Source organism: Canis lupus, chromosome 3 (genome assembly GCF_048164855.1).
Source record: "Canis lupus baileyi chromosome 3, mCanLup2.hap1, whole genome shotgun sequence".
NCBI classification, from domain to species: domain Eukaryota; kingdom Metazoa; phylum Chordata; class Mammalia; order Carnivora; family Canidae; genus Canis; species Canis lupus.
The window spans coordinates 82,911,886-83,155,678 of NC_132840.1; the positions used below are offsets into that span (position 1 = coordinate 82,911,886).

General features: G+C 43.7%; 1 protein-coding gene, 1 long non-coding RNA gene and 1 other non-coding gene across 10 annotated transcripts; 1 reads left to right on the forward strand and 2 right to left on the reverse strand.

Moving 5' to 3' along the window:
* Positions 1-16,714: 16,714 nt before the first annotated feature.
* On the reverse strand, positions 16,715-16,817 carry LOC140631355 (U6 spliceosomal RNA). Its single transcript, XR_012028981.1, has one exon. It is a non-coding gene; the product is annotated as a U6 spliceosomal RNA (small nuclear RNA).
* Positions 16,818-112,254: 95,437 nt separating this feature from the next.
* Positions 112,255-243,235, reverse strand: ETS1 (ETS proto-oncogene 1, transcription factor). 8 transcript variants are annotated; one of them, XM_072822667.1, is made up of 11 exons: positions 243,103-243,235; positions 229,168-229,251; positions 212,772-212,916; positions 153,648-153,749; positions 145,637-145,756; positions 143,877-144,077; positions 141,033-141,110; positions 139,599-139,847; positions 135,003-135,263; positions 116,993-117,111; positions 112,255-116,038 (listed from the first exon to the last, which is right to left on the reverse strand). In XM_072822667.1, exons 1-11 carry the CDS (start codon positions 243,223-243,225, stop codon positions 115,823-115,825), a joined length of 1,698 nt encoding a protein of 565 aa, XP_072678768.1. In that variant the 5' UTR covers positions 243,226-243,235; the 3' UTR covers positions 112,255-115,822. The 8 variants fall into 8 exon arrangements, with proteins under 8 accessions (XP_072678768.1, XP_072678770.1, XP_072678769.1 ...); XM_072822669.1 differs by having other exon boundaries at positions 243,092-243,191; XM_072822668.1 differs by lacking the exon at positions 153,648-153,749.
* Positions 179,301-182,499, forward strand: LOC140625644 (uncharacterized). The gene is made up of 2 exons (XR_012024981.1): positions 179,301-179,596; positions 179,959-182,499. It is a non-coding gene; the product is annotated as an uncharacterized lncRNA (long non-coding RNA).
* Positions 243,236-243,793: the final 558 nt, after the last annotated feature.

The following is a 243,793-nucleotide window of genomic DNA, read 5'->3' on the forward strand; positions in this document are numbered from 1 at the left end:
TGAATCACTTTGTTCCTAAAATGCATCAGGAAGCCACTGTGCTATTTTCTTAAGGTATGTCTTTATTAAATTAATTTTATTTATTTGAGAAGAGAGAGAGTGTGAGCACAAGTGGGGGGAAAGGCAGAGGGAGAGGGAGAAGCAGACTCCCCACTGAGCAGGGAGGCTTGCCCAGGGGCAAATCCCAGGACCCTAAGATCAGGACCTGAGCCAAAGGCAGATGCTTAACCGACTGAACCACCCAGGTGCCCCTAACGTATATCTTTTTTTAAATGCCTACAACAACCTGTAAAGTATGTACTACCATTTAATAGGTGAGAAAAAATTGAAGCTTAGATAAGTAATAGGCACAAGGTCACAGAGCAACTGAAATGAGTAGCTGAAATGAAACCTTTGCGGCAAAGTTTAAGCTCTCTCACAGTTCATAGGGAGAAGCTATGATTCCAAATTGATAACCTCTGTCCCAAGTCGCATTAAGAAACTCAGTTGGCCTCTATCTTTCAAGAGGCAGTGATTCTGAAGAAGTAGCTAATTCAGTTACATCTGGATGGGAAGTGTGGAGAGGTGAAATTTGGGGAAAAATACATTCAGAAATAAAACAGTCAAATAAATTGGGCAATAAGGATGCCAGGATCAGTAAACCTCTAACCACAGTCTTACAGAAAGAAGATCTCCAGCTGACAGTGGCTGGTATTCATTCCTAAAGATATCACATGGACTCCTAGAGTGGCAAACTCGTCTTCAGGAATATGATAGTCAATACACTTTTAAGAGTTTAATGCTTGTAGCTGGTCATTTCTTAGCTGTATTAGTCAGGATGATTAGGTTATGCTGTAGGAAGAAATTGACTCTAAAAATCTCACTAACACAACAACAAAAAATAGTAGAGTTTTATTTCTAACTATGCAAAACAACCCAGTTTTCCGAAGTAGTCACATGGCCTCACTTGGCACATGGAAAAATTTGGGAAGTACATGGAAATTCAAGGAGCTCTAAATATCTCTGCCAAACTACTTTTCAAGGATAGGAAACCCCATCCCCAGCCATAATGAGAATCGACAATTTTTTTCTTTCCCTTTAAAAGGTGCTCTTTACCCTTCTCCATCCTATTCTGTGTCCTGGAAAGCTGAACCATGCACACAACACCAAATGCTCACCTGCTCTTTGACTTCCTCTTGTGTTTGATCCATAGAGAGTGCTTTGAGTTCAAGATAATGGTTCCCTTTTATTCCTGTGGCATCACTGGGAGCAGGGCTGAGTTTCCACCATTCATGAGATGGGTGGAGGGATGGGTGAAATAGGTGAAGGAATTAAGAGTATGTTTACAATGATGAGCACTGAGTAATGAGTAGCTAATTGTTGAATCACTATATTGTACACTTGTTAAGTAATATAACACTGTAAGTTAATTATACTGGAATTAAAATATAAACAAGCAAATAAATAAATAATAAAAATAAAATATTTATTATAGGAATATCACACAATTATGAAGGCTGAAAAGCCCCATAGTCTGCCATATGCAGGCTGGAGAGGCTAGAAAGTGAGTGATATAATTCAATCCAAATTTAAAGGCCTGAGAACCAGAGTAGCCAGTAGCATAAATCCCACTCAGGGTGTAAAGACCCAAGAATAAGGAACACCAATATTCAAGGGTAGGAGAAGATAGATGTAACAACTAAAGCAGAGACAAAATTATTCTTTCCTTCACCTTTTTTACTCTATTCAGGCCCTAAAGTGACTGTTTCATAGCCACCTACATTAGTGAAGGTGATCTTTACACAGTCTACCATTTTAAATGATAAACTTTCCTGGCAACCCCCTCATCGACACATCCAGAAATAGTGTTTTGCCAGCTATCTGGGTATCCCTTGGCCCATTCAAGTTGACACAAAAGTAACCATCATGAATCCACCCTGGTCAGCTTGGCACCCATAGACATCTCCTGAAATCATACTTACTCTCCAAATAAAGACAATAACAAGTTCACAGTTCTGCCTAAGGTGACACAACTATCCTGTGTACAACCAAAGGCACATTAATTCCTTTCTCAGATGAGGAGGTAAAGTTCTTGAATGGTGTTTACCTCTTTCCTGATATTCCATAATTAAGTACCATGATGTAAAATTAACAGGACTTAAATACTACTATAAAGTCAATACACCTATGTAACATGATAGAGAAATAAAAGAGGAAAGAAAACAAAGATATGTGCTCAATATGTGTGTATATAAACACACAAACACATATTCACAACTAAATAAGAAGGAAACATTCATGACAATTACAGTCTTTATTTCCATTAACTAATATCCTGTTTATAGCTGGTATTTATGACTATCTTCTACTACCCATTCTGTATTCTCTTTGCCTTTAGCAAGCACCTCAGCTGGTTGTGGTTCTTAACTAGTAGGGTGACCCAAACCTTCATTTCTGAAGGGTCTGGGCCATTAGTATTCCTACCTGGATTGGATTGCTGTAATTTTCCATTGGCCTTAATCACAGAGCATGGTGAAGCCCTAAGAAATCTCTTGCATTCCAGACATACTCTTTCTTATCCCCACTGTGGAATGAACTGTAGTCCAATTTTCCCTTGGTAGTCAGGAACAGTCACCCCAGCCAAAAGTGTAACTCCCTTTTTTGCCTGTTGATTCAGTCACGAGGAACCCTAAATGGCCAGGTGGCAGCCTTAACTTCCAGTTCACTGGAATCATTGTTATATCTCCTAGTGGAAGCAATCTGCCCTCTGGAGTTAAGACTTCTAGGCTAGCAGGGCACAAAGTCATAAGAACAAGAAGCAAACATTTGGCTAGTAGTTCACTAAGGATAATAGTGAATGGCACCCTTTCTATTTCCACTCTTCAGTTCCTGAATGAGTGAATCCTGACTCTCTCAGAGAAGTGGCACCATATACTGGATGCTGCTTCAAAGCACTCTAGGTTATACCTTATAATGGATTTGGCTTTTTCTATGTCTGTTTCTTATCATTGGATTTGTAAGAAACTTGAAGATAAGAATTGTATTTCAGGTATCTCTATATCTTCCTTGAAACATACATACTGTCTGCAACATTTCATGTGTTGGGTAACTGCATTTCAAGTGAATGGATATCCATAGCAGGAAGAAGTGTGAATGGCTCCTGTAATCCTAAGGCAACATGAGGAGAGGACGGGGGATTGGGTGACAGTGGTCAAAAGGTACAAATTAAATTTATAAGATAATTAAGTACTAGAGATACAATATATACCATGACGACTCTAGCTAACATTGCTATAGATATATAGGGAAAGTGTTAAGAGGTAGATCCTAAGTTCCATCATGAGGGAACTATTTTTTTCTTTTCATTTTATTGTATTTATATGAGGTGGTGGATCTTAACTACACCTTTTGTGGTACTTATTTCACAATATATGTAAATCAAACCATCGCGTTGTATACCTTAAACTTACATGGTGATGTATGTCATTTTTCAACAAAATAAAAAAAATTGCATGATCATGGGCCATAAAGGAAGCTTATATTCATGCAGAAGCAAAAATAATTTACATTAATTTGCAAAACAACACCAAGACACTGAATTGCTGTGTGAGCTGGAATCAGTTAGGTAACGGTAGGTAACATTGTGGGATCTCCTAATATAGGGAGGTATACCTCACGTCATTTTTATTATCAGTTTTATTAAAAATAATCGCAGTTTTTTTTCTCCCACTAACATAGTTCATTAGGGCTTTTGATGCATTTTCATATCCATTTATTCCTTTAAATATCATAACAATCCCATAGTTTAAGTACAATCCTGTTTTAGTGTTCGGGAATAAATAGAAAAGCCCATGAAAATAAGCTCTCAACCATGTGCTCTCTGGTTTTCAACTACAACAACAAAAGTTCATGGAATAAAAAATGGGCAGTAGGTATAATTAGGAACCTCTTGTCCATTCTATTTTTAAGTTATTTGTGGCAATGAAAGGCATTCATCTTCTGAACAACAACAAAAAAATTTTCCGGACAATTGAATACTGAAAAAAACTGCATACACCTCTTCTTCTCTTCAATCAATTCAGCTGAAGTCAAAGGAATAAATGTTTTTGAGGGAAAACCAATACACATAATACAGAGGATGTAGGTTATTTTTTAAAAGAATATTTATTTATGTATTTATTTATGTATGTATGTATTTATTTATTTATTTATTTATTTATTTATTTATTTACTTAAGAGGCAGAGAGAGCAAAAGAAAGACTATGAGATAGGAGAGGGGCAGAAGGAGAAGGAGAAGCAGACCTACCCCCTGAGCAGGGAACCTGACCGTGATCATGACCTGAGCCGAAGGCAGTTATTAACTGACCGAGCCACCCAGGCACTCCCGGATCTAGATTATTAGTAAAGTCATTTACCCGGTTCAGATCTGAATTCATTCCAACCTTCTTTATTTTTCCATTGCAAAACCATTTGTGAAGAATTGTTTTCCTCCTTTCCCCTTCCCAATGACTACATCCAGGTTAACATAGGAGTAAATCAAATAGGAATAAATAGAAGCCAGAAAGATGCTGTGGATTGTAAAATAAGAGAAAATTTTGAGCTATTACCACAAGCTGTTTGCCATTGGTCCCTCATACCCATGACTCTCTCCAACTGCCATTGTCTTCAATTCTGCCAGTAGTAATAACTTTATATATTATCCTGTAGAGAGAAGTTGATTCAGGTAAAATCCAAGACTCAAATTCAAGAGGTCAAATTTGAAAAATCTGCCCTTAAATCTCCTATCAGTGATAATGGTACCAAAAGTCAAAGCTTTCAAATACATAAACCAAAGTTGTGAGAAGCAGGGGAAAAAAAGAAAACAGAAAAGAAGGCATTATGAACTAAAAATATTTTCCCAATCGAAAGAAGACAAAAGTCGAACCATAGGTAGGAAGAGGAGAATCAGAGAAATGTGACTAGAATTTCAGTATTTGCAGTGTTCTGGGAAGAACACTTACTTTTTATAAAGGCACCGAGGGAGAGGATGAAGGGACCACACACCCCCGAAGAAATGTCAAGTCTGTGTGTTAGAGACGGTGGAAGGCCAACCCTGAAGCAGAAGAAATCATCACTCCGGTGAACTGCAAGACTTAAAAAAGGACCCCATGATTGGCCACTCACCTGAGCCATTACTGAATGCATTAATCAATGACAGCCTCAGATATGTGGCTGAAAGCTTAACCTAAACCCAATGAGAAGAAATGGTGGCTATCTCGAGAGCTCGTGTAGTCCCCACCCCATTCAGAAAATTCTACTGATCCTTCCCTTTGCCCAACTAGAGTTCCCTGGCAATTAGCTAGTTCAAAGCCCTCTCTCTTCCTGGACACACTTTATCAGAGAATCTATGAAGAAGAAATGATCTTCAGCAGCAAGATCCCAAGAACATCTGTGTTGCATCCCAAGCTGTCCATCTTGCTAACTTATTAATAACAGAGAGGGATGACTAAAAAACTGGATAAAAAGGTTATCAGCTCCTCTTCCCTCCCTAGCATCTTTCTGATGGTCTTGATTGATGCCAGATTGCCTGGCAAGGAAGAGAAGTGCTATTTTTAGTTGGCTCTGAATCTGAGGGACTTTTATTTCTGCTTGTGAACCTTTATAAATATTTAAGAGAAAGAAAAAGCATGAATGGAAGAACATGTGGCCTCACGGATATCCATCAAAGCTGTCTGTGGAAATTATAGATGTGTATGTGTGTGGAGCTGGAGAGCCGTCTGGAGGGACAGAGCTGCATGTGGATGAATAACAGAAAACTCCCAGAGCCTTGGAGATAACTTCAAAGTTAAGAGAAATTCAAGGCTAAAAAGGTGCATGCTCTGAACTCTTGATTCAGCAGCCTTCACCACCTTCAGCCTCTGTTTGCCACTCCTGGGCCAGGTGTGCTTACCTTCTTGCCCTTGAAAAAGGAGGAAGGTTGGGCGTAAGAGGAAGTCAGAGGCTTGGGTTCAAGTTTGGGGTCTGCCCGATGCATTTGCACGGATGAGCAAAGTATCTCACCTACTGGGTCTCAGGATCCCCACATGTAAGATGAGAGTAGGGCTAACATCCAAATCTAAATCTATACTTGTAAAGAAGTCCTCTTCCTTCTTATGACCTTTATCCAAATTGTTTCCTTCATTTCAGAAAAATCTGAAATGTCTTGCCTTTTGTTTTCTTGCATGGCACATTAAAAAGTCAATTCACCAGGCATTTCCTGACTGTCTGCTACACTGAAAACCCAGGCCTGGCCTGTGGGAGAAAGGGAGCTCAGGGGAGGATCATGTTCTCTGGTAGAAGAGTAGGTAAAGTTATCAGTTCCCTCAGGTACAATTTCAAAAGGCAGCAGTTTCCTTCAGGAGAGAAGAGTCTTCGTAATCCTTCTTTCAGGGGAAGAGCTCCAATGGATCCCGGTTTTAGTCAAAATTTCACCCATTCTATCTAGCAAAACCCTTAGTTACATGCCCTGTAGGGCCAGAAAGTAGAACCGCGTGCATGCACACACACACACACATCCAATTATTCCTTTAGTAAAATTTGCTGAGCATCTACTAAGCTAAGTACTGAGACTGTAGCACCAAAGAAGCAGGAACGGTGGCCAGGAATCCTGCTCTTGTGGAATTTACAATGCAGTTGGGGATACAGGCATTAAAAAATAATTATAAACTTGATAGACATTCACAGAGTGAATGGACGCCCACAGAAGAGATTCTAAATATCCAGCACATGATGGACCCCTTCTTTGACCTCAGCAATCCCCCTAGGAGGTCACAGGCAACTCTTCAAAAGCATCATAAGTCTCTGAAACCAGCTCAGGAAATTCCTTCAGACTTGCCTTCCTCTCCCTGTGTCTTCTTCAAACCTCCTGTCATCCTAAAGACTTAGCTCTATGTCTCAGATTCCTTTTTTTTTCATCCATTCCAGGTTCAAGGATCCTGGCTGCAGAGTATCTCACCTGGTATTTCTTTAGGAAGTCAGTCTAAGCAGCCACCCCTCCACAATTCAGAGGAGTTTTGGCAGGACCCTATACACTATCCCTCTCTCGGGCCCAGCTCTAGTAACATCACCAGCTCTCAAGCCACTTGGCTTCCCAGCCCTTAGGAATTCATGGAAAAAGACAGCATAGCAGTGAAGGACCTGTGGGTGGTATGAGCTCAACCCTTGGGGTGGGGTGGGGGTTTGGCTTTAATGTCTGACTCTTAGACTTGGTACAAAACTCTGCTCATGTGGGCAGAATGACAGTAATATTCTGTGAGTGCAGAGCTCCGAGAGAACTAACAAAAAGAAAGAGGCGAGTTTATGAAACTCCCTGGGACTCCTTAGTATAGAATAAACTGAGCCTTCCTCTTATTTAAACTATTAAAGAAGTGACGGTTTGCACCCTGTGTATCTTGCTAACTGCCTTTCCTTTCCTCACTCACACCTGAAAACCTCAATAAAGCTGCTCGAGCCCACATGGCCCACTCTGCGTTTGCGCACATCTGTGTTCTCCTCATACAACTCCCACTCGCTTCCCATCCAGCACATTCTTGCCTTTCCCCCCAAATAGTGCAAATGTTCACTTGTCCCTCGGGAAGTGACATTTCTTCCCTGACCACCCCCTACCACAAAACATCTAATTTCCTAGCAACAGCTTCCCTATAGCACTTTATTTATTTTATTAGCATGAACTCATTCTTTCAACAGACGTTTATCGGGCACCTACCACCCTGCAGGGCCTGACATGGGTTTTTGGCAGAACCGTGTTCTCCACTAGGCTGAACCACTTGGAAAGAGAAACCATGCCTTTTGCCTTGGGATAGTGCACACATCTCATACGCATTAGGCGCTCAGTATTTGCCTGGTCAATTCATGTAAACTATGAATTATTTTTTAAGGGAGCTGATGGACATGAACTTGCAGAGAAGAGATCTGAATTGATGTCTAGGGAATTAGACTCTGTGAACAAAATGGAACTAAATTTGATTAAATGGATCTCTTGCAACATCGTAATTCCATTCCAGAGTGGAAGTCTCCACTTTAAGACAGCTAAGCTCTAGTCTCTAAGCTTCCCTAAGGGATCCCAGGAAGGGATATGATCTATTCCACAGGCCGTGTCCTCTTTCCCCTTTTGGCTTCTGATTCTCAGCATTGCAGAAATATTACTCCCAGAAATAAACTGACCTTTTAAAAAGTAACCAAAATCATGCATTCCAGCTGAGGACAATGAACTTGATGTTTAAAAAATAAGTTTCTGTGCCAACATAATGAACTTGTTGGCTACTACTACATTCTCTCAGTTTTTAGATAAACATAAATGTGATTCCCAAACATTTGTTTTAATAGAAGTGTTTTTTTTTATTCCTACCTTTGGCAAGTGTTACTGGAAATCCAGTGGGGTGGCTAAACACTGCCTTGTATCAAGTCAAGATCGTGAAATTCTTTTTTCAGCACCATGCCTATCCTCCAATGACTTGTGTCATTCAAGATAGATTTATATGTGAGTGCACGTGATAAAAATTTAATTCCACGATGATAAATGTGGAAGTGAAAACATAAGACCCTTCCTTTGAGTCAGATCGATTCATTCATCAGTGATAATGACAGTGATGGATATTGGCACAGCATCTGACACTTTACCCAACTGTATTTATTGGTTTATTTTTTTTTTAATTTTTATTTATGATAGTCACAGAGAGAGAGAGAGAGAGAGAGAGAGAGAGAGAGAGGCAGAGACACAGGCAGAGGGAGAAGCAGGCTCCATGCACCGGGAACCCGACGTAGGATTCGATCCCGGGTCTCCAGGATCGCGCCCTGGGCCAAAGGCAGGCGCCAAACCGCTGCGCCACCCAGGGATCCCTGGTTTATTTTTTTATAAGTAGGATCATCCTAACAAATTGGGGAAATGCTTTATTGTTAATATCATTGTCTATATTTTATGGATCCAGAAATTAAAATTTGGAAACATTACGTGATTTGCCAAAGGATAAATGCAATGCAAGGTTTGGAAATGTGCATAGTATGGCAGAAAGTGTAGTGGCTGTAACCCAACAAAAGTTGGTTTGATTCTTGGTTCCTCTACTTACTGGCTTTGTGATCTTTAACCATAACAGCCATTACTACAAATATTTATTTAGTGCTCACCATATGCCAGTCAACGTTCTAAGCACTTAGCTTGTCTTGTATTATTTAATCTTCATGAGAATTTATAAAATACATTCCATCATTATCCCCACCAAGGGCTGAGGAAACTGACACAAAAGGATAAGACACTTGCCCAGAATTTTCTAACTGCTGAGTGGGAAAAAAAAAAAAAAATTTGAACCCAAGGAATCTGATACCAGAGTCTAGCCTCCCAACCACTAAGAAATACTATTTCCCTGTAAAGTTAGTTTATCTTTCTTACTGTCAATTTTTTTCACCTACTAAAGAGAGGCTATGATGCCTACTTTACAGGATTGCTATGAAAATTAGAAATAATGCCCATCAAGTACCTAATAAAATTCCTGGTATATGAGAGACTCCAACTAAATTTTCAGATTTTACTAACCCACATGATATTTTCTATGATACATTATGCTAGGATTTCTTATCCTGAACCTATATATGGGACCAGAAATGAGTTACAGAGAAAGAGCACCCAAAAGAGAGAGAAAGAGATAGAGAACGTGTGTGTGTGTGTGGAGAGAGAGAGAGAGAGAGAGAGAGAGAGAGAGAGAGAATGCATGCATTTTTCTGGAGAAACTGTCTATAGTTTTCATTAGCCTCACAAAAATGTCTATGCCCCAGTAAAACAGTATCACTTTGGATAATCTTGAAAGAAGACATACAGCCTCTGCCTCTATTTTTCCATATGGAAAATAATTTAAATATTTTCTCCAGCTAACATCGTCAGCAGAAATGCATCTGCCAATTTGACTTACTGTTATTCAAGTTTTAAGTACAGGTTATAAAAAGAATCCATTTATTTAGATGAGGTCTAATAGAGTTTGGGAATCTCTGCCTTCTGTATTTTTCTCTGGCTCTAGCTGGGGTTGGAGAAAAGTCTTCATAAGTACGTGTGAGCGTGTGTGTTTACATGGACCCTCAGGGTAAGTGATTTCTGCGAGCCTGAGAGCCTGGCCTCAATTGGCTGCCCTCCACTTATCGGAAAGCATCGTGCATGTTTATCCTGCTCCCTAATTAATCTCATCCCAGCCAACAGCAGACTACCACAAGCAGCTCTATGCCTCACAACATTTGGCAACCACGTGGAATGTTGGTGAATGCTCGTGGCACTTGACCTCGTTTGTCACCATGCCCCATCAGACTCTGCCGAGCTGAGGATGACAAGTGGGTGTCAGTGGGCACGTTGGCCCCATAGCCAAAGAGCCTCGTGGGGATGGACAAAAACCAGGGAGTCCGAAACCTCACTCGTCAAAGACAAGTACAGGCATCTAATGCTGATTGTTATGACATTCACAACAAGTTCAAACCAGCCCAATCTTATTTTTAAAGAAGAAGTTGGTGGTGAGATTACAAAGGGTCTTATTTAATAAGTTCCCCTAGTCTGAGAATGCAAAAGGAAACAAATGCTCTAAACAGTGCGAAACTGTGATCGCCCCTCCTGTTTGACACTGGCTTTCTCACCTTTTCTTGTCTTTTATTTCTGCTTCTCTGTCACCACCTTTGCCACTTCCTTCAGCTGGTTCTTTGAGCAGCACAGCTGGGTTTAATGAATTCAGTGAGTAGAACTAAGCATTCCTGGACAAAATCAAATTATGACATCTCCTTGAGTACATACTCAATGGTCTTTGAAAGAGTCTAGGGAAATAATTGTTGCTCATCTCCAAACCCTCTTGCTCCTGGATACTTGGTTAAATAGCTGTGCCATGTTCAATGTTCGAGGTATTTTAACATTAAATTAAAATTGTTTGAATTCATGTGGCTCCATTTACCAGAGTCTCTGACGTTATTATAATCATCTGTAAGGTATGCAAAGGAGAACAAAAAGTGATAATATTTTTAAATGGAATAAGATTTTGTTGGTTATAGACCACTCTCCCTATTTTCTTACCTATGAAGTAACATATCAGTTATATTTTTTAAGATTTTATTTATTAATTCATGAGAGACACAGAGAGAGAGAGAGAGAGAGAGGCAGAGACACAGGCAGAGGGACAAGTAGGACCCATGCAGGGAGCCCGACGTGGGACTTGATCCCAGGTCTCCAGGATCACACCCTGGGCTGAAGGCAGTGCTAAACCGCTTAGCCACCCAGGCTGCCCAACATACCAGTTTTAAACATGTAATGCTCCAAAATTTTAATAATAGCTTCAAGCCTAATATTAATCAGAGGAGACAGTTAATAGGCAACATTTGCTTTATACTGAATCTCTAGGTGACATATAGTAGAGGTGTGAATAAACTTCAAATCAATGACCTCCGCCCTTATCTTTAAAAAAAATCAACCAAACAAAAAACCTCTCTTTTAATTTGCTTCCCACCCAAGCTACCATTTTACCTGTCACCTTGCTTTCATGATCACATTTCTTGTTCTCCTCTCCTGCATTCCCCGAGCCCTTGTAACCTGGGTTCTTCTCTCATCACCTGTAGAAAGTGACCTAACATGGGTACCTGAGTGGCTCAGTTGGTTAAGCCTCCAACTTTTAATCTCAGATCAGGTCTTGATCTCAGGATGGTGAGTTCAAACCCCAAGTTGGACTCCGTGTTGCGTGAGGAGCCTACTAAAAATTATTTTTAAAAAAGTGACCTAACAATCCTCAAATACTGTTCTCCATCTCAGATCTCCCTTCCTGTTTATCTTTTATGAACGCTCCACAAAGGTGCCTTCTCCCACCATATAGCTCCCTCCTAACTTGTTGTCACCTATCCTGCCACTAGTTTCCCTGCCACATATTTTTATGTTTCCATCGGGCGATTCTGCAGAAAGCTTTACTCTCAGGTGTACTTATTGTCAATGTTGTTTCAGTTTATTCGTTTACCTAATAGTATTTATCAAATGTCCAATACTGGTAAGGCGACTTCTAACAATATGGCACACTGAAAATCTGAAAACCTCTCAGCTACAGAATCCCTAGAAACACTAGACAAATAAGTAAAAAATCATTTAAATAAGGGGGAAATACCGAGGAGACATAAAAATAGGAGGAAAAAAATAAAATAAAAAAATAGGAGGAAAATAAAAATTATATGCAGGTTATTAAATAATCCCGAGGCTACCTTCTCAAGCAAAATCCAAATTCACATTTTTGACCACCTACTGCACAGCTTCCCGTGACTGTGTTACAAAAACCTCAAACTCGGTATAGGCTAAAGAAAGAAAAACAAAACATCTTCCAAACTGTTTTATCATTTGTTCTCAGCCTAAGTGAATGGAATCACAGATCTTTCAGTCATTTCCATAGTTTCTGTATCATCTTCTTCCCAACTCCTCCTGTAACCTAATATCCAGCATACCCAAAAAGAGTCCTGACCCCTATGTGTCTTTAGAATTAATTCGTTCAGTCTGATAAGTTCATGTGGTGGGGCTTCTCTCTCAGTTATCTCATGCATTCTCCAAATACTCTGCTAAGACTTCATTCTTTCCATGTAAAGCAGAGACACTGACACTAGCTGATTCTTACCAAGCTCTGCTTGAGGATCTTCTGTGCCACAGCAGTGTGACCTCAATGATTCTTCCATGTCATTCTGAGCATCACACTTGCCTCAAAATCTCTACTGGGAACACTGAGCGTACCAACCTATGGCCCTTAGCCTGGGTATTGATGCCAGCAAAATTAGCAGCTTGAGAAGCTGCTGCCTACACTAACCTTTTCCTCTGTGTATCCTACATATAAGGAGACACCTTGAATCAAAACTTAAATTTTACCAACTATTGGAATTCAAGTATGTCTGAGCATAAATCTGGAAAACTGGTGTATCGGATATGATTGTGTCCACTCAAAGTTCATGTGCACAAGAGGGTGATGAGCACCTTGGGAGAGTGCATATCTCAGGAAAGAAAGGTTAGGCAGAGAATACAGGTCATGAGCTAAAGCCTTGGTCATTGAAAAAAAGGAACAACTTCGAGTTTAATATAATATCAATTTCTCATATACCCTTCGAAGTCTAGCACATCATGAAATCCTGTGTAAGCTCCATAGAAATTATGTGTCAGTTACAGAGATGAAATGGAGTAAAAGTCTTTTCATATTGTGTTAAATACCAGACTGAGTTTCTGGTTGCCATCTTGTGCACTCAAAAGTGAAAAGATGTCTCAGGTCTGGGGTCAGTGGGAGGGTAGACTGGAAAAGACAACATTTGCTTTCTCAACAACACAGGGCCATAGAGTCCAAGAGATTGAAACTCTGGCTTTAAGCTCAGCATAGAACAAGGAAGGAAGCAAAGGTCAGGGTGGCATGAGATGAAGAAAGATCCAGGCAGAAGCGATAGACACAAAAGTAGAGTTTCAAGATATTGACTTGATGGTACAAGTCTTTAGTTCCCATTTCCCCACTTTTCGCTTAGCAGGCCTACATCTAAGACTCACCAACATCATATTCCCGTTACACCCTCTATCGGGACTCCCCACCCCCACAAAGTAGGTTATCAGCAGGAAGCTACAGCATCTAGTGCTGGAGTACCAGGTTAATCTGTGTAAGCTAATATTATCCACACATACACATCAATAACCCCTTCTCGTGTACCCTGGTCAGGCAACTAAGGATTGCTTAATTATGATTGCCTCCCCAGATCTGTCCCATGTTTCTTCCTCTTCCTTGTTCCTTTACCTTTATTTTGGTACCATGATCAAACATATTTTTTTCAGAGTCTCTCTCCCTCCTCTCTTTCTAACAGCGTACACATCCTCATAACTCCTGATATGCTTTCTGGAAAGTCAGTATCACAGGTATGCCATGAAAACTACTATGATATCTTTATCTAAATAATAATTGAGTGAAATGACTAGTCTAAAGATCAACAATGAGCTGGAGACAGAACAGCGATGATTCTCAATATGTAATCTCCTCCTTAAGCAAAAGGAAATTGATCTCCTATTGAATTATATCCACTTGATACTGACGGAATAGCTCACCACGTATTTAACATAGTGGAAATGCTGGATGAATAACAGAGAGAGTCATATTGTGGCTTCTGGTCATCACTCCGGAGAATGAGTGGACCCAGTGTTTCTAAGCACCCTGGACAGTTCCTTTGCTCTCATCAGTCCTACTACTTGCATCTTTCCGTTTGGATAAATGGGTCATATTATCACTACATAGGTTTAAAAATCATATGTCAGGGATCCCTGGGTGGCGCAGCGGTTTAGCGCCTGCCTTTGGCCCAGGGCACGATCCTGGAGACCCGGGATCAAACCCCATGTCGGGCTCCCGGTGCATGGAGCCTGCTTCTCCCTCTGCCTGTGTCTCTGCCTCTCTCTCTCTCTCTCTCTGTGACTATCATAAATAAATAAAAATTAAAAATAAATAAAAATAAAAATCATATGTCAGAAAGCATCTCAGCTGTCCTCTTGTACAACTTCCTTTTGAGAAGTGAAGAAGCTTAGACCCAGGGGTCAATCACTTAGTCCAAGATCACTACTATCTTATCTGGAATAAAAACAAGCAAACAAACAAACAAACAGACAAACAACTCAAGCCTCCTAAGTCGCATTTTAAAAGCCTTCTCTACAACCTATTCAGGTTTGTTAAGTTCCTCTTAATCATTATTTTACAAGTGAGAGAATCCAAGAAAGTTAGGAAATTCTAAACATATTTGCCAAAGTTAATGGCACTGATCATCATAACTGAGAGTATAATATGGAAGAAACTGTGTCATTTTTCCTACCTAGCTGAAGTTAAAACCCTGCCTTATTTATTTATTTATTATTTATTTATTTATTTTTTTTTTGTTTATTTTTTCCCATGCCTCTATATATGGTTAGGATATGAAGATGTAACAAAAACCAGAGTCTCCAGGATGCCTGCGTGGCTCAGCAGTTGAGCTTCTACCTTCGGCCCAGGGGGTGATCCTGGAGTTCCAGGATCCAGTCCCACATCGGGCTCCCTGCATGGAGCCTGCTTCTCTCTCTGCCTATGTCTCTGTCCTTCTCTCCTTGTGTGTCTCTCATGAATAAATAAATAAATAAAATATTTAAAAAAAAACAGAGTCTCCAAGGAGCATGCCCCTCATGCTCCTTGGAGCAGGAAATGAGAGATTACATTCCCTCTAAGACATGGCCTTATATGTACATAAAATAAAGTTGGTTCAAAATGCTCTTAACCTAATAATAAATCTTTGAACGCTAATTGTGCCTTGATTTCCAGCACATGTTTGTACCAATAACCTCATTTTAAAGTCACAAAGGCTTTTTGCTGTTATTGTTTTTGTTTAAAGCCAATGCTGGAGGTAACGTGCACACAGGAACCTCTAAAAATCCATTTTTGTGTAGCGTTACTTAAACTCATCTATATTTTCCATTCTGCATTACAGTTCTATTGGTAAATTTCCTTTCCAATCAGTTTCTATTAATGAATGTTAACACATCACATTTTAGGTTCTGCTAAGATGAAATATTGTCAAAATAAATAAGCCTTTCCAACAGCCATGTTCATTTCCTGTTTTCCCTATTTTCCTACTGTGATAGAAGTTTTTTTCCTTTTCTTTAATGTCCTTGATTTTGACACTTGCTTTTTGTCTCCTGTACTGCTAATATAGCATATTTGCCAATGTAACTACTGTATTTAATTCTTCATTCTTATAATCTTACATATTGCCCTCCGAGCCTCATCTTTCATCCTTTCTGATCAACTAAGTGAAAGCCACCCCAACGTCCTCTACCCCCATTCCCAGACTGACCTTTCTTGTCATCTGCAGGACGAGAAGTGTTGCAAGAGTTCTTTCTGCTGCTAGAAAGAAGATTAACAACAGTTGAGTTGCCACAGTCATACATTTCATTTGTAGCCCTCCTCACCCACCACCTAGAATCCAGACATCTATCATTTCTTCCTTGAATATGATGTGGCCATATCGTCATCAACAACACACATTTTTTTGAGCACTTACCCTTATACGGGGACACAAAAGCTATGAGACATGGTATAAACCACCTAAAAGCTACAGTGAGTGAAAAGGTAATTCAGTGCAAGGTCATAGGGACTCAGAGATAATTCAGATGATGAGAAATCCGTTATGTATAAAAGGCTCAGAGAAATAGTTCCTTATCGGGTCAGGCTTGAACTGGCCCTGAAAGAAGGAGAGGAGATACCCAAATGGAAAGGAAGAGAGAAAATATTCCATGGGTGATTTCTTGATTTTAAAAGTTGGCTTTATGTATTCATAGAAAGTTCTTTGGTTGTTTTAAAGAATAAAGGTTCTTCTTTGGTTTTTGTTGTTGTTGTTGTTGTTTTATTAAGTTTTTGGTTTAATTCCAGTTAATTAACATACAACATAATATTAGTTTCAGGTGTACAATATAGTAAATCAACATTTCCATGCACCACCCAGTGCTCATCACAAGTGCATTCCTTAAGTCTCATCATCTATTTTTTTTATAAATTTTTATTTATTTATAATAGTCACACAGAGAGAGAGAGAGAGAGAGAGAGAGGCAGAGACACAGGCAGAGGGAGAAGCAGGCTCCATGCACCGGGAGCCCGATGTGGGATTCTATCCTGGGTCTCCAGGATCGCGCCCTGGGCCAAAGGCAGGCGCCAAACCACTGTGCTACCCAGGGATCCCCCATCACCTATTTTTTAAATATATGGAACACTTCATGAATTTGTGTGTCATCCTTGCTCAGGGCCCATGCTCATCTTCTCTGTATCATTCCCATTTCAGAGTATTTGCTGCCAAAGTAAGCACATCCATAGATAGTTCTATTCAAAAAGACTCTTCAAAAGTCTGTTTGAAGGACAAAAAAAATCACATATTTGTATACATTACGGCCAAAATTTTAAAACTTCTTTATATTAATGTTCTGAACATTAAGAAACACAAGCAGAGTAATTATTCCTGATGTATCTTTGTATACTTTAATCAGTTTCTTAGCTGTAGCAGACTTGAAAGCTGTCACAAATATTTTGCTGTAGAATTTATTTTTATTAAGACAGTCTTATTATTTTTAATTTTATCCTAAAGTTTCTTTTAATTTTCTTAAAAGTTAAATTTTTGTTTAATAAATTTGAAATTATTGGCTTTGCCAATGGACTCATCTTTTAGACCATGTTATATTTTACTGAGAAAAATCTCCAGGTGGTCAGGTGACATCAGACCAAATTCTACTAAATACAGAATATTCCTAATTCTAATTCTTTGTAAGGAAGCATACAAATATTCAGCTCAAATGTCTTCAATGTTTCTGTTTTTGGGTTTCCACCCAAATTACTTTCATTTCACATAGGATCAAACTCTTCAAATAAAATGCTTCTATCTGTCACATTTAAAAATAATGGCCAGAAGGGAGGGGACTGGACAAAATGAGTGAAGGGGAGTGGGAGATACAACCTCCAGGCATGGAATGAGTAAGTCATGGAAATAAAAGGCATTCATAGAGAATACATTCAATGATATTGTGATAATGTTGGACGGTGACAAAAGATAGCTACACTTGTGGTGAGCATAGAGTAATGCATGGAGAAGTCGAATCACCATGTTGTACACCTTAAACTAAGATAACCTTGTGTGTCAACTATACTCAAAAACTTCTTAAATCCTTAATAAGTAAAATAAATGCTTCATAAAATGCAAATATTGCAAAATCATAAGGCTTCTCAACTTTATTTCTATTCTGGAAGAAAATATAAATTCATCTAATTAAAAATAAAGTTTCCATTAAAAGACTATTTCCCAAAGCTGAGGTATGTCAGGGTTTTATGGAATTTCAAGATTAAGGCTTTTATATTCTGAATTCTCAACGTCACATTAGACAAAATGTGCCCCATGCTGGCACTCAAGATCATTTTTTTCTGCATTTTTATTAATTTTCAGGATCATCTCACTTGGACATTTTATTTTTAGTAATTGCAATTTTCTAAAATCTTCAAAAACTAAAGGTTTTCAGTGTGCCAATTATTGATTTTTTTTTTTTTTTTTTTGACAGTGACTGACCTGCGAGCACACAGTCTCCAGCCTGTCCTTAAAGGGCAAAAAGTTGGCCACCCTGGCACAGGAGCTTCTGGGCCCCAGCCATCATGAACAGTAACTGCAACCTGCATTGCAGCCAAAAAGCGGAACATCCCAAGAAACTTTAATAAAAGATGTCCAAATGATTTGAAATAAAATGGAATTAAAATCAGGTAACTCATTTACAAAAAAAAAAAAAAAAAAGTTTTTCAGAAACTTTATAGGACCTGTAGGATGATTTACATAAAGTTTTAACATTTGTAACATTTGCTCATCGACAGGTAGCAAAACATTTACCTCCTTTTATTTTCTTTATATTCAATGTCAGCTTCATAACCAAAAATTAAGTTTAATTCTTTTAACTATAACAATAAAAAGTAGTTGTAAATGTTATCAGTGATAGCTTCTATTTTTGACTATGGAATAGTGTGGCTTGTTTGGATGGACACAGTTTGAGTAATATGTTTACCACTAACTCCATACACACTTCTGTTTCACAGATTTCTTCACTTTATAGCAACACTGATCATTTTGAGGATATGCCCCACGAAACTTTGTATTTATCTCATCATCACAAAGTATATAAACTGTTTCAATGTTGAAAAAAATTTTTTAAAGATTTTATTTATCCATTCATGAGAGACAGAGAGAGAGAGAGGCAGGTAGAGACACGGGCAGAGGGAGGAGCAGGCTCCATGCAGAGAGCCCGACGTGGGACTCGATCCCAGGTCTCCAGGATCATGCCCTGGGCTGAAGGCGGCACTAAACCGCTGGGCCACCCAGGCATCTCTCGATGTTGAAAATTTTAACTCAATTACAGTAATATTGAAAATAATGTCAGAAATTTCACCTTTGGAAGAATGAACTTCCAGAAGCTTTGCTTGATCCTATGACTGGGAGAAAACCTGTTTTGTGGATACTATCTTTATGGGCTTTCAATTTGAAACATATGACTCAGCCTTTTTCCACCAGGATTCTTTGAGAGAATTAAACTCCTCTGGCTCCAAGGCATCTATTGTATGTAATGGCATGCACATCTGGAATGATACTGGTTATCTACCATCTTGGGAAAAACTGAGAAAATAGTCTCTCAAGTCACTTTTCTGTGTTTTGTGGTTCAGCCCAGAAACTCAGTTGATCGCACTAATATAAAACTGTCATCATTTAACGGCTACTGAATATTTTCTTCCATAAAAGGAGCCAACACAGTTAATAGTTATTACTTCAGTTTTTGCATTATATACACAAGAAAACTTGGTATAAAAAATCAGAGAAATTATCTTAGAATATTCACTTTTTTTAATGTGCATAAAAGTCAAGCTTCCCATTATTATATGTAAACACACCCACTAGAACTATAGATATTAAATTATTGCATTCGGGCATGGTCTTCCTAAATTAGTAATTCTCTAGTGGATGCTGATGCTTCTTCAGCAGATTTGTGTTTTCATGTTGCCATGTGGTCAGTGACCGCCACAGCCTCTGGGGGGACTGGTGAATGTGGACAGACCTTGTGTTCAAGTTACCCATTCATCATCAACTCCCATGAGAATAGAATGAAGATGTAGTCTTTGAATTTGCATTTAACAGGCTTTGAATTTGGATCCAACAGGCTCTTTTCTTCCCTTTGAACTTATTTCTGTCAAAAAGGCTTATTGCAAAAGAAAAAAAATGTATCACCAAACATTGAACTGTTGGCTGTAAATTTATATCACATATATGATGACAAAATCACCATAGCGAAAGCCTTCACACTACTCACTACGTGATCTACACAGGACTGTCCAGTTTCCAGTTCACACACACATTTCATGTAGACCTCACAAAATTTCCCATGTGTCTCATTCATTGCTCCTGCCAACCAGGGGCCTGGCAGCTTTATGCATCTCTCAGGTTGTAGCAGGAGTCACGGGAAGGCCATGTCACAACTGGCTGGCAAATCAAGTGGCCACCAGGGCAGCAACTTCAAATGCCTCCACTGGCACCACTCAAGACCAGAAAAAATTAACCACCCCATATGGCTTGTATCTGAGCAGATTTCATCACCAATCACTTGACGTTCCTCCCTTGAGAAGGAGGCATCTATTAGTTGGTCTTAAAGCAGTGATTTAACCACACAGTCAACTGAGAGCTGCTGTGCTCACTATAATGTGGCTCATACAATTCTAGAAGACATCAGATAGGAAGTGTTAGCTACAAAGTAGAAGTCCACCAAGACTAACCTAAATAAGTGTTATTATTATTTTAATGCAACAATTAATATTAATACTTCAGCAGCCAGTGAACAATCCAGAGCAAATGCTAAATTGGACAGAATGCTGAACAATAGACAAAATACGAAGATGGTTGCCAGCAAATTGAGACATAAGATTACTTGTACTTTAAGTAAACAAACAAAATCATCTAAGCAGAATTTTTTTCTTAAAAATATTTTAATTTCCAGGGGCGCCTGGGTGGCTCAGTCAGTTAAGCATCGACTCTTAATGTCAGCTCAGGTCATGATCTTGGGGTCGTGAGATCAAGCTCAACATGAGGCTCCATGCTGGGCATGGTGCCTGCTTAAGATTCTCTCTCTCTGTCTCCCTCTGCCCCTCCCCACCCCCTGCTCCTGCTCTCTCTCTTTCTCTCTCAAAAAAGTGTTTTTTAAGTTTCCACATTATAATGTTCAGTAAACTTCATGGTTTTATTACATGGTTTCTTTAAGGAAAAAAAAAGGGGGCACTTGAGTGGCTCAGTTGGTTAAGTATCTGCCTTTAGGTCATGTCATGATCCCAGGGTCCTGGGATCGAGTCCCACGTCAGGCTCCCTATTCAGTGGGGAGTCTGCTTCTCCCTCTTCCTCAGCCCCTTCTCCCTGCTTGTGCTCTCTCACTCACACTCTCTCTCAAACACAAATAAATAAAATCCTTTTTTAAAAAACTCTGCTAAAATGAGTATATTCCAAATTTATTAGCCTGAACCAAATGAAGTTGCCATCTTTACAGTGCAAAAATAGTTGAATATCAACAACTTCAGATTAGTAATCTTAACACTTTGATAAAGTCCACAGTTCAGAAGCCATGTTGTTGAAGCTGAAGAACAAGAAGGAATTTTGGAGGAAATACAAGAAGAAAACAAGAAGAAAACATGCACACATTCCAGGAGAGGACTGGGAAATGGAGGATCAGGGCCATAAAAATTATGAAGAGGTCTTTGCTTTAATTACGTTCCTAAAGTTTTATGAAATGTGTCTTGAGCAAGATCTACCCTGAAATATTCTCAAGAGGGTATGAGTTCAGAAACCAAAAAAGGAACCAGAGGCTCACAGAGGATACCAGTAATTTGTCTGGCACTTTGCAAAGTGAGAAAGAGAATTGAAAACCGAATGGGACCGATTAGACGTGAAAAGAAAGAAAAGCAAGAACAGATTCTCAGGGAAGCTTGGGCCTTGCCCTGAGGTGTACCAGTCACGCACTTAAAACCCTTTAACATCAAAACCCTGTTTAACACATGCTAACGCCCAGCTGGATGTGATTTCCAATTCTCCCCTTAATTTTTCTCAGGTGCTGAACTTGTAAGGCCCCCAGCTTCATGGAGCTCGTGATGTGGTCAGAGCTGCCTAGCTGAATGCCATGCCACAGAGGTATTTACAGCAACAGGGGGTTGGTGAGGGAAACTATCCTATTTTAATTTGGGACAGCAGGAAACATATGGTATTGGGGAGAAAAGTACCGGTATTGCGTGATTGGTCACATCGCTCACAAACTAGCAGTGACACCCAACAGATCACTTCATTTCTCTAGACTTCATTGAGAAAACGGCAGTTTGGGCCAGGGAAATGCCAATGTAATGTGTCTGTGCTATTTTCCTCAAATTGGGATAATGCAGAATTAGCAGATAGCTTCTGTTATCTGTGTATTTGTGTTCTTTGCTAGATCCGGGGAATAGAGAGGAAAAAAATAAAAGAGCAAATTCCCAGGAATCTTCAACTAATGTGGAAGAAATTATAGGATCAATAGAATCAGAGCAGAGGCAAAAAGTGGGGTCCAAGGTTGGGGGAGGCAGGGGTGGAGGATGAATTTGTCTGTTTGAAAGTTACTTTTTTTTTTTTTTTTTTTTTAATCAAAACTGTCTCTGGGTGCTGCGGACAAGGAACATCATTTAAGGAGTTTATTTTTACTTCTTGCTGAGATCTGTATGACTGAAATTCAGTCTTGTTTTTTCATCCTCCTGCTGTTTTTCTGTTTGTTCAGTACTGAGCATTCGAGAGATATTTCAATTCTGAAAGGGGGAAAAAACCAACAACACTACAGGGTAAAGTTCCATGTCTGGACATTTTTCTTATAAATTCTCTCTCTCTCTCTCTGTGCATATTTGAGGAACTTCAAAGCGTGTGTTCTTAATCACTCTATTTCATTTCATTAATGCTTACAAATCTGACTTATTGAATCTAAATGAAGTCCTTATTGTAGACATTGAACATACAGTGCAATATGCTACGAGTAGGATAAAATGTCCCGAAGGATGGAGGAAATGAATTTCCATGCATGTCTTGCAGGGTAGTATTCTTTTCTAAAAGGATATCCTCCAGAAGCAAGATGCCGCTGTTAGTTGTTTGTTTGTTTGTCTACCAAACAGATATTTCACCTGCGGTTAATCTATTAGTGGGTAATGTTGTTTTGACTGGAGATACTAAATGATTGTTCGATCTTCATTGTTTAAATAAGGAAACCGAACATCCAGTGTATGGGCTTTGCCTAAGGTCATATAGAGAGTAAGTCACACAGTCACACCTTCTGACTCTGGCCCTTGGTTTATCCCATTACATAAATTAAACAATGTTCACTTCTGAAAGTTCCACAATCGGTCCACCATCTTGGATTGGCTGTGTGAACTTAGGTTGTAAAACCATTTGACCTCGTTGTTTTGTTTTATTTTGTTTTCTGGCAACATGGAGGTTTCTATCTTCCTCAGTTGAAGGTGGCAGGTTAACACAAATGAGTTCATCTGTCAAAAACTATATTAGAGGGGGTCAAGCCAGAGGGACCAGGGAATGAAGGCTTAAGAGCAATTATCCCTGCCCTTATTCCTTAAGGATTTTCTCTATTGAAACTTCTCCATGGTGCCTCCGAAGATTAGAATGCTGAAATATATGGGAGCCTGTTGCTAGCAAAAGTCTGTTAGCATTACCCTGGCCATGTTATCACTAGCATGACTATGATCCCTTTGTTCACCATTCCAAACTCCAAAGCTCAAGAATACTCTGAAACTCAAAGTTATTCTTACTGAGTCACTGAAACTCATTTGACAACAAAAGCTGATATAGGGGCACCTGGGTGGCTCAGTCGGTTAAGCATCTAACTCTTGATTCCATCTCAGGTCATGATCTCAGTGTTCTGGGATCAAGCCCCACATTGGGCTGTGCACTCAGCAGGGAGTCTGTTTCTCCATCTTCCCCTCCTTGTGCTTGAACTCTCTCTCTAAATAAATAAATAAATAAAATATTTTTTTTAAAAGCTGATATAGATGAATATTTTTATTTATAGTCTTTATTTATCCTAGTATGAATACTCAGCCAACATTTTTTACATTCATTTTTAGGGCAGGGATCCAGGCCCTGCTGGGATATACTATAATGTCATAGGCATTGTATTATATTTCTAAAACTTAAAAAATCTCCAATTGAAAGGCACATCTGGCAATTTTGGATTTTGAATAAAAAGTTATAGACCTGTATATAAAACTTGTGTGCTTCCAGAGCCTTGAGAAAACGCAAAGCATGATTTGTGGCACTCAAGTGAGATGATCTGTCCTACAGCTTGGCAAAGGTCTATTTTGGGTGGCAGTGTCTTTCATGTATGTGAAGCATATGTTTCTGTAGCATGTCAGAAGAAATCACGTTGACTTTCTCAGAGGACAATTCAGGGAAATTCTTTACAAGCACTGAAACACTCCATAGCCTAGATCCAGAAGTAATTCTTGTGCTTGGAGCACACGCTTATAAAACCTCATAAACTGATGGCACTCAGCAAACACAACAGAGTTAACCATCTCACTAGTGACAACTTCCCTAAATGATGTTCTATGGGAAACTGCTGAGATAGAAGGCTGTGACCAAAAGTGCTAGAGAAGCCCCAAAGAGTCTTCCTGTTCTTGGAAACTGACAATGTACATTAGCCAATTAAATACTTGGAAAAATCCTACAAAAACAATAACTGTTTAGTGAATTTGACCATGAAATTAGTCATTTCCAAAAACATCTTATAACATCTCAAGGTACTTAACATTTCCATGAAAGAAACACTGAGAATGTTACTTGCTGCTATTGAATATTGCCAAATTTGGGGTTCTCTGCTATCCCCAAGTAGGATGACAGGCAAAGAAGGGTAACGAGGAGCCAGATTATGGAGAAAATGCTACAGGCACTTGAGTGGGAAAATTGGTCCGAAAAAGAGAAGATTTGGAATCCTCTGACCCGTCACTGATGTCTTTAAATGTTCCCTCTATTATCATCAGAGTTTCCACCCGTGGCTAAAAAGGTCCTTTAGATAAAATGTTCCAGTTGGCCTATTTTAGCCAAATACAATTTTTTTAAAACTCTGGTAAAATATATATAACATAAACTTTATCATATTAATTACTTTAAGTGTATAGTTCAGTGGCATTAAGTTCATTAACGTTGTGCAACCATCACCACCATCCATCTCCAGTTTGTTTTCATCTTCTTAACCTGAAACTTTGAACCCACAAAACAATAACTTCCCATTCCCTCTTCCTCCCAGCCTCTGGCAGCACCATTCTAATTTCTGTCTCTATGAATTGACCTCTCTAGAGACCTCATATAATTGGAATCACACACTATTTGTCCTTTAGTGACTGGCTCACTCAACTTAGCATGATGTCCCTACGTTTCACCTACATTGTAGCACATATCATTATTTCATTCCTTTTTAAGACTGAATGATATTCCACAGTATGTACAACATTTTGTGTGTCTATTCATCCATTGATCAGCATGAGGGTTGCTTCCACCTTTAAGCTATTGTGAATCATGCTGCGATAAGCATGCGGGTACCAATATCTGTTTGAGCCCCTGCTTTCCATTCTTTGGGCATATACCTAGAAGTGGAATTGCTAGATCATATGGTAATTCTATGTTTAATTTTTTAAGAATCCATTATACTATTTCCAAAACAGCTGTACCATTTTACATTCCTACCAACAGTGCACAAGGGCTCCAATTTCTCTAACTCCTCATCAACATTTGCTATTCTTTATTTTTCTTAATAGTAGCCATCCTACTGAGTGTGAGGTGGTATATCATTATGACTTTGATTTGTATTTTCCTGATTTTAATGATGTGGAGCATCTTCTCATGTGCTTATTGGCCATTTATACATCTTTTCTAAAGAAATGTCTATTCAAGTCCTTTGCCCTTCTTTAAATCAGATTGCTTGTTTTTTTGTTGTTGAGTTTTAAGCTGAACATGATTTTTAAAAATTATGAGCTCTCCCTAAAGATAGAATTCACTGCCTCTGAGATGGTGAATCTTTATGATTTGAGGTGTTCAAACAGAAGATGAAATTATAGCTCCTTAGTAATTTAATTATTTCCTATATTAAAAAATATTCACAGACTGGTTAGAGATGACTATTTGAATGCACGCATTTATTGCCACTTCCACTTGAAACTCCACTAAATTGGAGTTTCAGTAATTCATGCCGTAAGTATTTATTGAGTACCTACTATGTGTCAGGCCTATTTTTGGCACTGGAGATACAGCAGCAGATAAAACAGTCTTTAGAATTGAGGAATTTATGTTGTGATATGTGAGGAGATAGAAAATGGAAATAGTTGTTATTTCAGAATCACAATATCTGTAGGGAAAGAATTTCAGGAAGCTGGACCAGCAAGCAAAAGGTTTTAAGACAAGAGAATGCTCAGTATCTTCAATAGAAGTGAAGGCTAGTATGGCTGAGACCAGTAAGTATAAGAGGTCATGGTAGGAGATAGAATTTGGACAGACAGAGCATATAATGCTAAGGAAAGACTTTGGATTTTATTCTAAAGATAAAGGTAAATCAGTAGTGTACTTTGAACAATGGAAATGTATGAGCAGACTTAGATTTTAAAAGATCACTCCATCTGCTGTGTAGAGAATATTCTTAGCAGGGCAAAAAAAAAAAATGGAATTAACAATTGAGAGCAATCCAAGTGAGAGATAATACTGGGTTGGTCCAGGTCAATAGTTGGAAATGTAATGAAAAGTCAGACTGAAATATACTTTGAAGTTAAAGTCAATAGATGTGCTGATGGATTGACTACGAAATTAAAAGAATGAAGATAATTAAAAAGATCTCAGCAACTGGGTGATTGATTATGTCATTTCCTAATATGAGAATGTGAGAGCAGCAGGTCTGGGTGGGGAAGAAATGAAGACTTTGGTATTAGAATGTTAAGTTTGGGATAAAAATGACCTATCACAACGAGATACAAAGTACAGAACAAACAGAACTTCAGGCTGACTAAGCAGGGCAGAAAAAGAGAAAACTTCCTCTGGCGGTAAAAAAAAAAAAAAAAAAAAAAAAGTGATTTATCCTGTATGAGAAAAGATCAGGAATTTGAGATGACAAGATACTTCTGAAAATGGTGGTATAAATAAGACTGAAAATAGCAAGATTTATTAGAAGTTTTTGTGGGAATGGTTAGATTCCCAGATCCCCGAATCTCTACTCCCTCCATTCAATCGGGCATCTGCCTATCATTTATTCTAGCAGAAGAATAAAGAGTTGCCTTCTGGATATGTTGAACTAAAGATTTTCTAGAGTTGAAGACATGAGGCTCAGAAGAGTATGAGAACACTGCACTGAAACAAGAGTGTTACATTAAATCACACCATATGTGAAGACCTCACCTATACCTCTACCCCAATTTGCCTTCCTTAAGGGTAATCAGCTTTATTTCTCCCTTACAAAGGACCAGAGATTCTTCTTTGAGAAATCTGCCTAATCCACTAGGAAAGATTCTGATATATGGGAGTCTTGAAACAGTGACTGATCAATTCACCCTCCAGAGAACCCCACCAGTCCACAAGCTCCACTCAAGTACAAAAAGATTCCAAAGAGGTTTTAGTGTATCATTTTAAAATATGAACAGAAAACCAAGAATCATCAAATATTTGAGGAAATCCTGCAAAATGAAGGATATATCAAAACAAAAATAATGAAGAGGTGCCTGCATGCTCAGTCAGTTAAGCATCAAACTCTTGGTTTTGACTTAAGATCCTCTATCTCTCTCTCTCTCTCCCTCTCCCCTACCTCTACCCCTCCCTCTAAAAAATATCAGACAGCTAAAGAAACAAAAACTTTATCTATAATTGAGAACATAAAATAGATGAAAGTTGTAAGTCGATGAAACAAAACTATGCCCCTATGAAAAGAATATGCAGAGAGGTAAAAAAGGAGCTCTTGGCTATTAAAAATATCTAAACTATATTTTAAAAATATCAATGGAATTGAATAAGATTGAGAAAATGTCACCCAAAATAAGACATCCAAACTAACAAACAATAGAAATATATTAGATGTAACTGAAAATAATGAGTGTAACTGAAAACCAGTACAGAAGAGCTATCCATAATAGGGAACTCTGAAAGAGAAAATGGAGGAAGGAAATTGTCAAAGAAATCATACAGGAAATTTACATAGAACCAAAGAACATGAGTTTCCAGATTGAAAGAGCCCATCAAGTACCTAGCATAAATACAGACAATACGAAATCACATCATTATGAATGAAATTTTAGAATACTTTAGAAATACTTTAGAAATCTTTAGGATGTGAAGAATAGATCCTAATAACCATGAAAAGGAGAAAAAATACAAATCAGATTATCTGCACAAAATTCAAGTCAGAATGGCATAGAGATTCTAAAATCAGTCTAGTTGCTAGAAAACAACAGGGAAAATGCCTACAAATTATGAGGAAAAAAGGGAAAATGACCTTCTACCTAGAAATCCGTATCAATGTATTGATTAAACATGAGCAAAGAATAAAGATATATTCAGCTTGCAATTTAGAACAAAAATTACTTCCAAATACTTTTTCAGGATCTACGGGACAATTATTTTCTACCAGAATGAGAGGATAGATTAAAAATGGAGGAAGACTAAAATAAAGGAAACAGCCATACCAGCAAAGGAGACAGGAGAAGGAAATCCTCAGGATGAGACCGGAAAACTCAGGATGTATCTACATTGGGAAAAGAAGACAACCAGTTCACATTGGGATGGGAGAATGGAGGACCAAAGGAAATATTTCTCTAAGAAGTCAAATTGATGTAACATCTGATATGCTTGAAAATTGAGAGAAAACTGACACTTTTGACAGTGTTTGGGGTTGATTTTTGTTCTAGGTATGGGGGAAACTAAACAAGCAAAAAAATCAAGAAAATTAACAATGCTAGAAAAAGTAGCATTTTACAAGAAAGGATATATAATCATAGTAGTCTACATGGCTCAGCTCATGCACTTTCTCTCACAAATAAATAAAATTCTTTAAAAATAGTTTAATTTCATTAAAAAACGTATTATGTTTTGTATTGTCTACACCTACTTTGTCTGATTTTCACTTTTCTTAGCTACCTCAACACCAAAATCTGGCTTCCACCACAGGTCAATAGCGAATCTCACAAATGATCTTTTTATTTCTTAGGCCAAAGGACATAGACACCTTGTGGGTCTTCTCCACAACCATTTCTCTGTTGACCTGAGCTCTGGCTGTAAGCAGGCAGGTGCCCTCTTGACATGTTATGGATGTTCCAGAGACTCCTGAGTTCCCTGACCACACCCCAGTCCCCATCCTCCACTCCCAGATCCCCTACATCTTATCTCATAGTCCCCAACTTAGTTAATAATACCATCATTCAAAGCATTATGGAGCAGACCAGACTGCTGTTTGCTCAGAGAAACAGTCTATTGTGATGGTTAAAAGGTTACTAGAAACAGAGAAAACCCACTTCTAGCAGATTTCCTCTCAGAGACAACTCGAATAAATCTCTTTCAGTAGAAGGTAAGTTTTCAAAGAAGTATGCTCTAGTAAAAAGAGATGCTCACTAAACCCTCTTCCAAAATGGGACAGCCTGCTTAACTGCTGCCTTTTTGTTGGTTTAAATGGAAGAAGCAAGTTTGAAGCTTGAGGTGAATTGCTCAGGACAGTAGAGGATAGGCTGAGAATGTATGCAAGGTGTCTTTCTTCTCCACCCAATACACAGTATGTACAATAGATCTATTTGATAGGGCACTACATTATTACTGACTTGAGATTTCCAGCTGTTACAGTCTGGTTTGGATGACCCAATCAGTTGCCTAGGTCACACACCTAAATCATTACCCTTTTCCATATAACTCGCATGCAGCCAGCCACTACTTAGTCCACTTTCTCAATCTCTTTACATGTACCCCCCGAATTCTCTATCCCCTTAACACAATTTCAGGTGCCAAGTCTCCTCATTTTTCCCAAAATTCTTTCAGTAGCTCCTTAATTGATTTCCGTCACCATCAGTGTTGTTTTCAGTTTCATCTTTTCCCCATCCATCCTCTATGTATGCTTCAGTGATATTTTTCTAGAATGTGAATTTGATAATGTCCCTACATGATTTACAACTCTTCGCTAAAGCCTGAATGTCATTATTTAGAAATTAATGCTTTATGTGATTTCTGCTACTTACTTAGCTTCACCAGAAGGATTTATTGCTAATCCCTGCACAAATCAGTATATACTTAGTTTGTGTTCACCTGTATAGAGAAGCACACTTCCACCATTGTCCAGCCTCTGGGCCTGTGGGAATTCACACCCCTTCTCTGCCTTGATGCTACACGTACCCTGCCCTCACTTAGCCTGAATAAATCTTACCTGAACCAAGGTGCTCACACAACTGTCACTTGTAGGAAATGTGTCCTGCACCCCCTAGTCCATGTTAGCTGTTGTTCTTCTGTGCATACTAGCAACTAAGCTATTAGCTTAGTTACATTGACTTGAGATCTTTTTTTGTTTTTTTCTGCTTTCTCCATTAGACTAAGTTCCCTAAAAGCTAAATGCACATAAAATTCCCAGACTTTAGTATAAAACAATTACAGAAATTAAAATACGTTGAGTGGGTAGTTGATCCTCAGAACTTTGTGGGTTAAAATAGGTTTTAATACTACCATTTTAAAGATGAGAAAACTGAGTTTCAACTAGGGATGATGTGACCAAACCTAATACGAGTCAAAATATTTCAGAGCAGGAGCCATAAATCTGGCTCATAAAAGTCTAGCCTCAGTTGTATGGGAGGTTAGACTTTCATGCATCTATTTATTCAACAAATACTTACTGAGTTCTTACTATGTGCCAGGCATTGTGCTAAGCACTGAGTGCTTAGTTGGTTTTATTAAACTAACAAAAATTCCTATTCTCATGGAGCTTGCATTCTAGATAACCTCAGGGTTTCTATGCATTTAAGACTTTACACTCTGATACTCTAATTCAGGGAAGGTCTGTCCCCAGTTTGCAGGAAAGGTCTATCCCCAGTTTGCAGGAAGAAAAAAAGCAAAATATCTTCTAGAGCTATGAAAGCAGAAAAATCATGGAAAAATTGCTTTGTTTTCTAGAAATGAAGATGCTTCCTGAATCTGCCCTTTGCAGGCTCTTGTTGATCAACAAGCCACAATTCAGGAGAGCAGGACGCACATCCAGAAACCACTGAGCCCAAGAGATATTTCCAACATAAATTCTCTGCTCTTGTTCCCTCCACATACCATATTTATGCAGGCCTCGGGGATTTTATTTATGGCTTTGTCCATTTCTCCTTTCCTCCTTTCTATTCAAATCCAACCCATCCTTTAAGGTTTAGCCCATATCACACCTTCTTGGCAAAACCCAACTCAATCGGAAGATTCACTAAGGCCACTTTTTCCCAAAACTCAACAACACCAAAAGTTATCTTAATAATCTATGAGTCTATGATGGGTAGGATTTTTTTTTCCAACTAACATTGAAGTTTTCTGACGGTGGAAATCCTATCTTGTGCTTCATTAGCATCTACTAACACCTGCAAGTGTGTGGGGCATATGAGAGATAACTAAACAGCACTGAAGGAATGAATGATTGATTGCTAATTTCCAGTCATTTTGCCATCTGATACTCTCCTGGAAGGGATGTAAATGCCTCCCTATGAAAGGGACACTCTCCAGCACAATGGCAGACGTGCCCCGCCCCAGTGCTATTGGCCATGATTCGGTTCTTCTGAGAGAAACATCAAAGGGGAGGCAAGACAGGCCTGGCACACAGAAGCCAGCCTCTCACTTGCTCCTTATACCTCAGACAGCAAAATGCCAGAATGAATCTCTCTTCTGAGCCGTGAGGTTAATGTGGCCATTTATAGATAGAAGGAGATTAGGTATGTTGAAAGGGGAAGGTTTTTATGCTTTGCTTTTGATCCCGTCTGGCACTCCTCAGAGCTGCCATGTGCCCCACACCTGATAAATACTGTTTTATAAACGGCATAGAAGAGAATTTAAAGCCATAAATCTATCCCCACCCCCACCCCTCTCTTTTTTATGGATCTAAAGGCTAATTAAAACCATGCTCTTGCTTTGCAAATGAAGCCTCATCTTTCTGGCAGCCCCCATTTCAAATGAACTTGAGGGCAGTGTCAGTGCAAAGGGCGGCCTTGGGTTGCTGCTGTCCAGGCTGTCCCGGAGCACTCCTGGGCCTTGTAGTTCTGTCTCAAGGTGTGTGTGTACCACCCAGGGCTTCTGCAATGAGCAAGGACACACAGTTCTGCTTGGGCTTCGACCTTGGTTAATGCACAGTGCTAATAATATGGGCCAGTTCAAGATTTAGTTCTTTTTTGAGAAAATGAAAACAAAAGCAAAAACAACTTTCTTCTTTGGCCATAGGCTGCTCCCCCAAACTTCAACCACTGCTTTCGGTTTCTGACACCAGGGGACCTAGGGATTGTATACAAATGAATCGGAACTTCCAAGGAAACAAAGCAAAATATTATACAGCTGATAATTGAATCATTATCAAGGCTACATAGTATCAGGGAAAATGTTCAGGATGAAGCTATACATGGAAAACGCATGTTTCTGCTTTATGATAGAAGGTAAAAATACATCATTTTTTACAATATATTTTCAATTACCAAATGATACGTGTGCACATGGTTGAAATAAGAAATAATCACACACCAAAGGCTCCCATCCCTCCTACCCCCAACTCCGTCCCCACAGAAAATACTTTGAACTCTTTCTGACTTTTTTTCCTGGGAGTTAGTGCCATCTCTCCAGATAATATATGGTTTTGCCTCTACTTCTTATTCACTTTATACATTATCTTTTGAATTCCAGATAAATTAGCATCTGGCTCACACAGCCTCATCCTATCTTCCCTGCACCAAATATCTTAGTAAATCAAAATTATGTCTTTTATTCCTTACCTTTTTACAATTTATTTTTATATTTTTTGTTCCACCAGCTGAAGAGAGTATCTCTGCTTATCTGGCTACTCGGTCAGGTAAGAATATTAGCATCCCTGCTTTTTCCTTCTAATCTCTGCTTTTTCTCCCATCTTCTATCACCAACTTATCTCATGTACACTTCTTTTCTATCTTCAAAATGGATGGCAGTTACCTCTCATTCTATAACCAGTTTTCACTGATGGGCTGATTCTAGAAATTGAAAGTCAACTGGCAATATCTCTGTTATTATGACCATGTCAGTATTGGACACAACAAAATTAGTCATGTTTTCATGATTATAGTTCTTCCTTGCAATGCTTCCTGTGTCTTCTGGAACTTCAAATGCCTACTTTTAATTTTGTTGCCTTTATATTAATTTTTTAATTTTTTTAATTAAAATTCACACTCTGTTTTCACATAGATTTGTCCTACCTAAGTCCCTCTATCCTTCTGATCCAATTTAAACCTGTGCCCCCTTGGCCATGTATATTGTTCTTCCTGAGATTTTCCTTTTCTTCTTTCCTGGATCCATTCCAACATATCTTATCTTCTTTACAGGTTTAACTCCTGGTTGGCTGTAGTACGTAGCAGACACATTTCTCCTTTTTCTAACAAAATCTTGTTTCTATTCCAGTATCCCATTTAATAAACCTGTATATTGCTGAGCCAATCACATTAACACTTCTCATCATGCTAATGATTAGTTAAGAATGTTTACACATTCCATTCTAAATAATGAAATACGAGGAGAAGCTTACTAAGGAATCTCCAGTGAAATCTTCAATTAAAACAAAAGACCCACAAGAATAGAATATCCTTCCTTCTTCTGTCCATTATCATACCTGCACATGATATCTAGTTGTAGAAATAATCCTGTAACAAGATTATTTCTTCTTGTAACAAGAAGAGTGCCATCTAAGGACTATGCATCTCACCAAGAATGACAGTAAAGAAAAATGGGAAGAACTTAGAACTTTGGTGATATGGTTAAGTCAACCACCCACTTCTAGATATTTCTTGTTATTTCAGATAATAATTATATTTTTTGTATAAGCCAGTTAAGTTGGGGTTTTCTGTTCTTGTACTAAAAGCCTTCCTAGCCAACAAAGTCATTTCTTTAAGAAGTTTCCTAATATTAGTGAGTGAAGTAAATTTTCTGAGTCTTTAAAAGTGAAAAATTGTTTTTATTTTACCAGAAAAATTTAGTGATAGTTTGGTTGGGTATAGAATCCTAGGTTAAAGACTCATTTCCCCCATGCTAGTAATATTATTGCTCCAATTTCCTCTATCTTGTTTCTTTGTGGGGTAGTCTATTCATTCCTTCTTGCTCACTCTTTCAGTGGGTTTTTAGGATCTCTTCTTCCTTAGTATTCTGTGATTTCACAATAATATGCTTAAGTATGAGCTTAGCACAAAGCATTTTCATTCTTTGTGCTAGACAATTGTATGTATCCTTTAGATAGATCTAGATAGGTAAATTAAAGCTTTATTTTTCCCCATATTTATGCATTTCTCTTTTTGGAAAACTGTTAATCAGATATTTGGCTTCTTGGAGTCATGAGCCATGTTTATGACTTTTTGTTCTATTTTCTATATCTTTTCATTTTATTACTCACTTTTGGATATTTCTTAGATTCTACCTTCCAATCCTCTTAAAATTTATTATGTAAAATGGTATTTTTAAATAATGAGAGTTCCATAGTCTTCATTTTCCTTTATCATAGCACCTGTTCTTGTATTATACTATATTTTTTCAAATGTTTGTTTGTTTATATCTAAGGAAAAGGTGACAAAAAGACAATTGCATGTTCTGGATACAGTTGTCTCTGTTGTTAGGTAAGGTGTCATAGTTACCCCCTGACACATGCTTTCCATCTTCTAGAAATTTGTCAAAGTCTCTGATAACCCCATTCCCATTTTCTATCTTTCAAAAATTATTTTATCATATGTTTAGAATATTCTAATGAAATAAAAGAGAAAAATCTATGTAAGTAAGCCTCCATATTTGAACAGAAATCTTTTTGTACTTAATTCATTTATTCTTTTAATATTTATTTACATTGACAATGTACTAGGTTTCCGGCAGCATGCTAGGCACTGGACATAGGACAATATATGAATCATAGGGTCTGCTATCATGTTAAAGATCTCTGTCTGATGGAGAATTAAAAGTCATAACAGTATAGTGTAAAAAATAATAATAATGGTATAGTGTAATATGAAGAGCATGAAGTCGCAAACCAAAGCATTCAGGCTTTAATCCCATCTCTACTTATTGGCTGAGTGATCTTTGGCAATGCATTTCAAACCATATGTGCTTCAATTTTCTCAAAAATTAAATGATGAAAATAATAGTATTCCTTAAAGAATCAATATGAAGATTCATTGAAATAAGTTACTCAAACACACTTTATAAAAATTTAGTGGGACATGATTTTACCAATTCATTTTGTGCTCTCCATTTCACTTAACCCAGCTAATAAATGATCCTAACTGTAACCAATGTTGGGTATTATTTGTTTAGGTTTTTATCTTTATCATATAAAGTTTCCTTTAATTTAAAACTTCATGTAATAGGTCAGTCTATACCTTTTTGGGGGGCCTCGTCCCATATTCGTCACAGACAACCTTCAGTATTCTACTCAGATCTCCATTCACACTGAGCTTGGGGATGTGATCATCATTCTGTATTAGGGCTTTTAGTAATTTCCTACAAATGTATTGGTCATTTCTCTCAATCTCCTGCACACACCTCCACATTCATTACAGGCTAAAGTATTGTTATTTAATCATATATCCTATCTACACCCTAGAGAGACAAATACACTGAAATGAATTTGCTTTAAGTTCTCTTCTAGTTTACTATCCCAATGACCTTGAACAAAGCCACCTAGACTTTCTGTGTCTCAGTTGCCTCATCCCCACATACATTATAAGAATTTGTTGGGAGTAGGAGTGCATGGGTGGCTCAGTGGGTTAGCACCTGCCTTTGGCCCAGGGCATGATCCTGGAGTCCTGGGATCAAGTCCTGAGTCAGGCTCCCCGCAGGGAGCCTGCTTCTCCTTCTGCCTATGTCTCTGCCTCTCTGTGTGTCTCTCATGAATAAATAAAATAAAATCTTAAAAAAAAAAAAAAGAACTTGTTGGGACTAAATGAAAAAAAACTATAAATGTGCTTATTTTTAGGTGCTAAAAATACATAAAAGTTTAGGCTCTCACTTTTCTGTGCCATTTGTATGTGAATACACATTACTATGGGATGAACTACGTCACTCAAAATTCATATACTGAAGTCCTAATCCCTAGTACCTTGAAATGTAACCATATTTGGAGATAAAGTCTTTGATTAACTTAAAATGAAGTCATCATGATGGTCATTTAATCTGACTGATGTCCTTATAAGAAGAGGAAGTTTGGACACACAGAGAGACACCTGGGGCCATCACATCAGAACACAGAGAGAAGGCAGCCATGTATATATAGAACAAGGAGAAGAGCTTGGAACAGATCCTTCCACTGAGAATCGCAGAGAAAATCACTCCTAATGGCACCTTGATTTTGGATTTTCATCCTCCAGAACTGCAAGAAAATAAATGCTGTTGTTTAAGCCCTTCCCTTCAGTCTGTATATTTTGTTAAAGCAGCCCTAGAAGACTAATAATCATATAAATTTTATATATAATATATACCACTGGCTCCTCCCTTTCCTCTACATTTTTCTTTTCTGTAGTAGAGTTTAGAATTTTCATAGCAGAGATACAAATAAAAAGAAAGAACAAATATTGTTTTTGAAATCTTAAATGGAGTTTTTGAATCTTCCCTAAAATAATAGTCTGGGATGCCAAGCATATCATGAGAGGAAAGGTCTTTTTTTTCCTAAAAATCTTTAAGCTCCTATTGATCCATCAGTGCCTAAGCAGCTTAAATATTCAGCTACCAAAGGCAAAGGTGAAAAGAACTCAAGAAGTATGATGTAAAGGGAGTTAGGGAAAGAAAGGGAACCAAAGTAGAAGTCCCTTCCTTCCTAATTTTAGGAGAAGAAAAAAGTAGAAGTGAAATAGAGAAGTCACTGTCTGCGTCCTCATTTCCACTCCCATCATGGGTGAGGAGCCTTGGGCAGTGGATTGAGTATGATGGATGGGCAAGATGGACTCCAAAAGCACAAAGGCTAGTGACCTGCTTCCTAATCTGGAGGCTGCAAGTCTCTGGGCCGGCATTCTCAAATGTGGCTGCACATCAGAGTCACTTCTACACACTCAGAGCACTTAGAACATGACATCTGGACATAGGATTCAAGCATCAGTAGTTGAAAAAAAGTTTTCCAGCTGATTCCAATATATAGGCAAGGTCAAGACTATTGCTCTTTAGGAAGATTGGCAATCAGCTCAATGTCACTTCCACACTGGCTTGGGGGAAAGAGAAAACACACAGCATTGAGGAGGCAGGTGGATGAAAAGATGGCTTTTGAGACCTGCCACGCTACTGGCTCTCCTCAGTTTCTGTGTGTGGAATACCAGAAGTCTCAAAGTCTTGCAGGTCCCAGGAGCGGAGGGGGAAGAAAATAGGAGAACATAGTCTCTGTCCCCTCAGTAGTGAAAACTACAACCAGACCAGATGGCTGGGTCTAGGGGCTTTAGCAATGGAAGCCAGAATATAGACCCAAGAACCAGAAAGGAACCAGTCTCATCTCAGCTTAATGACCAACAAGACCTGTTTAAACCAGCTCTTCACAAACTAGAACAGCAAGAGCTGAAGGCAGCAGGTAGGTTGATACTCTCTTTCCCCACCCCAAGAGGTCACATAAGCTTTCCCATATACTACTTGGGAAAGAAGCAGGGAAAGGGAAAGGAAATCTGAAAGACTAGTCATCCACTTGAAAGCTTATTTAACCCCCCAAAAAACACTTTAAACCAGAATTTTGATACATTGTTTTCTGGTAAGTGTAAGATACACACACACACACACACACACACACACACACACACACACGGTGACCCTTACTAAATGGACAGTGATTCATGCAGAATAATAAACTAGAAGCAATATTTTTCCTGTGTTTCAGAACACACTGCATAAATGAGATATGCAGCTCCACATGCGTGCTGGCATGCACACCTACAATCATATATATTTAGTAACAGAACCTTCAGCCATGCTAACAAGCAGACACAAGCATTCAGGGTTGAATTCTTTTAGAGATCCTAAGAAACCCATCCGTTTCACTCGCAGGTAAGAGCTTCCACTCTGCTCCAAAACAGCAGCACTTAGATCCTTAGAGAAGGATCCAGACAGTTGGAAAATCCCAACTTCTCAGCCAGCAGACACATCCTGGTATCTTTTGTTCACTCTCAAATCTCATTTTTTTAAAAGATTTTGTGTATTTATTCATTAGAGACACAGAGAGAGAGGCAGAGACACAGACAGAGGGAGAAGCGGGCTCCATGTGGGGAGCCCAACGTGGGACTCAATCCTGGGTCTCTAGGATCACGCCCTAGGCCCAAGGCAGGCACTCAACCGCTGAGCCACACAGGTGTCCCTGAAATCTCATTTTTAAGATGTTGCTCTCTATCCTGCTTCCTGTTCCCCACTCCTTCGCTGCCCTTTCCATCTCCAGCTGCTACCCACCCAGTGTATCTCCTGGAATATAGGCTGACACAGTTCCAACCTACTGGGCACATCATACTCCAGGCTCTGTGCTACGTAGATTAAATAACGATCTGATTTAACCACCTAGTAAATAGAAGTATCTTTATTTTACAAAGGCTTCACAAGGTTAAACTATCAAAGTTCACTCAGGTAGAAAGAAGGACCTGGATTGAAATCCAGATATTTCTGACTGAAGCCTTTACTTCTCAGCCCTGCTTCCCTGCAACCCTCACTCGTGCATTCACATATGCCCATCAGCTCAACAAATGCATGTTTTCTAAAGTGTATCTACTCTCAGATATCCTGTACGCTTCTTTCCGTAAGCACATGTCTGCTGGCTGGCCCATGTGTCCTTATAGTTAGTATGAAAAAACAGTTGGCTTGAAAGCAGTCCCAGATCATTGTACTCTGGTATTCTTTTGTTTTGTTTTGTTTATTTTTAAAGGTTGTGCTTCTTTTTATTTATTAATTTTATGTTTTGTGGTTTTTAATTTTTTTTCTTTCAAGTTTTTATTTAAATTCCAGTTGGTTAACATGCAGTGTAATATTAGTTTCAAGAAAAGAATTCAGTGATTCATCACTTACATACAATACCCAGTGCTCATCACAGCAAGTACCCTCCTTAATGCTCATCATCCACTTGGCCCATCCCCTGCCCACCTTCCCTCCAGCAACCCTCGTTTGTTCTCAATAATTAAGAGTCTGTTTTATGGTTTGCCTCTCTGTTTTGTCCCCACTATGTTCATCTGTCTTGTTTCCTAAATTCCATATATGAGTAAAATCAAATGGTATTTATCTTTCTCTGACTGACTTATTTTGCCTACCATTGTACACTCTAGCTCCATCCACATTGTTGCTAATGGTAAGACTTCATTCTTTTTGATAGCTGAGTAATGTTCCATAGTATATTTATGTCCCACATCATCTTTAACCCTTCATCAGTTGATGGAGATTTAGGCTCTTAATAATTTGGCTATTGTTGATAATGCTGCTATAGACTGTTTTGTTTTTATCTGAGCCTTCCTTCTAGTACAAGAAAAGGTCCATTTCTTTTTTTTTAAGATCTTATTTATTTATTCATAAGAGACACAGAGAGAGGCAGAGACACAGGCAGAGGGAGAAGCAGGCTCCCTGCAGGGAGCCTGATGCAGGACTTGATCCCAGCACCACAGGATCACAACCTGAACCAAAGGCAGACAGTCAACCACTGAGCCACTCTGTGCCCCAGAAAAAGCCCATTTCTAAAGTAAGAATCAGTTATGCTATATTTTGGAACTCTTAAATTCTTTATCCTTCATTTATCTGAATATTCTTGGTAGAAGAAATAGATTTTTTTCATCTTCTGACTGACTTATTCATTTACCTCTTTATTATCTTTCCCTCCACTAAACTATAAGCTTCACAAGGGCAGAGTCTGTGGCTCAAAAACAATCAACAGCATGTATATACACAGGCCTAACACACAAGAAACAATAAGTGTTTATGGTACAAATACACATATAGTCTCAAAGGGCAACAGATATATTCTGGCACTTATATTCTAAACCTCCCACCTAGGACAGAATTTTCCACAGATTTCCATCAGAGGAGCACTAGTACTAAAGCACAGTTGTCCTGCCCAGCCATGCCAGCTGCATTTCTGCACATCAGGCACATAATTCCCTCCCTACTGCCCCTCCTTCCCATTTAATAGTTGTATTTGGGTTTGAGTTTGTGGGTGTGAAGGTCTGAATTGTTTGGCTTTGCTATGGAATAGAGGCCTATCTCAGTGACCCTTACCTGCAGTCACCCGACTCTCCTTATCTGCAGCCCCATGTTTTTGATCTCTGTGATACCAGCATTTTCCCAAAACCCCCTGGAATGAGAAACTGGCTCAGAAAGTGAAAAGTGATATGAGCTTAGCACATTCTGCCCTGATGAACACGGCCAATGACATCAAACAGCATGGACTTGCACTGAACAGAAACTTGGGCAACATGCAAGCATTTACTGTTTTCTCCCCTCTCCCTACCTGAGTTACAGTCTGATGTACACTCGCCTGGCACCTAGTCTGTGGGCTACAAACACCATATTCAGTTCCGTCCGTGTTCACATTCCCCCTTTATTTTCTCTTTCCCATACATTAACTTATGCAAAGTATCTATTGATCACCTATGAGTTTCCAGGTATTGTGTTGGATGCTGGGACTGTAATAAACTACACACACACACACACACACACTCATCCTTATAGATCTCCCTTCAACTCCATGTCTTCCAGGCAGTCTTCTCAAATCTCCACAGCCTCCACGATCGTTTATTACTAAGTGCCAATTAAGTACTTAATAATCTCTTTCACATGGTTTGTCATGGTTTCATGTGGGTTAGTTCTATCTACACAACTAGATTATAAATTCCTGGAGATCACAGGCCACATCCTTCATTCCTGCTGCATTTCCTTAGTGATCACTAATGTAGCTATGATGGGCTCCTCTACCCCTCCAATGAATTGGTTGTTGCAGTGAGCATGTTTTGATTTTGTTTGTTTGCTTGTTTGTTTTTTATGCAAGCCTTTGAGATGAAGTGTGCACTATAAAGAAGGAAGACCCAGTATTTTCTCCGTATTACAAACAGTCAGCCTTACATCTAAGCATTACTGTCCACTATGAACCAAATGATTAAGTGGGAGGCTGGGGGGGAGGGGGCAGTGTATGTGTGACAAGTCCAGAAAACATGCAGCCGATACAATGTTAATGTCAAGAAGCCTCCCTGAGTTCTATTTGAAGACCTAATGCTTCTAGCAGATTGGATTCTTCTGCTACGTGTGCATGCTGACATTCCAAGGCCCAAAGGTCAGGACAAGCACATGTGAGTAGCAAACAGGCACTCATTGAGCAACAAGAGCAGGGCCAGGCTGGTGAAAGCTGAGTGCCCTGGTGCAGAGAGGCAGCCTCAGACTCTGCAGCCCCAGGAGGACTGGAAGGACCCAGAGTCCAGTCAGGGAGCAGAGAGAGGCCCTGGGGATGAGAAGAGAAGAGGAGGCCTCCCTGTCCTGACCTGGAGTGGGAACCAAGGTGAAAGGGGAAATCACTGGGCCAAGGCAGTGACCCAGAAGGCCCAGCCAGAAGTAAAAACAGATGTGAAACAGAAGCTACCAATGTCCTGTGGGCCATGGGGGGTTTGCCCTGCAGGGGATGACCAAAAAAGACGCACTGTCACTGATGTGCCTTCACTGGCCCAGCGTTTGGCAATTAGGGCTAGAGAGCCACAAGCTCCAATCACTGACCAGAGCACACAAGACACTTTGTCTTTCTGAATCAGCAGGGAAGGGAACAGACCCCATTATGTGTGCTGTGCTCATTGTTGGTTCAGGATCCCAGGGCTTCTGAGTTCTATAAGATACAGTCTTTGTCCTCAGGTCATGTATTAATCAGCCAGTGCCAACAGATGAATTCAAAATTGCTGACTCTTGCCTAAGAAGGATAAAGAAGAAGTTGGACCTGGGGAGCGAGGGCTCTGCGAGAGAGAAATGGAGAGGACTGCCCACAAATCTAGGAGATCAAACACTCAGTCTCACTTCGGGGCTGTAGTAAAGGCATTGGCTTGTCTAAAAAAAGACCAGCCCGCCCTGTATCCAATGTTCCTTCTGTAAGAACGGCCAGATATTACTATGATTATTCTCAGGACTCGTGCCAACAGAACCCCCAGGAGACATTCCAACTTTCATGTCAAAATCCACGGAGTATTCCCCAGCTGGGATTTAGAGCCCCCCGTTTAGCAATCATTAAGATTTGGTTGGGGCTTTATTTAGAATTGAAAATCTGTGTTTCAAATTCGCTATTTCATTTAACTGTCATAATATCTTATGATTATCCCCATTAACCCAAAGAGGAAACTAGGTTAAGAAACATTATTTACCCAAAGACATTCAACAAGTAAGATGACAAAGTTAATTCTGAAATCTAGATTGAAACTCCTCTGTGTTTCTCTTCTGTACAGCTCATCCCCTCCAGCCATGCTTCCCTCCTTCCTGCTGGCAAACATCTCCTAATCCTAGGTTAAATACCCAGGCTAAGTATCACTTCTGTGAAGTGTTCAACTTCTCCTACAGAGACCTGTTCCTTCCTTTAGATGTTCACGCTTATTTATTTAAATTATACTGGTTAACAGTGACTTTTAACATGTTTTCTTATCACTATTTTTTCACAACCACCCCTAAGCTATCAGTTTTTGGAGAATTTTGGCTGTGTTTTATCTCCCCTAGTGTTCTCTTTGGAGTTGTTGACACACAATAGGGGACTAATAAATGTTTATTGAGTCCAGGTCTTCCGGGTTTCAAATCTCTGGTTCTTTCCACAATAGAACATTTCCTCCCTACTCCCAAAAAAGAAGACATAGATAGGTCCATCCAGCAAATATACTCAACTCATTCCTCCTGACTTACTTCATCAGATCAAGGAACCTGAGTAACAACACCATACCTTTCTCCAGACTTTCCTCTGATGTATGGAGGCCTTGGGCAATAATGTAATCGAAGAGCAACATGCCATGGGTCTAAATATTCAAACACAAGGTATCTGGCTACCTGAGTACCCTATCCTTCTTTCCTGTTCTATTTACTTTCCTAATAACCTGCAGGACCTGGATCAAATTTAGTATTCTCAGTATCCACTGACTTCTACACCAAAACATGGAAGCATGAAAAATCCAACCTTGGCCCATTCCCTATATCTTCCCACCTCTGTCTCTGGCTTCCAGCATGGAAGCTCAATCTATCTGCACCCCCATAAAGAGCCACTTTGTGGCCACCATTTAGGCTTAAGATCTACATACCACCTACCCTCCAGAGAACACTCCCGAGGAAAAGGCCCAGAAAAACTCTGAAGCAGGTTGAAGGCCAATTGAACAAGGAATTCCAGGGCCACAAGTACCCTAAGTGTGACCTATAAGGGGTGGTATGAGTTCCAGGTATGGGGCCAGAATTGGCCCTTAAAGCAGGTCCTTCTGTCCACACTGGGGTGGTTCTGACTCTCTTCTCTTGAATTCGTTTCTAAAAAAAAAAAAAAAAAAAAAAAAAAAGTCCATTTCACTTGGAAATGGATGACTGAGTGTAGCTCAAATTCCTCCTCCATTTCTGAAGGAGGATTCCTGCAAAAGCTTAATTTTTGTCCCCAAAGAGGAGGGAGAGCCCAGCCCACTCATTCCAGGGGCAAATTAAAGTGAACAGTACTTAGATTTATGTTATCTGAACTGTTCTCTTACTGAGATAATAGGTCTGAAGAGGGAAGGCATTTCAAAAGCCAATAGCCTGGGCACGCAATCTGTTTTTCCAATGTTTTTCCCCTGATAAAAAAAGAGGTGGAAAAAACATAACTGCTTCATATCATTACCAATTAGTTTCCATTTGATTGGGGAGGGGAGGCAAAGAAAATGCTATGAACTCAGCAAAGTGGTAAAAATCAGCTGTCTGATGCCCTAAAAGCACTTTAGAGCTGCCTCCAAATCAAAGAAAAAGAAAGAAGAAGGGAAGAAAGAAAGGAAAGAAGAAGGAAGGAAGGAAGGAAGGAAGGAAGGAAGGAAGGAAGGAAGGAAGGGAGAAAGAGAAAGAGAGAAAGAGAAAAGCAAAGCAAAACAAAGAAACTCCCTTCCTAACAAATTGTTTGAAGACCAAATTGCTGAAAACAAATCTTAATAGGAACTGGAATTCCAGAGAAAGCAATTCAAGCATGGGAATGTGGGGCAGAGGACTACCTACAACATCTCTCTTCTGCCACAAGCCCAAACTGTACAGTTGCCCACCCACAGCGTACAGGGGCAAACAGGGAAGCCAGGGGTAGGTGGGAGGTGTGAGCGTGGCATGAAGAGAAGTCATTTCTATCAGTAACTAAGCAAGAATTTGAACCATAATCTGTGGGTTCCCCTAGAAAGTTTGTCTCCCAAACATTTCTTTCTTTTTTTTTTTTTTTTTTACCTCCCAAACATTCTTTACAATTCCCAGAAGACTCAATGATCTCCTACTGAATTTCATTTGTCCTGTTGAACTCATTCATTTTGGGTAGATATTTTACAAGACTCATCTGCCAAGGTCTTTGGGTCTTGCCAGGCCGTAAGTTATTTTTGTTTAGATAATCATTATTCATAATTTAGAGGCATTCTCATTATAGGAAGGAGTAAACCAAGAGAATAGAGTTTTACCTCATGGTATGATCATTTCATAGTATTTACAGATTTACAAAACCCTTTAAATCAATTTATACAACTTTAAAGAGAAATTTGGTAAAATTAATTATTTTGCGGAATGGTTGCATTGTTTCTTTTCTGGTTTCAGTCTTTGGGTTTGCTGTCCTGTTGGTACAAACTGAGTGCGTTCTCACTTGTAACATCTCCTTAAAACAGACAAGTGGTGGGACAGCTGGGTGGTTCAGCAGTTGTGCATCTGCCTTCGACTCAGGGCGTGATCCCAGAGTCCCGGGATCAAGTCCCACATTGGGCTCCCTGCGAGGAGCCTGCTTCTCCCTCTGCCTGTGTCTCTGCCTTCTCTTTGTGTCTCTTTTTTAAATAAATAAAAATCTTAAAAAAAAAAAAGAAACAGACAAGTGGTACAATTCCCAGTATTTTAACACTTTATGCTCCTCATGCCCTTCTTGATTTCTGTCTGTCTCACATCTGTGCTACTGCTCTATTTGGTATCAATGAGAGGGGTTGGTGTTGCAAAACACATAGTGTTCTGCTTTTCTTCTGACTGTTGGGTTGCCAGTAGGAGGAAGCTAATGGCGGATGGGACTTCATGCTTCTGTTGAAGCTTTTGCTCTCTGACCTTGCTAAGAAGGGACGTGGGAGGAGATGAGGGTAGGAAGAACTGAGAGACGGGTGTTGGCAAGTTATTAAAGGTCCCAGGACAGTTTGAGGGCCAGTGAAATATTTTTGGCAGAAATCAACTTTCAAAACCATTTATAAGACTGACTTCATTCACTCCTAAAATATGTATCATGTCTACATTAAGTAATAGATATACAAAAGGAGAGAAGGCTCAATTGAGAAGCTTTGAGCTGGGACTGAGAGAATGAGTCAGATTTCTATAGTTGGAGAAACAAATTACAGCCAGAAGAAAGAGCTGGCCCGGAGGCACAGAGTCCCAACATTCTTGGCATTTAAAGAAATATTGAGCGGTATTAAGAGGGAAATTGCCTGGGTATTTGTGAAATCCAAAGGCTTCTGTCTTTGGCCAAACCAAGGCCCATAAGGAAGAACAGTTATATGGATGATAGTTTTGATCCTTGTTCAGCCCCTCCCATCCCAGCCAAAACAATGAACAAGTTGCTTTTATTCCTCTAGTCCTTGCTGGCCTCTCACCTCCTAAAACTCTTTCTGCACATGATGAAACACACCATACACATGCATGTGTGCGTGCATGCTCGCACGCACATACTCCCTTGTGCTATTAACCTGCCCGACATATAAAGTTTTGTCACTGCAGTAAGAGACAAGCTTCTTGAAGACAAACGTCAGTAACCATCTGTCATCCAACTGTAAACTCCACAGTCTCAAGCAGCTTTAAGCAAGCATACACTTAATAAATATTTGGTGAGTTGAAGTGAATGAGATCAGCTGGCAGGATAAGACATTGTGTATGTAAAGCTTTCCCTTGGGCTTCTTAGGTTTGTATTCATGACTTTGTTCCCAAATATACAGAAGACTGGTGGGAAGCGGGTGTAATTCTTTGTCTTCCTTCAAAAGCAAAAGAAGAAAACTAACAAATACTGAGTGCCCTCTAAACATTTTGCTTGCACTCATTTCATTTTATTTAGCAAAATTTCTCCCATATTAAAGACAAGAAAACTGAGGCTCACATGGGGAAAGCAACTTGAAAGGCCACACAGCTGGTCTGCAATCGAAACCGGCTTTACACCCACATCTATACAATCCCAAAGACCCTTGTTTCCTTAGGCTTCCTCCAATTCTTCCTGGGAATCTGAGTTGTCTTTCATTTTGCTAAAATGAAATTCCTAAAGTTCCCCCTTTAAAATGAAAGGTTTTGTCTCCATTCACAAAAAGAAAGAAAGAGAGAGAAAAAAAAGAGAGAAAGAAAGAGAGAAAGAGGAAAAAAAGAAAACTTCCTCTGACCAATGGAAAAAATAATCCGCTGCTTTGCTTACTGGCAAAAGGCCCAATCTGTGGGCCAGGCTGTGAAAGAGAAGGAGAGAGATTCTCATGGAAAGCGGCCCCTCCACCCACTCATATTTGTGTTTCTCTGAGGTTAACCCAGGGCCCCCACCACCGCCCAGCACATCACTCTGGTGACTGTTCCCACCATCAGCATCCAGATAGTGTAGAGGGCTGAGGCATTAGAATCTTATCACCCCTATTAAAAGATAAAGCCTAAAATTCAACCCTTATCAATATAAGCTTTATGCGCTCCATTCAGCGCTTTCAAGGAAAGCAGACTAAATGTTTCTGTTTGCTGCTCAAGTTAGGCCAGGCAGCATTTGCCTTGGTAGTGCAGCCTTGAAAAGGGTAATTAAAAACACAGTGGTATGCTTTGTTTTGATACTGGCCAGACCTTCTCTTTAGGAAATATATGGTAATAAAATTGGATGAGATGGGAGTAAAAAAAAAAACACTCAACATCTTTTCTCAAAGTCAACCACATGCTTTGTGAAAATCCCTATTTCTTCCACGTTGACGGTTCATGGCTGAGTTGTGATCTCAGCCCCATATAGCTCATCCTCCTGTGCACACATTCATTCATTCATTCATTCATTCATTCATTCAATAAATGTTTTTTCCATAAATCTGTATTGCAGCAGTCACTGAAATATAAATCTGAGTAAAACAAGACCCTTCTTTTAGGAGAGAAGATAAGGGACACAAACAAAGAATTATTTTAGAATGGATCTTAGTCTATGCCCCACAAGTACCCTGAGCTCCCCTGCCCCTGCCACCGAAATGCTTTCATACTCCATTCGTTCTCCAACCATCCGGATAACTTGCAGCCTCACAAGTGTACCATCCCTTCTCTGCCCATCAAGATGTGTCCACTGTTTCTCCTTTGTCTAGTAGCCTGCTACCCTACCTTCTGTTTCCAGTTCATTTTTACACGTCCTTCATGGCACAAGTCAGCAATTTCCTCAAAAGCTATCAGTGACATCTTCTCCCCTTTAGGTGTCCCTCCCATCTCCTTTTAGAAAGTCCTTAAATTTCCCTAACAAAGCCTTTGCATACTTCACATTGTGATTATCTCTATATTTTCCTTTCCCCTCTACTATATCAAGAGCACCAGGAGGGAAGTGGGCATGTTATAATTGTTCTGGAGCAAAATGTCCAAAATACAATAAGTGCTCAGCAAATGTGGAAAAAATAAATTGTTTTTGTATTTGGTCAGTTCTAGATTAAGAGAGCAGATGGGATCAGAAAAGGCTTCACAGAAAGGACTACTGAAATAAATCTTGAAGAATTAACATGAGTTCCTCAGGTGGACCAATCGGTAGAAGAATTTTCCAAGGGAAACAGCACATGCAAAGAAATAAAGAAAAAGTAAATTTAATAAATGTAAGTACCCCAAAATGGCTAGGGTGTAGATTATCAAGTGAGAAAAGAGCAAGAGAAGAGGTTGAAGGCTTTGACTATAGCAAGTTTGATTGTTTCCTGTAGACATGCAATAGAGAGTGTGTTCCTGCTGTTTCTCCCTCCAGCATGTCCACATAAGATCATTCTCATAGGGACGCCTGGGTAGCTCAGTGGTTGAGCATCTGCCTTTGGGTCAGGGCATGATCCCGGGGTCCTGAGATCGAGTCTCATATCAGGCTCCCCACAGGGAATCTCCTTCTTCCTCTGCCTCTGTCTCTGCCTCTCTGTGTGTCTCTCATGAATAAATAAATAAAATCTTAAAAAAAAAGATCATTCTCATAGTGTCCTAACACCCACAACACAGCATGAAACCTAGCATAGGAGAAATTATCTCTATTTTAGTCTGAAACCAAAGATACAACTTTAGGTTATTCACTGTTTGATTATCCATATTCCTACTCAATTCCAGCCACACAGGGAAGGATGGAATTTATTACACAAGCAAACAAACAATAATCATTGCTTAGGCTCTGCCCTGAATCAGAACAACAGACACCAGGGCAGCAGGGGCATGCACCGTTCAAGAATAATTTTCATAGGTAATTTCAACATGCACAGAACTTTAAGACTCTTAGAAACTGGGGCCATGGGGACACAGGCTCTCTAACCATCGTCCTATCATTTGTCTTCACTGATGTGTTAGTTACTTTAAAATAACAGGTTTCGAGGCTTACAGAGTGACACATTTTGCCCTTGCTTACTTTTTCTTCTCAAACTAGGTTTTAACACAACCCATTTGATATATTAAAAGGCTGAGTGAGACAGACTGCCAAGGTCAGAGCAAGCAAATGTCATCTGGGGAACTGAAAGATGGATGCGCATTCAAGGGAGATGCGATTCTCTTTCTCTTGTTGGTGAAGAGCCGTTAGACAAACAAACCATTGGAGCAAGTGCAGAGGTGTTGGACTGGGCACAATGTGCTAATGTGCTGATCACTGATGGACATCAGGCAGCTGGCAGACAAAGGCTCCAACCCAAGGGGAATACCTTACACTCAACTCTTCCTCAATAGAAACTGCTAGGCCTCTTGTATTGTCAAGGACTTGGCTAACCAAATTTTCCTCCTTAAGTTAAAGCTCAACTTTAAATATATCTCTTATTGCCACTTGTTCACCCAATCTCACATTTAGGAATGTTTGATATGTTTGCAATATTCCATAATTCTTAACTCCAATCAGGACAAATGACTGCCTGGGTGCTGCTGAGATAATCACATAAGGAAGCCGCTAGCCTTGGTGGCTTAGTGACTGGCTCATCTAGGTAAGCAAACCAAAACCCAAAGCAGAGTTAATTCCCATAAAGGCACATATATTAGAAGAAAAGAAAAAGAAAGAAAGGAAGAAAGAAAGAAAGAAAGAAAGAAAGAAAGAAAGAAAGAAGAAAGAAAGAGAGAGAGAAAGAAAGAGAGAAAGAAAGAAGAAAGAAGAAAGAAAGAAAGAAGAAAGAAAGAAAGAAGAAAGAAAGAAGAAAGAAAAGAAAGAAAGAAAGAAAGAAAGAAAGAAAGAAAGAAAGAAAGAAAGAAAGAAAGAGACATTTAACAACAACCAGCCAATGAGGCTTTCTCAAATAAGGCAACCACTTAAGTTATAGCCTATCAAGTTATTTCCTTGGTTTGCTTCCACATCTTCTCTAAGAAGACCTTCTCCTAGCTTTGGTTGCCATAGTGCTCCTAAGCACTTCCAGTTTGCCACCGCCCTATTCAAACTGATATTTGTTCAAATAACTCTTGAGAATCTCAATGTACCTCAGTTTATCTTTTAATAGTGTGACATTTGTTAGAGGAGCCGATCACAACCACAATGAGATACCACTCCAAACCCACTAAGATGGCTAGAGTCAAAAATACAAACAGTAACAAGTGTTGGTGAGAATGGAGATAAGTTGGAATTCCTTATACATGGCTAGTGAGAGTATAAAATGGTACAGCTATGTTGGAAAACTGACAATTTCCTACACTTTAAACATAGTTACCAAGTGATCCAGAAATTCTATTCCTATAGATCTATAACTAAAGAAATGAAAATATGTGTCAATGCAAAAACTTGTACAAGAGTATTCACAGAAGTAATATTCATAATAACCAAAAAGTAGAAACAAACCTAAATGCCCCATCAACTGAAGAATGGACACACGGAATGTGGGATAGTCACAGAAAGGAATATGCATGAAGCCACAGCAAGGATGGACCTTGGAAGCATTATATTAAGTAAAAGAAACCAGTCAGAAAAGGCCAGATATGATTCCATATATGTGAAAGTTCCATGAAAAGCAAATTTGCAGAGACAGAAAGTAAACTAGTGGCTGTCTAGCCTGAGGGGAGAGGGATGTTGGGGGAATCTAGGAAGTGACTACTAATGGGCACAGGGTTTCTTTTGAGGATAAAAATGCTTTAAAATTGATTGAGGTCATTATTGGCCATTTCTGTGAATATACTACAAAACATTGAATTGCAGACTTTAAAAAATCAACTAAAAGCATAGCATAACATGTAGAGTTGTCAGGTCACTGTGTTGTACGCATGAAACTAGTATAACATTGTATGTCAACTATGTCAATTAAAAATTAGATTTAAAAAAATAAAAAGAAAGTTATGAATTCAAAAATACTTATACAAGTAGCTACATGGAAATATAACAGAATATTTAAGTTCAGCTCAGCTAATAAAGCAAGCATCATGGAGTCATCATAGATAAACATGATATTGACCCCCTCCGCTGCCCTCCAAGGGAGACAAAGGACCCCTGCTCTTTCTCACCTGGCTTCCCATTTTGGCCAGCCTTGAACATGCAACACCAGGTCTCAACAACCCTTTCATTCAAGTTGTTCCTTCAACAAGATAACAAGTAGTGAAACAACTTCCTCACTTTGTAAAAAGCAGGGATAATATTTAAACAATCACCAACAAACCAGCACAGATTCCAAGCAATCAGAACTGGAAGCCAAGAAATCAAAATGTCCGCATCATTAGTTTGCACCCACTCACTATCCATCAGCCATCACACCAGCCTAATAATTAGGTAATTGGAAATTATTTCCTTAAAAGGGTCCCTCTGAAAATTCTTGTACTAAAATGACACTTCGCCATTTCATCAAATTAAAATTTTTTTAATTTTTTTATTTATTTATGATAGTCACACAGAGAGAGAGAGAGAGGCAGAGACATAGGCAGAGGGAGAAGCAAGCTCCATGCACCGAGAGCCCAACGTGGGATTCGATCCCGGGTCTCCAGGATCGCGCCCTGGGCCAAAGGCAGGCGCTAAACCGCTGCGCCACCCAGGGATTCCTCAAATTAAAATTTTTGAGAAAAATATAAAAACATACATTTTCAACCTAAAATTTCTTCAATAAGCTGTGGTTTTTTAGTATTTATTTTCTAACTTGCCAAATTTGGATGTGGCAAATTTTAAGACACCTCAACAGAATTCTATTCCACTACAGAATATAAATTTATCCAATAAAAAAATAAAACTATATTAAAAATATTTTTCTCAAAATGAACAATTACATAATTTCTGATTTAAACATTGCATCTTATTTAAACTCTCATCAGTCAATAAATTTGTTTCCTCTTTTGCTTCCATAGTAATGCATTTCAATGTATTTCTGCAATATGGTCTTGTTTATAAGCTTTAGTTTCGGCAATTGAGATTCTCTAAAAGTTCCAAAGATGGCTTCTTTTGACTTCTCGAACATTAGATTTTTTGACTGAAGATTTCCAACTGATTTTGAAACACATGTGATCAAATGTAGAAGATCCATTTGTAAAAAGTTCAGTAGAATCATAGCCTACTGAGGTTGATTTACAAAATGCTTTTTTTGCCATTTCAAATCTTTCTAAACTTTAATTGATGTCAGGCAGCAAAAGTAAAGGTTCCTACTGTCATGTTAAGGAAATGAGGAGGAAGAAGGAGAGGAAAAGTAAACACCAGACTCATCACATTAAAAAAGAATATTTAAAATAAAGATATTTTTTGCTATATTGTACTGTTTATCACCTGTAGTTCTAATCATCTGAAAACATTCATTAATACTTTATTGTATTTCTTTCCTTTCCTTTCTGATTACATAATTTCTTTTTAACAAAATTACCATTTGATATATATTTCCCACTTCTGCTTTTTTCTTATTGCATCAAAAATATTTTTCATGTAAGTACATAATTTTCAAAAACATAATTTTATGGCTAGGAAAAAAAACACCATTTAAATGTTCATAAATTACTGAATCCCCAACCTAGCTGATTATTTTAGGTAAGTAATAGTTTTCACAATCTTTATAATACTGCAGTAGACATCATTGGGCAAAACGCTGTTGTTTTCTTTTCAAATTTAGGATTATTGCATTAAGGAAGGATTCTAGAGGTGGAATTGCAGTTATTAAGAGTGAATTTGGGCACATCATTGTAAATAGAAAGCTACCACATTAATTAAATATATCCTGAGACTCTATCACCTACTTCAGGATCCTCAGAGAACCAGCATAAAATCCAGCATTAACCATAGACACTTGGAATTGGAAGGGGTATTCAAGATCATCAGTTGGGTTGTTACATGGGTGTGTGTGCATGTGTGTGGTTTGTTTTTATACATAAATATAGGTAGATAGATGCATAAATACATAGAGAGGGAAAGAGGGAGAGAGAAAGAGAGAGACACAGAGAGAGACCTAGAAAGCTTAAGTGACTCATTCGAAGTCAAGAGCAACTTAATGGCAGACTTGGATTAAAGCAAGATACTGTTTTTTCTATTCCTGTGTTGTTTCCACTATATTTACAAGACCACAATACACAGTTCGTTTCAAATCACGTATAAGGACCTATATTTACTGAAATATTATAAGAACACCAAATGAACTTTCACAAAAGACCTCAAAAAGGAAATTAAAGATTCAAATCATTTAAGAAAACCTGTATTTGATTCAGAGGCTTGAAGCCAGTTTCTTCAAAAACTTTTTGAAATGTAAAATAAAAATGAAATGTATGCTTTGCTCCAACGTATTAGCTTCATTATCGTAAAAGCCGTGACAAGTTAGATCATCAGATCCAAATACTTTAGCTGAGTTTCAGATTTGACATTTATGATAACTGACATATAACTTCCACTCAAAGAAAGAAATGCCATGGTCTGGGCGTTTACTAAATATTTTACAGTATTCCTTATGCTACCTTCAAGAATCTTTGACTCCAGTTCTGTAGACCAAGTTAACAAGAACCATTTAGGTAATCAACTGCAATCGCACAAAAAAACTCTCATTAGCACATGGTACCTGCTATATGCAACACAAAGCAGGATGTGATCACCTGACCTAGTGTTATGTGATTTCCATGATTCTAAACCAAAAACCTCCAAGAGAGTTTGGGCCGCAAGTTCCAGGGTCAAGTCAAATGCCACTTGTTACAGAGAGTTGGCTCCCTGGTATACCAAGAACCTCAGACAGCTCTCCTGGGGAGCCTGCTTTAGACAGAGTGATCGTGTGTTTTGGATTTTCCATGACAGTCTTATTTATACATATTGCCCCAGCATATTTAGTATAGCTCCTCCTTTCATGCACAGGAATGTTCTACTTGGAATGGTTAATTATAAAATAGTTAACCTACCCAAATGGAGTATGTTTACTCATTTAATATTCAACATTTAGTGAGTCGCCCTCACACATGATCCTGCGCTTAGGGCTTAACAGAGGTTATTAGGCAGACCTAGTTTCATTTTTACCCAAGTCCTTCTATTTTAAAATAACTCAAAACCTGTCTGAACCCTCAGACTAACTCCTTAGCAGACATTATTAGGTGGCTTCTGGAAATTACTTATCCTCTATTCTTTATCTACATAACTGTGGAAAGGGGAAAATGACATCAATCCTACCAGAGCAGGTAATAAGTAATGATCTAGGAAGTAATGAGGTTTAGGAATTGGACAGAAACTGAGCAAAATGCTTAAGTACTAATTAGCAACATAGCTTAGCAGATTGTGGCTGATGGATGTCTAAATGAATACAAAGTAAGTCACCGCTAATTGCTCATCTTGTTTTAATAGTATGCATCTTTTAAGTGTCTAATCTAGAATCAGAGTCAGTTGGGCTAGATGCTGTATTTTCTGCTTCGCTTGGGCATCTGCTACCCCTGAGAGTAAGGAGTGTGAACGTGACCAATAATGTGATTCTATATCACCACAAATATAATTCTGTTAGTGTGAAATAACAATAAAACTCTATATTTTATATATATCTTATATCAATTATAATAATAATATAAACAAATACACAAAAGTATATTCATTTATATATAAGCATATAAATAACATAATATATAAATAACATATAATACATAATGCATAATATATTAAATAAATAATATATAATATATAAATTTATATAAATAAATATGTAAATAAATTATATATATATATAAATATATATAAAGTGATTCGGGTGAAGAGTGACTAGTGTGCTCTTGAGCCAGGCTTCATGCTTCTGAGATGCTCCCCAATTAAGATCAGATATAGAATCAATGAACCCAGTGCTCATCCCATCAAGTGCCCCCCTCAGTGCCCGTCACCCATATCACCCCCATTCTGTATGTTGGCAAATTGAACACCAATAAAAAATAAATTTATTATTAAAAAAAAAAAAGAATCAATGAACCCTTTTCAAGTGCCTTCCGTATTTTAGGTTTTGGACTGGACAGATGATTATGTCATTAAATCTTCTTTAAAATCCTGTGTAGTGGATATTCTGATACTCATTTTGCAAGCGATTTAATTAAAGCTTAGAAAGGCAGTAAATAATTTACCCAAAGTTACAGAGATAACAAAGCAAATAAGTAAAATTTAAGTGCCGATCATTCAACTTCAAGGCTGACAACATATGCCTAACAACATGGTTGCTCTGAGCAGCAACTGAAGTGAGGAGGTAGCCACCAGATGGACAATGGAGATTTTCCATGTTGAAATAGTTACATCTCTTGCTACACAAATGCCATATAAATAATAAAAAGCTTCTTCTCCACCCACTACTCTATTGCAGATCCTCAGAAGTCCTGATTCTATTTTTAGTTCTTTATGTTTTTCTGGTTACTGAATTCCTGTGCAATTAAGAAGAGAAAAGGGGGCGAGGGTGAAGGAAAATATTCTTTGGAATTTCTTTCATGATCTGTTCCCAGCCTGCGTGTGTATTTCTTAGTGTGTTTTTAAAAGGTTGCATTGACTCAGCAACAGGATAGCCAGTTAGGTGACAGTTCATCTCTGGTTTCTATTACCCATGATTAATGCCAGGGATTGTGTTTATACTTGGAGTCTACACACCAGTTAGGGGCTCAGGGAATTTGGTTCCGGCTCTGGAAAGAAAAGACAGACAGAGAGAGAGAGAGAGATGCGGAGGTGGGATGTGTACACAAGATGGGGCCAAGCAGGTAAGCAGGGGGCTGCGGGCATATCCCTGGTGGTAGGGGTAAGAGGTAATGGTCAGAGGAAGGAAGGACTCACCAATCTTGAATTCTGAGTGAATAGCATCTCCTTCCCTGTTTCTGATGACTACCAGATTTCACTCAGAGACACTCTCAGGACAAGATGATGGAAGTCAGAGCTGAGAGCTGTGTCCTTGTCAGATTAGAGAGGCCGTAACAATCCAGCTAATGAATGAACCCCTCTGCCAGCTGTGAGTTCATAATCACCAAAACTCAGACTGGGGGTTGGGGTGTTGGGGATAAATGAATAGTCAAGAAATCCCTTTGGAAGGGCACCAAACTTTGTGTTTATTTGCTGGTTACTGGTCCTTCCCATGGTTTATACAATAATTCTATCGCAAGGTTGGTATAGACACTGAAGGTCACCTAGCCCAGCCTGCCTTCATGTTGGAATGTCCTCCATCACATCTCACCAAAGATCACATCTGGGAAATTCCAGGAGTGAAGAAGCCCACTCCATTTGGAAGCAGCTCTTACTGTTTGAAAACCATTATTCATTCATTCAACAAATATTTATTCAGGAACAACTAAGTGCCCAAGCCCTATTTTAGACCCTAGAGAAAAGCAGTAAACAAACCAAAAAAAAAGTCCCTACCCTGATGGACTTTCCTTTCCTTACATTAAGCCAAAAGTTGGTTAAATATCTTCTCACTGGACTATGTATAACCCTCTGGGTCCTCTTTTACTGGGGACGATGTGATTCATTATTCTCCCTTGTAAATACTTGAAGACAAGGGTAGTGTCCCAGTTTGGTCGTGTCTGTCCATTCCCTTCAACTGTTGCTAGTCACATGATTCCAAGACTCTTTGCTACACTGGTTGCAAATTTCTGAACTTGTTCTGGTTTGTCCATGTTCCTTTTAAAGTGCAACTCTCAGAAATAATTACAATATTCTGGAGAAGTTCTAACCAGCGTGGAACACAGCGCGGGCATCATTCCCTCGTTCTGGTTCTCAGATGTCCATTATTATGATCTGAGTTTACTTTGCCAGTTTTGATATCACATCTCTCTGCTGACTCCTATGAAACTCTCAGCTCAGTTTTTAAACCCTGTTATTATGCGAAGGTATTTATCTGAATTGGAAATAGGTCCTATTTTCGTTGCTAACCAGTGGCAACCAAACCACACAATGAGATGTGCCTGAATAACAAGTTTAGGGCCCCTCAAAGTGGTCGAAACTACATTTTTAGCCAGCCCGAGGACCACAAGTGTAGCCTGGTGCAGAACTCTCCTCCACTGAGGGAGCAGATACCAACCTTAGTTATGAATGTCAAATCTCAACCTCAACTAAAATATTTGCAAACCATGAGGTAAGAGCAGCTCTAACTTGGCATCCCATTTGTGATCATGAAAGCTAGCATTTCAAGCACTACATATATTACTTCATTTGATCTTCAAAACAATCCTGTGGGTGGGTTTCTGATTTTACCCATATTTTGATTAATGGATGAGAAAAACATGATGTTGAAATTAATAATTTGCCCAATGTCATTTAGATTTTAAGGATGAGATAGGACTTAAACCCAGATTGGTGGACTCCAAAAGTCCATCCACCTGACCACTGCAATCACCTGCTTCTTGCTTGCTTTGCTAGCTCCTCAGGAATGTTTCTTGAGAAGGAAAGAGGCACAGCTGCCCTAACATATTCTTCTTCTTCTTCAATTCTCTTGGAAATGTTAATCATCAAGAAAACAAAACAAAAAAGCACCACAGATCAATTAGTTTGAGAAGGACTAGGTTAGGCCAATTTCTCCTACTAGCTCTGATGAGTAAGAACAGTAAGATTCTTTAATGAAAAAGCCTTCTGATTCCAACCTAGTGAATTTCAGAAGTCAAATGGGGGGACAGTGCTTGACAATAAATAGCACTTTCCTTACTTCTACATATTTTCCCATGGTTTGCGTCAGGAGCACACTGCATTTTCTCCATTGGTAGGACCCTGTGGAGTGGTCTCTAAGTCAGGCTGCACACACCTAAGCAATAGCAAGGCTCTAACTCTCATCAAGTTTAAGCAACCCAAGCAGCAGGGAGGGACCTGCCCCAGATGGGAAAAGAGATTCCTTTAATCAGTGCTGAAGAAGATGAGAATTTCAGATTTCCAGCACAGTGAGTGCACAACTAAGTCATGTACACATTCCCATCACTTTCATGCTCTTCTCTCTGGTTTTATGGTTGATTTTCTTTTATTTCTCCACCTATATGTGGGAACTTATTTTTATTTATTAATTATATTTTTTCTTCTTGTTTTTTCTGTGTTGCGTCTTTCCCTGCACCCTAGGTACCTCCAGTGGAGACAACCAGACCATGTAACAATAAAATTGGAATTATTAGTTAGAATTTTTTATTTGTCTTATTATGATGCCTGATGGAAGATAATTGGGTAACAACATACATTATAGGAAAAGTAGATAAACAACAGTGTATTTCTTAAACATTTGCCGAAAGAGAGTTTAGATGAAAATTTTTTACCTCCTTTTCATCTAATTTAAACAGGAATTCAAGGACCTCTCTCACAAAAAGAGCCTCAGTTTGCCTGCTAAAGTCACAGAACCAACTTACCAAAAAGCACAGGGCTTCAAATTCAATCGAGACCCAAAAAGGTTGATACCATATACACTAGCTTATTCTTTGAGCTATTTTTCTTTTGTTTCTACATGGAAGTCATTAGATAAAGTGCCCTAATCTTATAGACTCAATGTGGCAGAAAGTCAGGGGGAAAAAAAACAGGTTAAATAGATAGCTTACAGGGATCTATAATCACTGACCCAAAAATTCACTCAGAGAAAACCAACATATCTTTCCATTTGAAAATTCTTCCAATTTATGTGGTAAAAATTTTGTGGGTATCTAGAATGACAAAGCATTAAGTCATCTTTTCAAGTACTAATCCCAGAGTAGTATTTCCCTGGGAGGGAAAGGTCCTCACGAGGGTGAGAAGGCCACAAGGGATTCACTGTAGACTCCAAAATATGCTGGTTTTCAGAAAGATGGATTCATCTCAGGGGACTGCTGCAGATGATCTAGGAGTGTTCTCACTTTAGGGGAGCCAAGTGGTGGCTTTAACAGCTCCAGCAGAGTACAAGGGGTCCCATGGAGGTACGGTCAATGGTGGCAGGAGTAAGGAGTAGAAATGCAAGTGACTTCCATGAGCTCTTCGGTCTAAACCTGTATGGCATTTGACCCTTGATCTGTGGGGCTCCGATTCACAATGGGATGAGGATAAAAAGAATCTGGGGTCTGTGCCATTTGCTCCATTAGACAAGTTTGCTCAATAGTCCCTAATATGTGCACTATTAGTCTCTGAACTTTATTAGCCTTAGAAACACTGTTGACTGTCAACCTTTCATATTCTTTGGTCCATGCTAAAGGTGGACTTATGGTCTCTGAGCTTTGGCTGACCCCATTCATGGAACGTGCTCACGATCACAAATAATGATGATGATGATGAAAATTAAAGAACCTGAGTGTGGCCTCTACACAGACCCCATCCCCCCAGGCCAGCAAAGAGCTCTCCCTGACCTCAAGCTTGGCCTCATCAGTCATCCCCGTAGGAGTCTTCCTTAGGAAGTTGTCTCCTAATCCCAGGAGTTCCTTGGGCTTCATTCTTCCTATGCCTCAGTGTTTTTGAAAAAAAAACCTTTGGTAAACTTAATCTTTTTAGGAAGCTAGACATATTGGGGCTGGACCAGAAGACCCAGAGAACCAAACTTCCCAGGCAATTTTGCCCAGAATTCTGTTGCCTCCTGGGAGTATGATATGTACTTTTGAAAGCCAAAAGCATTTAGGAGCCCAGAGAGCATTAGACTGACAAAGATTTCCTAACCTCAAAATTGACATATTCCAGTATAGCTGCCAGGAGTAAGTGGCTGGTATAGTATTATTTCTTAAAATATAATTCTACCATATGCATTAAACCTTTTCCACAAATTAACTCACTTCATCCTCACGATAATCATATTACATTGGCTCCCCTTTACCAATGAGGAAATACTTAGGAAAAGTAACGCACTAAGGTCATAAAACAAATGGCAGATGCTGGACAAACTCAGGCCTGTAACCATTATGCCAGTGCTGCCTTCAAGACCACCGAAGATTGCTAGGACACTCCATCCAAAATCGTCTCAGTTGGGGATGGTCAGTGACATGCTGAAGGAGAGGGTGTTAGATGTCTACACTGTGAGGAGGACTATCATGTCACATATATGGTTTAGAATTGCCTGTTCATGGTGATAATAAAAAAGCAGATTGACTTACAGTAAGCGTCATTGTTGTTTTTAATGCTTTATAAAAAATACACCTTCTATTGCTTGCACCCAGAGTGGATATTCTTATTCTCCCCCAACCTCCACCCTGGAGTGACTCTCAGGATGGTGAGAGGGTTTGTGTTTTTGTTTTGTTTTGTTTTTAAGAAAATTAAGTGTGGATTATATCTGGGCTATATCATAGTGGAACTCCTGGCTTGGACCTGTCCATATGTCCCAAACCAGCCCCTATGTTTAGCCTTTTCCTCCTAGACCTTTGATAGAACCATCTTTTCAGGGATAAGTTATACTTCAGAAGCCACAGGTTATAACTGCCACGGAAGGAGTTTGGGCTCTAAAGGAATAGTTAGCCTTGGTCTCCCCTCTGGGGCTATAGAATTGACATTTTGCCAATTAAAGAAAGTCTGAGAAGCATCAAGCAATCAGTTTTCTCTCACTGAGTGTAAATTCCACTTAAAAAAGTAATACAGTGGAATAACCTGGCAAACACTGCCTTAACTGGTTGATCAAGGTTAACCTTACCAGTGATAAGACATATCGATAGCACGTGCCTCCTAACATGTGATGAGAAGAGGACCTCACCTTTATTACATTCCTTCCCCAAATCCATGCCCCAGTCTAATCATGAGAAAAACAGCAGACAAACCCAATTTACCTGGAACTAGCATGATCATAAAGAACAAAGGGGAAAAACCCATCACAAAGCATAGAGGATTAAGGTGACATGATGACCAAGTGCAATGTGGTATCTTGGGTCAGATTTGGGATAAGAGAAAAGACGCTATTATTTAAAAAAAGAAACTGGCAAAGTCTGATTACCATTTAATATCAATTAATCATGCCACACCAATATTGGTTTCTTAGTTTTGACAAATGTACCATGATAGTAATAGTTGGTTAGCATTAGGGGAAACCAGATGAGGCATATATGGGAATTCTCTGTCTTATCTTTGCAACTTCTCTGTGAATCTAATGTCATTATAACTTAAAATTTTTTTAAGTGAACTCTTGAGAAGAATAAGTAATACAGAAAAATAAAGCGGGAAGTCTTAGTGCATAAGGGTCACCCATGTCCCTCATATTGGCCTGGCAATCAGAGGTTATTGCTGGTTTTCCTGTAATATTATTAATAGCACCAGGTTTTACCCTCAAAATTGTGTTTATTGGGCGATGAAATTTATACTCCCTTCCTTGTCTTTGGAGGTATTTGCACCCTAAAAACAACATGTATACATATACACAAACACACGGAGTCAATAAAGAGAAAGATGCTCAGCAATTCTCTCACAATTAAACAAATACAAACAGGTATCATTTTGTTTACTTCCCAGGTTGATGGACATTTGTGTTGAATGATGTTTTATGATATGGGTGTTTTTATATTTTATTTAGTCCTCTATAGCTAGATGTTTAGATTACATCTGGTTTCCAGCTCTGATAAATAGTGTTGTCAAGAACAATTTTATAGCTAAAGCCATGATTATTTACTTAAGAATTTCAGGAAGGAACACCAACAGTTAGCCCAGTGATCTGCAGATAGTCCTTTCACTAGTAAATAAAATTCCTGTGTCCAGAGAGCAGAGACAAACAAGAAAAATACAGTTGATGGAGGAGAAGCTACAGAAGAGAAATGCCAGAAGCTGCTTCAAATGTCAAAAAGAGTAACAGCTCAAATTTAAGTCTGTATATTCTTTCATTTGATCTACCCAGGAGGCTTCTATAGATGAGAATATGGAGGTTCAAAGCAAATAAACACCTTGCCAAAGGTCTTCTGATGCCCAAAACCAGTATCTTTCCACTTACTTTCCTACCCTCTGAAGAGGGGACATGTCAGCCATGCACATGACATTGATCTGTGAGGGCCCTTGGTTTAGAATATAAAGGCCTGGTTTCTCCTTATTGGTGATTTTCTGATTCTCTCCATCCTTGCACTGTCCTCCCATCTACCCACCCCAACCCATATTCTGGCTCAGAAACCCCTTCTCAAGGGAACACAGGGTTTCTACTGCTTAACTCCACTTCGTAGGCTAGCACCTTTAAAACACACGCTATACTTCTGCACTTTGGCATGCTACCCTGTAATCACTAGGCATGCTTTCAATCAACAAACATGAATTCAGCCCATACTACTAGAAGCAAGACTTGAGCTAGATGTGGTGGGGATGCAAAGGCAAGATAAAATCCCCATCCTACAGGAACTCCAGTCTACTGAGGTAGATTGGTTTACCCCCCGTGTGAAGTGACTGTTATTTTCCCTCCTGTTTGCTGGGCACTGGAAGTTACTGAATTATAAATTAGTTAGATGTGAGGAATAAAAAGGCTAGGGAAGGAACCAGACAGATCATTCACGTTACACAATGAAGTGTTATGAGAAAGGGACAGATCACATGCAGATGCGGGTCCTGGAGGCAAGTGACCAGGAAGAAGTCAAATTTGAAATGGATCTTGAAGAAGGTGAATTTCAATGCAGGGTGTGGGGAGGAGGCCACTCCAGATGGGAAGTGAGTAAGGCCAGGGAAGGATGAGACTTCACAGGGCACCTGAAATTGTCTTTATAGTTGAAATGCATGCAGGAGAATGAACAGGGGCAGTAAATAGATGGTAAACCCAAGCAAAAGATCTCTTTGGGGGCACCTGGGTGGTTCAGTCAGTTAAGCATCTGCCTTCAGCTCAGGTCTTGATCTCACGGTCCTGAGGTGGATCCCTCTGTTGGGCTTCCTGCTCATCATGGAGCCTGATTCTCTCTCTGCCCTTGCTTGTGCTTTCTCTCTCTTTCATAAAGAAATACGATTTTAAAAAAGACATGATGGCAGTGTTTTTGAATTTTATTTAAAGGTATTATTTTTGAAGATGCTGCTGTGTAGAAGGATAAATGGATCACACATGTACTCCTTATACCTCCCATTAGGCCATAAGCTGCTGGAGTAAAGGGCGATATACTTCGATGTCTTCTTAGGCGCTTAGAACAGAGTTTGGTCTGAAAAACATCAGTACAATCCTGCAGACATAGGTACCAGCAATGTGAAGGCTGAGTATACCATGGTTTCAATCTTTACAACTAGTAGAAGACCCAGTTAGAAACAGATGAGTTCAGTGTCATTGGGAGAATGATAGAGTTATTCACAGGACACTTGGAAGCACGGAGGGCATTAAATATTTATACTCGATGAATAGCTGTGGCCTAACTGTGTGGGAGTGTTTGGAGATCTGAAGTTGGCATGAGATGTACAAGCACAGAGTGTGATTTTGAAGAGACCACCTAGAATCTGTTCATTTATGAGCCGTGCTGGCTCCGCCACTGGCTATGGATGCGAACTTGAGCGTGTAAAGCTCAGAGTCTGTTTCTTTTGTTTATAGAATTAGGAGTTGAGGGACAATAATGTTTAAGTTGAAATTTTGATAGGCTCTCATTTTAAGCTGGATGATTTTGTGATTTCTTTGCTTCCAGACTCCTTCTCTCACTGTCTTCTCTACCTGGGACCCCTAGAAACATATGGGTTGGGCCCCTATGATCCCTGCAGCCTGCAGGGCTGGGTGTGAAAATCTCAAGCCCCTCTTTCAGGGGACAGAGGGTAGGGCCAGGGCAGGAACCTTGGTAAGCTCTATGCACGCTGTCAGCTTGCTGTTGAATGGCACCCCCGCCCCTTCTGTGCACAGAGGCCCGTCCTCTCTGGAGCCCTCCCTTTGAGCCCCCTCAGGCAGCTGACTCACCCCCTTCTACTTCCACTGATTTCTAAGAGAAAGAGACTTCTGTACTATGTCTAATGTTATCTGGTCCCCTTTAAAAAAAAATGAGACTGGAATAGCCACAACTCCTCTCTCCAAGGGAAACCCTCATGGCACTATTTTAATTGCGTGATGAATTAAGCCCTGCTGAACTGCTTTCATAAATCAACCGGATAATGCCTGGAACTTTAGGAAGGAATACAGAATCAGATGGGGGCTCTAAAAGTCGACTTAAAAGACAGAAGGGGAAACAGAGAAGGACCAGCATCAAGCCTCAGAAAAGAATCAGATTTGAGTTAATGAGAAAAAGTGAAGAAGCAGGGAAATTTCTCCTCCTCAGAGCCTGGTTATTGTTGGCAAGCACCGGAGGTTCTGCTGGAGAGACCTCCCATGATGTCCAACAGAAAAAATAAAAAGATGGGACTATGCGGGTGTTTTCATTTTAATTAGGGTTATTTATAGAGCAGAGAATGCTGTGTTTACGCGTTGTGCATTTTCTTTCTCAATGGTCATCGTCAGCTTTTTTGGTGTTCTCATCACAGAAGCAGAGAGGCAACCTACTGCTTCTGGTTAGGGCCAATCTGAGTGTTGGTCTGCACGCAGAGGAGAGATTTCCAGAAACCCCTGCTGAGTCAGGTAGAGATTGAGCTGAGTCTTAAGAAGCAAGAGTTCTGAGGTCCTGCCATGTCTGTCCCAGGGAAGATAAAAACTGCTGACATGCCCCGGCTGCCCCTGGGAAGGAATTCTCTGGTAGCCTGGACTGTGAACCAGGAAACTCAGAAAACAAGGAGAAGAGATTGCAAAAGCCTCTCATGTAGAAGCTGATGAGCCTGAGCAGTGGAGGAAACAACTGGAGGTGAAGCCACCAGATCTGTCCCCTCATGGCTCCAGGGTTTGGAGAGAGGGAGCAAAGACCCTTGAGTGCCTTGTTGTTGACTTACAAGAACACTAGACAGGGGGTCTGGGATCCAAGTGCTGGTCTCATTTCTGCCATAGATAGGCGTCCTACGCAAGTCACTTCCCTTCTCTGATCCTCAAATCTGTAAAATGAGGACACTTTCTGTAAAATGAGGACTCTTGGATTCAATCATCCCTCAGAGGCTTCACTATTCTTTCACAAACCAGAGAGTTCTGGGAGAAGAGAAAGGAGCTGCCTCACTCAATACTTCGTCCAGTCATCCTTGGCCAGGGCATTGAATTTCCCAGCGTGTCTTTGCTCAGAAGCCAATGAACTGGTTCCTGCTTCTGAGGAAAATGGTAGGGGGAAAACAAGCTGGTCACATCCGTCCAACTCCACGTGACACCAGATATACGCAGATACATTAGCAGCGACATTAGCTATATTAACGAACATGTGAAACACACACCTTGGAACGCCTTGGCCTGTTGTTTTATGTGAATAATTCTTTATTCCTCTGCAGAGAGAATTTCATGTGCCTCTGAGGGTAAGAAAAGAAAAATATTTATCCATTCAACGATCACGCACATTTCAGAGCATGATGGCATGGTCATGGGTGGAAGGCCAAAAAGATGAAAAGAAAGGAATGCAAGTTGGTGCTGTCCACCACTCACAAAGCCACCAGTGGTTCCCATTTCATGTCCAGGTTCCCCAACCTCCCCACACCCAGCTTCTGACTGCCAGTCAAGGTTACCTCTTCTGTCCTGTTCACATCAGCAAATTTTTCCTGTGGCCTCTCTCTCTCTCCTTCACTGTCCTTTCTTCTTTCTTTTGCCTCTTGTTTAGCTAATCATAAATTTCTCTGGAACTTTCTTCTCTGATCTTTTACCTTTCCTCTTTCTCTTCCCACTATTGCCCCAGCAAAGACAAGGTGTGTTTAGAGGTAACCTTGAGTTGTATAGGCGACCTCAAGGCAGGCAGTGTTCCCGTCCTGGACCATGGCCAGAGGACCACAGCCCTGCCACCCTTCCTTCCCCAATACTGGCTTTCCCATCACCTCTCCCCCATGTCTCCCTACTGCGTTTCTGAGCAATCATTCTAGTAAGTGATCAGAACCCTTCCCATCCACTTACACAGAGGTACACAGTCCTCCCTGCCTTGCTGACTGCAGGCAGGTCTCATTCGGTCTGCCTCCTCCAATGTCTTCTGAAGAGAAAGACGCAAAGAATGGTAGGAAACTAGGTTTCTGGGACCCAGCAACCAGAGACCAAATCTGCTTCAGAGCAAGGCCGAGAAGATGTAGAGAAAATATTAGCGACACTGTAAATTAGCTTCCACGAGCTGTGGTACACACCCTTGCTCACAGTAAGGAGAACCCCTAGCAATTCACTGTATTGTTCCTAGGAATTTGGCTCATGCCTGCCAATTTGCTTCAAGATCTTCATAACTTTTTTGTGGTTCCCGTATGCTGAGAAAGCCATTCTTTAAAAGGGAACCATTATCCATTCCTCAAGTTGTGCAATCATCAATTTGCAAAACCAAAGTTTATTACGGCTCTGCCAGATTTCATCTGACCCCAAATAACTAAGGGACCAGTGCTGATCATTTACATAGCATTTCAGATCCTGAAAAGAAGTACTTATCCTTAAAAGATTGGCTGAAAGAAACAATCCTGTAGCAGTTTTTCAACGGTTAGCCCCCAGAAAGCTTACAAATCTCTTCGGACACGAGAGACAGGCCAGTAATGATATATCAGATAGAAATTATCCAAAGTTCAGTATTCAAGCTCCAAAATTTGACCCCAATTCAAAAATCACAGCCTGATTTCCTTTCCGCCAGCCTAGCTTTTCTACTTCTTCTTCTACTGGCCAATTTTGAAACAACCGCCTCCAGACTAGAATAATTCCTTTATTTCGTTTACAAGTCAGAAGAGAAGTGGCCTTACCACAAGAAGCAAAGAGACGCACTGTATCCATTCGGATGTGCCTGTCCCCCAACCCAAGGCACATTTGTACACAACCCCACACACTTAAAACATCCATAGCTTCCTTGCCAGAAACAATTCTGACAAACTCAAGGAGCAAGGTTATCTCTATCTTTTTCTTGGGGTGGGTCAGTACTAGGAGAGCTCTTGGATGTGACCTGTTATATCCCTGTCTCTAAGATCTCCACGTATCTTTTCTATACTTCTGCATTCAGGAAGCTGAGGCTCTATTCAACATCTTCTTACCCCCTAAGAGAGGCTTCTATCCATTAATACCCATTCTTCCTTTTTTTTCCATAGTCCAACATTTCCTATATTTCTGACTCAGCAGCTGTACACATATGGCATAAACAAGCTTTTTTTTTCATTTGTCACATTCTAGTTTTCTGTTTCCCTAGTTTTACTGAGATGTAATCGACATACAGCATTGTATTAAAGTGTAAACCATAATGATTCTTTAGGTGAATCTTTTGCAAAATGATTGCCATAGTAAGTTTAGTTAACATCCATCACTTCACATAGTTACAACTTTTTTTTCCCCCTAAGAGACACCAGATTCTACCAATTTCAGCATCCACCCCTAATTTTGTCTACTATTGCTCCAGGACAGAAGGTTTAGGAAAGTATTGCCAAGTCACTGTGCTAATCCTACCTTAGGGCCCTACAGAGGATCCACTCCATGATTTAACCTCCTTCCAGACTCTCTCTACCACCCTTATTTCTGGTTCTTCCATTTCCCTCGGAAGGGAGGCTCTTGTCCTATCTCAGTCTGGCTGGGCTACAGATAGATAGTTTTAAGTCACTCGTTTTCTCACTACAGGGCTGGTAGCAAAGGTTCTTGATGTGTTTCCTTATCTCCTTAGTAGCCTTTGATCTTTTAATAATCTGGAGAGTGCTAAGGTGAAAGAATTGACAGCCATCTGAAGAGACTTATCTGGCTAATATTTCTATGGTCTGTTTCCTAAGATTTTTCCATCTTCTGAGGTACCTCGCTCTCTAAGGGGAATGGAGCCGAACACTCATCCTATGACTCAGTCCCCACCCCTCATGTTGGGTGAAATTATGTCTATGTTGAGATATAGTACACTCATTCTTCTTTTATTAATATCATACTTAACCGTTGCTAAGAATTGGCCCAGTCCCAACCATTGAAAGACCAAAAAAGTATCTTGAAGGATATGCGAGTCTAAATCATAAGAGAATGATGGTAATATTTTTCCTTATGATGTCAGGTCATATTCTATTCCCACTAACTTCCATTACATCAAGCATCTCTAGCATGCACAATAATTTCTAATGCCCAGCTAAGGGACCACTTATTTCAAGAAATATTAGATACACCTACCTACATTTAAGCACATTTTAAAAATTGGGCAGATCCAACAGACACATGAAAAAATGTTCAATATCACTCAGGGAAATACAAATCAGGGAAATACAAATCAAAATTACAATGAGATACTGCCTCACATCAGTCAGAATGACCAGAATTAACAAGTCAGGAAACAACAGTTGTTGGAGAGGATGAGGAGAAAGCATTACACTGCTGATGGGAATGCAAGCTGGTGCAGCCACTCTGGAAAACAGTACAGAGACCCATCAAAAAGTTAAAAATAGAGCTACTCTAAGACTCAGAAATTGCACTACTAGGCATTTATCCAAAGGATACAAATAGTAATTCAAAGGGCATATGCACCCCAATGTTCAAGGCAGCAATACCCACAATACCCAATATATGGAAAGGGCCTGGATGTCCACTGACAGATGAATGGATAAAGATGTGGTCTATACATACAATGGAATACTATTCAGCCATCAAAAGAACAAAATTTTGCCAATTGCAACAACATGGATGGAGCTAAAGTATATTATGCTGATGAAATAAGTCAGTCAGAGAAAGACGAATATCAAATGATTTCACTCGTATGTGGAATTTAAGAAACGAAACAGAGGAAGGGAAGGATAAATAAAATAAGGTGGAAACAGGGATGGAGGCAAACCGTAAGAGACTCTTAACTATAGGGAATAAACTGAGGGTTGCAGGAGGGGAATTGAGTAGGGAGGATGGGGTAATTGCATAACAGGCATTAAGGAGGGCACATGATGGAATGAACACTGGGAGTTATATGCAATTCTAAAGTCTACCTCTGAAACTAATAACAAACTCTATGTTAAATTGGATTTAAATAAAATTCTTAAAAAATAAAATCTTTAACAAAATTTTTAAAAACTAAAATAAAAATCAGGCAGATCCTTGAGATTGTAATGAAATGTTGCCCGTGGAATACTATAGTCACCCTGGCAAATTTTCCTAATCTGCATTCTCCTTTGGTCCTCTGTCCACCGTTTCTTGACCCATACACCTACATTAAAACCAAAAGGATAAAGGCTTTACTGTGCTCTACAATGTCTCATATAATCTGATGCCCGTTGCATTTCCAACCTACTCACCTTTCCCTACCCATCTTTACTTATTTATTTATTTTTTAAAATCATACCAACCTGAGATACATCATGTTCTTCCCTACCACACTCCCTGGCAATCTTTCACAAGCTCTTCCCTCAATCTGAAATGCTTTTCACCTTCTCCAAAACATAACTTCTACACATCCTTCAGATTACAAACATTGTGTCTTCCAAAAAGAAGCCCTGTCTCTGTCCCCAGACTAATTCACTCAGGGTGAACATCTGTGGGTTTTGTGCCCATGTATCCATTAAACTTTGTAATAATAAGCCTATTCCATCATTTCTGGGGAACCATGCCCCATCCCCACACTCATAGACCATAGCCTCCTTCTGGTGGGGATCCATGGAGTCTAGACCTAAGCCCAAATGATTGGTATAGAAATGGGTTTATTACCTGATTAGACTTTTCTAATAAGATTTGTTTATTTTGGAGAGAGAGAGAGAAAGAGTGTGTGTGTGTGTGTGTGTGTGTGTGTGTGCAAGGGCACATACCTGTACACACATGAGAAGGGGAAACACAGAGGGAGAGGAGAGAGAGATTCTCAGGCAGATGTCCCCTGAGTATAGAGCCCAAGGTGGGACTCAATCTCATGACCCTGAGATCATGAACTGAACTGAAATAAAAATTCAGATGTTTAACCCACTGAGCCACCCAGACACCCCTACCCAATCAGACTTTTATATGAGAATTCTGGAATAAAGATTCTTGCTCTTTTCCACTAGGCTTAAAGTTGAAATGAAGATCTAAAGCTACTGCATCTACAAGCCTTGTGAAAAGGGCATTCACACAGTAGGAGCAGAGTTGTGAAATGGAGAAAACTAAACCAGACTCAGATGGCTTTGGAACCCCTATTACAAGATATGCCTGCAGATTTCAACTTTTTTATTTCAACTTTTTAATTATGTGAGCAAATGGCGGCCCTCTCTGCGCCACGCCTTTTTTTCTTTTTGCCCCGCCTTTTTTCCTTTTTACTTAAGCCATTTTGATTTGGATTCTCTGTCATTTTCAAGAGGAAAGTCCCTGAGAACCCTGTGTGTTCTTAAATTCTGGCAGTCCCAATGCGACTAAGCCTTTGTCTGATTTCTGGTTTTCACATTAGATTGGAAATTTTATGAGAGTCGAAACCATGTGAGTCTTATTTATTGTTGATTTCCAGTTGCTAGTACAATGTGGAGTACGTAGTAAAATATCACTATTTTTTGAATGAATAAAGGAATGAATAATGCATGAAGGGGAAATTCAAGGATCCTGAGGCCTGTCCGGCTCTGTGTTCCAAGGTCCCGACCTCAGAAACGGAGTCTAGTTCCCTGTACCTAATGGTGGACTGCATGGGCCGTCAGAGGACATTCTCGCCTTCCTTTTATTCCTTTAGTCCCCAGAAGAGTAACTTACCCGTGTACATTAGCTATGTAGTGTGGCAGGCTCTACATGTGCTCCCTCTACCCCTGTACAACTGCGATGAACTCTGCCTTTGGTTTGAGGGCAGCGGAAGGAGGAAGTGTTCATGCAATGCACAGACTCTCTAGCAAGACCACATGCCCTTCCCACCTAAGCCATATTCTCCAACTACTTCCTCACTATAAAGACAATATGTTGATCTTCAGCCCATTGACTCCATGGGCTGCCTCTCAGTGGGACAAGAAACAAATGAGAAGCTATTCACTTTCCCTGTGAGCCCCAACATCCTGTTTATTGGGTTGGAAATCTTCAGAAATATGCAAGGATTGCAACTTGGAGAACTCAGTAGTACCTGCAGAGTAAGGCTCCACTGGGTCTTGGATTGAAGGCTTGAGACAGTAAATTTCAGCAACCGTGGGTATTGTGAGGTTTTGACCTTATGCCATGGGACTGGCTTTTATAGTTGTGTGGTTGGCTTTTAACTGGAGTGACTTGTGAAGGCAGGTTTCAGCCCTAGGCTTTAGAAGTAAACCATATGGGATTTTGACCTTTGTAAGTCACTGTACTTTATGGCAGTTCTGTGCACAGGTGAGTAGCTTTTCTTAACAACCACAGAGCTTAGTAAAGTGACAAGCAAACTGGGGGTGGGGGGGAGCTTGGTAAACATGTGCAAACTGTGCCAGTTGTGGCAAGGATTTGATCAAAGGAAAGAGTCGTGCTTATCCACCCCTTTGGGCATTGTGGTAGACCAGCAAGTTGCTGGGACTGTATCGGGGAAGAGATGCTGCAGAGGAATGGCGGCTGCTCAGCTGTGTTTCTCAGTCCAGAAAGTAGGTCTAGATTCAAACTTCAAAGGTAGCTACTTTCCTTTTGTGCAACAGAACATTATTATGTGAGATGCTAGCTTTAAATTTTTAAACCAGTGGAAGTTTGTCCTAGATCACCTACCCATAGTTTTATCTCATGTTATGCTGAAGAGGGAAATGTAGAAGGAACAACTTTGCTTTCATGTAGCTGATTGATTCCCAGGTTCAAAGTCACCCTAAAGTAAATTGAATAACTGATCACATCAGTTTAGAAGGAGGTTTTAGGCTTCAGAGTCCCACGGTACAGCTTCTCCCAGAGAAGAATAGGTTGCTTACATAAACAAATGAAAAGGAAGGAGAATCTTTATTAGTAAAAGAATATGCCATCATCCTGGGATGATGGAGGAAAAAATGGGATTATTATTGGAATTGTTACAGTCATTATTAATGGAGTTATTAAAAACTCAAATGGAATTATTAAAAACTCAAAGAGAAATTTAAATACCTGTGTCTATAATGCTTGATCTCTGGGACTCAAGCCAGCTCAGGAAATTCAAGAGGAACTGCAATAGTTTGCAAAATCAAAACATTTGAGTCATACAAACAGAACAGGGGCAATAAAATAGTAGGAAAAATTGTCCAAAACCTGGAAAAAATCAAAGGGGGAGAATGGTATTTTCTTCCAATACCATACAGAAGCATTGTTTAATAGGCCAGCCCAAGGATGATTTAATTTTCTTGGGGAATTTGTTTATGTTTGGCTTTCCTATTACAATTTGATTAGAGCCCAGACATTGTAAAGTTTAGGTTAACGAGAATATTTGTCTGGTAGAGAAGATAATCCCAAAGGTTAAGTTTTATTGCCCTGTAGGACATTAATGGACTTGGTATCTGTTCTAGCAATCTTAATTCTAACGTTCCTTTTTTTTTTAATGCTTAGAAAAACCTAGTTCCTCAAATCTGTACTCTTTGAACCAGGTTTGCATTCTCCTAAATTCCCTCAATAATGGACAATGATGAATAATGTTGGAGAAACAATCCTTCTGCATTTGAATGAGAGTCACGTTTTTAACTTTTTGAAAATCGCTCTTTAACAGCCTGGGAGGTCCCACAAAGATGCCCACAGAGCCAGTTAAACTGTAATTGTCCATTTCATGGATTAAGTCCAAGAACATCGTTTCTTGGTCCCTGGAGGAAGTCTCAAGTGGCACTACAACTTAACCTACCCTGACTCTTTTTCTGGTCTTTTAAAAATCTAATTCTGTTTTTTGTTTTTTTCTGCTTCTACACTTAACCGAGCTTGGTGCTGGGTCTGACCTGTGCATGGCTGAGGAGTTCTTCCTCATAAATGAGCAGCACTGCTTGGCAACCTAGTCCTATCATCAGACCCTTTAGTGATCTCTCTTGGATGATGGGGCTCTTGGGTGATGGAGACACAGCAGAGATTCTGGTTTAACATTTGTCTTACTATCTACTTATGAGCTCAAATGAATACTATATGCCCTCTGAGAAGGAGAAGAAATCTTTAAGATCTAGTCTGGTGATTTTCTGTGTGTACTTTGACCCATGGCTGAAACTGTCAAACTGTATCTGTAAGTGTGGAAAATCTTTATCTCTCGTGAATGAATGTGAAATATTTTTCTACCTATGGAGTATATTAAGAAATTAGGTCAAAAGTACTTTAAATTGGGATGCCTGGGTGGCTCAGTGGTTGAGAATCTGCCTTTGGCTCAGGTCATGATCCTGGGGTCCTGGGTTCGAGTCCCACATCAGACTCCCTGTGAGGCACCTGCTTCTCTCTTTGCCTATATCTCTGCCTCAGTCTGTGCCTCTCATGAATAAATAAATTAAATCTTTTTAAAAAGTACTTTAAATTAAAGGAGCTATATTTTAATTAGTATAGAGAGAATAAGTGCTTACATAAATTATTTTCCCGAATTCAGAATATTTTCCTAGAAAATTTGGAAACTAAACACCTTACACTCTGTATTTTTGTAGGAATAAAAATTATTTCTTTTAAGGTTACCTGGGTGGCTCAGTTGATTAAGCGTCTGCCTTTGGCTCAGGCCATGATCTCAGGGTCCTGGGATTGAGTCCCACATCTGGCTCCCTGCTCAGTGGGGAGTCTGCTTCTTTCTCTCCCTCTGCCTCTCCCCCTAACTTGTGTTCTCTCTCATTCTGCTCTGTCTCAAATAAATAAATAAATAAATAAATAAATAAATAAATAAATAAATATTTTTTAAAAATTCCGTCTTTTAGAAATTCCTAGCTCAAAAATATTTTTATGTAAAAATCCAAATTTATGTAATTAAGGTGAATCCATACTGGTTTGGTCATTTCATTTGAAAACATCCATTTTTTTTCAAATATTTCACTTATTTATTCATGAGAGACACAGAGAGAGAGACAGAGACACAGGCAGAGGGAGAAGCAGACTCCCTGCGGGGAGCCTGATGCAGGACTCGATCTCAGGACCCCAGGAACATTCCCTGAGCCAAAGGCAGATGCTCAACTGCTAAACCACCTAGGCATTCCCATCCATATTTTTAAATATGTATGTATTTTAAATATGTATAATACAAGCATATGTTCTATTTTTTGCAAAATCTGAATTATTATCGCATGAAAGAATTATTCTGGACTGCTTAAATTTCTTATATTGGCTTACTGATCAAATTAGCCAATGTTACTCCTGCATAATCACTATGAGTGTGAAAATTGTAACACTATGTGTTCAACTAAATTAAAATCTAATTTTAATTAAGTTTTAACATGTTATATAATGTTTCAGCTTAAAAACAACTCCCAAGAGTCTCTGTTAACTTTAACTAGGATTGTTACTAAATTTGGCTAATCTTTGCACACCTAGATAGTCTTTAAGAAAGATAGAATACTAAAACATTGATCATAATACATACATATCATGATTTATATACTTTTGCTTCTTACTTTTATATGTTATGGAGTGAATATACCTCTGAGTTACATTATTGATGATATGTTCATTTTTGCCCTTTTAGAAAAGGCAAAAGTGGCTACAGCCAGTTGTACCATATCATACTCTTGGGAGTCTGCTAAAATGCTTATAAATGGACAGATAATTATCAATCATCCATCTCCCTGTTTTTCCTATAAAAGTGGAAGTGATTTAGTTATAAGTTATAGTTAATGTGGGTAATTAAGACTATCTTAGCAGAGATAGTATTTGCATAATGATAAGTGTGTCTTTGTCTGTCAAGAAAAACATGAGTGTGGGGCAGCAGGCTGGAGACCCAGGGAAGAACTGATGCTGCAGTTTAAATCTCACGGCTATCTGCTGTCAGAACTCCCTTTTGCACCAGAGAGGTCAGCCTTTTATTCTAGTCAAGCCTTCCACTGATTAGATGAGGCCCACCTGCGTTCTGGAGAGCGACCTGCTTTACTCAAGATCCACCAATTTAAATGTTAATCTCAGCCAAAAACACCCCCACAGACACATCTGGAATAATGTTTGGCCAATGATCTGAACACCTTGGCTTAACCAAGGTGACACATTAAATTATCACACTATTGTTTGTCAGGTGCCCATAATACCATCTTCATCTACTTGAGAACTCTTGAATTTATTTTCCTGAGATCATATTCTAAATTGGGGGAAGAAAAACACTGAACCACTACATTGTACACCTGAAACCAACATAACACCGTATATTAACTATAGTGGAATTAAAATGTAAAAACTTAATAATAAATAAATAGATAGATAGATAGATAGATAGATAAATAAATAAATAAGTCAGTCCCCCCCACCAAAAGCCGTTTTGTTGTTGTTGTTGTTGTTTTTAATCTAAGACTATTTTGGGGATTTCCCAGAAAGTTCTGGATGAAGATTTATCCTTTTGTGTAATATAAAGACTAATACTAGATGTGATTAGGTATACTTGGTATGGTCTCATACTTTTTAATTAGCTCAGTGATATTTCCAGAGCTGCATGGGGAGAGTTGTTAAATCAAAGGATAATTTTATGTAGGTAAAAATGTCATTAATATAAATGTTTCAGAGATTGTACACTTTATGAATTAAAAGTACTTGGAGATTTATTAATGTCTTCACTCTCTATAATATGTTCTTATCCTCCAGAGAAACATTTGTCAAACCCTTACGAAACCGTTATGTATTGTCCTCCAATGGAGAAGTTTGCATACCTCCGTTTGGATGTTATTGATGACTATAATAAATTAAGGACACAAGCTATGATTAATTTAATTTCATCCGCAAGTATTTTCTGCTTTCTTCTGATGCTTACCTGAAGGCGTGTAGCGTTTGGTGTGTGTGTGTTCAACAAAGGACAATCTCAGAGCCTTATGCAAAGGGCTCCATTTTTTACCAAAATTTCAGAGTATAAATTCCCAAGTATTGGGCTTCAGAGCTTAAAGCTTAAAACCTTTTTTAATTCAAAAGCAGATGAACTCTGGGCGGGGGGATGGGGTAACTGGGTGACAGGCACTGAGGAGGACATTTGATGGGGTGAGCACTGGGTGTTACACTATATATGTTGGCAAATCGAACTTCAATAAAAAAAAAAAAAGCAGATGAACTCAAGAACACAGACTGCATCCAACATCTAGCAGTATAAGAATTAATTACAGGGACAGAATGAATTGATAAGGGATAGTTTGTTATGGTTATTTATTTGGCAGATTCTCTCTTCATTCTTCTCTTTATTATTCTGATGGAATAATAGAGAAGACCTTTCCTTTCCCTTCAGAATCCACCTCAAACTTGCAATGTGGTCAACTATGCTTTTGCAGACTGAAACTTGTGTGAATGGTACCTGATTCTCAATGACCACTCAGAAGTCGGAAGCAATTTGAGTTTTCAGGCCATATGTTCTCTGTTGTCAATATTCAATTCTGATAAATAGATCTAAATAAACATAGTAGTGAGTATATCTAAATTCTAAGACAGCCGTGAATTACATGCAAATGAATAACTATAGTTGTGTTCTGGTAAAACTTTATTAAGAAAAACTGGTGCTTAGGCCTGATTTGACCAGGTGAGTCATAGTTCATCATCACCTGATCTCAAGCATCCAGAAATTTCTCATCTGCTGCCATAGGACCTTGACTATTCCCATACCAACTTAATTGCTAAGTCTAAAATTTATCTGACACAAGCTTCTGTTGGTGAATCTTTTTTAGGGTCTTTGGATTGATGAGGCTTTTCTTCTTCCTCTGTCTAGTTGGATGTTTTATCTCCAATGTGGTGGAGGCTAATAGGCACCAGCCATCTTCCCCCCAAGTGGGAATTAATTAAGTAATATAGGAGTTAGACAAGTGGGAATCAAAATGGCACTTGCACTACAGATAAAATCTATTTGGGAGAATGCAACTGAGGTTTGCAGGCAAGTGGGAATGCTAGTACTTGATTCTGAATTGGGCAGGCTTGCCTACCCAGTAACAAGCACATTTGGACACAGGCTTCTCCATGTGGACCTATACCTATAAAAATCAGAGTGCAAGTAACAGGAATAAATACACTCTGCAGGAATATCTCAGCAGAGGAGTAAGGAGCCTGCTGGATAATTCATGCCCAGGTTTATCCCAAATTCTCAATCAGAAAAATAATTCCTCCTTCCCTGAGGGGAATTGAATTAGGAGATTCTGAGGCCAGGAGTATCTCTGTATTAGACATTTATACACAATGAAATATGAACCACAGGGAATAAAGAAAGGGTTTCTCCCAATACCTAAATAACCTCTGATCTTAAACTCTCCTGATCAAAATGTTTAATAAGCCCTCTTTCCTTAGAGCACCAATTCTGATATCTTAGTCTGGTATTAAGATGCTTAGATATCTGGCTCTAATTTACCAATGTAATCTTTTATTATTATTATTCATGAGAGACACAGAGAGAAAGGCAGAGACAAGCAGAAGGTGAAGCAGGTGCCCTGTAGGGACCCCGGTGCAGGACTCGATCCCAAGACCCCGGGATCACTCCCTGAGCCAAAGGCAGATGCTCAACCACTGAGCCACCCAAGTGCTCTTATTAATTACAACAGACTGTGACTCTCGCCAGATAAGTGTACTCATAATTTCTAGCATACAACACTCATATTCCTGCCTCCTTTCTTTTCCTATGACATCTCTTCCCACCCAAAATGCCCTCCCTAATTTTCTTTTTTGATTCATATCTATCCTTTAGGGCCTGCTCCAGCTTCTGGGGAAACTTCCTTGGTCTTTCTCCTTCTCCTCACCCTTGAACTTCTAAAGCCCTTTATGTCTATACCACTCATTAGGTATTTGCAGTTTGTGTTGTCAGTAAATTTTGCATGATTATATTTTATTGACAAATTTAGATTTTTCAGTTAAAGATCAGAGACCTGTAGTAGGATTCTTTGGATTCTCAAAGCAGCTAGCACAGTGATTTCACATGAGGTAGGTACTCGAATGGATGCTCACTGATGTACGTACCTTTCAGAGTGATTTGTTAAATGCTTGCAAATTTATAAGGCTAGGATTCTTCACTAATCCAAACTACCCTGATCAGTAAAAACTAATGAGGAATTGTTCTATTCAGAGTAGGTCTCAAGGCAATTGTACATGTTTTTTGTTGTTATTGACTCAGAAATGAGGTTTTAGCCAGGTTGTTCTCTGCACTGTGGAAATGCAGGCAAGCTGGACTTTCTGTCCACATCCTTCTGTGAACAGCGCAGATACTAAGGATATTTGCTTCCAGTGGTAGAAATGGAGCATTTAGGTTCTTTCTTTGTCCTTCAAGAAAGTGTTGAATCATCTTTTACAACAATACTGAAGTAATTTGGAAGTGGGAAAACACTTGTATGGATCACATACGTTCTTTTAAACAACACTGTTCCATAAAATATTTTTTTAATTTTTTATTTATTTATGATAGTCAGAGAGAGAGAGAGAGAGAGAGAGAGAGAGAGGCAGAGACACAGGCAGAGGGAGAAGCAGGCTCCATGCACCGGGAGCCCGACGTGGGACTCGATCCTGGGTCTCCAGGACCGCGCCCTGGGCCAAAGGCAGGCGCCAAAACGCTGCGCCACCCAGGGATCCCTGTTCCATAAAATATTAACATTAATTTGTCAAAGCAAATTTTTTTACGTCAATAGTTCAATGCAGATGTAGCTCCATGCTGATAAAATAGCTTTAGAAATTTGAAGTGAATTTTAGGTTGTCACAACATTGAGAGCAGATGCTACTGCTGTTTAGCGGGCAATGGGCAGGGATGCTGCTCATGGAATGTACAGGACATTGCCCCACACTCCAGATTGTCTTGAAATGTCCCTCTAGACATTCATGTGAATGAAAACCTATTTATAATTCTCTGAGCCTAATACTTAATTGCATTTACATATAAAAACCTAGGACCTAATATTTGTACAGTTTTAGACATGGTTTTATGTGGTTTGAATTTTCCATAAATGCAACTGCTATGTAAATCGAGGGAAGATTGTATTTTGGCTTGTATGGAAATTTAACAAGCTTCATTAATCATTCTGAAAAGCCATATTTCCAGTGGCAGTACCACTTATGGCATTGGAATCCCCATTGCAACACACTCCTCAGATGTAGAATCATCATTTCAGACTATTTCCTCTGTAAAGCACTTTCCAGAAACTTCTTTTCTCCAGCTGTATTCAACCCACTAATCTACCCTGCCCTTATCAACACTAAAAATATCCTCAATTACACTTATTAATGTGGCTACAGGTTTTATCTACAAGTTTATGTCCCAGCTTTCAAACTGTGAACTACTTTAAGAGCAAAGACTATGCCTTATTCATTCTTACATCTTTAATATATTGCATCGTGGTCAGCCAGTTAAGCCACCAGCCAGTTAAGCATCTGCCTTTGGCCCATATCATGATCCTGGGGTCCTGGGATGGAGCCTGGCATCAGGCTCCCTTTTCGGTGGGGGGGTCTGTTTCTCCCTCTCCCTCTGCCCTTGCTTGCTCTCACTCTTGCTTTGTCTCATGTGCACTCTCTCTAATAAATAATTTTTTTAAATCTTGCATGGTACCCAATATATAGAAGGCACTTTACAAATGTTTAGTCAGTATATTAATTCACTCTTACATTTGTTTTATAACAAGTATTTATCTAGCATTTACCATGTATAAAATAATGCTAGATGATAGGAATATTTCAGGGAGCAAATCAAATATGATCTCTGATCTCATGGAGCTTAACCTCTAATCAGAGAGAAGAAAAAAAAAACTATCATTTACACAATATTTAGCTTTGATAGAATTGTCATACCTACTACAGTTGACAAATATATGGTGCTATGAAGGTGGATAAGTGGGAGAACCAGATCTAGGCTAGAAGAGAAAGAGGAAGCACTATTGAAGTGTATCAGCTACCTACTGCTGCATAACAAATCATATGGTAAACTTACTGTTGCTCACAAATCTGCAGATCAATTGAAAGATTCTGTTGATCTGGCCCAGGCTCTGATCTCAGCTAGGCTTCCTCCTAAGTTTGTGATGTGGAGTTAGTTGCTCTGGAATGGTCTGGCTAGGAACAACCCCACCCCTACCCCGGGGAAGCCAGACCAGAGTCATTCACATGTTGATGATGAGGTTCCAGAGCCAGCAGAAGCCTGCAAGCCCTGCGGAGGTTCAGGCTCAGCACTGGGACCACATCTCTTCTGCAACATTCTAGTGACCAAGGCAGATCCATGGCCAGCTCAGATTCAAAGGGTGGGAAAAGAGACCTCCCACCTCTCAGTGGAAAGAGCTGCAAAGTCACTGGCCAAAAAGCACAGATGGGGGAGGGGTGGAGAATTATAGCCATGTTTGCAATCAGCTGCACCGGGTTAAGGGGTTAAGGCCAAAAGACAAAGTAGGAGTCAACCAGACAAAGAGAGAAGAGAATCGCGTTCAGTGTGTAAAGACCCTAAGGCAGAAAGAAGCTTGAATCCTTCCAGGAAGTCAAGAAAGCCAGAGAGGCCGCGTGCTGAGTGAGAACACGAGCTGTATCAATGGAGGCTGCTGAGGAGGGACGGGCCACAGGCTGCAGAGCCACGTTAGGAATCTGGGCCTTTGTCTAGGAGAATGGCTTAAGCGCAAGAGGGATGTGATCTGACTTTATACACATAAATATCTGTATCCCTTCTCTTCTGCGTGAACCACATCTCAGACAAGTTACATTAGTATTTCTGGGACCAGGTACCTGTAGTAGTAAAATCTTCCCAGGTCATACCAATGTGCAGCCAAGCTGGAAACTCTCTGTATTAAAGAGAGCAAGACGTCGGAATTTATTACCACCTTTGTCCAGGTGAAAGGTGGCAGCAGCTTGAATCAGTATATTTACTGAGCGAATAGATGAATGAATAAATGAGTGAATGGATGAAATCCAACCTACGCGAGAGGTTTAGGATCTTCTGTAAAACGGCCTTGTTTCAAACCCTAGCTCCATCACCTACTAGCTGGGTGACCTTGGGCACCCTACTTATTCCCTTTGAGCTTCCACATCCTCATTTCCAAAATGAGGATAGCAATAATACCCACCTGTGCAATGGGTTATGCAAACCAACGAGGTAATCCCCCCAGCGCACTGAATGCTGTGCCAGCTGCCGTCACCAGCAAATGGCAGTAGATGGATGGTACCTACAGCAGTCCGTTGCCTCACGCATTGAACAATTCCATCCCCGTCGGTCTCCCCGAGGACACGATTCTAATTGCAATGACACTATGCAGCCTTGAGTTGGCTCCTGTGGCGGCGATTAAGCCAAGGCCTGAGCTGGGACGAGATGCTGTCCGTTTCTGCTTGGCCAGGCGTCACCCCCCGGGCTGCTCCTGCTGGGCTCTAATGCTCTGTCTTCTTCTGGCTTCAGCCCATCTGGGGGAGGACAGGGGGAAGCCAGACAGCCGTGAATCTTGCTGTCTGCTCGCAGTGCCTGCCTTCCCGGGAGGACGGAGGGGAGCTCCTGTCAGGGGAAATGTATAGCTCAGTAGCAGAGGTGGATGCCCTTTGGCTGTGCCAGAGCCCGGGGTCAGCTGAAATCCTTCCAGAGACAGCAGGGCTCAGTTGGGGCCTGGGTTTACCACAAACTCCTGTGCAACTCCAAGTGATAAGCAGAGGGGAAAAGGAGGGCACTGCAGCTTGAACCAGAGCTGTGTCTGCGTGTGTGTGAAGCTCAGGCCTACAGCGCGGCTCGATCCCCAAGAAAGAGGTGATCCTGCACCATTACATGTAAAGAACTGTTGGGACTCAATTACGTGTTTTAAGGAAGGCCGGACAGAAGATAGAACACGAAGATGTCAGAGTGGTAGTGGTGGTTGCCTCTGAGTAGTCAAATTAGGGGTGTTTCCATTTTCTTCACCTCCTTCTCAATGTTCTCATGTTTTGCCACTCAGCCTGTATTTTAATACTCAACAAAGGTGGAAATTAAAAAAAAAAAAAATCAAACGTGAAGTATGTCAGGAGATTCCCCTGCACTCTTCCTGCATTAATGAACTGCTCTTTATAATTCTATAGTGTGGTTCTAGAAAAAAAAAAAAAAAAAAAGGTTTCGCTTACGAGCAATCCCAAAGTACTCTACTTGGGTGTATCGGGTAAGTAGGGGACCCCAACAAAGCAGACCCCCAGTCTCCCCTGCTTTTCTCCTTGTATGCTTCCTCTCCATCAGCTCTTGCCACTGAAGATGTCCTGTACCCATTACTTAGGGCTCAAGAGCTCAGTTTATGGCATAAGGAGTGAACTGAATGTAAATCAGACACTTCTCAATGATAAAAGCCAAACTGGACCCTGGACTCCAGCTCATCTTCTGTATAATGAAGATAAAAGTAGTGCCTGTACCACAGGATGTTTGTGAAAATTAAGTGAGATACTAGATAGACCAATAGGTCTTTTTTTTTTAATTTTTATTTATTTATGATAATCACACAGAGAGAGAGAGAGAGAGAGAGGCAGAGACACAGGCAGAGGGAGGAGCAGGCTCCATGCACCGGGAGCCCGACGTGGGATTCGATCCCGGGTCTCCAGGATCGCGCCCTGGGCCAAAGGCAGGCGCCAAACCGCTGCGCCACCCAGGGATCCCTAGACTAACAGGTCTTAATGGTGGTGCTGGCATATAGTGACATTTAAAGAAGTATGACCTTGGTCACACTTGGTCCAGCCTCTCTGGCTATCACGCACTTGATATGGACTGTCATCTGTGGGCGCTGGTCCTTTGCCTGATAGGAAATACAAAAACAGGAAATAAAAATTTAGTCAAATAATAAAACAGGCCAGTTTTTCTTAAGCCAGTATGTGCCCTGTTGAAATCACCTAGGTGGTGCTGGCAAACACCAAGTGTTTTCTGAGGAATCTGAGTGGAGAGGACCCTGCCCTAAATATCACCCCACCTGGTGAGATGCCTCTGCCTGAAACTGATGGTGGTTAGGAGTAGAGCTTTGAAGACAGCCCTTGGTCCACACCCTCTTTCCCCTCCTGACAGCTGTGAGACTCGAGCAAGCTGCTCTGAGGGTTTTTATCTCTCCCTGGGGTGATGACACTTCCCCTGGAAAGCTGGGGTGCATGTACGAGTCCATGATGCCTTCCAGCATGCACCCAAGAAGCACCCCTAGGGCTCCCTTGCTCTTCTCGGGCTCCAATCAAGAGGCAACTTCTTGGAAGGCTTTCTCTGATCACCCTGCCTAGGACAGAGGCCCTCCTCCATCCCCCACACGCCCATACTGGCTCTCCCTCACCTCCAAGGTGAACACCCCAGCTTGGTGTGGGAGGAAGTCCTGATTGGCCTCAGCCAATTAATTACTCACTGAGACAACACAGGGCTCGTACCTCGCTCTCTGAGCTCAGTTTCTCCATCCTAAAATAAAGACAGCACCCTACTTGCCTCCAACAGCGAGGTGGAGGGTAAGTGTCAATCGTGGAAACTTGAACACTGTAAATCATCATATGAAAAGATGTTACCATCATTTTTTTTTAAGGAACACAGCAGTTTATTTCCTTGGTGACACCCTAAAGAGAGGAGAAAATGTTCCAGCCAGAAGGGACAGAGGAGAATGCTTCGTTTGGGAGCAACCTTGCTGCCTCTACCTGACTCAGCCCACGTCCCCTCACTCCCTGGGACCAGCCTCCCCGCGAGGGCACAGGAGCTGCTCCTGCTCCGAGCTGGTCCCTGGAACCCGCCACCGCCCTCGCCCTCGCCAGCAACAGGCCTTTGGCACATCCCGCCCTGGAGCCAGCCCAGGCTTGGTAATGGGATACAGAGCTGCTCCCTGGGCCAAGTAGAGTCTGCGTCAGGAGAGTTGTCGCTTTCGGGTGGTTGCCTGGTGACCCTAATGGAAAATGAGCTGTGGCGGACAATACCACAGAAACCACTCCCTCAGCTGGCGGGCTCATCGGAAAGCCCAAGTGCCATGGGAGGGGGAGGGGAGGGGAGGGGGGGCTGCCTCCAGAAGCCTTGTCACCCAGTGGGCGCCTCTGTGTAGGTGCTGGTAGGGGTGGGCACACGGTGCAAGGCCCAGGGACGCTTGGGCCCCAGCAGGGCTCTCCTTTCTGCCTGACTCGTTGCTCATGAAGGGCCGGTAGGCCCGGCACACTCGTGAATGCTGGTCCCAGGCCCAGTTTTAGAGAAAAGCACTCACACACACACACACACACACACGAAGTTTCCCCCGTGTTGACACTCTGTAGCTCCAACAGCACATGAGGATGCATCCAGAAGCTTCTATGAGGCCCTCTCTCAGACTCCTTGCATTGATGATGATGGGTCGCCAGAGAGGGAAGGCCGGGCATGCTAGATGGCATGACCCAGCCAGGAGAAGCAGCTCACCCAGGGCAGGAGGAGGCTTTCTGGTTGGGGGCGACCTATAGGCAATCACACCAAGAGGACACTGGATGGTTGTGAAAATATGCGCTGGGTGCCATTGGCAGCAAAATAAATTACAGAGCACATCTAAATGGGCTTGAGCCTGAGCCAGGCCCACTGAAAATGCCAACTCATCAAAAGTGTGCCGAGGCCCTACTGTGTGCTAGACACACTCTTCCATTCTTGTACCATTTAAGCACCAGGTGATTGTGATAATATTTATAGGTATCAAGTCTTTTTTTTTTTTTTTAGGTATCAAGTCTTGATGGAGAGATGAAATCAAAACTCAGAGAGATAGAACAATTTGAGGGCCCCACAACTACTCAGAGAGTCAGGATTTGGCACTTGCTCTTCTGATTTGAAGTCTAGCCTTGGAGCAGGCAGGTGGCTCAGTTGGTTAAGCGTCTGCCTTGGGCTCAGGTCATGATCCTGGAGTCCTGGGATCGAGCTCCCGCATTGGGGGGCTGCTTTTCCCTCTCCCTCTGCCTGAGGCTCCGCCTGCTTGTACTGTCGCTCTCTCTCAAATAAATAAATAAATAAAATCATTAAAAAAAAAAAAAGGTCTAGTGTTCCTTCCCTAACATCGCACCACCACCCCCAAATGAAAATGCCTTTCCACCACACCAGCCCTCTTGCCCTCCTCCGTTCCCCTTCGCCCAGCCCCTGACAGGCAGATGCCCCACTCCAGTGGTGCCTCAGTTTGACCTGGAGGAAGCAAGAAGAAATATTCTTGATTAGTCAGTCACTTGGCCATTGCACAACTATTCCATGAGGCAAATTTCAGGCATCAAGCAAGGAGGTGCCGGGGCTGCCACAGCAAGCTTAGAGACGTGTGTGCTCCTGATCCTCAAGGAGCATGTATTTATCCCTTGACAAGATAGCTTCCAGGCTGGTGAAGCAGCTTCACAAACCCGCGACGGCAAACACCCATCTCCACATGGCGCTCCCCATTACTACTCCTGCTATATTTGGAAAGAAACATAATCTGTATTTTTCCCCATCCTCCTCTATTCAAACAACTGCCTGAGCAGCACGTCCCTAATCTTCCCCAGTCATGCTAGTGATTAGTGTCTGTCCAATGAAAAGGTTATGAAAAATAACAAGTAATATTGTCTTGATTCATATTTTTGTTTTAGGATTGAAAAGGATTTTGCTGAAAGTATTTCAATGAATTTGTTACCAGCACTTACATAATGGTCTGAGAGCAGTGGGGACTGGCTGAGCGCAGCTGAGATCAATCCCATTCATGAGCAAATGAGTCAGGGAGACCCTGCCAGGAGTTCAACCCTCCCTGTCTGCCTCCAGGCCTCCAAGTTTGGAGCAATCCTCAGGTTTCTGGGTGCTTCAGTTCATTTGTACTTGGCTGAAGACAGTTTCCTGTTTCTAAGAAAAGACTGCTCAGATGTCTTATGAGGTCCTTTGGACAGCAAGTCCTGCTGGCCTAGGCCGGAGCGGGGGAGGGAGGCTGCGCACAGGCCCCGTTGGGTCCCCTTAACCCCCTGCAGCCCAAAGGCCCCCGGGCTTTGCAGACCAAGTCATTACGACCTCTGTGGGCCTGGCTGAGGGCTGAAGACCAGGGTAGGGCTGGGCCAACCGCGCACAAGCTCCTCGAAGAACATCTGGATGTGCTGAGCCTGAACCCAAAGACACGACCTGCCAACCTGCCGAGGCTGGAAAGAGACAGGTGTCGCACCTTCCAGGGCTGGCCTGGGTGCCACCTGCTCCGACTCTCTCCCGGCCGCTCCCCTGCTTCCCACTCCCCCCCCTCCCCCCTGCTCCCCCACCCCCCTCCCCTGCTCCCCCCTCCCCTGCTCCCCCTCCCCTGCTCCCCCTCTCCCCTGCTTCCCACTCCCCCCTCCCCCCTGCTCCCCCTCCCCCCTCTCCTGCTCCCCCCTCCCCTGCTCCCCCCTCTCCTGCTCCCCCCCTCCCCTGCCCCCCTCCCCTGCTCCCTGCTCCCCCGCTTCCCGGTTCCCCTGCTCCCCATCCCTCCTGCTCCTCTCCTCTCCTGCTCCCTTGTCCCCCTCTCCCCTGCTCCCCCTTCCCCTGCTCCCCCCTTCCTGCCCCCCTCCCCTGCTCCTCCTCCTCCTCTACCCCTCCCCCGCTCCCCCTTTCCTGCCCCCCGCCCCGCCCCCCACTCCCTCTCCCCCTGCTCCCCCTCCCCCTCTCCCCCTCTCCCCTGCTGTAGCTCTGCAGTCCCACAGATCACTCTTGCAGCCACACCGCAGGCTGTTACCATGGAGGCAGCTGTTAGGGCAAAACAGAGCTGTGGGGCTCTGCCCTGCCCCTGGCAGCCCAGCCCCACGTGGAGGGAGCCATCCCGGGGCCCAGGCCTCGGTGGCGCCCCGGGGGACCCTGGTGGGAATGTGACCCCGGGTCGCGGGCAGGAAAGCCCACAGGAGGGGGGGCCCGACTCCCAGGCCACCAACCCCAACGCCGCCCAGCCGCACCCCAATCCGGTCCCAGCCCTGGGCCAGCCACAGGGCCAGCCACAGGGGACAGCGTCCCGCTGACACACGCTTGGGTAGGAGAAACCATCCTACTGAATCGGAACCGCCTCTGCTGCTCACTAGGGGTCTGGCCTCCACAGGCCACTGGCTGCCCTGCAGCCTCAGTTTGTCAACTAAGCAAACAGCTTGTGGCCCCTTGGCAGGAGGTGATGAGATGATGTAGGCAGGTTCCTCCTGGAGGATCTCCCGAGCCTCACTCTTGCTTCATTCTAATTCTTAGCGACCAGAGCCAGAGAGCTCTTCTAAAGAGGTGACTTAGATGGTGTCGCTTCCCTTCGGAACCGTTCCAGTGGCTGCCACCAGAAACAAGAGTCTCACCATGTCCCACAGGCCACACCCGCTGGCAGCCACATGAAGCTGGGCTCCTGCCCCAGCCCCACCCACCCAGGACCCGGTTCCCCTCTTCACACGTGCTCCTGCCTCAGGACCTTTACACCTGCTCTTCTCTCCTCCCAGGAACACCCCCCCCCGCTCCGGCTTTTCATGGGTGGCTTCTCGGTCAGTCTCTTCCATCTCAGCACAGAAGTCAACATCTCAGAAGGCAACCATCTGCGTGAACCTGCTACGCTCCCACCCCCAGAGACTCTGTATCCCATTTTCTGTATCACTTACTTCTTGGGAGTCATTAATGCCTGAAATCATCTTCATTACTTGTGCATAATTGTTTTACTGTCTCTCTCTCCCCCAGGAGAAAGTAAGCCCCAGGAGAGCAAGGATTTTGTTTTCAACCTTATCACCAGTTCCTGCCACACTGCCTGACACGTAACGGGCACTTAAATAAATGTTAAATTATTATATATATTTATATATCTTATTAAATTAAAGTATTAAATGCAATGTCCGTTAAGTAAATATTAGCTGCTCATGTTAACTGATTGCATAATAAATATATATCACTAATAACATACTACCTTGTTTGAGTGGGAATGATAGTCACCTAGGACGGACCCAGAACAGTCCATTATAGATTTATGGGAGGTTTTCACATCCGTGCCTCACCTGAGCCTTAAAGCTAGCCTACAAAATGGCCAGCATTACTCTCACTCCTGGAAGGGGCCGGAGGAGACGCAGTGACGTGCTGGACTTAGAACCCGACCTCCAAACTCCAAGACAGAGTTTCGACCACCCATAGGACCTGCCTTCAGATACTATCGCATCTCAGGCTAGGAGAAAATCATGCCTATCCTCTTCAGGAGGCCTCACTCCTGAGGTGGGGGAAGGGGAGGATTTCAGGCCCTGCCAGCGGTGGAAGGCCCTCTGGTCCCCTTCAAATCTCAGTTCCCTCCTCTGCTGAGAAGGCTGTTTCTGACTGGTGTCTTCTCTGTTGGCACGTCTTCCAGCACTGGTCGTCTGAGGCACAGATTCCCTCCTCAAGAGCTTCCTCCCGGCCCTCCTGCCCCTAGCCCCAGTCTGTTGAAGGCAGTTAGAAGGTATGCAAATCAAGGCCTGAGAAAGCCTACTGTGGGCTCAGGGGCCCCCCCAAGAATGCAGAGCTTGCTTAAAGGTCACAGCTGAGGGAAGAGGGTTTGGAACCCACTCACCCACTCTCTTCTCTCCAAAAGGTCAACAGGGAGTTCCCCCATCCAAATGTGGAGCACTGAGGCCAAAGGGATAGGAGGCTCTGGGGCTAGAGCCCTTATGCAGACTGAGACAAGGGGCATTCCCTTCTTCACAGTGTGGGGTGCAGTCATCGAAATAGTTAAAATAGTAATAACATGGGTCCCTTTACAGAGGTCACCACCCCTGAGGTACCCCCACTGGGCTCTAGGATGTTATGGAAGGACCAGTTCCCTCTGGCCGAGCTGGTTGATCCTAGGACATTCTCCTTGGTTCGCTCAGCCCTGAGAACATTAATCACTGTTTGCTGTCATGCTCACCCCTCTCGTTCTTTCCGTCACATAAATGGGAGGGGAAGGTTGGAGGGAAAGAATCACCTGTCTCTTCTCACTTTTCCTTTGGATTTGCCCAAGGAAAGTTGGGTCGTTGTGTCCTCACATTTCCAGGAATAGTAATACTTCTTTACACATTTGCAAGTAGGTAACAATGGCTAAGTCTTCCACTCCCACCCACATCCAGCCACTGCCATGGAAATAGCACAAGCACAGAGATCTAGAGACTTGACCAGGAATTATTCCTGGGAAGATAGGAAAGGCCAATACTGAGCATCCAACTCCTGGACACCTGTCGTCTTAGTACCCCGAATATCAGCTGTGGGGCCAGTTAAGGTGGCCAGGCTATGTCATGTTGCACTGGCAGGACGGTCGGGGCTAAGTGCTGACTTATGCTTCAGAGCTCTCAGTTTCTAGAGAAGGAGCAAACACAGCTGGCGTGAGTAGAATACCCCTTGCAGTCGATCAGCCAGGGTCCAAATAACCACTTATTAGTTGCGTAAGTTTGGGCGGGCTGTGTATCCTCTCCCCGCTGGCCTCAGTGTTCCCGTATGCAAAATAGGGGTAATAAGAGTACTTTCCTTTCAGCGTCCTTGTGACAATTAAATGACGTAACTTATGCCACGTGATTGGCACGATGCCTGGCACATACTCAACAAATGTTAGATGTCGTCACTGCCATTACTATTATCGTTCAGCCCAGGCTGTGTACGCTGCTGGGTTCAAACATGCTTGTGCATTTCTCTTCAGCTACGAAGCTGAGGCCACCCCCCAATTCTTACTTTTATATTAGCTGTGTGGGGTCTCTAGGAGAGAACAAAAAGAGAAGTTGGAGCTAGGTACAGCTACAGTGAATTGTCTCAGTAGCAAAGTTTAAGCCAAAGAAGGCCCTGGGGAGATTCTCAGAGGCTCCCGTGAAGGAACCAAGGCCCTTCCAATAAGACCTTGCATCTTTGTCAATAGTAGGGATGGTGGCGGGTCATCTGTTCATTTCAGTTTAGACACTCAAACTCTCTGCCCATTGCCCTTGGGCTCCGCTATTAGTCATTTACCTGTTAGTGTGAATTCTAGCAGGCTCTTAGCTCTCTCTCACAGTAGGAGCATTGAAAACTCATTCTCTGAGCCAAATGGAAGTTTGTAGCAAGTGTAGAAGGCGGAAGGCTCTTCCTTGAGACCCTATTGGACACATGGGAAAGCCACTTGTACAATAGGAACTCTGAGTCCTAGGTTGTCAGGAATGGTCTCAATTTCAAACAATCTCATCTGTTATTCTCATGACCCGTCAATTTTTCTGGAAACTACATTTCCCAGGCTTTTTCTCACACTTGGATGTGGTGCAGAAATCCTTTTTTATACCACGAGAGTCTCACATTTAGTCTGTTAGAGGGGGCCAGTTCATGAATGGAAAGAACTCTAGATGACAATCAGTTCTGCTCTCAGCCAAGGACTTTGATGGGCTCAGAAGCAGAATTCACGGAACATAACTCAAACCAAGCACTATACCACAAAGGCCCATTCTAGATCCTTTCAAGGCCGTAAGAAGAACCACATTGGTTCAGTAAAAACCTCCCGGAAAGAGTGATGGAGTTCGTAAAAGAGAAATATATTAACACCGTCCCTTGGGAATCTTAAAACAAAATCTACTTAGTTCTAATATAGCATCACGTGAATTTTAAAGGCTGATGTAACAAAGATCTGGGGCCTGAACGGTCTATGGCACGTTTCAGTGTCTATCAGAGGAATCGGACTGGAGGTTGAGCTCCTCACAGGCTCATCTGTGACTGTCTTAGGCCGTGGAACCCAGGGCTGTGGAACCCAGGGCCCTAACCTGTTTCTCACCAAATGGCAACATAAAATAGCTTCATAAGTAGAAAGCAGCTGAAGTTTAAAAGGTGGCGCTGTTATAGGGAAACTCGGTTTTACCACCAGCCCTACGGAGATTCCATAAATGGCATTTCCTATTACTTAATTTTTCTGCTTGCAGTCTCTGCCTAGCTCTGCTCTAATTTGGCCACTATTCCAAGTCATCTGGGTGTGCTCTCCCTGTCCCTGTTTATTTTCCTGTGAAGTCTGTGGGCGGCAAGCAGGGAGCAGGAGCCCTGGCGCAGACCTGGCCTCTGCAGAGAAACTTTTTCAGGGAGCAACACCCTTGTGTTTAGCAGGATGGGGCTGGCGAGTGCAGGCAGGGCTGTCAAGGCTCAGCCCCCTGGAGACTTTGACTTTCTGATTCTTACCAGAGCTCTAAGGAAGGGTCTGAGCCATAATCTGGACACACACACACACACACACACACACACACACACAAATATACACTGCCCCCATCCTCTCACTCCCCACTTATTGTACGGAGGAGGAGAAACAGGGCAGAGATGTCCCACGCCTGGCTTTCTTTACCAGCCCTCACCAGCCTCTGCTAGATTTGGCTCTTTCCAGTGAAAAATGAGCCCTAAAGCCCTGGAGCCTTCTTGGTGATTTACCGAGAACTTTACTTCCACATGGGCTTTCTGGCTGCAACAAACCCCAAAGAGTCAGAGAGAGGAAGAGGGGGGGAAATCATAAATGGATAGTAAGATGAGAAACAGATGTCTGGAGCCTTCACTGGCAGGGAATTCTCCACCTTGACCTCCTCTCTTCATGAGATTAGAAGGGCTTAGTCCCTGAGAGCAGTCTCTTGCTCTATCTACGTCTCTCCTTCGTCCCAACCACGCACCCCAACCCCCACCAAACTGATGCTCCATCTTGCAAAGGTGGAGCACCTTGCCGTATGGGTATCTACCCTGTTAGGTTATTTCTTTCTGATAACCTAGCACTCTGGAATGAGTGCTAGGTGCTCTGACTATAGACATGTATTGGACACAATCCTTTGCCATCAAGGAGCTCACAGCTAGCAAAGGAAACAGAGAAATAAATAGGCAATTCCTACAGGGTAAGATCTATCCTAGGACAGGGGTCACCACTGAACACAGTGGAAGCACATGGGAGGGACTCTGAACCCAGTCTTGGGGCTCAGGTGAGTGCTGGAATGTCAGAGGACATGTGATCTGAGCTTTGAAGATGTTATTCAATTGAAGGCAGATAGAAGTCACTTTGGATGTATTAACTTAGCAGCCTTCAAGAGCTTCATGTATTTATTTAGTATAACAAAATGCTTAAAGGGAGACATCTCCAAAGCCAGGCTGCCTAAGCTTGAAACCCAGATCAGCAACTTATTATCCCATTAAGCAAGTTGATGAATCTCTGTACCTCACTTCCCTAATTTGTAATGTGAAGACAATTATACGTATCCCATGGGGCTGCTACAAGAAGTATGTGAAATATATTTGTAAAGCATTTCAACTAGTACTTGGCACATAGTAAGTATTATCTGTGTTTTCCAAAGAAAAAACATGGAAAGTTCAAGAAGTATTTTGAGCCTGCTATATATCAGGCAATGAGCAAGGCTCTCCAGACACTTAAAAGTCGTACCTGTCTTTTTAAGGAAGTCCTCAATGAGTGCAGTTGAATTATCAATGAATTATGACGCAGTATTTTAGGTGGGAAGATAGAGTCGTCATAGGCATCTCATCTTCTCCATCCTTCCAGATGCTCAAACCTGATCTAGGAGCTAGCATGGACCCTTTAACAACCCACCTCCAACCTCTCACATTCCATCGCCATATCCTACAGAGTCTACTTCTTGGTGATCTATTGAAGCCCATCCCTTTGGTCCTTTCCCAGTGTTGATGCTTACTCTGGTTCCTTGTCACCTCTCAAGGGGACTAGTGAGTGCATAACCAGTCTCCTTGCCTCACCTCCACCAAGTCAGTTCCTTTCCTTCTTTCTTCCCTTCTTCCTTGGAGAACTGTTTATTCAAGTTTGTTTGTTTTAATTGGTGTTATTTGGGTCTTTTGCTGCTGAGTTGTAGGAGTTCCTCAGATGTTTTGGAAATTAACTCCTTACCATATACATGCTTTGCAATATTTTCTCCAATTACGTGGGTTGCCTTTTCACTCTGCTGATTCTTTCCTTTGCGGGGCAGAAGCTTTTTAGTTTGAAGTAGTCCCACTTGTCTATTTTTGCCTGTGCCTTTGGTGTCATAGCCATGAAATCATTAGACCAATGTCATGGCACTTTTCTCCTATGTTTTCTTCCACGGGTTTCACAGTTTAAGCCTTAGTTTAAATCTTTAAACTATTTGGAGTTTACTTTCATGTATGATGTGGTAGGGGCCCATTTTTATCCTTTTGTGTGTGGAAATCTCATTTTCCCAGCACCATTTTGTTGAAAAGACTGTCTTCTTACCATTGTATGTTCTTGGCACCCTAGTCAAAGATCAGTTGGCCATTTATGCCTGGATTTATTTCTGGGCTCTCTCTTAGCTCCATTGGTTTATAATGTCTTTTTTAAGGCCAATACCATACGGTTTTAATTATCAAATCTGTTTCTTACTGAGCTGGAGCCATGTTCTTTTGCACTCAAATTTCCTCATAGCATTCCTCAATTCAGAACCTCTATATCGATCCCCCATTGGCTATTAGACAAATAACTAAATTCCTTATGATGGAAGAGCCCTTTGGGATCTTATTCTTATTTTTTTCCCACTTATATCTCTGGACACCCTCAGCCCCTCAACCAAGGTGATGCACATCTTTCTGTGAAATCACTATTATTTCTATGAGCCTTGCTCTCTATGTTAGGAATGCATGTTCTACCTCTTTAGAAAAGAATGCATGCATCTTCTGTAACAAATTCTCTGATTCCTCCAGCTTTGCCTTCATCAAAGATCCTTGCAGCCTGCACCTAACTACACAATGATGGGGAGAGATTGACGGGTCAGCACATAGATCCCATTTTTCCTACATGAGCGCTGAAATAATTTTTTTAAAAAAGACCAAAAAAAATAGATTCAACAAGATCCCCAGATATTACTCTTATTGTGATAAAGCCGACATAATAGTATGAAGTTAATAGCAATGGACAACTAGACAATGGAGCTTTCTAATAGTGACCACAGAATTTGGCTGACTTAACTAACCTTCGAGGCACAGGCTCAGATGGACTGGGTCAGTCTTCCTCACTGCAGGGCCTACCCCTGTAAGATTTATAGCATGGGCTAACACAAGAGAATATGAATCCCTGATGAGCAGGACTAATTTCTTCTTTCAAAACTCAGCAATCGACTATATTCGTCCTTGGAGTGGGGCAATTGAGTAAAGGGCAGAGAATGGTTAGGAGTGTTAACTAATGGAGCTCCTTCCACATTAAAGGAAACACCAAGAGGAGAAAAGAAAATGACCCATCCCTTCCATTACACACACATACACATTAGAACTCTTAATCATGTTACGTGGTATTTTCTCTTTTTTATCTCTCCATGAGACTAAAAGGCACTTGTAGACAAGAAACTTGCCTTTTCATCCTGTGCAAGTACAAGTCAAATGCTTATTATACTTGACACAAAGTAGGTGCTCAATCTAGTTGTTAAACGTTGTCGAAGAGTGAAGAGCCAAAGTGTGGTGCGTTCACTTGAGAAGGAACAGCTCTGTCAGCAGAAGTTGGAGAAGAAGGAAAAATTAAGAGGAAGACTTAATGAAAAAGGAGATATCTGAGCAGGACTTTGGCAAATATGTAGACTCTTACTACGCAGAAAAGCCAAAGGCAACAACAGTTGCATAAACCCAGAGGCGTGAGATTGTATAGCAAGTCCCCGGCTTTAAAAAAAATCATGTATGAATGTGGTATATAGAATGTGGGAGATGAGGCAGAAAGGGCTTGTTGTGTTTCTCTACCCTGGAATACTTAATAGAAATATTTTAAAAATTAGCAGCCAAAAAAAGTGATTCTCTCCTTGAGTTTAATTTTTTTTCTTTTAGTTTAATTGTAATCATTAGTACAGTAGGGACAGTATTTTAAGCTATAGGGAACTCTCCTCTAGACCTGTCTGCTTACTCTTCCTAATCCAAAAACAACTCATACTAAGAGTACTAAGAGCTCTGGGCTCACATCTGGGAAAACCCAGAATGCTGATGTCACTCCAGCAGTATGAAGCAACAGGGAGTTGGAGGCCACAAACTTTGGCATCAGGGGAATCACATACTGCTTGTCTAGATGATGAAGAATGAGAGTCTGAAAAGGCTGCTGGTTGCAGATGGTGTGATTTTTCTATTTAAATAAAAACCAGGAAGATAAGATGGTGTTTCCTTTATTTGCATTTTCAGGATTTTTTTACATGAAATAATTACATAAAAATTTCCAGCATAAAATTAAGCTTTATTTACTCAGGAAGTCTATATTTGAATCTAAAGTTCATCAACGATGCGTGGAATATATCCCAAATTTTGATTTTGGTTAATACTTGAAACTCTATGATGTTTCAGTGACTCATGTAATGACCACCTACAGAGTTTTCCTCTTGGACCCTCTTTTCTGGGAACATCGTGGTCCACCCATAGGGGCTGGTAACCAATCATATTTCTGCTGTGTGACCCTGAACCCTGGCTATACCTAACTAGTTCAGAAATAGGACCTTGACTCATGCAGAGAATTTGGAATTGGGGATGAGTTCATTTGTCCTTTATGTGACTCAAATTATAAAATCTAAACTTGGAAAAAAAATAATAAAAAAAATAAAAAATAAAAAAAAAATCTAAACTTGGGAGCTGAAGAGCTACCATTTATTGCCTTTGTGTGGACTGAATAACAGAGATGGATGGTGAACAGATAGGAAAGAGAGATCCTACAAGGATGGCCAAAAAACGTGGCAAGAGATTGGACACAGTAAACGAGGGAAAAGGAGTGGCCCAGGTTGATGTCTCAGTTTCTGGCCATGAGTATTATAAGAAATTATAGTACCAATAACAGAATAGAAGAGCAGTTAAGAAGAGGATATGGATATTGAAGATCAATATTACAAAAGCACTAAGTGAAATTATGATAGGGTGTACTCCCTGAATGCCAAGCCTGGGTCTTTGAGGCCACCCAAAATTAGGGGCAGAAGAAAAGGAGACTCTAGGAAAGGAGTATAGGAATGAGTTAAAGACACGGGAAAGATGTTCCACTTTAGGAAAAAGATAAAGCATTAGATTCTCCATCTCTAATATTTTAATTATCTAAATTGAATATTATAATGATCAAAATTGAATATTGCATGACTACTTGGATATAGTGGGATAGATTACAGAGTTGCTGTTTTGATTTAGAAATAGCTGCTCACATACACTATTGATGGGAATGCAGACCATTTTGGAGGATAACAGGGTAATATATGTTAAAATTGTTACAGGCATAGACTTTGACCCAGTAGGGGGCCTAACAGACGATCCTCTCTAGATACCACCTGCCCTATCTACAAGAGAATCTCCTGGAAAGAGGGTACCTTTCCCATTGCTACATGGCCAGAGGTGAGCATTTGACCCATGCTGAACTAATCAGAGCCCTTTCCTTGGGATTTTAAAAATTATGACAGAGAAAGGAGATTTGATTTCTTGTTATATGGTTGGACCCATGCCACCTTAACTCTGGAACTTTGGCAAGGCCATGTTTCCTATCACATGGAACAAGAAAAGCAGTGGAAACTTGCCGACAGAGAGAAGAAATTAAGCCTCAGACGTACAGAAAGGAGAAATAGGAGATGGGCAGGAAGTCCTGATGATCTTTCAGTCCCTGGTTCTGGAACCTTCACAGTTCCAGCTGCCTTCCTGACAGCTGCAGAGGCCCATCACTCACCCCTGAATCCATAAAATGCATATTTCCCTAGGAGACCTCAAGATGTCTTCTATTACTTGTAACTAAACAAGTCTCAGTGGTAATCCCATTGGATGATGATGGATATTAAGTAGACCTATTGTGGTGATCATTTTGCATTATATACAGATATCAAATTATTATGTTGTACACCTGAAACTAATATAATGTTGTATGTCAATTATGCCTCAACAAAAAAAAATAATAAAAGACACTAGAGTTTGGCCTTCGGAAATAGTTGCAGATGTGTGAAGTTATATGTACGTAAGCATAAAGTATGACTCTTCCCATACAATCCAGAAATCACACTCCTTAATGTTTGCCCAAAAGAGTGGAAAACTTAGTACACACAAAAATCTCAATAAAGTTTCTTTATAATGTTATCAGTGGTGGGTTAGCTCACTTGGTTGATGTCCAGAGTCAGCAAAGCCAAGACCATAAGCTTGAGTCATCCATAGGCCAGTTAGTTTCTCTATTTCCAGCGGCAACAAAATGCACCTGTATTTTTCATCAATTTTGGGTTGTTGAATTACATTGTGAATGGCTTAGGGAAACGCATAACCACTATAAGGAAAACATAATTTCTCCAAGTAAATTTCTTATAGGCAATGGCTCTTAGCAGACCCTCGGCCATAATGGAGAGCATTGTATTTTCTAAAAATGGTTTCTAATTAAAGTACACTAAAGTGCACCCATATAAAGCGTATAATTTGAACTGCTTTGAAATATTATAGTCTCATAAGATCCCATCACAGTCAAAATAATAAATACTTAACTCCAAAATTTCCTTCATGCCCAATTGTAATCCATTCGTCCCTCTCCCTCACCCCCAACAATGACAGAACTACTTTCCTCAATGTTGAACAATTTGCTTTTTTCTATGATTTTATATAAATGGAATCCTACAGTAGGTACTATTGTATCTCTTATTATATTTTAGTATTTTTAGAAACTAGCTGTGCCACCTTTATTACTGACATTAGTAATTTGGGTCTTCTCTTTCTCTCTCTTCTTTCTTTTCCTGATCAGGCTAGCTAGAAGTTAATTGATTCTAATGAGCTTCTCGAAGAACCATCTCTTGACTTCATTGATTTTGTCAATTGCTTTATTATTTTCTAGTTCATTGATTTGGGCTCTGATCATCTGTGTCTTAAAAGTTTCATTTACTTTTCTCTCTCTAGTTTCTTTTTGTTTATTAAGTTCTTTATTTTAATTCTGGTATAGTTAGCATACAGTGTTATATTAGTTTCAGGTGTACAATATAGCGATTCAGCACCTCTGTACATTACTCAGTCCTCATCATGATAAATGTACTCTTAATCCCCACAGCCCTTTCATCCACTCTGCTACCCACCTCCCCTCTGGTAACCATGAGTTTGATCTCTATAGTTCAGAGTCTATGTGTTTCTCAGTTTGTTTTCTGTTTTTTTTTTCCCTTTGTCTGTTTTGTTTCTTAAATTCCACACATGAGTGAAATCGTATAGTATATGTCTTTCTCTGACTGACTTGTTTCGCTTAGCATAATACCCTCTAGTTCCATCCATGTTGTTGCAAATGCCAAGACTTTATTCTTTTTTAAGACTCAGTAATTTTCCATCATATATATCTACCACATTTTTACCCATTCATCTGTTGATGAACACTTGGGCTGCTTCCAAAATATGGCCATTATAGATAATGCTGCAATAAACATATGGGGTGCATATATCTTTTAAAATTAATGTTTTCATATTTTTTGATGTAAATATCCAGTAGTGTGATTACTGGATCATAGGATAGTTCTATTTTTAACTTTTTGAGGAAACTCCCTACTGTTCTCCAGAGTGGCTGCACCAGTTTACATTCCCACCAGCAGTGCCCAAGTGTTCCTTTTCCAAGTGTTCCTTTTCCTGCACATCCTCACCAGCACTTTTTATTTCTTGTGTTTTGATTTTAGCCATTCTGACAGGTATGAGGTGATATCTCATTGTAGATTTGATTTGCATTTCCCTAATGATGAGTGGTGTTGAGTGTCTTTTCATGTGTCTGTTGGCCAGCTGTATGTGTTCTTAAGGTGGAAGCTGAGTTCATTGATTTGAGGCCTTTTTTTTTTCTTTTCTAATATTAGAACATATGTGCTATAAATATTCCTTTAAGAACTACTTGAATCCACATTTTTTTGTTAGGTTATGTGTGTGTTAGGATTTTATTTTTGTTCAGTTCAAAATACTTGGCAGCTTCTCTTTTGATTGATTCTAAAACCCATGAGTTATTTATGAATGTTAGCTTAGGACTACTTGGGGGTTTACCAGCTATCTTTCTGATACTAATTAGTAATTTAATTCCTTGTGGTTATGGAACAGATTTTCTATGATTTGACTCCTTTTACATTAATTAGATTTGTGTTATAATACAGCATATGGTCTGTCTTGGTAAATGTTTCATTGACACTTAAAAAGAAAGTATATTCTACTCTTGTTAGATACAGTGTTTTATAATTGTCAGTTGAGTCAATTTGATTAATAGTGTTGCTCCAATCTTCTAGATCCTTACTGACTTTCTGTCTATAATTTCTATGAAGTATTGAAATCTTTGACTATAACTGGATCTGTTTGTTTCTCCCATCGGTTCATCCTTTTTTGTCTCATATTTAGTGAAGCTCAGGGCATAAATATTTAGGATTGCTATATCATCTTGGTGAATTGATCAGTTTATCATTATTAAATGACCCTCTTTATCCCTGGTTAAATTCTTTGTTCTAAACTCTTCTTTCCTCGATATTAATATATCCACTCAAGCTTTATTTTGACTAGTATCAACATTGTATACCATTTTTTTCTTCTAATTTTAACCCAGTTGTACCTTTATTTTTGAAGTGCATTCTCTTAGCTAGCATATATATAGCTGGATCTTTCTTTTTATCACTGTGACATTTCTGACTTTCAATTTGCAATGTTTAAACTTTTTCTATTTAATAGGATTATGTATGTTATTGGTTTTAAATTTACCAGCTGGCTATTTTTTTCTATTTGTCCCATGTGTTTTTTGCGCCTTTTCCCCTTTCTTTATTCTCTCTTTTGGACTAACAGCATATTTTTATTATTCTGTTTTATCTCTTTTGTTCTGTTATTTTAATGGTTGATTTAGAGTTCCCAGAATATGTCTTTAACATCACAGTCAGCCCTCAAGTAATACTATACCCCATTACATGCATTAAAAGAAACTTACAACAATACACCTCCATTCCCTGCCTCATGAACGTTGGACGTCCGTTGCCAGACATTTTATTTCTTCATACTTAATAAGCCCCACATACAGTGCTCTTGTGTTTGCCTTAAACAGTGTTTTTTTTATGTTTTGTTTTTTTTCTTTTTCAGAAAGATTTAAATAATAAGAAAAGGGATGCCTGGCTGGCTCAGTGGTTGAGCTTCTGCCTTCGGCTCAGCGCGTGATCCTGGGGTCCCAAAATTGAGTCCAGCATTGGGCTCCCTGCAGGGAGTCTGCTTCTCTGTCTGCCTATGTCTCTGCCTCTCTGTCTGTGTCTCTCATGAATAAATAAATAAAATCTTTTTTAAAGAAAGAAAGAAGAAAGAAAGAAGAAAGAAAGAAAGAAAGAAAGAAAGAAAGAAAGAAAGAGAAGAAAGAAAGAAAGAAAGAAAGAAAGAAAGAAAGAAAGAAAGAGAAAGAAGAAGAAAAAGAGTATTTTGTATTTCTCCATATTATTACCAACTCCAAGGCTTTTAATTCTATTGCACATATTTCCATCTGGTATTATTTTCCATCTGTCTGAAGAATATCCTTTATGATATCTTCTTTTCATTGCTTATTTTATTTTATACTTTTTAAAAACCATTTTTAATTTTATTTTAAGTCCATGTTTGTTAACATGCAGTGTCACGTTAGTTTCAGGTGTACAGTATAGAGATTCAACAATTCTATACATTACTCAGTGCTCATCAATATGTGTACTCTTAATCCCCTTCACTCATTTCACCTGCCCATCCCCACCTCCACTCTGGTGACCATCAGTTTGCTTTCTGTAGTTAAGAGTATGTTTTTCAGTCTGTCTCTCTTTTTTCCCCCATAGGCTATTTGCTTTGTATCCTCAAATCTATATATAAATGAAATCATACAATATTTGTCTTACTCTGACGACTTATTTTGCAGAATTAGAATCTCTAGATCCATCTATGTATTGCAAATGACAAGATTTCATTCTTTTTTGGCTGAATAATATTGCTATATATATAATATGCATACACACACACACACACACACACACCACATCTTCTTTATCCAATTCATCTATCAAAGGACACTTGGGCTGTTTCCATAATTTGGCTATTGTAAATAATGTTGCAATAAACATAGGGTTGCATATGCCCTTTCAGATTCATGTTTTCATATTCTTTAGGTAAATCCCAGCAGCATGATTACTAAATCATAGGATAGTCCTATTTTTAATTTTTTGAGGGACCTTCATACTTTTTTCCAGAATGGCCTCACCCATTTGCATTCCCACCGACAGTACAGGAGGTTCCTTTTTTTTCCTCATCCTCTTGTGTTTCTTGTGTTTTGGATTTTACCATTCTGACAGGTGTGAGGTTATTTTATTTTGTTCTTTTTTAAAAATATATTTTTTTAATTTATTTATTCATGAGACACACAGAGAGAAGCAGAGACACAGGCAGAGGGAGAAGCAGGCTCCCCGTGGGACTCAATCCCAAGACTCTGGGATCACACCCTGAGCCTATGGCACATGCTCAACTGCTGAGCCACCCAAGCATCCCTATTTTATTTTATTCTTATTCAATATTTCCGTGTGTAGTGAAGTGATCACAGTAAGTCTAGTTAACATCTATCACCACATATAATTACAAATTGTTTTTTTACATTGACAACTTTTAAGACTTTATGATTTCTCATAGTGCAGTTCTGCTGGTGATAAAATATTTCAATATTTTATATCTGAAAAAGTCTTTGTTTTGCTATTGTTTTTGATATTTTCACTAGGTATAAATCCTAGGTTGACTTATATTTTTCTTTCTGTTCTTTAAAGATGCACACTGTCTTCTTGCTTGAATTGCTTTTGATGAGAAATCTGCTATTTTTCATACTTCTTGTTCTCTGTCTATATCTTTTTTCTTTAATTACCATTAAAGTTTCCTTTTTTATCACTGATTTTCAGCAACCTAACTACCTCATGCTTTTCTATAATTGCTTTCAAATTTCTTGTGCTTGGGGTTTGTTGGACTTCTACATATCGGATCTTTGAGTCTATAATTTTAATTTTAATAAAATCAGGGAAAGTTTTAGGCATTAATAATTCTTTAAATATTTTTTTCTATCACACTTTCTGCCCCCTCCAGTTATATGTTTATTCAGACACTTAAAATTTTCCCACAGCTCACTGGCATTCTACTTATTTTTCTTTCAGTCTTTCTTTTCTGTATGATTAATTTTGGCTAGTTGCTATTGCTATGACTTCAGGTTCACTAATCTTTTTCTTCTGCTGTGTTAAATCTGCCATCAATACCATCCATTACCATTTCACCTCTTACCTTATAGTATTCATCTTAGAAGTTTGAATTGGGTCCTTTTTTTTTTTTTTTATGTTCCACATCTCTAATTAACATGTTCAATCTTTCCAATAGCTGTTTGAACATGTGAAGTTGTTACTCTCCTGTAATATTCTGTGCACTAATTCTTTTATCTGTGTCATTTCTGGGAAATTTCCTAACCAATTTTTTTACTCTTTATGGGTCATATTTTTCTGCTTCTTTGTATGCCCGGTAATTTTTTATTGGATGCTAGACACTGTGGATTTTGTTGGCTATTTTTGTATCCCTAAAAATATTCTTGAGCTAAGTTACTTGGAACTAGTTTGACCCTTTGAGTCTTGCTTTTAAGCTTTATTAGGCAGGAGTACACAGCAGTTAGTCTAGGGCTAATTTTGTTCCATGACTGATGCAAAACCTTTTTCAGTACTCTACCCAATGCCTTATGAATTATGAAGTTCATGAACTGGCAAACTAATCTATGGTAATAGAAATCAGAATAGGAATCAGATTGACTGCAGGTGGATTTGGGAATTTTCTGGAGTGTTGTGTATGTTAATACATCAAATTGAACAATTAGGGTTTGTGAATGTCATTGTACCTAAATTCTACTTCCATAAAAAAGCACATTTAGTATTAAGTATACACGTATTCAATAGTGAAGAACATAGGGGATTGGTAAAATTATTTTCTGAATATTTTTCAGTGTTACTTAAATTTTCAATAAATGTATGATCTTTTCAAAATATAGATAAACCTAAAGACTGAAAGTATTTTGGGGAGACCGCCTTGTAGAATGGATGAAGGAGAGGAAACAAATATGCACTGGGCATCTGCTCTATATTAGCCCTTCAAAAGTCACTTCATTACATTGTTTCATTTGAGAAACATGACAATTCTAAGAAGTAGATATTATCCCATTTGAAAAAGAAGAAATGGTGGTTCAGGCAGATAGTTTAGTTCAAGGTCCCTCTACTTGATCTTAGGTCTGTCTGCTTCTGGAGTCCACATTTTGATTCTAAAAAGATGCTTAAGTTCCTGGTATGGTCTTTTGAAATCCAGAGACTAAAGAATGCTTGGCAGGATAGGAAAGTCCCAGGAATATATCACTGTCTGCAGGCCTAGGAATTGGCGCTTACTCAGGGAGTTCACTCTCCTGGCAAAGTGAATTTTTCATGAAGGCAGTCATGAATCAAGTATAGTTAATTTAAAACTCAAGAAAGACTGATGTGAGACAAGAAGAGAAGTGGGCGGTTCCAAGAAAATCCAACCAACCTAGGACCATGAATGGCTAATGGTGGGAGCCAGAGGAATGTGTTTCTTCCTAACAATTTGTCAACAGCTTATAGGACAAAGGCTGCTTTGTCCCCAGATGGGGTAGCCCCTCCAAGGTCAAGGGTCACAGTTGTCAGGTTACAGGAATGGGTGCATTCCCTGTACTGGCTGCCTCCTGCCCAGGCAAGCCTGACTCACAGGTTGGTCACCTGTCTGGAATGGACTGTGGGAGAGCACACCAGTGAGGTCACCCAGAGAGCAGTGGGCCTGAGCAATTGTTTCCTTGTCAACTTACTCGGGTCACACCCCCTCACTCCACTTTTTGTTGCATGCTTCTTCTTTGTCTAGTGAATCTGTTTCAATATCTACAACATGCCAACATGGACTGCGGGGCTTAAAAAAAAAAACTCATTTGCTTTCTGTTTATTGATCATTTTCTTAAAGCTTGGGATATGGAAATTCTGATTCCCAAAAAGCTCTCCCAGGACAGTTGCCAGGGGTGTGGGGAGATCTGGGATTGACTTGAAACTAAAGCTCTATTTAGAATGGGGTGGAGGTGAGCTCTGACAGTGATGAGCAAGCTGGTTGGGGTTCTCTCAAGGCTAGCATATGACAGGAGATCAGTGAAATCCTAGTTTGATACAGTTATAGATGGGAGTTGGCAGAGAGGAAGCATATGGCTCTCACGCTCTGATGGCTCTAGCATCCTTCATCTTGTATCCTTGTGTGCAAAATGGGAGCTGGGAAGAGGAACCAGAAGAACTGAGCCTCATTCCCTACACCACCCCCTCACACTGCCTCTTTTATAACAGGGCTGGGCTGTGCCAAATCCTCTGCCAAAGGCCAGGCCCCAGGCTCAGTGGGGCTTCCTAGTTTCCATGGCTCATTCACTTCTGAGACCTCTGGCTGAGTTGCATCATGGGAGGCTAATTACTGCCAATTGTGGCACTGTTGTGTTCTACCTTCTGACGTAAAAATGGTCTGCTGGGAACTGGGCTAAAACCAACATACAACCATTTATTGCACACTTGTTAGGAAGCCACCGGGAAGGCCTACCCAGAGTGGTTTTTAAACATACACACTCAAACCTTCTTTCCTCTTAGAGCCAAGGACAGCCAATCAGTGATTGTTTTGAAAAACGTGGGCTTACCTTCTCAACCACAAGAGAATTCTTTCTGAGGGTCAATAGTAGGATTTCATAGAGAATGAGCTTCACCTTAAACCCTTGGATCTTTCCTAGTTTCCCAGCAGAAGCAAGATGCAAATGGGAAAGTAAAACACTTCTTGAGTGCTTACTACACCGTATTACTCTTCTGTGTGCTTAATATGAATCGATCTTTAAAATTGACCTGTGAGAAAACTGATGTGGAAATTGTCATTGTCATTTTGTAGAAACTGAGGCTTAGAGAAATTGTATGTATTCCCAAAGTCACAAATCTTATTAACTGGTGGAGTCAGAATTTAAACTCAGATTTTGAACTGATTGCAAATGCTGAGCTTTCTCCATCATAAATAGAAATCTTGCTGACCCACAGCAAATATTCCTTTAGAATAGTCATCTCCAAACTTTTCTGACTCTGTATTCCCATCAGTAAATGTCTTTAAGCACCACCAATTTAAGTACCTCCAATTATACATATTTATTTATAAATTAGATGCACTAGTTAATATCTATTTGCATTGATTGATAATACAGTACCCCAGGGCATTTATTCTCATCATTGACAAGAGTTGTAAATCTACCTTTAATATGATGTTGGTAATTTGGGCATTTTTTTTTTTACCAAATCTAATTAAATTATTTTATCCTCAATATGTGACTGACAAATTATTTGTTTCAGGAGCAGAAGTAATCTGGCCCTTTTTTTTTTTTTTTGTTTTCTCTTTATGGGCTTGAACCATTCCTATGTCTACAACACAGTTCCACTGCAGGAAACACTGTAAGGCACTTGTCCTTTCTGTGAAGGTTATTTGGTTAAAAAGAGACATTCCAGTTTATAAATCCACCCATTGTGTATATGTAAACCACAGAACACCATAAGATGCTAAAAATGAAGAAAGAAATCAGAGCACCAGTGTACACACCCCTTCCACATTGAGTAATTCCCACTTTCCCCAATGGTGCTTGGAATACATGCAAATGGACCCAAAGAAGCCTGACTGTGGGCATTAGGGCCAACAGGTCTATTCAATATTAGTAAATAAAAATCCACTTCCTAGTTTTAAACTAAAAATAAATATGAGTAGCAATTCGAAATGGTTTCTTCCACACCCCATGCCTTCCTCTGTGCAATTCCTGGAGCATGCACAACCTCCCTGGGAGACCCCTGCCCTGGAGGGAGGCTGACACGATAGTCCTGAGATGTACGATACACAGATACAGAAGGCTGAGGGTTCGGAGGAGAAAAACAGCCAGTTGGGAACTGCCGAGCCGAGAAGATGCTCAGGCTGGACCAGCTCCACAGTAAGTGCTCTGAGCACAGGCCAGAGAAGGGCGCCGGGGCCATCCAGCAGACCCTCAACCGAGGAGGGTCCGTCAGTCCAACAGCCTGGGTTTCTAAGATTCCAGCCTCTGCGAATCCAGGTCTTTGAGGGGCCTCCCCCCACCCCAATGCGTGAATACCAGAGTAAATGAAAACACTCTGCCGCACAATGACCCCTGAAAGTTTGTTTTCCAAGATGGAAAATAAAGGCATTTCAGCCCTTCCATGGATAAAAATAACTCGCCGTTGATTTTGAAATCCCTTTCATTTGTCTCCCACAGACCAGCCCCATACAATGGCACTTTGTGTGAGAACTTTCGGCCTGGGCCAGCCAGGCCCTGCTGCCTCCCGCCTGCCAACGGGAGGAGACGAAAGGCGGGCTGGGAGCCCGGCGGTGGGAGAGGACTCTGGGCAGGCCCAACGTTGCTGTTGGACGTCATTCAGAAGTCCCCACTCCGTGGGGGGAGTCCAAAGAGGAAAGCAAACAGAGCAAGGAGTAGTGGAAAATGCTGAGTCCTGGAGCTGGCCGGAACAGCATTTGCCTTTCCATGCTCGGAGCCAGGCGCTCTGCCCACCTGCAGCTGTCATAGCAAGCAGCGGCCCACAGCCAGCGCCCTGGCCAGGGCCTGGGAGGGCAGGGAACACACTCCCGTCTCTTCACACAGGCCCTCCAGAGCCGTGCCCTGAATGCTCAAGTCTTCTCCTTGTCCAGGGAACCGGGGGGTGGGGGCAGGTTTGCAAAGAAGGGGAAAAAAAAAGTCTTTCTGGAGTTGTAGTTTCAGATTTATTAATAGCTCCCACCTACAGGACACTGGGTGTCAAACCCTAACATATATTAATCAGCAATCACCGTATCAGTGGGGTCGGTACTATTGTTCCTATTTTATGAATAAAGAAATTGAGGCACAGAGAGGTTGAGTAACTTGCCCAAGCCACACAGCTAAGTAGCGGCGGGGCGAGGACTTATAACCGTGCAGCTTTGCACCAGAACCTGCATTTTTAAATGTCACATGCATCTCCTCTCTAGGAATAGACCATATGAAGGACAGAGGGAGGCAACCCAGATGAGGAATAAAAGGAATAGATGAGGAAAGAGAGAGGAGCAATCACCGAGGACTGGAATCATAGACTTAAAAAAAGAGAGAAAAGAAAAAAAAAAAAAGGCAGGAGACTGTCAGTCCAGGAGAAGGCGTGTGAGACCAAGGTAGAGGGATGGCTGGAAATGCTGAGTTGGGAATGGAAGCCATGACAGCGCTGGCCAAACAGACACCTGTTCTTTTGTATGCCCCAAATAGGACTCTGGAAATAATACTCCGAGATCACTCAGCAAATGGGGCTCAGGCAGCTCTCGGGAGGCTGGAGAGCAGGCAGCTGGGCCAGAGAAATGAGCACCTTCTCTCTCTTCCAATTACAGCCTGGGGTGGAGGCAGGTGTCCAGGGCTCCGGGGAGAGATTAGCACTCTGATGAGAAAAGACAGCCTGTGTCAGTCACCCAGGGAGGATTGTCACATCCATTTGGAGGCTGAATAGTTCTTGTCCCCAGAGAAAAGGAAGGATAGGAAGAAAAGAAGGGATGCAGGGAGAGAGGAAAGAAGAAGGGAGGAGGGAAGGAAGAGATAGGTTATTTCTGGCCTGTGTTTGGGGGGACAAGCCCTTGACCCTCACCAGATACATAGGGTGGACCCTGGAGTCAGAAGACCTATGACCTAATTTTGCCTCTGTCACCAGTTAGCAAGGTGGTCTCAGGTAAATCCCCTAAACCCTCCCACCTCAAACCCTTTAGCCCCACAATGAGGGGATTGAGCTTTATCTCTAAGGTTCTTTCCAGAGCTGAAATCCATAGCATGATGATATTGTGGCCACAGACAAGTCATCGTTGCATACCCCCCAAGTCCCGGTCCTGGCACACTGGCCCACCGCTCACCCACACTGACCGGTCCCCTGGTCCTAGAGATTATATCTCCTGAGGACCTTTCTGATCTGCTCACTGCTCATCCCCTTGCAGGCTTCTCTTCTGGACACATGGAACCATTTTCTAACCGGTCCTCCTGCCTCTATCCTTGGGCCCTCTGATGGGTTCTCCGCTTTGCAGATAGAACAATGTTTCTAACGATCAGATCGTGTGAGTTGGCCTGCAGGAAGGTCCTCAGGCCTCCAGAGGTTAGCCTTCAGGAGGGCATGAGGCTCAGAATCATCCCTCCATCTCCCCCTCCTCACCACTCACCACTACTCCATTTCACCCTGTGCTCTGGTTCTGCAAAAGGACTTCCAGTTTCTCTCTCAGTCCATGAACTTTCTCACCTCTAGAACCTCAACCTGAACCTCCTTCCCTTTCCGCTTGGCTGACTGCTGCTCACCTTTAGGGCATAAATTCTTCCAGGATGGGTGCTCCTCCTAGATGTCACATCGTACTATTATTGCACTGGATAGTCATTCTCCCTTGACTTGCCTACAGTCTTAATTTACTAAAAGCAGAGGAAAGGGAAAAGTTGGGTCTGTCTTTTCCTTATGGTTTCCCTAACCCTGAGTCCAGCGCCAACCACAGAGCAGGTGTTCCATGAATGTTGCAACCTGAATAAATTTGTTCAGTAGTATCATCGCCTAGGGTACCTTCCAGCCGTGACATCCTATAGTCTCATAAATTGCAATTTCATGCCTCCTGCACTTTCAGTTTCTGAAAGCCAGATGTTAAGACCTACTGCCACCCCAGGACCTCCCCGTTCACAACCTGAACATGAGCACTTAGCAGACTGTTGGAATCTACCAGAACTAATAGAAAGAATTCTCATGATCAATTCTGAATCAGTGAGGGTCAACTTTAGACTGGGATGTGTTGCCTGGAAGTTGGATGAGGTCCAATATGGTAAAGGAAGAAGGATAGGACTGAGAGGACACGGGGGCAATCAGATGTGCTTTCTGGTTGCCAGTTCTGTCACTAATCGGGTGACTATGCGCAAGTCTTTTGGCCTCTCTTGACTTTGAGTTCATGCATGCCTCATTGAAGAGGTTGGCCTAGATCATCTTCAAGGTCCCTGTTAGCTGGAAAATGTAGGATTTTGAAATCTGGTGTTTGCTTCTAGGCCATTAACGGGTTTTATAAGGAGACCGCATAAAGTGTAATGGAAGTGGGAGGAACTGCTATGAATGATTATTCCCAGACAATGGGTAGACCTTGGGAATGTCCCAGGTACACCAGGCTTTGTGGTCACTCTTGTTTTAATTCAGTCTTTGCTGGCTGCGTTTCCAGTTTGCAGTTGTTACTTGTGGTGGCCGAGAAGGCAATCTGGAATTTGTGGGATTTCTATTCTAGGATTTCAAGCAGGCTGCACACATGGGTGCCCAGAACAGCGAACATGCCCCATCATCATGCAGGTGCCCATCTGGTTCTCCTACCTGCTCCTGAGCAAGAAGCCTGAGCCCGGATAAGTCCATTCGCTACCCCAGTGGTCTGAAGTCGGTCAGTAAAGACAACACTAAATCCCCTTGGGTTCAAGTACACAGGTCTGTGCTGTCATCATGAAAACTTGACCAAGAGAAAACAGATACCTGAACGAAATGTCTATTTACCCTTCAAACACTGGACATTGTCTTTACCATCATTCTTATCTTTCCCCTAGTATGTAAACATCTCAGATAAAAAGTGTCTTGGCTCTGTAATTGTAAACTTTCTGATTTTCATGGAAATCAGAACCAATGGGACAAAATTGGTCTACCCAAGATTAGCAGAGAAGATTCCCCAATTCAATTACTTTGGGGGTTCTGAACTTGTGCTCCCCTGTGAGCTGTATGAGCAAGGACTACTTCATATGAACACACTACACCATTCCCCAAGCCCTTTCAAAGTGCCCAATCCCATCTCTCCTCCTAACATTTGGGATATCCTTGCCTCAACAAGGGAGTCCCAGATCAAAGCCAATAGGCTTCATCAACTTTCCAGCCTTGTGAAGACTGTTGCCACCTCTTTGAGTCACTTACTATTTCCAGGCACATCTGGGGGACAGCCCCTGAAAGGAGAGAAGCAGTGTCACAGCTGAAATTTCAAGATTTGCCTGTAAAAAAATTAAAAATAGCCTGCTACTTCCCAGGGTCAGTAGCTCAGTCCGACAATGTGGATTGGGCAGGGAGAAGAAGGCAGTGACTATCTCTTGACCCCCTGTAATTCCCACAAGTGGCTGCTGAAAACTTCCTCGCTCCTACACGTGGTACCACATGTAGTGACCAGAGCTGACCTGACATCAAAGCTCTGTAAAAATGCTGTGGTCTAGAGAACACTAGAGCCTGAGTGGCAGGGATGAGAGATTAGGGACAGGACTGTGAACTCACAAGGGCTCTGGGGATTGCACCATGCGTCATGAGACCTGGTGGTCATTGTTGATTCTCTTGGGTTGCCATGGGCAGATGGTCGTCACTATCATTACTTTGGACGTCAGCACATTGAGATAGACCAGGCAATTGAATGAACCAGGCTTTCTCAGGATAGAAATATTTTTTCCAGGAAAATGGAAAAGGGAAAAGGGATTGGAACACTGAGTAAAACAGGAAATGGCTCTGGCCAAGGGGTAGAGGCAAAGCCGAGCCATCTTACTTCCTACTGTGCTGTTTTAAATTCTCAATGAGTGTTTTTTATCTCAACTTCAAGCCTTTTCTAATTTTCACCAATTGATCAACACCTGCTTTAATCAGAATCCTTAAGTCTCTGCCTCATTGCCAGAAGTGCCAGGAAAGTGCTTTTCTCTTCTGTTATTTGTTGTTCTTAGGGGAGGATTCTCAGAGCATGGAGGGATCTCAAAGAGCAGTGAACACTCAGCAGCCTACTGAGTCTGTTCGCCCATAAAATGGCAAGGGCAGAATACCCAGGTCAAGCGTCTCTGTATCTGAGCCAGAAGAAGGCCTCTGTACAACGGAAATTGCATCATCAACCACCTTCCCGGAGCCACCACTGGGGAAAAGCAGAAGCAGAGTTGTGGAAGTGGAAAAGTGTCCTTCTAGAAAAAAGACTGTCGTCCTGTGTTTGATGTTGGGAAGTGTACCTCCTAGTAACTGGGGCTGTGGTTCCCACGGACAGGGGGCCATTAGCCAACATCATCAAAGGAGACCTTTTGGAGCTGTTGGTGGCAGCCTGGCATAATGGAAAGAACAAGGGCTCAGAAGTCAGATGGTGCCGATGAACACGATGACCTCTTGTACTCCCTTCCACTGTAGCTTCTAGAATAAAATGAGCTTCATGCCAAGTCAACACGGGATGTGAATAGATGGCTATCCCCATAAGGGTCATGAAGTCAAATTCTACAAGGACCAGGCAGGAGTGTCAATGTGTGGGGCTGACTTCCTTCTAGAATCAGGAGATTCGTGTTCAATTTGAGGGGCATCTTACACTCAGTGTCGACCATGGGCCATTGCTACAGAGGAACACCAGTATTCAAAGACCACCCATGACCCTACTGTAGTACACTGTTCCTTGAGCTGCAGAGGTGAGTCCCACGACTGTGGAGGCCAAACTGAACATCTGCGTGGTGCACAATCAGCCCACGGTCTGCCCACATGTAACTTCTCATGTCCATTGCCTGCCTCATTTTACCCAAAGTACAAATCACAAGCCTCTTCCTTTTTAGGTTAAAATAGTTACACCTCATTATACAGGAAACTTCTGCTGTTCCTGTTTTCGTTTCTGTTGTTGTTTGTTTGTGTGGCATGAGTATTATAGTTTGCTCCAAAGCCATGGCAGTGGTGAGCCAGATTAGCCTTGGGCAATTACCTAACCCTACAACCCCGTGAAAGCCTGTCAAATCTACGGGTTTTTGATGACCTGCCTCTTCTGAATGATTTCCCCCTTTTCCCTGCATCTCTTTTTATCTTCACCTTACCCTAGTCCCCCAAATCCTCCAGTCGTTCGAGAAGACACTGCCTCTGGCCCAGCTGCCACCACCACAGCTTCAATATGGCGGTCTCGGCAGTATCATTAAGGGAAATCACCAAACTGAGACTTCCCCTCTCAAGTCTAGCTCCTAGTTGGAGAAACAGAGGTAGAGGCTTATTTTTTTCATTCAAGCATATCTTGCTTGTATCTTTTAACCTGTTCAGCATTAAATCAGATCCTTTGGGGGAGAATAGCAGCTTGGCTTACCGAAGGTAAGCTCTCTGACCCAATTCTTGACTAAGGCAGAAACCTATTCTCTGTGCACTGTTTATTCAAGGGGAGATGGCTCAGATGTGGCCTCAGGTTGGCTCAGGAGTTGCGTCTTTGCTTGGGTTTGCAGCTGAAGACTAAAAAATATAAGGACCTCAAGCCATCTTGAGTGAGTCTCCCCGTGAGTGGTGGTAGCTTGGCTGAGATGGAAGATCCAGAGCCACCCACCTCCCTGTCAGCGCCGTCCCGCCGTGGCCAGTCCAGCTCTGTAACCACTAGACCACACAGTCAATGTTCAATGTGCACTCAGCAAACCTCAAGCTCCAGGCTGGGAGAAACAGATTTTCCAAAAACAGAGCTCTCTTTGTGAACAATTCAGCAAAAATTCCCTTTCCAGCTGTGAGTCGGGATTCATGTTGCAAATGCTGGTGTTAATTAAAAACATCCACCTTCTACAGTTTCAACAACAAGAGAAAAGTACCACGCAGGATGTGTTCCTAAGCGCTCCTCCCCAAAGCGCTTATAAATATGATTTTATTTATGACGGGGGCTGCTGGGGGTTCTGACAGATATGAGCATTCCCCATTTTCAGCCTCAATGAAAGAGTCAGGGCCAAGGAGATGAATGTGATCGGGCCAAGTTTTCACAGAGCAAAATTCGTATCGAAAGAAGAAACCAGAATCCTGTTCACGTCCAAAGCATCAACTAAAATGTTCGACTTTCTGTGTTAATACATCAGGAACTTTACTCAGTTGAAATCAAATGTTTATCTGTTGAGTCATTAAAAATTTGCTTCACGTGGCTCTTAGTTCATTCAGACATGAACAAGATGTGGTGTGACGAGGCCAGGAACATTCCACAAAGGATGACACCGCACAGCCAATAATCGGGGCATTGCATTATACTTCCCTGTATTATCATTATAAGTTTATTGGGAAATCTTTATCTGAACTGGTCTTGACACAGTGAGATCAGCAAGACTGAACTGCATTTCCTCCTGTGCTCGTCTCTGGTTGGTGGGTCTGTCCTGCTTTTTCACACATGCACCAGACAGGAAAGAATCGAGCCAAACCCACATTGTTATGAATGAATTTCTTTGTCTTTAATCTCACACAGTTTAAAATACAATATGAAATCAGGCTACAGTATATAAAAAACTCTCCAGCAAAATGATGTGCCAGCATCAGCTACTAAAATAAACAAACAAAAAACTCCCCCATAAGAAATTTTTTTTGCATTTAAAAAAAAAACACATAGACACTTACATCGCTACATCTCTAAGCTACCTCAGTTCTGATTTTTAAAAAGCACCTGCTTTTCCTTTTTTTTTCATCTTGCTTTTAAATGTTCAGCTTTTAAAAAATATAAATTATATGAAAATACAAGTTGGAAAATAGTCAAACACAATATAACATCTTTTTCACCCCTATACTTCTCAGCTTAAAAAAAAAAGTATTCTTAAAAAAAGTTCAGTAACTGAGGCAGTATTCCTGATAGAGATAATTTCATTTTAATATATATACTTTATATATGTATATGTATACATATATTTATGGTTCCTTGAAACTTCTTTGGAATGTAGATATGAGTTCAACACATTTATATAGACCCCAACAGAAAGCAGCATGCACAGCATGACTAGAACAGAGAAGGTGTGATTTTCACCATGAAGATTAGGCAGGTTAATGCTCTAAAACCCAGAGTGTTCGTCTCCAAAGTGAGGAAAAGCACATCTGATCTTCGAATGCCACCTCCAATCCCCAAAGCCACAAAACCGGGGCTCTGTGTAGGGAAGTCCCTCCCCTGCATGGAGAGGGAAACAAAAGTGACCCTGAACCCGACCACCAAAACCAACATGGGTTAAGGCTTCTCCAGGAAAACAAGGGTTTCATCACTAAACCAGATTCGCCCATCCTTCCTCTGAAGTTAACATGTGTTTTTAAAAAGCATAAATGCAACAATTCTGCTACATTTCCAGTGTATAAACCACCCACCACTCTTCCTGGGATGGTCTCTGGCCTCTGGACAGAAGGAGAAAAAAAGCATCTGGCCAGATGGACAAAGCTGTCTTCACTAGCGCACTAGCTACAAATACTGAAAATGGCGGACCTAGAGGAGAGAGGCCTCTTCGCAAACAAGCGGGATGAGGAGCATGAGGAGGCACTTCCTTATCTCTTATCTGCTACGGAGCTACTGCAGGACTTCGACACACTCACACAAGGGGAGTTCTCAGCATAAATTCCAAAGGAAAGGCTGGTGCACTGAGACAAAGTCATGTTATGCCAGGTTGCGGACAGCAAGCAAAGGCCGATGCCCTGCCTTGGTTCTACTCTTGCCCCCTACTGAAACGTGGAAAGACTTAACCGAAAAACCCAGGTTATTATTTTAGCGGCAGTTCTGCACATCTGCAAGCACATGCGCACGCACACGCACACGCACACACGCACGCCTTGGCCAGTGCCCAACAAAGATCACATAGTCTAAGAGGAAACAATGTAGCCCAACGGTTCCGCCTAACACTCCCTGAGCAGCTCCTAAAATATTTCGAGAGCTTCATTAAGGCATCTGCATCTGGAAGCCAAGTCTGCCTTTGCTTCCCAAGTGGACGCTCCGATGTATCAGAGTGAGCAGACTCATGAACCCCAGAGCTAAGTTCCTGATAAGTCAGGGTCTGCAAGAGGACCCGGGAGTCAAGGATCCACTTTCTCGAAGATTCGCTAGCAGGTAGGTAGTACTTGCAGTCTCTCAGCTGGAGCCCACCTTCAATGTCTCTTCCCCTCTCCCACTGAAGTCCGCGAGAGCTGTCCCTCTGTCAGCAACCTTTTTAATCAGGCATCTATTTGGGGCAGGGGGGCTTGAGTGTATTAGGCACTTTTTCCCACTGGTCATACATTGGTTCCTACCCTCCCCGCCCGGGGAATAAATCCAAACATTTGCAGACCACCCTTCAACACTGCCCCGGTCCTTTCAGCTTGTCGTTGAACTTCGGGAGGAACTAGAAATCTATTCGGATCTCACGGACCACCTCATTTTCTTCACTCAAGCTCCTTTTCTTATGTTTCCTTAGTCCTCATGTCATTCGCCTCTTCTGCAATCATTCACCCTCACTTACCCTGTGCCAGGAAAACAGATCCAAGCACAGGCCCTCACAGTGTCTGCAATACACAGCCTCACCTGACACCTGACTCCGCTAGCTTCAACTCTTCAAAGGAAAGCCGTGCGCTTCTCTTCCCAAAGACAGCCAAGCCACATTTTACTTCTATGCAACCTTAATTTCCACTGTCCCTAAAACCCAGGATGTCTGAATGGCTTTGTCAGACACCCGTCAACTCATGCCATGACCACATTGCTCTTTTACTCACGGGTCGGAAAGCTGTACATTTCTCTCTACTGGGTAACAGGGTAGTGGGGGTGAGGGGGGAAGCAATAAAGGTGGAATGCTGGGAAAAGGAGAAAGTATAGAGTGTTGGTCTGGGATGACATGCATTCAGGACTTACTTCCTAAGACCTGAGGGGTAATGCCCATGCACACAGCGTTTATTCCAAGTCATAAATGTTGCAGGTATAGAACCAACAAAGCAACAAGTCATTCTTCCTCTTTCAATCTCCTTTCTATGACTTCAACAGTGCTCCTACAGCGACCGTGATCCAAAACCAGGGCTGCAAAATACATTCAGTTCAAAGACTTAATGCTTCTTAGTTCAATGTTAAGTCCAAACCCCGAGAATCCACTAATGACGGGTAAGTAGAGGGGTGTGATCCTTTTTTAAAACCCAGATGAAATTCACATGCACAGGTCCCTTGTGCCCAAGTCAGCGTGATATATTTTTTTCACTTCATATAGAAGTCACATGAATTTGGGATCCCCGATCTCAGTGACAGCACTTTGCATTTCCAGTGGGGTCTATATAAACAGTTTCCTTGCACTTTGACAGAATTCTCAGCCGGCAAATAAAAACAAACTTGCATGATACCGCGATACTGAGACCACCTTAGAGCTTAAGACGATTTTTAAGAAAAAAAAAAAATACTGGCACAAAATTTAATAAAATAGATTTTAACACAAAAACAGTTTGGGCCCCTCTCCATTGAAGTCCATCTTTGTTTCAAAAGTCGAGTCAAAAGTAAATAGTCCTTGTTTTTTAGTGCATCCCCCACACAAATGTTTTATCCCACCTCCCTCTTTTTTTTTTTTTTTTTTTTTGCCCTCCCAGACCTTAAAACAAAAGCAAGGTAATTGCCTTTCATGGGTCTCATGACTCCTGATGTCTCAATTTCTTTTGCTAATAGATCCATAACTCAAGACACATTTTTTTTATGGATGATTTTTAGAAATAATGGTACACATTCGTCTCCTCCTCCCTTAAGCCAGATCCTTCAAGCTTCTAAGAAGACCCTTCTCTCTCTCTCCTGAAAATTTGCTCAAGAATTTCTTGTCCCACCCACCCCACAAGTCCTGGCTCTCTTTTTTTCCAACTGCGCACAATTGATTATAGCTGCAGCTCATTTAGCTCCCACCCCTGAATGTAAAAAAATGAGTTCTGGAAAATTAAAAATAGAATAACAATTAAAAATTAAGAGTCCGACCGACATGGTTGTTCTTCAAAATGTCTCAGCAGAGTTTCCCCGAGCCCTGTGGTGTCCATCACTCGTCGGCATCGGGCTTGACGTCCAGCATGGCGTGGAGTTCCTCAGGTGTGTAGCCCAGGAGGCTCTGCAGGTCACACACAAAGCGGTACACATAGCGTTTACCCGCTGTCTTGTGGATGATGTTTTTGTCATAATAGTAGCGTAGGCCACGGCTCAGTTTCTCATAATTCATCTTAGGTTTGTTTTTCCTTTTTCCCCATCTCCTGGCCACCTGAAATTTAAAAATAAAAAATGAAAAAGAGACAGGGTAAATACCTATGGGATGATCCAAGTACATATGTTTATTTGCCCCCATATCCCGTCATCGTGACCCATGATGTTGTTCAGGTAAGATGGCTTGAGATTCAAGTGGATGGAAGATCTTTTTCTCACCCACTTATTCTGAATTCCAGTTTTCAAAAGAGCTGGGCAAGAATGCTCAAAGTAATGAAAATATATTGACCTTGTGTTTCTATATAATAGAGTTAAGGTGCCTGATAATGGGGGGAAAAAAGATAAGCAACACTATAGACTCTCCTCTTTCCTCATGTTGTTGGTAGGATACCTTCGCTCTGCAAGCATGAAATTTAACGTGAGACAGTGGGGCAGGGCTAAGCTGCAGTCATGCCTGTGTTTCATCAAAGGGAAGAATTTTTTTCTACACCAGAGGATCCTATCTTCTAGTCAGCCAGACCCGAGATGTTGTCTCTCTTGGTCGGTGTTTTCAAATCTGTCGTGCTCAGAATGGGGCAGGGCACAGAGCAACCGCTCCACATGCATTTGTTGAATAAAATCATGAATTAATGAACAGATTGTCCTGGTCTTCCAAGACCTCTTGAATTGTCCGACCCCCTTCTAGATTCACAGGGCCATGGGACCAGGACAAGTGCCAAGTCAGAAAAGGCAACCCGTATTTATGAAGGCTCGCCATGTGCCAGGCATTTCTTATGTATCGTTTCCATGAATCCTGGGAAACAAATGGGCAGTGTAGATATTTTCTCTGTTGTCCAAAGGATGCAACTCAAGTCTCAGGCAGGCTTTGTCACTGGCTCGAGGTCATACAAGGACCAAGGGGCAGAGGTGGGGCTGGAATCCCAGAAAATGTCATCCAGGCCCACATCACCACTTTCCAGAGTTCACTCTCATCCTCCTCCAACACAGGGCTCTCAAGCCACTCCCCTCTTACCTCATCTGGGTCAGAAAGCTTGAACTCCCAGCCATCTCCTGTCCAGCTGATAAAAGACTGACAGGATTTATCAGTGAGTAATTCCAGAAGAAACTGCCACAGCTGGATTGGTCCACTGCCTGGAAACACAAGCCATTGTGAATCATTACACCAGATGCTCAGCACTGCCAGCAATTAATCCCATTATATAGCACTCCTCCTGCCTCCCCTCCAGTCCATCCAGCCCCGAGAGAATGAAGGCAGCACATAGCACAAATGTTGGAGGAGGTGCTATGAGTTCAAAAGGACTGCAAGGTGGAAAACTTCCTACTGGGGAAAAAAAAAACAAAAACACAAAAACCTTACAATATACCCTTGTCTTATCAATATTATTTTGACTGACTCCAAGGTCAGTCCATGTCTGCTGCTATGCAAACCCTAGAAAGAAAATTATTACTAGATGAATCCTCTGGGATATCCTAAGGCAGCACAATCTTTTGTGCCTTCAAGCACTGACTCATTATTTTTGCCTTAACTAGGAATAAAGATAGTAACTAAGGAAGATCTTTGCCAGTTCCAATCTGAAGTCCAACCCCAGAAATGCTTTTCTGTCTTAGCCTCTGGCCCCTGCTTCGTCAGTGACAAGGATCCCTATGCTGGGGTCATCGAACAAGGACACAGAAGTTAGATATTCTTTCGGTCATAAGGTCATAATACTCTCCACCACCATCCCGTTCCCCACCAGGCCCACTCACAGGCAGGCACCCAAGCTAAGAAAGGAGGACGCCATCACTCTGTAAGGGATTCACCTGCCCCTCCACAAAATCCTCAGAGGTCAGGTGAGGACCGTCTCAGACATCATTTATGGGTTCAGTATATTCTAACTTATGTGCACACACACACAGTTCTCTTGTCTTAGACATCAACACTGCCAAGATCTTAGTTCTGGAAAGCCAGACATACTCTGATCATCAATTTATCTTATGCTAAAGGATTTATGCTAACAAATTTCCTTTTAAGATAACTTCCTGTTCAGATATGACAATGCTGCCAGTGATTCCTATCTAGTTTATGGGTATAGCCAGAGAAACAAAGATGGGTTCAACAGTCCGTGGTGCTTGTGAGATGTCTACACCATCTCGGAAGCCATCTGGACAGAGCAGGGTTGAGAAAGAGCCAGTCCATGCAGATGTAGGAAGCCAGGCACACTCTAACTCACACAGGAAAACTTGACTTTCTAGAGCTCTAACCTTTAACCTGAGCTTCAGATTTGTCCCATCAAGAGTAAAGTGTAATTCAATGGGAGACCAGCTTTTTTAAATCTAAACACACACACACACACACACACACACACACACACACACACAAATCAAATAAATAAATAAATAAATCTAAAACCAGAAATGTTCTTTACAATCTAGAGGGGTGATCTCTTGTTAGAGCTTATACTTCTACAAGGTACGTTCACATGCATCATTTTGCTGACTCCTAAAATCCACACCCTGGACCTCTCTATAGGCAAAGCACAACTGGTCTTACTCTTTCCATTCTATTAAAGCAGGAAAAGAAAAAAACGATGTGATTTTGCACCAGGGCACAGTGAGAAAGTGGTGGTGCTGGCTCTAGTGCCCAGGCCTTCAGGATCCAAGCACCTGGGCCATAGGCACCGACCTGGATATGCGACTGTCTGCTGGAGGAGATTCTCCGTATCCTCCTCCCCACAGTCCAAGCTAAATATGGAAGATGAAATAGCTCTACCTTATTTGCTGGGAATGCACCTTGAGCACCTTAAAACCATCCTGTAAGAAATACCTTATGCATACTCTAGAATAAAATGATTTAGTGGTGAGGTGGGCACTTGACGGGATGAGTACTGGGTGTTATTCTTTATGTTGGCAAATCGAACACCAATAAAAAATAAATTTATTTAAAAAAATGATTCAGTGGATCCTACAAAATAATATTCAAAGAAACAGCCCAGACCGTTCACCGGGAAAGCTCTACCCTCTTCCGTTTCACCCCCTGTTAAAACACCATTTCGCATACAACTCAGGCACATTTGCAGATTTGTTGGGAGTTGAGTTAACGTTGCCAGCCACTACTGCCCGGCTCGGCTCACTGGATGAAACGTGACCCTACGTGAGGAATCCGTTGAGAAGCCGTCCTGGATGGGCAGGCTAAGTACACGTCTCTACTAAGAAATGCTATGGAATTTCAGGTAGCAAAGAAACTCAGAAAAAAGCAGTTGTAACAACCCTTGCCAAAGACCAGATTTCCTGAGGCGGCGCAAAATGACTCTACCCCAGAGGACATCGCTGTCTTAATATTATTCTCAAGAGAGATATGACAAAGAAAAGTCAACTACTCAAACTATGGGAATGGGCCCTGGAGTCTACAGTCCTCTCCTGGGCCAAGGCCACAGATTGGAGACCTAAGACAGGGCAGTTGCTTTAAGACCCCAGACAGGGACTCCTGGTGGCTCCGTGGTTGAGCATCTACCTTTGGCTCAGGGTATGATCCCAGGGTGCTGGGATTGAATCCCGCATCTGGCTCCCCACAGAGAATCTGCTTCTCTCTCTCTCTCTCTCTCTCTCAATCTGTGTCTCTCATGAATAAATACATAAAAACTTAAAAAAAAAAAAAGGCCCCAGACAAAGAAAAAAGCAAACAAAAGTTGGGAGTTGTGTACTTACTATGCACCAGACACTGCGTGGGATGCTTTATATTCATCCCATTTATTCCTAAAGATAACTCCAGGGAGTAGATTATCAAATTTGCTTTTACAATTTTTTTTATTAAAATATTTTATTTATTCATAGAGACACAGAGAGAGAGAGAGAGAGAAAGGGAGAGAGAGAGAGAGGCAGAGACAGAAGCAGGCTCCATGCAGGGAGCCCAACGTGGGACTCGAACCCGGGCCTCTAGGATCACACCCCGGGCTGCAGGCGGCACTAAACCACTGCGCCACTGGGGCTGCCCTGCTTTCACCATTTTTACAACAGATAAAACTGAGGTACTGTGTCCCTTGTGTCCATGGCCTCGTCCAAGGCCACTAAGGAGTAAAATGGCCATTGAGTGGAGCCCAAGCAGTCTGACCCCCAAGCCCTTCATCTTCACGCTGCTTTGTCCTGGAAGCTGGCCTCCCAACAGCCTGGCTGGCTGAGGGGAGCCAATGGGTAAAAGGACCAAGTTTTTTTTTTTTTTTTTAAAGCATCTCTTTTTCACTTGTCACAGCAGACTCAGGACACTGCATGGCCAACGGTTCTCCTGACCATCCGACCACTGGTGACCTTGTGGTTCATCTCCACAGGTGACCTTTCCAGCCCAACGGGTCAGTCCCCTCGTGGCTGTTAGGCTGTAATTTCACCTTCTCCCTCCCACTATCTACCTTCAAACCTCTTTCCCACTATTCATCTTCACATCCCTTTGGAGAGCGGAGGGCTAGTCACACCAAGCTGCGGGAGAGGAAGGAAGGACAGATCGGGATCCTTCCGCCCAGGCACATCCTGGTCATTGGCGGGGAGCAGCAGCCACATTCCAGGCCCCCAAGAGAAAGGCCCAAGAACGCCTCCCAGTCCCTGGCCCTTGAGACGGGGCAGCCAGAAAGTGCAAAGCGGGGAGTTTAAGTCCCGTCGCTGGCAGCAGCTCCCAGAGGCAGGGACGACGGACAGGACTACCCTTGCTGTTTCTCCTGCCCGGTGCCACGGCCCGAACGGACACGTCGCAGGCCTGTGTGTGATCCGTGTCTGCCTGTGGGGCCGGGTGGTGGGGCGGCGGCGGCAGGGTGAATTCTTGTCGTCTGTGGGTTTGTTTGTTTGTTTTCCCCATGGTGAATCTTCCTCTGTTCATAAGGAACATAAAACTGTGAAACTTGGGAACTAGGAGCCCAGATCGTGGGTGAGGTGCTCTCAAACTTCTTTTTTTCCTATTTACACCGCAGGCAAGAGGGAGCCTAAATAGGAAAACCAGATGCCTAACAAAAGCATACGGACTTTAATGGGGAGAAATGTCTCTGGTCAGCTTCACAACAAGCAAAGGCAAAACACGGTGATGTCAGCTCAAGTCTCCTTCCCCCGATTCTGGAAGACAGATCCTGTGAACCCACCCTTGCTGACAGGCACACACAGGGCTCCTGCCATGGGTCTCCTAAGGGGCTGTTCAGCCTTCAGAAGGCTTGCGTGTGGCACCAAATGAAAGGAGCCCGTGAGATCCACCCCCAAAGATTCCTCTTTCTTGAGGACTCTTTTTTTTTTTTTTTTAAGATTTTATTTATTTATCCATGACAGATACACAGAGAGAGGCAGAGACACAGGCAGAGGGGGAAGCAGGCTCCCTGCAAGGAGCCCGATGCAGGACTCGATCCCGGGACCCCGGGGTCACGCCCTGAGCAGAAGGCAGACGCTCCACCACTGAGCCACCCAGGGGTCCCCCCTTTTGCAGACTGCCCTTTGGGTTATGGGGAGCCATAAATAGGAAGGACGCAAATTATTGTCGCGGTTGCAAACGCCGGGTCAGGGCGCACATTCTGGGTCCGGGGTAGGTCCATCCCCTGGACGGACTCGTGGACAGTCAGTCTTACACTTGCTTCCACAACCAGGTGTCACGTTCACTTCAGGTCTGGGCAGGGATACGAGGGCCACCTGATGGAAGCACACAGCTGGGAGGCAGCTCCAGGACTGGATGTACACTGGCGACCCGTATCTGGGCCATGGGCACTTCTTAAGGCCCAGACTTGCTGAACCAAGGGAATGAGGCTGGTGCTCCCAGTCACAGACTCTCCCAGAGGACATTTCTGGATTGCCTCGGGTAGCTCTGCCCAAATCCCTGGGGCTGCATCTCTTGCCCTTGCTTCACCATATCCTAAAACCCTAAAGCCTCTTCCTCCTTCTCCCTGTACCCAGCCCCACCCACCCACCCAACTGGACGGTGCTCCCAGTGACCTCTGTCCCAGGGAGCAGAGAATGGTACTAAGAATAGTGCCAGTCATGGGAAGGGGGAGTTCGCATACTCAGTGTGACTCACAATGGTGTGCCTGTCTGGGGGCCCCAAGGCAGTCAACGGCGTCCTTCACCATGCTGCCCCGGGGTGTCACACATCAGGAATCCGGTGGCATCACTGGGAAACTATGCTTCTCAAGTAGAAACTCTCAGCCACAACAACAGAGGGGTCCCTGTTAGAAGGGAGTCTCTCTCCCCAGAAGTGCAGGAGGGAGGGCACCACACACACACACACACACACACTGGCTGGGCCTCCAGCTCCTCGCTGGCTGCAGCAGGGGGATTTCCTCTGACTGCTTTGTTCTCCTCAGCTTCTGGGTAAGAGGAAAGTTCTTAGTACAACACTGGCAGTTCTGATTTGAAGAACGTGACGAAACCTTAGAAGCAAGAGTATCAGGTGGGGACCCTCAAGGCACTTCAAATCCAAGGTGTCAGTCTCATTTATTTTTAAAGATTTTATTTATTTATTCATGAGAGACACAGAGAGAGAGGCAGAGACACAGGCAGAGGGAGAAGCAGGCTCCCTGCAGGGAGCCCGATGTGGGACTCGATCCCAGGTCTCCAGGATCAGGCCCTGGGCTGAAGGCAGATGTTCAACCACTGAGCCACCCAGGTGCCCTAGTCTCATTTTTTTTTTTTTTTTTAAGGCAAAGCTTCAAGTAAATTCCTACTCATCTGGGTGATGCTTTAGGTCCCCTCTCCTCATCCAGGAACTAGAAGGCCCGTCATCTATCCTGATGAGGGTCGGTTATTTAAAATCCCCTGCTGCCCAGCTGCTGCGGTTGTTATTGTTTCCTTACTCTGAGTCTAAGAAGTGAACAAGTTCAATACATGGAAAGAGGCTCGGACAAAAATCCTAGTAAGAGCCTCCTGGCAATCATACTTTCCGTTGGACAGCCTGTCGGGTGTCTTCTCATTTTCTAGGCCATGGCCATGGACTCACTGCTGGTGAACAGGGTGCAGGACTGCACTTCAATTTTTCTTTTTCATTTCAACAGCAAGACCTCACCTGGTCATCGGTGCCCCAGCATGAGGCTAACATGTGAGAGCTGAATTCCATGCAGACGGAGGTCAGCACGGGCCAGTCGCGCTCTCCGGGAGCCTTCTCTTGGGGTACGCCTACCGAGACCAGCCTGAGGGTGTGTCTGCCCTGTGCTCATCTCTCTTATCACTAGTATATATGCTCTCCAGGGCAGAGGGGGTGTTTTTGCCGGGGTGCAATCCAAAGCCTAGGTGGGGGTCTCCCCAACAGATACCAACAACCTAAAGGCGACTTGCTGTCGAATGACGCCAGTTGTTAGCTCCTTGCGCGCACAGGCTACATCTTTCTGACACCTCTTTTCTTGGTGGCAGGTATGGTGTTTGGGACAAGTGCTCAGTAAACATTTACAGGCTCGTACAGCTGAAGCACTCGTCCTCTGCAGGAAGGTGTAAGGATCTGAAAGGCTACCCCAGCTGCTTCTCTCTATTAAACCCTATCTGGGACTAATCAACATGAGTGACTCCCAGGCTGTTGGATCAACACGTTCCCCAAAATAAAAACGCCCACACCACCTGTCCTTTGGGGATTCATTTGCTACTTTGAGAAGTTAATCTCTTCAGCTTGACTCTAAAAGTCAAATCAAATATCTCAGTGTGGGCAGGACACCACATTTATTTTAACCTATGAAACTCTCATGGTTGGTCACCCTTGCAACAGGGTAGACTCTGCTCTAAGAGCACACATCTGGCAGGTGGTCCTAAACCAGAGGAACGGGGCCTTGACTGGCCCCTCCCTTCCACCCAGGTGTCTCTACCCACAGCCAAACGATGATGGCAAAAACAGAACACCCAAATCCAGAAATGACCCATCTGTTCACAAATCTATCTTCCCCTCCTGCCACTGCAAAGGTGCCCACCGCTGGTGGTACAGGGGGTGACCCCAGAGTCTAGGAAGCATCACGCCCTTCCTGTCAACCCCCTTCTAAACGATCATTCACAAAAGATCTATTTCCACTAAGTCCTTATGAAACAAAGTTGGGTGATGACCAGGAAACATCCTGATGAGTTCTTGCCCTCCTTCTCCTGACAGGTGCTTGCCCTCTGAACCAAACTCCACCCGAAGCTGCAAAGCTCTTTTGCCTGAGAATGAATAACTAACTACTGCATGGTTTGGCCACCAAAGCACTGGTGGTCTTTTCAAAGACTTTTAAAAGAAAAGGAGGGACAGAGATTGCTTGATATTTTGGCTTGGGTTTACCTCTGTAGGTACCTTTTCCCCATTTCTTCTGAGTTATGCCCTTCCTTTGACTCGACCCCAACCCGATGTCCTCTCATCTCCAACATGATCTAAATATGGTACGTTCCATAACTAGTCAACAATGCCTCGGCTCAATGAATCACATGGTCCATCAGGAAGTTCCTGTATCAATCGCTAACAACTCAAGGACCAGCAGTTGGGGATACAGGTTCTAAAAATTCAACACACGGCCACAAAGAATACTATCTGACGGGTCCCCGGAGAACACCCTCCATGAACATAATGGACAATGACTTCATGAACTTGCATTTATTTATTGCTCAAAAGAGCCAGTAGCTCACAATGGAAGCAAGACAGAAAACAGCTCTCGAATCAATTAAAACCAGCCTTTGATGTCAAGTCCGTGTCTCTGGCACGTTAGAGCAAAAGAAAGGAGAAAGAAATAAAAAAAAAAAAAAAAAAAAACACTGAAAACAAACCAACATGTCAAGTGGTGGAAAACTGAGAGATGAGAGCGGACGGTACCCTAAGAAATCAAAAAATATATACGCCCAAGGAGTGCCCCAGGTGGGGAGGTCAAGCATCTAGCACTTTGATCCCACTTCCTCCCTGATTCGCTGCACGATCTTGCACAACTAATTTAACCTCTCTGGGCTTTAGTGTTCCTGTCCCTAAAACGGAAATAGTTATCCTTGCTCCTCCCTACTTGATAGAAATGTAAACTGAGTCCCTGTTATCAAAAAGAATACATAAATATAAATTTATACACACATACACGTATATAGAGAGGCAACCACAGCGTCCAATATCTGGGAAACAATATCAAATACAACAATGGGATTGAACAGAAGAACGAAACAACAGAAAATGTATTTTCAAAAGCAGAGTTTTCAAAGAAAGACAGATTGAAAGGATGACATTTTTTAAAAATTAAACATAGCGAAAGCACTAGATAAAATTCAATTATTCTTCCAAGAATTAAATTGGCCTTTTAACATGGCAACTTCGGAAAGGGATAAAGTTGCAGGTTAAAAGAAAGGTTAAAGTCTATAACTGCGACATTTAAAAAAAAAAAAATACTGTACATGAGAAGGACCAGTGCAGATTTGTGATAGTCAGGGATAACTCTGTGAAGTTCTTGCTCTGATTCAAAGTAGGTATGCACAAAAAAGAACAGATGCAAACTGCTTTGCAAGTGAAAGTATCACAGACATTTACGGTTTGGGGAAATCTTGGCCACAGACAGACTTAGATCCTCTTTCCCCCAATGTGCTTTTTCTCCCTAATCATTTATGCTCCTCACAAAGCCTACTCCACTAATTATTATGTAGGGCCGACCCAGCAGGGATTCAGCAGCAGAGCTCACAAAGGTCGGGCCTGGAGTCTGGGCCTAGGGACACATCCCACAGCATGACCCGGAGGGAAAGCAGAAAGTCCCGTCCAGCTAATCGATGTCCAGGACAGGCCGGGCCACGAGCCCAGGCTGCCCCACCTGGAACAGGCGTACTTGAGCCTCCACCCCCATCCCTGCCCCAGCCAGCTTGTGCTGGTCCTGAGAACAAGAGGGTTACACGCGTTTAGTGAGCCTATGGAGGAAAGACCCTTGTTTTCACTTGGGCTCCTGCACCTGCAGGTGCTCAAGTACACCTGTGTGGGGGTGGAGGGAGAAAGGAGACTGGTCGTCTCTTAAAGGGGCAGCCTGGATTCAAATGCAGCCACCTCTTGCCTCCCAACCCAAGGGCTCTGGGGAACCATACTCAAGCTACCACTCAGCCTCGGACAGAGAGCTGGGGAAGCTCGTGTCAGGAAGTGGGTTCTTTAGAGCTTTTCCTTCTGATGTCTTCTAGGTAACTGACTGTTTTAAGAAGTCACCAGAAATGGGTTAGGTTTGGATTTGAGGGTATGGGGTGAAATTTTGTTAGAAACCAAAGAAATGCGTTTTCAAGCCAATGCAGAGGTCTATAGAAACTGCCTCCCGACGATGATGTATCTAGGTAACAGGAAGAAAGAAAGATATGTGCGCTGATTAGGATCAGAAAGTAGAATCTGGGGATTCTGAAGCCTGTCCTTCCTCTCCGTAGGCTGAGTGCAGGCTCTGGAATTTATTTTGTCCTAGCAGTGACGCTGCCCCTGCGGATCAGGGATGCGGGAAGGGACGAGCGAAGTCTTGGGGAGGTGAGCTACATCCCCATCGGGGCATTGAAGTTTTCCAGCCGTCATCCGGAAAATAATTTCTGAACGCCCCTCAAATGTAAGGCGAGGTAGCCAGACTGGGTGGGATGACAAACAGAACGTGATCGACAGCCAAAGAGGCAGCAGAAAAAAACACGTTTTGTTCCACCATCGTGCGGAGAGCTGAGCATGTCCTACCTACGCCTGGCTTTTAAAGAAGAAAGGACCGAGAGCTTAGCCTTGAGAGGCCTTTAGAAAAACCTGCACCCACCTCGCCTCTGAACGTCAAACACCTCCACAGAGCTGCGCCCTGCGAGCACCTCTCCAGCCAAGAGCGTCCCAACCTCCCGGCGAAGTATGAACTTTCACATTCACTCACCTTAGGAGAACTTTCACTCTTGTGATTCTCAGGGAGAGGTGAGTCACACGCAAGACAATGCCATTTGCCTTGTTACAGTCGACAATAGGCACCGAGCTCTGAGGCCTGTCACCGGCCCCCAGGAGCACGGGGACTGGGGTCTTGAGCTCTGCTGGACAACTAGCCAGACAGAAAAGCCGGGCTGGCCTCTCTGACAAGCCCCGTCCATCCGTCGGGTCTGACGGGACGGTCACCCGAGCTGTGGCAGCCACGACAAGGTGCTACTCAGACCTCCTGCTGCAGGAGGAGGCGCTCCTCCACTGGGCACCCTTGACCTGGGGATGCCCCGGGGGCCTGGACAAACCTTTCTCGGAACCGAGCAGCAGGTGGAGGCTCTTCCCCATTCAGATTCTCCTTCCCTCTTCCTTTTCCAGGTGACGGACCTGCGGCAGGGCCTCGGGGCTCCCCTGCCTGCCCTTCACAGATCTCCCTCACACCCCAGTAATATTTCTCGCCCGTCTCACCACATCGTGCCACCTGCGTCTTAGCAGACCCAAAATAACACACCAACATGTCCACTAAAAGTGATGATTTTCCTACTACTTGTCTGACATTGTGAAAAGCTCTGAACGGTATCTTCCTTGTGGTTTTCTGTTGGGACTTTGGGCTAGACCCTTCCCCCCCGCCCCCCGAACCTTGAGTCCCTCGTTTGTACAATGAGAATAACCGATCCTACCTCATGAGGTTGTTGGCGACAGTTTAAAAAAAAAAAAAAAAAAGTAAATGAAAGAGGCTGGGGCATAGCAAGAGCCTAACACACATGTGGGGTGAGCAGAAATAGCTGAAATGACCTAATCTGACGTTAAATGTCTTCTGGGCCCTAAGTCACTGCCACGGGTGACTGCAATCCTCTAAATAAAATACACGGTCCCCTGACCTCAAGAAATATAAATACGGAATTATATCGGAGGGGCACCTGGCTGGCTCAGTCAGTTAAGCGTCTGCCTTCAGGTCAGGTCATGATCCTGGGGTCCTGGGATTGAACCCTGAGTGGGCTCCCCGCTTCTCCCTCTCCCTCTGCCTCTCCCCCCGCCGCTCATGCTCTCTCTCTCTCTCTCTCTCTCTCTCAAATATATAAAATAAATAAATAAAATCTTTATTAAAAAAGAATTAGGGGCAGCCAAGGTAGCTCAGCGGTTCAGCGCCGCCTTCGGCCCAGGGCGTGATCCTGGAGACCCGGGATCGAGTCCCACGTCGGGCTCCCTGCATGGAGCCTGCTTCTCCCTCTGCCTGTGTCTCTGCTTCTCTCTTTCTCTCTCTTTCTCTCTTTGTGTGACTCTCATGAATAAATAAATAAAATTAAAAAAAAAAAAGAATTACATTGGATGGATGGAGGTTGGAGAATATGGAAGCGTGGTACCAACCAGCACTTGAGAGGGCTTGCGGTGGCCTAGCGGGGGTCCTAGGTGCTTTCTGCAACACCCCGAGATGGTACGTGCTAGTGTTAGCGTGTCGCCGATAGGGACACTGAGGCACAGTGACATCCGCTTGCCTGAGGTTGCACACAGTCAGCGGCAGAGCGGGGACACACTCAGGCCTGGGCTCCCGCAGGGGCCCCTCAGGCCTCAAGGCCTCCGGCTCGGCTGCTCCCCCCGGACTCCCGGGGGGCAGCCCCCCAAGCTGCAGGCGGCGTGAGGATGGCCGCAGAGAGGACGGAGACGACGGCCGGGGCCCTAGCGTGGGGCGGGCCACCGGGGGGGAAGGAGGGCGACGCGGGGGCCTGGGCGCAGCCCGTGGGAGCCGTCCACGGCCGGCGGGGCACAGGGACCAGGTCCAGAGGCCGCGGCGGAAACACTGGGCTTCGAAGGCACGACAGGTGGGGTGTCGAACTGGAGACAGAGCTGAGTTCCAGAACCGTCACCACCCAGGTCCATCGCATGCAGTTAGGTCTTGTTCCAGGAACAGCGACCCCCACACGGTGAGGCCTCGGGGTCCCTGCCACCCCGAGCCCACGCGTCCACGCGGCCCCGATCGCTGGAAGCAGAGCCAGCAGCGGAGTTGGGTGGGGGGACGGCCCTCCCGGCACTGCTGCCCCCCAGCCCGGCGGCTGCTTCCCTCCCCAACGGCCGCTGGACGCAGGCGCCTCCTTTTCCATAGTTTTTAAAAGACATTTCGAAAAAGGAAAATGAACAGTGAGGCCGAATCCGGCCACTCGTGATCTCTTTCTCCTCGCGGCAGAGGGGCAGGAAGGGTCCCCAAGGCCGTCAGGAGGCAGAAACCGGGGCAGCGCCCACCCGGCCAGTGCTAAGTGCCCAAGAGCCTGCCCCCCCCCCCGCTCCACGCCATCTCCCCGCCAGCCTCTCCCCAGGGAGATGCCCCCAAACCATCCCACGCCCCCGCCCCCTACCCAGGACCCACAGCCAAACACAGCACCCAGAATGGGAATCCGCGCAGCGTCCGAGGTGCTGGCGGGCAGCAAGGTCCCGCTTAGGCCCAGGGCTCAGCCTGGCTTCCTGCAACCTGCGGGTCACAGGGCATCGGAGCCAGAAAGGGGAGCCCTCCTCTGTTGCTGCCCTCCTCCTCTCTAGGTCTCGTCCTCCTGCCCAGTCAACTGCTACCCAAGGATGCTCTCTATGGAGACCGTGGTGGCCAGCCCCAGCTTTGCCTGCCCCCAAGAACCTCGGGGCCCGTGGAAAAGGCAGCAAGCACCCCAAACGGGGACCAGGGTTCTGTGTTCAGGCCAATGAGTTCTTTCTTCTCGACTTTGGTCAATTCACACTCTCTTAAACTGACAGCATTTATAGGCAGACACTAGATTCCAGCGCTTGGCTTGGGTAGTAATCCTCCCTTGGCCCCCAAATTAAAGAGCCCTATGCTTCTTTAAGAACGTAGGCACCTGGGTTTAGGATTTTAGAACTCTCTGCACAAACTGATGCTGCACTATAAACTTACTCTGGTGACCCCTCTCCCCTTTCCTTATCAGTAATGAAGACTCGTACCAAAAGCTCCCTCAGCTGCTATTTGTACCTGAGTACCTTGAGACTTTTTTTTTTGCAACCCAGTTTTCCTTCAGAAAACTGTGATTTCAGGTAACGCTGCCAAATCTCAGGTTTCATTCTGAATTGAAGGGCTTTGAAGCACTTCCTTTGCAATGAAGCTGTTTATTTTCAAAAACATGTTTTAGCAGTAGCTCTGGGTTACTGAAGCCTAAAACTTAACTACAAGCCAGAACTCCAAGGTTCTGGGTTTAGCCCAGGGACTTTCTTCCTATAGGACCTCAGACTGGCTCTAGAGCCACCTGTTATGGGGCAAGATTTCTTTCAGGCCAGAAGCAATTTGAGAGGACCTACAGGGAATGTGTGGGGCTTCTTTATCTACAAGACTAGCACTCGTGTGTGTGTGTGTGATGCTTCATGCAAAAGTATTTGAAAGGTGAATTCCAGATAACCCAAATTTAGCCATAAGGAAAATGAGGGACTGTATTTTCACAAATCTGCACAGCACTGGAAGACCAAATTCCCTGACAGTTAATTGATGGCTTTGGGCTTAGCCCTTTTCAGGCTTCAGGATGAAAAAGAGATCACCTCATTGAGGATTTTGCAACTCTAGGTGGGGACATACTCAGGCATTGGACAACAATAGCCTTACCACCAGGCCCGCCTCAAGAAGAGTTGCAGAAGTGATAGAAACAGATGCCTTATCTGTGGCAATGCCTTATCTGTCTGGCAATCTGGAATGAAGTTCTATGAAGGTGACTTATAGGCCAATAACTCTAGACTGAAGCCAAAGACCAGCACTATGTCCTACATACCTCTAACCCACATACACACGGGGCTAATTGCTAACAAACGGGACACGAGGCCCCTAATCTACTATATGAAAGCAACTGAGATAAGCAATGAGTATGCTCATTCTTTAACATGGAGATAGATTTCACCATCGAGTGAGACATCTGGCACTCAGGGTTCAATTCAGGAGCTACTTCTGGGCACACGGCAATTATACAGTCCTGAATAACTCACTTTTTGTGCCTCAGTTCCATCATCTATAAAATGGGGCTGGAAGAGGAGAGAATACTACTTGACAATACAGTATATTCTTCTGTAGCTACTGCAACTTGGGGGGAAAAAAAGTCAAAAATCCCTCCATTTTTCAGGGATCTGGAGAACATTTTCTTTAGGTCTATTAAATAGATAGAAAACACTGGGCCACTTCTCTCAGATTGTTTTGTAATTAGATGGGGTTCATAATGTATCTTCAAACAAGAGAAAATGGAGCTTTCTGATTGTATCAGTTTGATAACCGTAAGCAGTTCACAGTAAGGTAAGAAGGTACATTTTGGCGGAAGCCAGCATTGCATTTGATGTATTCTTAACTCAGCTCACAGGCAGGCTTTCAAGCCATGTTATCTGCCCCCACATCTTGACCTAATTTAACAAGTTGCCATGGGAGCCCAGTGAAGGTTGATGCAATTTTCTTATCTTCGGAGGAAGAATGTAACTGTGCAAGAGAATGTGAAAATTCAGTTTCTAACTGATTTCCACACGTACAGTGCAGTAACTAAGACATCATATGAAGAAGTGAAATGTATTCCTTTGAAGGTGATGCAGACAAAGGCCCCCCGCGTGTAATGGCAGGGAAATGACGGTCTTCCCGAAGGCTCCGTGCAAACACACTGTAGTCCACGCCAAGCAACGGGGAAGTCAGGGTGCAAGTGCTCCCACGGTGTGGCCACACATACTCTCGAGTAATCGGATTTTAAGGGAATGAACAAAAAGGAGGCAGAACTTGAGACAGAAAAGAGGCCTGACTTTTATAGGCCATAGAAAGTTTGCCAACACTCATACGATGCGCTCCGCTTTCCAAAGCACTTTTCCATACTTTAGCTCATCCTCACACGTCTGCGCACGGTCAGAGCCCCATTTCTAGGAATCCCAGGCACTGCAAGCTTCTGGGCTGGTGGCGGGGGCTGTGCGGGGATGTTCCATCCCCATTCCCACTCCCTGGGATGTACCTGGAATCATTAGGGACCACAACGAGGGTGCAATGTGAGAGCAAGGGAACCGCTAAGTAGAAGGAGTTTGCAGTGTGGACAGATGTTCGCCAGGCACTGAGCCCAGGAAAAACGTCACCAAAATTTGGGCTGCCCCCCACGTGCCTGACACAAAATCCTGACCTTCATTCAGACCACAACATGAAGAAAATTCAGGCCAAGTCTAAGGATGATTCTAATATCTTGAATGTGACAAGATAATGAACCCCCAAGGGCAACTGGCCTTTATCTGCACTCAACATGTGCTCAGAAACATTTGCTGAAACAATGGATTTGTTATAACTGAGCTCCCCACACCCCACGTCTGGTACAATGTCTAGCACTCATTAATTAATTGATTTAGTTAAATTTCATTTTCACAGATCTCCCACCACCAAGATAAGGATGTACACTTCCACTTCACTAAAAGTAGAAAAGGGTACAAGGTAAATTTGCCTAAAATCACACAGTGTGCTACAGCTGGGGGGGGGGGGGGGCGCGGCCCAGGGTAGTTCTGTTTTCTGGGCTATTGTTCTTACCACCATCCGAGATGGTGTGAAAGTTATATCCCCAGGGTCAGAGAGCAACACTGGATAGTGAGATGCTTAAAACGTGCTTTTTAATTCAAGGGCCTACTTTAGTCATTGAGGCCTTTACCTGAAAGTCACCTTCCCTTTTCTTCCACTCACTGACTGTTTGATTCCCTTAGATAGAGAGACAGAGAGAAGAGAGAGACCGAGGGAGGGAGAAAGAGACAGCAACTTTTAAAAACAACCCATCTGGGGGCACCTGGGTGGCTCAGTGGTTGAGCATCTGCCTTTGGCTCAGGGTGTGACCCCGGGGTCCTGGGATCGAGTCCCACATCGGGCTCCTGTGAGGAGCCTGCTTCTCCTTCTGCCTGTGGTCTCTCTGTGTCTCTCATGAATAAATAAATAAAATCTTTAAAAAATAAATAAAAATAACCCAACCAGAATGAGAAGTGACATCCACTATAGCTCAGACCTCCAGGACACACCTGTCTTTGTGCTGAAAGAACTTTCTGAGGCTCTTATCTCTCTGGCTCTGAGTCTGGATCACCAGAGAAGCCTTTCGGGTAGCACCCTGGTGTTGGCTAACTTGAGGGCAGTTCCTGTCTCAAATTTGTATTTCATATGTGTTCCTAGTTCTTAGAATTTCCAATTCATCCCTTTCTGTCTCGCCATGAAACTGGGACACTTGGAAAGATTCTCCAACTTTCAGGTAATTCTTTCAAGGTACTAAGATCGTCAAAGTCAAAACACTTTAAGTCACCCTTGTAGACCATTAGCGCTGCAGGCTTCTCCCACATAGAAAATGTGTAACTAATACATGTAATACTTTCAGAGGGGCTTCTATCTGGGGTGGAGATCAGCCTTTTGCCCTTCCCAGAAACTTCTAGATCTTCAGCAGTGGTAGCCAGGGATCCTGACCAGAATCTCATCCCATGAAGGATGACCTCAACCATAAGGCTTCCTTTGGCCATAACCCAGACTTTGGAAATTAAAGTCAGTTTACTCAATCTTATTATCCACAAAACTACCCTAAGTAGCAAATTTTTCATTATGTCGTTCCTAACAGAGAGAATGATGAAAACTGCCATGGGAGAACAATGGTTGTGGCTGCCTGTGGTTATAAGGGTGAGGATGCCAGAGAGAATACAGAAGTACTTCCAATAAGGACAAAGTCAGGGTGGAAGCTGAAGAGGAGCTAGCCTTTTACCCCTGGCAAATGGCAGACATGACAAGAACAGAAGCAAGCGCAACCCAGTAGAGACACCACCACCTCCAAAGCCCACAGAGTCCTGCGGTAGGTTCCTTGGCCTTTCCTTTCTCCCCCTTATTAAACTGCATTTTTCCCTTCCTTCATCACCATCCAACTGGAGTCTGGGCTTAAAATACCTAGGAGCTAAAGCTACAGAAGCCAGCATTCTTGCACATCTTGGAAGAGACTGAATGAATATGCATTTCCTCCTCCCAGACATCATTAATGGAAAGGGGCCACCTCTCTAACAGTCTGCTGTCCAGAGATGGGAGAGGACTCCCTTGAAAAGTAGCACATTTCCACATACTAGGAACGTTTGAGCAAAGACTATGGGAGTCGAAAGAACAAGGTAGGGGACCTTCAAGTGCCTTTCTGGGTCCTGACTCTATATAGACGTTGTCACTTCCTCAAAACTCAGAGGTAACTCCTGAGCACCTCTTCATGCAGTGAACTGCATTAGGAGCTACGTGGAAGGCAGCATGAAAGGCACACTCCTGATCTTTGAAGGAGTAATTTCCCTAAGCCTTTCCTAGTAAAACCCTGAGACTTCCCATACACAAGAATAAGGATCAGATAGGTCCCTCCCTAGAAACACAGGTAGGATTGTTTGCCTCCATCCACACAAAGGGTCCCCACATGTCTACTTGCCGAGGGCGGAGTCAATTATAAGACAATAGCGGCCTACCCCACAGCTGAGTCATCAAAGCTTAAAATAAGCTCCACTCACAACACAATTTCCAATTCTTAGAAAACACTACGATCCTACAGGAAGGATTTGATAGTTAACACATGAATGCTCCTTGGATATTTCTCGGATCCACTCTTCAAATGTCTCCAAGCGTAGGCAGCATACATGCTAATGACTCCTTCAGACAATGAATTGTTTCATTACCAGATTCTCAATCAAAGCCTAAGCTTTCAACATACATCTTCCTTTCCCTATGCTCTTTCTTTATTCACCACTACTAGAACTTTCACTCCTCAAAGAAAATCAATACTAAAGCTAAATGAGGGGGAAAAATAAACACACACACACACACACACACACACACACACACCAGTTTCCTTGAGAGGCCAGGATCTAGACAGAGTATGGGGTGACTGAGGATGCTTTTCCCATCTGAAGAGCTAGCCTACTGAGGACCCTACTGCAGAAGAATCTGGAGTGTAAGCCCTGCAACGATGCCTTTGAGAGAGAAGTTCTTTCTACCACTCTTGGAAATGATCCCCTGGGAGACAGAATGATACTGTTTACTTCTAAAAATCGATGGCTAGTCACAGAGTGGTGTGAGAGACTGACCAGACCTCCTAGAGTCTTCTTCTCCCCACTCCTCCGAAATAGAGAGAGGTGGACTCCAGTGCCTAGGAAGATGCACTTGGTGCCTCGTACGGAACGGAGCCCACCCATGGCCAAGAGCACACAGAGGCTGCGGAGACAGGGACAGGGCACCTACCTGTGTAGCCAGCCAGGGCAGCAGCAGGGATGACAGGCTTGTCCTTGTTGAGGTCAGCACGGTCACGCACATAGTCCTTGAAGGTGCCCTTGGGCTTGTGGTTGGGCAGGGCGGCTGGATAGTCCTCTGAGTCGAAGCTGTCATAGGAGGGGACGCGCTGCAGGCTGTTGAAAGATGACTGGCTGCTCCAGGACTGGGTGAGGCGGTCACAACTGTCGTAGCTCTCCACGCTCTCAAAAGAGTCCTGGCCCCCGAGCTTACCTGGAGGTGAAGGAGGTAGGAAGAGGGCAGGGGGAGGAGGAATTGGGAAAAGACAACTGTAAAAACCCTCTTGGTGAGGACGGATTGCCAATCAGACCCGCAAGAGGGATGGAAGGAGAGGCCAGTGGAAATGGAAGCTTATGGGCTGAGTCTGGGGAAGGATGCCACCGTGGGTCACAATCTGCAGGCCCATGGCCACTGTGCTGTTTTATGTTATAGGCCTGAGGACAGAGATTCAGCTGCAAGCTGCTCATATCTGTCAGAGGGAGACACCAGTGTTTGGGGCCTCAAGATCCCTAGAGCCGGAAATCCAAAAGTGGAGCATCACACATGATATTACGGAATTTCTGGCTGACGTAGTAGACAGCGAAGAGATGAAGAAATCGGAGCAGTGTCAGCCTCAACTCCCTATTCCAACTCAGGCCAACGAGTGGATTTCAAAAGGCCCAATTTGGCAAAGTAGTTTGGTCATAAGAAAAAATATTCCGTTAGACTAAGAGCAGCATGACCTTCCTTGACCTTGGAACTTAAGTGTCAGTTTTTAGCATTTTTTTCCAAATACTATTTTAAAACGAAATATACACCCTGCCTCCATGCTTTCTCAAATAGAGAAATAAGTTATGAGATGCTTTTTCCAGGAGATTAAAAAAAACACACATACAACCACTATCGCTCTTCTAAATAGAAATCCAAGTTCTTTAGCCCCTCCAAGTACAATTTTGTACTTGAAACTTATACTTCACTGGGGGAGTGTGGGCAATAAAACACAAAGGAGTTGATTAAAGAGTTAAGGTCCATAGCAATGTCAGAAATCCTTTACTCTAAGAGTTGCTTAAGGCATTCTTAACTGACCACAAGATCATGCAAGTTCATTAATTTCCCAAACCAGGTTATAAACAGCTGCAACGATTGCATAATAGCTCCTAGAGAAATTTCCATTGGCAAAAAAAAAAAAAAAAATGCCATGAAAAGGGAGACTAACCAAAAAAATAAATAATTTGGAGGAAAATAAATGTATCTAAAAGCTGAAAAGCTCAAAGGAATATTTTCTATGTTTCCCTCTCAGACACTTTTCAGGCAACCTAAATTAAATCACGGGAGTCTACATGAGCATCTCAAGTCAGCACAAGCCAAGGGGCAAACGGATGTGACAAATGTGTATGTAGAGATACTAAGTCAGCTCTCAATTGTTCAGGGGTGGCTGGTCCTACTATAAAGTTTAAATCCCAGAATAAGGTTGGGTGATATAAGCTAATAGGGGTGGGTTTCTGGCATAGTCTCCCCCTCATAATACTAGGGATTGGTTAAAACAGTGGAATTCAAATATTTAATTATGGTGTCCAAACCAAAATTAAACCTACCATAATTAGGAGGGAAGATACGTTGCTCATAAAATTTAAACAAGCAACCAAAAAATCCAAGATAAAAGGTATTCCGTTAAATATATACTTTTCGTAAAGCCCCTGTTGTAGATTTCCTGAACCTCTTATCCCCTCCAATACTGCTTTTAACAGAAAGGTATTTATCCACTTAATCTCATTCCTTCCTCAAACCATCCATTCAAAGAAAAATAATCTCCAGAAGGCAAACTGAAGAGCTCCATGGGTTACTGGCACCGCCTACCCAGTCCACTGGCACGTTTGTTAAGTTTTTTATTATCATAACGAATGAAAGAATTGTCTTTTCCAGAAATTCACATGAAGAAACTCAAGAAAACAGCCTACAACCAGAATGCAATAGCCTCTTTTTAACAGAAAAAAGGAAATGTTGTGGCATCTCATAAAAAGGTGCTTGCTTAGACCAGCTACCCCTCTTAATGGTCATCCCACTTCTTTGTGAGGCAAACCCACCACCAGCCTAAGAAAGAGAAGTCATCTTTTCGTGAAGAACACCCCACCACGGCACCAGTATGTAGGCAGTATTTATGTTCCAATCTCTCTCTGAAACGATTCTATCTCTATCAGTCACTTTTTTATTTGGCACGGAGGGCACGGAGACTGGAGTTTCCACAAGCAGGAGAGCCGAGTTTCCAAGGAGCCCCAAGAAGCAAGGGCACTAAACTAGGCCATAACCACCCTCTGGCAGCCTCTCAAACATGAGCCAAATGTAACTCTGTTGAGAGTTGCGGTTTATAGCAGTAGGCTGCTTTCATTTTAGCTCTATTTCACAATCCTGGAGCTGGGAACCTTCGTTTACGGGTATTCTCTCCAAAAATGGGTTGAATCCAACTGGATTAGGCACTCAGTTAGGCTACTGTGCTCCTGCAGGGAAGCATGTGTCCTCTCAGACGTCCACTGGCCAGCTTCTCTGTGACAGGTCTCAGAGCACGGCCCTTCCAGAGCCATCTGACTCCCCCAAACAGACCTCAGAGCACTCTACATAGCAGACGGGGTGGCCCCACAGCAACCCGCTGGACAGACTGGCACAAAGACAGTACTCAGAGTCCAAAGACATGGGACACAGAAGCACTTTGTACGCTACCATGCAGTACACGGGCACCAGGATGATTGCTACTAGTAATCAGCTAGCGGTGAGGCCTTGGGTCTAGCCAACCACACCACGTCAGACGCGGTCGGCCCCCAGAAGATGTCAGGTCTGCAGGACTCCTCACGTGCCAAAGCAGCCGTGAACAACGAGGTCTTCCTCTCCAGTGCACATGGCCAGGTTGTTGCAAGGGACAGGCCGCGAGGTCAGAAAGAAACACCTCGTGCCCCTTGGAGCGGGTCACTGCCTGGTCCACAGTCACAGACGTGGGGTTGGAAGGATGGTCAGGACCAAAACCCAGAACCAACAGAAGGGGCCGGAGGAGGGACAATCCCACGAAAGCCAAGCCAGACGCGACTTAAAAACAAGGAGACAGCAGAGCTACCCAAGTAACGCCGGGGATGAGCCCAGCCCTCAGACCCGGCCTCATCACCTAGATGTACAGAAAGCCCCAAGAGAAAGAAAGTCATTTTGTTGCTTTGACCTGCCCGAGAGAAAAAAAAAAAAAAAAAGATACACATACATGTGTGTATATATTTAAATAGACTTGTATCCAAAAATAAAAAAGTCAGAAAGGGGAAGGCAAAACTGGTCCCACCCATCCCCTTCGGTCTGAACACAAACACCCTGGGGCCCTGAGAAGGAAGATTGCAGGTTCAGATTTTGCTAGGGACTTTCCCTCTGCTCATCCTAGGGCCTGCTGGGAGGAAGCGTGAGGCTGACACTCGAAGAAGACGACAATGTGTATGGCCCCCAGTGCCTGTACAGTGATTCTTCAAAGTAAAGATGTCTTTGGGCTCCCTCCTGAGAGACTCAGAAGAGGCAGCAGGGTCAGCGCTGAGCAGAAACCACTACGGGGCCGGCCAAGCCTGCCTTCTGTGACCAAACGCCTCAGCGCTGCTCACATGAGCTTCCCCTGTTCCTCTTCCTGTTCATAGCTTTTTCCCCTAGATCCACTGGAAAAGTCTTTTTTTTTTTTTATTTCAACTCTCTAGAAATCGGCTAGTTCTTCCTCGATGAACGAATCCCTCCTTACAGAGGACTGCACTTTTCTCAGACACAAAACAATCTGGACATCTGTTCAGGCGGGCTGCGCCTCTGAGCGTTCATGTCCTGATCTTAAATTTGGGTGTACCTACCCTTTTGGTTTTTGTTTTTTTTTCTTTGCTTTATAAAGTCAGTCAGTTCTATTTTGAAACGCTTACTTCACTGTCAGTGAATATTTTACCATTGTCATAATAGTCATGTCAACAAGAGTACCTTCTTTTGGAAGCCTCTGGCCACCTCTTTCCCTGGTCCTCCAGCTAAATACACACTTTCACCACACTGCTGATGACCGGTTCCAAATAAACCGTTGGTTAACCATCTTGTATCTTCCCAAACCAAAGAAGTCACAGGAGGCTAGAGAGCCCAGGCTGGGAAGCAGAGGTCACCCAGATACCAAGCCGGGGTCTGCAGTCTGCCGTGGGATTACTCTGGGAGGATCACTAGGATGCATGGGAAGCTAAGGGCTTTCGAGGAGGGTCACCTGAACCATTTGTGTCTTCCCCAAGCAAAATGCTCTCAAAGAAGATAAATCATACCTTAAAAAAACAACCATCTTCAACTAGACTTACCATTTAATAAAATGTTTTACCCAAATAGTTCCAAGTCCACCATGGACACATGGTCTTTGCCATCACGGTAGACTTGGCTAAACTTCCATGTTGGAAAGCTCTTAGAATCTAGACATTCTAATGGAAAGGCTGAAACTCAGGGCCCGTGGCAAAGGAAAAAAGATGGGGCCTGAAAAACTCACAGTCAGGTAATTCTTGGAAACCCAAGAGCTCCTAGAGAAGAAATCTGACCTACCACGACTGGTCCTCCCCATGCACATGTTGTCTGGGGTTACAACTTCTTGTTTGATGGCAAAGTAGTCAGTCTGCAAGGTGTCTGTCTGCAGAGGGTCCCGGAGAATGACCGAGGGGTAGTCGTTCTCATACTTGAGGGAGAGGAGTTCCTCCGAGCTGATGGGATGGAGTGTCTGGTAGGACTCTGTGATGAAGCTAGGCTCTGAGAACTCCGAGGGAGGAACGCACTGAGCATGCTCGATACCATAACCTGGAAACAGAACATGTGCCGTTGGAGAGAGGGCCAATTTGTACCCAAAATAAATAGGCGGGTCTTCACCATTCACAACAGCCCCACAAGATGAAAACAAACTCTGCCTTAGAGAATGAAAGGAACATATTTTCAGTGAGAAGGGCCTGGGTGTTTAACCTTGCTCCACTACTTAACAAGATACTTCCTTGACAAGATAACTTCCCTTTTCTGGCTTAATTTACACATCTCTAAAATAGGGATGATTGCAATCTCCCTCAGAGCGTTGTGATGAAGAGCAAATGAGGGCATATGTGTAAAAGGCCTACCGATACCTCTGGCACATGATAAACTCTTGGCATCTCAGTACTTAATATCATTGGTGTTATTAGAATAAAAATCATAATAAAGTAAAAGGGTAAAATGAAAACAAACCTGCTCAAGACTCCGTTTGAAAGCAAGGCCACTGGATAAGAACAGCCCTACCCTAATGCTCTTCTGGCCACCTCTCCAGTATAGTTACGTATCACCTATTAGAAGGGAGAAGGCTTTGTTTTCTGTAATGGAATCTGAAGCTACATGGCACAGTCTCGAGGAATGATCGGAGGCAATGTTGTCATAGCTACTAGTAAAAGGGAAAGAACAAGAGCCACAACCAAATCCCTAACCCAAACCTCTGATGGCCACCAGGGCACACAGCATCAAGTAAGATCAAAGTTCAGGGGTCAAGGGATCCCTGGGTGGCGCAGCGGTTTGGCGCCTGCCTTTGGCCCAGGGCGCGATCCTGGAGATCCGGGATCGAATCCCACATCGGGCTCCCGGTGCATGGAGCCTGCTTCTCCCTCTGCCTGTGTCTCTGCGCCTCTCTCTCTCTCTGTGACTATCATAAATAAATAAAAATTAAAAAAAAAAAAATTTAAAAAACAAAGTTCAGGGGTCAAGTCATGGGCCCCCCCACATGGTTTTCCTGCTGAAGGTATCAGGAGAGATCCTGGTGTGTAGTTAATAAACATATCAACATGTAGCTAGGTTGAAGCCTCGTGCCTCGTGGAGATAACAAAATAAGTGACAAAGAGGCTACATTTAAGCCAATATTATTTTCCGGAGAATCACCACGAAACAGCCTGAGAGCATCTGGGTCAGGAATCCTCTCCTAGGTTCTCACCATAGCAAGCCAAACGAGAGAAGAGTGGAAGAGGAACTTACTAATGAAGTAATCCGAGGTATAGCGGGATTCTGGATAGGTAGGGTTGACTCCATTCACTTGATACGGTTTCACATCCTCTGTAACAGACGGGGCAGGGAACCAAACGAAAAGGTCAACATGCAAGTAACGTTTGGCCTACGAGGACCTTGGACACAAGGGCCGCAGTGATCTCAGTCCCTCTAAGAAATCGGCATTTTCATTAACTGAGCTGGTGTCTGAGTCTACCCTGACTGGGGCCTTGTCTAGAGATGAGATCACAAAAGTATGGCTAAGTCTATTATTTCAGTAGCTGCAAAATGGGATTTAATATCTTGGAAGCAGCACCAGTGAGTAATCTCTAAGGGTTGGGAAGGCATCCCACCCTCATTCTGATGCACGCATGTAACACATTACCATCAGAGGCTTCAAGACATCTGGGGAAGCTACCCCAAATCGGTCCCCAACGCTCAAACTGATCGGTTCCAAAATTTTTTCAGAAATATATTACAATCTTTAGGTAGGTAGATTTTATAGCCTCCACTTCTTCCAAAAGCTGTCTAGTTTTTGGGTTGTTTTTTTTTCCATCACCCCCAGATTTCAAGGGGTAGGCCCAGAGAAGAACAGGAATACTGGGAAGGTGACAAGTTGGTGGATATGGCTGGGCTCACGCAGAGACAGAGGACAGTATCACCAACTGCTGTTGGCAACCAGGTGCCACCTCCTCTTGGAATGAGAAAGGAATGGAGCACAGACAGGCCCTCCGCGGAATTAAGGTGAGCTCGAGGATCCTCTCATCACCCTGGAGCCCAATGGGTGTGACCTTGACCATTGTATGGAGTGGTCTGATTCTATTTCACTGCAAATCAGACATAAAGAGGGAGTGTTGGCTTGGGTTTTTTTTTTTTTTTCCTCGGGTATCTGATAGCTCATTGGGAGCAGAGATTGCTGGGAAAACAAGTTTATGCCTGCACAGAAAAACAGTTCCCAGTTGAGATAAAATGATTAAGCTTTGCTTTAGCAGCTTATCAGATTGAAACATCCCTGTACCTTTGGCCCTCCACCCCACCCCACACAGCTATGTTCTGGGGCCCCGTTGCTCTAGTTTGATTACAGAACAAAAGCAGGAGCCGCCATGCAAACTTCTTGCTGTGGCTCTTCAAGGATCTAAGCAGAGAGGGTTCATACTGCCTCTCCCAGATGAAAATGGGTGGGATGATGGGATTTTGGTTCCCCAACATTCTCAATGATTTCCTGATCTGCCTGCATTCTCTCAAACTGTTCCTCTGCAGGAAGGTAGGCCACACCTGTCTCAGGGGCCCAGACGCTCCCCCACGAGTCCATATTATTACACAAAGAACTCAGGGCAGGAAGTTAAATCGAAGAGACCCAAGTTTAAGGAAATGAGTGATCTTGAGGAAACCACCTAATCTGCCCTCGTTTTACAGATGAGGACACCAAGAGTACATGCCCCTCTTATCTCACAAGGACTGCTTTGAGAATCCAAAGAGAAAACGCATCTTCAGGCACTCTGGAAACCAGGAGCTGCCACAGACTTATTAATGGCAACTGTGATCACAGCCCCTCCAGCGCACCTGGTCGCTCCATGGAGCTAAGTAGAGGCCAACAGCGTATTAGGAGAATATATTTGGGTTACACGGTCTGGTAGGATCCACTGTTGTGTTTATACGCCAACGGTTACATCGGATGGGTTCTGAGCCTGCCCTATCTTTTCCCTCTATAAACAGGTCACTCATGTCAACACACAGGAGTGGGCGTGTGTGCAGTTACGCGGACACCAAGCTTCAGGAAGCCTGTTCCCCCGCCGGCCTCAGCGGTGGCAGCCGCAGCAAGATTCACCTAGTTCTTGACTGTGTTTATTTATTTATTTTCCAGCAGAAGCTGAAGAGAAGGAAGAAAGATAACACTCCTGGGCCCAGAGGAATCTAATTTGGGGCTCTCCTGAGCATTGCGGGGTGGAAAATACCCTGAAACAAAGGAAGGTATTATATGGACTAAAAGTGCTAATCCTGAGCTTTGCTCCCTGCCCCCAGCGTCTGCGCCAAGGGTTGGAGCGGGTGACCACAGGGAAAGGGTGGGCCTGGGTCAGGGAGGGCAACGGGCTTCTAGGCTTACAGTCAGCTGGAGGGCACCGCTGACTGCTGGTAACTGCAATTTATTTTAAGAAGAAATTCAGAAAAATAAGTGCAAAAACACCCAAGTTTGCCGCCTGCTGCTGTTTCTATACTCAGCCAGGACTGTGGTACATGAGTCACTTGGTCCAAAAAGGTTGGAAGAGGCTGGTAGGGGAGGCCATGTCATTACAAGGTTGCAACACGGTATCCTGATATAACCCCAGCTGCTGCTCCAGATGAAAAAGGTAGCCCACACGACTGCAATTCCACCCCAGGTAGGGGGCAGAGAAGCCAGTCTCAGTAATTAGCTCTGAGAAGCTAAGCTTTCTGGTGGATGTGGACAGGTGTCACACTGCCATGGATCAAGGGAATGTGTTTTAAGGTGGCCAGGAAAACAAAAACAACCACCAAAAAAAACCCCGTCTGACACTGCTCGAAGAGCATAGGAGTCTAAAGTAAGGACTGGGATCAGAATTTTGCATATCAAGAAGCTTTGGGAGCGCAATCTTGCGAAATATTAAAATCTGAACCTCCAATACGTAAAAAGAAAAAGAAACTGACATTTATTGAGCACCTGGCACATGCCAGCCTGACGTGTCTCGGCAGACCCTATACGCTGTGAGAAGACACCCACAGGTAATGGCATCGACATCCCACCAGGGGCATGTTCCCCTACCTACTGCCGCAGCAACCCCACGCAGCTTCCACCTCGCTCTGTCCCCACACCATTACCTTTCTGCAGGATCTCGAGATGTTCCCACAAGATGTCCCCAACGAAGTCTGGGGCCAGCTCGAGAAAGCAGTCTTTCCCTAGTGCGCAGAGGGCTGCTCCATTCATACAGAACTTCTGGAAGTCCACACCTTTCAGGCTGAACTCATTCACAGCCCACATCACCCAGTCCCGAACATGGGTTTCTGTCCACTGCCGGGGGTCTGAGGAAAGGGATCAAAAGACAATCCAGCAGGTCAGCTTTTATCTCTTGCCCCAGCATCAGGGAGGACATTCAAGGATCTGCACTCGCTGAGGATCTTTTTCTGATTTACAGATTTAGGAAGCACCAGCCCTAGAGGCACATCGCGGGGCACCTTCCATAACACTCCTCCCCACACTCAGCATCTCCACCTTCTCTATCCTGCCAGCTAGGAGGATCACTACCATCAGCCAAAACGTAATACATGAGTAAGTCTCCACCCTCTATTCAGACATAAGTTCATGAATCTCCTCTCTCACTGCCTTATTTTCATGAGGCTCTTTTTTTTTTTTTTTTTTTTTAAGTCCAGGACCAAGGAACAAAATGACTCCTTTCACAACAATAATAACAAAGTCAAATGTGTTCTGGAGATTGCACTTACCTACCCCTGCCCTTAACTGTCATAACTGACCTGAGATGTTAGCATTAATCATTTTTATCTTAGCGGACTGTGGCTAGTAATAACCATAGCAACTAGTAATAATAAGTCATTCAAGTGGTACTTAGTCATGATAACATTATCAGGTGCCTGTATCCATTATACCAGACACCCTGCAAGAATGGGGCACATCAGGGACCAGATAACATATCCTCTTCCTGCGGGGCCTGAGGTTGAACATGACTACGCCAGTGTGGTCCTTAGAGAGCTCGGAGGATGGCAGGCAGGCTGTGGTGCTCACATCGCGCCTGCTGTCCAGGTCCCCCCCACTTCCATCCAGCAGATGACTTCATGAGATGCTGGGAAAACCCAGGGGTCAGAATTCACTTTCTTCCGCTTTGTGATCCTAATAGGATGTTGGGCACTGCTGTCAGCCAAGGTCTGTAGTGACGTAGTATATACGTGAGAAAAGGTTTGGAGGTATATCCACAGACTGACTAAGATGTGGGTCTGACTGGGCTAGGAGCTGTGGAGGGCATTACTCTTACTCAACAGAAAAGTGTTCTCTCTGCTCAATTGTTCGGGAACTGTTGCTTGCTGGAGGCTTAAGTGTTCTCCAGTCATTTGTCCTTTCCGACAACTCCAGTCCCCTTACATTCCTGAATAAACCCTTTCAGATGAGAACACCCAAGCATAAACACATTTCGCCAAAGCACATGGAAAAGAAAAGAGCAATCAGTTAAATTCCAAGGAATCTAGCTCACTGGGTTCATCCAATGATGGCCCAAAATGACTCTAAGACTGTGTTTTCCAAGATTGACTGTGCTTTGGAATTACCAAGGATTGCAACTTCTTGGGTCTGGGACATGGTCCGGGCTGTGGAATTTTTTGAATATCGTGAATCTCATGTGCAAACAAGTTTAGGAACCACTGTCCTAAGACCAAGATGACAGTGGCAAAACCTGGGAGATGGGGAAGCACTGGCATGTGCCTACGATGGCTGGAGCAGACGTCTGCAGGCAGCGGCAGGTGCTGTCCGACGTGTGCTTAGTCATAATGTCTACCTCACACTACAGCTGAGAAAACCAACCTCACCCAAAAGTCTGATCCCATCCCTCTCTTTTCCCATCAACAAAACACACCTTTTGGAATTCCCAGTCGTTGCTGTTCTTTAGAGAAACCACTGAAAGTAGCTTTCAATGCCTGAGACATCATTTCTTTGCTGCTTGGAGTTAATAGTGGTACATCAGCACATTCCATATCTGTAAGGAAAAGAAATGCCGTATGAATAATAAAAACAACACAGGCGATGAAGCTTAGCTCATCTCACTGCGGCCATCATTAAGCAATAGATACAAACAGCAAATCATTATGTTGTACACATGAAACTGATATATGCTAATTGTATCTTAATTTTAAAAACTAATAGGCAGTTAACCACCCATAAAATATGATAGGGCATGAATGGCCTGAAGAAGGCAAGCTGAGAAATAACTGTACTACACGTCCTCACTAGGGCAGGTAAAATTTGGGGGGCTTTCCACAGCATGGTAGGCCCCTTAAAAAAAAAAAAAAAAAAAAAAAACCTGACTCTTGCCTAGAATGTTCTGCATCCTCGACAAAAAAAAAAAAAAAAAAAAAAAAAAAAAAAAAAAAGCTCATTCTTTTTGCGTAGCTTTACTAATTCACCCATAGTCCTTACTCATCCTTCACATTCAGTGAGAGTATTAATGTTGCTACCTACTTCCACGAAAAGGAAATAACAACATTCATTCACTCAACAAATCAATATTGAGCACTTGCTGTGTGCAAGGAATTAGAGAAGCAAGCAGTGAGCAAGACAGCAATGATCACTGCCCTCATGGAGCTGGACGTGAGGACATTCTGGCAGGGGATCAATCACTACAAAACTAGCTGCACAATTAAACATTCAAAATCTCAATAAGGGCTTCGTAGGAGAAGCAGAAGAGGAGATGTTAACATGGAACAGTTATTCCTGCAAGTCTGGGGGAATCAGAAAAGGCCTTCCTCAGGAGAACAGATGCCTGACCTGAGATCCAAAACACACATACTAGTTTAAACAAGAAAAAAAAAATACTCCAGTAGTTCTCCAAGTGTGGTCCCCAGAGCAGCTGCATCAATCATCACCTGGAAATTGCTAGAAATGCAAATTCTCAGACCCTCTCCTGACCTCTTGAATCAGAACCTCTGGGTGGGGTGGGGGACTCCAGAAATCTATGCTTTAACGCACAATCCAGGTGATCCTAATGACCATCCTCATGGTCCTAGACAAGGGGAAGAGCACATATGAAGGTTATGAAGAGGGGAGTAGGAGGGGAAACTTGGTCCATCTTAGTATCAAAAAGATTTATGCAGTTGGAGCAGAAAAACCAGGAGGACAGTTGATTAAGAGGAGGGGGAAAGACAAGCATGGAATCTGTTCAGGCATCCTAGTGGACATGAAGTGGTACCATGCTGCAGTTTTGATTTGCATTTCCCTAATGACTAATGACGTTTAACATCTTTCCATGTGCTTATTGGAAAGCCATTTTTGTATCTTCTTTGCAGAAATGTCTACTCAAGGGATTGTGCTCATTTTTAATAGAGTTGTTGGGTTTTTCTTGTTGAGTTTTAGGAGTTCTCTATATATCTGAAAGAGTTGAAGTGGGGTCTTAAAGAGAGATCCATATGCTTATGTTCACAGCAGCATTATTCACAGTAGCTAAAATGTAGAGGCAGCCCAAATGTGTACCAGTAGATAAATGGATAAGCAAAGTGTAGTATATACACACAATGCCATGTTATTCAGCCTTAAAAAAGAAGGACATTCTGACCTGAACTATGACACGGATGAACTTTCACATTATGCTGAGATAAGCCAATCACAAAAAGACAAATTATATGAGGTACTCAGAATAATCAAATTCATAGAGACAGAAGGTAGAATAGTAGCTGCCAGAGCCTGGAGGGAGAAAGGGAATGGGGAGCTGTTGTTTAATGGGAACCAAGTTTCAATTTTACAAGATGGAAAGAGTTCTGGAGGTGGATATTGGTGATGATTGCACAACACTATCAATGTATATAACTCCACTGACCTGTACACTTAAAAATGGTTAAGGTGGTGAATTTTATGTTATGTATATTTTACTACAATAAAAAAATGGGGGGGAAAAGAGTAGATCACCTTAGCTATTCTGTATAGAGTGGGTGAGGAGGTAACCATGAATAGATGTGGGAAGATTTGGCAAAAGGTTCTTGCATTACTTGTGACGAAAGATGACGGTGGCTTTGACTAGGGAGATGGTGATACAGGTCATATAAGTGGACAAAGTTGAAGTGCATATACGAGGTAATATCTACAAAGCCTGATTCCTATTAGGTGGTGAGGAAGAGTGAGGAATCAAAATCTGCACATCCACCAACATGTCATCCCTGGCTATATCCATCTGTATTTTTATCTCCACATCCAATCCCTCTTGTATTCACAGACCACGTTCAGAGCAAAGATACATAAATATGGCTCAGGTTAAAAATCCTCTGGATTCACCTCAGGCACAAATTCCCATAAAAAGCAAATAGGAAGACAAAGAAATGACCTGAGAATTCCTACTAGCCAACCTATGATCTTTAGGCAGTGAGACACTTTACCGTAGTAATTTCCAGAAGCCCTCTTCCTCACCATGGATCTTGAGTGTATCATATGAAACTGACTTATAACAATGGCTGAGTTCCAGGCAAGGCTACTGTAGAAGTTCCTCAACCAGTAATCCCTTAGCTCTGGCCTTTTTAAAAAAAAAAAAAAAAAAAAATTCCCTGGACATACGTATGAGTTACTGGCTGAATAAGATGGAAATACAGAAGGGAAAAGATGACCATTAGTGATCTCTGTAAAAGGAGCCGATATATTGCCTCTGAATGTCAAAATGAATGGAAAGTACATTGCAAGAAAGAAGAGCCAGCACTTTCCCTCCAGTTTGCTTTGAGTGATGCCATCAGGAAACAGCTTGGAGTTCAGCTCTGCTCTGAAAGCACCGAAGGGTTCACGGCAGCTGTTCCACAGGCCCTGCCACCAAGGGTGAATCTGAAGTTCTAGGGAGTGGAGAGTTTGGGCTGCCCTGGGACGTGCCCAAAAAATTCTAGTAATCTAGTGGAAAAATCAACATGCCTCCAGGAAGGTTGACAAAATGATGGAAAATCCCAGATTGTTAAGAGGGGGAGGGGATAAAATGTTGATTACATAACATCCAGCTCTTCAAACAATGGAGTAATCATCAAATGAGTCACCAAGAAAGACATCAGTGCTGCCCCTTTGTCCCCACTCTACACGCCCGAGAACAGCTAAGTGTCAGGTCCAGAAATGTCCCCACTTAGAGTAGAAGTCAGGTTGACCTCAGAGAAAGGGACCTTTTATTTAATGGCCTAAGGGCAGTCCTTTTCAAAGGGACAACTACAGCATCCCCACCTCCTAGCACAGAGCAGAACCCAGGAGTCAATCAACAAATGTTTAGTTAATTCAATGTTTTCCAAATTTGAATCAACTTTCCTTCCCTTCGCTCCCGTCCAACACAAATTCATGAACTTGAACTGTGTGGGTTTTGTTTTGTGTGTTTGTTCCCACTATTGATTTATGATTCGATGAAAAGAACTTTACTGATGGCGGAAATTGGCCAGGACAACACACGTGGAAAATACAGGCCAGGCCAAATGCACAAGCAGTGGTTGGGCTACAAGCTGGAACTGAAGGCCAGTATTGGCTGGGAGGCCCCACGCATCTTCTACACAGAAGATGCCAAGGTGATGTGAAGGCTAAGGATGACAAGAGAAAGCCCGAGAAAGAGGTTTCCTGGAGTCTGCTTCCTATAATCCTGCACACTCAGGCAGTATGGTCTGGACAGGACCGCTGGGCTGACAACTCTCCGTGCAGGTTCCTGCTTCCTGTTAGGGAACTAGCCTTTCCCGGCTCTCGCTTGCTCTCTCCAAGAGAAGCAGCTGGAATGACTTTTGCCTGTCTACCTCAATGCCATCTCCAAAAGCCTGGTCCGCATGCTGTCAGCTGCAGCTGCACAGCGCCCATCAGCTCTGCCCCTAGCTCCTGGATCTCTTGGAAAAGTGCTCACAGCCCAGCTGGTTGGCAAAGGCCAACCCTGCACACTCGGGACACCTGCATTTAGACTTGATGAGGTCAGGAGAAGGCGTGTCATTGCCCTTGGACCAAAAGGATTCAGACAGGAAAGTCAGAACTTTCCTCCCTTGTTAAACAGTGTGGAATACTGTTTTTTTTTTTTAAAAAAAAAAAAAAAAAAAAAGCAAACCCCCTCTCCAAGTGAGTGAACAATTAGCCAGGATTGTCTCTATCAGGAGCCTGGGCATTGCATTTAAATGATGATGAATAATCACATTTGAAAGCAGACATCAATCTAAGAGATTAAACTATCTTCATAGAAACTATGAATGCAAAAATTCCCCCTCTGGTGCTAGTTTGTGATCGCAGCAGTTCTGTTAATTACACTGATCAACAACAATAAGGAAATCATTACACAGGTGAAGAGACTATGACCTGGGGTAGCCCAAGCAGGCATCTCTGTCATTCCTGCTACATTTTTATCTCATTACCTGTTCTAATATTTTTGCCTCAGGTACCAAAGATTTCTAATTTTATGGATGGCATCTAGAAATTAATCAATGCCCCCCCCCCTAGAAATTCACTAACTGCATTCCATGGACAAGAACTAAAGTTGCCTTTGTGTTAATATTTGTAATTGCAGTATCTTGGACTCAAATAACACATTTGTCTCAAAATGCTGAGGACCTGACCCAAAGACAGATGATGCCAATACACTGGAGACTAAATACAATACATGACAAACTGAAGACACTGCGAGCATATTGGATTTCCTACCCAGGGCTTATTCCTCAGGACCCTAACTGTGAGTTAATATTTATAAGAATCACCCTGAGTTTCAGAGAAAAGAGTTGTACAGAAGCTGGTGAATGAGTAACAGTCCCAAACGCTTGTCTTACCAAGCCTGCACAGTACCGAGGCGGAAATGAGCAGAGAGCACTCCCTGAATCAGTAGGGGCATAAAGAAGCCGGGGCATTCTGAATGCATGGAAACATCTGCTCATTTTGCATTGTGGCCTGACCCTGAAGAAAAGTTTATACACACCCCATGGATGTTTTAAGTCAAATGTGGAACAACAGTTTCAATTCACTTATATGTAACTCAAGGTTAAGGGCTGTTCGATGTCCAAGAACCTGTCCAGGATGTTTTCATGTGACTTTTCATGCCTTTCTGTTAAGCTGTTTGAAACTGAATGGCTCATATCAACCATGTTACGGAGAATCTACACCTGAAGTGATGTTTGTTCCAGGAGAAGTCAGGACATGGCCTTACTGACCTGAGACGTTTCTCCCCTCACCATTCTCAAAAATAAAGCGGGGTGTCTGGGATCCAAGGGCTCAGTGATGAGAAACAAAAGTAAGAACTAGAAAGGCCAGGTATGTTATTCCAGTCTTGTGAGATCATCCAACTGGCCAAACCCCACCAGGTTACCATGATGGTATTATCTGTGTGTGGTGGGTGCTGTCCCAATCAAGAGCAACAACATGAAAGAAACACCAAGAATGAATAATATGCCTTATATCTGAAAACCCATTTATGGCCCACGAAGACCCTTCCTGGATACTATTTCATGATATCACATGTGAAACATCCAAGGATCCTGGGGAGGTATTACAGGATCCCCATTTTACAGATGAGGAAACAAAGCTCGGAGAGATCAAGAGCTTGCCATAAAATTACAGAACCAGGAAGGCCCAGCTGGGGCTGGACCCCAGTCCTGCAACTCTTAAACTCAAGCTCTTTCGACTCCATTCCATCGCAGAAAATAGGAATAGATCAGAGATCCAAGAAAACTAAATTTTTTACAGCTCAGAGAGAGAAAATGGGACTTTTATTTCTCAGCTGGAAAATCAGATACATTTGAGGAAATAATTAAAAACTTAAACAAAACCTTTCCTACAGTGAACAAATCCAGAATTTCACATGGCTAGCCTCACAAAGACATAATTAAAAGCCATTCACAGAATCAACTGTAATCGTGTCCTTTCTTGGGAGTGTGGGTAGTGACACTTCCTTCCTTCCATACAAAGTAACACAGGTTAAATGACAACCTGGCTTCCTTCCCTGTCTGTGTTCACCCCTGAGTCACCTTGATGAGCAACCGTGCACATAATATAAGGTTAATTAGTTACATAAAGAGAATTCTGAAGACAAGGGAAAAAAGACATAGTGGGGTGTGCGCGGGGTTTGACTTGGCTTGTTGGTCAAAATCCATGGGTTCTTATCTCAGTTTTGCCATTAATACAATCACACTGGATAAGTCATTTAATCAGTGCTTTGCTAAAAAGAAGGCTATTAATAGGTTCTAGGTTAATGTTAAGTAGCATTTTTAATTTTCCTTATCGCAGTTTTCAAACCATACACCAAAGTAGAGGGAACAGTACAATGAAATCCTATTCAAAATCTATCAACACTACCAGTTTCTATTTCATCTCCTTCCCCCACACTGAAAAACTGTAAAGCTAATCCCAGACCACATGTCATTTCACCCACAAACATTTTATTGTCATGAAGACATTCTCTAGATAAAGGAGGATCGTAATAGGAAAGCTTACGAGAGACAGATAAACTCGTGGAGAAGGAAAATAAGGCTTCAGATTACTTTCCACAGTGCTTAAACCTAGGTCTAGCTTATTGATCGGCCCATGTGAACCACAAGGGCTTGTTTGAAAGCAGCATTACCATGATCTGGAAAGTGAGGAAGCGGGATCAGAGAGGGATGGCTCAAATTAGGATGGAAAGCCAGTCCCTCGGACTCCCCTGTCCTACAAGCAAAGACTGCGGGGACCATTCTTCCTAATGTCTGCGCGAACTTATAACTGCAGCTAGGAGTCTGCAGGAGAAGGCTGCTGACTCTGGCAAGCATCCAAAGGGCAGTGCCAAGCTGCCTAGAAAGTCCCAGTGTGGGAGAGAAGGCACATTCACTCCTTTAGATCAAGAGAAACAGAAAAATGCCCATGGCCAGGGGCTGCTAACGCTGACCCCAGAGGTGACTGTCCCTGGTAAGTTGTTACTGGTCTCGAAGAGGACTTCCCCAGTCAAGACACTAACGGCTCAGAGGAATGTGACAGGGCATCTCAAAACCCATCGCCGCTGCTCTCTCTCTCTCTCTCTCTATCTCGTTCATGGACAGGTGGACTGGAAGGAGCGATGAAGAGACCTGTAAGGATCCTCTTTCTCTCACACTCCTGATTCTAAATTCTGTAATAGGCCCTAGAAACTTGGCAGGAAGGCCTTCCAGCTGAGGGAGCTAGAATAATCCACAAAGCTTCTGGGCTGAGCTTAGTGCAAAGAAGGGAAATAAATGTCCCTCCTCAGCCCCTCAGCTCTGTTTTCACAGACCTAATGATGTGACGGAGCAATGGGGGACAGGCAGGACTGTGCTCCGGCAAGCCGAGAGCAAGATAGGGCTTGTGTCCCCTTGTGGAGCCACCCATCCCTTCCTAATAGTCCATCACTGCCCCCAAGTAAGGGGACACCATGAGCTCTGAAACAGACTCCTATCGGTTAGGAAAACATACAACCAGGCTTCCGCCCTTCTCTTAACACCCAACCTCCTACGAGTCACCAGCCAATAAAAAGCCATTCCAAAGAGGGCAGAAACGGGCTGTGCAGAAAAACCCCCAATTCACCCTCCAACGACCTGACCCAAAATGCAGGCCAGTGAGTGTCCAGCTACAGCCTCTGGGCTCTGCTGCCAAGGCCACCGCCACCGGGGAATGCACACTGCTTGGGTACAACGTGCCACCTCGGGGGTAGGTGGCCCTTCTCGGACAGAAGTCATCACGGGACAAAAGAGATGGTCCAGGGCGAGGCAAAGCATGCTCCCAACTGCACCGGGAAAGCGGCCCCGGGGTCCTGCAGCCGGGCCTGGGAAAGATGCCTGCAGAGAGGGCTTCTGAACATCTGAACATCTGTAGGAAGTGACTTCAGTCCTCTCCCTTCTCCCCTCCATCCACCCCTGCCCCATCCCCCAAAAGGAGTTTTAACACATTATTACCACTGAAGTCCTGAGGATTTGGTGACTCACCAGGCTCACACATGGTTCCAATGAGCCCTTGACCATTACATGGTAGGGGAGCAGGAAAAACAAATGAAAGCGGTTGTAATTCGGCAGCGCCGGAGTTCAGACCTGCCAGACAAAAGGGATTGCAGGCATGTTCCCAAATCCGTTCAGGCACCTGACATGCAAAGCTATTTTTAATCACTGGATTTATTTCTTTCCTACCCCTTCCACCATCCTCCACCTCAGCAAATGTTTCGAAGTCAGAGCAAAACCCAAATTAATTCCAGGTGTTCAGGGAAACCCAGAGAGGCTCTTCCGTTCCAGAATCTGAGCCAGAAAGCAGAACTGCCCCCTGGGTCCTGCAGCTAAATTTTCTTGCTCTTTACTTAGAGGAGTTCAAATCTCCTACCTACACATTGGGCAAATGGCCTGAAAGGGGAAACATCTGAATGAGTGTGCCCCGCTAGAATGACTCCTCAATTATGTGTTGGTTTTTTTTTTTTTTTCTTTTCTTTTCTGGCAGCCTAGCAAGTGAAGGTGCATGAGACAGGTTTCCAAGACCAAGGAGATGGAGCCTTCTTTCGTTATCCAGGATTCTCTCCCCACCTTGCAGTGAGGTTTAAATTAAATTAAATAAGTGTGAAAATACCAGCGCCCAGCAGAGAGGAGGGGCTCGGTAAATTACTGGGGACTTGGGGAGAACTAAAAAGTACCTTATAAAATATCAAGAGTGAAAAGACTACGCGATTTTTATTTCCTAATGCTTCCAGAGACAGCAAGGGGTAGGAATCTGGCAAGTTTCCCAGGTACAAGTAAGCAACTGAGAAAAGGAGAAAAATGAATGCAAAAATCCGATTCTGAGATGTCAATGGAAATCGACATCCCCCGAATCTCGCTCTTTGTTGTAACAGAACAGACTATTTTTCTGACCTACTCTGTAGGCTCCAGTCAGCACTGTCACCCCAGGTGTGTCCTGCCACGACAACACCTCCAGGATCCAACCTGAGATGCCTTTTGGTTTTCAAAGCCTCCTAAGAGTGCCACCTTACAGTCCACATGGCACAAGACAGAATTGTAATTTGGGGCTCGAAACCCTTCTCTATATGTTCAAAACTTGCCAAAACCCAAGCTGCTTTTTCCTCCCGAGTCATTCATCGGTCCTGAAAATGAATGATGACACTCTCACGATTTAAAAGAATCTTTGAACAATGGAGATTTGGGAGATTTGGGTTCCTGCATTGAAAGGGACAGCTCAACGGGGAATTGTAAAGAATCATGTAAAGCTCTGACACGATCCTTTCCAGCCATTTACAGGGTATGTCACATGCTTCCTATCATTTCCCATGTGGATGATTACACTTGACTCCCGCCACATCACACATTTTACAAGTCCTGAGTGTCCGCGAACCGTGTGACTGCTTGGTCACAAAAAATACAGAGAAAAACACACAGCCGCGTTTCCACATTGCTCAGGAGGAAGCCTGAATTGGCCTCTTTCGACCCCAAGGCTTTTCAGATGGCCTCAGGAGCTCCTATTGGCTCTTCTCCTGTCTTTGCCTCAGAGTGAGGACACACCCTTGTCCCACCGTGCACTGTGATGGGACCACCAGGCTTTCGGTGGCGTTGTGGCACAGAATCAGCCCACTCGAGATGCTACCTCTTGCTATAATCCCAGGCACCACTACTTCTAGGTTACATACTGGCCTTTGATGCTTCACCCCCGGAGACCCTGGAGATGCTGGTGAGCTGGCCTAAGCAATTGATTTTCACTTCACTTGCCCCCTGCCTTGGATTTCTCAGGACTATTGTTTTTTTGTTTTGTTTTGTTTTGTTTTTTAAGATTTTATTTACTTATTCATGAGAGACACAGAGAGACCCAGAGACACAGGCAGAGGGAGAAACAGGAGCTGGAGACAGGACTCGATCCCAGGACCCCAGGATCACGCCCTGAGCCAAAGGCAGGTGCTCAACCACTGAGCCACCCAGGTGCCCTCTCAGGACTGTTATCAGCCCAGAATTTCACATTTTACAGAACGTTTTCTCCCATGCTCTAACAGGATCCTGAAGACAGCCACGCAAGCAGTGGTAGTACCTGCATCGCACAGGTGAGGACACCTGGAGGCTCACAAGGGTCACTCAAGTGGCTTTGCTAAGATGCCCAAGCCAGCGTGTCTGGGTCTGACCGGCTCGCAAACCCAGATCCTCAGGCCCTAAAGCCGGGTATTCTCTACCCAGACCTATCAGCAGAGGTCCAAGCAGGGGAGGCGGAAACGCTGAACACCAGGACACTTCTTTCCGTTTCCCCCATCATGTGTACGGCTGAGAACCTTCCTCCTGCAGAAGGAGAGCACCCCAATCCCTGAGCCCCTCTACAGAGAGCAGTCCCATCCCCAGGGCCGTGGGGGGGGTGGGGGTGGGGGGCCCTCACCGCCCGTCCCACCCTGACCCCCTGGGCTCAGGGCCCACCAGTGACCCCCTGGGCTCAGGGCCCACCTGACACTGGGTCTGGAGGCAAGACAGCCACGGTGGGGGCCTCATGAGGATCACCGGGAAGGCCAGGCCGGGCGAGGCAGAGGATGAGGAGTTTTCTCCACGGGCAAAGGAAAAATCTGGGCAAACAAATGGAGTAGAGCCCGTTTATTTAGGCTGGAAGAGGTAAAGTTTTTCTGCACTTTTGAACTGTTTTCTCAAGGCTGGCCTCTCCCTCCCACGCAGGAAACAAACACTGAGACAGGCCTCTTGCAGCGAGGGCTCTAGTGGCTGAAGGCTAGCAGAGAGGCAGAAGGAAGAGGGGTATGGGGGGTGGTTAGAGACCCACGGGGGCGGGGAGGGAGCAGACAGTAGGAGCTGGGAGAGGAGTAGGAGGGGACGGGCTGGCAGGGAAGGCAGATGGCGAGGAGGAAGAGAGGGAGAGAAAGAAGGCAGGGGAAGGAGCTACTGGGAAACCTTAAACCCGAATAAAGGCCAGAGAGCAGAGTGGAAGCAGGCTGGGAAGGGCCAGCAACTTCCAATTAATGATGTTCAGAAAGCAGCATTTTTCCATAAATTTTGAAAGGAAATTCTCTCTCGACTTTCTTATTTATTTATACATTATATAAATACATTTTTAAACCAAAAAAGGACCGTTTTTTTTTTTTTCCAATGGGAAAAGGCCTTGTCTGAGATGAAAGCCAGTCTTCAAAAACCCCTTAGAGGAAGCTGAAACCCCACATGTCTTGGTGCTACAGAAAGAAAAACAAAGTGGACATTCTTCCTGTGTTCTGAGGCTTTTTTATGCAGATGTGTTTTTCTTTTAATAAATAAATCTGGACAGAGAAGGAAAACGCGTACTCATACACATTCACACAGTACAACTGTCTGTTTTCAACCCAGGGAAACCACAATGAAAAATAAGAATACCTAAGTCCATTTTCCCAGTACAGGGACAAATGTTCTCAACAGGCCGCCACGGGCAGTGAAGCTGTCCGCTCTACGGACGTGGCCCGCCCAGGCCCCCAGATGGACAAAGGACCCTGTGCTAACGAGTGAGGACAACCACCTGGACCCGATCACCGTGCTTCCCAGAAGGGCCCCCAGCGGTCCTTTAGGACGACGCCTGACTTCCTAAGACATTCAGTTGCTCTGTCCTTTGGGGGCCACTTGATTTTCTTTATGAACTGCAATAACGATTTCATGATGCGCGCACACTTTGAGTTCAAATCTGCCTTCTCGTGCTTTCTAGCCTTTGGCCCTCCTTCTGTAGGCTGAAGCCACCCATAGAGGATTAAAATCTTTCTTCGTCTGTGGGTTTTCCAACTGCTTTAACATCCTTTGTCACCACGTCTATCCAGGTTTTTACATTCCTTGGTGGTTCCTCCCACCAAGCTCAATGGCATGGTTCTATCCATGCCCCCCTCCCCAGAAGCATTCCCGCATGCCCATGTTCCCAAAGAGCCTCATGAGCATTCCCAGGTGCATGTCATACTCCTGGGGAAGAAATGAGGCCATCCCCCTACACCGTGCCCTTCCATGGGTACACACCAGCACTGAGTTTCCCAACAGCGACGCTACCAAAGCCACTCAAAGTGCCCTACCAGGGCCTTCTCTTCCATAGGAAGTCAGGCTGAGCCAGTTCTGAACCCGCTGACTGAATCTTATTAACCTCAGTGCAAGGCTTTGCATTTATCCATATTGAACTTGACCCCGTTTGTCTTGATCCATGTTTCCAGGTGCAGAGATCTTTTTTTATATCATGAATCTGTCCTCATCCCATTAGCTTGGCACCATGTGCAGTCTAGTAAGCATGCTTTCTGTATCCTTCTCTAATCTGAGCCCCCGATAAAAACGCTAAAAGGGCAATGAGCAAGTCCTGGGCCCTGTAACGCTAGAGACCCTGCATCGTTCTGACACTGACCCATTCACCAAGACCCTTTGGGCAATAGTTGCTTGACCGGTTACAAATCCTCCTGATTTTACTCTGGTTGGATCCACATATCCTCCTCTTGACCACAAATACATCATGGAAAGACCTGGACCAAAGCTTCGATGGAGTGAAAACATGAGGCTACAAGATTGAGCTGATGCACCTGATGTGGAGCCCATTCTCCTGGGTTCTCACCAAGAGCCAGACAAGTGCAAAGGCAGCTGAAGGAAATGGAGCTGGGATGGAGATCTCTGCACAAGGACAGAGAGAGAGAGAGAGAGAGAGAGACCCAGAGACGGAGGAGGGTGTGAGGGAGGCAGGGAAAGAGGGAAAGAGGGAAAGAGGGAGGGAGGGAGGGAGGGGGAGAGAGCACGTTCCACGTTCCACGCATGCGCTCCAGCCACTTTGCATCCAGAAACAATGGTCACTGAGAGAACAATGGCTACAGACAAAGTCTTGGTCTATTTATATCTGCCACTGTTAGTCCCAGACGAGAGGAACTGGAAGTCTGCCCTGTACGCACAGCTCCAACTGGACCCAAGCTGGGAGAATGATGAGGTCACCAAGAATGTTGCCTGCTTAGCACAGGCTCCTTTTCTGCTCGCTGACTTTCTTCTTAGCCTAAAGGGTCTCTTCGGCCAAGGAAAGAAGTTTGCGCGGCTACTGCGAGAGTGCAGCCTCCGCTGGGAAGGGATGGGTCCCCAACGTAACTGTGGCTCAGCCCAAGCCCAACATAAGTAAGGCCTTCCCTACAGAGGTCAAAGGAAGGTGGGCAGGCCAAGGGAAGACTAACCAGGATGGGGGTCAACTCTACGCTTCCTGGAACAAGAGTCCTATCAGGTCTGTTCATTATGCCCATCGCAGGGCACAGAAAAGAGGTTTTCTGTGGGAAAGTTCCCTCCTCACTTCTTTCGGAGCTGGCATAAAGGGGCGAGGAGCTGAAATCCGCTGATATGTGTGTCTCACGTCTCACAAAGACCTCTGCCTCGCGGACGGTCTCTCTCTTCTCTGGAAAGGCCACCTTCTGCTCTGACATGACTATGGAGCCATCGTCCATTTTAATCCTTCCTGTGTGACTCATATTCTTTTCTTTTTTAGGGTTCCACTTTTAAGTTTTTATTTTATTTTATCTTACTTCCAGGAGGGTTAACATATGGTGTTATATTGGTTTCAGGTGTATAATGTAGTCACCGTGTTACTTCTATCCTTAACCTTCCAAGAGGCCGGTCGAGAGGATCCGCAGGGGTCACAGCCTGTGATAGACACCAAGCTGAAGATGAACAGAGCCGAGCCAGGGAAGAAGGGGTGGGGACACGGGAGGGAGCCCTGAGGGCAGTCACCCTGCCACACCCCTCTATGGTCTGTTTCCCCTGACAGCCCTCAGCATCCAACCTAACAGCCCTCCTAGAATCCTAAGTGCGAGGCTGGAATCTCCCAAAGGCAAGAAATTCAGGGCTTCACAGAGATCCCCTGAGGAGTAATTTCAGCCTCCCCGCCCCCCGCCCCAGTGCCTACCCGTTCCTATCACAGCTCCCCTCCTTGCACCTAGACAACCAACCATAAGGAGGCAGAAAGGGACCCAAATAAGATCACTTTCCTCCTTTTCGTCGACACAGCTTAGAATGTGTCGTGGAGACTATCCTGGGTCATGTCACCACATTCCCAGGAAGTAGAGGCAATGGTGTGGAATGTAAAGGCTTAAGCACACAGCAGACGAGCGCTGGGCATGGCTGCAGCAGGTGCCACCGGCGAATGGTTCCAAGAGCTGCCTCGTGTCCCTTTGCTGGGCGCCCCACACCCTCTCCAGTGACTCTAGGACTGCCTGCCTCCAGATGCTCAGGTTTAGGTGCTCTGAGAAGCTTGAATTACCAGTTAACTGAGATAATATGTACAAGGCCACAGCGTGGAAACGCTCCTAAACATCTTTCTATCTAGACAGATGGCAGAGCCTGAAACCCAGATGAGACATCTGACCACCCAAAATACACCCAACTGTGAAGATCCAAACGGGCATGTGGGCCACTAACCTGCTCCACTGCTTCATCCCAGCCCTGCCTCCTGGACTGCCCCCCTCCCTCCCCACCCCACCACACACCACCCCACCCACCCCCATGCTCCCAACAGGTTTCACTCTCCCTTCTACTGCAAGGGTCCTGTTGCACCAGCCCGGGGCGCTTCAACAGAGCCACGTGGGAGCCACATGGCAGAAGAAGGCAGAGACAACGCTCCCACCCTGAAGCGGGGCTGACAGCGGAGGAGATGCGAGGATTCCCACCCATAGCATGTTTAGCAAGTGCTGGAGACGGCCCTTCTCTGGACCCACCAGCCTTCACAGACGCCTGCACACCAGATAAACCCGGCCAAAAACTGATGGCATCGCCAGAACACGGAACATCTGGAGTTTAGAGCATCAGGCTTTATGGATTCAACAAACAACTCATGAACTAAAGGCCGCACTCAGTCTGGTAAACCCAAATGTACGTTCCTGATGAGGAATCAGAAATCCTGTCGCTCTGAGGGATTTAGGTAATAATTGCAGAGTGCCCACTCAAGGTGGCCGAGCTGCTAAGGAGGTACCTCGGACCCAGAGAGATGGCCTCAAAGGGACTGTGGGTACTCTCCCTAAACCACTGGGTTCGCTGCTAAACCTATCATCTGAGGCTGCTCCAAGGTTTGTTTAGACCTACCTAATCTATAATTTTGGCCCCTATCTCTTCAACTTTGGCCTTTTTTCTTTATGGCGTTGGGCCCTAACTATCAACCCATCCACTCTACTTGTGTGTTCACACTTTTCCTCGCCTCTCTGTTCCTCCCTACGGACCTCACTACGGCGATGTGACACATAAAGCCTTATCTGGGGCCCAAAAGCAGGAAAGAGGAATTTATAGAATTTGCTATAAAACTTTAACAACTCCTTGGAGGGATGTTCTCTTTCCTGGCAACTCAACGTAACTGTAAGATGAATGGAAAGCAGGCTGTTGGTAGAGAGGAGGAGGAGCCCAGATCTGTCACTGGTCGGGGGTCCTATGCTCTTCCTGGAACACAGACTTAGAAGGCCCTTCAGACGTCACCTCGATCAAACCCTTTCTTTTACAGAATAGGGAAAATGAAACTCAGAGAGGTGACATCAACTTGCTTTTGGTCTCAGGGCTGCTAATTCTAGACCTCTTGATTCCCTGTCCAGTGTTGTTGTTTTTTGTTTGTTTGTTTGTTTTGTTTGTTTTTAACTGTGTCCCACTGCTGTTTACTTACAACAGTAGATTGGGAAGGAGTCAGTCTCCCTCATAACTTCCCACTATCAAGCCCTGGTTCATCCTTCTGGACTAACACTGCTCTTCCCCAGGTTCCTAACAATCAAAGAGGCACAATCCACCCAAAGATCTAATAAGCATGACTTTGGGATTGTACGGACCCGTGACGCCACCTGTTCCCACTCCAGACTATAAGCTTTCAATACCAGTCAGCCTCTACTATAGAAGAGCTTCCTCTGAGCAGAGATTCCAGATGAAAACCAGGAACTCTAAAGCAAGCGACTTTCAATATTGAAGTTCAATTGCATGATACTGCTGTGTTTGACAGCTCTAAAATCTGAGGGTGCTGTTCACATCAATCCAGACAGAGTAAGGCTGCAGTTAATTTTAGTGATCTATTGACCTTTATCTAAAAAGCACTGAAAGGAAAACAGATCACCACCACGCCATTCAAAGGTTCTGTAACACTCCATCCCAGTCCTGCTGCTGGTATCCCAAACAGAGTGATGGAGACTCAGGGATAAGGGTGAGGAGATGCAACAAACCCCACCAACAGAGCCAGGACATCAAATCAGGGGCCATCGGCCTGTTCCTTGAACCTGATGCTTCTAATTAATGAGGCCAGATGTCTGACTCAAAAGGCCATGTCCTAAAGCAACACAAGCAGCTCTAGTTCTAAATGAAATCCATTTAGAAGACAGGGAGCTAAGGATTTAGGGAAAGATACCCCTCAGTGTGATGTCTCAGCCTCCATGGGATTCTTTTTTTTTTTCTCTCTCTCTCTCTCTCTCTCTCCTTTCCGAACAGACCTCTCCTAATGGCCCCAAACCTTCTGACAACCCCACCACTCGCTGCCCTCTGAGTGTCGCCCACGCTGGCCCCCAGCAAACAGCACCGGATGCCTCTCCCAGGGGCAAACCCTAGAGGCTGGGAAGTCGCCAGGCAGACCTGAGTTCCAGATCAATGGGTGTGATAGGCCAATGGGTAGAGAGCAGAGAAAAGGTGATCAATGTAAAAGGGGGAAGGAGCAGAAGCCACACTCCATCTGCCCATGTCAGGAGGGAAAGGGAGGCCGAGATGCAGAGCCCTCAAGCCCTCATCCGCCGCTAATAAATGGCCCTGCCTCATCAGGAAGCCATTAGGAAATTGCAGCCACCACAGCCCTCAGCTCTCGGACGGACGGTCTGCATGCAGATGGTGAAAGCACTCATTATCTCTGCCCAGACATCCAGGAGCTCGCTACACAGTGGAGCCTAAGCAAGTGAGCCACCAAAATAAAGCTGGGGCGTGCCCGGTGCAGCAGCAGGCAGCAGGAAGGCGCTTGAGCCTAGGACAGGCAGAGAGAGCCCCGGGAGCACGCGAGAGCAGCAGGGGAGAGTAGTGGGGGCTCTTACCCCGACACAGGAGTCCCCCTCCTCACGTCCTCTGATGGACAGCCTGGCTGCATTCCTTTATTCAGAAAGAGCTACTGTCTACTAAGGGGTATGGAGTTCCTTTGGGGGGGAGGGGGGTGATGAAAATGTGCTACAGTTATGCATCCATGATGCATCTGCAAAGTTATGCATCTGCGAAGGTACTAAACCCCTCCAAACCGTACCCTTTAAAATGGTGAAATTCATGTTATGGAAATTAAATCTCAATTAAAAAAACAATATACATATATATTTACCTATGTTTATAATATATATAATTTATTATATTTATATATATTTTATATATATATATATAGTTGGGGTTTTTTTTTAAGGAGCTAGTGAGCCACCTGCTATGAGCCGAGCAATGCCTGGGTGATGGGGACCCTTCCCGTGGAGTTTCTCTCTCTTTCTGTGGGGGAAATAAACAAACCTCACACAGGCACACAAGCGAGGGCCCCACAGGCACACCTCATGATGAGCAAGAGAACGATGACTAAGACAAAAGGTTTTGCAATGGAGATGAACTGATGCAGCTGGGCTCCAGAAGCCTGGCGATGTCCTGGGTGTGTGTGTGGGGGAGGCAGCAGGGGGTCAAGGTGTGCCAAGGTGTGCAGGCCAACTCGGAGGGCAGATGGATGGCATACAGAGGAAGGGACGGCAGAGAGGCTGGGACCCTGCCACGTGGATGCCTCCTGAGATAGCAGAGAGGCTCTGCTCACTGGAGCCCCAGAGAGAGGCTGGGCAAGGTCCATTTCCAGAAGCTGACTTGTGGTATCTACAGCTTTGGGGCGGGGCCCGGGAGGGAAAGCCACAGAACACCCCATGTTCCCCCGACCCAAAGACGTCCCCAGAAGATGCTGCCCAAGCACTCATACTTCGATCTACAAGGCTTTCAAGAGGAAAAAATTTTTAATAATCTCCATCAGACCAGGTTCTTTCTGGAGGTTTCTCTCCCCACCCCTGGGGGGAGACAACAGAAGGTGAGGACAGACCAGGGCTTCAGACAAACACACACCCGGCCAGGCCCACTGGACAGGAACGGAGGAAGGTGCAGTCACAGCACTGTGACCAAAAGACATCTTTTGGAAAATTCTTTTCCAAGAGGGATCATGAGTTTTGTCCCCTGGAATGCCCCAGGGCGCTCCTGATTGGTGCCGGGGCCCTGACTCAGAATGAGCGCAGCTCCACCCTCAGATGAGTAAATAAACTGACCCCAGGAACCGAGGGGGGGGGCAGCCGTGAGGCCAAGCCAGGGCAGGACGGAGGGCCGTGCCGACCGTGGAGCACGGCACCAACGATGACACCTGGAGCCCACTGGGGGACAGGCCTGCAGCGGGCCTGAGGGCGAATCCTGAGCCGCGGCCCCGTCCCCTCGGGGCGCAGCCCTGCCTTGGCAGCCGGCGCTGCTGCTTTATGATACACTGAATTAGTCACCGGATTAGCAGGCACATTTACACACACTGGCACACAGCTGTTTAAAGACACAGGATCCCCTTCTGGAGGTGCCAGATTCCGGCTGTAAATCAACCATCGCAATTGGCACCGGGCATGCTCGAGGGGCGGCTCCCGCACGTCGGGGAGGGAGCCAGGGCCCCAACGGGGAAGCTCCAGCAGCCGCCCTGGGTGCACGGACAGGACAGAGAGGACAGCAGGCAGGATTCCTGGGTCCTGAGGCTCATCATGGTCCGGGGGGGGGGGGGGGTTGCCCGATGGCTTCACCGGCCTGGGCCTTCCCGGGGCGGAGCAGGCTCTCCTCCCGGCCTGCTGCTCTCACAAGTAGCAGAGATTCCCTAAGGCAGCTCCCAGGGAAAGAAAGGATCCCAGCCAGGGCGAGGGGGAGAGTCCCTCGGGCAGCTAAAAATCATTCTGTGCCCCGATAACCACAATTCCAGGGAACGTCCTCACGGATGAAGGCAGAGGCAATGCCTGTAAATAAAGCTTTCAAGTTGGAAACGTGACCAAAGTCCTAATTCAAGTTCGGTAAGTATGCGTGAGAGGAAGAAGATATTGCTAACTGGCCACAGGGACTGCTCTGGCCCGCGGGTTATGGGGTGTCGAGTGGAAAATTTCTGCAACCAGGTTAACAGTAACCACAGTTTTAACAACCACTGAAGTCATAAGAGCGCTGTCAGCAATGAGCACAGTGGCCTATGAGATAACTATAAAAAAGACTATTGGACACCGTGGCAGTGGAAAAGTATTGTCTCAAATCATCTCAAATCCTGACAACAGCCCTGAAAGCTCTTCATGATGACCCCCGTTGTAAGAACCAGAAAAAAAAAAAAAAAAAGCTTGGGGAAGTTAAATACTTGGCCTAAGGGCAAATGAGCAAGTAGAAAGGCTGAATTCGAACCCAGGACCAGCTCCCGTCAACCCTGCTCTTCCTAGGACACCACGGTGCCCACAGTGAGGCACATCATTATCACATGCACAATGAATGGCAGACCGTGATTTAGGGACAAAGATCACACTCTACAGAGCAACCTAAGTGCAAATCCCTTCCCTTTGCCTCAGAAGTCTCACCCACCGAATGGAAAAAAAGAGAGAAGATAGATCTCAAGATTATGGGAAAAAACTCGTGGCATAAGCAAATCCACCTGGCAAACAAAAAAACCAAATATAATTACTAAAAAAGGTACACTGCAGGGGGGGTAATTTTGAGATTTGCAAATAGATTTGTGACTGGTTTGGGTAGAAGGAACCCATCTTACACCAGCTTGTAGAAATTCAAAGATTAATTAATTCTTTGGCATTGGTTTGCCCAGAAAAACACTGAAAAATAGTCTCTTCTTAGAAAGCAAGGTCTCTGAGAGCCACTGGAGATTGGACTCATCTCCGCTCCTCGCTCACTGTCTGCAGTGCCCCTGGGAGCACAACCTAACCAAACCCTAAGAACCCAGAGGCAAGTCGTCAAGGCCCAATCCCATTGAAAAAAACCAAAATCTCTGTTTTGTTCATCCACCACCTCAAATTCTTTGGAGACACTGAAGTCAGTTGGGAATTTCACGTTTCTCCCATCAGCCCATCCATCACAGAAGGCTACAGGTGAGGGCATGGAAAAGCCACAAAGCACCCCTAAGAGAAGCCTTCAGAAATCCAGAAATAAAGAAAGAGATACTTTACTTTTCAAAAAGAAAAAAAGAAAAAAAATCTTCAATTGAATCAAAGGTTAACTCCAGGTCCACCATGTAGACACTGATTCATTCCATGTGTGTTTATTTATCTATAAACATTCCTGTTGCATCAAGTGGCCTCAAGGCCTAGACTTGTGCCTCTGAACGTCCCCTCCCTGGAGAATTCTCAACCTAGGGTGGAGCTCTTACTTCATTCCTCGGTTTCTCAATCTGGAAAATGGGGGCCAAAGCCCTAGGTCCGAACATGAGTTTGGTGAATTCAGTTAGTGACTTTTCATTTGTGCATTTTGGATTTGAAAATGCACAGCCAAAATTCTGGGAACTATTTTTTGGGGAACTTTTTGGGGGCTCTCTCTGTATTACACATCCCAATGGTAGATATTTAGAGACCTACTGAATGTTTTTTTCTTCATTACCCTGATAATAATGAGGAGCCTAAAAGAGCGTAACACACAAAAGGATGTTCCACGAATCGAGGCCCTTGATGAGAATGTCAGCAAATTTTCTCTCCAAACAGATTCTAAGTTGGTAGGATTTTGTCATTAGAAATAGATCTAAGCCCACATTTGTGACTTGACAGCTCTGGAGCCTTGGAAAAATTAATAGAACGTTTCTAAGACTCAATTTCTTACCTTCAAAATGGAGATTAAAAACACCAACCTCACAAAGTTGGTGCAAAGCACCCTATCACGCGCCTGGCGCATAGTAGGTCCTCTGTAAATATTTGTTTTACTTCTCTCACTCCTCCAAACTGAAACCCAGAGACATTCAAAGACCAAAAACGAGCACCCAGCAGTTTTGAAGAACGTTTGGTTTCCATGGGGAGGCAAGGAAGGTGTAAGATTGAACTCTTGATCTTACGTGAAATCAAGGATGCGTTTCCTGTACACACACCCATGACTCACCCTTAGCTTGTATGTGACTCTATATCACATCGCTCCCTAATTTAATAACACTCCTTACATCACCAATGACTCCAGAGTACTTTCTATACCCGAGCTCCTGAACTCTCTCTCACTCTCTCCCAATGAGAGGCAGCTCACTCACTAGGAGTGAGCACCCTTCTTCCAGAAGAGTGGAGAGATGATACAGAGATGTGGAGATACTCTGGGAGCCCAGAGCAAAAACAGACTCAGGAACCCTCATTTCCACACCAGGCACTAAGTGGGGTCTAAGTGGACCTTCCCAGTTTCAAGCACAGAGAACATTCAACCCAGGAAAAGGTAAGACCAAGGGCGCCTTAGGTTTGCCCCAAACTCTGCACATGTGGCGAGCACGAAGCCAAAGGCCAGGCTGAGAAAGATGCACTTCGCAGCCACGCTAAGATTTTCCTACTAAGCATTAAGTTCAGGGCTGAGATTCAAAGAAGTACCAAACATAGGCCACCTGGGTGGCTCAGTGGTTGAGCATCTGCCTTTGGCTCAGGGCATGATCCCGGGGTCCTGGGATCGAGTCCCATGTCAGGCTTCCTGCATGGAGCCTGCTTCTCCCTCTGCCTGTGTCTCTGCCTCTGTGTCTCTCATGAATAAATAAAATCCTTTTTAAAAAGTGACAAACTTAAAATGGTCATCTCTGTTTTTGCTGTCATCAGGGATACCACCCTCTACTCCCCATTCCCACCTCCAGAGCCCTCCCAAGCGCACTGCTGGCTACTACTTAGGATTATATTCACCCCTAGGAAAAGAACAACATTCCAAGGGGATACTTCTCAGTGTAACAACCTGTCACTCCACCTTGGAACCCTCAAGTTGCCAGAAGGACCAACACAAGGAGGGAGGGGACTTTTTACTGCTAAAGAACAACAGATGGCATGAGCTTACTAAACTCGGGAGTGTATATACCTGGTGCCATTGCAAATGTCCCTGCTCCAAATGGGAATGGGGGGAGGGACCCACTCATCTAAGATGTCATACTTCTTACACACCTCTTGGGCACAATTCTTTCCCATGAAATGCAGTATGAGATTCAAAGGTTTTTGTTTCTGGTTTGTTTGTTTTTTTCCCCCTCCAGCTATCCAAAGTTCTTGTTAGAACATTAAAATGGGCCTCATTTGCTGAAATGGGTAAACAGAGGGACAGAAAACTATATATCTCAACATAGGAAAATAGGTTGGACAGGAACTCTTTACATTTAAAAAATAATGTATTTCTCAAAGTCCAAGGTCAACCTGTCCCAGAGGGAAATTGCTTATTTATCTAGAAGCCTGTGGAGTAACTCACTTTTTTTTTTTTTTATTCTTGAGAAGAAACTCACTTGCCATCCTCCTTAGGGGTTGGCCAGTGAGTTGGCATCACAGAAAGCTATGCAGATTTTCCAGATCCTATGTCAGAATCATCTGTGCAGCCCACTCAGAACTCAATAATTAGCCAAATGTGTGGAACCTACTAACTACATATAAGATATGTGGGGGAATCTATTTCTGGCAAAAGAGAACAGGGTGTCTTGTTGGCATTTCTTCTCTCAAGCTACTGCTTATTACTATTACTACTATTATTATTATTAACATTGAACCCACTATGTAGTCACCAAATCAAAGAAATAGTGAAAACATGTATGGCCAAATGGAAGTGTTAGGGGGCTTGGAGGAATAGAGCTTCCTGTCCTAACTCTACACCTTACTGACCCAAACTTGGGGAAAAAAAAAAACTCAGAATCACTGCTCTGCAGTTGCCCCGTTTCTAAAATGTTACTAACTAAAGAAAAACCACCTTGAGGTTCAAATGTAGTGAAGTCATGTGTCTAACTGTAAAACTGCTACCAAATTATAACCAAATATTAAGTGACCTGGCTGCTAATAAGCATCAACAGACCTCAGCATTCCGCCCCCCCCACCAAATTCAACAAGCATCCAGATATTTCTGCACGTTCTAGAGGCCACAGACACGGAACTTCAGAGTGAGTGGGTCTGAATTCAAAGCCCTCCCCTCACCAGCTGTGTGTGTTCAGGCAAGTTGCTGAACTCAGTTTCTTCATCTGTGAAATGGAAATAATACTTCACCATCAGGGGTTAAAGTAAAATAATGAGGTTCTGGGGACATGAATACCTTAACATATTAAGAAGTCAGCACCTAGTAACTAATAGGACAAACAAAACCAAACAAAACCAAAGGGTCGAGCTGAGTGGAGAGAGGCGCCCATGTAAGTACTAGGAGGTAGAATGTACCTTATACCAATGGCAGTTTTTCTTGTTTTTCCCCAAACTGGCCTGCCACTCTGAGGCGCCTGCCGCTGACAGAAAGGGTAAAGTGTGAGAGGCCTTTCTCGAAGTGTAGAAATAACATCAAGAAAATGATCTTCAGATAACAGCTTCGTGCAGGCAACGCTCGTCCATGGCTGCGAGAACAGCCTTTGCAAAGCAAGGCAGCCTGTGCTCCCCGCACCCCAGCACACACTTGCAGCTTTGGGGTCGGCTGGGGAAACAAGCAGGTGGTGTGCTTGTTCACTGACACCCGAGGTGGGGGGCAGCCCCTGAAGAAGGGTCAGCTGCTTGCTGTGTGAACAGCCAGAAGCCAGCGGGCCGGGCCCTGCCCTCTAGACAAACAGGAGGCAGGGGCCTTGAGTCACTGAGTATGTCAGGAAGAGGTACTGAGGTGGCTTTGAGCAGAATGCATTCCTGCTGCAGGAGGGGACTGTTTACCTCCCCGAGCAGTGCACTGAGAAGTGGCGGCTCACACAGAATCGGCTCCCGGCTCAGACCACATGCTCAGCCCTGAGGATGCAGCTGGGGCCGGCTGCTTCACCTACCGGACCCCTAACCTCCATCTCCTTCCTCCAGATGAGACCCCACGCTGGAACTGCCTTCCGCCGCAACCGTAGCAAAGGCTGATGGAACGAGGAAGCTGTTTCACGGAGGGGACCCAGAGGAAGGTGTGACTCCTGGTCCGGTGTCACCCCTGAGCCACTGTGCCCGGTCTCCCGAATGGCAAGCAAGGCCGGGAACAGTTCCCAACACCTCTCTCCGTGAAAGTTACTGACCTTCACAGGTGTATCTCAAATGCTCCCAGCGATTGACAAAATTCAAGGATTAGGAGGAAAACCTCCTCATTTTGCCTACCTCCAGAGTGGCATTCTACGCTCTCGCCAAGCCTGAATTATTTATCTGAGACCCTAAAATGTCAGGGTAAAGAGAAACCTCATAGGTCATCTTCTCTGGTTAATGTATTTGACTGAGAAAGAACATGAGGTCCAGAAAAAAATGAAATGACTTGCCCAAGGTCACGCACACCAACAGGTGCAAAGCCATGGCTGGAATCCAGGGCTGTTGACTCACCAGGCAATGAATGAGGGGGGCCCCAGTGTGTACACTGCACTTACAGTATTGATTCCTACTATGCTGAGAAGTCTCCCTCTACCATTCATGAATCCTCACTGTACTCCAAACATTCAATTAGTATTTCAATGATACTAATGACAACCTTTGCATAAGGTACAGAATTCAAGTTCTAGGCAACGAATATCCCATAGGAAAAAAACATAAAGCCTAGAAGTATAAAGGTCATCCTATGGAAATCCTTCCACCAAAAACTTGCTGGCGATGGATCTCCTGAAGGACATTTTCAAATCAGACTCAACCACCTGCTCTTATTTTAAACATGAACACTAAGCAAGGAATTATCCTAGCACAAAACTGTCATCGCACGAAAATGCCATTCGACAAGAACCGTTCTAGTACCTGGCCCGTAGTAAGAGTTCCTAAATACTTCAAAAACCATGGATGTACAAACACTCCCTGGGTTTAGGAATGCCCTGGCCTGACCTAGATTTTTTTTTATTTTCCATTTGTAGCTTGAAAATATGTACCTGATTGATTCTGTCATTTGCTGAGGTTTAACGCCTATTCTGATAAACTGATATAGAGGTTTTAATAACTAACAGTATGAGTAGGAGATAAAGTAATGCCACCGAAAAAAAAAAAAATCACCTCTCTGAGAAGCCTATTGAGTAACAACTTCTTTGTCCTTAAAACCTCCCTACCTTCAAATGCAAAATTCATCCTGAGACTCAAAATGTTCTCACATGGGTCCTGGCTTCACGTTTTCTTCTCTCTTCCCCTTCTACAATCAAGGTAGTTTTCTTCATATTTATGTAAGCCTTTCTTTTACGCTAAACTTTTGGCATCCTTCCCACACTGTTCTTTCTATCTAAAATAATCCTTTCCCTGTTTTTACACCTCCTTCAAATGCTTCTAAAATAGCCACGTTCTCCCTGAAGCTGACCCGTGAAATTATTCTAGCCTAGAAGTGTTGGAAGAAAGAACCCAACAGGCACAGAAAATATAAATAATCATTGATCCGCACACAGGTCTGTAAATTCACACAATGGTCCTCCTGCACTTTCAGCCACGGAAGCCTCTAGAGCACAGGGAAGATGATCACGTCTGATTCACCTTCACCAGCCATGTATCCGCGAGGGATTGAAAGGCTCCTGAAAAGACAACACAGATGAAGAATGCAGAGCCGAGGTCACCCACCTGACCACCCGAGACAGGTCCCTATGAGGATTTTTCCAAAAGTCTATGAAATAATCACTTCGATGCTTTGATTCATTTTTCTATTATTTCTTTTTGTTCCTTTATGAGTTCTTTCATACTTCCTTACTCCTTTTTTCTTTCTTCGTTTTTTAGCCAAAAGGGATGTTGCAATAGAATCCACCATTCCCTTCCTCCCTTCCTAAAGCACGGAGGGCTTGCTTTTTACTTTTGTTTTTGTGTTTACCCACTTTAATGGTACCAAAAAAAAAAAAAAAAACTCTTTTTTTTCTTCCCCTTTTGATCCCATCAGTAAAACTCCTCATCTTAGACAAGCATTAAAAGAAAACAAAGCAAAAATGTTAATTGTCTTCACTTGTGCAATGATGACATTTCCCCCTTCTCAAAACTTCATTTTCACACACACACACACACACACACACACACACACACACTACATCCACAAAGCTTACAGTTCCCCTGCAGAACTTTGCAAAGCAAAAATTAACAGCTTAGCTTAGCTACCCAAAGTTACCAAGAGGTTTCAAATGCTTGAAGTGAACTTGTTTGAGGTTGATTTGTAGCTGTTTCTCAGCCTCTGAGAAATATTATATTATGCGTCAAAAACACATTTAAAAATATAACTCACGGTTGGGGGAAAAACCACACTGCATTGAATTGCTTCAAACTCTTCATCTGGCCCTCGTAGCTTACATGGGACGGTCTAAACCCCAAGACTAGCAATTGAGAATAGATATTATAAAGAATATTGTCATCTATATTCAGCGTCTAAGCGGTGTGACCCTCATTTGCTGGGAGAGTCCCAACTTATGTCAAAGAGATGCATAATTCACCCAGGGCCACACTGTTAGAAACTTATATACTATTCTAGTATAATTATTCACCTGTTATACTCTCAAAAGCGTCCCAGTTTAGATGGCAAATTACATGAACTCACTACCTATACATCATCAAGATCTAAAATCCAACAGCCTAAAGCTGGCCAGTACGACTTTGGGTCTTAAAGGTCCTTCTGGGTCATTATTTTACAATTCTCAAGGATAGAACTAAATGGTGCAGAAACAGACAAAAAAAAAGTTGATGGGACAGTAAGAAGCGACACTTGGAGGGCCCAGTGACAGGCCTGGACCCAAGCAGCAGAAACTGGAAAGCACCTGGGAAATATGATGAGGTTGGCCAAATAATCAATAAATATTTATGGCTTGGACAGCAATATTTTTAGTATGTCTGTAAGCATGGCTCCCTGCCAATGAAATTGGATCTACTGCAACCTACACCACAGACCAATTTCTCTCCATATCTGCACAGAGACTCTAAACTACACAATTAAAAGAGAAAAGTAACACAGATAGGCACAGGGCTTTGGAAAAAGGAGCCAAGTAGCAACAGCCTGTTTATGCAATTTGAAAAACATCTACTGACATTTTGAAAGATGTCTTTAACCCAACCGAAGAAAAGCAAAGCTATAGACACATGACAAATAGAAATGATAGATTTGGGAATTGTCTTGACATTCTCAATGCTGAGCTAAGAACTGCTCAACAGCTGTAAGCAAAGAGTGGGCCTAAGAGGCTGTGAACATGAGAGCAAATCTCATCAGACACCCTATCCTGCCCAAGCAGGGAAGGAGGCCCAACACTTCATTCTGGAGAAGCCAGATAAAAATACGGAGACTATGTTATCAATATCCAAATCCATCTCTATGATGACTGTACAGGTCCCAGGATAGGAATTACTTGGAGACAATGCTCCCCCTAAGGAAGTGATAGAGGAAACCATACCTCACCCAGGGACAAGTGGTCAAGGTGACTGTTTCTCAACTAGACATGGGTCGTGGGGGGCTGGTGGGTCTGCAGGTAGACTCCCAAAGCTTGCCCTCCCCTCCTTGTGCCAGAATAACCACACACAGTCCCCAGACCCATGCAATGGACTTGAAAATACTAAATTTTAGTTGGAAAAAAAATAATAAAAATCCTGGTGTGTAGACAGCCAACATAGGCACCTATGGCTTCTTTAGGAAGCAGGAAAATTAAACTACAACCATATTAAGAAACCAAACTAGTTGCTGATCTATATCTCTCATCAACCAGATTGTGAATGAGATTATATGCAGAGCTGTGTCCGTGATGCAAGAGGCAAAAACAGGCAGCATGAGGAGGCTCCAGGAAGGATGTGACCTTGGAAGGGAACATAATCGCCTCCCCACCTGTGAGCGAGAGAGAGAGAGCAGCACATCTGGAAGACATTGGAAAAACCAGAACCCTGGTTCTCTGCTCAGTGACTGGAGGCGAGCATTGCTCAAACCCTCAAGCACCTTCCTAAAGCAGCGCATCTGGACTGGCCTGCCTGGAGGCTGCCCGTGGCACAGGCCCCCTCCTGGATGTCAGAAAAGCACCTCCTCAACCCCCAGATCACCCACCATCACTGCTTTCTCATTTGCCCATATATATATATATATATATATATATATATATATATATATATAAAACATATGCCCCTTTTGATTTCCAGAGTTTCTGTGAAGAGCAGGGTGCTTTTATTTTAGGTCTACAATGCCTGCAACAGCTCCTCAATTTGGAAGTTTCTAACAGTGTGGTCCTGGGTGAATTATGCATCTCTTTGAATATCATTTTCCTCATCTGCAAAAAAAAAAATGGATAAAATAATAGCTCTCGCCACCTGAGTTAATGTGAAAGGTAAAAGTGTTATCTTATGGGAGAGGGCCACGCACATAATGAAGGCTCCATCATTTGTCATTTGTGAATGGCAAGAATCTACGTTCAGCGCAAGCTCACGGAATACCATTGTAGCCATGGGTTATTCATTCCACAAACCAGAGCGACATCTGTAATTATGCTGTTGCCGTAGCCATTGTAGAGTTATCTGTGCTCTTTGAAACAGAGAGCCTCGTTTCCTGAAAAATCCTGACCTACACTAACCAGCTCTCTGCCTTGCAGAGATTTTGCTGGAACCCAGAGTAAGCTGGGTTCTGGGAGGCTGACCACGGGCTGGTTTGTCTCCTGGGAGGAAGGTTGGGGGGGTGGTTATCCTCCTCCAGGGTGGTCTGGTCTCTTTAAGAAAGAAAAAAAAGTTACATAGACAAAAAAAAAAAAAAAAAAAAAAAAAAACAGCAATACAAACTAACCAAAAATGCCAGGAATGCAAGCTCTGCCAACCAAATAAATAAATAAAATGTGAGATGCTTTATAATAACTGGACATGATGCCTTTCTCAACTCTGCATAACTGAAACACTACTTTTTTTCATCAGCCTTTCAAATGTCCCCCTCCCCGGCCCCTAGTCTCAGTGGCCCTCTTGCTTCGAGGTAGCACTGATAACCTCCACCACCCAGAGTAATGGACCAACCGCTGGGCCTTTCTCTGGCTGTGAGTTGGGACCTTGAGATACCTAGACACTCAGAAAGTTACCTGGCTCCCTGTGTTAGCTCTGGAAGGCATAGCACTGAACCTCACTGGCATGAGATCTCAGCCACGAGAAGAAAAAGTTCCCTCTACCTTGACTCTTCTTTCCCCCCTCAAAAAGGACATGAGAGGAGGCTCACAATCCAGCAGTGGCCCCTACTAAACTTTTCAAGGGCCCCTGAAAATGCTACACTGGCCAGGCTCACTTTCTGTTGACTTGTTGTCTGGTTAACTGTTTAGAATCTCTCAGGGGTCAGCACTGCTTGAAGATTTTGTGCACATCCACAGACAGAAAAATCTCGTATCCACCCCTATGAGATAGCATGCATATTACACTCATTTTGTGGATGCAGGAGCTAGAGCACAGAGAGATGAAGTAATCTGTCCAAAGTCACACAGCCAGTAAGTGGCAGAGCTGGGATTCAAACCCAAACAGGCTGGCTCCAGAGTCAGGGCTCTGAACCACCGGGCTCGTTAGTCACTAACGGAGCGTGGTCCGTAGGGGTCTGGAGGCATAGTGAGTGAGCGTGCTTAATAGCCTGGGCAGCTCAGCCCTTCTTTCTTGTCTACACTGATGAAGACACAAAGACTGACCAAAGGGACAGGGTGAGGAATGAAGCTTCCTATCTCTAAGGGCAGAATGGGTCCCCCATGAATGCACATCCCCTGCCAGGGGAGCAAACACGCAGAATTAGACCTCCTGCTCTTCTCTGGACATTAGGCTCACCTCACCGAGAAGGTGGAGTGGGGAAGGAGGGGAAAAATTAAGCGGCTTGGGAATGTATTTGCTTTGGCACCCAGCCTCCACCCTTCTCAGTAAGCTCCACACCAGGAGGGAACTCCATGGACTCTCCAAGGCTTTGTTTGTTTTAGTCCATTTAAGATCCGAGAGCCCTGCAATCACATATTGCAATCAAAATGGTATATACCCACTTCACGCTTACAAGAGATATTCAATTCCAGTGTTATTTCAAAATATATGTTAATTTGGTACTTAAAGCTGTTGAAAATCCTGGGAGGTCTCAATCTAGAAGAAATGTGAATAAAGGTTCTGGATCAGGTCCTAGCCACAAAGACAGGCAAATAACCCAGGACTCCTGTTTCAACACCCACTTCCCTACTGCCTGTCTTTGGCTCCCATGTGTTGGGGGGAGGGAAATCCTGGTTTAATTATTTAAGTCAGATAAGACCCCAAACTAGTTGTCTCCACACGTAAGAAACTAAACGACCCAAAGAATCATTCTGAAAAATATTTAAGTCACAGCTGTGGACACAAAGCCATGCTGTGAAAAGTTAAACTTTAAACACATGTCCTATATGGTCTGATGGGCAAAGCAAATCCCCACTTAGCCAGTGTCTTCTCCACCCACCAACAAAAGCAGGCAGGCCCGTCCAATGTTTCTTCTCTCTGTGCACCTGCAAGCTTAAGCCTCAACTGAAGTTTCTTTGCTGAGCTTTTCAAAAGTAACTTGCAGTATTACTCGAGGCAACACACCCTGAGAAGTTAGAAAGAGGGACTCATTTTACTTTAGCCACCGGCTTACAAGATTTTCTTAAGTGACTTACCTTCTCTGTGCCTCTATTTTCCTTTCTGAGGTACGGGTATAGTATTCCCATCTATGCTACTAAAAATCTAGGGGAAAAAAAAACATTAACTAAAACTTCTATATGTATTTTCAAATTTCTCTATTTTCCCCATGACAGTGCCAGAAATCAAATCTCATTATGATGACTAGCACAAGATTTACCCAATGTCTCCGACCTGCTGACATTCTGTTGTGTTGAAGGCTGCTTAGGACACCTGATCGGTGACTCGTCAGCCCTTTTTGAAAAAGAGAGGCACTGTAAAGACACTTATTGTAATAGAAGTTGACTGTAGCAAGAAGGTTTACTGTCCCCATTTTACAGATGGGAATGCTAAGCAACATTATTTGCCCTGGGGCTTATTTTTATCAATAACCAAAATAACAGCACCATATGCTCAAAATCTCTAATATATAATATTAAATTATCCCCCCAAAATTACTTCAACTGTTTACTGTGATCTAAAACATGTGTTGCCAGGGGCGCTTCTTCATTCTCAGCAGACGAAATCCATTGTAGGTATGTGGGCTGACCTATCTCACACGATACTTCCCAGACAGCCAAATCTGTCTCTTCCCCATAAACACACACATAAACAAGCCCTTCTTAAGGAAAGAACTTATTAGTTGAGTTTATATCTTTGCTGGGAACGAACCTTTCATTTCTTTTATACACGGTTTGGATCAGTTGTGACTAACAGAATTTACTGCGGCTTCCTTGAACCCCAAACACAACCAGCACAGCAACATCATTTCTGAACTGTAGCTCTAAGTGCCTGAAATGTCTCCAGGGTTCCTAGTTTAACTCAGCAGCATTGCTCTGACCCTCCCCATCTTTGTGACAGCAAACAAGCGTAGCCTTCTTTTTGCACTTCCCAGTGGAACTCCCAACCCTGGGGTTGAGTGTTTAGAGGGTCTAACAGGAGAGGACAGGGCCGTGTCTTCAAGAACATCTCGGAAAGCTCTCCAAATGACAGAGCACCAGCTTGGCGTGGGTTGGAAGTTTAAGCAGATTATGAAAAGGGTTAAAATAAGCAACTCATGATGCCAGAGGCAAAGAAGTGTTAACCCAAGGCAAGAGCAGCTAAACTTATCAATAATCAGATACAACAGAGCAGCAGGTCACTGCCATTAATTATTTTCCAGAAAGCATCACCTTCTCTCCATATCTTATTAGATACTCTCACCTCTAAAATCTCTAATCTCTAAAGGAGAGCTGGCGGTTCCCTCTTCTAAAAGAAAACACCTATTCTCCTCAAACTGTGTTTATTCCAGGAATCCTGGACTCCATGAAACTGCTTAGGATCAAAAACTGTATCTGAGACAAAAAATTAAATTTCTCTCCTGACCCTTCCTCGAAATCCTTCAAACCAGAGTTGGAGAACACCCCCAACCAAGGTCCCCGAGTCACGTTTGGTTGTCAGACCGTTTTTCCCTCTTCCATACCAGATCTTTGGTACCAGAGGACAAATTTGTGGCAGATGAGAGAGATCAGGATAAAGTAAGGAACCTGCACGGGGAGCGAACAGAATCGGGATGTTTTCAGAAGTTAAGATGATCAATTCAGCTCTCCCACCACCTCCTTGCCCTCCACCCAGAGAGGAGCTGGATAGCAAAGGGACATGTGACAGAGGAGCGCAGGGAGGCAAGACGTTTGAAAATGTGCTTGCAGGCCGGCCAGTTGGGCAGGGTCTGGGCTCTGGCTGCCCGGGCCCCGCCATCCAGCTCCAGTGCTGGGGGATGCAGGGCCAGTGGGGGATGCGGGGCCAGTGGGGGATGCAGGGCCTGTGGAGGATGTCTTCAGCGGCAGCGTCCATCCCCCCTAATGCTAAGGAATAAGGCCAGAGTGTGCTCGCTCATCGGGAAAGATTTTTTTTTTTTTTAAAGAAAGAAAGAAAGAAAAAAAGCAGGAATGAGGGTGCTGGACATTCTATAAGCTTTTTCCCACTAGTCACAAAAACACAGCTGTGAAAATAAATACCACCCCCCAAACAAGGGTCTCGGCCACCAACAGCCGTCCTCCCCCCGCGCCCGCGCCCTCGCTCCAGCTGCCGCCGGCATCGCCAGCCTGGGAGGGAGCAGCGACGGGGGGGCAGGCGGCGGGGACCCCGGGGCGGGCGCGGGGGCCTCGACAGTCGCCACTCACCCGGGGAGGGGAAAAGCTCCAGATCGACTTTTTCCGTCTTGATGATGGTGAGAGTCGGTTTGAGATCGACGGCCGCCTTCATGGTGCCGGGAGCGGGGGGCGGGCGGGAGTAGGTGGCAAGTTTGGCTGTGATTCTTGTCGTCGGTCCTTTTAACGGGGGTCAGTAACGGGGGAAGGGGGGACGGGGCGGGGGGGATCCGACCCTCTGCCCTAAGACCTCAAGCCCCCGCGGACTTGCCCCCCGCGCCCTGGAGGTGCGCGCCCCGCACGCTCTCCCGGGAAGTTGGCACTTTGCGGAGAAGTGCGCGCGCCCCGGGTCCCGGCCTCGCCTGCGCCTCGCCCCGCTCCTCCGCTCCGCGGCAGCAGCCTCAGCCTCAGCCTCAGCTCGCTCTCGCCCTCCCTCGCTCCCTCCTCTTTAGGGCGTTTCTCGCGGCGCCGAGCCTCGGCCGCCGGGTCTGCGCGCCGGCCCCCCCTCCCCATCCCCCCGGGTCCCCGCGGGGGGAGGGGGCGGGGCCGGGCCGCGAGGGGCGGGGCCGGCGCGGCCGGGGGCGGGGCCGGGGGCGGGGCCGGAGGTCCGCGGCCAATCGGAGGCGGCGAGCTGAAAACGAAAGGACGGAGGGGCGGGGCCCCGCGGCCGCCCGCGCCCGCTGCCCACGCCCGCTGCCCGCCCAGGCCCCGCCGACCCGCGGCGCATCGCTGAGCTCGGAGCCCGCCGAGCCCGCCGCCCCGCCGCCCCGCCGCCCCGCCGCCCCGCCGCCCCGCCGCCCCGCCGCCCCGCAGCCCGGACCCCGACCCGGACCCCGACCCCGACCCCGACCCCGACCCCGACCCCGGGCCGGCGAGCACCCCGGCTGCACACGCTGCACGGGCTGCACACGCTGCCGCCGCCGGTTCGGGGAAAGTCCGTCTGATTCGCCACGCATTCTTGAGGACTTGGTCACCCGCTCCCGCCCCCCTCCCGGTAGCAGCATAGTTTCCCGAGTGCGTGTGCATCATTCATTCACAAAGACTGACACACAGGACGTGAGGCATGCGGAGGCAGGGGCGTGCGTGCCCGCGGGGGTCGGGCGCGGGGGCCCTCCAGCCCCTGTCCTCGGGGCTTTAGGAGCCCTGCAGGGACTGTCGCCGGTGGGTGAGTCAGGCAGGGATCGGGGCTGTGTTGCTGGGGGAGCCTTCCGTCTTCCAGAGCCCAACCGAGTCATGGTTAAGACATGAGTTAAGAAAGAGGCGGGGGGGGGGGGGGGGTGCAGTAGAATTCTGGCTTGGCTGCCCTGGAGAAGGATCAAGCCCAAGGCAGCCTACTGGAGACCCCAAAACAAAGACCCAGATGCTCCTGTACTATTGGGAGAGCACAGAACAGGGCCCCCAAGCTGGAACCCAGACCTGGGCTTCCTTGAGCTTCCCGTTTACCTACAGCAGTGGTTTGGGTGGAAAGGGAAAAGCTATTAATCTGTTCCTCTGTGATTATGTCGCCCTTCGCCTTTCCAATCCCAGACTCTCCTCCACTAGATAAAACTGACAACCCTACCACCATCACCACCACCAGCAGCAGCAGCAGGAGCAGCAGCAAAAAAGTGATGCAGAGCCTCTGTGGTTTTGAATTTCTGGAGTCCATCATTCGCGGCTGTGACAGAAATCACAATGCACACAGCCCCTGTTCCATGGGAATTCCAGACACTTGGGACACTATAGCACGATCCCAAATAATGAGTTTGCACTAACGCGTCGGTTATCGGTTGGTTCTAATTAACATATGAACCGGTAAATCTAGAGATCCAGCCCGGGACACAGGTGTACAGCTAGAGCCAGAGGTGAAGATCTACCTTTGATTAACTAGACCATTAAACATAAATCTTTTTTTTTTTTCTGAAGATTTTATTTATTTATTCATGAGAGTCAGAGAGAGAGAGAGGCAGGCTCCATGCAGGGAGCCCCATGCGGGACTCCATCCCAGGTCTCCAGAATCACACATACCTCGGGCCAAAGGCAGGCGCTAAACCGCTGAGCCACTCAGGGATCCCAACATAAATCTTTCTGAACAAACTCAGAGAAAGCTATTTTTAATACCGTTTCCTGATTTCTAAGCCTACCTTGAACTACCACACTTGCCTGTAACTATACCCTCTGACTCTGATCAATTTTAACACACCTGCCTACCTGCACCTAATCCCAGTTTTGTCTCCTTGAAGCATCATCAGTAACTTGCAGGTTTCCCACAGCAAATGAGAGAGGGAGCCAGGAACAGAAAATAAATCCCTGGCTCCTGGGTCAAATCTCAGAGGATCACAGCCTTCCTTCAGTGACGAGAGGAAAATATTTGTATGTGATAATTCTAATATTTGAAGGATTGTTGTAATCCAGCTGTGTTTCCAAAAGGTGTGAGAAAACAATGGTGGCCTCCAGGTGACAAGAACAGACACTTCTGATCCTGGGAAAAGCCAGGGGAAATGGCTGGAAGAATGAACTGGACATTTAAACATCCAAATGAGCCACAAAGAAAAGGATCTTGAACCCATTCTGCCTTGGCTGCTCTGAATGCATCAGAAGAACTGAGCAAGAGTTGCTTTGGGGCATTATTTTTTTTTTTTTATTTTTTTTTTTTTACTGATGTTGTGTTAAGAAAATGATGGTATTTTTAAACCCAAGTGTGAGTATTTTTCTCAGAGTCAGTCTTTTCTCTTCCCCAGAATCCTCCTCAATTTTCTTCCCCAGGCCAGCCTGAACCCTGCTAACAGCCCCCACCATCAGACACAAGAATGAACCCGCCCTGATCCAACCAGAAACACTGGGGAATTATTCCCCCAGTTATTCAACAATGGCATCTCACCTTATTCATCACCCTTTTGTAACCCAGTCCTATAGCACAGAAGCTCAAAACACTTGAAGGCTCAAGTCAAGGAAGAGGGTTAGGTAAGACAGGAGGGTGGGTGAGATACCAGGGGCCACCACAAACCTCCAGGAAATCTCCCTGTACTTGAGGCTGATTGAACTCAGCGAAGTTATCAGACATCATGCATCTGACTTCGGATCTAACTGAAACGTCATTTGGGACAAGGGGTACTGATGTAGACAAGTTAAAATATGTTTACATATCTGGGATATTAATAATCCAATCAGGCCTGCAAATGAAACGTCATTCTCTCTACAACACGAGTAGATTCCTGTGAATGTTCTATGGACTTTAGATGGCATTTCTATTGTCCTGGAGCCTAAGAAATGATCCCTAGCCCAGTGCCTGACACATCGCAGACACTCGGGAACTGTGTATTCAGTAATGAGCTCTCAACTTCCTGGTCACTACGGGCATCTACTTTGCCACCAACTCTCTCTAACTCGAAGGTTTAAATGAGTTGGTTCTGCTATGGCTTGTGAAGAAGAACTAAAGCATGTTGGTGACTCTGCCCCTAGGTCTGCCCTTTTTCCCCCATGGCAGAGAAGAACCCCCATTCCCAAGCATTAATGTCCACTCGGGTTCACTTGTGCCTCAGTTTCCCCACCAGCAAAACAAGATCAGCTTGGGCCTTGCCTTCCAGCTACTGGGGCAGGTTGTTCAAAGACTATATCTGATGGGGAGGCACTCAGGAAAAATCAACCAGGGACATATTTCTTTGCTTTTGTTTGTTATGCTGCTAGCAGTCTACTCCTCCTACACTTAGGAGAAAACAGGATTGTATTTTTAAACATTCCTAGGACCTAGGGAATTACACCCAGCCAGTGCTAAAACTCCCTAAACTTGGAACAGCATGTCGATAAGGATCAAAACAGGGCTGCAAAAGTTGGGTGACAGGGGTGTGCAGTTAGGCATTAATGATATCAAGGAACTAGACACATTTTTATAAGAACTCCCTTGCACAGAGGAGCCTGGGTGGTTCAGGTGGCTAAGCGGCTGCCTTCAGCTCAGGTCATGGTCTTGGGGTCCTGGGATGGAGCCCTGGATCCGTGCTCAGTGGGGAGTTGGCTTCTCCTGCTCCTTCTACCCCTCCCCCTCTCCATGCCCTTTTTCTCTCTCCCTCTCCCTCTCCCTCTCTCTCTCTCTCTCTCTCTCTCTCAAATAAATAAATAAAATCTTAAAAAGAAAAAGAATTCCCTCACATAGATGTCCAAAACATAAACTTTCTCTTTACTACTCCCTCACTCAACTCCACACCAGCCTCAATGAAAAAGGAATATGAAAATACACCTCATTTCAAACAATCATGGAAGACAGATCTGCCTCTCCACCAGTGTGCTCGAATAAGTTATTTGTCTCTTTCTTGAGTCTTCAGCTTCAACAAACCAGAGAACCTCTGAGTTTTGAGCTAAAATATGCTGTATTGGAGGTAGGTGAAAAACATTCAGACCACTAACGGCTGATCCAGGACAAGTTTATGACTCACAGATGTTGATTTACTGGTTTAAATGTAAGATTAAAAAAAAAAAAAAAAGAAAGAAAGAAAAGAAAAAGGTCCTCAATTACCAACCTGAGTTGCGTTTGTGGTTGTTTTTCTCTGAGAAAACAGTCCTCTGTCAGAAAACGGTCTCTGTCATACACGGGGACCTAGAAACAGGCCTCCAAAGCTTAACTCTAAAGCAAGTGGTTTCTCCGTGATAAGTTGAGTCATTAAAAAAGCCTACTGGGGCAGAAAACTGCCTGGGGCTTCAATATCTACCATTATCAAGCAGCAATAAAATGGCAAATTGGAGATCGAAAGGAAAATGAAAATAACTCTCTTAATTAAACTCTGATGCCAGAAGGCCTGAGGGTGGGTTCAAGAACCCAAGTGGCGGGCTCACTGTGACCTCACCAGAGCCACTTAACCTTTGTGTGTGACAACCTCATCTCTGTTCCAGGGAATAAAATCACCCCTGGCTCTCCCTACCATGTAATACAGACTCATTAGCTATTGTTTAGAAGGCACAATAAACAATGGGCCATAAGAAGAGCAATAGTTAGGGGGAAGTTGTGAGGGGAGGGGGAGCAGGGAGAGGGAGGATTTGGGGGCTGCCTGGCCCCGGGAGAGCTTCTACAATAAAACAAAGACAAGAGTGAGCGGGGTGTAGGCTCTGGAGGAGGACTCAGGTTCAAACTCTAGCTGACTCCAAAACCCCGGCTCCTCCACACTCACGGTAGAGACAAGAATAGCACCCACCTTTTAGAGTCGTTTGGAGGATTCAATGGGATAATGCCTGTAAAGCACTTAGCACAGTGTCCAGGTCAGAAAACGTGCTCAGTTAAAGCTAAATCATTGCTGTGGCTGTTAAGATCCAGTAGGAGGTAGAACCGTCAAGAGATCCTAGTTTGTCTCCATGACCGTCCCCTTCGCAGGGTAGCTTGGGTCCTCTATTTACCTGAACTGTCTTCGGGGAGACAGACGGGGAGAATGATTGTGTTTAATTTACACATCTCTCCAGACCCCTTCCTCACTCAGTTCTTGATTGGGGAACTTGCCCAGCTTTGGCCTCATTTGAGAAATCCCAGTACTACCTGATCAGAAGAGAAAACTGCAGATTTGCATTCAAGAGTCATGGAAAAACCGCAGTTCAAATTCGGAAGGATGAGGGTGTTGGTGGTACCTCTGGGGAGCCAGAACTCTCGGGTCCTGGCTTTGTCACACGGTGGAGCTAGCTGGGAGTCGCTTCGAGATGGTCAAGTCCAGCCCTCCTGCTCATCAGAGGGGAAAAAAACGAGTTTGAGGGGTAGGTCATTCTGCCCAAGGCCACACAGGCCGCAAAAAAGACCGTGTCAGTACTACAAGCGCATCCTCGGGTCTACGGATACGGCATCTGCAGAAGCCCCGGCCGGTCAGCGAGCTCCGTCACCCAACGCTCTAGAGACACAAAGCAGGATCCAGTGTACACAGAGACAGATAGATGACCGGCCTCGATTTCTAGAAATCTGACAGTGTTCTCTGAGCCCGACGTGTTGTCTTTGGGCAAGTACGGTGCAGGACAACCACACTAGCATTCCCCGTGGGAGACAGCTTGGCATGGGCCGGAGGGAGAAAAGGGGCCTGGGTTGGCTCTATTGCTGTCTGCAGTTTCTTTAGGCTGTAATTATGAGCCATTCAGCTGCATCTGCAGCCCCAACAATGTGGGATGGATTGGCCTAATCCACAGACCAAGTGACACTATAAAATCCACCAGTTTAGACATCACGTATTCCTCTAGCAGCAAATCAGGCTCTGATCCCACAGAAAGAGGTGAGGAGCTGCCTATCAAGGCTGCAGGGTTCCGAGGCTTCCTCCACACCCACACTGAGCCCATTTCCTGGGATTGTTGCTCCCTCCCGGGCCTGGATAATGCAGAATGCAGGCAACCCTATGAGCCTTTAGGGATCATGTAATTTGGATTCCAATTTAAATTGTCCTAAATTGGCCTCTTGAGGAGGTAGAGGGATGATAGCCTTAGCACAGGTGGCCGGAGAACCAGTGCTCTTTAATAACCTGCAGAAGCAGAGAGGCAGGCTCTTAGCAAGGAGCTCCGTACCCCGGGAGAAGAGAATCCTGGCCCCCTCCCCAGGCTGCAGGTGGTTTCATCTGGTGGAAGGCTGAAGCCTTCCTCTGATCTACCCCGCTTTTCTCTTGGGTTACAAAGACTACAGCAGACTTCAAAACAGATGTTCTCTGCAGTTGTGGTCTGAATCTTAAATTAAGATAATTTCATTGTGGAATCTTCCCCCTTTTTTCCTTCCCCCTTTCATTTTAAAATGCCAAGGCAATTGCCCCCAAACACTAGCCTTTACCACCCCAGAGATGAAGGAGGAGAGAGATAGGGTGGAGAATTTCCCCAGCCTGTTCTTGATGCTGGAACTCAAGCAGAGGAAGCAGATAGTACCAGAAGAACAAGAAATAGTCCGGACAGGAAAAGGGATGATAGTACGGGGGGAAGCATGAGGAAGGGACCTTCTCTGAGAACAAAGGAAGGACAAGTTGGGGGTCGAGGGCAGGCAAGAAGAGGTACGGTCACAGCAATTCTGTATCCTCGGCATTTGGGGACTTACAGCCCCAAGATGGCAAAATGAAATCAAGGCCTGGCAATGTGTCCCGTATGCTCACAGGGCCCGTGTAATGGTTCCCGGTAGCCAATGGTCATGGGGTGACAATAAAGCAAATCAAGAGGAGGTTCTCAAGCGGGAAGCGTTGCCTAGGACACAGAGTGGGATAGAGGGGTGAGGATCTCAGGAGGGGGTCACAGGAGATGCAAGGGAAGGCCAAGCTGAAAACGGACATCAAACACAGACTCCCCCCAAAGTGGTCACGCTATATGCAAAGAATTTCCCTCCCTATCCCCACAAAGGTGCTCCTCTTGGGCTCAGCAGGCTGTGTAGACACCTAGTGAATACCTGAACCTGCACGTCTACCCCCAACGCTACGGAAGGGCGGCAACAGACATCACACCTTCCAGTGCCCAGTTTGAGACGGTAGGAGCTTGAGAAAATACGTTGATTGTTTAATTAAGGAACCGGTAACTTCCCAGCATTCCAAATATGGATCTTTGACTCAAATATCATCTCCGATTTTATTTACTTGTTTGTTTGTTTAGTTTTGTCTAATGTGAGACTCAAGTTTGCCCCAAGTTCAAGACTAAAGACCTGGCCGAGTGACATTTTTTCAACTGAAAAGGTCTTTATGAAGTTTTACTATGCTCCTGTCCTCTTCGACCTCCTTTAGAGGAAAATGTTGCTTAAGGTCAGCATATTTGTTTTATTTGTCATCTGAGCATATACGGTAGAGTTGTTTGTGAAAAATGGCATCTGGCTGACCACAAAGCCAACCAGTTGCTTCGGTGTTGGTCTGAACTTTACTGCAACCTACTGTCCGTAGTCCCACCGGGCAGTCTTCAGGGCTTTCTGAACCTTAAGTCGAATCTTGTATTTCACTGGTTATCATGAAGGTAAGATGTGTAATTGTTATATCCATTATTTGTAAGATTCCAGAGAATAGGGGCAGCCCCCGTGGCTCAGCAGTTTAGCGCCACCTTCAGTCCAGGGCTTGATCCTGGAGACCCGGGATGGAGTCCCCAGGTCGGGCTCCCTGCAGGGAGCCTGCTTCTCCCTCTGCCTGTGTCTCTGCCTCTCTCTCTCTGTTCTCTCATGAATAAATAAATAAATAAAATCTTAAAAAAAAAAATAGACTCCAGAGAATGCATGGAAGAAACCCCATTAGCTCCATCTTTGTGAGGAAGAATATAGACTGTCAGATGCTTATAGAGAGGCCAGTACCTGTAATGAATCCCCTTTACCTTCCCAAATTTGCTCTAACTGGTCAGGTTCCCGGAAGCACTGGCCATACTGTGGGGGTCCCCCAGAGTGGGAGGAGATGGGATTGGGGAGGACACAGGGAGTTAGTGGAGCCACAAGCACCTAACAGGTAGGGAAACAAAACCCACACACACAAAAAAACAAAACACCTAAGGAAGACCTAACCCCCCTTGCCAGCGGGACCGTGGCAGACTACGGCTCTGTACTTGGTTGTATCAACTACTGGAAAATGGAAGTGTTGCAACCGAAAAGCAGGCTGATCTTAATCCATAGAAACCAAGGCAATAACTGGTTTGGTTAGGGTCCACCATTACTACCAAGCTGTGAGGAGGATCATGAACACACATTATTTTATATCACCTCCACCAAAGGACCTCAGCCCATATAACAGGCCCAAGAACATATTGAATGTGTCACACAGAGAACACCCTCCTAGCCAATAATTATACCGTTCTGTGGGTCATCTACAAACATCTCACTCAGGAGCATATTCCTTTCTTACCTTTAGCACCCTCCACTGAGCATCATCATATCTCAAGGAATTCATACGAATACTACCTTCGCCCCTGCTGAACCTTGCAATGCAGAAGACTTTCAAAAGCTCTCCTTTTGTATTTCCTGAAAAATGTGAACAAAATCCAAGTTTTGTAAAGATTCAGGAACCTAAGGCCATAGAAACAACTCTAGGGTCATTTTCAGAATGACTAAAGTCCTCAGTACGCCACCGATAGAAAGTTGACAGTTGAAAAACCACCTCAAGAAGGGATATGTCAACTTCTCTGGGATTACAGCTCACATGTAATTCTCTGCTCTTAAGGGCCAAGGAGAGATGAAGCCTTCTTTCATTTGCAAGGAGCCAGCTGTGCTCGCTCTGCATCTTACATCACCTCTCGGGAAGGAGTCGGAATGGAGTGGATGGTCCTGGCAATGACGCATGAGGTGGAACAGACCCCAGCTCACATCTCATCTATCTGGATTGGCTTCTATACAATAAAAACCTTTCTTCCTTGGAGTTAGTGAGGAGGAGAGAAGCAAATCCGACACGTGTGACGTGCCAAGAGGCGCCATTTAATCAGTCAGGCCTGTGAAGCACTTTCAAGCGTTCGGGGCTTGAAATGATAGGTAATGATAGGTAATGTGGAGAATGAAGAAAGTAGAAAATATAGAAGTTACTTCTTAATGGAAATGTATTTCATCAGACTGATCAGAAACATGTGTTTTCCCCAGACTGGGAAACCATCTTGAAAGACTTCATCACAAAAAGGCCTTGGGTGGGAAGGGCCGTTAGGGACCTGCTAAGGAGGGGGGAGGGAGGTGCAGCTGGGTGGGGAGCTGGCAACAGAGTGTGGGAGAAAGAATAAACAGCAGTCAGCTCTCTTGTGGCTGGTTCCCAGGAGAGATCCCTTTCCAGGAATTAAAAATTCTAAATAATGTTGAGAATTATCAAAAATCAGAAAGATTGCAGACTTTTCTTTCAGGGAATTCCACAGCATTGAGAGAGACCAGATGGCTGGCAACAACCATTCCCAGATCCGGGAGAGGCCCATCATCCACATAGACTCTTCATTTTCAATGAGCTAACATTTTCTGTCATGGAGAGTTTGTTGTTGTTGTTGTCGTTGTTGTTGTTGTTGTTGTTGTTTAATTGAATTGAATTGGGCTGAAGCGTAGAGGTAAAGAGACAATTCCACATAAGTGTTCCTGCTTCCAAAGAGTCCATATGAAGACCTGCAGTTTCTCATCAATTCGACTATCAGGCTTTGGTGTCTTAATCTATCCGTCATGGAACGCACTGAAGCTCTAAAATAACTGAGGAGGCACTGCAGTAGAGTAAGTAAGAGCAGAGGCTTGGCAGTAGAGAGACAAAAGTTTGAGTTGCAGCTTGGCCACCCTCCAGCTGTCAGTCCTTTGGCCTCAGAAAGCCTCAATTTCTTCATCTCTAGAACGGAGGTGATCATCATGCCCCGCTCACAGAGCTGAACCAAATATGGAATGAACATGTGCCAAGTAATTTGCCCTGGGCCTGATACAGAATGAGCACTCAACACTTTGCTCCTATTATTCACTAGAAAAACCAGAATTGTGACTGTGGATTTAGGGATTATAAAATTTTCGTAGAAGTTAACCCAAGCCATGGTATACAGTGCTCCCGTGATGAGATTAGGACATGGTGATCCCTCTTGGTGTGTGCCATTAAATCCATGACATAATCATAAAGATAACTTTAGGTCTGGGTTTGCAGATCACACCATCCTCTTGGACGAAAGGGGATTGATTCTCATTATATAGACATGACATACAGTTAAGGAAGTTCTAATATATGTTCATGGCTACATTACACATTAGCAGCAAAAAGAGAGAGAGTCCCCCTCTGGGACACCTTCCAATGTTGGATTGTCCCCTGCTCTGGGCTGCAGGTCTCATACCCATTCAGTGATTCTGTACGACTCGAGCAAAACAGGAACTTAAGCAAATGGCTGTGCCATTTGGCTTTCAAGCTGCTCAGTGACTTAGCAGAACCTTTCGCATTATGGGATACACGCCCTGTACAACGCTGTCCAAGGCATTTCTCACTGCTGGCCCCCCGTTAGGCAGTACGTGACTGCATTCACTCCATGGAAGTCCTGTCTTGTGTTTTCCCATCTTACATTTCCCTTGGCTTTCTCTGTTTCGAGAGCTAGAGTTTTCTAACAACTTGACTTGGGCTGTAACTCTGAACCTCGAACCATCGATTGCGCCATACGCGTGCATTTTAGTTACAGAATTCTGGACTCGTGTAGCACTCCTCCAAGCTTGGACTTGCCACCCAGAATTCATATGAAGTGTTTTACTTGCTGGCATCAACAACCTGCGCTGACCAGTTGCCCAAAGGAACCCTGGGGAGAGGTGTTTCACATTGCCCCTTCTGCCGCCAGTCAGACCCCTCACCGCTCTATGTTGCCCAATGGCAACCCATAGTTTGCTATTTAGGGGGCACCGGCTACATAATTTGTATTCTGGCGCTACCAGCACCTGGCACCCTGCCATCAAGCCTGGCACATTAAAACACACATAGCCTCCTCACTAGTTGCCTGCTCCATTTTGGCAAAATTAATGCCACATCACTGGGCAAGTGGACTTAATTGGTTTTCTGGGGGTGTTTGGTTAAGTCACCCCACCTCAGCTCCAAGTTGATTAAAGTGTGGCTTTGCCCTTTCCAACAACCGTGGCAAATAAATGATGGGGAAATACTCCAAAATGCACATGGCTGGGTCCTCTCGTTCTTTTTTTTTGCCTAGTGACTTTGGGGAGGTTTGGGCACTGATCCTGCACACACAATACGGTTCTTGTTCTTCTTTTCTCTACAGAGCAGCCTTGAATAGCTCTGTCTAAAATTATAAGCAGGGGCAGCCCTAGGCTCCAAGAGATCAGAGCCCTCATGCTGGGTCTGAACAAAGACCTTGCTTTTTCCCAACAATTAGCCCTGTAAAAAAGGACATCTATCTCCCTCTATTAAAGCCACCACGTGCCTTCAAGTCAGCCCATTGTAAAGCTAATTAAATAACACGCCTCTCTCCCCATGCAGGTCTCCTGATTAGCTTTCCTCTGTCCAAGACCTCTCTGCAAGGCGCCTAGAGATAGACAAGCCAACGTTCGACTTCTCCTAAGCTCCCCCTTTGAAAAGCCATCTTATCAATATCGTTGAGCTTGTTCATGCTCCCTATTCATCCACTAGTTCAGACTTTAGTCACCTCCACCTTAACGGAATAAATAAAATTTATTAACTTGTGATTGCTATTGGTTCTTATTTTTTAATCATTATTTTAGAAAGTAGATGATATGAAAGGGCAACATGTCTGTCACAGTGTAGACTCTTTGGTGGAAACCCACCCACATGGGGTTGAAAGCACGGCTGCCAGCCCTGAAGTGCAGCACGCGTAAAGGACTTTCAACAGAAGTCGCAGAGCCTGGGGAAGGCACAGCCAAGCTGGCGGCAGGGGCCACAGCAGCTCTCCATCACAGAAGAACTCAGAGGGCTGTGACAGACGAAGCCCGAGCTCCTTGGAAAGGTATCATAGAGGAAAGCAGAGACCAGAGGAGGCCGTTCAACTGAAACGTTTTAAACATGATGTAGAAGTAATGAATTCCTTCAAAACCTCCTACTGCTAAGCAGATAAAACCCAACCACAGCCCAAAGGGCCAAAACTGGCCTCTGCTCACCTTCCCACCACGCTTTACCTTCTTTCTTGCAAAGGGACACTGCTCTCCAGCACACCTGCACTTGGAATCCCTGAAACACACCCTCCTGTGTACTTCTAGAAAGCCCCGGTCCACCTGTCCCACTCATCTTTCAAGACAAAGCAGCAAACATAAGCATTCCTCCCACCCTGGTGAAGGTTTCCTGGGCCTTCCTGGATAAAATCAGGCACTTCCTCCTCTGCTCTCGTAGAACAAACTGCCTCCGAGTCAGCACATACAGGCTCTGACCAAGCACTTCCAACATTGCTGACAAAACACCTCAGGCCCAGCGAGGGCAGGAACCATCTTCTACTTAAATGATAATTTCCAGCTTAAAACACAGTGACTAGGACATAGAGACATAGTAAATGCTTAATACGTGTTGAAAGAACAGATAACCAAAAAGATGATTAAAAGAAATCATGAATGAATGGATGAATTAATAAAACAACCACTCGGTATGAAATATGATCTGAGATGGTAGAAACAGGCCTGTTCCCAGCTTCACCACACCAGGACCTGTGTGCTTGGAAAGGGCACTGTTCTCTTACCACATGGTTCTCTCTCTCTCTCTCAACTTGTCCCATCTCAGGGCATCTGGGGAGCTCAGTTGGCTGAGAGTCCGACTCTTGGTTTCTGTTCAGGTCATAATCTCAGGGTCCTGAGATCAAGCCCCACGTTGGGCTCCATGCACAGTGTGGAGTCTGCTTGGGATTCTCTAGCTCCCTCTCCCTCTGCCCCATCCCCTTGATTCCTCATTCTCTCAAATGAAGTCTTTAAAAAAAAAAAAAAAAAAGGAATTGTCTGGTCTCGGGATTCCTAGGTGGCTCAGCCGTTTAGCGCCTGCCTTCCACCCAGGGCATGACCCTGGAGTCCCAGGATCAAGTCCCGCATTAGGCTCCCTGCAGGGAGCCTGCTTCTCCCTCTGTGTCTCTGCCTCTCTCTCTCTCTCTGTGTGTCTCTCATGAATAAATAAATAAAATCTTTAAAAAAAAAGTAATTGTCTGATCTCATACGCATGCTTACACATGCACATACTTCTTAGATACATTTTTTTAAAAATAATAGAATGGAAAGAGATCAGGCCAGCCATTTTCTAAATCTGCTTAATAGTTCTAGAGCTTAGCTTTTCAAACCAACTCTAGTCTTTAAGGTTTCTAGCTCACTGAGTCACTGGACCATATAAAGTTTCCTTTCCAAGTGTTTTTAAGAAGAGTCACCAATCTTCTTGAACGTCCGATACTGATGAGTGGATGACTAAATTATAAAGTAAACCCATATGCCATTTAAATATCCCATGAAATACTCGTGGGCCTCCAAATCAGCAGGAAAGAATAAAAGAAAAAAAATAAAGCATGTGGCAAAAGAGATTTTGAACTTTGCCAAATCCCCAAACATTTAAGAGCAGCCAAAGTCACTGAATGATTACTCTCTTTAAAACATAAAGCATGGGGCACCTGGCTGGCTCAGTTGGTGGATGGTGAGACTCTTGATCTTGGGGGTTGTGGGTTCAAACCCCATGTTGGGTATAAAGCTTACTTTAAAGAATTTTTTAAATAATAAATAAGTTAATAAACATAAAACCTCATAGCAAAACTCATTACCTGATGATTTGTCTATGAATTCACGTCTAAGCATGATGACTTTGGGTTGGTTCTTTCCTTATTATTTTCCTAAAACAGTCTCAACTTTTAAAACAATGTTTTTCTAATATTTGAAGGTAACTTCATACAGAGAGAGAAATCAAGGCATAAAGACAGACACAGAGGAAGAGTCAATGGTCCTACAGCAGCAAGAGATAACCATTTCAGCACGAGTCTGTAACCTCCAACCTGAAGCTAAGGGAGAAAACACTGTCATTCATTCGGCAGTCACTTTGTTCTGGCCAACTTCCTACTTCATAAAGTGGAATGCCCACTTTATAATGACCATAATGGATTGAAAGCCATCAAATTAGATTCCGGCTGGCAATAAGCTCTTTATTACTTGACTTTACCACAATGTGCCCCCATTCTCAGATCTTGCCTTTTTTTTTTTTTTTTTTTTTTTTCAGATCTTGCCTTAAAGAAGACTCATCCAAGACCTCTAAGATATATAAAAATAGGACAATAAATGAAGACAAATAGATCTGCATTTCTATATAGATCTGACTCTTCAAAACGCAGCTTGCTATGAATACAAAGCAGCCATTGAGCACTGAGCGTGTAAAAATCACACCTGTTAATTTATCAAGGACAGATCAAATAAACTACCTGGCAGAAATAAACTATGACAACAAAGATAAATAGAAAATATGGTAGCAAGGGAAGAATGATTGGAAATGAATGTAAGTGTGAATGCCACCATATTAATCAAAGAGAAATATCAGATGCATATAATCAATGCACTTTAAGCAAAGAGTAGGAACATAAGATAAGAACTATGTTTTGTAAATATGAGTACTGTCATGGAGGTATTGGGCACAAGAATTAAGTACTTTGGGTAAACATGGTATTATTAAGGTCCTAGAAAATAGCATACTTTTTGTGGGATAGACATGGCTGCTTTCTGAATCCAACTGAGGTTTTCAGCAATATTTAAAGTCATAAAATAGACAAATCAAGACACAGAAGAACCCTCTCTTTAGGAGGAGGAAGAGCTCAGAATTGGTGGTACATTGCAGCTGTGTTGGTAGTTGGTGACAATACATCCCGGTTAGCCGGTTCTTTAAGCAGTGATTTCAGAGTAAACTAGCCACGTAACTCTGCAAATGGGATCCCCTAGAAGAGCAATCAGGAAATGACATCCATTTCATGCCATCTTCATAGAGTTTGAGTCTTTTTAAATCCTTTATGTGCCAAAACTCAGAACTGAATGTGAATGAGCACAGCTCCTTTCCTCTGATTGAAGGCACAGTAATACTTTTCCCTTGTCTGACCTCAAAGGTCACAAAGCATTTCCATCAACATCATGTCCCAGTACCCCCAAGATACATCTAGGAGGAGGGCATGCATCCCAGGCCTCAACATGCCAGTATCGGTTCAGGGTGGAGAGACTCTCCATTGTTTTTGCTCAATTCTTATCCACGAGAGCTGTGCAAAATACTGATGACACACGTTTGCTCAACTCTTGCCATTTATTCATATATCCCACACCTCTCTCACCTACCACTCAGAGATCCTTAAATGTGGTTTTTGCCCACCAAGTCTTCTGTCTTCATTTGTTGGATATCTTATTAGACCTTTTATCACTTATGTACCTTAAACCATCTGAATCCTTGTTTCCCATCAAGAAAGGATGAGGGTGAGAAGCAGGGAAGGTATGGTGCAGTGGAGAAGGGATTATCGATGCATTAATTCCCAGCCATCTTCACTCAAAATAGAAATAAGGGGAGCTGTTATTGGGAGGTGGATAGAGTAAGGTCCCAAGTGATGTATCTGGCTGAGCTCAAGGATGAACCAGAGGAAGAATGAAATCAGGGTCAGGATTAAGGGAAAGGGGAGGAAGGACTCAGCTCCCTTCCCATGGGAATGAAGAGGCAAGGGAAACTGACATAGGGTAAGCTCCTGCACTCAGAATGCTCAATGTCTGCTACACATCACCCTCACAGCTGCAGCAGGAAAATGTTAGGAAGCATTAGAAGTAAGAGCAGCTGGTCACAAAACTCATATTTCTAAATTATCTTTCTTTCTATTTATATATGTATATTGGGATTTTATAATAGCATGTTCCAATGGTGACTTCAGGACAAGCAGGACGTACATTACAAATGCACAAACAATATTCTGGAAAATGTTCCATTGTTCTAAAGTCACATATCCCCATTCTTCACCAAAGGCCAAGTGAGCATCTGAAACAAGGGAGAGAGAGAAAAGAGATGGGAACAGAAGTCGAGGGTTGATTTTAGATATAATATTTATTGAGATCTCTACTATAAGAGGTGGCTCTACCTCCCTTATTCATAGTGGTTATTCCTTCAAGATGCCCAAATTGAACATATTAATTATATTAAAAATATTATTTATGGCAAACTCGATAGATTCAGGATATTTGCCAGACAACTGTGACTTTTTTTGAAACCTATCAAAGAAAAAAGTAAAAAAAAAAAAAAAAAAAAAGAATATCAATATTAAAGCCTTGGAGAAACAAACATGCATTAAATGGGATTTATACAATTCATTCATAAAATGAATTAATAAAATTTGCTTAGAAAAGTCTGCTGACTTTTTTTTCTTTTTGGAGTTAAATTCTTGGAGACTGATTGATCCTTTGCTTTAATGAATCCTCTTAACATCCCCAAGATTAAAAACAGTACACCAAGAAGGACAAAAAGAAACACACTGAAGTGACTTAAAAATCAAATACTCTTTTGCTTTAGTTTAATTGTAATACAAGAGGTAAGGAAAAAGTGTTATGTTCCCATTTAGAGATGAGGAAATTGATAACCACTTAGCAAAACTAGATTTTTAGATTTTGCATTCTTCACTAATTTCACACATAGTGGCTGCTTTCTGAGGCCTTTTCCTGGTAACTATTATTTCATAGATCCTGCTCGAGGCCCAGCACAGGGTTTAATACTAAGCTACAGAGTCAGGCTAACCTGAGCTCAAATTGGGGAGTCTAGAACTTACTCACAGTGCAACTTTTGGCAAGTTACTTCAACTACATGAAGCTCAGCTTGCTCCTCCATAACATGGACTCATGGGACTTTTTGGTAAGATTTAAATAAGACAATATATATAAAATATCTAACAGTATCTGGCTCAAAATAAACAATAAATTGCAATTTCTTTTCAGGTTCAAAATCTTTAAAATCACATTCCAGGGACGCCTGGGTGACTCGGTTAAATGTCTGCCTTCGGCTCAGGTCATGATCCCACCCTCCTGGATCGAGTCCCACATCAAGCTCCCTATTCAGAGGGGAGTCTGTTTCTCTCCCTCTGCTCCTCCGCCCACTTGTGAATACTCTCTCTCTCTCTCTCTCTCTCTCTGTCTAATAAGCTGATAATATATATATATATATATATATATATATATATATATATATGCATTCCAAACCAGACTTAGAACTCAGGCATCCTCAACTCACTAAGTTCACTCAATATCCATCAAAAAACACTCATTACAGTGAGCAATGTTGCAGAACCACTTAATACAAATGAATATCTATGCCTTTGATTAAGAAATACATAGGTGGCCTATGTATTTAAAAACATCTGTTTACAAGAGTGCCAAGACAACAGGATAAGAAAAATCTTTACTTACTTATGTAAGTAAACTCTATGCCCCATGTGGGGCTTGAACTCCTGACCCCTAGATCAAGAGTTGCATGTTCTACTAACTGAGCCAGCCTACCGCCCCAGGATAAGAAAAATCTTCTAACAGATAGTGCTGGGGCAGCAAGCTATACATACACAAAAGAAAGAAATGGGTCCCCTTACTGCACACTATGCACAAAAATTAACTCAAAGTGGATCACAGACCTAAATGTAATAACTAAAGCTATACAACTCTCAACAAGAAATTAATTATAAGGGTATTTCTTCATAACCTGGGTTAGTCAATGACTTCTTAGCTATGACACCAAAAGCATGAGAAACAAAAGAATAAATAGATAAATCAGGCTACCATAACTAAAAACATTGGTGCAAACCAAAAACATCAAAAAAGTAAAAAGATAACCCGTATATTAAGGGATAAAATATTTGTAAAGTATATATCTGATAAGGAAGTTATATTCAGACTATATAAAGAACTCTTATAATTCATTAGTAAAAAGAAAACCCAATTTAAAAATATGGGGAAAGATTTAAATGGACATTCCCCCAAGTACAAATGGCCAATAAGCAGGTGAAAAAATGCTCAAGATCATTAGTCATTAAGAAAAATCAAATCAGAACCAGAATGAAATACTATTTCACATTCACTATGAAACCCATCAGAAAGACAAAACACATAGTAGTGAGGATATGTGGAAATTAATACCTTGGAAACTTTGCTGCCAGAAATGTAAAATGGTGCTGCCACTTTGGAAAACAGTTTGTTAGTTCTATAACAGTTTCCATATAACCTGGCTACATGCCTACGTATAAACCCAAGTGAAATTAAAACATAGGTTCACACAAAAGCATATACGTGAATGTTCATAGCAGCATTATTTATAACAGACATGCAGTGAATACAACTCAAATGTCCATTAGATGGGGATCCCTGAGTGGCGCAGCGGTTTGGCGCCTGCCTTTGGCCCAGGGCGTGATCCTGGAGACCCGGGATCGAATCCCACGTCGGGCTCCCGGTGCATGGAGCCTGCTTCTCCCTCTGCCTGTGTCTCTGCCTCTCACTCTCTTTCTCTCTGTGACTATCATAAATAAATAAATTAATTTAAAAAAAAAACAAATGTCCATTAGATGATAAAATGTAATGTTCCCATATAACGGAATATTATTTGGTGATGAAAAATAATGAAGTACTAATAGATTGTACAACATGGATAATCCTTGAAAATAGTCCCAAAAAGTTGGCCACAAGTTGTAAAACCGCATCAACAAGAGAAGGCCAGAATGGGCAAGTTCATAGATAAAAAATAGACAGGGAGTTACTAAGACATAGAGGTGGGAGTGATGGAGAGACCAGGACTGACTACTAATATGGGATTTCCTTTAAGAGAAACAAAAACACTCTAGAATTGAATTATGGTGGTGTTTGCACAATATTGTGAATATATGTAAAACTCTTAAATTGTACACTTTAAATGGGTGCATTCTCTAGTATGTGAATTATATCTCAATAAAGTTCATCTCAAAACTGTCTTAAAAACAAAACAAAATTAAAAAAAAAAAAAAAAAACCTCTGCTTTTCCAGAGGTGCAGTCAAGACAAATAAAAGGGAGAAAAAGAATTTCCTATCATCCAGTAAAGCCTGCCCACTGGAGTCTATGAACATCATCTCAAGACCATTTGCTTAACCAAAGTTCAGTGGAAAAACATCTAACATTTCCATGACCTTCTTTTCTAAACTTCCTAAGTGGCTCAGAGAGAGGCTGCCCGGGGAAACTCCAAATGGAACCTAAAAATATTATCTCCTGGCTTTATAAACATCAGGAACACTAATGAAGTGAGGAGCAGCAGACCTAACGAATGGAACATTTCATTCAGGTTGGGAGGCCTGAGCAGAGTCTGAACTCATCTCTGAAGGCAGTCAGGAAGGCCCAGGAGGGGCCAGATTAGGGCCAGGGAGGTGCAAATCAACACAGGGTAAAGAAGGAAAGAATAACAGTGAAACTAGGATACATAAAACAGAGCAGGAGTGACCACTATTCTAAACATCAGTAAAACAACCCCTTTTCAAATCAGACTCCCTATCCTCATACGGCTGACCAAGTTTGGACAAATGAATGCTCCTCACGCAGACACTCTGTATCTTCACTTTGCGTAATTTGTAAAGAGGCCAGAGGGGGAACCAGGTCGCCTTGGTCTCTCCCTTTTCTAGTGTGCAACAGGAATATTCTTATAATTCCCACTCTCCTGGTGCTCACCTGACTGCCCAGTGTGCTTGTGTCTGTCTCAGCCTCACATCAAGCTTGGGTTGATGCACCTTGAGAACAAATGCGCCACCTTATGTTGTGTGCACAATCCCTCATGCAGAATAAGGGCTCAATAAATATGTGTTGATGGATGACAGATTGATTAAGTGCTTTCACATAAACAAGACCCTAAACCAGTCAGAAATGTTGAATTATCTCTGGTCTAGTTGAGGACCAAGACACCAATAACCCCACCAGTAGCTATGACGAGTTTGGATAACCAGGATACAGATATTTAATCACATCCTCTGTTCTGTGGCAAGTATTGGGCTAAGTATTGGAAATGTGAAAATAAATGGTAAATTCCCTTGGCTGAGAGGGAGAGAAACCGAATACAAAGAGCCTTCTGGAACAATCTTTGGATTTTCTTCTGAAGGGTTTGGGAGTTTTATTTGTTTGTTTTGTTTTAATGTAATAACTTCTGAAATCCTGGGTAGTTATCACAGTCGTCCTGACAGATGAAGCTCATAACCCTATCTTATTTATCCAACAGATCTTAACCACCTATGACAATTCAGACACTCTGCCTGGTCCTAGGAAGAGGACTAGAACAAAGCCCTACCCTTGAGGTGCACATAGGTGAGCAGCAAAGACAAAAACCAGTGATTGCAACCCAGGGAGATAATCTCTACAATTCAGGTACTCACCAGTATTGGGGGAATGCAATTGGGGCCTAAACTAAGAGATTGACAAAAGAAGAAGAAGAAGGAGGAGGAGGAGGAGAAGGAGGAGGGGGGGAAGAGGGGGAGGAGGAGGAGGACGAGGAGGAGGATGAGGGGAAGGACGAGGGGAAGGAGGAGAAGGAAGCAAGAAGAAGATTCCTTATAAATTTGAGAGGTATTTAGAAGATAAGATTGACAGGACTTGTGCCCAACTTAATAAGAGGATATGGTGATCACCTGCTGCTTTTGCATTCCTAGAGTTTTCCCCTCTTCTTCCTATTTGACCCCTCCCATTTCTCTTCTAGGAAAGACAAAAAGACAAGAAGCTAAAGAGAAAGGAGGAGGAAGAAAAAGAAGAGAGGAAGAAAGAGACACAGGAAGAGGAAGGCAAGGGACTTGACAAGATTTTTTATATCCTAGGGTTCCCCAAACTGGCTCTTCTGTACTTCTCAGCTTTGTAAGTCAAGGAATTTCCTCCTCAATTTAAGTTAATTGAGCCAGATTTCTGCCACTTGCAGACAAAAAGAGCCTCAAACAACACAAGGCAGAAAGGAGGAAGTCAATACTAACTACTAGTTTTCTAGGCTGGTGATGGGTAGATTGCTTGACTTCCGTTGAGACAGGATTGAGGGTATAGGTTACGTTACAGATGCAGGAGAGAAAGTGATGAGCTCAAGTGTAACTGAGATAACTGTGTGACAAACCAGGTGAAATATTCACAGGAAAATATTCATAGAATAGACTTTAACATTAACCATTAACTGATGAAACTGATAGTGCCCTTTCCCCTTAGGTATTCTTTAATTTACAAATTTTCTTTAAATTTTCTTTCTTTAAAGGAAGCAGGTCTTTCACTTCGGGTAAAGGGAGGGGAGAATGATTAATTTCCACCTGCCCACCTGCCACAGATATCGGGAAATATGGGAAGTGAAAAGAGTAGGTGATCAATAACAATGGGAAAGATGCAGAATGACATTTCAAACCTTCTGTCCTCTGCCCCCAATCTTATTGGTTGAGTTCTCATAACACATGCCTAGCCAAGTCCCCCTTTTTTTTGCTTCACTCACTGAAGCAGAACTAAAAGATTATTCTCGAAATCAATAGCTTTCTTTTCATATGTGACCTGCTCTTTCCCACTTGATAGATTCCTGAAACATTCCCTTGAAGTTCCCTTAAAAGGTTTTGGAATCTTTATCTCATGTGATAAGAGCAGAAGGATAATAAAAAATTACTTAACCTACTTCTGAAATATCCTGAAATATATTCCAGGGGATAGGCAATTCACAAACTCCTTTAATAATGGATTTCAGAGTTAAATTTCACCATAGCTAATCTAAACCTCTTTTCCCCATTTTTTCCCCATTTTCCCCCCCTTCATCTTCACTGGATCTAAAGAACAGCTGGTAACTCCCTGATGATCCTTTATGAAGAGTTACGTCTGCATAGTCTTTAATCTTCATTGATTTTATACTTAGTTCCAACTCACTGCTTACCTGACGCTTGATGGCTATGAAAGGCAATGAAAAATTGGAAGAGGAAAAACGAAGTCAAGCAAGGCAAGACAAGGGGACGCTCGGTAGAGCACTTGATGGCACCAGTAAGGTTGACTACGTCCTAATTTGTGGAAATCACCTTAAGTGTGAGAGGAAAGCTTGTGTATTTCCTTGTGTATTTCATACTTGAAAGTTCTCAACTGCTCTGTGATATAAAAACAGGAGAGAGCAAAACAAATGTCCCTTCAATTCCATTAAAACTTGGGATTTCGGGCATCCCCGGTGGCGCAGCAGTTTAGCGCCGCCTGCAGCCCGGGGTGTGATCCTGGAGATCCAGGATCGAGTCCCACATCGGGCTTCCTGCATGGAGCCTGCTTCTCCCTCTGCCTCTCTCTTCGCTGTCTTTGAATGAATAAATAAATAAATCTTTAAAAAAATATATAAAAACTTGGGATTTCAAAAAATTAAATAAAAAAATAAAAAACTTGGGAGTTCAGGAAGAAACTTTGAAAGGGCAGATGGAATAGTGATTGTTTACTAAAAAAAAAAAGAAAAAAAAAGAAAAATATATATATGGAATTTCCTCCTCCGCAGCCCAGTCAGTAGGGCTGGGAGAGGCAGGCCGCCCCCCAGGGGATTGTCGGGGATTGTGGATACATGCAGGGAGGCCAGAAGCCCCATCCCCGTGCCCCCCCCCACCCCCGGCTGCTCCCAATTCCGCTCAGAGACATTTCAATTCCATTCTTTTCCAAGGCTCCCTGTCTCCCATCTCCAGAGCAGCAGGCCCGAATCACATTGAGTTTAAAATAAAGAAATGCTTTTCCTAAAGAATTCACACACAAATAATCTCATTACCGCAGCGCTTAGGTTTATACAGCAGACGTCTTCTGCCAAGGGAAAAAAAAAAGAAGAAGAAGAGGGAAGAAAAAAAAAAAGCACTCTACGCTCACTCACACGGAACAGCTGCGAGAAGAAAAATGGTATTTAATTCATTGTGAAATATTCAACAATGGCTACACTGCACTTTTAAAAGCCTTTTGATAGTAAAACCCACAGAGAACAGCCCATCCTGTGTGCTGAAAAGCAGCTTCCCCACAATTAGTCCCTCTATTCAGAGGTCTGAGGAGTCTGTGTTAACTTTAGCACGTGCTGTGTACACTGCGGAGAGCTTCAAGGGTATAAGCTTTCACAAACTTCTTAGGGTCTACTCTTGCTCAGCGACTCTGTCTGCCCCCAAAACTGGTTGGTGGCAAAGGAGAGAGGCAGCAAAGGGGACCGTGATGCTAAGGTGACAGATCCGAAGTGAAAGCCTAGCCAAGGAAATCCCATTCTCCCAAGGGGCGCTGCAGATGGCCCAGCTCCCTCGTGCCCACTGTCAGACCCAGAGGAACCAGAGAGAAGGTCCCAAAAGACAGACTACATGGGCTCATCCTCTCCATTCGGCCTCCAAGATTTTCATGGGTCTCTGGTTGGTGGGACAATGAGCTTGTATTCTCCTACCCGTCTAGGGCAGACATTAGCCACTAGGGGCGAGGCAACAACAAGAACCTAAAAGAACACTTTGGGGGCAGGCCAAGGTTCCATCAGGGTCAGAGCATGGGCTTTGGAGTAGGATCCCAGTTTCACTGACCGTCTCCTCATCTCCCAGAGTTATGGACTTCTTTGGGAAGTCAGTTTACCCTCTGAGCCTCATTCATCCCATCTGGCATCTGTAAAATGGGTCATCGTATCACCCTCAGACGATTGTTTGAAGAGTGAAATCACCACACGTGTGTGATTCTTCGCATATAGAAAGTATTTAATGAATGGCAATTACTCATCCTCTCTAGCTGTTCTAGAAAGAAGGCAGGCCTTCTCTTGGGACTTCCTACAGTAAGATTATTTAAAATTGAACAAGAATGTCATACAAACTATTTTTACTCTACACTCTTACATGTTTTTATTAATCAGGAGAGAAGCAACAGAAATACAGATAGGTCCAATATCTAACTGGACATTCTGAGGGATCTGAATTATGTTAGAGGGGGACAAAAAGAACTACTAAGAGTCAATCAAACTTGGCATCATGATAGGTTGGTTTTGTTATTTAGGAACTTTGAACTCAGATTTTCATGGCACAAAGTACCGATAAAATGCCTGAATTTCTCACGTATGGCTGAAGTAGGCAGGACAAGTTTTCTGTTCTTTCCAGGCTTCCCTCAACTCTCCAGGAACAGGACCACAGACGCTTCAGCCACTTGCATTATAAAACCCGACATTCAACTTATCAATGTCACGTAAGCCCGAAGCCCTGTTCAGTTAAGAATGTCCAACTGTCCTGACCAAAGAAGGAAATGCTATGACGTCACTGGGCAGTTCAAAGTAGCTGACCCAGGGTGGGGTAATCTCTCCCCCTAGATTTGAGACTTTCTGAAAATGGTCTCCGCTTGACTAAGCCGGTTTGTGACGACAGATAGAACAGTCAGTGATTCCACAAGAGGTTAGAGATCAGAAATGGGGGCCGAGATCGGAAGAGCGCCCCGAGTTGGAGGCAGTCGGGTGAGGGTACGCAGCATCTGGAAGTGTACGTGCCCTGGTGGTTTCTGTACACATTGTTGGGGGGTGTTAGCTCTGGACCCCCACCCGCTTCAGAGGCAGTGTTTCTGCAGCTCATTCTCTCCCCCACCCCCTGCCCTCCCCCCTCTGCCTCCCTGCAGAGGACAGCGTGTTGGGAAAGTCTATGACCAGCAGCAAGTCTGTAAAACGCAGATCACAGTGTGACTCTCCCCTGAAGCTCTGGAGGGCCCCCCCCCCGCCCCAAAATGCTCTCCCCCTCCCCACCTCCACCTCACAGTACAGAGGCCACAGGTCCACAACCTCCATGGACATTCGGAAAGCTCGTTCTAAGGAGCAGGATATGAAAGATGTTGAGGGGTGCGTGGGTGCCTCAGTGGTTGACTGTCTGCCTCCATTCAGGGTGTGATCCTGGGGTCCTGGGATCGAGTCCCACATCGGGTTCCCCACAGGGAGCCTGCTTCTCTCTCTACCTGTGTCTCTGCCTCTCTCTGTGTGTCTCTCAAATCTTTAAAAATAATAATAAAAACAAATAAAAGGAGATGTTGAAAGGAGGAAAGAAAAAAAGGAGAGATGTGGCTGGACTTTAGTCAAGGCTTCAATGCCCAGTGTCTCTGGCACAATGGGATAGAATCGGCTTCCAGATTTAAATCCACTCTCTTGGGACTGGCCAGAGCGGTGAGAAGGGATTGATAGGAAGGAAGCTCATACCACGGAATGCAACCCAGTTCAACAAAATTGGCTTTACATACCCTCTATGTACAACATGCTTTTAAATGCTGGGGGGGGGGGGCGGGGGGTTCAAAAGTACCTTTCCTCTTGGGCAAGAGTCCCTAACTCCTTGAGGGTCTCAGACCACTCTGAGAACCAGAGGAAAGCTACAGACCTTTCAAAAACTCCTCGCACACCATTGAGGAGGGATGACGCATTTCTGACACTCATCCGGGTCCAGCATCCCTGCTCCTCTGAGAATCTGCAGGTCTGAGACCGGGCGGAAAGTGGTCAGGGTTGATTAACCAAAATGTACGAAGCAGGTAAGAAATCAAGAGAGCAGCAAAGGCGACCAGAACCCTGCTCCGGTGGCTACTTCATCACTGGTATGACCTCTCCGTTTCTCAAGCACCCAGTGCACCAAGTCTGAGGAGACGTGGGGAAAGACATGAAACAACTTGAGAACCGGTAGCTCTGTTGTATGGTTTGGTTAATGCCCCTGCAAGGATGGACAGAGGTTCCAAAGGTTTGTTTCCTTTGTCAGCAAGAAAGTCCAAAAGAATCGCACCTCTTTTTCGGAGGTGGTAAGTGAATCAAACTGGGGTGTCCAGTGGGGAAAACACACTCCTACTTTTAAAAATAGCAACCTCGGAAAGAGCCAAAGGTTTCCCTGTACATCAGTGAAAAGGTAATTCCTCTCGCAGTGCAATTAGGTCTCATGTTTGACCTATGACCTCTGGCCCAGGCGATATTTATGCTCTCCAGACAGGCAGCAGCAGGGCGAGTGAGTGAAGGTGGAAGCTGAAGCCAGGCATTTAATAAGGAAGGGAGGGAGGGAGGAAAGAAGGAAGGAAGGAAGGGAGGGAGGAAAGAAGGGAGGGAAGGAGGAAAGAAGGAAGAAAGGAAGGGAGTGAGGGAGTGAGGAAGGGAGGACGGAGGAGGGAAGGGGAGGGGAGGGAGGAGGAGGGAGGGAGAGGGGAGCCTGATCAATTGACAGCAATCTATGAAATTATGAATGGAGGGCCGTGCTTTGATGTTTGCAGTTTCCACATCCAATGTGGAGTTTTGCTCCCCACCATAACTGGGGCGGGGAGGGGTGGGGAGGTCAGCAGGATTCTATTACAAATGAGAAAAATGAGGGCTGAGAGGGCTCGGGATGTGGCCAGGGTTGCAGAGCTGAAGGTGCAGGGCGAAAACCCAGGCCAGACCCTCCCCACTATCCCTGCTGCTGGTTTCTGAACAGTAACCATCCAGGCGCGCGGGGTGCCGCGCAGGGTGCAGCGCGGGGTGCAGCGCGGGGTGCAGCGCGAGGTGCACCCTCTCTCCCTCTCCCTGACCTACCTAGGACTCCCGCCCACCTCTTGCTAAACTGCATCTCAGGGCAGTATCTCTTCTGGTCCGACCGCCTCTCTGCAAAGCCCGGGGAGGGGCCCATGGGCTACCGCAGGCTGAATGCAAGGCTTTCAGGCCTCGGAGAGCTCACTCCTCTCCCCCCTGCTCCCGGCCTGGATCTGGATTTAAAAACCCTGGTCCTCGTCCTCCGACGCCCACCCTCCCTCCCCTGTCCCCCCTCCCCCCTCCCCCCTCCGCCCGCCCTGGCGTCGCTGGCAGCGCCGGGGTTAACCCGCCAGCCCTGCGCAGCAATGATTTCTGTTTTATTTCAGCAGGGGAAGTGTGTGCCTGCCTGATTAGCCTGATGGTTTCCTCTTTTCCCATAACCTCCAGACCCCCATGGCCCAAGTGTTTACTCTCTGAAATAAAAAATCTGCTGGTGTTTTTCTTTTTGTGCGCCCGTGTATTTTGGGAGGATTGCAGAGGAGGGAGGCGGGGTAGGGGTTAGGGACGCGGAGGCTGGGGGCGGGGGGGAGGGAGCGAGACGCCTCCCCCTGCGGGCGGCCCTCCCCCGCCGAGCCTCCTCCAGCTGCGGGCTCCGGGCTCAGACCCCTGGCCGCGGTGCAAGAAAGAAACTTATTAATGAGGGAGCTGGGTCTCCTGCTTCAGCAGCTATAAACACAGCGAACATCTGGAGAGAGAGCGCGGGTAAGAGGCTCTCGGCGGCCAGACACTGAGAAAAACAGGCTGTCTCTGCGCATCCCCCACCCCGCACCCCTGCAGGGTCGCGCGCACCCCCTCCTCCCTGCCGGCCTCCAGCTCCCACCCCATTCACCCAGCCCCAGCTCTCCATTCACAGAGCGAGCAGGGCCCGCAGCGCGCAGAGGGGCCGGGGCCGACGCCAGGCGCGCCACCCACCGGCCCCAGCCCAGCCCTCGCCCGAGGACTTCCAGGAGAGGGGTCAAACTGCTCCAATCAAGGAAGAACTCGGTGCCCCGGGGACCTTTTCCCAACTCGGACCAAATATATGTGGTTTGAAAAAGTTCAGAGAACGTTTTTTTTCCCTGTCTCCAGCCCCCTGGGATTGTCAGTGCAACGCTGTTGCATCCTAGGATTTTTTTTTGAGAAGCAACGCATCGCAGGACAGCCAACCAGAAGGCCGGCGTGCTAACGGCAGCTCCACTAACGGTTCCTCCCTCTAGGGGACCTTCCTTCCCGAGCACCTTCCCAGAGATGATTCACGGGTGTGAAGACCTTTCCAATCCTTACTGCCCAGAGCTGTTAGGGAGGCAGGAGTCTCCTGTCCCTAAGGGGGCAGAGCTTGTCTTCCTTCTCTTGGCCCTGCCCCAGGCTCCGGGCTCCCTTCACTGGCAAAAGGAGACACATGAAGGAGAAAGTTGGGAGGTGTCAGAAAATTAGCCTCCGGCCTGATGAGTGGGCAAGATTCACTGGATAAAGGTGGGATGTCTAGTTTCTTTGGCTCACTTAAATGCACACTCAAATCATGCTGAAGGGAGAAAGAAGGGAGGCAGCATTTATTGATTGCCTATTGTAGGCCATGACCTTTTAAGTATATACCCCATTTAATGGGCACAAGACCTCTTTGCAATCAGTGCAAGTATCCCACCTGTTAAAGGTGAAGGAACGAGATTCCAGGCATGTTCTTGCTCTTTTCCATCACACCACTGCTAAACCCTTAGCCTGGACTCGGCATCCTTCAGCTCATACTCAAAAATCTATGCCAATAAGTTCTTGTAATGTGCATATGAGATAGCACAGACCAAAAAGTTGCCAAGGGCTCGGGAGGTGGGAGTAGAAAAGAGGAGGTGACGTGACATAGGTAAATCAGAACATATTCAGTCCATAGTTGGAGTCGTATCCTTCACTTAACGGAGAACGAGGTCAGGCATTCACAGAAATCTCATCACAAGAAGGAAATAATATAGCAACGATGGAGGGTAGCTTTTGTGCATATAGATTCTCTTCTTAATGCGCGCCATGGCTCTCACCTCCTGGCAACCTCAGAGATGCCATGCGAGTGGGGGGAGGAGATTCTTACATCAAGCTTCCCCCAGCCCCATCCCATCCCATGGAAGTGACTTGCCAGGGCTGCTAGGCCCCAACCACAGCCTTCAGTGAAAGGCCATGAGACTACCTTCCTCCTTCCCCAAGGCCACAATGATAAAGTTAACACCTGAGAAGGTTAAAATTTTCCCCGAGAGGAATGACCCATGTTACAGCATCCCAGAAACAAACACACGCACACAGACACACACACACACACACACACACATGCACACACAGGATCAGAGCTGTTTTTGAAGAACAAAGAAACTGAAACAGGTCCTCCAGAGAAGGAAAGCAGCCCAAATGAGCAAAGAACAGATATGTGTAGCAGATAGAGTTGAAAATACTGTTCTTTAAAACCACAAGGCCATCTGAGATGGTCAGTTGAAAGGCCAAGACTGCTATGAGAATAAACATTTCAGAGCAAGGTGAATCTCCATTCAACAAGTCTGCCTGGCATTCTGTCAACGTTCTCAACGCTTAAAAGCCAAACGGAGGCATCTGCTTCTCCTGTTGAAACTTCCCACCTGGTTGTCAATAGCCCTTTCCAAACACGGGGCCAGGCTTGATCTCTCCCAGCCGCCTGGCCGTCTGAGAAAGCCCCAAGAGAGACCAGAAACCCGGGCTCCCAGTACATCTCCCACTGGAACTTCCAGAGTTTATTTGAGAAAGACATTCTTTTGTTCTACCATTTTACTAGTAAATTTATTTTAGAAATATTAAGTAGCAAGATCCAAAGCCATACACTCACACTGCCAAATATTATCTTATGAATAAGCGTCATATTTCACATGGGAGCAATTTCTCCCTCATGTAAGTGTACCCCCCCACCCCCCGTACACACTTGAACAGAGTCGCTTAGAGACAAGGAGCGAGTCTTCCCCTTCTCCAGACATCTCCTCTATTTCCAGTATGTAGCACTGACCACCAAAAGTGTTCAACCAATCAGTGGGTCACTTTATGACTCAATGATACGCAGATATTTCTGGCCGCTCAGGCGTTTCGGGGTGATAAGTGATGATAGCAAACATTCATATGGTGCTTGCTGAGTGACAGCGCTGCTTCAAGCTTTACATATATTAACTTAGTGGTTTTCAAAGCGTGGTCTCTGGACCAGCAGTAGCAGCACCAGCAGCAGCACCTAAGACCTTGTGAAAAATGCAAATTCTTGATCTTACCCTCGACACACTGAATCAGAAACCCTGGGGATAGAACCCGACACCCTGTGTTTTAGCAAGCCGTCCAGGTGATTCTGACACACTTTGAGAACCACTGGTGTATGTGAGGAAACGAGAGTACAGAGATACAGTAAGTTGCGTAAGGTCACTCAGTTAGCAAGAGTTGATGTGCAAACCCAAGCAATCTGGTTCCAGAATCTGGATTCTTTACCAATATACTATATATACGTCCTCTCTCCTGAGGAATGAGAAGTGGAAAGTAGGCTGTAAATGGGGGTGCATGAGGTTTTTCCTATGTCCGATGACCAAAAACATACCAAACTGCATTGTACAAGAAGAAGTAATGTCTTGCTTCTGAAATCAAGGACCACATAACAAGACCATGGGTTCATTCCCATTAGGGATAAGTTGGAGATACTGTCTTCTGCAGCTACAAACTGCTTTCCAGCTCCAAGCAACTATTTCACCTTATAGCCACAAGTGTGGCTGATTCAAGACAAATCCACTCATGAAATGAAAAATAGCTTGATAGTTTGTCAAGTTATTTGACAAACTGGAAGGGTGCTCAGTAAGCCTCAGATTTTTCTGATACACGCTGTTGTCATTCATAATATTAAAATTAAATATGGACAGCTGTCGACTGGGGGTATGGGCTGTGGTCGTGCGGCCCGCGTGCCCAGTTGGGTCTCTGGTGTCGGTTTTCTAGATCCCAGTGGAAAGCAGGCATTGCAGGACTCCAGCGGGGACTGGGCACCGCTCTGAGCTCACTGGCTCCATCCAAGAATGGTTTGCCATCTACCCTGTCCCTTCTCAACTGGACTGTGGTTCAGAAGTCGTCCCGACAGTTAATGGCAGTGAAATGTCAATGAGTTCTTAGACACAAGGAGTAAAGTGATCCTTGCTAAGATGATGCAGCGCAAGGGCCGATGTTGGGGACAGAAGAGTGGACACGGGAACAGGGAGGAGGCAGGGTCAGTGGGCTCCACTCCAGTCAGACTATAAACAGTAACAGACATTTCAGCCGTGTCTTGTGTAAGGGGCTCATTGATTCACAAGGCTCCCTGACAGAGGGATGACGAGGAGCGGAGACAGAAAGGGCCATTCATTCATGCAGCACACCAGCTCCCCGTCCCCATTGGCTCTTGCTAATGGCTCCAGGTTGAGGGGGGGTGGGGGGGAATGGGCGGACGGGAGGAGGAGAAATAAAAGAAAATGATGACTACGAGATTGTCATGAAGAAATGTACAGCTGCGCAGGCAATTGCATGCAAATGTGGCTTCCCTTTTTAGCCGTATAGTTAATGTCCTCAGATTCATCTGGGTTTTTTTTTTTTTTTTGGTGTTCTGTCTCTCTCTGTCTCTCTCTGTCTCTCTCTGTCTCTCTCTCTCATATCATCTTCCCCTCCCCTTCTGGCCTTGTCTTTTTCTGGGACCCCCTTCTCTTGCCTTCCCATTCAGCTTTCATGTTCTCCTCCCATCCTGCTCCACCTGCCTACCCATACCTGTATTTTCTTTCCATTTCCACGCTTCACTGTCTTCCTGGGCACCTTTCTTACCATCTGTTCTGTCCAACCCATTCTTGACTGTCTTGCTTACTGAGCATTCTCTCCCGCTCACCTGGTAGGCTCTCTTTCAGTCACATTTCCTCTCAGCTCCATTCCCTGTCTTCTCTCTCCCTCACCACCACCCCCCTCTTCCTCAGCCTCTGCCCCTTCATGAATAGGAGCCACATTCTTGGGAAGGGGCCTGATGTTCCTCGATGGCCCCTCCTGCGGGGTATTCCAGTCACTGACAGATGTGGAGTCCTTGGAAAAGAAGTTCATTCATTCCTTCTGAGAGCACAAAACGTGAGATGAGAGCGGGGGTGGGGAGTGGCCATGAGACGGAGGACGGGAAGGAAACTGAAGTTATAAATAGGATAAAAGAAGATGAAAAAAAATGTAGCGTATTTTTTTCTCTCTTTCTTCTTACTCAACACATCTCCAAGGAAATGTGCTGCAGCTGGAGAAATCATTGGTTGGTCCATGTCTTCATCTCCCTTCTCTATAACCCCAAATCTCCTTCCAAAGGACACCCATCACTGAGGAGGGCTGGACCACAGCCCAGAAATAATCGTTGCAACTATTTCGTCTGGACAGCTCAAAAGGCAAAGGAGGGGCTGGAAAAGCTCAGGGTTCTTGCCAGATATTTCCATCAGAGGGAGCCTAGGGCAGAGGAACTACAGACCTCACATGTGCCACCAAGGCACCGCTCCCCGTGGAGGTTTTCTAGCCTTTCTGAGCTGCGGTTGACAACAACCAGGTCATTTTAGGACCGGTTATTCTATGCACCCATCTTCCCATCCTACTCAAAAGCCACTAGCCTAGTGACCCTGGCTTCCTTCTCCTTGCAACAATGAAGTCAACTGTGGGAAAAGACTATATTATCCTGCTATGAATCCTCGCATTTCAAAGCAGCTTCATCCCAAGAGATTCTTCACATGCATCACAGACATGGTGTCATTGGCCCTGAAATAAAATTTTTCTGCCTTTGAGAACCTTGACAAGGAAGAGAATGAAAAATCATCTTCACTTGGGAATTTATGTACTTCTCAGCTGAAAATAAAAGAGAAGAACCATATCTTTTAGCTATGAAGAAAGAACATTCTGATCTTGAGGCTATGGACCAGCGTGGAAAACCTCCCCTATTAACAAGACGTGACTTGCAGCAAACAGAAGTACCGTCCAGAGAAGAAAGCATTAAGGCAAAATAGCTTTAACTTGAGTTGCACTGGAAGATACAAGACTTAGGCCTGGTGTCATTGATAGGACTCAAGAATTATACTAGTGTAAGCACAACCATTTTGACCTTTTGCTCGAAAAAAAAAAAAACTATTTGTTTAGAATGGTTTGTAAAGGATGACTTTTTTAATCTCTTTAAATTTGGGGTCCTTAAATCTAACCTGCAAACAGACGCAAAATCCTCCCTGTCTCCTATTTAAACAGATGGTTGAGACATTTGTATTTATGCTTGGAAGAACCAAGCAGAAAGTGACAATAATGTACCAAGTCTGAAATCCAAGAGCGGTGCCAGAGAGTATCAGAAACATCAATGACTATTGAATCAAGAGACTATGGAACACAGGGATTTATTCCATTCTGCTCTAGAGAACCAGACAACTAGAAACCGACTCTCATGTCTTCCCCCCAGGACCCACCAAGTGCTACAGCACCTTGCTTTGCGCCTCTTTATTTCTGGTCAAAACTAAAGCAGGGGCAACAAACAAACATTAATTTTCTGTCTCTGCTGTTATAAAAGTAGTCTATCATACTGTTATGTGGAGTAAAGAAACATTGGACAAAAAACTTTTATTTATCTAAGTGAGTTCCCAATGGCTTCCTCCCTATGGCATGCCTCAGAATTACATATCTTCAACATACGCGAGTAATGAGATTCCTTAGGCTAAGAATTCATCCTGGGAGAAAAATCCAGATTTGAACTGGCTTTTTGGTACTTGAATATATAATCTGGTCTCAGGATAAATTAAACTTAATACCCTAATCCATCACTTCAGAATCCCCACATCAAGCTTTACATTTTGCATTAAAAAATAAAGTAACAAAAAGCGCGTGCAGATAAACATGGACTAATAGAATTTGTGAGATACACGGTGACTTCTGCAAAACAGAACAGGGGTAAGGATTCTCAAGCTGTCAGGTCTTTGGGAAATGGGACCCACAGGGGAGTTCTCTGGAGGAGTTCGATTCCTGTTCACCAGGGGGCAGCAGGGTGACCAGTAGGTCAAGGAGAGTAGGGAATGCTGGGAGAAGAAGGAGGTCCCTGAGGGAGAGCTGGGGAGAGGGAGGGGGCGGAGGAAAAGGAGCCAGATGCAAGTGGGCACAGGCCAAGAGGTTGAAGACAATGGGGAGAAAAAGATGAATACAGAAATTCCATTTTGTAAGAAGGCTGTTTATCCAGCTCATACTCTCCGACTGGAGAACTTCTAGGCCCTTTGTCAACAACCAGGCCGAAATGGGCAAGTTTCAGGAAATGCATGGTGGCCAGAACTATTTACAGAATGGAGACCTGAAGCAACCTCTCTTGGGCTCATTCCTAGAGTTCCATCTTCCTGTCGTTGGAGAATAAAGTAACTCAGAATTATGGAGAAGTCCTGGGACTTTCCGTTAGAGAACAATAGCATCTTGTCCCCACATAAGCCGTGGCAGCTGTTGCTGCTGCAGAGAATGCAGCCCACATCACACCACCACTGTCCTTCAACTTTCTCTGTATCCCGAGCCTCTGTTCACGTTCCTACCTGAGCCACAGTGTTCCAGACCTGTGGGAACTTCCTGAGTGGCCATCTCATCCCAGAAGGGGTAGTAAGCTCTTTGCGGGTGATAATTGGACTGGAAACCACAGGCCATTCGAGGATCTTCATAGGAGTTGATAGGCCCCTGCCTCTGTGACAAGGAAAAAACAAGGAAGCATATTAACAGGAAAATCTCTATACTCCAGCCCGAACAGCACAATAACTTCTTATCATATAACCACGTGAGTAGGGATCATCCATAGAAGATAACAGAATAGAACCAACTACTGATCACAGCAATCCCCCACCACCGCCACCAAAACAGACACAGGGAAGGAGAAGGGTCTCTTGCTTTGACTGCACAGGCAGTGATTTTCATCCATTTCTTCAAGCATTTGACAACTATCTTTTCTAATTTTCCTTTTTTTTTTTTAAGATTTTATTTATTTGTTCACGAGAGACACAGAGAGAGATAAAGGCAGAGACACAGGCAGAGGGAGAAGTAGGCTCCATGCAGGGAGCCCGACGTGGGACTCAATCCGCAGTCCCCAGGATCACACCCTGGGCTGAAGGCGGCGCTAAACAGCTGAGCTACCAGGGCCGCCCTCTTTTCTAATTTTCCAATAAGGACCCATGATTAACAGTGATGCAGAATCTTGGCCATCTTTGCACAACCCTGACTTTTGAATTATTTTGTGATCTTACTCTGTAATAACACTGTAAGTGGATATTATTACAAGATATTCTGATCTCATAGAACCAGTAGGTGACAAATGTCAAGGAAAACCCACGCATGGGCCTATGTAATACTAATCATTTGTTTTTTCAGTTCATTGAGCATAGGTGTTAATGATGTTAATGGCTAGACAGAAATTTTCAGCTTCTTGCAACATTTTGGGAACTTATGCCATTCTTTCATCCATTTTATGAAATTCATAAAATATACCACCTACCCAGGACTTTATAAGGAAGGCAGATGTGCTTCCTTAAGCACACGTGGGAGGCATGTTTTACAGTGTTTAAGATCCTATTCTTTCAGAACACCCAGGTGGCTCAGTGGTTGAGCGTCTGTCTTTGGCTCAAGGGGTGATCCCAGGGTCCTGGGATCGAGTCCTGCATCAGGCTCCCTGCAGGAAGCCTGCTTCTCCCTCTGCCTGTGTCTCTGCCTCTCTCTGTGTGTCTCATGAATAAATAAGTAAGATCTTAAAAAAAAAAAAAGAAAGAAAGAAAGACCTTGTTTTTTGAAGCTAGGTATATATATGTGGATTCAAATCTTGGCTCTACCACTTACTAATGGAAGGCCTGGGCCTATTCTTTTACCTAAACCTCAGTTTACTCAATTATAAGATGGGAATAATACCTACCTCCTAAGGTAGAAAGGATTACATAAAATCTGTGTAAAGAAAATTATATATAAGGCAAAATAAAATATGAAATACATATATAAATCATCTATGTGATACCTAAGAGAAGGTGGATATTATCTTACTATAACAGACCCTTAACAATCCTGGGATTGAGCAAGAAGGTTAAAAAGTAAGACACACACACAAAAAATAAATAAATAAATAAATAAAATAAATAAATAAATAAATAAATAAATAAATAAATAAAAAATAAAAAATAAAAAAATAAAAAGTAAGACACCAAAAGAGGAGCAGAAGATTCACAGAAAGATTTCCTGAGGAATCTTTACTACACTGGACCATCCTTTACTTTCTTTTTTTCCTTTTTCTCTTCTCTAATGACCGCTCCACCTCCATAAAAATCTCAATTAAGATAGTCAAACTCTGCTAGAATTTGACATGGTTGAACCTACTGAAGTCAAGGGGCTAATGGACAAATGTAGTTTCTCGGGACGTATTCTCATCCCAGAAGGGTAGCTTGTTAACTCCCAGTAAGATCCTCTCATTGGAGAACTTCCTGTGTCCTCTCTCCCCGTGAGCCTCAGGACAAGAACTCTGTGTTATTCTGTTAGATTCAACATTCCCTATCTACTTTCACTTCCCCATTTTGCAATTGTCCACTAACTTAAGCTCAGTAATATTAACAGAAGAGAATACATTGACACAGAGAAAAATGACAATTGACGCCAAAATATAAAAGGACATTTGTGCACACTAATTAGGATGACATTTTCTGTAACATTCATGAAATTATTCAAAGTAGGGCTGGCTGGATGAAATTTACTTTGGGGCTGTTCAGCTTCTACTGGGCTAAAGGTGCCGAGAACATAATAATACCGTTCGAACTGAATGGAGTCACCTTGAGCTGTAGAGTAGCCAAGGCTAACATCCTTGGTTTCTACTACCAGACCCTGGTGAGAACCACTAGAATGTAAATGGAGCAACTGTGTTCTGCTAGTTATTTGTGTTTGGGACCAGAAGGTTTAGGGAAATCATTGGCAAGAACACTCTACTGAGCTTCAGGCAGAAAACGTTTCCTGAATTCTGGTTAAAAACATTTGGGGGACATTGTATTTTCATATTGTAAGCTCCTGAGGCAACAACCTTTGGAACCCCAAGGATAAGTAGGTCTTTAACAACCCTTTGCAACTGAATCATTTTGAAACACATTTCCTAGACTACCTGTGTGCTCTCAATATCTATCCCCATCTTCTAATATGTCTTTAGAGTCTGTCTCAAAATTCAATGTCAATGCAGGAATTAGGTCTCAAGTGAGGAAAGTTTGATTCTAAATTATACAAAGGAGAATTATAAGTTGCCTAGCTCTGTTATTTTGGGACAGTGTGTACATGGTTTGCCTAAGCCCTCCTTATAGAAGCCTTAGAAGATGGCAGTAGGTAGTACAAGCAGAAGCTTTGTGGATAGGTAGTAGGTAGTTTGGTATAGGCCCTGCGAGGGTGGTAGAAACCCCATGGTTTTGTTTTTGCATTTTATATCATTTACTTATTTTTTTATATTTGTTACTCAAGTATAGTTGACATACAATGTTCTGTTAGTCTCCGGAGTAGACCCTAGTGATTCAACGATACTGTATATTACACTATGCTCATCATGAGAAGTATAGCCACCATTTGTCACCATAGAATGTTATTACGTCACCGATTATATTCCTTATGCTGTATTTTTTTTATCTCCATGACATATTTATTTCATAACTGTAATTTTGTACTCTTAAGCCCTTTCACCTAATTCTTCCAATTCCTAAACCCCCTCTTTTCTCGCAAATACCAGTTTACTGTATTTGCAAACCTATTTCTGTTTATTTTTTCTTTTTAGATTACTAATGCAAGTGAAACCATATAGTGTTTGTCTTCATCTGACTTATTTCACTTAGCATAATGCCCTCTAGGTCTATCTGTGTTGAAACAAAAAAGGTTTCATTTGTTTTCATCGCTAAGCAATATTCCAGTGTGTGTATCTTGCATCTTCTTTGTCCATTCATCTATCCGTGGACACAGGTTGCTTCCATATCTTGACTATTGTAAATAATGCTGCGGTAAACATATGGCTACATGTGTCTTTTCAAATTAGTGTTTTTGTTTTCTTTAAGTAAATACCCAGTAGTGGAATTATTGAATCATATAGTAATTCTATTTTTATTTTGATGAACCTCCATACTGTTTTCCACAGTGCCTGCATGGTTTGCATTCCCACCAACACTTGTCTCTTGTGTTGTTGATTTTAGCCATTTTGACAGGTGTAAGGTGATATCTCATTGTGATTTTGACTTGCATTTCCCTGATGATGAGTGACGTTGAGCATCTTTTCATGTGTCTGTTGGCCATTTGTATGTCTTTGGAGAAAAGTCTGTTCATATCTTCTGCCCAGAAAATATTGCTTTTTTTTTTTTTTGGTGTTGAATTGTGTAAGTTCTTTACATATTTTGGATATTAAACTTTTATTGGAGGTACCACTTGCAAATATCTTTTCCCCTTTGGTGGGTTGTCTTTTTGTTTTATTGTTGGTTTCCTTCACCATGCAAAAGCTTTTCATTTTAGTACAGACCCAACAGTTTATTTTTACTTTTGTTTCCCTTGCCTGAGGAGACATATCTAGAAAAATGTTGCTAAAGGTGATGCCAAAGGAATTACTGTCTATGTTTTCTTTTAGGAGTTTAATGGTTTCATGTCTCACATTTAGATCTTTAATCCATTCATTTGGAGTTTCTTTTTGTATATGGTGTAAGAAAGTGGTCCAGTTTCATTCTTTTGCACGTAACTGTCCAGTTTTCTCAACACCATTTGTTGAAGAGAATGTCTTCCCCATTGAATATTCTTGCCTCCATCATTGTACATTAATTGACTCTATAAGTATGGATTTATTTCTGGGCTCTCTACCTGTTCCATTATCTATGTTTCTATTTTGATGCCAGTACTGTTCTGTTTAGATTACTACAGTTTTGTAGTTTATCTCGAAATCTGGGATTGTGATACTTCCAGCTTTGTTCTTTCTCAAGATTGCTTTAGCTAGTCAAGGTCTTTCGTTGTTTCATACAAACTTCAAGATTATTTGTCCTAGTTATTTGAAAAATGTAATTGGTATTTTGATAGGGATTACATTGAATCTGTAGATTGATTTAGGTAATATGGATATTTTAACAATATTAATTCTTCCAATCCATGAGGATTGTATGTCTTTCCACTTGTTTTTGTCATCTTCAATTTCTTCCATCAATGCTTACAGTTTTCAGAGTACAGGTGTTTTACCTCCTTGGTTAAATCTATTCCTAAATATTTTATTCTTTTTGATGTAAGATGGAATGGAGAACTTTTTTTCAGGTTTATAAGTTTAGGCTTTCTCTGCTAAGGAAAGGCTACTTATGGCAAGGTGTTGTCTACAAAGAAGTGTTGAAGGAAAACTATCTGGATGTACTATGCAGGGGAAGAGATCGAAGGCAGGAGTACTTTGTGGGTTAGGGACACAGCAATGAGGTCCAGACCCAGGCAATGAAAGCAATGTAGCAGTGTGGTGAGTCAACCCCCAACCCCTGATTACAACCCTGCTCAGCATCACACTGAATTTATGTTGTTGGCTTTTTTTTTTTAAGGACTCTCTCCCACCCCAAAGCAGGCATTTTGTTGTCAGGGGTAGTTTATTTATTACTTTATATATGGAAATCTATTTTTGAAACATATTTTCTCTTTAGCACCCCTCAGCAGAGCCAGAGGACCCTACTTTTAAGAATTAGAAGGCAGGGGGTGGTGCTTGGGTGGCTTAATTGGTTAAGTGGCTGCCTTTGGCTCAGTTCATGATCCCAGGGTCCTGGGATCAAGTCCTGCATTGGGTTCCATGCTCAGTGGGAAGCCTGCTTTTCTCTCTCCCTCTGCTCCTCCCCCTGAAGACAGACTCTCTCTGTCAAATAAATAAATAAATAAAATCTTTAAAAAAATTAGAAGGAGTTAATACACCAAGCCTACCATGAACCACAAACATCTTTGCTAGCAGATGCTCCTGGAAGCAGCATGATTCTTGTTATCTAGACACCTGCCTGTTTATTAGACATTTCACAAACTGACTTAATACCTATTTCATAGAGTATGAAAATGACATTTTTACTCAAAAGAACCACATAGCTAGTTCCAATTCATTATGAAACTGTCTTAGTTGAGGAGAAAGAAGCAGGTTATTAACAGGTCAGAAATCTAGGCTGCACAACCCCCACCTCATTGCTTTAAAAAAGCACCACCCAAAATAAGTTTGAGTCTCTTTGTTGACACCTTCCTTTCGTAGCTGCAACTGGAGGTGAACTCATAAGATGTAAGCAACATTTCCAGTCCCTGTCAGTTTTAAGAAAGCCATCTGACAGGTCCTCACTCATTTATCCCACAGGTGATTATTGAAAGGAACTAACGTACATCATGCACCTGCTCTATGCCAGTTGGTGTGATAAACATTGTACAGAAATGGTCACATTCAATCCTCACCACATTCATGCAAGATTAGTATTTCTACCCCCATTTTGCAGAAGAACAAGCTGAGGCTTTAAGAGGACAAGTAGAGGCGGCTGGGTGGCTTAGTCCATTAAGCGTCTGACTCTTGATTTTGGTTCAGGTCATGATCCCGAGGTCCTAGAATCGAGCCTCAAGTCAGGCTCTGCACAGAGTCTACTTGTCCCTCTCCCTGTTCTCTTTCAAATACATACATACCTACATACATACATACATACATAAAATCTTTAAAAAACAGAGGACTAGTAAATTTCCAAAGGCCACACAGCTAATAAGATAATAAGGATAGAATTCAAATCCAGGTCTATTTGGTTTCAGACGGTCTTTTCTTCTACTTATCCAATATGAAGCTTATGTGGCTCAAGTACAGATTTCTCAAGAAGAGTGAGTGCTATCTTAGGATAAGTACTAGGCATATTACGGCAATGTGCATTTATGGAGCAAATTGAGACCATGCACCTAGTCTATGCCAAGTATTATGTTAGATGCTAAGAACACAATACAAACAAGAAATGAACTTCACCCTTAGGAACATTCAGATGAGTAAACAGGAAATTACAGCGAGGAGATGTGAGAGGGTTAGGTACCAACGTGTAGAGGGAGGGGAGTGGCAGCAGGTAATACTTCCTGGAGGAAACAAATTAAGGTAACCGAAAGGTTGAGTAAGCTTTAGCCTAGAACATATGATGAAGGGCCTAGAGAACAAGAAAAGAAGATGATCATGCACCTTATGGTGAAAAAGAACATATAATACTATCAAAGGAAGAATAAGAAAGATTCAGATAAGTGATCTAGAGAGACTGTGTTGTTTGGTAGTGAGAAGGATGAAAAAAAGGTGTGCTCTTGGGCAATGTGGATGCTTGCCATGGAGGGTAGTTAATAAGAAGTAAAGCTTGGAAAGACAGGGGAAGATCACAGTGTTAGGGCCATAATAAATACCAGACAGGAATTTGGCTCCAGGAGAAAGGCTTTGGAGGTTACATTAGAGGTAGTGACATGTGAATCAATATGTTCTAGAAAAGTCATTTGATGGTGCCAAGTAGGATGGGCTGGGCAAAAGGAGGAGGTGAGGAAGCTGACATAGGAAATAGAGTGCCTCACAGCCGTTTTGGAGACTGAGGCAAGGAGGAAAAGAATCAGTGCTACTAATCCTAACTTTTTAAAATATGTTTATTTTTTATAAGAATTTTTGCATTAATTTTGACTCTTAAAAATATTGCATTAAGACGTCATGTAGCTTGATTACTGAGTGCTGGGCAGCCCTTGTTTTGCCCTCATGTGAGTGCTTCACTGGTGTCCTGTTAGTTTGGTTGCTGAGCGGGAGTTCAGGCACAGGACAGTGAGATCAGGGTCATGAATAGAGAGGGGAAGAGGAAACAAGAAATGTAAGTGTGCCTCAAAGGAAGAATCCACATGATTTTCTAACTGATAGGAGATGAAGGAAAGGGGTGATCCCAGATAATGCTCGGATTGCTTGCTTTTTTCATAATGAAAAAGGTGAGTTTAAGTACATAAGAAGGGAGAGAGGATGAGAACTTCTCCCTCAGCTGTGTTTAGATGGAGTGGTGGCCGAGCAACTTGGCCTTGGGGGAGGAGGGGTCCTGAAGGTGAATGCAGGATAGGAGAGGACAAGAAAGGGTGTGGTTAAAACTGGAAGCGTGGAGCACCCGGCGAGAGTACAAAGTCAAGAAAAATGGTAGTTCAAACAAAACAGAAAAAAGATCAAAACTGGGTCTGTAAAGTTGCCTACAGTTACGAGAGATGAAAAAGGGAAAAACAACTCAAAGGTGTCATTGAAGACAGAGGAAGAAAAACAAGAAAGTGTACAGCGTCGTGGAAGCCAAAGGCAGAGCTTCGGTTGGCCAGTGGCTGCCAAGAGAAGGATGGTAGCCACAGGGCCTTGGGGAGATTGGGTCCCCTCGCCCTGGGCATCTCGAGAGAGCACACATTTTGCCCCGCTCCGTCACACACATGGTGACCAGCTGCCTAGGGAACAGCACTCTTCTCCCGTCCTCTTGGGGGCTGTCAGAGGACACAGCCCAAGCCCACATGCTTCACCTTTCTGACACTGGAAACAAATAAAACAAAGCCCCAGTAATCTGGAAGCTACTAGAACGATGGTCATACCCTACCCCTGCTCTGCTCTGCAAGTGAGCCCGCTTTAATGACCAGCATCCAGCCCACCACTTCCATTTGCCCTCCAGTCAAGGTCTCCTCTCCTTCATTACCTCCCTTAGCTCCACCTCTCAGAGCTTCAGAGCCAGGGACTCTATCTCGCCCCCCAGCCCCAGCTCCCTGCTGCTGTCTCTTCTGACCGTCTTCCCACCCTTCCCCACCCAACCCCACCAAACCTCGCAGCCACAGCTTTTGCTCCTTGCCTCCCTTCTCCCTGCCCCCAAAAGTCGGAAAAGAGGGAAGAGGGGAATATTTTCACACCACCAAATCACAAACATATGGAGTCCCCCTGTCTGTAAGACTATGTGTGACCCGTTCTTCAAATTCATGTCTGCCATTAGCCAAGCAACCATAGAAGTCCTCGTGTTTGCTACTATTTCCCTCCTTTCTAGATGCTGCTGCTTAAAAAAAAAGAAAAAGAGAAAAATCAGAATAACAATAAAACAAACATTTTAGGCCGGGGTTAAGCTGAGTTAGCCTGGGTGTGAGCCTCTGCAGGAATAACTGTTTTCCAGGAACGCATCGATGTTCACACGCTCTAGCAGGAAGACAGGAGATGGCGGAGGGGAGGGGGGGGTAGGAAGCCTGGATTCAAGTCCTGCTCTGTCCCCAAGGATCTGCGTGACGTCCCACCTGCCACTTAACCTCTGTAGTTTTGCTTCCTGAGGAGGCTGGCCACAGGGATCTGCAGGCTCCTGGACAGCTCCACCTCCACCGTCCTCTCCCGCCAACCCTTCCACATTCTTTCTCCTGACCCGCGACCCACGGCCTTCATGGGTGGAGGAGCCCAGAGAGCCAAGAATTATCTTAGTCGTAGTTTGGATTCATGACGTGCAATGCTCCCCTTGCACTTAAGAAAGCCTTCGGGGCAGCCCGGGTGGCTCAGCGGTTTAGCACCGCCTTCAGCCCAGGGCGTGATCCTGGAGACCCGGGTTCGAGTCCCACGTCAGGCTCCCTGCGTGGAGCCTGCTTCTCCCCCTACCTGTGTCTCTGCCTCTCTCTCTCTCTCTGTCTCTATGTCTTTCATGCATAAATAAATAAAATCTTAAAAAAAAAAAAAAGAAAAAGAAAGTCTTTGTACTGTTGTCCTAATTCCTTCCTAAAACCAGGCTCAGGCAGGGTTTGGACCCCACATCCCCCATTTCTCAGTCGAGACCTGCGATGTTTCGGAAGTACCTGTCTACAGACTCGCCCTCGGGGCTCCTGCCTCGTAGATGCTTGTGGGGGCGGGGGGGGGGAGTCTGCACAACCAACACAGGACCTCGAGGTTTAAACCCTTCACCCCCCAAGGGCCTCCCCCCCAATCCCCGAGGCTGAACTCCACAGACTTTAGTCTGGGCTTCCTCATCCTCCAAGAGGCTAGACAAGGCTCCCTGGCTACCCAGCGCAGGGTGGAGAAGCTCCTCTGGCAATGCTAAGGGGAAGCTAGGAGCAGCCCAGGTCTGGCCTTCAGAAGGGCCCTGGGGCGCGTCTGCCTGGGGAGGGCGCATGTGCCCTGCTCCCTGGAGAGGCCGAGGGCAAGGAGGCCAACAGAAAGGCCCCTTGGCTTGGAGTCTGCTTTCTCCAGCGCTCCGGTCCAGGAGGAGCGGAGGGAGGGTGGTGCCACTGCAGGAGAGGCAGGAACAGACAAAATAGGAAACTCTCAAAGGGCAGTTTAATTTTAGACTCAAGGCCAGGAAATTCTTTTTCAAACAATAAGAGTGATGGGCTTGGGCCTTGGTGAAAGGGCAGGCCTGACCTCCTGCAGGTTTCTGAGGGAGAGACGTGAAGCGGACATGGTGCTGCAGAGACAGGCACATGGGACTGCTCACAGGACAGGCCACAGCTGAGGCTGCTGGTAGCCCCTGGGACCACAGTCCCCCACCACCCACCCCCGTGGCCCGCACTCCGTGCTACCAGCTGATGCTCCGGGCCCCTGAACCTCGCCACCAGCCTGAGCACCCGGACTTGACACTTCCCTCCTGAAAGATCTGCAGGGAGATATGTGTTGTCAGCTTCTACTCACTTAGCAGGACCTGCAGACTCCCGGTGACTCCAGAGGTGACAGCTTCGGGCATCCCATCGTGCAGAGATAGAGGGCCAGATAACTCAGAGCCTCGTTCCAGGCCCAGGGGTCTTGGATGGAAGAACTCGCCTGGCTTAAGGACCCTGCAGTAATTCCAATTTGCTGGAGCACCTGGGTGGCTCCATAGTTGAGCATCTCCCTTCGGCTCAGGGCGTGATCCCGGGGTCCTGAGATCGACTCCCACACTGGGCTCCCCACAGGGAGCCTGCTTCTCCCTCTGCCTGTGTCTCTGCCTCTCTCTGTGTGTCTCTCATGAATAAATAAATACGATCTTTTATTAAAAAAAAAAAGTAACTCCAATTTCCTAAGCAGTCTACAAAAATGGAGTTTGGGTTTGTTTTTTTTTCCCCCAAATCAGGGAAGACCACTTCATCATAAATAAGGCGTATAGATGTGTGAATGAAAGTCTATTATAAGTTCTGTCAATTACCACATATCTGAAAACTGATTAAGCTAAATTCAGTAGTAAGGGGTGTCCTTAGCCAGGAGTCGGGGGATTGGGTCACATTCCACTTCCCGCTGGCTCTGTAAACTCAGGCAATTTATTTAATCTCTTAGGACCTTAATTCCTGATATCGGGAGATGGCCTGCGGGTTGTGTCCTGCCTCCGAAATTCTCTAGATTGTGCTGACTGAACCCAGTATCTCAGAAAAGCCTCCCTCTTTAAGATGCTGGAAAAATAGACACGATGGCTCTTTCTTCAGCTTGTCCGACCAGCGCTGAGCCCTACGTCTGCATACAATCCCTGGGCACTCCGCTCCAGCCTTCTCTCCGGGGCTACAGCCATCGCCACCCCATGCAACAAGTAAAACAAATTTTTTTTCCAGTTTTCATTTCCACTCCAAATTTCTTTTGTGGGTTTCTACTCCTCTCATCCCAAATACTTTCTTTATCCATTATCCTCCAGGATCGGCAGAGAGAAGGACAGGGGCCCTAATGCTCGGCTTTATAGGGACAAGCGTGAACCCTTCCCACAAAGGGCCAGGGCAGCAGACTCCCCAGTGACCACTCAAAGGCTGGAACCCCGAGGCCTGTGGGGTGGAGGTGAAGAGTGTGCGAACAGCCCTGGGGAAGAAGGGAATTGCTTCCCAAGGAGGCCCAATTAAACTGCAATTACTCAAGATAAGAGAACCAGGTCTGTTTACACAATGGGGTTGTAAACCACCAGCCCATTACAAGGGAACTTTGATCTGGTGGCGAGGGAGCTGTTTCTAGTGCAGGGTAGTGATGAAGCAAGGAGGTTGCTCAAGAAGAATGTCTCCATCTTCACCCCAGTAGCCCCATCTTGGCCTGGCAATACCCTCGGATGGACAATAAGTGGAATCATTTCCACTCCTCCCTCTAAGCCTCCAACCAACGCAATCAAGAAGTCGGAGAAGAGCAGAGAAGAGACAGTGAACATGAGGGAGAGAGAATGAGCTGAGGTCACACTTGTGGGACACACTGGACAAGCATTTTTGCCCTGAACCATCATGATGGCCTTACATGGTAAGTTACCCTCTGCCCTCACACAGATGAGGACACTGAAGCCCAGAGAGGTTAAGTAACTTGCCCAAGGTCACATGGCCAAGGAGTAACAGACCAGAATTTAACTCACATCTGTCTGACTCCAAAATGCTTTCTTAATTGGATGGGCTGCTTTCCACAGCTGCCTGGCCCAGGACTGAAAGCTGGGTCTCACATCTCATATAAAAGACGCGGGAACAAGGTGCGTCCTCCCCCACCCCCCCCACCCCCCGCTTTCACCTCATTGGAGAGTCAGAAGATAGAAACAGAGTTATGTATCCAAAAAAAAAAAACCAAACAAACAAACAATCAATCGATCAATGACAGAAGGAGGAAAGAACATGTACAAAAGAGGATTTGCTCAAACCACAAAGCGGATGGCAAGATTTCAATCTCAGAGGTCTCTGTGTTGGCAAGCTGGGCCCGAGGGCATGGTTTGGAGCTCGTTTTTGCAATGCACTCGGCGAGACCCCACGGCCGTGCTACTCCCTTTTGCAGGCACCACACTAGAGATCCAGAAGGCCTGCCAGCCCCACGAGTTCCACTGGAAAAGCACAAGAAGGACAACAGCCAGCGCCTAAAACCAGCCAGCGGCTGGCAGCCTTCCCCTGCCCCCTGGAGAGCTGACATTTGACGTGCACTCCAGCATTTGTGTGTCCATCACCCAAATTATTCAGTGATCCTACGTCTGAAATAGCCCTGGCTTCGTATCATGTTATTCTATACAATTATAGCAACTCAGTGCCCAGGACGTATGATCCCATTCATACCATTCCTAGAATAAAGTCACAAGTCAAAAAAAAAAAGGACTTTTGTTGGACACTTTCTGAAACACTTCTTTTCATTCAGGAAATATAGTGACCGTATTTATAAGACAAGAACATTCGATCCGGAAAGTGGAAGAATGTCAAGTGTGTGATGCAATCCGCGCGTCTCTCAGAGTAGGGGGGCTGTTCCCTAAGCCCAGAGCCTCACCCTAGGGAATTGGGGCATAGTGACCAACCTCGCGGGCATTGGGGTCTTCCACGCGGTCCGGCCCTCGGGGCAGCCACTCTCGCCCTGACAGGGCACTGTGTCCCCAAAGGCCTGGGCTCTGGCTGCAGGAGGTGAGTGGGCGGTACTATCCCGGTCCCCCAGCAGCTCAGGACCAGGGGGTCATTTCGCCCCGAGGGCCTCCTCCACACATCCTCCTCGCTTTCAAGGTAGCCAAGGCCTGGGACAAATTTGGTCAAAGCCAGGAGCAGCCCATCCCTCCCATGCCGGCCCCCCAGCCCCCCCCCCCAGCTCTGCAGCCCCAGCACCACCAAGGAGGGGATGACGCATGGGAGGATGAAGCCACCAGCACTGCTGGGGACTTCCAGGGCTCACCGTGGGCTTGCTGAGGCAGCATAACAGGAAGGAGCACTTCCTCCCCTTGGATGAAAGGGTCCCTGACACACAACCCATATTCGTACCTGAAAACGTCACCCCCTGCCACACAATGGCCAGACAACTCCCCAAAGTTCTGTTGTTCTCCCTCCCGGCTGTGACGTCACTTCATTCATTGGTGCGGGCTCCTGCAGGACTGACCTTCCAAGGAGGAAAGCACGCATCCTGGTTTCATCCTGGTTTCGACAAGCTGACCCTGAGGCAGAAAACGTGCCTTCTGTGCAAAACGGCTAATTACCTGCCGGTGGCTGAAGTTCATGACCGTCGCCGCGACTACCCTAAGCCTTCCCCGGGCAGGCGAACAACGAGGAGCGCTGATGCCACCTCTAATCTACGAATAAGGAATCTGGGAATTAGCCATCTTCGGGGACCGGAGACTATTCATAGCCCAATTTAGATCGAACCAAACCTCAGATCCAACAACTAAAGCAGCATCCTAAGCAGAACCCCTCATAACACGAAAATACTCTCTCTGGTTTTTCTTTAAGATTTCCCCTTTCTGCAGCAACAGTTGACAAGTAGCAGCAAAGACGTGCTTAGACCGATTTGTGCGCCTAGCACCATCCTGCCTTCAAACCTGATCTTGGGGCTGCTGCCACAGGGCTTCTCGACCCGGCACTCCTGACATTTGGGGCCGCATTAATTCTTAGTTGTGGAGGGGACTGTACTGTGTATTGTGGGATGGCTAGCTGCGCCCCGGGCCTCTACACCCAAAATCCCAGCAGATGCCACCGCCAAATTTTAACAATTAAAAATATCACCAAATATCTCCTGAAGGCAAAACCAGCCCCATTAAAAACCCACCACTTTACAATTTTCTTGCCACCTCCACCCCCCATACCCGAGACACAGTTTCTTTTCTTCGAGGCCAGGCCTAACCAAATCGGAGCCCAGGCACCAGGCTGGAGGGCATGGATTGTTGGATCAAGTACCGTCGGTTGACCTCTAGATAGAGTGGCTCCAGCAGAATGAGAAGACCTCGTTGGTGTCTGGGGCTTGGACTTTCCTGTCTGGGAGAGTTCATGAAGCTGTGCTCTCTCCTCCCTGAAGTCTTAGATTAGGATCGAGGGTGTGAGATCTGTTAGTTTCGCTAATGCCAGTGACCCAAGTTCGAGTCTACAGACAACTTACGGAGTCCTCGACTGTTTCGTACAGGGTCGGGTCGGGGGTCGGAGGGTATCCGTAGGAGCTGGTCTGTCGAACCAGATTTTGTACCCAAAGATTTTTTATTTATTTGATTGGTTTTTGTTTGTTTATTCATTCGTTCATTCACATTAGGGAGAGCTTAGGTGAAGAAGCCGTAGGACTTCTCTGCTTGCTCTATGGTTCTGAAAAGTTGCCTAACCAGACCTAGTGATGGAGAAACTGAGGCCCAGAGAGAAGTTAGGCGTGAAAGTGCTGGTTCAGTACTTAGCAATTCTCTTAAGCAACCTTCTGCTTTTACCCAAGCAACCCTGAAACTCACAGCAAAAAGGATCCCACACGTTGATAATGCTTTTCAGATATGGCTGTTGGGGCTGGGCTGGGGGTAAATGAGCTCTTTGTTTTGCAACCAGTGGAAACCATTTAAAATGCATTAAAACCGGCCAGTGTATTCAGCTGGGGGTGGGATCTTTTCATTGAAAATATGTACCCAGAGCTAGGTTTCGGTTTTCTAATTTCATCCAATTTCCACATACCCTGTCAAGGATAATTTAATATTATACCTGTCTTTTGAATACTTGTAATCACATGTATTTCGGTGTCTGAAATATAATAAATACAAATTTGCATGGCACTGTTTTTTTTTGGAGAAGTTATTAATCTTGTTTGCTTTGATTACCATACTGGTAAGGAGAACTAACATAGGCTGGCTTTTAAATCGCTTCTTCCAGGCCAATGACATGTTTCGCCCTGAAATCACGATACCCTTGGTTTGTTTTAACAACTCTCTACAATATCATCTTTAAGAAAAATTTAGTGTAATTTGTGCCGACCTCAGATGATAACCTCCGTGTGAGAAGCAGGAAGAGGCTTTCCCTCGCAACTTTTCCAGCCCCTTATGTGACCTGCAAGTGCAAGTCTCTAGGCGATTTCTACTAAGCAAAACTGAGTGACTGCTCTGGTCTGGACTTTGTGTGTGTATGTGTGTGTGTGTGTGTATATATTTCTAAACATATTTCTGGTGTTAATTGTACTCTAAATTTTTGGCTGATTCTAATTTTTTTAGAAAAGTGAATGGGGTTTATGTGAAAACAGAAGCCATCTAAAACAGAATAAAAACAGGTGTTTCAGAATAGCCAGTAAAGAGAGCTGTGATAATCACCGCTTGAACACAGAATACCTTTGAGCAATTATTTTTTCAATGCTACAGAAAATAATTTGCAAATACATCAAATCTTTCAATATACAACCTACATGGAGAGGACATGGTTAACTTAAGGGTATCAGTGTCAAAAATTTTGCAAACCTCAGGCAGGACACTTCAAGACAGTCAGATTAGAGCTCTGGTCCATTGGTGTCTATTTAGACCCATAAGTGTACTAGGAAGTTTTAACATTAATTTTATCTGTCCATTTCCAGAGTAAGTGAGAAAAGTTCAGCATCTATATTGGCTGCCTTCATGTGAAAACATATAGAATTTAGGATGAATAGTTAATAATACAACAGCTAATAATAAAGGTTCATTTAATATTGGGATTGATCGATGATAGCACCATGGGATTGCTCACACAATAAATTTATAAGAAATTCATCTAAACATTTCTACTGATCGGTGCATAGCTTGCATGAGAGTCTTCTCTCTTACAGGCAAGAAACTTTATCCAGTCCTATTTTAAAGTTCCTTTCATCTCTCTTATTCTAGGATTTATAACATTTTCCTGTAAACTTACTATTATATTTCCCAGTTTTAAATTCTGTGATTAGAAGGCTTGTATTATTTAGCTCTTATGTATGAGGCTCGAAAGAAGTTTAACTATGTTAGAATAAGTCTAAAGAATATCAAGGTGGGAAAAATCTTCGCCAAGTGAACTGAGCAGTGAAAAATCACCTGGCTTTAACCATTAATCATGTTTGAGTCATTTTCTGTGAAACTCAAACATACTAAAAAAAATCTTTCTCAGCAAATCCATCAGTCTTGGATTTTTACTTTATGTGCTGATAAAAAGACAGATAATCTCACATTTTAGCTCCTCCAAAAGATTCAAGGCTGATTCCAACCCCGGAGTCGGGTCTGGGCTTCTTTGTCCAGGAGAGGTCAGGAAGTGGGAGGCAAGGGCAAGACAGGAGAGGCAGGGTGGGCAAGAGGAGAGCAGGGAAGGGGCCCCACTTACCACCACGGCGGGCCGCACTGCTGAATAAGGGGCAGGGCCACTGGCTGCAGAATCCACAAAGTAGCTCATCCTCAACTTCAGCACCTGCGTGGGAGAAAGCCTTCGCTGAGCCACTGGATGCACCAGTGTGTGCACTAGAAACCCCAGTGGGTTCGAATCTGAGAACTGGGTGTCTCCTAGGAACCACAGAGTTCACCTCTCCTTTTTTTTAATATTCTTTTTTTTTTTTTTTTTTTTTTTTAGAGGTGGGGGAAAGGGGCAAGAGAGAGAAGCTTAAGCAGGCTCCACACAGAGCCTGACCTGGGGCTGCATCTCACGACCCCAAGATCATGACCTGAGCCGAAATCAAGAGTCACCCAGGTGTCCCTAGCGTTCACCTCTTCATGCTACAGGAAAGGAAGTGAAAATTCAGAAAGACAAAGTAATGGATCCTGGCACACAGAGAATGGGCAGAGAGAGCCAGCCTCTTTCCTCCAAAGTAGCAGCGATAGTGGCAGCCTCTGTGAGCTGCAGTCATGAACCAGTAGAAGCATCTACAAAAAGACCCTTTTGTAGGGTTTCTGGACAAGGATCAGGTCTTACGTGTCATTTTGAGGAACATCCCCATCCACCCATCACCCTCCCTCCACCCCAACCAGGCCTGGCACGGAGCAGGTGCGCTCAGCACACAGGTGTGGTATAAATTTGATGAAAGAGTAAATAAAGAAAGGTCTGAGGGGAAGAAGGATGGAAAACGTGACTGAAGAGACCCGTCAACCAGGACCCCAAGACACAGATAAACAGAGAGAAGCCCTGCAAAAGGGGATTGGACATTATTCATCTGGAACAAAAGGAGAAACACTATGAAATAATTCTTGCCCGGAGCTGTTATCCAAACTTAAAATCTGAATGTCAAGAACGCTTGAGGAACGTTCTGGCTGCAGGGATTTTCCAGCTGGCTGTCGGTTATCAGGAAAATCATTTATGTATCAAACATTTCTGTTGATATAAATGCTTCCTAATGTGCATTAGTTCACACACTTTAATAAATTCAATATTATACACTGAAAAAAGTCTTTCTTGTGTGACTTAGAAGATTCAGTTTCGAGGCACAGCATTTGAAGGCCAGATTCCTATTGTTAAGAAGTGATGTTTTAGGGGCGACCAGGTGGCTCAGTCAGTTAAGCATCTGCCTTCGGCTCAGGTCATGATCTCAGGGTCCTGGGATGGAGCCCCTCATCTGGGGTCCCTGTTCAGGGGGGAGTCACCCTCTCCCTTGCCCCTCCCCTCCTTATGCTCTCGCACTCTCTCAAATACATAAATAAAAACTTAAAAAAAAAAAAAAAGAAGGGACATTTTAGTTTTAACTTGATTATTTCCAGGCTGCATTTGTCTTTTCCTTTATTCTTGCTAATATGTGAAGCCACTGACACATTTCAAGGGAAAAATGAGTATTCTATGTCCTATGTTCAATCTGTGGTTTTGGGTTCACTGTCTTCATTCAGTTGACAGCCAATGAGCAGATCTCCCTTCATATTAAATGAATTTAAACAATATAGTTAAACTGGCTGAGCAATATAAAATTATACCTACTAAGGACACAATCACAGAGCAGCTGATGCCGCAGGGTTGAGATCAGGAAGCTGCAGACACACCTTATCCCAGAACTGTGCTTCTTGTTTTTCATGAAAACTTTACTTTTCTTATGATGCATTTTCTCCAAAAGTAAATGCAGGCAAAATAATATTAATTTAAAAAAATAAAATAACTAAGAGAAGCTAGGCTATGTTAATCAACATGCTGTTCCCATGTTTTTCTGGGGAACTGATCTCCATGGCAGCAAAATGGCCCCTGGAAGAACCACTAGTGTTGAAGCTGAAGAGAAAAGGATCAAAGTCTGTTAGTCCAAGGACATTGTTAAAATCAGTATCCATCAGTATCACCTGTTCAGAGCTCATGTCTCAAAATAATGAGCAGCTATCGCATATCAGACTGTGCTGGGCCCTGAGCATGAAAGAATAAGGTACATACAACCTAGGTCAACAAGGACTGGGCCTGACCATGTGTCGTGAAGATAGTCTCAATGAGTTCAACGTTCCCTTCCTACCAAAACACTCCTTACCTTTAATCTTGAAATTGGACACGGAAGTCCTAAGGAATCATTATCAATCTATACATCCCCAGTTGAAAGTTTTTGATCTACTCATGGATGAGGCTTACAAGTCAACAACACAGAGTATGTCATCCTGAGAATGGATTAACCATGATCAGATTCCCTGGGGTACCTTTGGTCTTCCCTCCAGGGCAGCCTTGACCTTTGGAAAATGTCAGGTATGGGAGCACCGGGTTGTTCCTTTAAGCCCTCCCCGACGTCCTCCGAAAAGGTCCCACAGATCCCCTGAGTCATCACAGACCTCAATCATTCATTCAACAAACACAGTGAAGGCCTTTTGTTGGAAAGTTGCTCATCCACTCAGCAAATAGCTGCCATGTGCTGGGCACTGTTCTGTGCATTTGGGACTCTCTGGTAAACAAAGATCTCTGACTTCATGGACCTTAACATTCTCTCTGACTCCGAATAAGGCAGGAAAAGACAGTGTCTACCTTCAGGCAGTGGAAAAGACAGACTTACCTATAACTATAATAGAATGTGATGAACAGAGTACCAACAATACGGAAAAAAATAAGCAGTCCCTTCTGTTGGGTGTGGGGAATGGGAAATCATGGAAGATGGCCCAGTGAGAGGTGTGACCACATGGCCATATGGATCATCTCTATACTCCACAAGCAACAAAGACCTTTACTCTTCTGAACTCCTATTTCGTTTATATATTTGGAATAAAAAAGATTTGGAAGTGGCAGCCCTGTCCTGAAGCGGGCCCAGCTCCAGGGCATCAAGAGTTTCAATCTGCCAGCCAGACAGCACTCCTCATAGCAACAGGGCTTGGGGAAAGGTTCAGTGGAAATATGTTTTCTCTTTCCAATTGACAGAGTGAGGGAGGAAACCTATGGCCTCACATATGGTGCATTCCGTGTAGGGCTGGATTCCTGCGGCTGCGTTATATGAATGACACTTCCCTTGGGGAAAAGCCCTTCGCCCAGGGAGGAAGCTGAAAAGAGGGAGTTGCCAGGGCACTCGAGGGCTCTCATCTCAGGAAATAACTCTGGGACAGGAATGGATTACTGCTGTATTATTTTTTGGAGAAAGAAAAAAAGAACTCACCCTTTTTTCCACTTGTAGATTGTGACATAGAACAGCTGCTTGGGACATAAAACCCTTTCAGAAAAAGCAAAAGAAGTGTCTGGGTGATACTTTTTTTTTTTTTTTTTTTTGACTTGTTGGCCAAAGAGAATTCTCTCCCACATAACCTTAAGCATCAGCTGGACCAGCTTTCTTCGTCTTGGCATTATAAACGTTTATTACCTAAATACAAAATAACGGGTGTGATTTAAGATCTGCTCTGCAGCCTCGAAGCATCCACAGGCCTGTCGGAATGCAGAAATGATCTGAACACCTGATAACAGAGCTGTGAAGGGCTGAGATCATTTTTTCTCGAATGGCACCAGCAATGGCTGAGCAGCAGATTAATGTGTCTGATGCTGCCCTGGACTCCAGGAGCAGTGCTCCCAGCCCTGGGGCCTCATGCTCCCTGCATGCCACCCCGCCTCTGCTCCTATAATGTGGAACTCGCCCTGGGCTCTCGGGGGCAGGTTCTGGCTTCCCTGCCCTTCGCATGTGATCACCTCTGATGGAAATGCCCTTCCGCCCCCCTGCTCCTCAGCCATCTACCCGCTTCTGCTGGGGCCCTGGGGCTCATCTGAAAAGCCCTGGCTGCCAGGACCCCCCTGCCCTACCCTTCTGCCCAGCCGGGGCTGGCTGCCCTTGCTCTGCAATCCCGGCCTGTGTTTCTATCACTGGGCATAGGCGGTGTTTTACAAACACCTGTTGCTGTTTGCCTCTGCCGCTCGACTCTGCGCTCTCTGAAGGCAGGCACTGTGCCTTTTTCATTTTTGTGTCTCCAGACTTTAAGACAGACTAGGGGGGGTATAAGCAAATTCATTATTTTTTTTAATTAGTAAATGAAAGAACAACTTGGTCTCACAAGACTGAAAATGTAAAGCGGATCAGATATACATTTGGTTCTCAAATCAGAGAATCTGAAGAGATCAAATATCTGGATTAAAAAGATCCACTTGGGCAGCCCGGGTGGCTCAGCGGTTCAGCCGCTGCCCTTGGCCCAGGGCGTGATCCTGGAGACCTGAGATCACACGTCAGGGAGCCTGCTTCTCCCTCTGCCTGTGTTTCTGCCTCTCTCTCTCTCTCTCTCTCTCTCTCTCTGTGTCTCTCATGAATAAATACATAAAATCTTTAAAAACGAATAAAAAATTAAAAATTAAAAGATCCACTTGAAATAATAGGTTTGGGGGGGTAGTTGCTGCGTGGCTCAGTCGGCTGAGTGTCCGACACTTGGTTTCGGCTCAGGAGGGTTGTGAGATGGAACTCCAGGAGTGGGGGGCCCCTGCTCATCGGGGAATCTGCTTCCCCTCCCCCTTCTCCCCTCTCCCCCATCTCCCGTGCACTCTCTCCCTCTCTCAAATAAATATTTTTTTTTAAAAAAGAAAGGTTTCTTGCATGATCCATTTCCAAGCATTCGCTATTAATGTCACCTTATCACAGAAGCGTTTTCTGTTACCCCATAGGACACTTAGCTGTCGTCTCACCACTCACAGCCCATTAGAATTTCAGCCCCCCCAGGGCAAGGATTTTGGCCGAGTCTTCACTCTGTACCCCTGCCCTGCGCCCGCACTTGTAGATGGACACACAGATACTTAATGACTCTAGGAGCTAAATTAGAAAACTTGTACACATCTTTTATCTCATTTAAGCCCCCCCCCTTTTATTTTTACAGATAAGGAGTAGGACACAGGCAATGCCGTAAACCAACCAGGCTGAGATCTGACACTAGGTCTTCAGCTACCTTCTCCTGGACTTTTCTCTCCTCACTCTCCTGAATTTTCCAGATTAAAAAATGCTCAATCTGTGCAGAGGACAGAAAAGATAACAATTTAGTTTATGCGGGTGTATCAGTCCAATAATGGACTTTGAACATTTTTCTATGGGACTCTGGGGAGAGCTATTCTTGGTAAAAGCATGCTATGGACTGCTTCTGGAACTTTCTACCCTCTTCAACAAGTGTAATGACTGGGCCGGACCTGCAGGCTGAGGCTGCCTTTCACCCAGACCCCCCCAGGGCAGCATGAGTGATGCCCAGGGTGCAGAGAGGCTGGGGAGCGTGTCAGGCCAAGGAGCAGGAGCTGGAAATCCCAAAGAGATGAAGCCTTCACAAAATCCGAATCCAGTTCACATCAACTCTGCCCCTGCTTGGCTGCATTTCTAGATGAACACTGTGACATCAGCCAGTTTTTCATTTTGGGTTATGTGCTCTTCAAGGAAACACTATGCCTTTAGGGAAATAGTAAACTACACTTAAACACTTTTTTTTTTTTCCGAAAATGATTGTTCTTGACAAAATAATATGTATTTATTGAAGAAATTATAATAAAAATACAGAAATGTCTAAAATGAATGCCAAAATCACCCAAAATCCCACCATCTAGAGGTGACTATACTAATGCTCTGTTCAACATTCCTCTGGGTCTTTTCTAATGTGTCTTTCCAAATGCAGATATAACACATACATATGATCATAATTTTACCTTCATGATATAATTATCTGCATGCTATTTTATCTGCTTTTTTCATTGACATTTGACATTTGCTATGAACATTTTTCTATGTCAAGAAATATAACTCTACATTCCAAAGTTTATGGCTATCGAGTATTCTATTCTATGTATGCGTTATTCTTTTCTTAATGAGCCTCTTATTACCGTATAATTAATTTGTCCCCAACTCCTTGTCATGATAAAAGTTCCTAAAATATTTTCTCTTCTCATTAAATACCTACAAGAGGTATTGTTGGGACAAAGAATGTATGCCAACTGCCTTCTATAACAGAGAAGCCAAAACTATACAGCCACCAACAATGGCATGGTGTTCTAAATTTGACCTTACCCTCCTGTCTTTCCTGTTAACTTCATAGGTCAGGAATCATGACTACAATGTTTGCTAGGTATAAAGATGGCACGTGGAGGATTCAACTGTGGAATAAGGCTATGACCCATAGATAAGGTAATTTGCTGTGCAGAATTTAAATAGATTTTGCAATTAGGATCTCTCCTCATATCAAAAATTTAGGATTCCCCTTCATTGGTATTAAAAAGACACACTTTGGCTTAAACTGCAGGAGAAAAAGAGCTTGAGTTCCAAAAGGACTATCCATTTAAAGCAAAATGACAACCTTTGCCAAACTAAAAACGTTGCCATCCATGTCATCAAGGCAACACCTTGAATCTCCAATGAGTAGTTTGAGTTTCTTCTTTATCAATGCCATGAAAAATCTGTTTTTAAAGACTCAGTGTGGGCATCACCTCTTTCAGAAGCTTTGCCTGAACCTCCCAGGCAGTTAGATGGGCACTCTCTACCCTCGGCCATGGGATTCACTGTAACAATGTGCCCTACTTTGGTATTTGTTATTTGATTCAGAGTACTTCCAGTATAGATGTCTATTTCTGTCCCTAAAACCTGGAGGGACTGCCTTTTTATATGCAATGTGTTTGTTAATTGAATGAAAGAACCCGTCCATAAAATGGAGTTAGAATGGGCATCAGTTTGTCTCAGGGCCTGAGTATATCCAAGAGAATGAGGATATCTCTGGAACAAAAAAGAGCCATCACCTATGATGACATGTGTCCATATGCAACCCTTAGGTTACACTTCTTTAATGTTAACTTCAAGCAGAATCATACTTTTCTTTAAACTAATGAATGTACCAGATTGACAAGTTTATCTATGTTTTGTATCATTTTTCTCTCTTAACTCTCATGAGTAGTTCATTGGTATTTTTCAAATCATTTTGGTAGATCTCTCCTTTAATCTTGCAGTTGTAACAAAAGCTACCAAGTTCAATTCTCCCAAGAAGTAAAATTTTTGCGTATGTAGATGGTTTCCCAAGCAAACTTTGTGGTTGCAATAAGGAGAAAAGAGAAACAGTTCAAAGAATTAGAGGTGGTTTCTCTTCCTCGGTCCGAAATCTGTAAGAACTTCATTTTCTTGACTGGGTATTTCAGTGTCACAGTAGTAAATGTTCCTTCTTATTTTGAGTAGCCAGCCCTGACCCATAAAGGCAGCATTCTGATTTATGGGTCGTTGGCTTTTGTGTCTTAAACTAAATGCACCACCTTCCCTAGATTCACAAAGCAGCAGTTCAGGGTACAGCTAACATCACAGTCTTGTTTCTCCCCCGCTTCACTGATAATAAGTGCTCCAAGCCTTACTTGAATAGAGGCATGAACATGACTCATATCCATCTCTTATTTCTCTAAACCACCCCCATCTCCTAACTAAGCATAACACTTTCAAGTTCTGACATAGCTCAACCAATCTTTCTTGGAAGACTAAAAATACATTCATGTTATCATACTATTACCAGAGTATATTGTTTTGCCCTTCCTCAAGGAGTAACCCGTTAATATGTCCTGAAAAAGAGAGAGAGTATAAGACGGTTTTAGGCTGCTGTACCATAGCAATTAGGAAATAAGGAGTGCCTCGTAGACCATTTTATGTTTCCTCCTCGTGGAAACAAATCCTTCCCAGTCACACTGTTGGAATGGCATTGTGAACAGTGGGTAGAATGGAGTTCTTTCTCATAAACATCAAGGGAATACATGAAAACCTGCCTGCTCTTAAATGAGAGGAATTTTATGACCACAACGTCAGCCCCAGTCTCTGTAACTTAGCAGAAACTCATAGTCTACTTTCTCTAGTCAATCAGGCTTCACGTGGGAGCATCCTCTGGAAGACTGAAGGTAACCTTAAGTACACTGTTTTACAGGAAAAGTGTCCACAAGCCCAGTCTCCAAACGTCATTCCTCAAATTCTATATTTAACCATGAAACTCAGCAAATGATCACAATTGGCCACCATGTAGATGATAGTTATTTATGAATAGCTGAATAGATAAATTAAAATTGTTTTTTTGTGGTTTTTTTTTGTGTGTTTTTTTTTTTTTTACTAAAGAGATAGAAACAAAAAAGGGTTAGCTACAGAAATGACATTAAGTGCTCTCTGCTTCACAATGACAGATGTAGCGGAGGTCATGGTATATGAGATTCTTGGCCAAGTCAAATCCAAAGAAGGTCTGCAAGACTACAAATGTCACCTCTAACCCGATGGATGTTGCCAAAGAAATCCCTAAAGAGCCTAGAATTTTTAAAAATTACTTCTCAACTCACAGCATGTGGAGCACATTAGATATAATCTAGAATTTAGATATGGTTCTGGCTCCTAAGAAGCTCTCAACAAAACTGAAAGACGTCATAAATGGAGGTAGATACTACAAGAACAATGAAAGGGGAACGGGATAGATTTTAATAATGCCCTTTTCAAAGTGAACTAAAAGACACCAGCTGCCTTAGATCTCTCAAATCCAGCAAGCAACTTCTTGGACTATGTCTGATTGTGATTTTCACGGTGTTGTTTCATTTGTTTTACTGCCCCAATTGTAAGGTTCAAATTTCTGAATATAATGTTAAGCAGCTTGCTGCCCTTCTTAAAGAAAGAGGGATTTTGCGAATTCAGTCAATTTTGGAGTTGGAAAAGATCCATCAAACCCACCATTTTTTATTTGAATAAGCTGAGCTCAGAGAGGTTAAGTGTTTATCAGCGATAAAGAGCTCTGGAGTTATAGACTGAGTTAGCCGGTAGCTCCTTACTGAGCATAAGGCCATGGGCAAGTCTCTTAACCTCATCAAGTCTTAGTTTCCTCAACTCTAAATTGGAGATAATAATCCTCATCCTTTCAAGATCATTGTAGAGGGTTGGATAAAATAAACGTAGTAGCGTGCTTTACACATAAAATGTCAACAAATAGTGGTGGTGGTTATTTATTGCTATTTTGTCACAGCAACTGGCATTAATGAGCATTCATTCATTCATAGTCATAGTGGTTTTTATTAATTATTATTTTTAGTGCCCAAAGCAGCAAAGGCTATTCATTCAGGTATTAGCTAGAACCCAGATGGCCTAAATCCCTTGCCTCTTTTTCTAAAAGACTTGTATTTAAATAATCAGAAAAGGATTCCCTTCGGTAAGCAGAGGTTGAGTAGGCATTAGTTAAGAATGCCACAATTTCTGTTGAATGGTAGTCTCTTTGTACCATTGTTAGGCATAAAACCAAGAAGTAAGCATTTTTCTTACAGTGAGGAGCAAACTCATTGAAAGATTGCATGGCACAAAGTGGGAAATATTGTAGCTTCTCGAATTAAACCAACATCTTTTTGATATAAATGTCCAAGGGATGCCTGGGTGGCTCAGTGGTTGAGCATCTGCCTTTGGCTCAGGGCCTGATTCTGGAGACCCGGGATTGAGTCTCACATCGGGCTCCCTGCATGGAGCCTGCTTCTCCCTCTGCCTGTGTCTCTGCTTCTCTCTGTGTCTTTCATGAATAAATAAATAAAATATTTAAAAATAAAAATAAAACAAAATAAAAATAAAAATAAAAATAAAATATATGTCCATCTTTTGTGGACTAACACCTGAGCAACTAGATACAAACCTCATGAAGCAGTAAGCTGCTATGGAAACACTGCAAGTTTTTGTTTGTGTTTTTAATTTTTTGTGTGTTTCGGCTTTTTTCTTTAGAGCCACGCTTCCCCAGCTGATTTGCATAAGAATCACCTGGGAATTGTGTTACAATGCAAACCCTGAGTCAGCAGCTCTGAGGTACAGCCGGACAATCTGCATTTCCAACAGGATCCCATGTGACGCTGACGCTGCAGCTCAGCGGACCACACTTTGAGTAGCAAGGAAGTTCTGGGTGAACTTGGTTAAATTCATGAGTGATTATAACAAGGCAGGTGTTCAGGAGGCAGAGCCCACTGAGAAACAGGCAAGAAGACATCTGTGGAACAGGCTGAGCAGAAGTTTGATTTTTATCTGAGCTACAATACAAACCTGGCCAGGGAAATGTACAGCTTGGGACCTGTCCCTGTCTCTCAAGCCACATGCCAGACGATGGCCACATCTAACAAGGCTTCTTGCCTTTCCTAAGAACCTGTAGTTTTAGTTACTTAGCCTCTAACTAATCTCAAGAAACTAGTGTCGCTGTTCTCTCCCCATTGACAGGAATCCTTTTGGATTAAAGATCACTGGAGGCACCAAAAGATGATGAAGCAAACTAATTTGCAGTATATTTTTTTCACAATTTTAAAGGACCTAAGTCTTTTGGAAACTCTCTGGTTTGTGTTTTGCAACCTCTGATGCACCTGAGATGATCTCAAAATGAAGAGTAAAAAGGATCTAAATGCAAAAAAAGACTTAAATTCTGGGGGCTTCTATTTTCCCACATCGTTGAAAATTTATAGATTTTATTTCCCCCACAGAGAATGTTTGTTTTCTTGACATCTCACTAAGAGGTTGCTTCTTGACTTTCCTTCTAGTAAGTATTATCCAAACATTCTCTTCTAAGTTCTTGGATAGAAGCAGCCCTTGGTCAACTGGAATATCGAATCTATCTTCTTCTATGAGAAGCGAAATTGGTGAGAAATGTATTTCACTCCCTGCTCTAGACACCATTTCTGGCCATCTGAAGTCCCAATACTCATAGACTGTGTCACATAGCTTAACGCTGACATGTCTATTATTTTCAACCTCTTTCTAGGCAAGATCTTGCCCCCTAAAATAAAATTATGTTGATTTTAGAAATGGAACTTCCATAATTATTCCTTCTGTATCTGTCACTTTACCCAACACAAGACTGGTCACAGCACAGAAATTCAATCGATAACTTGTCACAAGAGAGACTCAAGGAGACATCTGCTATCTGGTCAACCAGATAGCTTTTCTACATAGTCAGTATCTCTGACAATGAATAGTTGATCCATGGATCTCCCTTTGGAAAAGAGGCCTGATCCACAGTATTCTCCCAAATAAGAGCCAATTGTGAGTCCGCGCAGAAAAATCCAACCTAAACTCGTGTAAGTATCTCAAAGCTACTAAAGTTCCTATGAGATCCGGTGCCAGCCCCAAGGTCTGGACTCACATTCCCGTGGTTCTAATCAGGTCCCACCTCTAAACTGGTCATGTCACCAAGCCTCGATGTCTTCATCTGTTAAACAGGAATAACAAGAGTACCCACCTTAAATATTTCAATATAGATTAAATGAAGTAGTCTGTGCAAAGCACTCAGCAAGGGTCCGGAGATATAGATTGAATGAAGTAGTCTGTGCAAAGCACTCAGCAAGGGCCCCAGAGCATACCAAGTGCTTGATAAATATCAGGAATTATCATCCTTTCCCAGGTAGAGTGGAGGAAGCCAGGTATGATACCCAGAGAGTCCCCAAGATTAAAAGGTGGAGTTCCCTAAAGCTGAATTTCCAGTAGAGCAGGGACAAACGAGAAGAAGAGGCATAAAATGAGTTGTTTTCATACCAGCACTTCCCCAGATTGAAAACTCACAAAATTTGCTTCCAATGCCACTAAATTGCTGCATACCACATTAAGTTTGCTCAAATACCAAATACTTTTAAATTTCCATATAGAAAGAAAGAAAACCAAGGGTGGGGGATGGTCTCAGCTTCTGAGATGTAACCCTTCCTTCAGGTGCTTGATGAAGACATGGGAATTTTCGATGGGTAATTAGAAAAGGAGAGTTGCTGTGGAAAACAGATCTGTTCATCAATAAATAAAAACAGGAGGAGTAGCAGAAATGGAATTATTAGTGAGAAATTCAGTTGTACACTGAGGCTCTGGGTGTAATCAAAGAGAGGAATATCAATGCCAATTATTTGTTTCCCTCCCATTTGGTTGTCTTCTGCCTCACTCTCCCCTAGGGACCTGCACCCATACACCCAATTTGTTACAATATTATTTCAGACTGTTCCTCAACCAGATTGGCACTTTTACTCTTTATCCTGTTTACTCCTATTCTCTCATCCTTGTGGAATAGGTGGGGCACAAATCATCATTCACGTTTTAGGGATGAAGAAAAGAAGGCACAGTCAGGTTCAATACCTCTGCTCAGTTACCAAGCCAATCCCTAATAGAACCCAAATGCGTATCCACTTTCTTGACTCCAAATCCAGCACTGATTCCAGTTCTGACCCTACTCATCTTTGAACCGCATTATAATCCGAGGCAGGCAATTGGCCCAGGTCCATGCTCTCAACCAGTTCATGGTCACAGATGACCAGGTGTGGAAGGAGAACACCTTTTACCCACCTTCTTCCGGGCTCTACTCTTGGACCTCGTGGCGCCTCTACCCACTAGCACGTCGCTGCAAGGAGCCTGTAAGGCAAAGATGCCCTCTCTGTAATCAGACTCTCTGCCTCCCTCGTCCTCAGCAGCGGAACCAGGACGGAAGAGGCTGTGTGGCTGCTTTGACTGTTTGTTTTTTCACTACTGAGCTGGCAAGGATGGAAGTTGTTGATTTACAATTAGAAGCAGCATGCTTCTTCAAATATTAATATTAATAACTACAATACTGAACACATGAAAAGGGCTTTTCATCTTCAAAGCACTTTGCAGACATTAACTCATTAGCTGTCCGTTCCCTCCATTCAGGAACAGGTAAGTAAGAATCTCAATAGCAACAGTGGGCGCCCAGCAACCCTCCACGCATAGCCCATGCCCGCAGTAGCAAAAGGTTTTCTTTTTAGTAATAAGGAGGCGGTGCAACCCAGAGCAACCCAGAGCCACAACCGATGAAGAGTCAAATTGTCAGTCATTTTACAAATCAAATGGAACTGCCAGAATTATGATTTTCGAGTCTGTTTTTACTGTTGTTTAGCCAATATCTCTCTTTTCAGTTGCCCAGTAATGGTTAAGAAGTAAGGGGGAAAATGGTTTAAAAACACGTATCTTACCCAAAAGGCAGTAAGGAAAAGCTACAAGTGAATGCCTTGATCTCAGTCATCCAGAATCTTTTGGAACACTTTGTTCACGTAAAATGCTACTTTAAGGGGTGGGGGTAACAGGGACTTTTTAACAGCAGATGAGAAGCCACAAAGTGGCATCGCAGGATAAAAATCAGCGAATGCAGGGAAATAGCCATTCACACCCCCTACCGTTCCATGGCAGTGCCCCTGAAGTCTAGCTCTGCGGTGGAGGGAAGAGATGCCTCCCAGACTTCAAGATTCCCCTTTTCTCAACTACAGCCCCCAAAACAGGAGAATATTGGAGAACGAGGAGTCACAAAACAGGGGAAAGCACCCCCCGAAAACAAACAAACAAACAAACAAACAAACAAACAAACAGAAAAACCTGGCTGGTCTGGCTTACAAGATCCAAACCTGTAGCAATTTCCTCTCTATAATAATTCATTAAGCTGCTAGGCAAAAAAAAAAAAAAAAAAAAAAAAATTAAAAAAAGGAAAGAAAGAAAAAAAAAGCAATAGGCTTGCTAGGAGTGAAAGCGGAAAAAAAAAGAGGAATTCTATGTTTAACTACAGCTTTATTTCTTTGGAACTGCTCCAATATGCGAAGAAAATTCCGAGTTTCTGACAAGTAAGCTGTGAGTGTCTAAAACGTGTGTGATTTTTGCTTCTATAAAGCAGGGAAAAGAGTGAAGCACTCTTGATTTCAGACTATTTTAAGAATGTGAAAGAAATATTTTTGAAAATTGTTATTAAGTAATTGAATGGAAAATCTAGAAAAATGTGAAAAGAGGAAGAGAAAACCCGCTGGTATCCTGAAAGTCCCCATCAATTTGCTGTTTAATTCCCCGGAATGAAACCAAAAAAAAAAAAAAAAAAGGAATAATAATAATAAAATAAAAGGGAAAAGGGAAAGGAGAAGGAAAATAGCAAAGTTTTAGGCAGAAACTCACACTTCACTTACTACTTTGCCGGAGAGACTGGGTGAAGGAAAGGTCCTGAGTGAGGTTCCCTCAATGTCTGTGGTCTCTTTCCAACTACCTGCGGGAATCCTCCGCTCGATGGCTATAGAGGATGCAAAGACCATAATGTTCCTAATAGAGCTGCCTCCTTAAATTGGGGGGTGTGGTCAAGGCCGGGAAAGCTGGAAAAAAAGGCAGTATGCCACTAGCCCCTGACACCGCGGAGGCAGCCTCTAGGACAGGCTCTTCGGTCTAGGTGGAAAAGCAAATATTGCTACTGGCTGGGGTAACACCAAATCACGCTTTATTTTCTATCCTTCAAATTATCCTTCAATTAAATTTAACTCAGCCACGGAGAGTTAAGTAATGGGGCGGTAGCTGAGACTTAGTTAGCTCAGTGGGATAAGGTGTCTCATCCTCCGCTGATGCATTAGATTTACTTTCTACTGAATATGTGAATATTCATGAATTCACATTTCTTGACTTTCTCAATGGAGCCCCATTTAACCCAGGCAAGGGGTCTGGAGAGGCAAAGCTCTCTGTAGAATCAGGTCCCCGAAAGGCGAAAGGCGGTCAGAAAGCAGGATATCTACCAACCAGTCACCTGCTCAGGCTTTTGATTTTTCTCTGTAAACCTGAGGTGAAATGTGATTATTTCCTAAGGAGAAGGAAATAATTATATGGGACGGAACT

Excerpts from the sequence above, each read along its gene's own strand:
- ETS1 (XM_072822667.1), bottom strand. The coding sequence starts at position 243,225 with ATGGTCTTTGCATCCTCTATAGCCATCGAGCGGAGGATTCCCGCAGGT. Across the intron at positions 135,264-139,598 it reads CATGGGGAGGACCAGTCGTG|GTAAGCTCGGGGGCCAGGAC; the intron begins GTAGGTCAGATT and ends CTTCACCTCCAG. Across the intron at positions 117,112-135,002 it reads TGCCCTGGCTGGCTACACAG|GCAGTGGACCAATCCAGCTG; the intron begins GTAGGTGCCCTG and ends TTGTGTTTCCAG.